General features: G+C 39.3%; 2 protein-coding genes, 10 non-coding genes and 3 pseudogenes across 12 annotated transcripts in view; 12 read left to right on the top strand and 3 right to left on the bottom strand.

The window, feature by feature from the left end:
• The window catches only part of cdh23 (cadherin-related 23), a 330,854-nt gene extending 243,116 nt beyond the window's left edge, over positions 1-87,738 (bottom strand). The window contains exons 1-6 of the mRNA XM_088350886.1: positions 87,670-87,738; positions 61,275-61,365; positions 47,548-47,622; positions 6,730-6,872; positions 6,578-6,625; positions 5,778-5,870 (exon numbers count right to left, since the gene is read on the bottom strand). Of these exons, the coding sequence (XP_088207012.1) occupies positions 5,778-5,870; positions 6,578-6,625; positions 6,730-6,872; positions 47,548-47,622; positions 61,275-61,356 (441 nt within the window). The 5' untranslated portion in view covers positions 61,357-61,365; positions 87,670-87,738. The remainder of the gene's footprint in view (positions 1-5,777; positions 5,871-6,577; positions 6,626-6,729; positions 6,873-47,547; positions 47,623-61,274; positions 61,366-87,669) is intronic.
• Positions 43,709-43,853, bottom strand: LOC148353982 (U2 spliceosomal RNA; annotated as a pseudogene).
• A 20,167-nt stretch (positions 87,739-107,905) lies between the features above and the next one.
• On the top strand, positions 107,906-212,372 carry plpp4 (phospholipid phosphatase 4). Its single transcript, XM_088351320.1, has 7 exons — positions 107,906-108,293; positions 150,155-150,263; positions 173,675-173,765; positions 176,933-176,996; positions 179,171-179,295; positions 202,260-202,430; positions 209,498-212,372. The coding sequence occupies exons 1-7, from the start codon at positions 108,205-108,207 to the stop codon at positions 209,704-209,706; spliced, it is 858 nt and encodes a 285-aa protein (XP_088207446.1). The 5' UTR covers positions 107,906-108,204; the 3' UTR covers positions 209,707-212,372.
• A 52,361-nt stretch (positions 212,373-264,733) lies between these two features.
• Positions 264,734-264,881, bottom strand: LOC148353979 (U2 spliceosomal RNA; annotated as a pseudogene).
• Positions 264,882-265,034: 153 nt separating this feature from the next.
• trnat-cgu (transfer RNA threonine (anticodon CGU)) lies at positions 265,035-265,107 on the top strand. The gene has a single exon. It is a non-coding gene; the product is annotated as a tRNA-Thr (tRNA).
• Positions 265,108-265,479: 372 nt separating this feature from the next.
• trnat-cgu (transfer RNA threonine (anticodon CGU)) lies at positions 265,480-265,552 on the top strand. The gene has a single exon. It is a non-coding gene; the product is annotated as a tRNA-Thr (tRNA).
• Positions 265,553-265,924: 372 nt separating this feature from the next.
• Positions 265,925-265,997, top strand: trnat-cgu (transfer RNA threonine (anticodon CGU)). Its single transcript has one exon. It is a non-coding gene; the product is annotated as a tRNA-Thr (tRNA).
• A 372-nt stretch (positions 265,998-266,369) lies between these two features.
• trnat-ugu (transfer RNA threonine (anticodon UGU)) lies at positions 266,370-266,442 on the top strand. Its single transcript has one exon. It is a non-coding gene; the product is annotated as a tRNA-Thr (tRNA).
• A 371-nt stretch (positions 266,443-266,813) lies between these two features.
• On the top strand, positions 266,814-266,886 carry trnat-ugu (transfer RNA threonine (anticodon UGU)). The gene has a single exon. It is a non-coding gene; the product is annotated as a tRNA-Thr (tRNA).
• Positions 266,887-267,701: 815 nt separating this feature from the next.
• trnat-cgu (transfer RNA threonine (anticodon CGU)) lies at positions 267,702-267,774 on the top strand. The gene has a single exon. It is a non-coding gene; the product is annotated as a tRNA-Thr (tRNA).
• Positions 267,775-268,590: 816 nt separating this feature from the next.
• On the top strand, positions 268,591-268,663 carry trnat-ugu (transfer RNA threonine (anticodon UGU)). Its single transcript has one exon. It is a non-coding gene; the product is annotated as a tRNA-Thr (tRNA).
• A 371-nt stretch (positions 268,664-269,034) lies between these two features.
• On the top strand, positions 269,035-269,107 carry trnat-cgu (transfer RNA threonine (anticodon CGU)). Its single transcript has one exon. It is a non-coding gene; the product is annotated as a tRNA-Thr (tRNA).
• An 816-nt stretch (positions 269,108-269,923) lies between these two features.
• Positions 269,924-269,996, top strand: trnat-cgu (transfer RNA threonine (anticodon CGU)). Its single transcript has one exon. It is a non-coding gene; the product is annotated as a tRNA-Thr (tRNA).
• Positions 269,997-270,367: 371 nt separating this feature from the next.
• On the top strand, positions 270,368-270,440 carry trnat-cgu (transfer RNA threonine (anticodon CGU)). The gene has a single exon. It is a non-coding gene; the product is annotated as a tRNA-Thr (tRNA).
• A 2,127-nt stretch (positions 270,441-272,567) lies between these two features.
• On the top strand, positions 272,568-272,704 carry LOC148353968 (U2 spliceosomal RNA; annotated as a pseudogene).
• Positions 272,705-288,358: the final 15,654 nt, after the last annotated feature.

Here is a 288,358-nt window from a genome sequence, read left to right as displayed (position 1 = left end):
AGCGGGTGCTTCGTGGATTGTAATCAGGTCATGGAAAGGACTGAGGTTGTGTCAGGGGAGAAAGCAAGAGCGGTGCTTCATGTCTGGCATACCGCTTACTGCCACCCCTGCCGAGCCTATATCTCACCAACGCCAGATCCATTACCCATGAAACGGATGACTGAATAATCACGTAGACCTGGCTCATTCCGAGAATACCTAATGCTAGCATGCTGCTAGCCAGTAGCTCTCTAAATCACATTTTTACACTGAAAGGAGAAGCCCTTCAATTTCGTTTTACTTTTGGATATCGACAATAACGACCATTCATTAAACTGCAATTCTGTTTTGAGTGTATTTGTTTGTAGATCTGCAGCTGTTATTTTGTTACAATCATACCCTCTCAGTCGGTAATCGTGTCATCACTCGGTCAGTTTTCCCCTTGGGGGCTTTTATGAAGGCTTGACGCTAATTCGCCGATTTTCACTTTTAGCGGATTGTTCTGGTCCCCATTTACCGTGGTTACTGAGGGATTTCAGAGACACCGAGACGTATTTTGGCTTGCCAGATCACAGTTCTTGTTCATAACAGTTGTAAAAGAAAATACAGTTGTACTTCGTATGTAGAGAAGCATTTTGTATGTAAATGCACTAATCCGGCAGCACGGCGGAGCGGTGGTTAGCGCTTGAGCGGCACAGTTCATGTCATGGGAACCTGTTGTGGGTTCAAATCCAGCTCCAGCCTTCCTGTGCGGAGTTTGTATGTTCTCCCCGTGCTTGCGTGGGTTTCCTCCAGGCACTCCGGTTTCCTCCCACGTTCCAAAAACATGCATTTCAGGTGAATTGGCCGGTCCAAATTGTCCATAGGTGTGAATGAGCGAATGAGTTGTCTGTCCCTGTGTGCCCTGCGATTGGCTGGCAACCAGTTCAGGGTGTCCCCTGCCCACTGCCCGGAGATGGCTGGGATGGGCTCCAGCCCCCCCGCGACCCTAATGAGGATAAGCGGTAAGGCTAATGAGATGAGATGCACTAATCCATTCCAAGACCCACAAAAGTACAATATGATATTTTTTAAATAAATCATAAAAAGGCATCAGAACATGAAACAAATACATGTTAAAATTAGATTACCGCACAAACATAACAAGGCAAATAATGTAAAAATAAAAAAAAATAAAAAATGTGTCTCTCGTTTTTTAAAAAATGATCCAATGATGTCTACTTTTGCCGGATTTTGGCAACACCTCGGACATGCGCGTGGTAGACGTAGTGATAGCCAGACTTGTCAGCCCTTTTTGCTGGTGATTCCTTTCCACAAATTCCTGTGACTTCATGGAATTTTGCTAAAATGTCTTTAATTTGGGCTGATGGTCTAGCCCTCCTGCTCATCGTTTGTGAACTCTGAACTGTGACACAGAGAGCATGCTGGGACTACACAGACTCGAAGTGATAGCCCATTTGTCTAACTCTGGGAGCGGCAATTAGCAGCGCATACTGTACTGTATTTTAGACTTCGTATCCTGAAATGCCTTCTTAACAAGAAGCAATATTGTCCCGTTCAGGTACCTCTTAACCTTAAACTTTCGTTTGCAGAGACATTCGCAAGTACAAGTACCACTGTATGTGATTTGTGTGTTTATTCAGATGTGTCATGTTTTAAAGCTACCTAATTTTAAATGACTGTTTCCAAAGGCAAAATATTCAGACATTAATAGTATCTCATTTTTATAATGGATTCCTCCCTTCAATATCTCTATCATGAATGTCTGTAACCATCTGCTGTTCAGACATTATATTTGGTATTATTTTCAGTGCTGACGTCCAGACCCTGCTGGCTTAGTGGAAGGTTCGGTCTACCAGTTCATTAACACGTACAGAGGCAACAGTAGACGCCCACCTGCTTCCCATCAACTTTTTGTCCTTAAAATAAGTAAAATCCATTACCAATGCGGTAAGATTTTTTTGCAGTGCATTCACACAATCTGACAATTATGCGGCTAAATAAATCTTACCCATTGGCAGAAAATTAAGCTTATTTTATGCATAGTTCTTCTAGTTTCAAGATATTTAAACTGGTTGTAAAGCACCGGCTTATGGATCGCAAAGAAATAATAATTTGGGGTTTGTTTTTGTTCAATACATTGCTCGTCTAATGCTAATATGTAGAACTTTCCTTGCAAAGGTTATTAGAGAACGTACGACCTATCCTGCTCGTCGAAATGCAGATATTCCCTATCGAGAGACCACGAGTTCTATTCCCCCAACACGCTCGTGTGCTTCTCTGACCTCCTGCTGAATGAGGTACCTCAGCGCTCTCCATCCGTCTCCTCTTGCCCCCTCACTCATCTAATCCAAGATATAAAGTAATTGCCAGAGTGGAGTGCAGGACTTCAAATAGGGAGCTAAATCCACTCAACGGCAAACAAACACACACCTACACACACACACACACACACACACACACACACAGACACATCGAGTTTATATCCAGTCCATAATTTTGAGATCTTCACCGAATCTTCAAAGTCTCCGGATTTTTCTCTCCAAAATCCTTAAAGCCCAGCAAATAAAGAAGGATCGTTAACACCAGGCCACTAGCTAGTCATGGTCTTTTTTCTCTTCTACCAAGTTGAGGCTCGTATCACTTATCCTAATGTGTTTGTCGATGTGTCTTGTTTAATAGTGTGCAGCCGGTGAGTTCAATCGTCTCGGTTGCATCAGGAGTAAGGGCTAGCTTAGAATGAAATGTCTGTTTTAAGGAGAACTGTTGTATCACTTTCTCTATTTTCACTTTATGAACATTTTGATAGGACCCTTATAAGGCTCTATACCAATGGTCACATGTGTGATCCTAGAATCTCCTCAGGCCTAAAGGGTCCCTTGTCTAAAAACACCCATTGTGGGCCCTCAGTTTGGGTAGTATGCTCTTGAGTGTTTTCCTCACCTTGTTTCTCTTCATTGGCAGGAGAGTTTGCCTATTTTATATGAACTGTTTTTTGTTTTTATGTAATATCTTAAAAATATTTTGGAATGTTGTTCATTGTAAAAAAATATTTTCTGCCGAATTTAGGAATTTAATTCAAAATAGGGAATATTCATACTCAAAATAAGAAAAACTGTCTCATGTATGCAGATAATTATTCTAATTTTAAGTCCTTTTGTGATGCAACAAAATATATCTTAAATTGGAAATATCTTGTGATTAAAAGCACTTTCACAATAGACTATAGGGATCAAATGATTGAATCTTATTGAATGCAAAGACAGAGTATTTTCTTATAAATTAAAGTTATTTTGGTGGAAACGTAATCTATTTCACTAAAACCAGCCCTCTCCCAAGAAAAGCATTTTGTACTGAAATGCTGTACAGGGTTTTTTTCCATTTAGTAGCCAGATTTTTGATTTGAAGAAGGAAAAGTTTTTCTCCTCCACGTGCTCAAATCAACATCCGGGTTGCGAGACTTAATCGAGCAAAACAAAGGCTGGAACGGAGCATTTACGTTGACGTTTTCCTTACAATAAAACCAACTATTGTTTTCTGAGCCTGTGAGTACAGAACGAGCTGTGTGTGAGTGTCACAAAGGCATTGTCAACATAGCTGACCATTTTTTGTATAATAGAGAGGGGCTGGTTATGAGAAGAACAAAACTTGAGGAAGGGGTGAACCAGGACATAGAAAAACCTGAGTTGAAGGAAATTTCCCAATAATTCATTCACACCCAAGACCCGTCCATTGATGAGATCCACAATAAGTCTAAAGGCATTTCTTGGTGGCATACTACTACAAAAACTTCATTCGAAAAAATCATAAATATCATTAATTTCCCCCCAGAATTTTCAATAATGTGATTAATAAAATAATAAAACCGCTAATACTAGAGAAGTCATACAATTATGACAATATATGCAGTGTAACATTTTCAATATTTCAACATTTGAGTCCTTCTTTAAATTTAAGATTTTCAAATGAGCTCCATAGCTTCACTATATTGCGATTCTGCGAGGATGGCTGGAAAAACAAAGTCATGGCGAATATCCCCAGACATATACAGAATATACAAAATTCCATTAGCCAATTAACCTGGTGAAGGGGGCTTTAAAGTCACAAGAATGTGCTTACATTTTCATTGATGGGTGATTGGAACAAATCATATTTTTTGTGAGTTGTCATCTTAAAATGTCCAAAATCTCCAAAAAGGTAATTAGCCGAATATGTCTCCTTTGAAATGAGCAAAACTATATTACATATGAGAGATTAGATGATTTTACATGTATTAAGTATGATTATTTTTATTGTTTTACGTAGAAACAAGATAAACATGTTTAAAAAAGAAAAAAATATGACTTATATGGGAAAATTATTCTGCTTATGGAGTATGTTTATTTTTTACAACATAGTTTTTTACTGGCTTTTCTTGGAATATTACATAAGTAGTTTCATCATATTTATTTCTATTTTACATGTTGTTATACGCAATTCCCATCCTTGTTAAAACTATCTCATGTTTTAGAATTAGAATTGTCTTTATTGTCATTGGTAAAAAACACAGTCATTATTGATTACAATGAGATTAGACAGGGCACTACTGTATAACACGTAATAAAGAATAAAGGAAACACTGAAAAGAACGTCAGGATGAAAAGGCAATCAAATTATATTTATAAGGTTGGAAATGCAACAGAACAATAGAGCATTTAAATTTAGCAGCAACGTATTTTAAAAAGAAGTTGAGAAAATTACATGACAACCCGATTTTCTGTAAACATTAATTTTCCTTAAATTATATACATTGATAAACCGCAAGTAAAGTGAAGGTGGTGATAATGTTTTTGTTTGGAATCTAAGTATGTATATATTTATCGTTTTGTGAGATTGAGTGTCTTCCCACCCAAGAAAGGGTAGAAGAAGTTTACATATGACCATCATCGTTCACAGACAGGTAAGTTACCTTAGACATGAAATATGCCAATAAAACTGACAGTTTTGGATTTTAAGCCTCAGCATTTTTTCCAAGAAAGACATTTCACTCTCACAGAGGGAACTACATTCAATATCAACACCATCTTTCACGGGCAGTCAGGTAGGTTACCCAAGGTGCGAATACTGCCCAAAAAGTTTAATTGGCATTTTCGGTTTTGCTGACTCAGCAGCTCTACAAAGAAGATATTCTACTCTCCCAGGATAGAACAAATTTAGCGAGGATCATAATCTTTCACAAGCAATAATGTAGCCCCTATAAAAACCGACACGTTGCTTTTGGTTTTACTGACACAGCATTTTTACCCAGAAAGACATCCAACTCTCCACAGCCAGAACAACTTTAAATATCAACACTATCTTTTACTGGGAGTTAGGTAGGCTGCCGCTGATGTGAAAACTGCCCCCAAAAAATCTGACTTGGCACTTTTGGTTTTACTTAATCAGCAGCTTTCCCAGAAAGACATTCTACTCTCTTAGGCCAGTTTTATTTTGTTTTCTCCTGGATTGTTTGCATCTTGAGGTAAATCTTTTCCATACAAAATATATGTAGACAATTACATATTTGAGCTTTTTATACCCCCATTTCAAAATTTTTGTCTTACTAATTAGATTTTTTATTCACACGTGCCAAAGACCCTGCCAAAAAAGGGTAATTCCACCCAAAAGTGGTTTCCCGTCCCAATGCAGGTGATGCTCTGATGGCGCAGTGCCATTCTAGTTTGCACCTTTGTTTGAGATCATAAGTTTACAAATGGTAAACGGCGACCACTCATTCATTCAACACGGTAGATGCAAAAGTTGTGTTCTTGCAATCTTACCTCAGGGATGTGCACGGTGTAAGGCTGCCCATGAAAAATGGGTGCATTGTCATTCACATCTCCAATTTGGATGTTGACTGTGTCTTTGACAACCTATGGAGGAAATTTTGGGGTAAAAAACAATCATCCGCTATGAAAACGTTGGATTGCATAGGGCAGAAACATAAAAACAATCTGATAAAGCTAGTGTAAGTACATTTGGGAATGGCAAACAAATCAGTCAGCATTAATTTCTGTATTCTACTATTGATTTGTTTTTTGTTTTATACTACCTTTTAATAGCTTCACATTTCCAAGTGCCTCCTGGCGAGAATGCTAACAATGGAAATTAGCCTTGTGGCTTTATATTTGAGCATTTATATTTTATAATTGAAATAATCAATAATGGACATTTTCCCACTATAACAAATAAAAAGCAAGGAAGATAGAGTTTATGCTAATGAGGACTACAAGCGCTGTATTAAAAATGAATGGATACATTCGTGCCAGCGAGGTCAAATGCCTCATTATAATAATAATAATAATATTAGTTGATTTGCATGAAATATTTACTACATTATTGCATTGATTTTTATTGATGTACTGTTGTTATTGACTGTTTGCAATTGTACTTTTAATTGTCCTGTTATAAATCTTTAATATGGGTCTCAGCCGTAAATGCTTTTCACAATAACATGTCAATAGTCGAAACGCAGGGTAAGATTAGTATTGTGTTTGCTGCAAAATGCATGAATTATTTGGTTTTGTGGCGGCCATTGAGCCACGTGTGGTTCAGGTATAAAACAAAATAAAGATCTTACCTCTTGAATGTCGCTTACATAGAATTCTACTTGCATTTCTGACTTGGTCTGTAAGTACAAAAGAATGCAATATTTTTTATTGATTAAGAGCAACGCTTTATAAATGTCTGGTGGAAGAATGTGCAACTATTATGATGGTTGCATGATCTTACCTCGCGATCAAGCTGCTGTCGAAGCCACACTACGCCAGTTTCTTTGTTGACTGAGAAATAGCGCATGGCCTGCTCTCCTGAAACCCCAAACATGAGCGGTTCTCCTTCAGGGTCACTTGCCTTAAGTTGAGCCACAGAGGAACCTGCCGGAGAAGAAAGACAGCATGTCTAATGTGCATCTTCATCCACAGATGTTGGGACCATAGATTTAATCTTTTATGTGACAATGTCATAAAACAATGTGTATAAGCCATAACATACTAAGTCCTTAATCACAAAATGTCTCAAATGACTTCATATGCCACAATTACACCATCCACTGATCTGAAACTGACATGCGGGCAAGGAAAATTAAAAAATCTCTGAATCATTACAGTATTCAAAACGACTTGACAAAATATTGATGTTAAGCCTTGCTAATCGATAGAACACAAATTCCTATAATCGATAGAACACAAATTCCTAGACAAGCAATACAATTTTGCATTTCAACTGTTTAAACTGCCTTCTATCGTTTGTGTTATTATCACTTTGGAGCACTCAGGGAATAGCACTCCACGTAGGGATGTGCAGTGAACAAGTGTTACACAAACAATGCAGTTCAATTTTAGACCACAGGGGGGCAGTTGCGAGTCAAGTCATGCTTATTTTATATAGCCCTTAATCAAAAGAAGTAAAAATACCCAAATTAAGGAGAGAAGGGATCGTGGGTTTCAAGATTGAAGACTGTAAAATATTCTAAATGTGGACAATATTCAGCCTGTCCTAGAGGCCCTCCTCTGCACCCTTTCTTTTTCATCTTAGGTTAGAAAAATTAGTTCAACCCTAAAGGTTGTGAAACAGTGTCAATCATGCAAGTGTTCGTTACTCGTCAATAGAAAGCGTTCAATAGTCAAAATAAACCAACCCTGGCATTATAAGCATTCTTTGTAAGTATTCAATAGTAGAACTAGAGTTACTCTATAAGCATTCCTCATTGCAAGCAGAATAAAACAAATGTACCGCTAATTTAATAAAACAAATGTACAATAAACACATTAAATGGTTTAAACGGTTTATAAATCTTGAACCACTTGCAGATATTTATGCTTATTTTAGGGGTTCAGTTTTCTGATTTACTGTATTTTGAATCCGTTTTTATTTCAACAATAATCAATGTTAACATTTTTACATTGAAGTACCTGATTAACTAAGCCATCGATGGACAACCATTCAGAGTGTCAATTGTGTAATGGATAGGGATTGAGTTAAATTCTGAGAAATTACACATTTGAATATAATGTAGAACATTCCAGTTTTACTGCAACACAATTAAACTGAATATCTGACCCCAACAACTCTCCAAAGATCTGCAAACCTCATTCTCCGAAACTTAAGATGGGGCTTTAGTTAGTTCTCATACACCTCGGTTGGTCGCTTTGGAGTGAAATATGCTCAGAATTCATGATAACGAATGAAGGGAAACGTGCCTCTTAATGTTTCTTCACTGTCTTCCGGATTCTGATAGAAACGTACAGTAATTACATTGAGTAAATGATTCACACGTAAACAAAACACATGCCGAGGATGCTTGAGGGTACATCCTCAATGATCTGCAAGCAAAACTAACAATCTGCTGATTTGTTCACTGGAGTGGTTCACACAACAAGCAATTAGGCTTCGCGATTACGCTCCCTTCTTGTTATATTAATACGCCCTATTTTCCTGCAAAAGAGTGGCTAAAATGACTAATTAATATCAGGATTTATGAACCTCTCTCATTGGGTCTAATGAGATTTATGCAAATCCAGCGACTTTCAATATAATTTATAATCTGGTAGAAGACGGTGCAAATTAAGCGTTCTACCTCATAGTCATCAATAACTTGTTCTCCTGCTTTTGTCTGGATAGACATACTTTCATGTGACTAATAACAAATGGTCACTCAGGACTAATGGCATGTGTGAAAACCACTTATGGAACATTAACTCCAACTTTGGAAAAGAGTGTTGAACTATGGTCAGTCGTCAGGAAATAATTAATTTGATACACCTAATAGAATGATACCAGCTACGTGTGTAGTATTCATGCAGTTAAGGTATTTGTGTGTTGTTCATATATTTGTGTTTTATTTTTCTCAGGTTTGTTCTTGTTTTTGTGTGTTCCATGGTACTATATTGTCTTGTTTTTCCTTTAATCTGTTATCGTCAGCCAAGTTTATTTTGTGTTTAAATGAGGTCCCTCATCTTCTGGTGTGTGGATGGTTAGTTTCCCTACATTTATGCTGAATTTGAGGAAAGCAGAAAGGCAGATTATCTGGCTTGGAATACAGCACTAAATCATCTCTTTGAGATGCAAGTCTTGAGTCCAAATCCCCTAAAAATGTAAAATATTGACTTCACATATTTACCATTATTTGTAAAAGGTATATGATTATATCTAAGTATGATTAACACTAGGTTATTTGGTAAGACTACGGACATGGAGGAATAGACACTGTGAGTGTCAGGAGCCAAAACAGGATCAGGACCCAAATGCGTGACGTTTTCTCACACCAGCCTTCTATTTTACGGGAAATGGGGAGTCATGCACGTTAAGAAGCAGTCTGGGTCGTAATGACAGGAAGCTAGAGGCCGAGCAGATATCGGACAGATGGGGTCGATACCGGACAGGTAAGGACAGACAGGATAGATATCAAAACAGGATATCGAAATTAAACAGGACAAACTAGATGGAAAGAAACTGGAAACCAATATCAAACAGGACAAAATAAACAGGAACAAAAACAGGATATTGAAATTAAACAGGACAAACTAGACTGGAACGAAACTGGAGACCGATATTAAACAGGACAAAATAAACGGCAACAATACTGGACAGGAAATACCAACAGGAAACAGGACCGAGTCAAAACCCATGCGCGTCAGAGGTTCGTTGACGGAAAGACAAAGGGAGAGCGAGAGCACTGAGCTTAAATAGAAAGGAAGCCAATGTGTTAACGAGCCGCAGCTGGCGGGGCCAATTGGGCGCCATGGCAACAGTGACAGTGAGGACCCCAAAGTTTCCATATGTAGAGGAAGTTACATCATTTTGTGTAATCTGGCCAAAAAGTAAAAGTTGTGCACTTTGTCACCACAAAAATGAGTATTCCCAAGCATGTTCTCAAGATTGACAATGATTTTGGGAACGTATTTATGTTAGGCCTTGAGTGGATATAAAATTGCCATATATGTTTCAAAATAAATGAAGGTTTGTATAAGTTTGAATAAGTCACAGCCTTTGCAGAGTTGGGTGGCGTACTGACCAATACGCATTTGCGAGATCAAGCCAGGTGCCATGCAGGTCTGTCTTCAGTGGCAGGTCTGTCTTCTCCGGATTGGCCTTCTGGGTCTGGTCTCAGATCATTGTGGCGTGCTTCATGCACCATGAAAAACCTGTGACTCCTGCTTTTTGACAATTGTTGTCAATGTAGTTGTTCTCTAGCAGATAGGTGGTCATCCTTCTGGATAAAATTGAGAAGAAGATTTTTCCTTCTAAGTTAAACAAGGCAATGTTTCGAAATTGGCTGATGTCTCTGGAGTTTTCTTCCTTGGGATGAGGTCCACTACAGCCCTTTGCCACTCTGATGAGATGAGCTGCTTTTTCCAGGCAATGCTAGCACCTTGGGGCAGTTTTTATATAGCTTGTAAGGAACTCCATTGGGACCCGGTGCGGATGAGTACCTTGCCTTGTTCACAACTCAAATACCCTGTTGACTTACTTGAGAACAGATGCAGACATCCTTACTGACGTTATCCACATTGAGTTGGTATGGTTGTCTACGCATAACTTTGTCCAAGGCAGACACTTGTCTCGATTTAGACGTGGGTAAATTGGGTAAAAAAATGCCCCCCATTGCCCAGCCACTCAGGATACCTCATATAAGATTCATGTACCCAATGCAAACCAGTTGACCATTTTAAAGTGTAAATGTAAGAAAAAAACGAAAAAAAGAAATCTATGAAAATGAACCAACTGAAATCCAATTAAATGCACATGCCAGCAGAGCTTGTCCAAGTGTAAGGAGTCTGCTGTGCGCACTGTGATAGGCTCACCGTGTTTGAAGGTGGGGCTTGGACATAGGTCCATCGGGACAGTTGTGTAGTGATTGGACACCCGTGTGCCCAGTTCCAAACCCAGATGGGGACTTCTGGTGGACGTATGTGTACCAGACCCTAACAGCAAGACTACAAACTATGGAGATTCAAAGATTCAATTAGCACCATTTTTCTTTTCCCTATTTACCCAGCATTTATCAATGTTTTCTGGTTTTCTGGCATAACCTTTAAAGTGAGATGGCGGAAAATTGTGTCAGCCCCCTCTCAGTGAGCCTTATGTTAGAAAAAAAATACATACAAATTTCTCGACCAGCAAGTACCGTATTTTCCGCACTATAAGGCGCAACTAAAAGCCTTTATTTTTTTCAAAAGCTGACCATGCGCCTTATAATGCAGTGCGCCTTATATATGGATCAATATTAAGTCGCAAAGTCTTGCAACTAAGGTAAGCAGCCGCCGACTAGATTTTTCCCCGAAGGCGAAGTCGTCCGTGGTGTATGCTGGGATTTATATACCGACGTTTCATTTCCTAACCAATGTGTCAATCATCATTTGAATCAGTCACCATTGGCTAAAGTTATTCGGAGGTAAAGGGGGCGGATCTTTTTTAATCATTTACAGGCTTGCATAGGCTAAAGGGGCAAAACAAAGCCTGCAATTGGCCGAAAAAGATGAATGTGAATCACACGTTGGGTTGCACTACGGCATAGAGAAAACATTTTTTACTATTCTGTATTTGTAAATATTTTACTCTCCTGGGTTTACTACACTCACGGTATTAAAAAGACCATGGTTACGTATCATTTTTGAACGTGATGGCTGCAAGAGAACTTAGGTGAGCTATGCGGCTTCATATTTTCCCGGTATCTTGTTTTAAGACGATCTTGATGTTTCTGTGATGAGTCTATTTTTAAACTAAATTCAATTCAAAGTGTTTATTGTCATATGCACAGTAAATAACCCTGTTTCCCTGCACAATAAAATTCTTACTTTGCTGTCCACACAGTTGCCAGCAAAAAATAAAATGGAAACAAAGAAATGTTTGGCATTTCTTGAATCCCAAGACTTTAACCTTTTGAATGATATTCGGAACGATGCATTTGAGTGATTGGTGACATCGCACAGACACTGTTTCCGTACATGTCTGAGACACGTATTTGCTTCTTTGCAAGCTTTCGGAATGTTAGAATAGAATAGAATAGAATATACCTTTATTGTCATTGTTACAAAATGGGTCAACATATTGTGACAACGAAATTGGGCATGACACTCCAGTTTCACACATTCACAGTGAGGTAAAAAGCCAAGAAGATAAAGGAACAGATAAGATAAGGTTATAAAACAAGGAGGATAAGGCTATAATTATAATTTACATGATATTTACACAAGAAATGCCGGCATGGAGAATGTTACATACAGTTGGTATCGTAATACAGTTGGTATTGTAAGGGTTGTGCAATTTTGCATTTGGTGCAAAAGTCATCATAGTGCAAAAAAATAGTCAACATATGCATTGGTGCAAACATAGTCATCATAGTGCAGAAAAAAAATGGTCAACATTGTGCAAGGTGAGCAGTAAACATAATGCTTAAGGGGGTAATAAGTTTGACTGAACTATCTGACTGTTTTGTCGACGTTCCCATTGTAGCGCCTTATATTCCGGTGCGCCTTATGTATGGAAAATATAGGACCAAAAACTATTTTTTGGGGGTGCGCCCTATAACCCGGTGCGCCTTATAGTGCGGAAAATACGGTATTTTAAAAATGCACGTTTATAAGATAGTTAACCGATGTTTTCTTATTATTCATATCATTATTTGATTTTTAGGTTTTTTACCAGTTCGAGGTGCTAAATAAGACACAATGTCCATTTAAGCTTAACATGTATTACAGGCAAATCCTTGTTTGACACTTGTTAGTAAATCAGTCAATGTGGAAAAAGATTGCTGGAAATACAAGAGAAATCAGTCTTTTTTATAGCCATGGAGCGATTTCTGGTCCCTGGGATTAAGAAAGAAAAAGAGCCTAAGTCCTGTTCATTATGTCAGTGACATCTCCAGACCTGTCATTTATCTGAGTGCTTATTCAGTTGGACATGCACTGTCAAGACTCCAATTTCATGCCTGTTGTGAATTATTGTTGGGAATTTAGTGTGTGAGGTGGCCTAGGACGTACAAGAGCCGGCATTCAATACGGCGCCTGCCAAAGCAGGGACAAACAAAAAGAAAGACACCACCGGCAGCGAGAGAGGAAATAAGAGAACAGAATTGAGATATTTACCTGTTAATAAATATTTGATGAAAATTCAAAAGGCACGGCCACACGGCCTCGGGATCAAGTCATAAAATCAGCAGTGTGATGAGACAGTTGGGTGCCACTCACGCTAGCACGGTGTCCATTCGCGAACAAAAAGAGCCTTCAAACACATCAGCCATGCCAAAGAGAAGCGTCACAGAAGCCGAACTGGCTGGCATCAATCACATCCATCACAAATTCAAACGGGCAGACGCTGACTGCAGCTCGCTGGTGGTGTGAGCTCATTCAGGGCACCACTCTCTCTTTCCTAGATTAGTCACTTTGTGGGGGAGTACATTTCAATAAGTCTGCGCTACATTAAAGTGTATAGTCAAGGATTAATGTATTGATGTATTTGAGAAAAAAAAATAATAAGGGAGCAGATACAGGTTTCTTTCACATCTTAAACAAGTGTGCAAACAAATTCCCAAGCCTTCATCTTACGTAAAAATATTGACAAGAACAGAGGCCGCCTGAGGTGAGAGTTATTTTTTTCTTCTGTATTTAACCAAACATGTTAAATGTTTTTGTATTTTTTAACAGAAAACCAAAGTGCTTTTTGGTTAGCTTACGACTACACTAGTACCTTATGCTAATACTAAATTACAGTTACAAAGTTAATGTTTTACTGGGTTGTAATTATTGATAGTAGGGTTAAAATAAGCAGAGTAAATCACTAAAGTTTGTTTTTTTAAATATACTTGACATGCAAGTCGGTCTTCTCTAGCTTGACCATCTGGATATAGTCCCAGATCATTGCTCATGACAGTTATAAATCAAATTTCATAGAAAATAACCATGACGCTATTTTCACAACCAGTCCATGGGATACTCAACTGCTCTAAGGGGGCTACCTGGTATCCGCGAGTACCACTTTGGAGACCCCTGGTTCAGAATCTTACAAAAACGTTTTTGATAAGAAAACTGTTACTTTAACAATTTTAAACTAGTATTTTGGATCTTAGACTATTAAGACTTATGGATATTGTGTATTATTTAGCGCCTGTGAGAGGTAAAAAAAAATCATTCATTAAAAATTCAAAATTGATTTGAATAATAACCAAGAATGCTTGAACTATCACATAAGCGTACCTTTTTTTAATTACAGTACTTGTAAGTCAAGAAATTTCTATATATTTTAAATAACCTGAGCCTCACCTAGAGGTACCTGACATAATTATCAGCCATCTTGTTGCTACAGGTACCCAAAAGAATGTGAAAGTAAGAAAAATTGGGCTTTTTGGTCACTTTGAGTCTCCGTACTTTGTTATCTTCTTTGGGTTTTGTAGCATTTGATTTTAGTAACACAACACAATACAGTGACACCAAGTGGTCAACCATTACACAGTGTCCCGTTAGGGTGCAAGTACTATTTTCTGTGTATGCTGTGGTCTGCTTGAACATGTTGAAGATGTCCATTGGACTGTCATTTTGACAGTTCTATAAGGCCCAGCTTACCATATGGCAACTAAACAGTTACCATTTCCCAAAAATCTCTCAATGTTGTTTTGTTTTTTTCTTAAGACCACATTTAGAATTTCATCGGATCCTGTTGTACCTGCCTTGATTTTCATTGGACAGAGGTTGTGTTTTTAAGTCAAGCTGTCTGGCCTTCAAGTCACAAACCCTGCAAAACGTCTGGACCTCAAATTGCCTTTGAAGCATTGGAAAAGATTTGTCATATTCAGGTACGTGAAAAGCCTTTTATATATATATATATATATATATATATATATATATATATATATATATATATATATATATATATATATGTATAGTGATTTTTACAATGTCTAGAGCATGTACATATATAGTTTCCATGAAAATACATTCATCAAATGTTTTTTAACCTGTTATTTCAATCTTGCCATATGGCATCGTTGAGCTTGTGGTAGTAAAAATGCAGTCTAAAGTGAGATTTGAAACGTATGCAACTGTTGGAATGTAGGGTGTGCAAATAGGATTGTTACATTGGTATGTTAATTTATGGTTTACTACTTCCATTTCAAAATGCAACCTGTACAGACTTGGTTCAGTGTGCAGGATGCGATTTTCATGTGGACACCCTTCATTGGATCTCTGGAAGGACCTAATGGCACATTTCTAACTAAAAACAAACAGAGCACACTACAGACAGTGTGATAAAGGGTACACCAGCCTGCAGTGTAGCAAATACAATCTTCACCTTTGCCTCACATATGAAAAGAACTGTTTTGAGAACCATTACTTAAATAAGTGAAGTGAAAGGAGCAGAGATAATGCCATAACATGGCTGAACAAGGGGTAAAACAGCCACAAAAGAAAAGCCACAATTGCCTACCTAAAAGTAAGTGAACGCAGGTAAACCACACACAGCTTTTGATGATCGAATCACGTAACTTGGATAAAACAGCTACAAGTCCCCAGGGACACGGTAAACGAAGTTCTAATTTCTCCAAGCAGAAATTAGCTCTATGCTATCGCTGTTTACTACAATTGTCAGTTTTTTTTTTTTAATAGAACTCGCCAATATTTTGAATTATGAGTTGTTATCCGGTCACAGCTCTAGAAGAAACAACCTGCTTTGAGACCAAAGTTTTCTGGCGCGTGAAACACTTTGCAACATATCTGCATGATTATTGGGAGTAACACTACAAGTTTGTTACTTAATTTTAAAAAAAAAAGTGTTTTATAATGCTTTTGACGTTTCAAGGTACACATATAATTTTTTCAGTTTTTTTTTGCAGTCAACATCTCACTGAACTGCCTGCATAACACTTTGAAGGTAATTTAGAAGTCTGATTCTATCATGGCATTCCAGTGAAAATTCTAACACATCCTTTTAAGAATTCTATTGGGGTTTTTTGCACTTACCAAGACCTGAACATCCAGTAAAAAACAAAATGTATGATGATTTTTTTGCCGTCATTGAAAGCACAATAAATGATGTTATCAACGTTTTCCGCTGTTAATGTTAGGGGAAGTTGGGTTCCTTCAGGGAGGCAATCTTCAAGACGACATAAACTTATAAGATCTAACTCCAATTATGATGGCGGGCTGGACAGAAATGCGCCCGGACCTCAATTTCCATACTGGGGCCGTATGTGTTGAGAGGCCATCTTTAATAGAAGCTTGTATGCAGGCAGTCCATTCCTCTGTTTGATAAGGACATCTGTGGCGAGTCGTTTCCCCAGGGAGGTCAATTAGACAACTGGCAATAAAAAGGAGAGAAAGAAAAAGCCAACCGAGCGTGCTTGCGAGCCTTTACGTCGATAAAATAAAACTCTTATCAACAACACAACGGCTGGGATTGCAAACAAATTAGCCATTGGAAATGAAGGGAATGATAATAACTGAAAGAATTGGAATTCATGATATGTTTTAATGATCTTTATGTTTTTTTTTCTTAGAGCTACTGTGTTTTTCAAGGTTTTTTTCTTCTTTACTTCTAAATTTCCAACCTTTTTTTTGCCGTGGAACCGTGACACAGACAATTCGAAGGAGATTATCTTTGATAACAAATAGTATCAGTTCGGCTCTAAGTGACTCCTGTGTTTCGCACCAAAAAGCATCGGAGTCCTTGGAAGGCCACATATTAATCCAACAGATTTATGACTAAATCTCTCGCAGGAGGGGAGGAAAATACCCTCAACTGTTCTTCTAGTCACCCCTCAAAGAAATACGAATTCCTGGCCCGATTGAACCAGGCAGGTGACCAAGCAAACGGCAGTTGAAAGAAGTCTAGAGTAATGTACTTGAAAAAACTTGTTTTACCAGGGTAAACCAAAATGCTGTGTTGTAGTAATAATTAATTAGATTTTCTCAGCCCAGCCACCACCTCTCTGATATGTTGCCCTCTTGTAAGCACTACAGGCCCTTTAAAACAAAGACTAACAGTCCCGGGGACAGTTTCTTCCCAAGGGCCATCACCATCCTAAACAAGCATGCGAAAAATGTGAAACATATTGCCATGATTGCCGATTCAGAGCACCTGCCACTGATTAATTGGCGCCAACAGCCTGGACAGCTGATTGGCTGATGTACTCTTTTTAAACCCCCAAATTCCAAGAGATCCCTGTCAGATCATTATGCGAACCGTTGCTCCCAGCTCGGTAAGCTCTTACGTCAGACTCTGTTCCTGCCCTGTGTTTCTCTGCTAGATCCTCATTGCCAACCTGTTTCCGGACCTGACTCTGCCCCGTTCTGCCTGCCTGTTATACGATCTGTTTTGCCCCGTTACCTGCCTGCCTCCTTTTGCCGACCTCGTTTCCAAACATGACACCGGCCTTGCTCTCCAGTCCCGGCTAATGACTTGTAATTCCCGCCTGTCTTCGACCCTCCTTGCTAGACACGGAAGTGCCACTTCCGCATCTCCTGCTCCTCTTGTCCGTCAACCATCTGATTGTGGAAGCAAGCCCTGCTTTATTAATAAAAACTGAGAAAACAAGCGCTAGTGGGTCCTGTGTCCATTTCCGGTCTGTGACACATATATCTAAAGTATATACTTTCCTTTTTTATTTTTCATGAAAATATATACTGTAATGTTTTCTGGGTCCAGTAGAAAGACAAATGGGGCAGCAGCAGCTCAGGAGCGCTTGTCCTGGGATCAAGAGATCACAGGTTCGATTCCCAGCTCCTCCGTGTTATATGTTGAAGTGTCCTTGGGCAAGACACTGAATCCCTAATGCCCCAGATAAGCAGGTAATTACCTTGCATGGCCGACGATGCTACCGGTTTGTGAGTCTGTGTGTGAAAAGTGTGAAGCACAATGTAAAGCGCTTTAGGAGCTCTTCATTGACTTAAAAAGCACTATATAAATGCAGGCTATTTACATTTAAAAATAAAGGGTAAATAAATCAAGTGTTTATGACTTATTACAAAAGTTGTGCCCATCAACTCCTGAAACACAGACAACCTCAACAGGGTCTCTTTCAAGCTAGATCAAAACAATTTGGCAGTACTGCTTCTCCATAATAAAATGGTTTATTTTTGTCAATTTCCTGCAGCGCTTATTATTTTAAGTACCTCGGGTATCTTTGTACTTATTAAATGATGTTATTTTACTTTTTAAAGTGATGGATATGGTTTCCATTCCTGCATTGCTTTAACAATCCAATCCCGCAAAAGCAAACACCTTTGTAGTGAAGATGCTGACTAACATAACACTGCGTATTTTTCACAGCGAGCGTCTATTTCTACTGAACTGAAAGTTGAATTGAAGCTGTGAGATGGACTGAACACCATTGTGTGTTAAAACCCCTCAGTGTCATCCACAATATCTCTATCATTCGGACCGAATGATGAAAGGATGACAATGAGATGGTTGAGCGACTATCTCTTTCAACTGGGTCACCGTTGTTCAGAACCAACAACATCCTTTTTTTTTTCTCGATCAAAAGATCTTCATGTTCCCCAGGTCAAACCCACTACAATATGTTTAATCTGGCTCCATTGATAGTAATAGATCTCTCATTATGTCGGGATCTTATCATGGTTTAAGATTTCTAAATTAACTATACTATACTGATATTGACCTAATACCAATGTTAAAAAGACATGATTTTATTTGTACAAGGGATGTTTTGCTGACTGTGGCAGTTACAGTAATCCCTCGTTTTTCGGGGTTGTTGCAATCCCAAAATGTCCCACGATATTCAAAACCTAAAAAGTAAAAACCTTTATTTACTTTATTACTAAAGAAAAAAACTCAATTTACAAGCTCAAGTGTTTGTCTAACAAATGAAAGTACTGTACTTAAACTGGTCCCTTTTTCTTTTTTTACGATACATTTCTACACTATAAATTTCCTATTTAAAATAATTTTGCTCCTTGATTGCACAACTGTATGGATTAAGGACCTGATCCACTTTACATGAAACTTTGCCGCCATCGTTTGGACTTTAGGGAAAACTACATTAACCCTCCGGTTCTGTACGCCAGAAACCATTTATTTTTCCATTATCAAACATTGATAAAAAAGTATTATGGGGCCACTAAGGAGCACCAATGACCCACATGTAGCTCCAAGTTTAGGTGATGGATTGATCCATCTTCATTTGCTATACAAAGCGTCTCCCTCTGTTCAACCAATCAGAATGCAGAACACAATGCACGGTAAATACAAATCAGTGAAACTGCGATAAGTAAACTGCGATACATTCTCATCAATCAGTTTCTTTCCATTCAACCTCGAAAAACAGACCGAGAGCTGACAAACATTGATCATAGTTCAGAATCGAGAACATTTTCATATATTTTTTTTAATTGTAGTAGCCTTTAAGAGCACCATTTTAAGTCGTGAGAGGTTCTTAGCAGGGCCATTGGCAGCCATGAGTCTCAGGGGGGCATATCATATGCATGGGTGACACAACTCGTATTACCCCCAGAGGATGTTGGCATAGGACTGTTTACAGTGTTTTTGAGGGATGTAATTCAAAATTGGCGTTTTTAAAAATGTATATTTTATTTTGGAATTTTGTACTTCATTTGTGGTTGCACTGAAAAGTCAATATTTGTAATAGACATGATGTTGTGTCGTGCAATGATTCCAGTTTAAAGTTGCTAGTATAGTTTACGGCAGAGTGAAAAAATAAATATTGTTATGATTTATTTGAATAAATCAATTTTTTTAAACGTATTCATTTATTTTTTGAAGAATATTACAATATAAGTACTAATACACTAAACACAGGGACTAACAAAATATGTCCTTTTTCCTGTTTTTCCTTTTTTTTCAATTTCTTTTTTTACTTTTCTACTTTAGTTCTTTATTTTGTTTCTTTTCTCCTAGCTTTTTAAAATTTTTTATTCTTGTTTTTCCCTATCATTTTTTCTTGCTTGCTTTTCCCCTAATTTCTCTGTTTTTCTTTTTTTGATTCATTCTTTAGTTTCTTTTTTCTTACGTTTTTACTTGTTTTATTATTTTTTGTTCTCTATTCTCTCTTTTTTATCATTTATGTTTTATTTTTCCCACTTTTGTTTCGTTTTTGTCTAGCCTTTTTTACTTGCTTTTTTTTCGTCGTTTTCTCTTTTTCCTTTTTCCTTTTGTTTTCTCCCCCTCTTCTTTTTCTTGCTTTACTATACTTTTCATTCAATTTCCTTCCCTTTTTCCTTTTTATTTCATTTTTTCTTGTTTTTATTTACTTATTTTTCTTTTTTTTCCAGACTGCTCTCACCACTACATCCAGTTTTCTTTTGGTGGCTGTGGGAGAGCACTGCTCACATCTGAATTTTGGTCTTTTTCATCGTAAGATTATTTTTGAAACACTCCACGCCTGGAGAGAAAAGAGAAAACGTTTTGGACAGTAGCTAGAAATGGAGAAGGAGCTCTTTTAGTGGTTTGACAAAATGGATATGGAGTGTCCCGCCTAAGTGTTCTTTTAGGGGCGGCAGTAGCTCAGGAGGTAGAGCGATCGTTTTAGGATTAAGGGATCCCAGTTCGAATCCCGGCTTGTCCGTGTTACATGTCGAAGTGTCCTTGGGTAAGACATTGAACCCCCAATTACCCCCAATAAGCAGGTTAGTGCCTTACATGGCTGCACAGATCACGGCCGCTATTGGGAAATGTGAAGCACAATGTAAAGCGCTTTGGGAAGTCATTGACTTGAAAAGCGCTATATAAATGCAGATCATTTCATTTCATTTTACAAGCTCTTGCACAAGCTCAGAAATACGAAGGGTTCACTTCTTCTACACGTTTCCTTCTTTTCACTTTATTATGTGGCTGTTTTAAAGCGGTTCTCGGAGTCTGCTTTTAAGCGAGTATGAGCATCAATTTGTAACTAAGAGACTTTCAGAGAGATGTGCTACTTTTTGGTGTCAATAATCTGGGGGTTAAATAAGTTCCTTTATGAATGAAGTAAATTGAAACTGTCACTACTGTTTTTCAGTAATACATTCAGCACAGCCTGGAACTGATTTTAAGACAAACCACAATGCCTGTAGATTGCCAAACAAAAAGAATCCCATCTTGAGGACGGGGACACATTTTCTTTCTGTTGGTTTTCCGCTGCGTCCAAACAGTGCAAAGATTAAAGCAGTGAGTGACAAGACTTTCCGAGTCAAGTCGGACATTGAGGGACATTAGCGGATAGTCATCTCACGCGTTGCTGAGGAGAGACAAACCTGCCACTGCAATTCACATGCAGCACCGGTCGCTCTCATACGGCACAAGAAAGTAACCGTTCGTTTCAAGATTAGTATTCCCTTTCACTCTGCTCCTCTCTCTTGTTTTTTTGTCATCCTTTCATCAGCCTTCGTTCTGCTTGTTGAGGCCGGCCGGCCGGACGTTGGCGGCTCTTATTGGACTGGACAGGTGGCTGCGCAGTTCTGAAGGTCCAAGAATGACAGCCAAAACGGTCTGCTCAGTCACTGCCAGTCGTCGTCCCCACGTAAGCACAACACTCCGACCGGCGTCCATCACCGCTGACACTTTGTGACGCCTGCCCAGTCTTATAAATCTTCTGCTCTCAACATTCAACTTTGCTGCTCAGTTTATAATTAGCGTCTTATTTTGTTACTTGACTCTTGTTTTCTTACCGCCCACATTCCGATTCTCTTATATTGGCCCTCGGGTGACCCCGCTGGAGGTGACGATTGCCTCAGACTGAACTGAATCACGGTCAGGTAATGGAACATGTTACCTTCTCTGTGAGGCAGCACACAAACACAATCAGGCTGAAACAAAAAAGCTCTTTTTTTGCTTTCGGTTTACATCGATGTTGTTTGGTCTGTGTGTTGGTGAGTTGGACGTACACAACCACCATGGTCGTGTCTTTCGAGGGTCATCCATCCCTCCATTATCTGCACCACTTATCCTAAGCAGGGTCGCAGGGTTGCTGGAGCACATCCCAGATGTTTTTGGGCAGTGGGGAGGGGACTCCGTAAACTGGTTCCCAACTAGTCCCAGGGCATACAGACCGTCAACTCACTTGCTCATTCACACTTAGGAACAATTTGGACCGGGAAATTAACCTGACATGTATGCATACCTGTCAACCTGTACGTTTTTGCCATACAAAGTATGTTTATCATGCATTTTAAGATGTGTACGACGTACAAGAAAATCTGTACAGAAAAACTCAAATTTGTCAATTATGAGTTCCATCCAGTATACACCGACTATCACGAAACGGCACATCAATCAAGTCAAACGAGTTTGCCGCGGTAGCCTCTATCTCGGTATGTTTTTTTTGTTTTGCAAACGAAGCGACAGGTTTGATGCTACTGTGCGCATGCGTCTGCCACCTCGGATTTCACGTGGTAGTTGTGTAGTGAAAGGAAGTCCGTCTCTTTTTAGAGAACCGGCTTTTTCGGCTCAACTCATTAAAGAGAGCCGGCTCTCAAACGGCTCACTTCCTTTGATGCATCATATTCCGAATTATTATGTCGTATAAAGAAGTTAAGAAAAAAAGGAAGTATAACACGTTTGTGGTTATCCCTTTAATCAGTATGTTACCAACAATAATTTAATGTCGAAAATGAATTAGTAATTTGAATAAGAAAATGTATTATTCTACGTAATTATATTTGCAGGTATTTTTTCCTTTGACAGACCAACGTCCAAGCTACTTCATTTTTTTAACTTTTGAGCAACTCATAATCTCACAAAAAATGTTTTATATGTATATATATATATATATATATATATATATATATATATATATATATATATATATATATATATATATACTATGTATATATATATATATATACTATATATATATAGATATATATAGATATATATAGATATATATAGATATATATAGATATATATATTTATATAGCTGTGCCACGGACCTGCTAACCACTCATCCGCCGTGCTGCCAGTTGCAGGTTTTGGGTGGCACAAATGCCCAAAATTTAACCTAGCTGGTTGAAAATAACTTTTTGCTCTGTGTGGCAGTCAATATATCATTGCTTCCTTCTGTGTAAAGAAGCCCTAAAATGTTTGTGGACTGTGTAAGTTTGTATCCAGCGATTAGCTTTAAGAAAGGAATCCATTTTTACACAGCACTTAAGTTTAGGACGCCTACCGTGTGAACTTAAAATGCTATAGTGACCTGTTGGAGCTGTAGAAAATACTCTGTCATACAAGTTAAACAGCTACCAATGGGCATTGTCCCATTGGGAGCAATGAACAACTACATATGTACCATCAGTGTTATTAGTGAAGCTGACACAATGTCTCCGGGGAGTTGCGGAGAGGTCAATTTTGTTGAGGCACAGTCGCGTTTTATAAATAGGAAAACCAGCATATTCACTATTTGATTGGCAGATCAAGAAAGGAGAAACACACAACAAAGCTCAGTAACAATAGACCAACTGTAGAAGTGGAAACATATCTTTAAAATTACCCTTATAAATGAAGTGCACGTGCCGATCCTTTTGAATAAAAACATTGAAATTATGTAATCCTCCATTTTGAAATGAAGGCCAAGGAATGAATAAAGACAATATATTGGAATACTGCACGTGACTTGCTGGTAACTTTCTTTTACTATCACTAATTCCATTGTATGGTGCTGTAGTCTACGCCAAAAGAGAATCCCTGGACTCATCGTCCCTTGCCATGAGACAGGAGAATTCTGTGCCTCACTCTGCAGCTGTGCACATTAGTTAAACGAAAACGTTGCATACTATTTGTGTTATTAAAAATCATAAAATGTATTGTATATCGTAATATAATATATATTGTATACTATGCTACATTGGCATGCTATGCAGTGAGACCTCTGCATGTTACTTCTAAAATGTTCCAAGACTGTTTCTATATGAATGAAACATAATTACTTTTGCAGGTAGGTATAATGTAGTATTTATACCTTTCTTAACAAAAACGTATAAACTAATAATAACCATGTTAGCAACATCTTCTTAAACTGCTGCATAAGGCTGCAGACTAAGGCACGCAGTTCTCCTGCCCCTTGACTGGGGGCACAAATGAGACCAAATATTCTCAGCATCGTGCTGTGAGGTCAGTGAGTGCTCGCCTTTTTTTTATTTTGACTGATAATTGCAAAATTGAAGAAGTTTAAAAAAGTGTATCTAGAAATTGTGATATTAAATACAAATAAGAACAATGAAAGCGGTTAAATATTACTATTTGATATCTATTTTTAAAGGACTTACAGGTGTAATTACCCTGAAGTGGGTTACAATGATTTAAACCTTTTTTTAAATTATCTTCAAAAGAGTGCGGCATGGCAGCTAGGTGGTTAGCGCCTCTTTTGAGGTCTTGGGTTCAAATCCAGCTACCAGCCTTCCTGTGCGGGGATTGTATGGTCTCCCTGTGCTTGCACTCCCGTTTCCTCGCACATTCTAAAAAAACGCATGTCAGTTTGATTGGCCGGTCCAAATTGTCCCTAGGTGTGAATGAGCAAGTGAGTAGTCTGTCTCTGTGTGCCTTGCGACTAGCTTGCAACCATTTCAGGGTGTCCCCTGCCCACTGCCTGAAGATAGCAAGGATGGGCTCCACCATCCCCGCGACCCTACTGAGGCTAAGCGGTACAGATAATGGATAGATGGAAAACCTGGAACCCTTAACTCTGAAAGGTGAGTACATGTGCAAGTCCTCAAGTATCGCTGACCTTGCTGCATCCCCGAAATAGCAATTCACATAATTAATAAATATTTTGCTAAATAGTCACATCATTTGTGATATTCCTACAGATCAAAATACGACTAGACATGAAAGTAATTAACAACCGGAAAATAGTAAAGCGTGAACTCAAGTCCGAAAGCGAAGTATCATAAGTCTACTACATTTATATTGATATGCAATGTCTGGTTGTCCTCTCGCAGTCTTCTTTCATTCTGTAAAACAGACTTGTTTTATAGATTATAAATGGACTCATTATATGCACTGCTCGTTAGGCTCGAGGTCTTAATTAGCCAAAATTGATATTGTTGCCTGACAAAGACAACGACATGGGCAAATTGGCAATTGACCTCTTGGTCCATCCGTAAAGAAGACCGATAGACATCGCATAAAAGATGAAAATGAACCATAAAAGTTGTCTTTCACTCGTTACCTTCAAAACAACTTCTTTTATAAAGATTATATGAGACAACGCTGAAGAAATGGCACTAACAATGTAAAGCAACAGCAAATGTATTGTCCAAAAGGACTACAGCCATTCATGACTAAAATGCTGGCAAATAGTCAAAATTATACTTAATTAAACAGCATATGCATTTTTGCACTCAAAAACGTACTAATTGGGCCATTATCTGAGTAATGTCAATACCAACGATAGATGTGTACTCTAATTTCATCGACAAGTCAGATTTGAGGTCTTTTGGTTTTTCTGTACATTAATGGTGAACAATTTATCAGAATTTCACTTCAATTGCATAACACATAAAATGATAATAACACCTTAATTGGCAAGGGGAGGAACCCATTCAAATACTAAATGGAGTTTGAGATCTTCCCTGGGAGAGATCTTAAAATTGTGAAATACACGGTTAAGGTATTAATATTCCAAGAAATTCAGATTCAGATTCAGATATACTTTATTGTCATTCTTGTACACGTGTATCCAGAACAAAATGTCTGCCATCTGTCATATGTATCGACTCGTGCAGTATTTCAATATATTGTCTTTATTCATTCCTTGGCCTTCATTTCAAAATGGAGGATTGCATGATGTATAATGTATATGGTATATGAACGATTGTCAGCGATTTTGAGGATAATGTATAATGTACAGATATAAATAAAATGTTGTATTGAGTTGGAGTATTGAAGTACTAATAATATACTAAATAATTACAGTTATGTATAGTATTATACAGTAGTGCAAAGAGTGCAAGAGGAGCAGCTAACCAGATGGCTATTCTGAACCGAGAAGATTGAAAATAGTGTATTATAAATACTCTTGGGTTCCGTTGTTCAGTCTAAAAAACGTTTTTATTCAGCCGGAGAACGACAGTTGAAAACAAGCCATTTTCGTTGAAACGACGTCTTTAAACAACTTATTTGGTTTTATTTTATTGGTTAGTGTGTTTAAACCGCATTAGATGGGGTAAACACAATATACATATAATTTTTTTAAAGTGCATCCACAATGGATGGCCCAACCCAACACAATTTTAAATGTCTATTTTTGGACTAAGTCTAAAAAAAAACTAAAAAAAAATAAAACTTGACCAAAATTTTGCCCAAAAGTCACCTTGTGGTGGGTTGCCAGTATTTACATTCAAGCTTTGCCACAAAAGGCCAAAATGTAGATGCCGAAAATAATTGCTCAAGAAAAAAAGGGTTGGTTTTAGGCTGTGATCAACGTTTTTTAATTGTTCAGTTTGTTAAAGGGACAGTGTGTTTTATTTAGTGCCTCCTTGTGGTAAAAAAAATTTTGTTAATTAAAAAAAATATATACATGAATGGATGAATGAATCGTAGAAACGTACATTTTTTTACCTGCAGGTCGAGACCTGAGCCTCACCTAAACGGAGCTGAAATAATTTTCTGTAATCTTGCTGCTATGGGTCCCAGAAAACCAAAAATTCTCAGAAAACTCACTGTAGTTTGTATTCTTCCTTGTGCTTTGTGGCACTCGTTTTTGGTTGCACTACACAGTACAGCGACAACTAGTGAGCAAATAATACGCATCGTCATAGAAAAGCCAGATTTTTGTTGTTATTGAATTCAGTAATTTCATTGTAAACAAATTTTTAAAATCAATTAAAGTCAATTGCTTAACAATTTTTGGCTGGACTATGGATGACTGACACTTGCCTCTTGCAGTTCCGAGGTCCTGGGTCCGGTACTCCTACCGCCCTCCTTTGGTGGGCTTTGCATGTTCTCCCTGTGACTGAGTGGATTCTATCTGGAGACTCTGGTTTCCCCCCACATAAGAAAAGATGCAAGGGGTAATTTGATTGGCAACTCCAACATGTCCGTATGAATAAATGTGTGTGTATTAATGGTTGTATGTGACCTGTGTGTGATAATTTCATCCCACTTTTTCAGTTTTCAGGATTAAACACCGGTAAAAGAGATTGTATGGTGTGGTTCATTTTTCTGACTATTATTCCTCACTGTTGTTTGTTATTTTGACGATTATGCACTGTTTACATCATTGTCGTTATCGGCCAATAATGTTGCTGTTCTTTGATTTGCACACCCTTCAGAGAGGTTCTGCTTTTTAAACCTAGTAGATTCAACAAAAAGAAAGGGCTCAGGGGATTAATTACTTATCCCAGGCTTTTGTACAGGTACCTCCTGTTCTTGCAAATTCAAAATCCATTGATGTTGTCTTTCCTCATTTTGAGTGTCTACTAAACAATAAACTTATCAGCGTGGTCTGTGATTGGCTGGCAACCAGTCCAGGGTTTCCCCTGCCCACTGCCTAATGTCAGCTGTGATAGGATTTTTGCACCACTGCGATTCTTCAGAAAATGAATGGAAATGAATAGTTGCAAATTTGATCTCAATCAAAATAATGATTTGATAATCTCAAAGTAATCTTGCCCATTCTCTTTGACTTTTAAACATTAATAATCTCTGTTCTTGTGTCTTTAAATGTTGTATAGCCCCGCTGGAGTCACAAGACTGATGGAAAAGCATCCACGGGGGACAAAAGCCAAACCGAAGTATATCAGTCACACCAATATGTATGTAAGTGACAAACATACTCGAGCGCATTCCCTAAACTCACACCGACGTAGCTGGATTGCAGTGGAGCAAAAAGAGGTGGTTGTTGATGTGAAACATCAATTTCCAGGTTAGCTGCTCAGTGTGGCTCAGGCTGGTATCAGCTGTGACCCAGCTGGGCCAGATAAGCAGCTGCAAAAAGCTGATCTGCCATCCAGCAATGCAGCTCTTTGTAATGGAGAGAACGTGGCAATGCCTGCACACCCACACATATATAAACACACACACAAATATGCGCAGAAAAAACTTGAGAGGATTAATTTCAATGAATACCGTGCTGTTTGAATTGTGTCCAAACAACTGCAGAACTGACCGCTGTGGCAGCACGAGGCTAATAATTTTATGTGATCTACATAACAGTGTAAGACTTTAAACACAACTTTTAAGTACGGCACGTGTGCCTACAGCGCAAAAAAATATATAAATGAGTTCAATAACATCTTCCCAACATGCGATTTTGAAATTCTGAAAGCTATTAAGGATTCTCACATTTTGTGTAGATTCATTGTGTGCTGCATTTTGGGTTTATTGTCAAAATTAAAGACTATGATGGATAATTGAAATATATATCAGCAAAGAGTATAATAACATTGAATTGTATATTGAAATCTGTCACTTTATATTGTCATGATTATATACATTTTTCCAAGTGATATCCTTTTATTTCCTTTAAAACTTGCATCAATATCTTAATCAAGTTAATCATTTAATGGTAGTTTGTATCTGTTTATCTATATTGTTATATAGTCTCTACATTGTTCTAAGTTGGGGGTCTCCAAAGTTTAACCTGCGGCCCCCTAAGGTCAGCTGGGGTGCCCGCGGACCTGTTCTGAAAAAACTCACCAGTGCTGGGTCATTGTGGTTTTCTAGTAAAATGATTTTTCTCAGTGGTTGACTGACTATTTAACTTTACTTCCAATAATTACTCTGGTGATAGCACAGTAACAATATAGTAATAATATGATAAAATGTTATTTTACAGACTTATTTAGATTTGGGTGCACCTTTGCGCTAATTAGTAACAAAAATGAGCTTTCAGCTTTAAAAAGGTTGGAGACCCCTGTTTTAAGTGGTGTTCTGATTTACTGATGGGCGGGAAACCTAGAGTGTTATCCAAACCACCTGCAGGATTCAGTCTGGACATAGGACTGGTGTGTAGCTGGTGCTTTGAGAACATTGATCAAAATTCTGTTTTCCACCCCTTTGGTATATGAATGATTGTCAGCGATTTTGAGAAGAAAACCCAAAACTGCTTACTTCAGTGCTTGTTTCTACCCATCTCGTTTTGCAACCAGGATGTTGATTTGAACAGGAAAAAAGCATCTTTCCTCCTTTAATGTCAAAGTGTTCCTCTAGGAGAAAATTGTAATCTTCCAATCATGTTGGAGTTATAATAAAGTTCCAGGAAATAACAAGATCAAACTATTATTTATGGAAAAATGTGAATTTACTGAAATTGGCTTTTAAATAATAATGTATGCCATATTATTTTCTTTTATTAGAACAGATTTATTCATGTCCCTGCTTTAGTGAGATTAAATTTAGTTTTTCCCTTGTTCTGTTTGATACTAAATTTGGGGATAACGCAAAATGGCACATTTCAGACTTTTTACCTGGGATGTAAACTTTGAAATCGCATACAAAATAATTGACTTCGCAAACCACCTCTTATGCGACAACTCTCTACAATTTATTTACAGTGTATGTCAAAATATACCTTTTCAGGTTTTATTAGAAGGTTAATTTTGTTGTATATCATTTTAACCAATGTGTATATGTATTTTTGACACATTTTAACAGCTTATTAATTTACCTTCGTATTAACTCAAGCGGAATTATCATTTTCAATAAGGCATTATCTGACAAGTATGTAAGGTATAATAGTCCTTGAATTAATTTTGACTAAACACATTTTATAGCCCAATATTCTGACCACTGCCACACTGATGCGACTCTGTTCAGCCATCAGCCCACAGCTCACCACAATTTCGCACCGTCTCCCCTCAGACGATTTCAATTAACTTTTAACACCCACAAAACTATTACCAACACAGCCAGCGGCATTTCAACTTGCATCTGTGGTCAAGCTAACAAACAGTGTGGTCATTTTGAAATAGAAACAATACGTGTTTCCATTTGAGAGTGGGGTCTACCGTTCGTCTTTACATGAAATAATCCGCGTCATGTTACAAACAATACCATATGATGGAAAATTTTAAATGTGGACATGCTGTATTTTTAACTGCCATTGACAGCAATAGAGATGAACAAATATTGACTCAATCACTCATGGCTATGGAAGACAACAAACCTTTTCTTGGCCATGCCATTGACAACAACGAACGTCAAGGACACTCGTTCACTTCCATGGACAGCTATAGACAACAACGAATCTTGACTCATTGACTCCCATTGACAGCAGCGGTCATCAAAGAACCTTAACTTATTCAGTGCCATTGACGGCTATCAACGACAACAAACCTAAACTCTGTCAGTGCCTTCAAGAACTGTAGGCGCCAACGAAACTCAAGTCGTTGACTGCCATTGACGACAATAGACATCAATGAACCTTGACGTTTAAAGTTGGCAATGGTAATTAATTTATTAACCCTTTCATTGCTATTGACGGCGATCTACAGTGAATCTTGACAAGTTTTCTACCATTGCCAGCTTTAGATGACAGGAAACTGACTCAGTCATTGCCATTGAACTTTAACTCCTTCTGTGGCTTTGACAAGTCAAGATGTCAACCTTCTACCCCTTCACTTCCATGTCAATGACCCTTAACTTTTTCTCTGCCATTGACGGGTTCGGGCGTCAATAAAACTTAACTCTTTTTCTGCGTTTCTCTGTCAAAGAACCTGAACTCATTCAATGCCAATGACGGCTATTGACGACAACAACTTTAACACTGTTTGTGCCATTAGTGACTGTAGGCACCAACGAAACTCAATTCATCGACTGTCATTCACGGCAATCGACATCAATGAACCTTGACGTTTGTAGGTGTCAATGGTACTACAATTATTAGCCTTTTCAGTGCCATTGACGGCTATCGACAGTGAATCTTGACACCTTCTCTGCGATTGCTATAGATGGCAGCAAACTTTGACTCAGTCATTGCTATTGACGGCAACAGACATCAAGTAACTAACTATTTCTATCACATTGACAGGTAAAGATGTCAATAACCCTTTACCCCTTCACTGTCATGTAACTGACCCTTCACTCTTTCATTGCTATTTACAAGTATGGACATCAATAAACCCAAACTCTTTCTCTGCAATCGACAATGAAACCTAACTCTTTTTCCGCCTGTCTCTGTCAAGGACCCTCAACTCGTTCACTGCCTTCAAAAGCTACAGACGATCTTTAAGGTTTGTTGTCCTTTATAGCCACCAATGACACTGAGTTGAAATTCATTGACGTCTGTTGCTATCAATGGCTTTTAAAAGTTGTTGTTGTCTTTTTCCTTAATGGCAGTAAACAAGTTAAGGTTCATTAAGATGCACACCTGTCAGTAACAGTAATTGAGTTAAGGTTTGTTGTTTATAGCTGTCAATGTAGTAAATTACTTGAAAAATAATAAACGGTGTGGTCATTACACAGGGAAATTTGAAAAAGAAACAATATGTTTCTATTTGAGAGTAGGGCCCACTGAGCATTTTCCAATGAAATATTTTTTGTCATTTTACATACAATATCACATGATGAAAGTTTTTAAAGGCGGTCTTGTTGTACTTTTCACTATCGGGTGCAATAAATGATAAAGTGAGTTGTAGTCTTGTTGAAAAGGTGGAGAGTCACGGCTGGTCACGGTCTGTCGTTTTTTGTTTTGGCTGTAATTCAAACCTGAAGTGACGCATGGGAGGTAGGTGAGCTTTGCTTAAGTATCTAGCGCAAAAATAAAAAAAAAACAGGCTAGATCGGCTCTTTATTACAGCCATCACTGCTTCTTTCATAAATAGCATGCTAAATAATGTCACTTGGTAGTAAAAATATAAAAGCGAAGCATATATTAATCAGTGAGCCCAGGAAAGGTCATCTTATCATATTCAATTTTTGCCAATATTTATCAATTGCAAACTGCAGAAACATTCAGATTTACAAGGACATTGTCTGTCATTTATCTCTTCCTGGTGGTAAACATAAACCTGTTGTGGGTTCAAATCCAGCTCCAGACTTTCTGTGCGGAGTTTGAATGTTCTCCCCGTGCTTGCGTGGGTTTCCTCCGAGCACTCCGGTTTCCTCCCACATTCCAAAAACATGCATGTCAGGTGAATTGGCCGGTCCAAATTGTCCATAGGTGTGAATGAGCGAATGAGTTGTCTGTCCCTGTGTGCCCTGCGATTGGCTGGCAACCAGTTCAGAGTGTCCCCTGCCCACTGCCTAGAGATGGCTGGGATGGGCTCCAGCCTCCCCGCGACCCTAATGAGGATAAGCGGTACGGCTAATGAGATGAGATGAGATATATATATATATATATATACATATATATATATATATATATATTAAGTATATTTCCCAGCATGCACTTACTTTTACTGTTTAACTGTTATATAAACGTGCCTTTTTCAAGTGCTCAAAGATCATTTGTATTTGTTTTGCATAAAATGAAGCTCACTTAGAGAGCTGACACGATTGTTCCTACAAGTACCCCTAAAAACATTGTGAAAGGCAGGGCAAAATTAATGAAGAAAAAAAATTGGTGCTTTTGGACACTTTGAGTCTCCGTAGTTTGTTTTATTTACGGCACTCATTTCCAGGTGTACTGCACAGAAAAGTGACATATAGTAGTCGAATTAGTGTCCCTTAATTTAGCTTTGTTTTGATCTTTCCATTGTAAAGGTATCTCATGTGAAACTGACAGTCTAGTCTTTTTGTGTGTTTTTTGTACAGTTTCTTTTTTTCCTTTTGTGGGTTTTTGTTGTATTTTACAAAAAATGACTTACTCAGGGCAGCACGGCGGCGCAGTGGTTAGCGCTTGTGCGGCACAGTTCATGTCATGGGAACCTGTCGTGGGTTCAAATCCAGCTCCAGACTTCCTGTGCGGAGTTTGTATGTTCTCCCCGTGCTTGCGTGGGTTTTCTCCGGGCACTCCGGTTTCCTCCCACGTTCCAAAAACATGCATTTCAGGTGAATTGGTCGGTCCAAATTGTCCCTAGGTGTGAATGAGCGAATGCGTTGTCTGTCCCTGTGTGCCCTGCGATTGGCTGGCAACCAGATCAGGGTGTCCCCTGCCCACTGCCCGGAGATGGCTGGGATGGGCTCCAGCCCCCCCGCGACCCTAATGAGGATAAGCGGTACGGCTGATGAGATGAGATGAGATGAGATGACTTACTCAAACAGTTTGAGTGCAGTTTGTACAATTATTTCAAAGGGAAGAGGACCAGCAGTTACTTGGTTGTTTTTGTTTTTTGAATACAATTTAATTATTTAAAGTTTACTTTTATTAGCAATTTGAATAGCATTATTATTATTATCATTTTCTCTAAAAATAATAATAATGAAGGTTCTGCAATGACCTGAAATAATTATGTAATTAGGGGATTTTTTTATAAGTATTAATTTTTAATGTATTTCTCCTTTGGATGTGTTTGCATATTTATCAACTATTCTTTTTTTTTTAGGAGGATTTTGAAATATCATCTTACAATTAAAAAAATAAACATAAATTCATTGTGTGGAAAAAAATGTTTTATTATCAAAACAAGAATATGAACCGGTTGTGATGATATGGTTGACTACAAAACAATAAAACGAAAAACATACAGAATTTTTCAACAGAGTGAAAAAAAAATCTGAAAGGAAACCTGTGTAAAAACAAACCGGTAGAACAAATGAAAATGAGTTACACTTTGGAACTACTGCAGTGATGAACCGAATATATGGAAAACAATAAGAAATTTGAAAAACATCGTTAAAAAAGAAATAATAGATAGATACAAACAGCATAAATATATGAAAAGAAGTACAAATACAAATGTAGTTTTGATGAAATGTTTTTTTGTTGCTTCAGCCTTAAAGGGACAGTTATTATTTAGCACCTTCTAGGAGTTAAAAAACCTCATTGATAAAAACAAAAAAGCAAGATTGATTTAAACAATAAACAAAAAATGATTAACTATCATACAAAAACTAGTGAGTCGAAAAATTTGCATTTATTTTACATCACTCCGCCCTCACCTAAAGATGTCTGTTATATTTGTCTGCCATATTGCTGCTACGGGTACCCCAAAACCTTTTGTGTGTTTTAGCACTCATTTCCCGTTCCACAACACAATACAGCAACATCTAGTGTTCAAATGATACACGGTTTCCCTTGAAGTCATATTCCACAGATATTTCATCAACCCCTGTTTTGGTTATCGTAGGAAGTACTAAAAAAGTGTGTTAACCTTCTGCTTATATTGTTTATTTCCATTGATAGCTGCAGATGTCACAAATCAATATTAATTTGGCAGGAATTTATTAAGCGAAACTTGATATAGTGTATATTTCAGACTACATGTCACACTTTCTTTTCCATTGGTTGGCTGTGCTTCCAAGATATACTCCAGAGTGAAATCAACACGATGACAATATTGTGTTATTTTTTTTGCTTACCTATTTTATAGATTACTTAGCAAATCATATATAACAACATGAATAGGATTTAGGAGTGAGTGTATGACATACACTTTGATAAGTGAAAGGTAGGGGGACCATGGAAGAGGTTTGACTTCTTCCTGTGCCTGTCATGGTCGCCGTGGCGACCGGTCTGCCCCGCCCCCTGGGCACCAGCTGAAGCAGATCAGCTAATTGCGTGGCTGCTACTTAAGGTTGGGTTGTGGGTATTGCGGGCGTTGGCTCATTACACATTGTCCGTTCTGTTATGCCTTGTCCTGTTTAGTTGAGTTGGAAGAAACCTGTGTTTGCACGTTTTTGTTAAAGCCTGTTTGTTCTGTCTTGTCCCTGAGTTTTGTACTACTTTTATTTTGGTAAATAAAAGTTTTGATCGTCACGCAATTGAGTTCTCCCTTCCTGCCTCCTGCCTCCGTTCTGGTCCGGTCACCCCTTCTACCTCGTGACAGTGCCCCTTTCCAAAACAATCCTGTTGTTTTGTTTTCTTAACGAGTAAAAGAGTAAAATACTAAATTAGTTAATTTTTTTAACCATAAAAACACTTTATTTTTCTGATTTAAAACAAATAATTCATTAGATATTTGCTTTAAATTCTAAGCTCCCTAAAAGCTGCCCCGAGATAACTGCTATTGTGGCTTGAACAGACTATGGAAAACGCCAGGCCCCGAGATACTTCATTATGACACTAACAAATCGCATTCGAGAGAAAATCCTGCCCACCCTTATGATGAATGATGCGTTTGCAGTCGCTGCTGAGCCGCGCACCCCATCATTCCCCGGGAAAGGAAACGGATGAGCGAGGTATGGAGTGGAGATAAGAGATGATTGACTAAACCAAAACAGAGGTCTCTCATCAGTGGCAGTCAGCTGACATTACAGCGCAGCCATTGTGGGACAGCCAAACGACAGTCGAGAGCCGCATCAGTAAGACGGGAATCCTTTTAAGTGTGGCGGGACAAGAAAAAGTAGCAGTCATTAGCAATATCTCCCGGATATGTCAGGACTCAATCTCACACTGAGATCAGCTAGTTCAACCCGAGACGGGGGATGGATACTTTCCTCCTGTAGCTGATAGATAGGGTTTGTAAAGGTAAGCAACATGCAGACAGAGACGCAGACACTTTGGTTTCCTGAGATCATCCACCAACTCGCACTCAGGGACGGTGACAGATCGAGCAGAAGCTGGCAGGAATACTGAATACACCGGCGCCTCGTGCCAATTTGACTAAATGAGAGCCCAACGTGGGAGCGCAAACAGACTTCAGCACCAGCCTGAGTAAAGAATGCAGTGGTACCTCATTATACGAGCGTTTTCAAACACGAGAGTTTCGATATTCGAGTTTAATTTGGAAGAAACATCTTGCTCGGCATACGACGGAAAATACAGGTCACAACCATTCCCAGAGGCTATCACTAGAGACTGCTCAATGGGTGTGCCAATCCATATACGTATTGATATCATGGAGGCGGAATACTACTTTTGAACAATCATGTTTTACTGTACAAGGCACTAAAGCCTGGAACTGTTAACCCACTGAACTAAACATTTTTTTAATCAGAGGTCAGACGTGTGACCACCAGTAGCCTCTGCAAATGTGCCGTTTTATAATATTGTGTATTTTATGTAGTTTCATTTATTTGCAAAAGCCCGCCTGGGGACAGATATTGATAATTAACTTTGGCTAAATGAGTTTATGTAGCATACTTGTCCCTTTTCAAATAAACAAACTTGAAACTTGGATACTAAGCAAGTTTTTGATTGCATCAATGCTATTGTCTTTTACACCTCCACAAATTTCCTGAAAGAGCTGCTTCTATTTGTAGATGGTAGAGTCCTTCTCTCACCCAGCACTCTTGGCCACTCTTTCTGTTTGAGTGACTGACAGGCACACTTTTATTACCTCTCCCTACCAGGCATGCTGCTGCATCTTGCCTGCCAGGGAGGAAAGAGGGCCAAGGACACATTTATTTCTTCATCTTTTATTGATTTATTTTACAGGATATACAAACTAAAATCCAATGTATGTGTTTTTTAAAGCAAATGAGCAAAAAATGTGCATTTCTTTAAGCTATCATTTTACTTTTTTTAGCTTTGTAACTAACCACTTTCCTACCCCTTTAGCCCATTAGCAAGCTATCTAGCTAGCCTTTTAAATTTTTTTTTTGCATCCTATCAAGCTAACATATTTTTAGCTAGTTATGAAGCTAAATGTAGGCCTCCTTTTCAGGAGCCATCTAGTTCTTATTTTCTGGCTATTTAGTTGGGTTTTTACGCTTTGAGCTAGCTATCTGCGTTTTATGTTTTACCTGTTTGCATTTTAGATGACTATCAAGCTACTTTTTTTACTGTTTAGCAAGCCATCTAGCAAAGTTGCTATTTTACCAATTCATATCAAAATGGGTGCCCTTCGTGCTAGTAAGAACAAAAAGTAGCTTGACGCTTAAAAAAGGTTGAAGACCTCTGGTTTACACTTTTTGCGCACTTGCTGACTTTTTTTTAAAATATTGTGCAAACGAAATTATAGTTGACATGTTGACATTGTTATATTATTATATATTCTGAAGCAGTTGTAATAGGTATATATTATCTTTTTTTGTACAGTGATTGAAGGCATTTAAAGAAAACTTAAATGTTTTGAGCGCCTGATACATTTCTGCTGTGTTTATCGTTAATATGAAATGAAATGAATACATAAAAATGTTTTTTTAAGCATTTTTGAAGGGGCTTCGCTACTTCGTGGTTCCACGTTTGCGGGTTCAGAGCTTCGCAGGTCGAAAAAATAATAATAACAAAATAAAATAATTAAAAATAATAATAATATATTTTTTTAAGCATTTTTGAAGAGGCGTCGCTACTTCGCGGATTTTCACTTTTCGCGGGTGGTTTTGGTCCCCATTAACCGCGATAACCGAGGGATTACTGTATAAACCAACTCAGGGCTGCACAGCGGCGCAGTGGTTAGCGCGTGTGCGCCACAGTTCTCAGGTCATGTGATTGAACCTCCTGCGTGGAGTTTGCATGCTATACATTAAAAATATAGTATAGTTACAAAATAGTAAAATAAGCGACACTTTTTGACAAGGAGATAACAAGAACCGGAACAGGATCAGAACCGAACTGTGTGCCGTTTCTCACACAAGCCTTTTATTTTACGGGAAATGGGGAGTCATGCACACTAGGCAGCAGTCTGGCGTGAAATGTTGGGAAGCCAGAGGCCGACGAGATCGATACCAATTGCCCAAGCAGATATCGGACAGATGGGGTCGACACCGGACAGGACGGTGCGGACAGGATTAATATCAAAACAGGATATCGAAAATAAACGGGACAAACTAGACAGGAACCAAACTGGAAACCGATATTAAACAACGGGACAGACAGGAATGATATCGAAACAGGATATCAGAATTAAACAGCACAAACCAGACGGGAACAAAATTGGAAACCGATATAAACAGGACAAAATAAACGGGAATAATACTGGAGAGGAAATACAAACAGGAAACAGGACAGAGTCAAAACTCACGTCTTGCGGTACAGAGGTTCGTTGAGGGACTGACAAAGGAAGAGTGAGAGCACTGAGCTTAAATAGACGGAAAGCCAATCTGTCAACGAGCCGCAGCTGGCGCCACTCAGGCGGGGCCAATTGGGCGCCATGGCAACCGTAACAGGAGATATGTTTTTGGGGGGTTTTGACGTGACAATACATCTGTGGCACTGGATGAGTTAATATCTCATTTTTCTGATTACTGTATTTTGTACGTGTAATTGCGATTTGAATGCGTTTCAGTGGTCACGTAAATGTGTTTTAGAGCTATTTAGGGTTCACTTCAATACTTTTGGGAGGATGAGAAAGGAACAATTCGTTTTGAATTATTTCATATTGGGAAAATGTTATTCGACGTACGAGCACGATCCAGGAACGATTTTAAGTTCGTATGAAGAGGTACCACTGTATCTAGAGCACATACTCGATGAGAATTGATGGACCTGGATCCCAACCAGAATCCCAGAAGGAGTAAATAAGTTCCAAACGTTAATCTAAGCCTTCCAAAAGGACCATTTAAACCAATTTGAAGTTTGATTGTCTAAAACCAACAGCGATATCACACCTAAATTATGCTGCAGGACGCCTTCACAGAAAACATTGAAGGCCTGTGGGCAGAATTCTGAGCCTGGCAATTAGTTTGGAATGACTTAATATTGGGTAAATGTCAATTTGAGGTACAAGCACGATACAGGAACGATTTGAGCTCGTATGAAGATGTACCACTGTATCTAGAACACGTACTCTGTGAGTTGATGGACCTGGATCCCAGCCAGAATCCCAGAAGAAGTCAATAGGTTCCAAAACTAGGTCTGCTTCCTCCCCCCGACCCGTCCTCTCTACCTTGATTACCCTTAAAGTTTATCGCAGCTCTCTCGGTTTTATCTTCGGTTTTATATGCATTCCGGCTTTAGATTGCTTGATCTGTGAAAGCAGACAGGCGGAAAAGTCTTAGGTAAAGTCTGTCTCCTACCAAACATGCCTGCCAAGGTATTTCAAATTCAAAGTGATTTTGAAAAGACAACCATCAACAGCTCTAGGAGCAGACGCCACAGGCACGCTTTAAGAAATGCAGCTAACAGAAAGTACATATAGATGAGGGGTCGGCAAACTGCAGGCTTTTTCATCCGACCAGCCACTCGCAGAGTCGAAATATAATGACAATGTATGAAATAGTGATTAAACTACGAATAAAATGTTGTTTTGTCCCCATTTTGACTTTGTGTGTCAATAACAAAAATACTGCGACAGAAATACTACAAAAAATAAGTGGAAGATAGACATACACATCGGTTTTACTTGAAGAAACAAAAGGGAGTATTTTCAACACAAACTTACAGCATATATATTTTTCTGTTTACTTATTCAAAGACACAAGTTTCAATATTTTAAAACTGTTAAAATAAGATAGATAATTCTAAATAATCATTAGATTGAGGTTGCAATATTAAAATGTGTCCCTGCATATACAGACGCTGTTCTACTTACGAACAAGATAGGTTCCGGGAAGTCGTCCGTAGGTTTAATTTGTTTGTAAGGTGCTTCAGTGCTATATTTTGTATGTTTAGGGTTTATATAAGTATGTTCAAGGCTTGTACAAGTAAAGTCATGTTTATATCTATAGCCCTTAATCAAAGGGCTGCACCGACCAGGGAACAAGTAACCTGTATTGTTTTGTACTAAAAAATAAACATTTCATAAAATAATATGCTCTATAGAATTGAGTTTAACTTACTTTTGGAAGATGAGCTTCAAGAGTTAGGCGCCTTCTACCTCCGTGGTAGAAAGTGGCCGAAAAAAAGCGATTCAACCATTTTCTCAACCGCATCAAACTTCCTTATTCCACTTTCATTTAAAATGAAACGGCTCACTTCTTTCTTACACTTTACACCATTAATATTGAATGGATGCACGAGATATGAAACAAATATGTCAACGTTTTTAGCGCACTGGAGATACAGTATGCAATGTTTACACACAAACTAAGAAGAGGAAGCGGATTTCTTCTTCGGGGTGGATGCTGGGTGAGCTCTGACAGCGCCACCACACGCTGGTAGCAGCGGAAAGAAGCACTATAGTACTGTCCTGTACTCGGAAAAATGTGTACACAATACGAAATCTAACACAGCAATGTCCAAGTATTTTTCGATATCTCAAAAAAATATTCATATGTACCGTTTTTCGTAAGTCGAAGTCGTAGGTAGGGGAGCGTCTGTATGTAGACATGATTATATGATGTATTTATCATTTATTTTTTTAGTTATAAGTAAATAATAACTTTTTCCATTGTATAGTTCTCTTTTATTTCAGTGGTTTTATTTTGTAGACACACTCATCATATCAGTTCTTGATTAGAACCGGTTTGAACATAAGCGCCTCTTCCCTGTACAAAATTAGTAAAGCCACGTCAAGTTACTCCCTTAGTTTCATTTTTCGTAGATTTCAATCCTTGGGGTCGTACTCCTAGTATAAAAGTACTTGTCAGCCATTTTCACTTCGCCACTCGTGAATACTACAGCATTCTTTTAGCCCGGATTATTCTGGAATAAAACTTTAAAGAAAAAAATGCTCATTTAGGCTTTCATTTTGAACATCTAACGAACCAGATATAGAATTAACATGCATAGATAGAAAAGCCTTTATTTTTTTAAATGCATATCCATACATGGGACTGTTGGCTACAGAGTGAAAAAATGGGATTTATCCAAATATTTTTGGAACCATAAAATAATATTTATTGAAACATGTAAAGCTGTAGATCATTAGTTGACTCAGAGTCCAAATTTAAAATAATTTGTCAATGTCAGTTAAAGCTTGGTAAAAAGAAGGTACTAAAATACAAACTATTTTGTGGCAGCCAACAACAGAAGGTTGATTTGTTTAAAGCGCAGAGTGCGGCACAATCAATATCTATTGAAGGCGAAAGCTGAGGAAGAGCGCAGAAGACGGTTGACAAGCCGTAGTTAAAAAGTAGTGTGCGTTCAGTCGCTGACAGCGGGGAATTGGCTGCAGCAAGAATTATAAACATGTCTTCCATGGGGACCCTTGGAACCCCTTTAATCATTGTTGAATTAGAAATACCAGGTTTATTTGATTTACAAGTATTTACAGTGACAATAATTGCATTTGAAAGAACACAGGAAGTACTGTGCATGTCTGCTTGGGATAAAATATAGCTGAAGCCTTCATTTTTGAGAGAAAAAATGAATTTATGGCTTCAAAAAATGTAGTATTGGTATAGTTTCTTCCCTGAAAGCTACTGTTATTGCCATGTGAAGAGCTTCTTTTGAAAATTCAGAGAAAATAAATGAGGGCATTTAACCAAATTGTTCGGCCTATTACATTACACAATCCAACTCCTTAGACGCAGTGGCATGTCATGAATTTTACACTTTTCTTCACTCAGGTTTGGCTGAGTGATGAGTCGTTCATGAACAAACCGATTCAACTAGTTGAATATGAAATGTCATCAAATGTGTGAAGACAAAAACAACTGACAATTCCAACAGTGCACTTTACTCTACTTTAGCCTATACCCAACTTAATCCAGGAGACATAACAGCTGCACCTTCATAAGGATGAGCAAAAGCTTCACCCAGACATTCATTCTCCACCAAAAATCAAATGGTAAGACCTGCGATTGTGATACCCTCATGGTGGAAAACCAGGTAAAACTTAGTTATTGCTGCAGTGTGTTGTTATGGGGTAGGAACCTTTGTGCGGTATCTGTTTACTGGTGTGCTTTAAGGCGTGAGTCACTTTCAACTAAATCATATCAGAGGATGGATTCAAGCAGAGTGGTCCACACAGCCTCATTCCTACACACAATCTCCTTATTTACACTGTAGTTGAGAACCAGCCCACGTTAAATGAATATTGTTGTGTGGTACCCTGGGCAATCTGGGACCCGAAACACAATGTCAACAGCTTTCTTCTCACTGGCAACATTTTTTAATCTGAGGAAGCGCTCTTTGACACCTGTTTCCAAGATGTAATGCACAACCGGTGCGAGCTGTGCCCTTTTACCCCTGTCTGTCGTCTCATCCGCCACAACAGAGACAAACTGCTTTATTAACTTCAGCAATAGCGGTGATATAGGCGTTTTGTATTATGCCTGACGTCCCACTAAACACTTAGTGGACAAGTTTTAACATTCATTCGTGTCCCTCTCAGCAATGACAGAAAAACGCTCCACATAGTTCTGTTTTGGGATGTTATCATGTCCCCAAAATAAACACAGTCCCTAAATTTCCGTATGTTTTTCACCTGTTTATGTGGAATTCCGTTTCCCTGTGCAGTTTTGAGTTCTTTGGCAAGTAAAAAATATCTGTGTTATACTGTACACGAAAAAAATCTGGTCATATTAATATGGCCTTTTGTCATTTGTTCATTCTACATTTGTCTCAAGGGATAGCACTTGTAAGGCTCCTTCTCAAGGTTTACTGTCCTCATGCTGAGGTTTTAGAGGTTTTCCTTGCCCGCATGTTGGTTTGAGGTCAGGGGATGGTGTAATAGTAAATCTGTGCAGTCCTCTGCGGCATTTTGTGATTAAGGCCAATACAAATACATGTGACTTGGAAATTTAGTATCAATCAATTTGAGTTATATTATGAATTTTTCTTCTTTCTTTCTTTCTCATCTTTAATTGCCTGGCCAACAGTTTTTTACATGATCAGAAAACTTGAAGCTGAAATTGTAAAAACATCATCGGTATGAGCGCAAGTTGTCCACCGAAGGACCCCGAGCCAATTTAGTAACCCAAGCAGATTTAATACTGACAGCGGCAGGACACTGCATTGAGAGTTGGAGTCATTCAGCAGATGTTTGTCCGATATGGAGTTGGTAATAAACAACAATTTACAACCCTGGCCAGCAGCCTCAGCTGCTAATGAACTCTGGCCTTGGTGTCTCCTTGGCAGACTTGCACCGAACATCAGTACATTGACGAACTCTTAGCAATGGGTGGGGAAAAAAAACAACTGTTCTCAAACTACTTCCTTTTCAGGTCTGTCATTGTTTTGACGAAAGAAACGAAAGTCCAGTTTCTGGTGACCGTATCTTCCTTGGAGGCAAGCACCCTTTTAGAGATCCCTGTCAAACTGATAAAACTTTGTATTTTGTGATTTGATAATTAAAGGGTGCAACACGACGGATGAGTGGTTAGCGTGTGTGCGGCACAGTTCTGAGGTCATGGGTTCAAATCCAGCAACCAGCCTTTCTGTGTGAATTTGCATGTTCTCCCGGGCCTGCGTGGGTTTTCCTCCGGGCACTCCAGTTTCCTCCCATGTTCCAAAAACATGCATGTCAGGTTAATTGGCCAGTCCAAATTGTCCCTAGGTGTGAGTGAGCAAGTGAAATGTCTGTCTGTGTGCCCTGCGACTGGCTGGCAACCAGTTTAGGGTGTCCTCTGCCCACTGCCTGGAGATAGCTCAGATGGGGTTCAGCACCTTGGACCCTACTGAGGATAAGGGGGTGCAGATAATGGATGGATGATTAAAGGTACATTAAGTGGTGCAAACTAATTGTATTTGAACCTTCTACTACCGGCGCAGTATATTTTTTGGTTTTTGGTTTGAACAAATTTATTGACACTAATAACAGAAAACAATCATGACAATGTCAACAGCAATTAAGCGGGTTTGGGGTTTTTAAGGGTTATTGATCTATCTTCGTTATTCATTATCCATTATCCATTATCGGTCAGTTCATAATACGCTACAAAGCCTAGGAGCCGGAACACTTACTCTCAGCCAAAAGGCCAAGCTAAGGTCCTAGCCCTAAAGCCTTGCTGCGATCATTGCGAATGCACCGTTCCCGGAGGTACTGCAATACCGGGCCGATGCATGGAGTGGACAGAGCAAGCTCATATTCCATCTCCGAAATGCAAAAATCCTTCATAGACCATGCTGTAATAGTGCACAGAATCTCACGTGCTGACGCTATCAGAATCTCACGGTCAGCTGAACCACCTTCATGATCATGGTATGTCAACAGCAATTAAGCACATTTACAGGTTTATTTACACATTTGAATAATCATCATTTTTAGGTACACTTTTCATTAATATTTTGGGTATGTATTCCTTTAGGTATGGGTCTTATTTTAAAGCTGTTTCAGGAAGTCGACTATATGCAGAGTAGATATTTGTGCAAGTAAGTACACTATGAGTTGATAGCATCCCCACAGACGCTGCACGAAAAAAGATGTTTCTGTACAAATCTCATTTAACCACAAACCATATATAACTGTGGGTTATATATCATGTCTGTCATGTATAAGGCGCCATACATCACAAAAGAGAATTAGTCTTTATAGTCTGGAAGATACTGTAAAAGTCCTCCCATTAACCGTAACTTGGCAACAACTTAGTACAACAAAGGTTCTGCCTGAGAGTCAAACAACGTGCACAGTAACAAGAGTGGCTTTGGAAATGTGATCACTGTTCCCTTGTCACGACATTTCTCATCCAAGCATTCACACATGTTCAGTACGCATTAAGGTGTTGAAAGGCATGAAAAACCAAAGGCAGTTTTGCATGTAGGTAAAGGATGCGTCCCTACCAATATTGAGCTGTCATTTTATCCCCACAAATATTAGGTGAACCCTAAAAAAAATGTGCCATGTACCCACACACTGGGTATTTGTATATTGTATTCTTTTTGCTTTATTATTGTATTGTTCTCAGCTCAGGGATGCTGCTGGAAATGTGAATTTCCCTTCGGGGATGAATAAAGTATCTATCTATCTATCTATCTACTAATGCCAAGACCAAATGTACATCCAACAATTTAAAGTACAGTGGTACCTCTATCTACGAATTCAATTCGTTGTGTAAGTAGCTTCATAACCTGGAAACATTCTAAGTAGAGACACATTTTGTATGTGTATGCCCTAATCCGTTCCAAGGCCTGTAAACGTACAGTATGGTATATTTTTAATAAGTCATAAGAGTATCAGAACATAAAACAAATACATGTTAGATTACCACACAGTAAAAATAAAACATGAGGCACAAATTATAAACTAAATATAAAAGGAAATAATGGAAATGTTTATTTACCTTTTTGTCTCGGGCTCATTGACAAACTGATCCAATGATGTCTGCTTTGCCGTTTTCTTTACAATCCCTCGAAAATGCGCAAGGCAGACGTAGCAATAGACCAATTCTGTGACTTCATGGAAATTTTCTAAAATATATTTAATTTGGGCTGATTGAAAGATAGCTGCGTGTTTCTGGAAACCCTCCTTTTCGGTGAACCCTTAACTGTGACGGTGACCCAAAGAGCATGCCGGCAGCACGCATGCGCACTGGTTGCCAGGCAGATTTAAAGCGATAGCCAGTTTGTTGGTGTAGTGCTGTGAGTGAAAAGCTTCACTAGTGGGTGCTATTTCACGATGGTTCGGTAAATTCTGGGACCAGCGGAAAGCAGCGCGGACTGTACTGTAATTTTGACTTTGTTACTAGAGGCAATCTTTGTAACTAGAGGCAATGTTTTCTTGTTCAGATACTTGGTAACCTGAAACTTTCGTATGTAGAGACATTCGTAAGTAAACGTACCACTGAAACCAATGACAATGACCCGAACCACCTTAGATGTATCTTGGTATTATGTTTTTGGGGAGCTATTGGGCATCTGAGTTCAGCACTTGATATTGGGTTTTGACTGTGAGGAAAAGTCCAAGTCAGACATATTACACCCACTGCTCACGTAGCACAGCAGCAGTTGCTCGTCATGTGTTTATGCATCTGAGGTCCTCCTGGACGAGGACATCTGCCAAGCTAATAAACAATAATCTTGACAAACAGTCACTGTCCAATCTCTCGGCCCACCCTCATCATTGCCTGGCAGAAGGATCTATCACAGTCTGGGGCCAGGGACATGACTGACAGAGCTTTGGACCGTACTGCGCTGGAGCACAACCCGGCTGCTAGAGGACACCATGATTCATGGTCAGAGGGCAACCCAGACTGAGCGGTTCGGAAAATAAGCAGCGCCTAACAACGCAGCCCAAACCTTTATTGATACTGAGGAAAAAATGATGGCCCTATGCCAAAGCCTGACATTGCTTTAGGGTTATGATGATGATGATGTACTGCTGCTTTACACGGTAACTATGCCCTTCCTGGCTGCAACAGTGAACACACAACTAAGATGATGATGACAAACAGTACAAGAGCAAAGGCAATGAAGACATGTCTGCCATTTCACACTCTTGTGACTGAAGAAAAAGTCCTTGAAGTTGTTGACGAGACTCATTCAAACCAGATGTAAGATCAAGCTTAAAAAAATCCCACCCGACCAAGGATCGCTTGTAATAAAACCCGACTCGGCCCAAGCCCGACCAATTAAATTGATTTGGAAACCTGAAATTGTATTTGTGTGGACTCGGGAGGAGGAGAGGTGATTGAGGATGACAAATGAAAGCCCTTCTGGAACAAAATCTATGTTGAACAAGACCGTATAAACATGGACATCTTTTACATTTATGTTTTTGCAGTGTTAACATTCACCAACAATGTTCCCTCATTGATGTATTTTCTAAGAGTTGACGGGGAAATATTAAGGCCGTTTATCATTTTATTGGGTTGAAAATTGATTGGGCCAAAAACCACAGAAGCAGTACTTCCTTAAGAATCTAGCGCAGAAATTTAAGAGAGCGGGAATGGCAGAGAGACATAGATGAACCACGACAGGTCGATACAAGATCGACGTGCACCCCTGCAACCCGGTCCTCAAGAGCCTGCATGTTTTGGAGGTTTCTCTGCTCCAACACAGATGATGACAATTTTCATCTTGTTAGCAAGCTTTGTGAAAGCTTGATAATGATCCAAGTGATAGGAATCACCTATATTGGAGCAGAGAAGCTTCAAACACATGCAGGACAAGCGGCTCTAGATGACCGGGTTGGCCACTCTATGATTTCATAATACATTTTCATAAACACTTTTTTTAAGGAAAACAGAAACCCGGCTCGACCCAAATGTAATGATTGACATTATAGGCCCAACATGAGGCAAAATTCTAGTCGGGTCAGGCTTAAACTCAGGCTGAAAATCTTACCTATGGATCAAACCAGACTTCTGAGAGAGAAGGCCCTTGATAAGCAAACCATTCGAAAGGTTAAAAACCAACAACAACAAAAAAATGCCTTCAAAATCAATCTAAAACAAAGGTTTTCCCATTCTTCGACTTATCGATAGACGACGAGGAGCAAGGCATCGCCAAATTGCTCTGTCAATCACCTATGACTCCAAAGAAATGTGAGGAATGTAGGACAGAAAGCACATTTTTAAAACATTGAATGTAAAAATATTAGGATCATGAAAATATTAAGGCCATTGCAAATTCTAAATAACCTGGGATTATATCGTGTTGGCAAAATAAAATGAAATCTATTTCTGCCCTCAGTACACACATAAACATACCAGTACATAGAAAAAACATCTGGCTCAAAAAGAGCCGTCGCCATCACTGTCACTTCTCATTTTGCCGCCCCCATTTGCTTGTTTTCTTTCTCACTTTATGTTCACAATACTCAGAGGAGAGAATGCAGTTTTTTCTTTCTACTGTACTTTCTTCAAACAATTTACAGTTGTGCGTGATATAGAGAATAGTGACACCTCACACAAACTTACCAACGGGCATATCTTCATAAATGAGGAGGTACGTTGAAAAGAAATAGTTCAGGAACCGTGGCGGCTGGTTGGATCCTGTGAGACAGAGGAAAGCAGATATCAGTCATTTCAATTTTGCGTTGCTGATAGTCTTCCAATGTTTTTTTGTTTTGGATTGGTGGTTTTCAAAGTAATGTCTAATATAAGCGGTAAAGAAGATGGATGGATGGATCGATGGATCGATGGGAACATTAACAACTTTACTCGTGATTTTCTAATTGGACTTAATTATCCAAACCATGAAACATAATTATCTAAAAATGATGGATGGATGGGAACATTAACAACTTTACTTGGAATTTCTAAATGCATTTAATTCTCTTACCATGATAAATAATTATCCAAAAATGATGGTGGATGGATGGATGGATGGATGGATGGATGGATGGATGGAATAGATGAATGGATGGGTAAATGAACAACTTTAGTCATGATTTTCTAATTGCATTTAATTATCCTAACCATGAAACATAATTACTTAAAAATTATGGAAGGATGGATGGATAGATAGATAGAATAGATGGATGGATGGGTACATTAACAACTTTACCCGTGATTTTCTAATTGCATTTAATTACCCTAACCATAAAACAATTATCTAAAAATGATGGATGGATACATTAACAACTTTACTCGTGATTTTCTAATTGCATTTAATTACCCTAACCATGATACCTAATTATCTTGGATGGATGGATGGAGGGCTGGATGGTTGGATGGATGGCTGGATGGATGCATGGATGGCTGGGTACATTAACAACTTTACTCTGGATTTTCTAATTGCATTTAATTACCCTAACCATGATACCTAATTATCTTGGATGGATGGATGGATGGAGGGCTGGATGGATGGATGGATGGCTGGATGGATGGATGGATGGATGGCTGGGTACATTAACAACTTTACTCGTGATTTTCTAATTGCATTTAATTACCCTAACCATGAAACATAATCATCTCAAAATTATGGTGGATGGATGGATGGATGGATGGATGGATGGATGGATAGATGGATGGGAACATCAACAACTTTACTCTGGATTTTCTAATTGCATTTAATTACCCTAACCATGATAACTAATTATCTTGGATGGATGGATGGATGGATGGATGGATGGATGGATGGATGGATGGAGGGCTGGATGGATGGATGGATGGCTGGGTACATTAACAACTTTACTCGTGATTTTCTAATTGCATTTAATTACCCTAACCATGATACCTAATTATCTTGGATGGATGGATGGAGGGCTGGATGGTTGGATGGATGGCTGGATGGATGGATGGATGGATGGCTGGGTACATTAACAACTTTACTCTGGATTTTCTAATTGCATTTAATTACCCTAACCATGATACCTAATTATCTTGGATGGATGGATGGATGGGGGGCTGGATGGATGGATGGATGGCTGGATGGATGGATGGATGGATGGCTGGGTACATTAACAACTTTACTCGTGATTTTCTAATTGCATTTAATTACCCTAACCATGAAACATAATCATCTCAAAATTATGGTGGATGGATGGATGGATGGATGGATGGATGGATGGATAGATGGATGGGAACATCAACAACTTTACTCTGGATTTTCTAATTGCATTTAATTACCCTAACCATGATAACTAATTATCTTGGATGGATGGATGGATGGATGGATGGATGGAGGGCTGGATGGATGGATGGATGGCTGGGTACATTAACAACTTCACTCGTGATTTTCTAATTGCATTTAATTACCCTAACCATGAAACATAATCATCTCAAAATGATGGTGGATGGATGGATGGATGGATGGATGGATGGATGGATGGATGGATGGATGGATGGATGGATGGATGGATGGATGGATGGATGGATGGATGGATGGATGGATGGATGGATGGATGGATAGATGGATGGATGGATGGATGGGAACATCAACAACTTTACTCTGGATTTTCTAATTGCATTTAATTACCCTAACCATGATACCTAATTATCTTGGATGGATGGAGGGATGGATGGATGGATGGCTGGGTACATTAACAACTTTACTCGTGATTTTCTAATTGCATTTAATTACCCTAACCATGAAACATAATCATCTCAAAATGATGGTGGATGGATGGATGGATGGATGGATGGGAACATCAACAACTTTACTCGTGATTTTCTAATTGCATTTAATTACCCTAACCATGAAACATAATCATCTCAAAATGATGGTTGATGGATGGATGGATGGATGGATGGATGGATAGATGGATGGATGGATGGATGGATGGATGGGAACATCAACAACTTTACTCTGGATTTTCTAATTGCATTTAATTACCCTAACCATGATACCTAATTATCTTGGATGGATGGATGGAGGGATGGATGGATGGATGGCTGGGTACATTAACAACTTTACTCATGATTTTCTAATTGCATTTAATTACCCTAACCATGAAACATAATCATCTCAAAATGATGGTGGATGGATGGATGGATGGGAACATCAACAACTTTACTCGTGATTTTCTAATTGCATTTAATTACCCTAACCATGAAACATAATCATCTCAAAATGATGGTGGATGGATGGATGGATGGATGGATGGATAGATGGATGGATGGATGGATGGATGGATGGATGGGAACATCAACAACTTTACTCTGGATTTTCTAATTGCATTTAATTACCCTAACCATGATAACCAGCTCAGTAGCCTAGATGGTAAGGCGCCCGCTTTGAGACTGGGAGGTCGGTGGTTCGCGCCCCGGCCGAGTCATTCCTAAGACTTAAAAAGTGGTCGGCGGCGCCCTCTGTTGGCTGCGGCTGCATCGGCTCGCTACAACGGGTCAGGTGCAATCGACATTTCGTTCTGTGTACATTGTTACACAGAATGACAATACAAGGAAATTATTATTATTATTATATTATTATTATATTATTATTATAACTAATTATCTTGGATGGATGGATGGATGGATGGATGGAGGGCTGGATGGATACATTAACAACTTCACTCCTGATTTTCTAATTGCATTTAATTACCCTAACCATGAAACATAATCATCTCAAAATGATGGTGGATGGATGGATGAATGGATGGATGGATGGGAACATCAACAACTTTACGCTGGATTTTCTAATTGCATTTAATTACCCTAACCATAATACCTAATTATCTTGGATCAATGGATGGAGGGCTGGATGGATGGATGGATGGCTGGATGGATGGATGGATGGCTGGGTACATTAACAACTTTACTCGTGATTTTCTAATTGCATTTAATTACCCTAACCATGATACCTAATTATCTTGGATGGATGGATGGAGGGCTGGATGGTTGGATGGATGGCTGGATGGATGGATGGATGGATGGCTGGGTACATTAACAACTTTACTCTGGATTTTCTAATTGCATTTAATTACCCTAACCATGATACCTAATTATCTTGGATGGATGGATGGATGGAGGGCTGGATGGATGGATGGATGGCTGGATGGATGGATGGATGGATGGCTGGGTACATTAACAACTTTACTCGTGATTTTCTAATTGCATTTAATTACCCTAACCATGAAACATAATCATCTCAAAATTATGGTGGATGGATGGATGGATGGATGGATGGATGGATGGATGGATAGATGGATGGGAACATCAACAACTTTACTCTGGATTTTCTAATTGCATTTAATTACCCTAACCATGATAACTAATTATCTTGGATGGATGGATGGATGGATGGATGGATGGAGGGCTGGATGGATGGATGGATGGCTGGGTACATTAACAACTTTACTCGTGATTTTCTAATTGCATTTAATTACCCTAACCATGATACCTAATTATCTTGGATGGATGGATGGAGGGCTGGATGGTTGGATGGATGGCTGGATGGATGGATGGATGGATGGCTGGGTACATTAACAACTTTACTCTGGATTTTCTAATTGCATTTAATTACCCTAACCATGATACCTAATTATCTTGGATGGATGGATGGATGGAGGGCTGGATGGATGGATGGATGGCTGGATGGATGGATGGATGGATGGCTGGGTACATTAACAACTTTACTCGTGATTTTCTAATTGCATTTAATTACCCTAACCATGAAACACAATCATCTCAAAATTATGGTGGATGGATGGATGGATGGATGGATGGATAGATGGATGGGAACATCAACAACTTTACTCTGGATTTTCTAATTGCATTTAATTACCCTAACCATGATAACTAATTATCTTGGATGGATGGATGGATGGATGGATGGAGGGCTGGATGGATGGATGGATGGCTGGGTACATTAACAACTTCACTCGTGATTTTCTAATTGCATTTAATTACCCTAACCATGAAACATAATCATCTCAAAATGATGGTGGATGGATGGATGGATGGATGGATGGATGGATGGATGGATGGATGGATGGATGGATAGATGGATGGATGGATGGATGGATGGATGGGAACATCAACAACTTTACTCTGGATTTTCTAATTGCATTTAATTACCCTAACCATGATACCTAATTATCTTGGATGGATGGAGGGATGGATGGATGGATGGCTGGGTACATTAACAACTTTACTCGTGATTTTCTAATTGCATTTAATTACCCTAACCATGAAACATAATCATCTCAAAATGATGGTGGATGGATGGATGGATGGATGGATGGGAACATCAACAACTTTACTCGTGATTTTCTAATTGCATTTAATTACCCTAACCATGAAACATAATCATCTCAAAATGATGGTGGATGGATGGATGGATGGATGGATGGATAGATGGATGGATGGATGGATGGATGGATGGGAACATCAACAACTTTACTCTGGATTTTCTAATTGCATTTAATTACCCTAACCATGATACCTAATTATCTTGGATGGATGGATGGAGGGATGGATGGATGGATGGCTGGGTACATTAACAACTTTACTCATGATTTTCTAATTGCATTTAATTACCCTAACCATGAAACATAATCATCTCAAAATGATGGTGGATGGATGGATGGATGGGAACATCAACAACTTTACTCGTGATTTTCTAATTGCATTTAATTACCATAACCATGAAACATAATCATCTCAAAATGATGGTGGATGGATGGATGGATGGATGGATGGGAACATCAACAACTTTACTCGTGATTTTCTAATTGCATTTAATTACCCTAACCATGAAACATAATCATCTCAAAATGATGGTGGATGGATGGATGGATGGATGGATGGATAGATGGATGGATGGATGGATGGGAACATCAACAACTTTACTCTGGATTTTCTAATTGCATTTAATTACCCTAACCATGATACCTAATTATCTTGGATGGATGGATGGAGGGATGGATGGATGGATGGCTGGGTACATTAACAACTTTACTCATGATTTTCTAATTGCATTTAATTACCCTAACCATGAAACATAATCATCTCAAAATGATGGTGGATGGATGGATGGATGGGAACATCAACAACTTTACTCGTGATTTTCTAATTGCATTTAATTACCCTAACCATGAAACATAATCATCTCAAAATGATGGTGGATGGATGGATGGATGGATGGATGGATGGATGGATGGATGGATAGATGGATGGATGGATGGATGGATGGATGGATGGATGGGAACATCAACAACTTTACTCTGGATTTTCTAGTTGCATTTAATTACCCTAACCATGATACCTAATTATCTTGGATGGATGGATGGAGGGATGGATGGATGGATGGCTGGGTACATTAACAACTTTACTCGTGATTTTCTAATTGCATTTAATTACCCTAACCATGAAACATAATCATCTCAAAATGATGGTGGATGGATGGATGGATGGGAACATCAACAACTTTACTCGTGATTTTCTAATTGCATTTAATTACCCTAACCATGAAACATAATCATCTCAAAATGATGGTGGATGGATGGATGGATGGATGGATGGATGGATGGATGGATGGGAACATCAACAACTTTACTCGTGATTTTCTAATTGCATTTAATTACCCTAACCATGAAACATAATCATCTCAAAATGATGGTGGATGGATGGATGGATGGATGGATAGATGGATGGATGGATGGATGGATGGATGGGAACATCAACAACTTTACTCTGGATTTTCTAATTGCATTTAATTACCCTAACCATGATACCTAATTATCTTGGATGGATGGATGGAGGGATGGATGGATGGATGGCTGGGTACATTAACAACTTTACTCGTGATTTTCTAATTGCATTTAATTACCCTAACCATGAAACATAATCATCTCAAAATGATGGTGGATGGATGGATGGATGGGAACATCAACAACTTTACTCGTGATTTTCTAATTGCATTTAATTACCCTAACCATGAAACATAATCATCTCAAAATGATGGTGGATGGATGGATGGATGGATGGATGGATGGATGGATGGATGGATGGGAACATCAACAACTTTACTCGTGATTTTCTAATTGCATTTAATTACCCTAACCATGATACCTAATTATCTTGGATGGATGGATGGAGGGATGGATGGATGGATGGCTGGGTACATTAACAACTTTACTCGTGATTTTCTAATTGCATTTAATTACCCTAACCATGAAACATAATCATCTCAAAATGATGGTGGATGGATGGATGGATGGGAACATCAACAACTTTACTCGTGATTTTCTAATTGCATTTAATTACCCTAACCATGAAACATAATCATCTCAAAATGATGGTGGATGGATGGATGGATGGATGGATGGATGGATGGATGGATGGATGGATGGATGGATGGATGGATGGATGGATGGGAACATCAACAACTTTACTCGTGATTTTCTAATTGCATTTAATTACCCTAACCATGAAACATAATCATCTCAAAATGATGGTGGATGGATGGATGGATGGATGGATGGATGGATGGATGGATGGATGGATGGATGGATGGATGGGAACATCAACAACTTTACTCGTGATTTTCTAATTGCATTTAATTACCCTAACCATGAAACATAATCATCTCAAAATGATGGTGGATGGATGGATGGATGGGAACATCAACAACTTTACTCGTGATTTTCTAATTGCATTTAATTACCCTAACCATGAAACATAATCATCTCAAAATGATGGTGGATGGATGGATGGATGGATGGATGGATAGATGGATGGATGGATGGATGGATGGATGGGAACATCAACAACTTTACTCTGGATTTTCTAATTGCATTTAATTACCCTAACCATGATACCTAATTATCTTGGATGGATGGATGGAGGGATGGATGGATGGATGGCTGGGTACATTAACAACTTTACTCATGATTTTCTAATTGCATTTAATTACCCTAACCATGAAACATAATCATCTAAAAATGATGGTGGATGGATGGATGGATGGGAACATCAACAACTTTACTCGTGATTTTCTAATTGCATTTAATTACCCTAACCATGAAACATAATCATCTCAAAATGATGGTGGATGGATGGATGGATGGATGGATGGGAACATCAACAACTTTACTCGTGATTTTCTAATTGCATTTAATTACCCTAACCATGAAACATAATCATCTCAAAATGATGGTGGATGGATGGATGGATGGATGGATGGATAGATGGATGGATGGATGGATGGATGGATGGATGGGAACATCAACAACTTTACTCTGGATTTTCTAATTGCATTTAATTACCCTAACCATGATACCTAATTATCTTGGATGGATGGATGGAGGGATGGATGGATGGATGGCTGGGTACATTAACAACTTTACTCATGATTTTCTAATTGCATTTAATTACCCTAACCATGAAACATAATCATCTCAAAATGATGGTGGATGGATGGATGGATGGGAACATCAACAACTTTACTCGTGATTTTCTAATTGCATTTAATTACCCTAACCATGAAACATAATCATCTCAAAATGATGGTGGATGGATGGATGGATGGATGGATGGATGGATGGATGGATGGATAGATGGATGGATGGATGGATGGATGGATGGATGGATGGGAACATCAACAACTTTACTCTGGATTTTCTAGTTGCATTTAATTACCCTAACCATGATACCTAATTATCTTGGATGGATGGATGGAGGGATGGATGGATGGATGGCTGGGTACATTAACAACTTTACTCGTGATTTTCTAATTGCATTTAATTACCCTAACCATGAAACATAATCATCTCAAAATGATGGTGGATGGATGGATGGATGGGAACATCAACAACTTTACTCGTGATTTTCTAATTGCATTTAATTACCCTAACCATGAAACATAATCATCTCAAAATGATGGTGGATGGATGGATGGATGGATGGATGGATGGATGGATGGATGGGAACATCAACAACTTTACTCGTGATTTTCTAATTGCATTTAATTACCCTAACCATGAAACATAATCATCTCAAAATGATGGTGGATGGATGGATGGATGGATAGATGGATGGATGGATGGATGGATGGATGGGAACATCAACAACTTTACTCTGGATTTTCTAATTGCATTTAATTACCCTAACCATGATACCTAATTATCTTGGATGGATGGATGGAGGGATGGATGGATGGATGGCTGGGTACATTAACAACTTTACTCGTGATTTTCTAATTGCATTTAATTACCCTAACCATGAAACATAATCATCTCAAAATGATGGTGGATGGATGGATGGATGGGAACATCAACAACTTTACTCGTGATTTTCTAATTGCATTTAATTACCCTAACCATGAAACATAATCATCTCAAAATGATGGTGGATGGATGGATGGATGGATGGATGGATGGATGGATGGATGGATGGGAACATCAACAACTTTACTCGTGATTTTCTAATTGCATTTAATTACCCTAACCATGATACCTAATTATCTTGGATGGATGGATGGAGGGATGGATGGATGGATGGCTGGGTACATTAACAACTTTACTCGTGATTTTCTAATTGCATTTAATTACCCTAACCATGAAACATAATCATCTCAAAATGATGGTGGATGGATGGATGGATGGGAACATCAACAACTTTACTCGTGATTTTCTAATTGCATTTAATTACCCTAACCATGAAACATAATCATCTCAAAATGATGGTGGATGGATGGATGGATGGATGGATGGATGGATGGATGGATGGATGGGAACATCAACAACTTTACTCGTGATTTTCTAATTGCATTTAATTACCCTAACCATGAAACATAATCATCTCAAAATGATGGTGGATGGATGGATGGATGGATGGATGGATGGATGGATGGATGGATGGATGGATGGGAACATCAACAACTTTACTCGTGATTTTCTAATTGCATTTAATTACCCTAACCATGAAACATAATCATCTCAAAATGATGGTGGATGGATGGATGGATGGATGGGAACATCAACAACTTTACTCTTGATTTTCTAATTGCATTTAATTACCATAACCATGAAACAATTATCTAAAAATGATGGATGAATGGATGGCTGGAATAGATGGATGGTTTTCATTAACAACTTTACTCTGGATTTTCTAATTGCATTTAATTACCCTAACCATGATACCTAATTATCTTGGATGGATGGATGGAGGGATGGATGGATGGATGGCTGGGTACATTAACAACTTTACTCATGATTTTCTAATTGCATTTAATTACCCTAACCATGAAACATAAACATCTCAAAATGATGGTGGATGGATGGATGGATGGGAACATCAACAACTTTACTCGTGATTTTCTAATTGCATTTAATTACCCTAACCATGAAACATAATCATCTCAAAATGATGGTGGATGGATGGATGGATGGATGGATGGATGGATGGATGGATGGATGGATGGATAGATGGATGGATGGATGGATGGATGGATGGATGGATGGGAACATCAACAACTTTACTCTGGATTTTCTAGTTGCATTTAATTACCCTAACCATGATACCTAATTATCTTGGATGGATGGATGGAGGGATGGATGGATGGATGGCTGGGTACATTAACAACTTTACTCGTGATTTTCTAATTGCATTTAATTACCCTAACCATGAAACATAATCATCTCAAAATGATGGTGGATGGATGGATGGATGGGAACATCAACAACTTTACTCGTGATTTTCTAATTGCATTTAATTACCCTAACCATGAAACATAATCATCTCAAAATGATGGTGGATGGATGGATGGATGGATGGATGGATGGATGGATGGATGGATGGATGGGAACATCAACAACTTTACTCGTGATTTTCTAATTGCATTTAATTACCCTAACCATGAAACATAATCATCTCAAAATGATGGTGGATGGATGGATGGATGGATGGATAGATGGATGGATGGATGGATGGATGGATGGGAACATCAACAACTTTACTCTGGATTTTCTAATTGCATTTAATTACCCTAACCATGATACCTAATTATCTTGGATGGATGGATGGAGGGATGGATGGATGGATGGCTGGGTACATTAACAACTTTACTCGTGATTTTCTAATTGCATTTAATTACCCTAACCATGAAACATAATCATCTCAAAATGATGGTGGATGGATGGATGGATGGGAACATCAACAACTTTACTCGTGATTTTCTAATTGCATTTAATTACCCTAACCATGAAACATAATCATCTCAAAATGATGGTGGATGGATGGATGGATGGATGGATGGATGGATGGATGGATGGGAACATCAACAACTTTACTCGTGATTTTCTAATTGCATTTAATTACCCTAACCATGATACCTAATTATCTTGGATGGATGGATGGAGGGATGGATGGATGGATGGCTGGGTACATTAACAACTTTACTCGTGATTTTCTAATTGCATTTAATTACCCTAACCATGAAACATAATCATCTCAAAATGATGGTGGATGGATGGATGGGAACATCAACAACTTTACTCGTGATTTTCTAATTGCATTTAATTACCCTAACCATGAAACATAATCATCTCAAAATGATGGTGGATGGATGGATGGATGGATGGATGGATGGATGGATGGATGGGAACATCAACAACTTTACTCGTGATTTTCTAATTGCATTTAATTACCCTAACCATGAAACATAATCATCTCAAAATGATGGTGGATGGATGGATGGATGGATGGATGGATGGATGGATGGATGGATGGATGGGAACATCAACAACTTTACTCGTGATTTTCTAATTGCATTTAATTACCCTAACCATGAAACATAATCATCTCAAAATGATGGTGGATGGATGGATGGATGGATGGGAACATCAACAACTTTACTCTTGATTTTCTAATTGCATTTAATTACCATAACCATGAAACAATTATCTAAAAATGATGGATGAATGGATGGCTGGAATAGATGGATGGTTTTCATTAACAACTTTACTCGTGATTTTCTAATTGCATTTAATTATCCAAACCATATATAACCGTATATTATTGGTAGAAATTTAAGTCAATTAAATCAATATAAAAAAAGAAAATAGATTCATTGCGCATCAGACTGCTAATTGGCGAAAAACTGCGTTTTCAAGCCAGTGCATTGCTAAACATCACGCTAGGGTTCGAAAATCCTAATAGCTGGTAATTATAGAAAGTGGAGATAATTTATCTAGTTTAGCTATTAAGGACAGACATGAATTGAACATCTTCACGGTCTGGTAAGATATAAGAAAGGCGAAGGTCAAAAGAAAGACAGCAAGGGTGAAAAAATGACAGGCACACGGAAGCAGTTTGCAAACATAACTTGGAAACAGATAAGAAAAAGTGAAGGACTCCAAATATAGAAGAAAGATAACAGATAAACTCATTGCGATTGACAAAAACATGTTGTGGAGTTCACTTAATAATGTTTTCTGTTGATTCACAGCCTCCTGCGATTGGATGCGTCTCCTGCCTGTCACTGTGAGACACTCAGCGTGACTCTCTGCGGCGTCTGACTCAGCAACAGCACATTTTCAAGAACTTTGTAGGACAATCGCAGACAAAGCAGAGGAGGAACAAGAAGAACAGACGGAAGAAGTGCGGGCAGAGGTGAAGAAATTGAAAACGAAACGGAAGCGGGACGTATTAAAGACGAATAAGGGGGCTTTCTTTGCAGAGGACGTAAGAATCCTTTCAGAAAAAACTGACAAGAAATATGGACATAAAATCTATGAATTAATCCATTTAAAAAAAGTACAGGGGGCCCTCAACATAAGAGCGACTCTAGTTACAAGAAATTTGAGATATAAGATGTTTTTCGAACAAAACTCTTGCCCGACATTTGAGAGAAAATCTAAATTACGAGAATTACCACATGCTACCGCTAGAGGGCAGAGCGTTTGAAATGGTCTGGCGTACACTATGCGATAAATATACCATTGGATGATGATTGCAAATACCAAAGCCACAGAAGAATTTATGCAGCAGACGTGTGAATCTTTTCAGAAAAGCAACTTTAAAAAGATGCAATGGCCTCTCCACATACAAGCTACTTTTATTAAACATACCAGACACAAGGAGTCTTTCCAGCAAAAATATTACCCGATTTATAAGAAAAAAGTTCACGTTAGGAGAATTTCCAGACTCTACCACAAGAGGGACAAGTGGTCGAAATGGACTGGCATACTAGCTGTGGTACGCCATACAGAAGCAGCGAGTGCATATACCAAAGCTCAGCACAGAGCTTTGCTTCACTAATTTCTGAAGAAGTTTATCAATGAATGAATGAATGAATGGTCTTTATTGTTATCATACAATAGTACTGTACAATAAAATTGGAGGGATTCCCTTTCTAGTGCAATGCACAATGTAGAGCTCGGCCCGCTAGCTACATGCTAGCATAGGGGATCCTTGGCTCAAGGCAGGTCTAGGTTATGATTAAAACAACGGTCACGAATGTACTGGTGTCCCACACGTTGTAGCTCCAAGTCATCCGTTTAAAGCTGTTGGTGTAATACAGGGTCAGCAGGGGTTTCTTGAGTGGAATGTTTTGTAGTCGCAGCAGTAGGCCGGACCTCCGGTCCACCTTTACTCCCTCTCCTGACAATGTCTCTTCCCAGACCCAAAAGCAGTCCGCAACTTGTGTTTAATTGCGACGAGACAGGCCTTTTTTGGGAATTAACGCACTGCTGAGTAGAAAAAGCTGCTGTACCACAAGCCCATGAAATATCGTCTAACTTAAGCAGTGAGTGCCAATTCCAGTGGTGACTGCAGATTAAACCCACAGCTTGTGTAGAATACAAAGAACCCATGCGCTTTTAAGACTGAAAGTTAGCAACCGCCGACGTCACACTCATAATAAACTCACTTTTTATTTCTTCAATATCATCTTATTTCTGTATTTTCATGTTCAATTACTATCTGAATAGGTTTTTAGTGATCTACAAGATGTGTCTCAAAGCTTTTTAGGGTTAACTAAATAATAATTTTGGGAGTGTGCGAACATATTAATTGGTTATCAGTTATTTCTTATGTGTAAAATATGTTATTCGAGATGCCAGCGATCCGGGAACAAATTCATCTTGTTTTCAGGTTGAGACACTGCACAGACAGACAACTCAAAATCTCAAATTCGACTGCACACATACTTTCGAAATTTGTTGTCGAAATCGCCCTGTAAAATGTATCCTTAAGATAAAAAAAGACAAGGTAGTCTTTGTGGAACCAAACATTCAAAATTAATGACGAGGGCGGCTCACCTTCACACGAGTGCAGAATGAGGAAAGGAAGAAGGAGCTTAGCAAATGTCATCCTGCTGCTGATACCCGGACCCAATGACATCACATGCACCTGAAAACACAGTAAGAATATCATAGGTACAACAGAGAAGCTTAAGTTGTTTTTAATTTACATTAATAGGATTTAGAATTACAATACGAATTAGAATTATCTTCAATGTCATTATTATAAGCGTTGTGAAACATTGTATGCAACAAAATTAAACATGGTAATCCGGGGTAAAACATGTAATATTAAGATTTTGAAGACAAAAAAAATGATAAAAGACTACGAAGATGAAAAGGGAAAAAAATTAATTAAATGTAGTGCTCAGAAAAACTGGCCAAAGGTACAATAATAAAAATGCAATGAAGAAATATTACGATGAGTAGGTGCAATAACATTTTACAATTTGATACACTGTCTCAAAATAAACACATTTTCTCCAATTTCATGCCTTGTTAGTCCATAGTAAAATAACTAAAAAAAGACCAAATGTCATGATAGTTTTAAAGGTTTACTCTTAAAGTGTTCATTTAACATTTGTTATTTTAAGTGTCATCACTAATAGTGCTAATTAAACAGTAAACTCTTAACTCTTACTTAGTGAACATATGGTCATTTTCTACAGAGTGCTAAATCACAACTGATAAATCCACTGTGTGGCTGTTTTTAATCAGAAGATAAGGGAAAAAAAATGTATTTTGTTTTTTTTTCGCTTGTATTTGTTGTTTTAATGTGGCTCTCATCCTAAAAAGAAACTTCTATGTCCTAATGAAAAGTTTCATCATTATAATCTATCTATCTACCTTGGTCATATCCCTCGAGATATGACAAACACATACAAAAACAAAGAAAATAAAAAAGGGAAAAAATAGCAAAAAACACACACACAAAAATGTTTGGACCATGGCCAACCAAAATGCCCAAACACCCAAACAAGTTGAGCACCTCGGCACCCAAGTTGGTCACGGGACACAAGAAAGCGGCCATGCCACTCGGGTCTGGGTGACACAACACACTCTTCTGTTCAACAGCAGGGCCCGACAGCTTTCACTGGTTTACCCCTGCCGCATCATACAGGTGCCCTACCCGTCCCTTAGAACACATCTAAACATCCCACCATCCTTTTGCAACACCTCTCCACTCATTCCTATCATCAACAAGAGCTCTAGCTCCCACTATATTTAGACCTCTTCCTGCAGAGCATTCGTAACACTATCCATCCACGTCAATCGCGGCCTTCCTCTTGGTCTCTTTCCATAGACTTCTGCTTTGTAGATCCTCGTAAAACATTCGCACATCATTCACCCTCTCAGAACTGTGTCGCACACGCGCTAACCACTGCTCCACCGTGCTGCCCACATAAAAAGTGTTTTCGTTCAAATGTGAAAATTAATTTGTTTTACAAGGAAGCTTGTCCATTGGGATGAGCATGTTTTCTAGTTCTGATGAGAAAGGTTCTCGTTTCTTAAAGTGTTTCTCATTCTACTAATAACCCTGAAATTCTTTAACTGTTTTCTTTTTAACAAAAAAATGTTTTGTTCTAAAAACAAATATTCGTCCATCCTCCAAAATCCCTCTTTTGTTCTTCATTAGTTTGTTTTTTTTGCCTTTCTGATATTGTTGCTAGAAATGATAAAACCTTTTTGCATGAGCATGCCCGTTTCATTTCGCAATTTAGCAGTATTTCTTTTCCGCGTTCCAGGCGTTCCTTGCCTTATTCCATGCACTTGGACCCACTTGCAATTTTTTGCTTCCCCTCTTAAGTAGAGAGGTTCCCTTTTAACAAGATAACCGAAACCCAGCAGGAAGCGCACAGAGGTATGGAGTCTTGCTATCAGACTGCAGGTCCTCTTGTTCTTTCCGCCATGTTCCTCTCACCTAAGACCAGGGTTCATGTGTCTCCTATGATCATTTTCCAACCTCTCCACCCTTGCTTGATACATTCCTCTCTCTGCTGGCTGACTCATTCAAGGGCTGGTCTTTTATACCTTATGCAGTGCGATTTATTAAGTCTAATAACTACTGCTGGAACAGTATTACCACGGTTACCGCGGTCAATGGAAGGCACAACTAACAAAATCTGATAGAAACCTTTATTAATTCATTTAATGATTTGATTGTTTTCATGTATTATTCAAGAACAAACCCAATTTACAGGCTTGAGTATTGTTGAACAAACATGTAATGTTTTTTTAACAAATAACTTTTAACAAATACTGTCAAATTCTAATTTGATAAAGTAATTTTCCACTTTACATGATACTTTGCCGTCATCATGTGGACGTCATGGAAAACCGCCTTTAACTGACTTCTTTCCTACAGAAACCATACATCTTTTCATTTTAGAAAAAGCAGGAGGGAGCCACTAGGGAGCGCTCGCATGTGGTGTCTGAGCAGGTTTAGCGGGTATAGAGGTTCATCAGATTTGTAAGCGATAGAAAGCATCTTACTCTGTTTAGCCAATCAGAATGCAGAACACAATGCACGATAAAAAATCTGTACGGAAACCCCGATAAGAAAACCGGGATACAGTGAGGGATTACTGTATTATTATGTTCACTCTATGTGTCTTCAGGAGAATGGTGAATAACTAGAGAAAGCATCTCATTAACTTGTTCACTCTCAATAAATGCCCAAAATCTCAAAGATACATTTTGAATAGTTCCAGAAGACCTTAATGCTCAAATCCCATTTTTGGGTAAAATCCGATGTTTTGTGTTATTTTTCAACTAAAAGTGAACTGTATGCGATATCCTGTTACCTTTATGCATATCCTGTGTCCTTGTCCCGCATGTGCAATAGATGACATGTGAAGACACCTGCAATACGCTCAGTGTTTACAGAAGTACTCATGGATGCTTACAGGCAAGTCAAGTCATGTGTATTTGTATAGCCCTTAATCACAAAGAGTCTCAAAGGGCTGCACAGATAAAAGACTATTGCAAACTATTATTACAGACTATTATGACACCATCCAGCGTAGCCTACCAAGCAATTTCAAAGTTATTGTCCAACCGAAGGCTGAACAGAGTTGTTCCCCGCATATATTAACTTAATCCAAAACCTCGCGTTCCCTCCATTGAATGGGCTCGGTGTTTTCGTTGGCCATGGTTGTTGATTTCTTGCTTCCACCCACCGAATAGAGACCTCAATGCGTCTCAACTGTTCACACACCCAGCGCATTCCAAAAGATCAGCAATGTAATCAGATTTAGGACCACATGTGAATATGGCCGGGGTCTGGTGTGAAAAAGCTCGATATGTGTCGTTCAGACAGTCTTTATCAAATCAGATTCAGGTTGCATAATTTTGACTTCTCGACAGTGTGAGTTTAGCCTCATTTAAATGTAATTAATGCACTTCATGATTAATTATTTGTTAGAGTGTAATTATTTTCTTCTTGATATAATTACCTTACTTCCTGATACATCCATTAATTAGGTTGTTAATCAGTCTCTACGTTGTTTTAAGTGAGGTTTTACGAGTTGTGTTTTTAGATTGCAAATAGAAGACAGGCTTGAGTTTTATCAGCACTTTCCATACCCAGTCCAAACAAATGTCCGTTGTAAAACGGGAATTTGTCCACTGCCAATAAAGTTTTGTTTTTGTCTTAGCCTACCCTCCTGGAATAAAATGATTGTCAGCCATTTTGTCTGCGCAATTTGTGAAACTGTACAGCCTTTTCGAACTAAACTGCTCATACACCAGCCTTTATTTTAAAGGAACACGCAGAGGAAATAAACTCAATCCGTTCAAAGACAAAGCTACTTTAGATGTAAACACATTTTTCTGCTGTGCTTGAAGCATAACCTAGCACAAAATAAGAAAATGACCGAATTGAGCTACATCACACCAATGTAACCGCGGTGTACTTGTCCCAGCAAAGATCCACATTCACGCTGGACTGGATGATGAGGTTTTTATTACAGTTACTGCAAATGAATGAGTCACAACATTAGCTTTTCTGCTGGCTTTGATCTCTTTGATCTCTACAAGGGGGATTACATTTTAGTAAAACAGAAACAAAACAAAAATAAATCTAAACAGCTTGACAATATCAATCACATTACTGTGCATGTTGAGAGATTTGTCAGCTGGGGTTATAATGTTTAAAATTAACTTCTTTTGTGGAACACCAAAAGATGTGTCTTACCAGTAGCAGTTCCCTCTGAAAACTGCCAACAAACCCTGCCTCCCAATCACATGTCAGAAGCCAAAACCAAACCCCAGCCCATACCAGCAGATGGCACTGTTGGACTCATCATTGCAGGACACTTACCAACAACTATACACATATTTCAGCAGGAATTTCAATAAAACAAAAGTTATTGTTACACCCGTTACACACGTTTTATTTTTTCTTACCTATTCCCATGCGTGCCGGACTACCATCAATGCTGGAAGTCTCCTTTTTATCCAATATTGTATTCTAAAAAAAACACCTGTTTTCTCTGATTCTGCGCTTGGGTGTTTTTCTTTTTATTTATCTCCACTCATTTAACATTTTTAGCAATATTGACATTAGAGGCTTGACTCTAAGTTTCACTTTATATTGTGTCAGTCTCCTTGAAGTGAAAACAGTCCGTTCCTTTAAATGAAGTCAACAAGGTTTATTCCCCTCTTGGGAGAGTCTACGTGTACAAGTCTATTACGCTTCCTTGTTATAGGCATGCTATTACATCAGGGGTGGGCAAACTTTTTGAGTGGCGGGCCGCATTGGGTTAAAGAAAATGGGACAGGAAGAAAATAATTTATTGACTTGATTTTTTTTTTGATCTGCCGATACACTCTGAAATCCGATATCTGCAATACATGAGGAATATAGATACTGTAGGCCTATCCAATTTTTTTCATATAGTCACTTCAAAAAGATGTAAATGTAAATTTAAATAGCGCTTTTCAAGTCAATCAAGGCCTACCAAAACGCTTTCCAATGTGCTTAACACTTACCCATTCGATAGCAGCGTCAGCCATGCAAGGCAACTACCTGTTTATCGGGGCATTAGGGATTCAGTGTCTTGCCCAAGAACTAGCGCTCTACCTTCAACAGCTAATGTGACAGTGTTAAGAAACGAGTTGACTTTTTCTATGAGTTGCCCTACTCAGAAGCCTCCAAAACAAGAGCCATGTTCGGGGGCTTTTTTGCACTCTTTTCACCGGAAACATTCCATTTATGCAAAAAAAAAAAAAAAAAAAAAAGAAAGAAAGAAAATTAGATAAGGATTAACAGCGTCAATATGCATTTATGAAAAAACATACATTAAGCTAAACGTATGTTATATTTTATACACTTTTGGTCTAGAAACACACCATAAACCAAATTTGTTTTCAAACATTCCAAATTAAAGCAGCATAATAAAGTATGTCCTTAGATTTAAGGGAATACTGTATTATTTGATCACTAGATGTCACTGTATTGCTGCCAAAAACGTCTGCTAATAAGCACAGGGGAAAAAAACAAATACGGAGACTGAAAGTGACCAAACCACACCATTTTTCTTCTCATTTGTCTTCCCAGCCTTTCGCAAGGTTTTTTGTTTTTTCGGATACCTGTAGCAGCAAGATGATGGACAAATATGTCAGCTCCCTCTAGGTGAGGCTCATTTTATGTAAAGTAAATGCAAATTTCTTAAAATCCGAATAACTTAAAAAAATGTACGTTTGAATGATAGTTCATGTAATTTTGCCTATTATTGAAATCAATAATATATAAATAAATTATGTTTTTTCTACCAGGAAGTGCTAAATAATAGACGCTGTCCTTTTAATTACTAAATTTTATAATATCCATTAAAAAGCTCACAATAGAATACAACGATGGAAATGTTTTTGTTAATTTTTATATTGAAAAAATATACTGATAAAGGCAGCACGATCTTGCTAGGGAATACCCCACTGTCCACCTGCGCCTATTGCTGACCACCACAAAGGTAAGAAATCCTATTCATAATTATTTTCTCTATCCTTTTTTTTATTTTTACACGTTCATGTTAGCGTTGTCTTTCGTACGGAAGATTACGATAATGGGAACGGACGATTAGCCTGGGTTAGCTTTATGTTTACGTTGAACAATCAAGGTAAAAATTCAGGGTGTTGGAATGGATCCCAACTTTCAGGGTGTTGGAACGGAGCCCCCTTTCCAATGAACCGCTCACCACTTGTTGTGGAGACCCAGGTGCTAAATGACTTGTAAAGGACCTGATTTTTTCATTTTTACACATTCATGTTAGCGTAATCTTTCGTACGGAAGATTACGATAACGCGGACGCACGATTAGCCTGGGTTAGCTTTATGTTTACGTTAAAAATTCAAGGTAAACATTCAGGGTGTTGGAACGGATTAAAACGATTTACATTATTTTTAATGGGAAAAATGATTTCGGTGATCAAACAAAACGGTTTTCAAACAGGGTTCTGGAACGGATTATGGTCAAGAACCGAGGTTCCACTGTATTCAGATGAGACAATTCACACAGATACTGGAAGGCCTTTTGTGATTGTCTGTTCCTGCCTCCCACAAACCCGCAATACCATTCATCATCCTCTTATTCTTCTCTATACAATCGGCCAATGTCCTTGCACAGTCGCGCAATAGTGATCAATTTGGAATGGTAGCAATTTAATTTTGAAGGGTTATCTTTCTAAATTCCTCTAGTCTCAAGTGCCCTCGCTGTTTCGGATGACGGTGGCTGTTCGATGCATAGAGCGTAGCGCTGTTTTTCCTTCCCCTTTTCTCACTGTATCACAGCAGAATACAGATACGAACTTAGGCGCAAAAATGTGTTACAGGCAATAAAATAAAATGGCCATGCTCCTTTGCCTTGCTGTGCACTGTCCGTTTATAGTGGCGCTTTGAGAGATGGGATTTCATTTAGACAAAATGTGAATGTGAAACAGATGGAATGCAATCAGCGGATCACCACAAATGCCTGACCAGATTCCGTTTTTAATTAGTTTTTTTCATCACTTTCTAATTTATAGTGCACATATTGGTGTTAAACATCTATTTTTTTTAACCAAATTAATTTCCAATAGGGAATTATTTTTGGTATCTGTAAATGACAAGCTCATAGCGATGCAATAAATGGTTAAACTTATTTGAATTGTTTTATTTGTGAATGTTGTCTAGATTCCTACAACTGATTTACAGGATTTCCGCCCTGCCGGATCAAGGAATAGCATCTGTTTCTCTCCACCAGGCCAGGTTATGAAAAACAGACCGTATGACAAAATCGATAACTCTAAATTGCAGTCTACAGAGCGTGCCTGATTAAAAGCAGAAACATAACTTTGTCTTGGCACAAGCCACACCTGAATATAAGCCGCAGGCTTAAACAGCCACAAAAATGAACTAAATCACTAATTTCTTGAAAAATGTATAACTGTATCCTGTTTTTCTTAATTATATATTGGTGTTCAATAAGTGATAAGATATTAAAGGGTACAATCTGAAAAGTTTAAACTTCCTCCTATTTATAACCGTTTGGAGCAACTGCATTGACACTGTTGATGTTGCCTATTTATGTTTTGACAATGGGGTTTATTCATATTTTTCTCCCAGTATTGTGATTATGTTTGGTTAAAAAAAATGAAAAATGATGCGTCTGTTTTTCATCTTGCTGACGTTAGGTTGGTGGTTAATTAAAGGTTGAAGTAGCAAAATACATTTTCCTTCATTGAAATATTTCGTTGTATTTTATTATTTTATTTTATTGTAAATTCTATTGACAAAATGGGACCAATATGCATAAAATAAGCTCAAATATGTCCCTTCTTATAATTTATTTGTTCTACTTTATTACAATATTTTAAGTTTTATCTTTATTTGTAATTACTATTTCTTGTAAAACAAGAATGTAAATTATATTTGATTTTATTTTGGGTGTTTTTTTTGTTCATAAAATGTAATGGAATATGCACTTTATATGCTAGATTTAATTTAATTTGTATTTCTTGTGAAATAAGAACAAATGAAACAATGTAGTTAAATGTAATATTATATCAAATATACCTACACTACAGGTAAGATCTTATCCCAGCCCCAACCAGTCCCAAATTTCAGATCGGAATGGATCTAAAATGTTAATCATTACTTTCGAGCAGGGCCAGGCTTCTCTCTTGTTGACTTTTTGGGATTTTAATCATCCAACCGTCATTTTTCTCGTCGGTGCGTGGGCTTGTAGGCACTGTCGGTGCGCAACGGAGTCAGCCCAAATCACCCTTACTTCCTCCTCCCGAGTCCTCACAAATAAAATATAGAAATTCATGTTTGATTTGGGCTCGGCCTCTCGAATTAAATTATTTTGTTTGGGCTCGCGCTGGTTCGGGCAGTTATATCCACAGGGCGGCTCGGGTCAAGCTGGATTTTTTCAGGCCCGATCTTACTTCTTCCTTACATCTTCTGTTTCTTCTTATTTTACTTTATTTTTCAATTTTATTTCTTGCAAAATAAGAACAACAATACTTTATTAAAAAAAAATATGAAAATAAGAACAATTTTGAGAATATGCATAAACTTCATCCTACTAATTTACGGACATGTTACATTAACATTGTTTAGTTTTTGAACCGTTTTGTGTTTGTTTTTTCTCATGTTTGTAATAAAGTTAAATTTATTCATTCAAAAAGCGATCCGTCAGTGGATCAAAACAAATCTGTATTATTTTTATTATTCTATTAGAGAAAATGAAAATATAGTTAAATGAGGGAAATATTTGTTCCATTTAAACCTCTGGCACAGACATTTTCTTTCTTTATTTTTATAAAGTGCAATAATTTGGCTCACAGGAAAAATGCCCCATTTTACATTTTGGATTATTACATTTGCGTGTGCAGGTTAGCATTCTAGCCAGCTGAGCAGAATCCAATTAAGTCAAATTTGCACACAGGTTAGCAATTGGTGTTAAAACACTATTAGAACATGCTGGGATTTTCCTCACTCGCCATTTGTGGCAATTAAGCTGTTTTGTGCAGGACTAAACAGCAGGCTGATTGCTGATGCAAGCTGCTCCCTACAGTGAAGATGTCTCACTCTGCTGACTGCACTGTCACAATCTATTAAGTCTTTACTCTGTTGCTTCTCTTAAGTGATGACAGCCTATTTGATTGCTTTCATGCCACTTTCCACATCAGTTATTCGAAATTTCTTGTCAAAATATACAATTGGTAGAGATGTCCAATTGTTGTTAAACAATATAATGGCAATTTAATGTCAGAGAAGAGGTCCAGGGTTCAGTTACAGCAACCGCAGCCTCCCCGTGCAGAATTCGCATTGCGTACGTGGTTTTCTTCCAACCAAAACTCAAATAAAATGTATTTCAGGTTAATTGTCCAGTCCAAATTTTCCCTCTGTGTGACTGAGCGAGTGAGATGTCTGTCTCTGTGTGCCCTACAATTAGCTGGCAACCCGTTCAGGGTGTCCCCTGTCCACTGCTCGAAGCCAGCTGGGATGGGCTCTGCATCTCAAAGCAAAAAAGAAAAACAGTATGTAAAATGTAGCCCTAAAATATTGGTTTTATTGTCTTAGCTCAACTTTTAAATGAAGTCTATTAAAGCATTAATAGATAGGTAATCATTAATAGATAAGTAATCATCCCTTATAAAAAAAATACACTGGATGGCTCAATTTGCTTTTAAGTAGTTAATTTTTCACTAGTTCCATAGTTTGGAGATGATGTGTGTGCCATATGAGAATCCTTGATATCACTTGCTATCCCACTCTGCCATAAAACACAATCGCGTGCCTCACTCATTATCTGCAAACGCTCAGCAATGGAATACCTTACATACTACAGTGGCACCTCGGTTATCGCGGTTAATGGGGACCAAAACCACCCGCCAATGGTGAAAATCTGCGAAGAAGCAACGCCCCTTCAACATTTTTTTTTTTTTTTTAATTATTTTATTTTATTATTATTATTTTTTAGGCCCGCGAAGCTCTGAACCCGCGAACGTCGAACCGTGAAGCAGCGAGGTCCCACTGTAATTGTATTAATAATATTCCTAATTTAATGTTTAAATTCAGCAGTTTGGGAAAAAAATCTCATTAGGTTAAATGAGAAATAACCTTAAGAATAAATAAAGCCATTCAATATATTTTTTGTTTTACATTTCCATGATGACCGGTGAGGCTCAGCTTCAATTGCCTCACTGGTGGTTAGTGCAAGTGGCCAAAGTATGCCTGATTAAAATCAAATTGCACATTGTTAACTAATCAACCATTACTGCAATGGCACAAACAGATTTGCTGCTTTTAATATTGTGCGAGGCCTATGACAATATGGCTTTTTAAAATCTTGATATTTCCATATTGCTTCAATTGCTATATTTTTTTCTACTCAATTTCACTACCAATTTTGGCTTTTATGCCAATAAATGTGGGAGAGTGAACACAAGTACCCGAATAATGGAAAATGATCCGACAATAGATGGATACAATTATTTTGAACGTTAAATTGATTCAAGTGTGCGGTACTTCTATAACACTCGCTTGTTTCCTGCAATAAGGACCTGTTAAATTTAGCCCATTGAAAACCCATAAGGCTCCCACTAAGCACAGTACATCATAATAGAGTCCTACATTTATTTAATGAGTGGGGGTCTAAAAGCATATATAGGAGCAACGTTTGATTAAGGCTGCATAAAGAGGTGATGTATCTCGAACCAGTGGGATATTGCAAAAGGCATTTTTCAGGATTCCAGCACTCCAAATTATTGATTTCAGATCCATTGCATTTGAATAGCTCTAACCACAGAAGTATTTTTGTTAATGGGAGGTGGACTTCACCTCTGGATTCTTTTTATTATTTTTTCATGAAGAATATGTCAGTCATTAGCACACCGATCAGACGGATTAAAAGGCATTTAGCTTTTTCAATGTTCGACAGAGGTACAGTGCCGCTCTGACGAGCTGCGAAATGACTTCCGTCTCCCCCTGCTGATCTCTCTATCGCTAACATGACATGATACGAAAGGGCTGACACGGCAAAATTCCGTAAATGACTTGACAATCCGAACACGGTGACATTTTGACAGCGGATAAGACGTAGATGTGTGTCACAGATGCGCGCCATAATTGGGTAATAAAGTTACATCCTTGAAATGTTTCCGTTTTTCACAAGATACTGAAGGAAAACAGACATTTATTTCTCAACCTGTTTGAACTAAAATCTGGGTTGCAAACCGAGACAGGTAAAAACAAGTGCTAGAGTAAGCAGTTTGAGGTTTTTAATAAAACAAATACAATGGATAAAATAGACTACTCTGAGCTTTTCATGGCAGAGTAACGCGGTCATGGTTTAACAAGCGCGCTTTCGAAATAGTTGACGATTATATATAAGGTACGGAGCACAGAAGCTAGTGGAAAATTCCCAAGAGACCAGCTTAACACCATGAAATGAAATGAAATGATCTGCATTTATATAGCGCTTTTCAAGTCAATGACTTCCCAAAGCGCTTTACATTGTGCTTCACATTTCCCAATAGCGGCCGTGCAGCCATGTAAGGCGCTAACCTGCTTATTGGGGGTATTAGGGGTTCAGTGTCTTACCCAAGGACACTTCGACATGTAACACGGACGAGCGCTCTACCTCCTGAGCTACTGCCGCCCCCTCCAGTGCTCCATCCAGACTGGATCCTTCAGGTAGTTTGATAAAACTCAAGGTATCCCTCCTTCCAGTTAATTATAGCTCCCGTTAGAGCAATGTAGAAATCCACATGACGGCTAGATAAATAGATATATTAAGGAGATAATGTCAGGAGAGAAGTAAATATACAAAATTGAATGCACTAGGCAGGGGTTACATTCCAAAAAGAACCAGTGAGAGGCAAAACCCGTTGTGTAGAATCATTTATTTTTTTACAATTATTATACAATCAAAAACATGGTGCAAAAATGCTGTTATAATGTATTTTATAAAATACAGCTAATAATATAGAGCTTTTTACAGGGAAATAAAGTTGTTCTCCCAGTTGATTATTTAAAACAATTTACTCTTTTAAAGTGCTACTTTTTTGCCCTATTTGAGATTCAAATAATAATAACAATAATAATAATAATAATAATACTTAAAATTAACTATTTAATACACATAATACATTTTAAATGTAGTATATCCCTGTGTATTGTATATATAATGTGGTTAAATGAAACAGTTCAGTACAGTTCTTGCATGTGGTCAACAAAATTGTTTTAAATTTGACTATTTCACACCACAGGAAATGGTTCCTCTAAAACCCTAGTGGTTAAGGGATCCAACCATATTTGAAATATTTTTTATCAAGGTAAAAAAATATATATTTCAAAATTACCAATATTTGTGCATCTATATTACTATCTTTTGACTTATTTTATTATTATTAGTTAAATTTAAAAAGAAATTCTAGTTGTAATACTTTGTGAGGTTTTCTTCTTCAATTGGATATTCAACTTATTTATCTAGTAAAACAGAAAATATAACCTGGTAAAAAGGCCCACATTTTAAAGTTTATGCTGACATATCTTAGCTGTTTAACCTGTAAAATAATAACAAAAAATGGTCACACAATGAAAGAATGAAACTGAATGAATGAATGATACTTATTTAGAACATGACAAAATGATTGGTCGGATATAGCAGACTATGTGTTTCGTGTTAAAAATTATGTTTGAACAATAATACCCATAGTAAAATTTAATTTCAAGGTGTATTATTTGGCACCACCTATTGATTTAATAAAACTCAATTCATTAAAAAAATTATATGGATTAAACAAACGAAAAATACACAAACTGTTATATAAACAAGCATGTTAACATAACAAAATGCAAAAAGCAAAATGGACTTAATGAATGGGAAATAATGCGATTTTCATTTTCTTCACTATCCTCCGTTTCCAAAAACAGTGGTACTTCTACTGACGAATGTCTCTACTTTTGAAAATTTTAGGTTACAAAGTACTTGAACTGGAAAATTTTGCCTCTAGTTACAAAGGTGTTTCAGGATACAAAGTCTAAAATACAGTACACAATGCGCTGCCATCTGCCGTCTTGAAATACAACTCGAATCACGGTTTTCCAGAGTTCTACCTGGGAACCCGATGCGGATGGGTGATCCCGGCATGCTTTTCGTATTTCGTCCTGCTCTGTAAACAGTCAACTGTGATACCGCTACGAAGAGCCATCATTCAATTAGCCCTACCTTAGACATTTTAGCAAAATTCCATGATGTTTCAGAATTGGTTCAGAGAAATAACCCAGAAAAAGTTTTGATCGGTCGGGCTATCGCTCGTTATCGTGAGTGTCAAAATCCTACAAAAGCAGACGTCATTGGATCAGTGTTTCAAGAAACGTGAGGCAAAAAACACTGCTGAGGACCAGTAAACAAAGAGGCCATTTGAAAGTTAAATGACAATTTTTCCTTATTCCTTATTTATTTACATGATGTTTTATGTTCTGGTAATCTAATTGTAACATGGATTTGTTTCATGTACGGATGCTCTTTTATGATTTATCAAAAAATATAAATCATACTTTTGTGGGGTTTGGAACGGATTACTGCATTCAAAAGGTGTGTCTACTTACGAATTTTTCAGGTTACAAAGCTACTTCCAGCACGAATGAAATTCGTACGTAGAGGTACCACTGTATTCGGTATTGTAAATTATTTTTAACTCAAACGCTCTTGGAATGAAGATATCCCAATCCGGTTGGCTCATTGAAAACGAAGCTCAGCCGAAGATTCCCCTCAATGATAGACGCATGATTACAAAATAGCTGCCAAGCAAGTAGAAGTTGTTACTCTCACATCTATCTACTTCCATTGGATACGGTTCCAGGAACCACTGTGATGGTGTACACACACACAGTCAAAGTCTATAAAACACAGCGGGAGACTGTACAGCCTACACAGTACCTGTGGCGACGGTGATTACTATGAAGTCGCAGTACGTACAATGCAATATACTTTGGCGTAAAACACTTCATTAAGTGATATAAAAGCATCAATTGTGACCTGTGAGTAACTCCTAACTCGGAGTAAAATACAAATTGATGAATATTCACAAATGTTGACGCTTTGGACAAATAGTTCATTGAAAAAGAAGATTTACTTCTATTGTACTTTATATTTAAATATTTATAGAGTGTTGTTTTTTTTTACACACATTTACCTTAGCAGACTTGACATAAACGCTAACAAACATTAGGGAATTTACTCATGGTTTAGGACGCAAATATTAAGTATATGTCATGTCTTGTATGGTCGCCATGACAACCAACTGGTCCCGCCCCTTGACACCGGCTGACACAGATTGTCTTAATGACGTGTGTGATTCATAAGGGCTCGTTTTGGGACTGCCGGTTGCGAGATCATTTTTCTGTTCTGCATTGTTCTGTTTGGCTCTGTTCTGTTTTGTTTGACTCGAAGAAGACCTGTCACGCCCGTTTGTCTGAGTTAGTACCTTTAAGCCTGTTTTGTGAGTATTACCTAGTCTGAGTTCCTGTTTGCCTGTAAGCCTGTTTTTGTTTTGTTTTCGTCCCTGCGTGTTGGACAACTTTTATTTTCTAAATAAAGGTAACTGATCGTTACGCAATTGAGTTCACCCTTCCTGCCTCCTAGTCCGGTTCCGTGACAGTATACAGTAAGTATATGGCTGTATAGGTATTAAGTATAAGTATATAGTTTGTTATGCTTTTCAATATCCACACTCAAATGCTGTATATCCAAATGCAAGATAACCCTTATTGAAGGAACATATTTTTTGTTATATGATATGTTAAGCATAATTCTGGGTTTACTTCAATCAAAAGTAAAAAAAAAAATACTTACTTTGTTATTAACTAAACTTTTTTAGCTTGTACTTTGGTACTTAGTTGAAAAAGAGACTTCTGGTTCATATATTTGCACAAATAAAGGTATTTATATTCAAGTAAAACTGAATATGAGTAATTTTGTCATCTCTAGTCTTCGTCAGTTTCTTGCTGCATCTCTTTCTTCTCCTTCAAACTTGGCACATAGCCCAACAATGCCAGCCTAAGCAGCTGTTGTCAAATTGGGCAAAACAACGTGCCCCTGAATATTTCTATCTAATTTGGGTCATATTTTCAGATCACAACTCCATTTTTCCATTGTCTGAGAACTGTGGTGTCTGCGTGCAAAAGGTATCCTCACCGCAACCAAATACTCACTGTAACTGGATAAATATGTGTGTCCTAAACTAGGGATTTTCAACTAGTGTGTCGTGATACCACATTTAGAATGCTGCACAAAAGTTTATCGTTGCAAAAAAAGGGTGCCATTGTTCAATATATTTGTTATCTTCGAGTGATCAGACCTGTAATATTCATCCATATCCATAGGTGGCAGCAGATTACTATTCTTTTGATATGCTAAACTACTCATAATGAAATATATTTTGCAACGGATTTTGTTTGAGGAAGCTGCAACTGCAAAAAATAGCTAAATAAAAGTACTATTCTTGCTAATAATTTTGCTGATTTTAAGAATGTTTCTTATATTACTTAAAAAAGGGAAACATAATGAAGTAAAATCATTTTTAAACTGGCTCATTTGATATATTTTTCTTATAAAATCAAGTTTAAAAATGTATAACCTTGAAGAATATGTTAGAATCTGTAATCTAAAATTACAGCAAAACTATTGAAACAAATAAATATAAGTCACGCCCTTTCCCCAACCACTGCCTACAATTCGCTTCTCGTAACGCAAAACCAAATATGCGCATATAAGCGGACACCCAGATTTGAGTGTTTTCTATTTATCTACCTTAGTCATATCCCTCAAGAGGGGTGACCGACAGCAAGACAAACACATACAAATACAAAGAAAAGAAAAAAAGGGGAAAAAAATAGCAAAAACATACACAAACATTTTTGGACCTTGGCCAACCCAAATGCCCAAACACCCAAACAAGTTAGGCACCTCGGCACCTAAGTTGGTCATCCTTTCACCCCTCCGGATGAAACAGGACACAAGAAAGCGGCCATGTCACTCAGGTCAGGGTGACACAACACACTCTTCTGTTCAACAGCAGAGCCCGACAGCTTTCACTGGTTTACCCCTGCCGCATCATACAGGTGCCCTGCCCATCCCTTAGAACGCATCCAAACATCCCACTATCCTTTTACAACACCTCTCCACTCATTCATATCACGAACAAGAGCTCTAGCTTCCAATTGATTTAGACATCTTTCCTGCAGTGCACTCATAACACCATCCATCCACGCCAATCGCGGCCTTCCTCTTGGTCTCTTTCCATTTACTTCTGCTCTGTAGATCCTTTTCAACATTCACTCCTCATCCATCCTTTCCATGTGTCCAAACAAACCTAGTACTCTCTTATCCACACACTTGCTCAGTTCCACTACTACTCCAGTTCTGTCTCTCACAATTTCATTTCTCAATCCATCCAATATTGTCACTCCTAACATACTCCTCAAACACTTTATCTCAAAAACATTTGATTTCCTTCTCAAATCTGCATTCAGGCTCCAAGTCTCTGCACCATACAACACAGTGGGCACAATCACTCTCTCATACAGTCCCCTCTTAACATCCATACTCATACTCTTGTTGTTCATCACTCTCCTCAGAGCACCCAAAACCTTGCTTCCTTGATTCACTCTGTGCAATACCTCGCACTCCATTCCACCAACTGCAGCCACATCACAACCCAAGTACCTAAAGCTAAAGAGTGTATTTTATAGTTGTAAATTTGCCGTAGATGTGAAAATATACGGTAGGGAGAATATCTGCATTAGGAGAAATTTTCTCTCCTTGTACTCTCTGCCTGAGACGACAACACGATAACTATTCAGTTGTAGGTAGCCCCATAACCCCTGGTGGATGGAGAGTTGTATGTGATCATAGAAGTGATGCTGAATAATTCAGCAAATGAAGATTGCATTGAATGAGTAACACATTTACGCTCCATGGAGTAATGACAGTTAGATTACTAAATTCTATTATCAACGCGTTACAGTACTTACACTGAGAAAAGTAATTGTGTTCCAGGAATGCGTTCCTTTGTAGCTTATTGGTCCCAACACTGTTGTTGGCATTGATTGTAATTCTAGTTATTTTGAATAAATTGCTTTATTTCTATGTTATGCGTTCATTGATTTGTTCAACCACCCTCATTCGGGTCACGATCATCGTTACGTTAGGTGGGTTGCCAGCATTGACTTGGCCTGTTAGTAGTTAACAAAATATAACCGGATTGCCAAGAAATTATTCCGAGCTTACTTAAAAAAAAGAAAAAACTTCATATGTTTATAAAACCAACAGAATCACTGACAAGAAATTACCAACATTGATGCTTTCTGTTGCCTACTGAATGGGCAGGATAATCGCCTCTATTTTACACAACATTCTAACAGGTGTTTTTCAGTCCTGCTTGGTTGCTTAGGTGAATTAATGACAACATACAACTGAAATTAGGTGGAGGTGAAAGTTAATAGTCTGTCTGTGTGTGTCTGACACAGAGACAGACAGACAGTATGACTATATCTCTGTCTGTCTGTATGTATGACTGTGTCTGTCTCCCTCTGTCTCTATCTCCGTCTCTCTCTTTCTCTCTCCCTTTCTCACTCTTTCGGTCCTTTTTTTCTCTCTCTCTTCCTCGCTCTCATTCTCCCTGCTTAGAAAGACAGACAGACATATCCCCAGACAGACAGACTGACTATTTATCTATCTGTTTGTCTGTCTGACTGACTATATGTCTGTCTGTCTGACTGACTATATGTCTGTCTGACTGTCTATATGTCTGTCTGACTGTCTGTCTGTTCCTTCTTTTTCGAGCAGAGACAAGTTTGAAAAATAACAAGAAAAAAATATTTTGGCTGCACGGCCGCTATTTGTGTGTGAGTGTGTGTGTGAATGGGTAAATGTGAAGCACATTGTAAAGCGCTTTGGGAAGTCTTCATCGACTTGAAAAGTGCTATATAAATGCAGATCATTTTATTTTATTTAGCACAGGAGACAATCAAAGTGAAAAAACACACCACAAGCATGGGATCAGAAGATATGTATAGCAGGAAACACACATGCCTCGGACAAGCTGATGCTGGCGGTGAGCGGCCTCTAGTGGTAGCGCCTGGAACTTCCTGTTACTTGGATTTTGTCTGGAGGATTTTTGGTCAAAAGACACCTCGTATCCCAAATACTGTATCTTGTGACTAAAGTAGGTCATATGTAAAAGGACCACTACTATTTTAATACTTTTTTACTGTACTCAAGTATTTTTTAAATTATTTGTACTTGTTTTACTTTGTCCTATATCATATTTGAGGGAAGTTTTCTATACCATTTACTCTATCATTTCGAAAGTCTTGAAAGACAACTCGAATCACGGTTTTCTCATAACTTATGTAGCCTGTATGTAAAGGGGCCGCTGTATAGTTTTTTAATCAATTACATTGTTTTTACTACTTGCATGTTAGTACACACTGTGCCTTTAGCATTGTGAATCTTTATAATATTGCATGTATTCCAATGCATTCATTCCAAACCATATGTGATGATTAATCAACTATACAAATTTGTCGCCTATTTCGTTGTGCATGCTCATCTAATGATGTGTTCAATGGTACATTTCAAAGTGCAACTACAAATGCAAAATCAATCATTCAGGTAAGTTACAGCAGTAAAAGGGGTATTCCTCGTGCTAAGGTTTTTCAATTTTTCCTTGCCCTCATGTAGGTTTTAGATCAGGGGATGGTGTAATTACAGTAATCCATCGGTTATAGCGGTTAATGGGGACCAAAACCACCCGTGAAAAGTGAAAATCCGCGAAGTAGCGACGTCCCTTCAAAAATGCTTAAAAAAATATTATTATAATTTTTTTTAATTATTATTTTATTATTATTACTTTTTGACCCGGTTAATGGGGACCAAAACCACCCGCGAAAAGTGAAAATCTGCGAAGTAGCCACGCCCCCTCAAAATGCTTGAAAAAATTTTTTTTGAAATTAAAAATATATATTTTTTTTATTTTATTTTATTTTATTATTATTATTTTTTAGACTCGGAAGCTCTGAACCCGCGAACGTGGAACCGCGAAGTAGCGAGGTCCCACTGGTTTGCAATAATCTGTGGTCTGTGCAGCCGTTCGAGACTCTTTGTGATTAAGGGCTATACAAATAAAAATGACTTGACTTAAAAGTGCAGATAATATTAATAAGGTCACGATTTGTTTTCATCAGATACAAATACCATTTATACCGGATTACAGAACTCACCTGATTAAAAAAGCACGTGCTGAAACTTAAGAACAAAAATCAACTTAAGAACATTTTTTTTTTTTGCACGAGACGCCCTGGATTTAAAATCACAAACCTCGATAGCCATTCAAAAAATGAATAGTTTACATCTGTTTCATACATTTTAAGCTTGGCACACACCTTGAGAATTTGGGCTTTGACACCTTTGGCTACAAAACAGCAACAGCGCTGTGACCCCGCATACCTGACGTTGTTTTCAGCTGCGTCGTTTTTTCTGTTCTGCACCGGGTTTTTTAATTAGCCTGTTTTCAAATCATGTGACCATTCAAGATGTGATAAAAAAAAAGCTACCACTTATTTATTACTGTGCTAAGAGAAAAAAAGAAAATGAGGCTTGTGTTGCTTTAAAAAGTGGGCCCCATATTTCTAGACAACAGCATCAAGGCTACCATACTGAGGAGAATGGTGCGGGGTTTCAAGACAGACGTGTCTTTTTGTGTTTTTGTAGTTGGTGGTTTCTGTAGTACTGGACCAATTTGCTTGTTATTGTTCCTCGAAGATTAAAGGAAACTTAAGCGACCTGAATTCATGCTGATCTGACGGAAGGAAAAGTGTAGCATTTTTGATGGATAACTTCCACTGCTACTTGAATTATTGTGAGTATGTTGTAAACATTCCAAAAAGTACTGTTAAACCTCCTATTTTTCTCCAGTTATATTCAACGATACTGTGGAGAATAGTGCCAGATTGCAACATAGGCGTGTCTTTTTGTGTTTTTGTCATTGGTGGTTTCTGCAGGACCAAAGAGTTTTCGTTTGTTATAATTCTTTGAGGAAGACTCATCACAACTTGCACATGGCAAAGCAACAAGAATTATCACAGGCACCACGCCAGCTAACACCAGCAGAAAATAAACAAGTTTTTCCACATCGTACATCGCTTTTCCCTCTCTTCCCCGCTCGACCCTTTACCGCCTCTTCCAATTTGATAAGGTTCGAGTCCTTCCTTGAGCTCACATTGCTTCGCCTTCTCTCCGAGACCTCATAACGCACGGTCCTCTCTTCCTCATATTGTGTTCCATTTGAGTCTGTCAGTCAGCGTGTCAGATATGGACTCTCCATTTTGGATTTTTTTTTTCTGTTCTGAATGAATTTCATGAGTGCAATGCTCAACGAGAGTGACGGATGGAGAGGCCAAGAGTCAGGCATGTACGCTCTCAACATAGCAAATGAGAAAACGGTTGCAGCTTCAAGCTTATTGCAATCATTATGCTTTAAGTCAGACGTGTCAAACATTAGGATCCGACCCACAAGCCTTCAATTTCTGAGTACGTCAGAAAAAGCAAGTCTCTAGCTTATTACTATCAAAAGTTGTGATTTTTGTTAAACTACTAGTGACTAAATGCTTCTTCTCGCCACTAGAAGGTGGGGAAGGTGTAAAAGAGCTGATGTGCAGAAAAGGTTCAATTTATGTTTATTTATTTATTTGTTCATTTGTATAGCCCTTAATCACAAGGACTCTCAAAGTGCTGCACAGACCACAGATTATTGCAAACTACAGTCTATTATTACTACTATTATTACAATAGAACTGTGTTTTAAGCCTAGAATTAATAGAATATTGTTTTTCTTGTTAGAAGCTGAATACCAACTGCGGACTGTTGTAACCAGTTGCAAGACCCGCCCCCAATCAGGATTGCAGTTTGGCCAAGAGTGTACGCTTGGTATTTTTTTAATGGACGGTACCTTGAAAAAAGTGTCATTAAGCCAGGATTGTTCACTTCTACCTTTATACCAAAAATAAGCATTTTCCCTTTTTATTACATTTTATTTTATCTTATTGAAGAAAGCTACTTACGACCATTGTACTTACGAAAAACGTTAGATACGGACATTTTTTTCGGGATGTTCGAAAAATATCTGGACATTGCTGTAAGTTACATTTTATATAGTGTGCACCTTTTTCCGAGTACAGGACAGTACTGTAGTGCTTCTTTCCGCTACTACCGGTGTGAGGTGGCACTGTAAGAGGTCATCCATTATCCACCCGGAAGAAAAAGAATCCGCTTCCTCTTCCAAGTTCAATTGTAAACATTCTATACCGTCTATGTCTATACTTTCTCCAGCGCGCTAACAACTTCTTTTTACATTTAATATCTCGTGTGTCCATTCAATACGGTTGGTGTAAAGTGTAAAGAACAGTCGAGCTGTTTCTTTTGAAATGAAAGTGGAATAAAAAAGCTTGATGTGGTTGAGAAAATGGTCGGAACGCTTTTCTTCGGCAACTTCTTACCACGGAGGAGGACCTCTTGAAACGCATCTTTCTAAAGCAGGTAAAACCTCACTTTATTTATCTTTATAGAGCATATTATTCTATGAAATGTTTACCTTTTATTACTAAAAATTACAGGTCACTTATACAAGCCTTAAACATACTTATGTAGTAAACCTTAAACAGACATTCCATTCAAAATGTTGCACTATAGCAACTTACGAACAAATTCAACTTACAAACGATTTTCCGGAATTGTCGTTTGTAAGTAGGGCAGGTTCTGTATTAAACTTATGTAATTGTTGGATTAGGATCCTTACAATATTTGTATAAAATATTGTACATTGGCTGACATAAAACTCGCAATTGTCAAAATAATACTTTCATTTTATATGAGAAATTGATTTGACTTTCATTGAATTACAATTCCATTTTCTGCACTTTGCAGTTATGTTCCTTGTTTGCTACCCGTTTGGGACTACTTATCTATCTACTTGTCTTTAAAAAAAGTTCTCTGTGATCACCAATTATAGAACAAAGAAACGATCAAGGTTAACAAATAAACAGTCAAACGGGAATTTCAAATTTGCTGCTACTCAGGATTTGACTTCTGATATTGATGCATTTGTAAAGGCAAAAATATGCAGTTTTAGCAGCAGCAAATAGACTGCAGGAATGCAAAGAGAGAGAGAGGGGCGACAGGTGCGATGGCACGATATTTGTTTGCACAGATCATTAAAAATAAGATTTAAAGACAATATTGTGCAATATTTTCTCAGCTCTAGTAGGCCCAGTCTGGGTGAGGATTACATTAAAAAACATTTTAAAAAATGTCGAAAAAATATTTTATAGATCATAAATATTAGGAAATTGGGTTTCACAACTAAATTAACTTGCATTATTCACAAATGGTTACCATAATTAGAAGCTTTTCATTGCAGTTATGCATTTCCAGTTTTATATACTATACTGTATATCAGGTTTTACAAGGGGCACCAGATTATAAGGCGAACTTTTGAAATTTCCGGCAACTTTGGGTGTTTTAGGTCCATGCTATAGTCCGGAATATACAATAAAATTTGCTCAATATATAATTTTTTAAGAAACAAAATATTTTTAATTTTAAAATGTATGTTTACCAAAATAAGAATTATAGTGTATAAAATGAGAAAAATAACAACTCAACTCATTTTTAAGAACAATAATCCCTCGCTATAGCGTGGTTCACTTTACACTGTTACGCTTCTTCACGGTTTTGCATCGTACATAGTGTTCTGCATTTGGATTGTCTAAACAGTCCTACCGCTCATTATTTGACGACACAGTTGTTTAAAAAAAATATATATATATATAAACTATATATACATATATACATATATATATATATATATATATATATATATATAAACTATATATATACATAGGTATATATATCTATATCTCATCTCATTAACTACACCGCTTATCCTCTGTAGGGTCGCGGGGGTGATGGAGCCCATCCCAGCAATCATCGGGCAGTGGGCAGGGGACACCCTGAACTGGTTGCCAGCCAATCGCAGGGCACACAGGGACAGACAACTCGCTCGCTGATTCACACCTAGGGACAATTTGGACCGGCCAATCCACCTGAAATGCATGAGGAAACCCACGCAAGCACGGTGAGAACATACAAACTCCGGACAGGTAGGCTGGTAGCTGGATTTGAACCCAGGTACCCAAGACCTTAGAACTGTGCCACACACGCGCTAACCACTGCGCCGCCGTGCTGCCCAACATTTTATTATATATCATTGATATTGTTTTTTTTTTTTCCTTTTGCACATTTTTACCTTTAATTCGTTTTACTTCTTCTGAAAGGAGAAATCATCCAATGTTGTCATACTTTATAGAATAAACAACAATAAACAATAAAAGCCATTACAATTTTAAAATTACTTTTATTTGTTGAACAAATTATTAAGCCTGTAAAAGGACTTTGTTCTTTGGTTTCAGTATAAAATAGAGTATTAAATTGTATAATAATTGTAATAAAATAAAGGTTATCTTCACTGACTTTGTCGATCACGGGTTCTTTTCGGACAGTAACTCCCACAAAGACAAGGGATGACTGTACAGCATATCATTTTATTTAACTATTTTTGGAGGAAAACATGAAAAACACTCTTGAACATATTATACGGACAGTGAAATATGTTTGTGTTTCTTACAGTGTAGATGTAGTGCAGAAGAAAAACGTAAATTCCTGATAAAGCTAAACCCCTCGTGGCACCCGTCAAATTGGTTCCTACTGAAGACTGTAGATTAAATATATGGAAATGCTTGTGAGATGTATTTTCATTTTTCAATCCTACATAATCTTTCCTTGTTATGTCTTCGCATGTCTACTTCTTAAATGAATATTCATAAAATTGCTCTAATGCAGCCTGCTATATACTGCACCAGAATTGTAAAAACACAGCACCATTTTTTTTTTTATTCGGCATCCAAAAACTCTCATTTTCAATTTATTTTTTAACGTAACATATGCAATAAAATCAGACAAGGTATCATAAATTCACCATTAAAAACTGTGGAGTCATCAGAGGATTAAACTAACAGCATCATGTTACAGAAGCATAAATAAGTGAGTAGGTGCAAGCTGCTTCCCCAGAAGGCAGGTCTAGAGTCACAGTGCAGCTACCTGAGATAAGAGTTCACCTGACACCTCTGGTCACGCATGCGCTCTAAAAATAATTGAATCTCTATATAATTACACCAATAAAGTGTTTTAGTTAGTCAAAACAGTAAGACAGTGAGGGTGACAGTTCAAAATTTCGTCAGGCAGTATTCTGGATCTGGTAGGGCAGGCAAGGGTTCAGTATAACAAGACGCTGAGACAAGATTGCTTAAGACGTGACATGGAAGACAACAAACTAGCATGGAGCCAAGGAGAAAGAGTGTTTTAAATAGTGAAGAGAAAGGACCGTGAAAGGGTGGCAGTAACTTTAGGGGAGGCAGTAGCTTAGGAAGTAAAGTTCGATTGAGTGACTGTGAAGAGGTAAGGGTATGTGAGTGTGTGTGAATGGGTAAGTGTGAAGCACACTTTAAAGCGCTTTGAGAGGTCTTTATTGACTTGAAAAGCGCTATATAAATACATTACGGCAAGAACAGAAAATGACCCAAAATGTTGTATTAACTTCAGGGGTCTCCATTTTCTTTCAAACTTAGAGTAACTTTTTTAATTGAATTGAATTAGATGAAATTTGATTGAGTGGAATGGAATACTGGCATTGATATCACGGTGTGAAACATTGCTGACAGCGAGGGTAGACACTTCAGGGTGAATAATGTGATAAAAACTTTAAAGAGAAAGAATAAGATAAAAGACTGACAGTTAAAATAGGCAAAATAATTACAAAGTAATCCTTAGAGCTAGAGCGTTCATTACATACTGTAGGTCATTATATATAATATATATATATATATATATATATATATATATATATATATATATATATATATATATATATATATATATATATATATATATATATATATATATATATATATATATATATATATATATATATATATATATATATATATATATGCATATCTGCACTGCTTATCCTCAGCGGACACTCGCTCGCTCATTCACACCAAAGGGCAATTTTGACCGGACAATCAACCTGACATGCATGTTTTTATAATGTGTGAGAACATGCAAACTACACACAGGAAAGCTGGTAGCTGGATTTGAACCCATGACCTCAGAAATGTTCTGTGGATGCCCTAACCACTCAGCTGAAATGGACTGGACCAAAGTCCAAAATTCAACTTTCAAAAACTGTTTTCAACTTTTTAAAAAAATAATTCTGCATAAAACTCAACATTAAACGGTTCTATGAATTAGAATTACATTTATTGTCATTGATAACAATGTAGTGATCATACAATGAGATTAGACATGGTATTCCAGGAAAAACAAATAACTTAATAGAAAAATAAGATTTAAAAAATGTTAAATCAATAGACAATGATGTTTGCAATTTAGTGCATGGAGACTTCTAAGTGGAACAGAACAATAGTGCAGCAACATCAATCAAAAATAAGTTGAAAAAATGAGATATAAATGCCCATTTTCTATACATAAGCAAGATATGTATTTTTTAGTCTTGTGTGCTTGTTTAGGGTGTTGATGATCCTGAAAGGAAACTGTCTCTTAGCCCGTTATTCCTTGTTTTAGGGGACATGTAGCGCCTACCAGAGGGCAACAGGTCAGAGAGGTGGTGGCAGGGTTAAGAACAGTTTTTTTTATCATAGTGATAGCTCTACTGCGGTTTAGCAAGCCAGCAATGTCCTTCAGACTGGGCAGAGAGCAGCCAACAATCTTCAGGGCTATGTTGATTACCTTCTGTATATTTGTTACTAATTAGCGCAAAGGGCACAGAGTTTGATATGCATATCATGTTATCACTATGTTTTTACTTTCATACTGTTTGCTGTTGTAATGTTATTACCAAGTTAATTAGTGGAAGTGGGGTTAAACAGACTGTCAACTACTGAAAAATATATTTACAAGAAAATTCCAATGACCCAGGTCCAGGCACCTCAGCTTAGTGCACCACATTGCAAAACCCTGGTTTTATTTGTCACCACTTTTAATTGAAATTCACGTAAAACCAAAAGGGTATGTGGTTTATTTTTTCTAAGCAGTAATTAAATACCTGTAAAAACAAAGTTTAAGTGGGAAAAAAAATGCAGTTATCTAGGCAACATGATTAAAATAAAAACCGTTCTCAAGTTACCCCCCCCAAACCACACGGGAGTTGACTGAATAGAGAAGCCCCCCCTTAATGAAGTAGGGCGAGGCTAATTAGTTGGAAGTATGTCGTTCTCCTACCTTCCTCGTCCCGGTCTTTCTCCGGTTGACAAGCTCTAGATGGGATCTCTTGTCGTGCTGTGATGCCTCACCAAGAATGTGATCCCCTCTTTTGCTCGCTCTCTCCCTCCCCGCTTCTCTGCACTCTCTCTCCCGCTGCCTGGACTCCATCACCGCGCACCTCCTCGCGCATGGTCCTCACCCAAACTGCAAGCGCGCAGAAGGGCGCACTAGTCCGGTACTTAGAAGCGTAATGAGGGACCTCCTGTTTCAATTAGTAAAAATCAATTTGAATTTCATCAAAAAAAGTAATAGTTTGGTGCACCAACTGAATACATCAAAGGCAGTGGCCAAACTTTCCAAAATGCCATAATTTTGATATTAAAAAGTGATATATTTGCATATTTACGTACGAAAGTCAATCCGTGTCCAGAATATTATTATTATTATTATTACTACTACTAGTACTACTACTACTACTACTAATACTAATAATAATAATAAAAATAATAATAATAATAACCAGTAACCAGTTCAGGGTGTCCCCTGCCCACTGCCCGAATATAACTGGGATCGGCTCCAGCACCCCCGCGACCCTACTGAGAATAAGCGGTGCAGCTGATGATGAGATGAGATAATAATAATAATAATAATGATGATAATTAAAAAAAAAACACGTGCTAGTCTAAAACCGAAATTGGAAAACTTTTACCGAAATGGAATTCTAATTTTGGATGTCCTACACTTTTATCATGGCCAAGTTAAAGCACTTTTAAGGACTTTCTAATAGATTTTTTGCAATTACTTGAGTACGATTAAAAGAAGAAATCTGTAGAGAATGATATATTGTCCAGATCCATAACTATATGTGCGATTTACAGTACATATGAGATTCTTAATCATGCATGTGCATTTATGAAGACATGCGATTTTTAGATCTTTGGGTAAATCGCAAACAAAAAATTTAAGACAAATCCCTCCCTGTAAAGGTTTTCAGAAAATCGACGGGTTCTGTCCAAAATGTCCTTATGAAGCCTCGGAGTAACTAAGTGTGTGGTATTTGGACACACCTGTCCCAATTTTACAACCCATTAAGCGCCCTCTGGTGGAAAGGGGCCCATCCCAGTTATCTTCGGGCAGTGGGCAGTGTTCACCTCGAACTGGTTGCCAGCCGGTTACAGGACACACAGAGACAGACAGCTCACTTGCTCTTCACACCTCGGGACTATTTGGACCGGCTAATCAACCTGACATGCATGTTTTTGGAATGTGGGAGGAAACTGGAGTGTCCGGAAGGAAGCCACGCAAACACGGGAAGAACATGCAAACTCCGCATTGGAAGGCTAGTAGCTGGATTTGATCCCATGACCTCAGAACTGTGCCGCGGGCGCGCTAACTACTTAGATTAAGTTGGTTCTCATTACAATGTATCACTGGGAAATATTACCTTACTTTCTTGCATGGCCCATAATAAATATCCCTAACTAATAAGTAATCCTTGCACGAATAAACATTTCCCAGAGCCATGTTTAGGTGCCACATGCACCAGTCCTTTTGGGTGCAACGCGTAGAGGGCATTGACACTTCACAGGATAATGCCATCAAAACTAATGGCAGCTACCGTTAATCACGAGGGAAGAAGAAATGCAATGCCAAAGCGAAGCCACCAGAGAGCAATGTCAACGTCATGTTTAAGCATACTTGTTGAGAAACATGGCAACAATTTCAAACATTTACAAGCACTCCACTCAAAATGTAAGCATTTTTCAAACCTTGAAACCACTAATTTCAAATTCAAGCATTTGCAAGCATTTTAAGCACCTGTACGAACCCGGTGTACGGGAAAAAACACTGTTAAGTATAACAAGCCACAATTAATTTCCTGCAAGTGGGAAAATAACTGAGACATATACTGAAGGAATTGTTTGTGTACTTTACTTGGTAAATAAACTTGGGTACACAACTTATCTTTGTTTTTATTCTACATGGTCTGTCTTGCTGTGAGTAAATAGTTGTTGCGTTGTGCTTGATGCTTTATTATCGCTTAATAAGGGGAATCTCAATCATTAAAAAGGAAGCGAAGCAATTGGATGAGGTTGACAGGACCTCATCCAATTTGTTTTTTACAGGTATTTGACGTGCGCTTTATATAGTTTTAATCCAGTATAAACCATTATATTCCTGTTATGTTTGAGAAAACATCATAAGAAGTCAAGTCTTTTAGAGCCAGCAATTTGATTAAACGTGCTATAAGAATTTTATCATCTTAAAAACAAAACAAAAGTATTGATAGCATCGTTGTTCCTATTATAAATGTTGATAGTGGGAGTAGTAGGATCCCTTAATCATTAGGGTCGTAGAGAAACCATTTCCTCTGGTGTGTGTTGTGTATGTACAGCTTGATGGTGCCCATCCCTCTCCAGGCCATCATATGTTTCCACCCGATCCTGAACTGGGGACCTTTAGTGTGTTAGGCGAATGCGCTAACCACTGCCTTACTGTATTACCAGGTTTATAATGACAGCATCTGCACATGGAATGACAATAGCGACACCTAGTGATGAGTTATCTTAGATTACACTGTTGCCAAGTGATTTTATTGATTTTATATTATTTCTCATTCACAATATTTCACGGTTTTTTGTTTTTGTTTTGTTTTCTTTGTTAGTGTAGGAATAATTAACAGGTTGTGATCACACATTCACTTCTATAAATTATTATACACAAATATCTCAATAACTAACGTAATAACACAAATTACATCCCACTAGATTAATGTTGTGCCAACTTCTATTATTGATATTAGACCAAAATTGATATAAGTGATATGTGAGTGATCATAATAATAATAATAATAATAATAATAATAATAATAATAATAATAATAATAATAATAATAATAATAATAATAATATCTTATATTACTCATCATACGGATTTAATCTAGTGGGATGGTATGTTTTAGTACTTTGGATATGTGTGTGTAATAACTGAATCACCTAAGTGAATGTGTGATAATATTTATTCCTTACATTTGTTTCTGGCGTTTCAAATGGATACAGCACAAAATAACATCAATCAATAATAAATTTAAATAATCATGTGTCCAAAGGAAGTAAGCTGAAGCAAATGCTTTTAGGTTCTTACCCCAATTAGTGTATTTGAATTTGTAATTTCTTAAAATTCTTTGATACACAATTTTAGTTTAATTATTTCCCATGCCAGATTTGACGTTAATTGCTCTGTTTTATTTCAGTATCACTTGCATGCTACTGTTGCGGGGCCATTATTATTATTATTATTATTATTATTATTATTATTATTATTATTATTATTATTATTATTATTATTATTATTATTATATCATCAATATTTGGGAGAGAAGGAATCTGTAGTATTCAGTCTAAGACTGGATCGCTAATATAGTATAAGAACAACTTCAAAGCGCTCGTTTTATTTCAAGATAGTGCTGCTCTCTAGTGGAATTATTGTTTACTGCTTTTTCCTTTTTTTAAGGGAGGTCGCTGTCCTACAAAAGTGAGATGGAGCTGGACTTGGACATGTTTTAACAAAGCCAAGTATCATCCTAAGCACCATCACAAACACAGTAGAGTACTACAGCTACAATTAGATTATCACGATGAGACTAGTATACTTGCAGTAGCAAAAACAAAACTTGGAATAAACACGTACTGTATTGGAATTTTGTTGTGATAATTTTCTTACAATTTCTAACAATGGGATCGAATTTTTTTAGCTGATTTGCAGAAAAAGTTGCTTATAAAATATTTCATAAATTTGGCAAAACAATCTACCATCTAATAGGTATAATCATTTTGATTACTTGAGGACGATCTTTTTCATCGTGTTTGGGAAAATAAACACAGAGCTCGACAGCCTGACAACAGTAGCTGAGAGCTACTCAGCTACTGAAAAAGCTGCGGTCAATCATGGACAATTCATCACATCCACTACACAGCATTATATCCATACAGAAGAGCAGCTTCAGCGACAGACTGCTGTCACTGTCTTGTACCACGGACAGACTGAAGAGATCTTTTCTTCCTCATGCCATGAGGCTCTTTAACTCCACCCAGCGGAGTAAAGGCCCACATTAAACCACACCCCCTACATTGCATATTACCGTACTTTTATTGCAGTGTGTATTATATGTAGCACTATTTAAATACTCTATACAACACGCTACAGTGGGTATTAGCACGTCACATTGGGTATTTGTATATTGTATTCCTTTTGCTTTATTATTGTATTGTTCTCAGCGAAGGGATGCTGCTGGAAATGTGAATTTTCCTGCGGGGATGAATAAAGTATCTATCTATCTATCTATCTATCTATCTATCTCTCTCTCTCTCTCTCTCTCTCTCTCTCTCTCTCTCTCTCTCTCTCTCTCTCTCTCTCTCTCTCTCTCTCTCTCTCTCTCTCTCTCTCTCTCTCTCTCTCTCTCTCTCTCTCTCTCTCTCTCTCTCTCTCTCTCTCTCTCTCTCTCTCTCTCTCTCTCTCTCTCTCTCTCTCTCTCTAGCTATCTATCTATCTATCAAATTAGATCAGTTATATAGAGAAAGATGTTGAATGACGTTGGAGAAGGAATGCAGCCTTGTCTTAAGGCTCGTGTCGCACATTTAGATAATTTTGTTTGTAGCCCACGGCTTTATCTTTTTACAGTGTTTTATCAGTGTCTGAAACCCATGACAAAAAAGTACCGGACACCAGGGCAGACAACTCTGAAAAGTTGGCCGCCCAGCCATAGAGTTGCCTGCCCCATATTTCACAACTTGAAACACAATAAGACGACTAATTGCAAAAAAAAAACCATTGTTGCAAAGTATTAAGGATTGTAATCAGAATATATAACAGAATACTTTAAAATTAAGTTTATTATAAATCTACTCATTACATTCTTTACGTTTTAAAGCGTCATCATTTTTTTTTAGCTTCTTTTGAATATTTCTTCTAGTGCTGAGGTTTTGGCTTGATTCCTAACCATTTTTCTTGTGTTCTCTGTGCGTCTACTTTGGAAAATTATATGCAAATGCGTGACCTCATAACGCTCGGGATAGTCCGAAACCATGAATTTATTTGATGCAGGCTTCTCATTGGCTGCATAGTATGCAAATTGCCAAAGAAAATGAAATTTCCAAACCAAACGAAGATTTTGAAATCGGAATAAAGCAAACGTTTGATTTGAAAATAAATAAATAAATAAATAAATAAATAAATAAATAAATAAATAAATAAATAAATAAAAATGAAAGATCTTTTTTTTGTTGTTTTTTTTTTTTAAAAAGTTGTCGGCTACCCGGGCAGAGACGTTGTGTAAGTTGTACGCTCGACGTAAAAGATGCACGCCCCGGGCATCCGGGCAGACGTTATTTCAGAAACTGGTTCTACCTACAATTTAACTTAGAACTTGGTGTTTGGGGCTTTTGACATCTTCGTCCAAGGCGAGCAAAGGATCCAAATTAACGCCGGTAAAGGCCTGGACGCTCTCAACCACCAGTTAGTATTTCAGTCGCTCAAAGTCAAACTAAATTAGTGGATTCAGTCACTTCTTGAACTTCTGGGGGCAAACACGGAAGTTCATCATGACCATGTCATGATCGCTTCCTACATCGGCCCCTGGATATGTGTGCATGCCTACTCTCTTGGTTCCACTTTTAAAACGTTGTGGAATCATTAAGAAGTCAACCTGACTGTGATTCCATTCAGGTGGTGCCATTTTCCTTTTTATGCAGTTCTTAAGGTTGCCAAGAGTGTTTGCCAGCACCAGGTTGTTGTAACTAGTTAGTTCAAAAAGCTGTTGTCCTCGATCATTGGTTTGTAGGTTATAGATTGTTCCTCAAGTTTTTCTCCAGCCTCCAAGAGCATTCTCACCAATTTGGACAAGCCGGTCGCCTTGTAGGATGATGATAAATTTCTTTGGTCCTTTTCTATGATGTCTTGAACATCACAGTCATCAGTTTTTCGTCACTGTGTTCTAAGGTTGGTGCCAAGGCTTGGATGACTGTGATGTTGAACAGCGAGTTACTGAGATGTTTTGTGATAAGCCATGTTAAGATCTGGTAACATTGTAATACAGCGGCTTTGATCTTTTTGAGCGAATCCACAAATCCCACACCATACATATGCTTCTTGGCTTCTCCACTATGGTATAAACCATGGCCCTCATCAATTGTCGTCTTTGCAAAGTTTTTCCATCTGGTTTCAGATGAATCCTAAAAGGTCCCAAGAGTATCTTTCCATCTTGTAGATTAGTTCTTTAAACTCTTCTCATTGAGTTAAGGTGGGGATGTTCCATGTGGCAGTGGTAAGGGTGTTTCTACCACGCAATCTAGGTGTCTTCAGACAAATCATTATCACCGCACAGTCTTTTTGGACCCAAGCAATGGCCGAGCCGGTATTAAGAGTGAGTTGCTGTGTATTCAAAAACAAAAACTTGCAAAAGGCTGGGCAAATAAATGACAAGAAAAATGATTAGGTTTTGGTCATTTTGACTTTTGGTAGTTTGTACTCTTCCCCTTGCGTTTTAGAACTCATTTTATTGAAATGTAATTTCTTACTATAGAGTCATTATATTGCACATGCTGGGTTGCAAATTGCTTCGAAGCCATAATTGTTGTTGTTGTTGTCATTTATTTGGACAACAGTAGTATAAGCTCCAGTGAGGCTAGTTTTAATGATACTTTATAGGGGCAGTGCTCTGTTGGTAGTATACAAAATCATGCATGGAATTGCTCCCTCATATCTTTCAGATTTAATTTCCCTTTATGTTCCGGTCTGGAGCATTCGTTCTGAAAATGCTGGTCTACTTGTAATCCCAAGAGCTAAGAAGAGATCCACAGGTTCTAATGCCATGGCCTGCCCCTTGACACCGTCTGAGACGCATTGGACTGATTGCTCTTGGAGTACTCAAGCACGCTCTTTTGTACTGTCTGTTGCTGGGACGTTTGTTAAACCTGGTTAAACTCTGTGAGACTTCTGTTAAAAAGTGTTAAATGCCTAATTCTGTGAATCTGCCCGTATTTGATCCTGTTTTGTTTTTGGTCCGATCCGTTTGTTTGTTTTTGACAACTCTTCTTTTGTTTGGATTTCTTATCCACTCCACGACCATCGATCCCCGGATCGAGTGTGCGCACCCTCCTCATCCTTCCCCCAATAAATTGTGGGTACGTCTACGCGAATGGGTCCTTTTTTCCTGTTTTCCGCTCCGTTTCGTGACATCTTAAGTTTTCTCCATTCGGGCCCCGGTGCTGTATAATGCTCTGCCTACTGACATTTCGATCTGCCACCTCAGTGGAACTGTTTAAATCTAGGCTTAAAACACACTTCTATTATATAGCTTATGAATGACCTATATTTAACATTGACCTTATGTGTGTATGATTTTTTATTGCAACATCCATTGCAGCCTGGTCATCCTGGAAGGGGGATTACCTCTTGTGCAGTCCCTTCTCAAGGTTTCTTCATTTTCCTCATGTTGAGGTTTTTGAGTTTTTCCTTGGCCTCATGTAGGTTTTGAATCAGGGGATGGAGTAATAATAGTCTGTGGTTTGCAATAATATGTGGTCTGTGCAGCCCTTTGAGACTCTTTGTGATTAAGGGGTATACAAATAAACATGACTTGACTCATAATTTAGATGTCGCTGCATTGTGCAGTACAATCAAAGATGTTTTTTAAAAATCACATGGAAAAATAAAAACTACAGAGACTCAAAGTGGACAAAAAGCAATATTTTTTTCTCTTATTGTGCCCAGTCTTTTGGGAGATTTTGGGGGCGTTTTTGGGTTCCCGAAGGAGCAACATGGCGGAAAACTATGTCAGCTCCTCTTGGTGAGGCTCATGTTTTATAAAATAAATGCAATTTTTTTTACCTTTGTCCTTTGTTATTCTGAACTATTAAAGGCTCAAAAGCTCTTTGTCCAGGAAATGACTTTAAAATTAGGAGGCATTCGGTAATACACAATGTCCTTCTAAGAGAACCGGACACACAGATTCATGGTGAGAACATTTATTTAACAGTCAGGTAATTACTTTGTCTTTTTTTAAATAACATTCCAGATTTTAAAAGATATGAACCAGGTTTCTTCCATTTCTTGTAATCTACATGCTTGCTCACTTCTGTTTTAGCACTAAGCAGCTGCACATTTATGCAGCAAGTGAAAAGCTCCGGCCAGTGCAGAAGGTTGCTAATGATCCAACAGATGTCAGAAGCTGCCCAAGGCTGGAGAGAGTCTGTGCGCCCGCATATCGGCACTGGTGCAGTTTATCGCTAATTAACTGTCAATAATCTACAAAGCTGACTCTATAAGAATTGCTGGAGTGGATTTAGTGCAATTCTCTCTTCTGCAGGAGCCATCTACAGGTTGTAGCTGTAAAATGGAGGCATGTTTACCTACGTATGTTTGTTTATTCCAGAGTTTTTCTTAACCAATGTGTTAGGGCACACTAGTGTGCCATGAGACGTTGTCTGGTGTGCAGCAAGAAATTTGCCCAATTTTTAAACAAACATGTCATTGTTTGCCGAATTATTGTAGCATTCATCTATTCATCCATATCAGTAGGTGGCAGCAGCTTACTATTATTTCTTAGTTAGATATACTAATTATCTGCTCATGTGGAGGAATATTTTAAATGGCTTATTTTTTTAAGAAATTGTTGTTTTTTTGATAGCTTTAATAATTGTTTTCTTATTTTACCAAAACAAGTTAGAATGTACAACCAGTTTAAAAAAGTCCCCCGCCCACTGCCCAAAGATAGCTGGAATGGGCTCCAACACCCCCATGGCCCTAATGAGGATAACCTGCGAAAAAAATGGATGGATGGAAAGTAGTAAATAATGTTCCAATGACAAGATATTTTTTGCTCGTATTGGGATTTTTTTTTGTTGTTTTTTTGTTAGAAAAACAATACATAAATATAGTAAATGTAGTGAAATTATAGTACAATTCTAAATTCCTGTTTCACGGATCCCTTAACCACCTGGGTCACAGGGGCACCACTTCCTGTAGTGTGCCTTGGGCAAGTATAGCACCCATCCCTCTCCAGGCCCTTTTGCTCCTCCAGTCCACGGTGGGGTGCGTGGTTTGAGGTGTCATTAGAGAGTTTAAAATGAATTAGTTTCTCTATTAAGTATGTGTGAACAACATCCAACTGAATTCAAGGAACCTTCATATTTATTTATTCACTGCGCCTATCTGCTTTTATCTTGCTTTCTTCATTGGTGTTGCGGCCACTAAGTGCATTAGGCTTGATGAAAGGTGGCGTAGTGGCTGGGGGGAGTAGAGTGAATTCTTGATTTCATGCTTCTTCAGTTCCAGGATGAAAGTGGTGAAAATAAGAAAATGACAGTTTGAAATTCATTCCAAATGCCAACACGAATCCCAAAATTGATGTAAAAAGAAGAGTTTATTAGAGTGCTTCTAAGAAAGACAACTAGCTTGACAACGGTTGCAGTGAGGATTTCAGCCAGAAGATGGCGAAAGCAAATCAAATATTTTGAACACACCGACATCACTTTTAGACAGATTGCACAGGTTTTTAATGGTTATTAATTAATTTAATGGTTATTAATTAATTTTATACATTTTGAATGAAAAAAGTGTGTATTGGCTTCAACAAGACTGGTTTATTGTAACTCACCGAGATATTTTGATTATTGTGTGTCTTATCCATCTGCAATTTTAAATTGTAGATACATTTCGGGGGACATGCTCCACTTGTGTTTTGGAGGCTAAAATATCTTCGCTGTCTCACGGCTATGTCAATTTTGAAAAATAAATTTTCAGTCATTTTTATTCAGTCCGTAAACTTGTTATGTTGTCTTTCTTGTGGTTTGTGTTTAGTAGGATTTTTAGAATACATGGGCTTTTGGCACTGTTTCGTCACTTTGTCGGCACTTGTCCTTGTTTGTTTTTCCTCATTAGTACATGTGTATTTAGTTCTTGTTTTTTTTTTTCAGTTGCTGAAGGGACATTGTAATGATCGGTTTATCCATTATCTGCACCGCTTATCCTCAGTAGCGTCGCGGGGGTGCTGGAGCCCATCCCAACTATCTTCAGGCAATGGGCAGAAGGCACCCTGAACTGGTTGCCAACCAGTGGCAGGGCACATAAAGACAGACAATTGACTCGCTCATTCACACCTAGGGACAATTTGGACTGGCCAATTAACCTGGCATGCATGTTTTTTGGGGGGGAATGTGGGAGGAAACCGGAGAGCCCAGAGAAAACCCATGTAGGCACAGGGAGAACATGCAAACTTCCCATGGGGAGGCTGCAGTAGCTGGACCTGAACCCTGAATATCCGCACTGCGGGGCTGTGCACTAACCACCCAGCCGCCGTGCCGCCCATGATCAGTTCAGTTATTATTATTATTATTATTATTATTGTTATTATTATTATTTTATTTTATTTGTAATTTTGTTTTAATGGGCCGCACGGCGGCTGAGTAGTTAGCATGTCCGCGGCACAGTTTGGGGGTCATTGTCGTGTCCAGCATGGTCGCCGTGGCGACCGGCTGGCCCCGCCCCCTGGGCACCGGCTGTAGAAGATCAGCTAATTTGCGTGTGTGCTACTTAAGGGTGGGTTGAGGGTACTGCGGGTGCTGGTTCATTTGCGTTTTCTGCTCTGCATTATTCTGTTCTGTCTGTCTTGAGGAAATCTGTGTTTGCACGTTTTGAGTTAAAACCTGTTTTGTAAGTATTTCCTGGTCTTAGTTCCTGTTTGCCTGTAAAGCCTGTTTTTGTTTGTTTTGTCCCTGAGTGTTGGACGACTTTTATTTTGCTAAATAAAAGTACTGATCGTCAGCGCAAATGAGTTCTCCCTTCCTGCCTCCTGCTTCCGTTCTGGTCCGGTCTCCTGACAGAATGAACCAGCCAAGATTTGAACTCAGCGTACGATCCCATCCGACTCCCCTGCCTGCCAGTTCGACTCTCCTGCCTGCCTGTTCGACTCTCCTGCCTGCCTGTTCGACTCTCCTGCCTGCCTGTTCGACTCCCCTGCCTGCCAGTCCGACTCCCCTGCCTGCCAGTCCGACTCCCCTGCCTGCCAGTCCGACTCCCCTGCCTTCCAGTCCGACTCCCCGGCCTGCCAGTCCGACTCCCTTGCTTGCCTGTCTGATTTTGCCTGTCCTGTTTGCCTGTCTGATTTCACCTGTCCTGTTTGCCTGTTTGATTCGCCTGTCCTGTTTGCCTGTTTGATTCGCCTGTCCTGTTTGCCTGTCTGATTCGCCTGTCCTGTTTGCCTGTCTGTTTTCGCCTGTCCTGTTTGCCTGTCTGATTTCGCCTGTCCTGTTTGCCTGTCTGATTTTGCCTGTCCTGTTTGCCTGTCTGATTTCACCCTTCCTGTTTGCCTGTCTGATTTCGCCTGTCCTGTTTGCCTGTCTGATTTCGCCTGTCCTGTTTGCCTGTCTGATTTCGCCTGTCCTGTTTGCCTGTCCTGTTTGCTTGTCTGATTTCGCCTGTCCTGTTTGCCTGTCTGATTTCGCCTGTCCTGTTTGCCTGTCTGATTTCGCCTGTCCCGTTTGCCCGTCTGATTTCGCCTGTCCTGTTTGCCGGTCTGAATTCACCTGTCCTATTTGCCGGTCTGATTTCGCCTGTCCTGTTTGCCCGCCGGACCGCCCCTGCCGAGTGCCGAGTCCGGTCGTCCGACGCCGATGGCGCCTGCCTCTCCCCGTTCCTGGGTGTTCGGAGGAGGGAGCGTGGTTGCCCCAATTGAGAGCGTCGACCCATTCCGACTCTGCTGCCGATCGCCTGTCTGACCCCCCCTGCCGAGCGCCGAGTCCGATCGTCCGACGCCGATGGCCCCTGCCTCTCCCCGTTCCTGCGTGTTCGGAGGAGGGAGCGGGGTTGCCCCAATCGAGAGCGTCGACCCATACCGACTCCGCTGCCGATCACCTGTCCGACCCCCCCTGCCGAGCGCCGAGTCCGATTTGTCCGACGCCGATGACGCCTGCCTATCCCCGTTCCTGCGTGTTCGGAGGAGGGAGCAGGGTTGCCCCAATCGAGAGCGTCGAACCATTCTGGGTTGCGAGGTAATAATTTTTCTTTTTGGGACCTCAGGAGCTGTCCCTTAAAGGGGGCTGCCCCCGCCCCCTGGGCACCGGCTGTAGTAGATCAGCTAATTTCCGTGTGTGCTACTTAAGGGTGGGTTGTGGGTATTGCGGGTGCTGGTTCATTTGCATTTTCTGTTCTGTTTTGCTCTGTCCTGTTTTGTTTGATTCGGAGGAAATCTGTGTTTGCACGTTTTGAGTTAAAACCTGTTTTGTGAGTATTCCCTGGTCTTAGTTCCTGTTTGCCTGTAAAGCCTGTTTTTATTTGTTATGTCCCTGAGTTTTGTCGACTTTTATTTTGCTAAATAAAAGTACTGATCGTCAGCGCAAATGAGTTCTCCCTTCCTGCCTCCTGCTTCCATTCTGGTCCGGTCTCATGACAGTCATGGGATCAATTCCAGCTACCAGGCTTCCTGTGCAGAGTTTGCATCGTCATGCCTACGTGGGCTACCTCCTGGCACTCCGGTTTCCTCCCACATTCTGAAAAGATGCCAGGTTAATTGTTCATTCCAAATTGTCCCTATGCGTGAGTTATTGAGTGAATTATATGTCTCTGTGTGCCCTGCAACTGGCTGGCAACCAGTTCAGGGTGTCCCCTGACCTCAGCGCGAAGATGGGCTGGAATGGGCTCCAGTATCCCCGCAACCCTACTGAGGATAAGCGGTGCAGAAAATAGATGGATGGATGGAAGTGTTTTTGGACACTTAGTGAAGGGTTTTTTAAAACTCTGAGTCTGTTTATTTATTTGTACCTGGGTTTTGTTAACCACCATATTTTTCATAGCCTGCCTGCTCTGTTCCCTGCTTCCCCACAAATAAGGCCCAAGCCAAGACTATTGTCATTTTCTTACATTCATATGCATAACATAATCCATTAGAACCATGCACTGTATAGGTTAAGCCTCTACAATCAGTGTTATTGTTTTGTTTGTAATGACAGAAGACAAAGAACATTGCCGATGGAAATTTGCCTGCGTGACAGAAGAAAATCTGCAGGGGGGCAGCATTTCTGTCTGTTTGGTCTACAAAACATTATCTCATACAAATGTGTGCGCTTTGGTGTAATAGTCATGCAGTGTAGACTTAGAGGAGTTGCAAGAAACTTTTTGACACTCCGCCTCCATCTTCTGGCTTGTACCATCATGGCGGCCTCTGTCAGCTTGTTCATAAACTCTGCTTTTTTCATCTTTCTTGGGGTTTGGGTTGGGGTTAGGACTCTACTTGTAACAGGACAGTTCTTACTTTTACCTTTTTCATGCTATAGAGAGTATATCATTAAAAATTACGACCCAAAAAAAAAGCACAGGGACGAGCAGGAAATCACTCGACAGCACTCTACGCCCCCTCTTCCATTCCTCCCACCCAATATGTTCCACCCCAAACCGCTTAGCAAAATATTGAGAGAAAAGATGAGAGGGCCAGTGGAAAATAAAGCATAAGGGCTCTTTGAACTCAGTTGGGCATTGTTAACATATTTAATAAAGAACAGATATAACTTTCAAGGACACATCAAACGACGCATCCGACTTTTAACTACAACTATACCGCAACAAATGAATAATGCTCATAATGTTTCAAATTTTCAATGGATGCACAAGCAATTTGGGATTGATAGTTAAAAAAGACCTACAATGGCCAAATATGGCGTCACAGTTATCAGCCTGGAGAAAAGAAAAAAAAAGAAAATTAGTCACGCCTCACTATAATATTCAATCAGCCGACACTATTTCTTAAAAAGATTTGAACCGTTTTTGTTACTCATTACTACATATAATAATATATTTACTTTACTTGAGAAGAAGTACAACTATAAATGTCTGAACTGGGAAGCAGACTTGCTAACAAAGTGAGCCACCATACCTCCTAGCACTTGCATACTTCATTGATTATAATTTGGGTAAGACAATACCACGTTTTCCTTGGACAAGGCATAAATGACATTAGGCAACTTGAATAATGTATAGAGGTGACGTATTTTTACAAAACGAGCACACAATTATTTGTACTTTCTGCAATATCTATATATTCAGATTCAGATTCAGATTAAACAGTAACATTAACACTGTAACAATAACGCTGTAAGTACAATAGTGCCGAGAGCAAATGTGCAAGGAGTGGCAAGCTATAAAGAACTGCCAGTAGTGCAAAAAGTCAGATTAGCAGCCGTTAAGATTTAGGTTAACTATATGTTAGATTGACCATTTAACAGTCTAATGGCCAGGGGGACTAGACTACTGCAAAACCTGGTGGTCCTGCACCGCACACTGCAGTACCTCTTCCCAGAGGCTAGCAGAGTGAACAGTCCATGATGGGGGTGAGAGGGGTCCCCGATAATGTTCTTAGCATGGGATAGGCAGCGCTTCTGGCCAATGTTCTGAATGGAGGGAAGTGTAGTCCCGATTATTTTCTCTGCTGTCCTCGTTACCCTCCTCACACTACCCCAGTCGGTAGCGCTGCAGCCTCCACACCACACAGAGATACAGCTGGTCAGGATACTCTCTATGGTGCCCCTGTAGAATGTGATGAGGGAGGGTGGGGGCAGGTGGGCTCTCCTCATCCTCCGCAGGAAGTACAGGCGCTGCTGTGCCCTCTTAACCAGTGATGCAGTGTTCACGGACCAGGTGAGTTTGTTTGTAATGTGCACCCCTAGGAACTTGATACTGCTGACAACCTCCACAGCCTTGTTGTTATGGTGCTTATAACAATGCATTGTAATTATTCAGAAGTTATTACAGTACTGACAAAATAAATATTATTGGTTTAAAGTCAAGGTCTAGTCCATCCAACACCACTATCAGGGGACATGTTTACAGATGCTGCTTAATGTTATTGTACTTGAAAAAGAAAGATAAGCTCAAATTCCTGTTTTCTTCTAACTACCAGACATGGGGACTTGAGACTTAGTGACTTGGACTCGAGTCGACTCGAGTCGCTGTTTTTATGACTTGTGACTTGACTTGGACTTGGCAATCTAAGACTCGGGACTTGACTTGTGACTTGACTTGCCCAAGAAAAAAATACTTGGGACTTACTTGGGACTTGAAGGTGAAGACTTGAGACTTACTTGAGACTTGCACATGTGTGACTTGGTCCCATGTCTGCTAACTACTGTAAGCCGGTGTGTTCAAATACTGAGAAACTGATAACAATCAATGTATCTTTTATGAAGTCTATATTTCAAACCCATTTTCATCTTGGAAACAATTTGTATGCATATTTGTGTTTGTGCTCAATTTCTGTTTTTCCCCTGAGGAACAGTACTTTATGATACCGATAAAAGTGCTCCCATGCAAATAACCCAGCAACTTGCATAAAAAAGCTGAGTCATGACATTATAGCAAAGAAAATGGTGAAGGTACATAACACACTGGGACAAACACGCAGTTAAAAACTTTCAGTAATGCATGTATATTTCTTTTTGGCATCACCTCAGAAATGTGTCATAAATAACACAAAAGTCAGAATATTCATCAGTTTTGCATTGATAGCCTCTCCATTGATATTCATTTTCTACTTAATAAGGTAAATATCTTATCTTTTGGCCGCAATCATGAGTTGTTGTCTACGACAGTCACATCCTAATTAGATTTGAGCTCACTAGAATTAAAACCAGAAACAGTAATATGTTGACATTTTTGTTCGCAGCTTGTTGCTACATGCAGGGTGAGCTCTTTTTTCATGTGTTTATTCTGCGGTGTTACCTCAGAGGCAGACCACTTCACTACACAAATTACACCTGTCGTTATCCTTTTCTCTGGTTGAATAAGTCCACACCGGGCAGGATAGTATAATATACATGCATGTCAGGGTCTGGTGACTCCTAACTGTAAATGTCATCAGGCCCCCCTGCCCCTAACCTACAACTTCATATATCGGTCCAGGGCTGGGTAACTGAGTTTTACTTGCTGAATGGGACACAGGCAGTAGTGGTATAATGTTTAGTTTAGTAGCATCCAGCAATCCATTCATCCATCCATCCATTATCTGGACTGCTTATTCTCAGTAGGATCACGGGAGGGCTGGAGCCCATCCCAGCTATCTTCGGGCAGTGGGCAGGGAACACCCTGAATTTGTTGCCAGCGAATCGCAGGGCACACAGAGACAGACAACCGTCCACTCGCTCATTCAAACCTTGGGACAATTTGAACGGGCTAATTAATCTGAAATGCATGTTTTTGGAATGTGGGCGGAAACCGGAGAGCCCGCAGGAATCACACACAGGCACAGGGAGAACATGCAAACTCCACACAGGAAGTTCGATCTCATGAACTCTGAACTGTGCCGCACACGCGCTAACCACTGCACCGCCGTAGTTTAGTTGCATTTTAAGATTATTATTATATGAAGGGATTTTTCTAGCTTTAATTTTGAAAATCGTTAGGATTGAAACAAAATAGTCTTTACTACAATCAGAAATTTACCGAATTTGCCTCTGGGTGTTGCTTGTACTCCACCACAAATCTTTTTTTCTCTGAAGGATGCTAGAATTTTAAAAAGAAAAATTACGTTATTACTTTTAGTTCTTTGTGTTCTGATATGAATTACTAATCCCAAGAAAATTGATTCAATGAACCAGGTCGATTGAAATAGCACGCACAATTTATCAACACAGAGAATTAATGATAGGTCTGGGAGTTACTGGCACGGAAAGAAAGTTTCCCTCTATAATGCCAATAGAATTGGGGAGATTCCCTCGACAAGAAAAAAACGCTCATTCCCAAGAGCCAGGAAACGTGGTCTTATACGTATATGAAACTGCCCTCTGACCTGACCAAATCATGCCGCTTGACCAAATAATGCCTCTTTAGGATCGTGTAAGTGTTTGCAATTGGGAGAAAAACAAAACCATTTACAACTAACTACTTGTAACGTTGAATAATTTTGTCTATCAAAAAAAAAAAGAGAAAAGAAAAGAAAAAGTCCACACCGCAACGGGCTTCCTACTTTCCTCAAGCAGGTGCATTGGACCTTTCTTCTGCTTGGCAGGCAGTATGCACCCAGTGGCCAGGTAAAGAGATATGGTAAAGTTGTGCCTGTCAGTCACACACTCAGGCATGCACTCAAAGAGTGGCGAGGGCGCTCGGTGAGAGAGAACGGCTGCACTATTTCCACAGAAAAGCGTTGCTTCGATGTAATTTGTGAAGGGGACGAAGTAGCAACCTTATGGTAATATTATTGATCCTTCTAAGTACTTATTTGGTATCAATAGTATCAATATTTGGATCGATTGGCCCACCCCGAGCGTGAATGCATAAACACGCACACTTAAGAGAAAAGGAGCAGTAATGCTATGAGTAATTATGTTGGATACAGATATACACATTGAACCACACCCCCTACATTGCATATTACCGTACTTTATTTCAATGTGTATTCTGTGTAGTAATATCTAGATACTCTATATAACACGCTACAGTGGGTATTAGCACGTCACATTGGGTATTTGTATATTGTATTATTTTTGCTTTATTATTTTATTGTTCTCAGCGCTGGGATGCTGCTATCTATCTATCTATCTATCTATCTATCTATCTATCTATCTATCTATCTATCTATCTATCTATCTATCTATCTATCTATCTATCTATCTATCTATCTATCTATCTATCTATCTACTAAGATCAGGGAGAAAGCACATATACTGTATATTCTGCAATCAAGAATAGTAGTACACATCCATGTTAGAAAGGGCAGCAGGAGAACAAGTTTTATGGTGCATGAAAAATTCATATGCGCCCCACAAAGCGCTAGCCAGGGCTCATGGCCTGCAGGTAAACTGGCTGTATTCTTTTATCAAGGTCTGTCTTATGCAAACCCTGAGGAGATAAGAAGTCTGCACGCTGGACTGGGGACACCCAATAGGCAACATTGGCGCTTTTGAAGAGGCCCTTTTTCGGAGACAGGAATGCAACATATATTTCAGAATGTTTAAGGTACTTTCGATGAAAAAAACAAAGACTTGTGTTTCTTTTAGTATCCAACAGTACAGAGGACATGAATGTGTTGCCAAGGAATTTAAGAGGACATGCTCGATTAGCACTTATTTAAATACCGGTAATTGGATTGCTGGAAAACTATGGATTAAGGATCCATTTTTCATAGGAAGTTGTGTTTTTAAATTAGCGTCAGATATAATTAATCATGTATAAATGTGGATTAATTGGAGAGTGCGTGAGCAGAGAAATGTTTGATTGTCGCCACAGGCTCTTATTTAAAAATGGATGTTGTAGACCTAGCTGGAATTGAACTTGGAACTTTGGACACAACAACCGTGCTGCCCAGTTAGCGTTAATCTTAATGTTTGTATTAATATCATTTTCATTGTTATTAGTAGTATTAGTAGTAGTAGTAGTAGTAGTAGTAGTATGCTATACTTGTGGTATTTTTTGTGTAAAGAAACAATGCATGGGCGGCACGCCAACATCTGCGGCACAGTTCTCATGTCAGGGGTTCAAATCCAGATATCTTCCTGTGTGGAGTTTGCATGTACTCCCCATGCTTGCGTAGGTTTCCTCCGGGCACTCCGGTTTCCTCCCATATTCCAAAAACATGCACATCAGGTTAATTGGCTGGTCCAAATTGTACCTTGGTGTGCCCTGCTACCGACTGGTAACCAGTTCAGGGTATCCCCTGCCTACTGCCGAAGATAGCTGGATTGGGCTCCAGCACCCCTGCGACCCTACTGAGGATAGGCGGTACTGCCATGGTTGCCATGATGCCCAATTGGTCCCCGCCGTGTGGCTCCAGGTTCTGTCACGGTTGCCACGGCACCCAATTGGCCCCGCCCACTGACACCAGCTGAAACGCGTTGACAGATTGCTGCCGGACTACTTAAACGCGGTCTTGCGAGTTGCTTGGTGTCAGAGCGTCTGCGAAACTTCTGCTATACTCTGTGTGATATGCCTAGTCCTGTGAATCTCCGTATTTGCCTATGTTTTGATCCTGTTTTATTTTTGGCCTTATCTGTTTGATTTCAATCTACTTCCGCGACCATCGATCCCCGGATCCGGTGACGCGCATTCTTCTTCTCCCCAATAAATTGTGAGTCACGATACGCGATTGGGTTCTCATTCCTGTTTCCTGTCCTGGTTCGTGACAGGTACAGATATTGAATGGATGAAGAAAAAAATAAATGGATAGGACATTTTAGATTTTAAAAAAATGAAATCATTATTCTATTTTTAGTTTAAATACCAATATTAGTAGTATTGGTATCAGTAGCGGGAGTGTTTGTTAAAGGGTTATTAGTACTTGTACAGATAGTAATAGCATTGGTGGCAGTAGTGGTAGTTGTGATAGTGATATATTTATTCTTTATGGAAACAATTCTCACGACATTTTCTAGAAAAGAATGAACTAATTATTTTGGGGGGCCAAAAGAAATGGGACCGGTTTTTGATGAATTATAAATAATGAGATAGGGAAAGAGAGAGACAAAGAATGAGAAAGATTGATGAGAGAGAGAGAGAAAGACAGAACCACAGACGGACGGACAGATGGACGGACGGACGGACGGACGGACGGGCGGACGGACAGACAGACAGACAGACATACAGACAGACAGACAGACAGACAGACAGACAGACAGACAGACAGACAGACAGACGGACGGACAGACGGACAGACGGACAGACAGACAGACAGAGGGGGAGAATGAGAGAGAGAAAGAGAGACAGAGGGGGAGAATGAGAGAGAGAAAGAGAGACAGAGGGGGAGAATGAGAGAGAGACATAGAGTAAGACAGAGAGAGACAGAAACACAGACAGACAGACAGAGGGAGAACGAGATATAAGAGAGAGAGAAAAAGAGAGAGAGAGAGAGAGAGATTGAGAATGAAAGATGAAGAGAGAGACAGACAGACAGACAGACAGACAGAGGGGAACGAGAGATAAGAGATAGAGAAAAAGAGAGAGAGAGATTAAGAAAGAAAGATGAAGAGATAGTGAGAGAGACAGACAGACAGGGGGCAACGAGAGAGAGACACAGAGAAAGAGGAGAGAGAGAGAGAGAGAGAGAGAGAGAGAGAGAGAGAGAGAGAGAGAGAGAGAGAGAGAGAGAGAGAGAGAGAGAGAGAGAGAGAGAGAGAGAGAGAGAGAGAGAGAGAGAGAGAGAGAGAGAGAGAGAGAGAGAGAGAGAGAGAGAGAGAGAGAGAGAGACTTTTTACCTGACACCTAATTGCATTCTGCAAGAGTGAGTAGAAGAGTTAACTTGACGAAGTGGGGACTGCTTCTCCAACAGTTCCATTTTTTTTCAATCCCCGGAGAGGACAAAAAGCTGACCCGCCAAAGGGGACTTAGAAGGACGAAGGAAGGCGACGAAAGCTTCAGGTGTCGCGGTCCAAGTACGCAACGTGTAACTGGGAGAGCAGCCATCTATTTCCTTGTCCTTTTCTTTTATTTACGCTCCCGGGGCGGATTACAAAAGTCAACAGTAAAACGCCGACAAAGAAGCAGCTTTATCCGTCACACTTGACGGCTTGAGTGGGCAACATGAACGTGTCATCGACAGACAGAAGGAAAACCGCGCGGTACTTGGCTTTGGAGATTGGTATTCGAGTTTTGCTCTTTGGAGTTTTTGCGTGAGTAAACTTGTATTATTCTTTCATAATGACAACGAATTAGTGTGATTTATCCTTTAACTCCAGTAGTGGAGGGCGTGAATCCTTGTGTTTGACTCGCTCGTGTAGTAATAGCTATGTACCGCCAGGGAGCGCTCTTGATTACTTCAGAATAACCAGCAGTAAATAGTGTAAAAAGCAAACAGGTGGAATTCCACAGGGTTTTGGGCACGTGTTGACGTTGAATATTTAAGAAACACTTTTGCTAAATTCAGAGAGCATGGAATCTCAATTTTTACATGGAATGTTTAAAGGTCCTCAATTGGTCACACAACACATATCAAGCCGATAGTAAAATTCTTGCCAAATGCTTCTCAGCATTGCATTGTTCATGGTTGCAACAGCTTCTGATATTCGTGCATTACTGTGTTGTGCTATGTAAAAGAAAGCTGTCTATGGACCATTTTCCTTTAGAGTTTGCACTGCCCCATAAAATCCTTGAAAATGCTTGAATTTAAATGTCATGTTTTATTGTTTGAAAACCGATTGAATTGGTGAAGAACTTGTAAATGGTTGAAGTTGTTGACGTGTTTCTCCTCAATTTTACTCAATATTCACACATAAAATTAAGAAAAAAAAAACAAGTCTACTTTAAGGTGGGGTGCGGGATTTGAAAACTTAAGGCTGCAATCATGACTCTAAGCGCATGATTTGCATTGCATTGCATTGTTACCACATACTTATGAAGAAAACATTTAACTTTCAACTTTTTAAGGACACTTCAAACGACACAACACACCTTTAAAAATGACACTGTCTCTAGTGGCCTCGCTTTGCCAGTGCATTTCTACTTGCCTAGTGATTAATAGCAGCAGGTATTAGTTCTTCTAGGCATTGTCCATTCGGGTCCAGCCCAAGAGTACAAGTCTTGTGCGGTGCACTCTTAGAAACTTGAGTAATGGAACATCCATCCATTGATTGATTATCTGCACCGCTTATCCTCAGTAGAATCGCAGGGGTGCTCTAGCCGATCCCAGCCATTTTTGGGCAGTGGGCAGGGGTTACCTGGAAGTGGTTGCCAGAGACAGAGACAGACAACTGATTTGCTCATTCATACCCAGGGATAATTTGGACCGGCCAATTAACCTGACATGCATGTTTTTAGAATGTGGGAGGAAACCGGGGTTCCCGGAGGAAACCCACACAAGCATGGGGAGAACATTCAAACTCCACGCAGGAAGGTTTGATCTCATGACCTCAGAACTGTGCCACGGCCACGCTAACCACTCACACGTCGTGCTGCTCGTAATGAAACATGTCAGTTGGAGTTCTTTCTGCTATTATACACAATTATGGACATTAATTATTGGTCTTGCAAAAAAAAGAATTAAGGTACTGATTCTTAGTGGTAAAATGTAATGGGAAGAACTTCATGCAACTAAAATTGTAGGCTATATAATGCTAGATTTTTACCTATATGGGGAGAAATTTGTCTCCAAAAAATTTACACACATAATGTTCAGATCCACACATATAAATCTAAAAATCATATGTCTTAATAAATACACACGTAGGATTAAAAATTGCCTTTGTAAGTATCAGATATATTTGTGGATCTGCAAAATACATGATTCACACTGCTTTTTTTTCTTTTAATAATGCTGGAAAAATGTGAAAATTCACTCTGAAAGTCCTTAAAAAGCTCTACGTACCCTGTCTTTTTTAAGAGCAACAGTCAAACGTTAGACATACCTCAACATGCTGGAAAACGGGTAACGAATAAATGGAGAAAGAGTGTAGTAACTTCATTTCCCTACAGGTTTAGGTGCCGCCAAGGTTAGACCGTTTCTGAACACAACACTGGCAGAGAGATGGACTGGACGGTCGGGGCAGAATGATCATGATCTCACGTCCTGATTACCCAGATCTCACACCATGCAGTTTCTATTTGTAGGGCTTTATAAGAGGATTGTACCCCTTATTCCAGGAGACGTGGGTGAGCTAAAGGAACGAATTACAGTAGCTTTTGCAACCATTTACAATACAATGCTGGGACACATCATTTTAACATTCCTTGCAAAAATTGAGATTGCAAGCTTTCTGAATTTACCAAATGTGTAGTTATATTTATTAATGGTTTCAGAAATATTCAATATCAAAATGTGCCCACAGACATTTGGAAGACCCTGTTTAAAACTATAAAAAAAAAAAAACACATATCCAATATTATCCTAAGACCAAGACTGGGCAGTCAAAAAAGAAAACTAAAGTTCATGTTGGCACAATAAACCTGGTGATAAGAGAGCAGTGGCAGAGATGACATCAATTAAAATTCTGCCATCTCCAATGTCACTTTACCTTGTTTTAGAATCGCTTGTTGAATGCTAACTTCAATATATATTGATCACTTGTCAATGTTGAGATTGCATTCACATTCCGTCACTGAGTGGGACTTGAACCCTGTGGCTTCTGCATGAATGAAGTCGTTTATTACACCGTTGGTCTTCAAATGGGGGTACAGATACCCTTAGGGTATTCCAGGAGGTGGCTGAATTATTAAAATCAGTTTTGAAAGTAGCTTCCATGCTATTTTTTTTAAAAGTAATTCTTAAAATAGTGTCATTATTGTGGCTTACACATGAGATAAGGTTGCAGTTTAAAGAAGTGCGATCAACATTTAAACCAATTTGGAATAAGAGTGGAACTATCCTTATATGTGGGTGCATTTGTTAAATAAAACTTTGTTCATTTTAATATAAACCTCATATATTGCCTCGTTAATTTAGAATAGTGTTTCTCAACCTTTTTGAGCCAAGTCACCCAACCGTCAAAATTGTTGAGGAAATAATGATTTATTTTTGTTATCTTTTTTTTTTTTTAATTTTGTCATCAAGCATAAATGACATGCCTACTTGTACTTCAGATTTATTTATTTTTTGCATTACAATCTTCAACAGCTTCATCAAACAAAATAATTTTTTTATTACATATTTTCCTTGTACTTCCTCACAATTATATATTTAGTTTATAAATGGTTAAAAATAACCCAATCCGCTGACAACTGCAGATATGGATGAACAGTTACTCTGCTGATGACTAAAAGAAACCAAAGCTATTGAATTGGAGTGGGACAATATGTTTTGCTCAAAATTTGACCAACCAGAATCACACACTTCTGGGGCAATAAACCATGAATGATGTTCAAACAATGCAAATCAGTCTGTGTCAGTCAGTCCAGAAGTCGTTTTTTTCTCACAGGCTAAAAACTTGGTCATTGGTCAAACCTAATTTTGTAGTTAAGTGCTACCAAATACTAAAAATCTTCCGTAGTGTGCTACGACAGTTAATGGTTAATTACTAAACGTACATTCTCTGTGAAAACAACAAAAATCAATTAAAAAACGAAAAAGAATCGAGCAATGACGATGTTGATTCTTCCTTTATTATTTATAGTGCATTATGGCCATCTGCAGGACACTTCAATCAAGAGCATGTTTGATGTGCGTTATTGTTTCTCTAAAAACCGCGCTTTTAAATGCTGCTACAAAAATATTAAAAATATTAATTTTCTCTGTCTACATTCTACAATTCGAATTTAAATGTGTTTCCGCTCTGTTTTTTTGTGTTAGTTAGGGCTAGTTTGTTTGTTAGTTTAAGTTTGATTTAATTGATCCTGATAGTGGTTTGGTCGATTTTTGACCAAATTTGGCCTATTTTTCTGATTAAAGTGTTTTTTTATTATTATTTATTATTATTTTTTTGTGATGTGAATTTTTAAAATATCCTCTATTGAAAATGCTGGTTAGTGTCACGGTTGCCCATGGCGCCCAATTGGTCCCGTCCGTTTGGCGCCAGCTGCGGCTCGCTTACTGATTGGCTTCCCTCCTATTTAAGCCCAGTGCTCTCACTCACCCTTTGTCAGTCCGTCAACGAACCTCTGCACCCGCAAGATGTGGGTTTTACTCTGTCCGGTTTCGTTCCCGTCCATTTTATTCCTGTTTAATATCGATCTCCAGTTTTGTTCCCGCCAATTTTGTTCTGTTTGATATCGATCTCAAGTGTCTGATAGCGTTCCCGTCTAGGTTGTCCTGTTTAATTTCAATCTCCAGTGTCTGGTATCGTTTTCTTCTATCTCCTCCTGCTTGTTATCGGACTCCAGTCTCCAGTGCCTGATATCAATCCTGCCTGTCCCGCCCTGTCCGGTATCAACCCCATCTGTCTGATATCTGCTCGTGCAACTGCCTGTGGCTTCCTGTCATTCCACGCTAGAGTGCTGCCTTACGTCTTCCGCCCAACGAATCACTGGCGTTTGGGTTAACGCCCCATTTCCCGTAAAAAAAAGCTTGTGTGAGAAACGTCACGCATCTGGGTCCTCCTCCTGTCTGCTTGAAAAAGAATATTTCACATAAAGCCACATAGCTAATAAATAGCTCGAGAACCACTGCAGATACCTTATTCAACACATTAATGATATGTATTGGTTGACCCGTGACCGCTGAAAGTCAGGATACCGTCAGTTTACAATCCTATTAAACTAATGAACTAAAATAGATGAATGGTAGGAATCTTGGTAGTTGATATATAAAACAGCCCAAAATAAGTTCATTTGATATGGTATTTACAGCTATATTGCCTAAACTAAATGACTTCTGTATATTGTAATTGTAACATGTCCTTGAGATAGGTAATCTGTGTCTTCCTACTAAAAGGATTACACACCCAAGAGCCTTATGCGGTGCACTCATAGAAACTTGAGTAATGGAACATGTCAGAAGGAATTCATTTGGCTATTATACTCAAGTGTCGCAAGGAACCGGTTATATGTTTCCTCTGCATGATTCACATTGGAGTGTGATTTGCCGCGGTGTGTCGTGTTTTCAAGCGGTATGAAGACAGTATGATCATAATCATCTCGAAGAGCAACCTGAGATCTTTCTCAGGGGCGCCGATTGCTGTAATGAATTGGTTTTGTGCCTCAGATACTCTCTTTCCTGCACAGTTCAGAGTGTGTGAAATAATGCTGCGGGATAAGTTCTGCTGTGTTATTAAAGTTTACTGAAGGTGGCACCTTGTATACAATTTTCATTTAAACAAATCATAAAGTACGAATCACCGTTTTTTGTTTTCATGATATGTATTGGTTAACGGATTGTAATTGATAAGGACTCTGTGGTTTGTCCACTTTTTAATGATCACATGTTACAGAACAACATTTACCCCAGCTTCTTACTTGGTTCGTCCACTATCCTCTATCTTCTTGTATTATATGTCTGGATTCCTTCTGGCAGCACACTGTCCCGCAAATCAATCTCGGCTCAACTGCAGACATCATTATCCAAGTAAACACATATGTGGGGAATTTATTTCCAGTCTTGGCTGTGGCCCTGTAAACATTTTTATGCAAGAAAAAGGTCACCTGCGCCTCAATATTAGCAAAGTAAAACTGTTGCAATGGACTTTAGCCCTTACAATTGAAAAATACATTCAGCACTTATTAGAGGTCACAAATATGCATATATCAATCTCTTCTCTTTTTAAGTTTGTGTAGTTAGACTCTCATCACCTGCGTTGTCTGGGGGGTGAGTAAACATACAGACAGAGGGACAGAGGAACAGACAGAGGGACAGACAGACAGACAGACAGACAGACAGAGAGAGAGCAAGCAAATAGCTGATTGGTACTTGACTTACATTTTTTAACACAGTTCAAATGAGCGTTAGACATACAGGGCGCAAGTCTTACTAACAAATATATCATAAATGTGACACGCTGATACGTTTGTTACATTGGACGAGTGCGATGGAGATTTCGTTGCGATTTTGTCAACTATTGCATCATTGTCGCCATTGGCCTATCATGACGCTGTTCTTTGATTACCACACCCTTTAGAACTGATCTGATTTTTTTTTTTTGTAACCTTGAAGAAATAATGAAGGGAGGCTCGTAGAAGGGCTTTAAGCAGAACACTTTTCCTGTTCTTCCTTGCAAGTTTTAAATCCATTTACGTTTTCTCGCATTATTTCGAGGTCCTACTGAAAGGTCTTGGGTTCAAGACTGGGTGGAAACTTTTATTGGCCAAGAGAGGGATGGGCGACACCAGGCTGTACTTGCCCAAGACACCCTACAGAAATAATTTTCCTACGACCTTAGTGGTTAGGGGATCAACCTACCGACACCCACCCCACAAAAGTTCAAACTCAATACACGCACAAGTATTTGGGATAATGTTTTTAAGAATGATTTAAGGAGTGACAAGATTGGATAGATTGAGAAATGAAATTGTGAGGGACAGAACTGGAGTAGTGGTGGAACTGAGCAAGCGTGTGGATAAGAGACTACTCGGTTGGTTTGGACATATGGAGAGGATGGATGAAGACCGAATGTTGAAGAGGATCTACAAAGCAGAAGTAAATGGAAGGAGACCAACAGGAAGGGCGCGATTGACGTGGATGAATGGTGTTATGAGTCCTCTGGAGGAAAGAAGTCTAAATGTAGTGGAAGCTAAAGCTCTTGTTGGTGATAGGAATGAGTGGAAAGGCGTTGTAAAAGGATAGTGGGATGTTTAGACGTGTTCTAAGGGATGGGCAGGGCACCCATATGATGCGGCAGGGGTAAACCAGTGAAAGCTGTCGGGCCCTGCTGTTGAACACAAGAGTGTGTTGTGTCACCCTGACCTGAGTGGTATGGCCCCTTTCTTGTGTCCTGTTTCATCTGGAGGGACGAAAGCATGACCAACTTGAGTGCCGAGGTGCTTAACATTTTCCACTGACAAGATTAACATCACCTTTGGTTTTTGTTTCTGGTTCTGACAGTTTCATTTTTGTTTGTTACTTTGTTGAGGATTTTGTTATTAAATTCCTTCTGTTTTTGAGTACCTTGCCATTTCCTGCTTCCTGTGTTTGTGTCTACGGCAAAATCATAAGACATTGGAAGCATCACAAATGTAGCATTGTGTTTTATTTTTTCAATTTAATTGCAAACCCACGACTCTCGATGAATTCCATGAATCATAAAGGTATGTGTACTGAAATGGCTATTATCTGGCTTTATTGACAGAAAGTGAAGTATGGATTGATTGTGGTATGTTTTGTTTTACTGTTTTAGTCCACACCAACACAGAATTTCTTTACCTTTTTAGCTTTGTATAAGAATAAAGTGTTGGAGTGAATAATACTAGGTGTAATAAGTTAGAATATTTCCAGTACTCCTTTAGTTCTTTTGCCATTATGTTTTATACATGCGCCAATTGGTTAGTGGTGGCCATTAATTAGTGTGCTTTTAATAGTTGCTTTAAACTTTCAAAATGATTGAAAAAAAAACTATACTTCTGAATTTTTTTTCGGGGCGGCAGTAGCTCAGGAGGTAGAGCGATCGTTTTAGGATTAAGGGATCCCAGTTCGAATCCCGGCTTGTCAGTGTTACATGCCGAAGTGTCCTTGGGTAAGACACTGAAACCCCAATACCCCCAATAAGCAGGTTAGCGCCTTACATGGCTGCACAGATCACGGCCGCTATTGGGAAATGTGAAGCACAATGTAAAGCGCTTTGGGAAGTCATTGACTTGAAAAGCGCTATATAAATGCAGATCATTTCTTTTCATTGTAATGCACAGGTTTTTGGCTTTGGTGATTGGATTTTTTCTAACTGGTCAGTGCAGTTTTTTTGTAGCATTAATTTTAACTCTTCCAGTTGAGGTCAAGACACTTGAGGCTTAACTACATTAATTTTATTATATTTTTTTAAACTAGCCAATTTCACAATCAGAATTTGCCCAAATGAGTTTTCACTAAAATATGTCAAATTTAACCTTCACCAGAACATGTTTTTCTGTAAGGAGTTTGTGTAGGTTATACAATAGTTTTCATGTTGATGATGGAAAAAAAGTGACTGTAATGTAAAACCTCGTTCATATACAACTCTGCTCTAGTATTATTTTCCAGACCATGGAGAGCAATGGCTATTCACAAATATTCTCATTCTAGTTTTGTCAGTGAATATTTTCCAATAGCATGGTCTAGGTTCATGTTTAATGCTTATTTGACCCTCTTCTCCTAAACTGCAAATGCAGGGCAGTTATTGCAACTTGCTAGGCACATCTTTAAAGTAATGACATTCAAAATTATTCCACTCAGTTGCAATTCAATATATCGGGAATGTGCTCATAAATATTTCATACAGAAGGTAAGGATTCACATTCCTTACGATCTATATACAATAAAATCAAGATTTTAAAAAGAGCCAAACAAGCAATAACTTCCTTTTCTTAAAGTCCATTTATTTTACTTCATGATGGATGGTCCAATATAAAAACAAAATGTAATTGAAATATACAGTTGCAGATGCAGCTTCTAAAAAAAACAATACAAGAGTACCCACATGGAGAGAAAATGGGCCAGATTAAAAAGAAGATGCTTGTTGTCCGTGTGATAAAGGGATTTTTATAATATATAGATTAAGACTTGGGGAATGACAGCAGCAAATAATGGGCACAAAAACTTATCAGAGCTTATTTCAGTGCAATCTCAAAGCTACAACAAAGAGTAATTGTCTGGGGAAGCGAGCAGCTGTTTTGACGGCTGAGGTGCCCATTAAAATGGAATCGATCCATCTTTGCTAAAGCTAACCGCAAGGCTGACTATAGCAGAATGTATTGTCTCTTATTGCAAGGATACAAAAGAGCTAGACCTTTGTAACGTACATTATTCTGTTCATGTAATCTTAATGTAGATGTGATTTGCTTACTTGCAAAGCAATCCTTATTTTTCATAGTTAGTTGGTGAGTTGGTTAGATCTCTTAACCACTTTAGTCGTAAGGGCACCATTTCCTGCTGTGGGTCTTGGGCAAGTACAGCCTGGTGGTGCCCATCCCCCTCCGGACCAACATGTTTCCAACTAGTCTGTTTTTGAATCCTACCAGGAGAAGTTACAAGTATAAGACGAGACAGTTGCCTACCAACCATCATATCTTCAGTTGTATAGCAATTTACAGCATGTATTTTAAGGGCATGCTTCCGTAGTGCAGAAGTTAACACGCGATAAGTCACCAATTTGAGACGAGGTGGAAATATTTGTTGGCCTGGAGAGGAATGGGTGCCACCAGGCTGTACTTGCCCAAGACACACCACAGGAAATGCTTCACCTATGACCCTAGTGGTTACGGGAACCACCCAACCAACCATTGTTGGGACAAGCACCATAAACTTCCTGTAGAAAATACTTCAGTGTTTTGTTAAAGTGATATTTGGCATATCATACTCTGAATAAGAACTCACCAAATCTGTAGGCCTCATTCGTTTGGTGGAGAGACATCTTGCAATTCGAATATCAATACATATATTTTTATCGGTACTACTGAAAACGGCATCGCATCGCTCTCGTACCTTATATTTCCTACTATCAGGCACGCCTTGAAACCCAAAATTAGCCAGAAATTCAAAAGTACACCTTATAACCCAGTGCACCTTATATACTGAAAAATTCTGGTGGATAAATTTGGAAATGCATACTGTTTTTATTCATTTGCGTCACTACACGAGGTTTTACCGTATAGCACCGTACTTGTGCAATGATTGAGCAATGATTGATCAATCAAAAACTACAGCTTACTAAAATCCCCAAAGATTGTTTGCAATGGGAATTAAAGCCTAACCAATAGATCACCAGTGATATGAATAATACATGATAAGGCAATTAGCTTTTTTCTTATCAGCACACTATTTTTAATCATGGTACCAGAGTCGAATATTAGAGAATGGAGAAAATAAAAAGTTGTCGCGAAAGATTTAGATAAACGCAAAGTCTCATTCTTCATCAGATACACCAAAAAGTTGTTTCCCTCGTCTTGCTTTTTGCTTTTTTGCATTTATTTATGCCTTTTAGAAGACTTTGTTTACTCCATTCTCTAACATTCGTCTCTGCCACCGAGTAAAAATAGCAGGATAAGAGATCAAATTACATGCCTATTTGTAACTTATCTCTGTGACTGGTGGTCTAATTGTTTGGCTTTAGTAATTTCACCACCACAACTTGGGTTTGTTTCCCGTTGTATACAATGTTTTGCGGTTTTGGTCAGCGTCATTTTTTAACTGGTTAGTCACTGCACTAATATATACAGTACGTGTATAAAATGTGCAATGGTTGTTTGACAATAAATATGGTAGTTTATACTGTAATTTTAGATCTCTGTGCCTGAGGGTCCAGTCTGTCTTTTATATTAAAAATATGACAAATTAGTATTAGTAATTAGTAATTACTTGTAATCCGTGCACCTTTATAGTGTAGAAAATACGGTCTTCAAGCTTGTAAATAAAAAACTTAAAAACATTCCTTAGAATCAAAAACATGTGAGACACATTTGTGGAAAGAAGCCACAAATACAAAATACAAAACTGAAAAGTAGGCACCGCAGATCCTCTCTTTCCTGCACAGTTGGCCCCCTTTTAGTTAATGCTTTGTACAACCTCCTTTTGCTGCGATCACAGTCACGAGTCTTTTGGGGTATGTCTCTACAAGTTTTGCTTTTCTTAAAACAGAAAATAATTCATATTATTTCTTAGAGATATTCCAAATCTTTTTTCCACAAATACCGTTGTAACACCTTTATATTGTCGGTTTTAAATCATTCCATTATAGCTTATGGTTTGTCCTGTTAGAAGGTGAACCTGCCCGAATTGTCCTGTATTTGGCTCCCTCCATCTTACCATCAACTCCAATGATCTTCCCAGTCCATGCTGAAGAAAAGCAACCCCAGAGCATGATGCTGCCACCAACATGTTTGACATTGGGGATGGTGTTTTCCGGGTGTTACTGTTACGACAAACTTATGGCTTTGCATTCAGCACAAAATGTTAAATTCTAGTCTCATCTGACCAAAGCACCTTGCTCTACGTTATTTGTATCTTCCATTTGGCTTCTTGCAAATGCAAGCTGGCCTTTTAATGGTTTTCTTTCAGAAAGGGCTTTTTTTGGCCACTCTACCATAAAGGGCAGGTTTATGCAGAGTACAACTAATAGTTGTCTTATGCACTGATTGCCCGACCTCAGCTGTGTTGCTTTTCTGATTAGTTTTCCCCTTTTTTGGGCCGGAATTAAGATAAACGGCTTGATAGGTTTGCAGTAGTTTTATGCTCTCTCTCTCTCCATTTTGATATTATTGATTGCACAGTGCTCCGGGAAATGTGTGTAAAAGTTGCGAAATCTTCTTGTATCCCTTTTTTGACACTATAGCGGAGAAAACAAGGAGCCAAAATTTTTGCAACTGTTAGGTTTATTTTTTGTTGTTGTAAATATACTACTCAATTATGTCTTACAATATTTTCAGTTTCTTAGCTTTAGGTATGTAGCCTGAAATGTGGCTATATGATCAACAGTTCATGGGGAGCCAATACTTTCACTAGGCACTGTACCTACTAAACGACGCTACCCTAGTCATTAGCCGGCACCGAACTAGTGAAAAGAAAACCATGAGCAGCTTCCTTTGTGTCACCGCCAAAATGGATAGCGTGTGGGATGTTTTAAAAACACAAGCTCTGAGTAAAAGTCATACACGCACTAATGATTTGGGCTTTTAGGCTTTGAAATAAAGCAGCAGTACCAAATGTGGCAATATGCGAGCGAGCCAGCGAGAGAACATGCTGTAAACTGTGCTGATGACTACCTGACCTTGTTCATTTCACCACGTTTGAAGAAACAAAAATCTTTTAAAAAAGCAAGGTCACTTTTATATTTTATCTGGGGCTTGATTCAAGTGATTGCCGTTTCGTGGCTTGCTGGTTAATTGGCCGATCATTTACATTTATATTTACATTTACAGTTACGTTTTACCACTGTAGAATTTCTTGTGGTGTCAAAAATATTTTCAGTGGCCTGCAGCTCATATGATTCTTACTCCTGAGAAACATTGTTTTACCCTTTAGAGCAGGGGTGTCAAACTCATTCTAACTCGGGGGCTGCACGATAGAACAAATATTCTCTCGGGGACCGGACTAATAGATTAGCGAGAAAGAAAGAGAGAGAGAAAGAAATAAGAGGAAGATAGGGAGAGAAAAATAGAGAGGGTGGGACAAAGAAAGAGGGGAAAAGAGAGAGAGAAAAGCGTGAGAGAGAGAGAGAGAGAGAGCGAGAGAGAGAGAGAAACAAAAGAGATAAAAAAAGAAATAGTGAGACAGAGAGAAGAAAGAGAGAGGACGAAATCCAAAGAGAAATTGAGAGAAGGAGAGAAAAGAGAAAGAGAGAAGGGGAAAGCAAGAGAGAAAGAAAAAGAGAAAAGGAAAAAAGGAAGAGAGAGCAATAGAAACAGAGAGAAAGAGACAAAAAGGAAAGAAGAAAAACAGACAGAGAGAGAGAGCTAGAGAGTGACAGAAAAAAAGGGAGAGAGAGAAAAGAGACAAGTACAGCATTTGTGAGAGACACCTGGCTTTGGCAACAACAAGTGGATATATTTCAACCTGCAACTCGTTTTTCTCTCATGGTTCTCTGAGCGTTGTCTTGCGGGACGGATTCAATCCCTGCAGGCCGTCTCTTTGACACCCCTGCTTTAGAGCGTTTTAATAATGCAAATTACTGGTTATTAAAGTGACGACAAATATTTGTTTATCAAATAAAGCAAAACAAAGCTAATGAATAAATGTATGTTGCCCTTGGCATATGTTAAGTAAGTCATTCGTTTTATGTTTCTTCGCTTCTGTTCTGTTGCTAAGTTATGAGGTTGTCAAGGCTGTTTTTTTTTTTTTTTTTTTTTTTTTTTTGGGGCTACTTTTATTGAGCACAGTTGCTTGTTATCTTGGCTCATGTTAATTGGTCTGACTATTATATTATACACTATGGATCGTTGTTTGGAGTTTTATGCACTATTTGCATCACTGTCACTAATGACCTATCAATTATGTTGCCATTCTTTAATTTCCACACCCCTTAGAGCTGATCTGCTTTTTGTAACCTTGAAGATGTAATCAAAAGAAGGGAGGGGGGCTTCAGAACGAGGGTTTGAACCACTCATCTGGTCTTCCACCCCTGTCTTCCTTGCGAGTAAAATTCCATCAATATTCTCTCCCCCTATTTTGAATGTTAACTCATAGATAGAGTTGCAATCTTTAATAAGACTTGTTTCCTTGAATGCATTTAAGATACAAGCATATTTGTACTTTTTCCAATATTAAATTTGTTTGACAGAACACAATAAGCCCTAGGGCACTTTTGTTTATTTTTGCACTGTATTTTTTAAGTATCAATTTGTATCTAGTAAAATGGTATCGTGCGCTGTGTATCGAGGTGCATATCGCCAGGTTTCGCAAGCAGACTTACCCCTAGATGAACATGTGCCATGATTACTGATGTGAGTCACCTGTGCCAGCTCTTTTGGCGCCAAGTGCCTCTGACTCTGATTTGCTCCCTGTCCCTATTTAAACCCACTCCTTTCCATCACCTTTTGTCAGTCCGTCTGCAAACCTCAGTTTACTCCAGGCAAGTTTTTTTTTACCCTGACTCACATCTGTTTTTTCTCCCGTCTGTTCCCCGGCTTTGATCCGTTTTTTGATCCTGACCACGTCTACTCTCCTCTCCTGCCTTTCAACTCGTTTCTGATCCCGACTACAGTTTTTGCTCTCCTGTCCCGGCTACTGACCCGTTTTTTTTCTGTTCCCGACACCGCCATCGCTCGCCACGGAAGTCCCACTTCCGTGTTCAGAGCGACCTGCTTCCTGAGACCAGAAATTACCGGATCGTGGGTGAAACCCTTTTTTTTCTTTCAGTAAAACTGAGAGAAACGTAATGCAAGTGGGTCCTGTCTCTGTTCTGGCCCTGATAACATGTGTTTTTAAGTGAAGTTATATTTCCTACAAATGGGAATCAATTATTGATCCATGTGTGAAGTTGGATTTATGATAATTTTGCATACTACTTTGATTAGCAGCAAGAACAATAACCAAAGTTTTGATTATATTGCATTTGTAAATCTTGTCACAGTTGTTGCCAAAAGAATATAAATATTTCCTCATTAAACTTGATGTGGTTTTGTGACAACCGTCAGGATAATGCTGGTAATGTATTCAAGCTCACAAGTTCAGCAAAAAAAGTCACAAAAGTTATATGATTTCCATGAATCTCTGCTGTGTTTTTATGTCTATATTATATTCTAAGGAAAATATTGAACCTAAAAAGCACTCAGTAGCCATATGTGAAAAATCCATAAAATCCGTCCATTCAATACAACTTCATTTTGTTTAATACATTTCTCCAATGTGTGCAGTGTGCACGTTCTCCCCGTGCTTGCGTAAGTTTCCTCCGGGCACTCAGTCTTCCTCCCACGTTCCGAAAAACATGCATGTCAGGTTAATTGGCCGGTCAAAATTGTCCCTGGGTGTGAATAAGCAAGTGAGTTGTATGCCTTTGTGTGCCCTGCGACTGGCTGGCAACAAGTCCAGGGTGTCCCCTGCCCACTGTCCAAAGATAGCTGGGATGGGCTCCAGCATCCCGCGACCCTACTGAGGATAAGCGGTACGGATAACAGATGGATGGAATTTCTTCAATGTTGTCAATCCGAAGTCTCTTCATGCAAACCTTGTAGAGGATAATATTTGATTTCCCATATCTGTTGAGTTTATATTCACTAATGTTTCTGCATCATTCATCTCTTTGGAATTCAAATTCTAAATTATTCATTCTCGAGCTTGATGAGAGGCGTTACAAGAAAGATCAAACCATTTATAGAAGTACATTAACACAATTGTTATGATTTTACAAGACTTTACTAGAGTCTGATCACAGAGAGGGCATCCAGCAAACGCAATGTGAGGTGTAATTGCTTTAAATATAATTTTCCACACAATTACTTTTTGCTCACAATCACTTACATAAAATGGCATTTTTTAACACTATAAGTACCACAGCCTAGCCCATTTGGCTTTCTTACATAAAATGCCCATAGGACAGCCAACAGACTGGATTAGTTTCACCATTGATCTGCAAATGAGGCAAACTCTGGTGTGAACAACACAACTCAGTAATGACCTTTAGAACGTGAAGAAAAAAAATGTTTGGTTGGGCCCCATATTTTTATAGTATTACTCTAGTTGTAATTTTATTGTATTTTTGTAGTATTTCTGTATCTTCTATAGTCTTACTGTACTTTTATTTTGTGGTATCCCTACAGTGTTTTTGGTAGTATTTCCATAGGATAATTCCTGTAGTATAACCAAGATTTTTTTAGCATTACTGTAGCTGTACTTTTTTTTTAATTTCTGTCATAATAATTCTGTAGCAGTATTTTTGTAGTATTTCTGTTGTATTATTTATGTAGCAGTATTTCTATATTATAGTATTCATGTAGTGGGTTTTTGTAGTATTTCTATCGTATTTATTTCTTATCAGAACCAAAAAAATAATATATTAGGCCCCTGTTTCAAAGCAATAAACCTGATGTTTAGTTCTGTAGTCATTTTGTTAATTTGTAGAATTTAGTGGTATTTCAGCCAAATTACTGGATTAGTTTCACCATTGATCCTGTGTTGTCAAAAAAGCATGCCGTAATCGTGAAATTGCATTCGCAATGATCACAGCAAGGCTCTTGGCTGCGGCTGCATCGGGTCAGATGCAATCGACATTTCGTTCTGTGTACATTGTTACACAGAATGACAATACAAGGAAATTATTATTATTATTATTATTATTATTAAGGCTAGGACCTTAGCTTGGCCTTTTGGCTGAGAATAAGTGTCCCGGCTCCTAGGCTTTGTAGCGTATTATGAACTGACCGATAACTAATAATGGATAATGAATCAAGGAGATAGAACAATAACCCTTAAAAAATCCCCCCCCCCCTTTTCAACTCTTCTTCATGAATAAGTAAGTCACTGTGTTTAAAGTCTAACACAAAGCTAAAAATTGATGTATATTCAATAATAGGTGTTTTACAGAGATGTTTTGCGTTTATATGAGCTTTGAGTTGAAAAACTATATTGAAATAATACTATTTCTAGGTTTTCCACTTCCTGTTCTTTTATATAGTTGTCTTTAATAGTCACACACAGGCTGACAGGACATGTAAATGCTTTAATCTGTCTCCATCAATGCTGACGGATTAACAAGACAATGCTGTAAGTTTCCAAAAATGGATTTTTAGCTACAGTTACACGTCCACAGTGGTCATGGTCCTCCTTTGATGGTTTAGCGCTGTATCATATCGATGACATTAAGATCTTGTGCACAAGCTTTTTATGCATCTTTTAACACAATCCCCCCACCACATTCCATTTGAACAACCCCACCTTGCCCCATTTACAGAAGTATGGTGCCAAGATAGGCCGTTGAGTTCTTAATTTTAAATAACACAGCCTTTTGGCTGTTCGCTGGTCATTCTGGAGAGCTAAGAAAATTCCTTGGATTTATAGTGTTAAAGTCATCGCTATGTGAAAATAACATTAGCATTGGAAAATTGAAACTTGATCAAATGTATGATCAATGTAGCAGCACTTCAACCATATAATTAGATTTTCTGTCTTTCAATACAAACTGTAATTACATTCATGTTCATAGCGTTCTTGAACTGGCTCCTTTTGTAATCCACCAGAAAAAAAATCCTTGAGCAACACTGAGCACCTTGGATGAGTTGTTTTGCAATGTACTGTACTATTAAGTGTGTGGATGTGAGCGGAAGTGTCTGAAAAAAAATAACAATGGCTCTAAGTATGTCAAAAATAGATACGTACGTATTATTAGAGTACTATAGTCCGTACATGTAGTAGCGGTGCAATGAATCATAACTCAAAACTCAATCCGCGTATTGGTCACTGGATCAGTCACGGATAAAATCATTTTTCAGATCAGCTAAAAAAAGAGGAATACAGGTGAACTAAACAGAACAGTCTTTATTATATAAAATATTTTAATTTAAAATATACAACATCAACTTGAACAGGGATTATGCAGATAAAGTGTTAACAAACAGACCAGTTTCATCATTGTGGACAATAGTGATGTCATGACATAGGTACCCAAAAATAAGGTAAACAATGTTAAAGCACGTTTCTATTAAAATGTCAGTCGCTTCAGGATGGATTAACAACAATTCATCAAAGTAGAATCTAGAGTTCTTTACCAGAAACAAGAGTTTTGATCGTACACAGCACAGTTAAAAAACTTGTCTATAAAAGTCAGTTTGAGCCATGATATCTATTTACAGAAAAAAAACATGTAAGTGCAGCAGATTTCAGAATCCCCCTGTCCCCTGTGATGAGGCTTGGGTTAACTTAGCTACCTCTTTTTTTCTGCTCACAAAAGTTCATGAATATTTGAACTCATGTTAGCTAAACGTCAGGGTGATATCAATTCAAATTCCTGACCACAGCGCCCTAGTCAAACAATGTAATTTTGTTAAAGCGATCCACAGATTTTAATACACAGTAGAGTAGACATTATTATTTCTAACAGATTAAGGATCTTTGACTGATCACCAGAGTAGCACGGCACAGTTCTGAGGTCGTGAGATCAAACCCCCTGTGTGGAGATTGCATGTTCTCCCCAGGCTTGTGGTGGTTTCCTCCGGGCACTCCAGTTTTCTCCCAAATTCCCCCCAAAAAATCATGCTTGTAAGGTTAATTGGCCGGACCAAATTGTCCCTATGTGTGAATGAGCGAGCGAATTGTCTGTTCCTGTGTGCCCTGCGATTGGCTGGCAACCAGTTCAGGGTGTCCCTGGGGTGGGCTCCAGCACCCCCGCGACCCTACTGAGGATAAGTGGTGCAGATAATGGATGGATGGATGGATGACTGATCACCACTGTAGTCTTGACTAACCTTATGTAAAATTGGGCTTAACCCTCTTGTTACCATGGGGGCACCGGCGGCCACATCTTCCAAGCGTTGTTTAAATTGCTGTAACCTCGTGACCAGTGGTCAAAAGAGAAAATTCAAATAGTTCCTGGAAAAAGAGAATACGGACATTTCACAAAAAAAAATAAGAAATTACACAGACAAGGCACAATAATTAATGCATATTGTAAAGCATTTCCTGTAACCAATGAAAATAAGTATTTTTATCCTTTGAACTTTATTGGTTGTGATTGTCAATGGGGCAATGACTGGGCTGCTGATGAGCCATGCAAGATGTGAGTCTCTGTCTTCAGGATTTGCTTCATCATCTACCACACAGGCCCCTAAAATGCCTGGCCATGGTGAAAAATAGTTGACAATATATGGGCAACTGAGAGAGCCAGACTTTAAAACATTGTTTTTATATTGTTACAGAAGTTAATATTTACAGTTTAAGTTGTCTGTCAATGTATTCATGTTTAGTTCCAGTCCCTACGTCATTATAATCCTGAGAAGTCCAAGTCAAGTTTTGTTTTGTTTCTCACTTTAAACTGTTATTATATAATTTTAACACATATTAGGAGTAGACATTGCCAAATATGAAAGTTTGGGTTGTTCTATAAAAGGGCCAAAACATTTCTGTTTCATGCCAAAATAACCAAACATTTCCAAGCGGCATGTACTATACTTGGTGATTAAAGGGTTTTAATAATGCTAAAAAATTTCACATTTTAGTAGAGAGTAAAAATAGTAGAGTAGACATTTATGGACATCGATCTTGCCGGGTGATTAGGAGAGGACTGTACAAGAAACCCTCACAATGCCACAATGCACAAGCATCAAAGAACAGCAAAATAATTGGCTGACAATGATAATGATGTAAACAATGCATAATAGTCAAAACAACTAACAACGGTGATGCATGATTGTCAAAATATCAAACATGCATTCTATGCAATCTCCTTCGCAAGTGTTCAATATTAAAAACAGAATAAACTTATCGGATACGTAGGTGTCATTATTTCCCAAAAAGTCATGCGCTTCATGTAGCTGAATTTTGATGGGGTCAAACCTATTCTGGGTCTTAGGCTGTGTGTCTCAAAATCAGACATACCACTCATGGCGGCGCCCTCTGGCTGCGGCTGCATCGACTCGCTACAACGGGTCAGGTGTATCGACATTTCGTTCTGTGTACATTGTTACAAAGAATGACAATACAAAGGAAATTATTATTATTATTATTATTAGCTAATTTAGTCTTTGTGTAGGCTACTATTATGCGTTTGTTTTGTGTACCTAATGAAGTGTTGTATAGTACAGTAGATGAATTTGAAGTAAATTGTCTTGCAAACAATTGAATTTGAGTGTTGATAATGCATCCTTCATTTGAGAAAAAGGGTTTACAATAGTACTGTTTCTGAACTTTGATTCAAACAAGCCCTGATTTTAAAACTGTAGTCAGACTGGTATCTTTTCGTAACGGTGCATCTATTCATTTTCATCTCGTCTTATATAAGAACACACCTCACTATGGAACAGGGTCAACCACAGCTCAGCTCACTGAACTAAAAGACCTTTTGCAATTGCTTCAGAATCCAATCTAGCTGGGCTATCTTGCTGAATGAAACTTCTCACATTCTCAAATAACATCACAGCTGAATACTTTTCTGAAGGCTACATGAGTGTTTACGACCTGACGGTTAAGCGGTCTTAGCATTGGGCGAATCAAATCAAATTCTATGACATACTCCAGTTCTGCTGTTGACTTATTATGACTTTTGATCATATTGCAGCATAAGTTAGAGTAGTATAGCAGACAGTTCACGAACATCTTCTCAAGTTAAATAAAATAGAGTGCGAGTGGATGGCATGTGAGTCGAATGTTATTTTTTCTAAATTGTTATACATAAAAACTTTTATTGTTGGGTAGGATACCATAAACATCTTGGAGGTTAAACATTCCATGTCACGGTACTTACTGTCCTCTCCTCAAACTCAGTATTACCATTCTTATTTTAGAACTCTTCCATTCTCTCCTCCTTGCACACATACACATACTTTTTCATTAAGTTGCTGTCATTCTTGTCTTCCTCTCTTATCCATCATCTTGCTTTGTGCTTTTATCAGTATAAATTGAGATGTGGAGTTGATGAAAGAGGCCCCTTCCAATTACATATTACCTTGGTTCACAATGTCTCCTATATATAACTAGCACTACCGTATCTCCCTGGGAGCCTTCATATTATCTTTGATCCTTCATAAAGTGTGTGTTTGCTAAGACTCCTTATGACATGGATGTGCAAAATTCCCTTTTTGCACATTTTAAGCCTAATGATAAATATAGAAATCATTGACAAAATCACGAGAGAAAGAAAATGATGGATTCAACTTCTGTCACAAATTGGTTGTCCACATTTTACATGCGAGCAGAGTAGCAGACTATTACAGAGCAGATGTGAATAACCAGAGCCAAAGATATATCAGTTGATGTCAAAACAGCTTCTTTTGAAAAAATATTTCATTCTTTCTTTATTTTATTGGCGTCAAAGTTAAAGTTGTGAAGCTTGAAATTTTGAAAGCATGATTGAACCTATTTTAAATGTATGTAGCTCAAATTTTAGTTCTAACTGAAAAATGTTTAAATATCTCATCTCATCTCATTAGCCGTACCGCTTATCCTCATTAGGGTCGCGGGGGGGCTGGAGCCCATCCCAGTCATCTTCGGGCAGTGGGCAGGGGACACCCTGAACTGGTTGCCAGCCAATCGCAGGGCACACAGGGACAGACAACTCACTCGCTCATTCACACCTAGGGACAATTTGGACCGGCCAATTCACCTGAAATGCATGTTTTTGTAACGTGGGAGGAAACCGGAGTGCCCGGAGGAAACCCACGCAAGCACGGGGAGAACATACAAACTCCGCACAGAAAGTCTGGAGCTGGATTTGAACCCACGACAGGTTCCCATGACATGAACTGTGCCGCACAAGCGCTAACCACTGCGCCGCCGTGCTGCCCTGTTTAAATATTATTATATGTAAATTATAATGATGCAGAAAGTTAAAGAAGCAAAGCCACTGATTTCATCGTTGAGCTAAACATTGCTTCGCATTGGTCTCCTGATAGTCGTTATAATATGGAAAGCACAATTTTTGACACTTCCAGTGAAAGCCTGCAAATATCTGTAGCACGAAGGGAAAACAGATGGTTACACAGGATGTGATGACAGCTGTTGCACAGCAACACAGTTATAAAAAATGAAATAAAATCAGGGATAATTTATGGCTTTATAGGAATACGAAAAAAAAACAACTTATTAAATAGTGTAGCCCACCGAAATATTCTGTTAGGGTGATACATTATCTGGAAAAGTTTAACATTTGACATGCAGTAAAACCACATTCTAAAAGAGGCTAAATCTTCTTTACAAAGTCAGAGTGTGTGCATGCATGCGCAAGGGTAGTTATTAGCCTTGGGTGCAGTTATTTGCTCGATTCAACACTTGACCTTTATGATCGATGAAATCCTGAATTTAAATAAAGGAAAAATCTCAGATTTTTATCATGCTGGTTTCGCTATTGATATTTTCCAAGATAGATAATGACCATGACAGCAATGAGAAATGTCAACCTGCTGTGTGTCCCTTTCATATCTGCCTCAGTGAGAAAACCTTATTTTCAGGAGTCAAAGTGTATCCTCATGTAAAAACGCCATAGTGATAGAATGCAATTCATATTAGTCAAACTCAAATATTCAAAGTGGGGTGCGTCGTTTAAGGTGTCCTTAAAAGGTTTGAAATTGCATGTTTTCACTATTATTACACCTGCCTTCTTCCAGTATGTGGACTGCAACACCAGGAGTAATGGGACTTATGCAAACAGAGAGGAGATGATTTCTCCCTCATGCCATGAGGCTCTTTAACTCCACCCGGGGGAGCAAAAGCCCACATTAAACCCCAACGCCAAATTTGCATATTACCCTATTTTTATTACAGTGTCTATATTTCTGAACACTATTTGAATGTTCTTCATTCCACATGTTATATTGGGTATTTTTGTATTCTATATCTCTTATCTTATTTTTTAAAACAAGGACACATAAGACATAAATGTCTTTCTGTGTCTGTCTGTCCGTCTATCATTTGTTAACAATGCCCAACTGAGTTCAAAGAGCTTTTATGTAAATCTTTAACATGCCTTTCTGCTTTTATCTTACCTTATCATCTGTGTTCTGGACATGCAGGTAGAGGGCCGGGTGGTCACAGTTTTCTTTTTTTCCAGGATGAAAACGGTGAATGTAAGAAATGGACTGTTTCTAATACAGTCTAAAAGCCAACCCAAACCCTTCAAAGATGATAAAAGAAGAGTTTATTAGACCGCGTCTAAGGTAGACATGCGCAAGCATGCGCCATACAAGCAGCCTGACAGAGGCTGCAATGATCGTTTTAGCCACGAGATGGCATCAGCAAGTAGAATATTTTGAAGTTACGGACACAGATTTTAATAAACTTTGACTCTTTCCCCACTAGACACTTTTTGAAAAGAGGATCTGCCTCTGCCAGATGATTTCGAGCATATTGACTGATATTTAAAGGCCTACACAACATTGTGTGTTAGGACTATTTAAAAACACATACTACCTGATTAAATATTTGACTCCCGGCTTTCACCAAGAAAAAAAGTATTTGCGTAATCTGTCATTGAAAATAGGTTGGTTCAGCAATATCTTAAAGCAAAATTCAGCTGCTTCATCCATATCATCAGTTTTGGAGTCATTGCCATCAGTGCTCACAATTGTAGATTAATTTCCGCAAAGTTGCTTTCATGATCTACTTTTGAATTTTATTTTCTCAGTCACATCATTCAAGCCATTGATCTTATTTTCTCTTTTTTACTATTTCTACTTTTGGCTCAAGGTGATTTTCACAGAAACAAAGGCATTACTACAGACTTAATGGCTGGAGTAGGTCAGCACAGACCAACTCTGGCTTAAACGATGGTGATGGTATTGATCCACCATTTTAAATCAGCAAAGGTACTTGACAGCACACAACCAACGTCCGTAGCCATGTGTCGTTCAAACAATAAAACTGAATAATCTCAGTCTTTCCTTTTGTGACATCACAAACGCATATAACAGTTTACTTAAAGATGGGAACTAATGTTTACTCAAGAATTATTTTCTTTTCATGGGGTCCTTTAAGGATCTCAGTGTTGATCCTTAATATTTTTTTGTGACATCATGGCATAGTGTGTGTGTTTGTGCATGCATGTCCTCCTGAGTGTATGTGTTTGTGTGCATTTGTGCTCTTCAGCATATGTCTTCGTAGAACTTCGGCCATTCCTGCAAATTCTCAACTCTGGAGGAAACCCACGCAGGCACAGGGGAGAACATACAATCCCTGCACAGTAACCCTAGTAGCTAGATTTGAACCCATGACCTCAGAACTGTGCCGCAGACGCACTAACCACTCATCCGCCATGCCGATCACAATTACAAGAATTATGTAAATTAAAAAAAACAAAAGACATCAAAAGGATATTGACACATTTTGCAAAATTTCAGATCGTTAGTATGAAGATGGTCAGAGATGTAATAACTAACAAGACCTCTAGAAATTAGCATTTTAAATTTGCAGTGTTTATTTGGAGGGAGGGGCGGCTACGGCTGCTGGGTGATTAGTGCGCAGCCCCATGGTGCGCAGGTTCAGGGTTTAAGTTTAACTTCCGCAGCCTCCCCTGTGTGGAGTTTGCATGTTCTCCCTGTGCCTGTGTGGGTTTCCTCTGGGCATCCCGATTTTCTCCCACACTCGCAAAAACATGCCAGTTTTATTGGCCGGTCCAAATTGTCACTAGGTGTGAGTGAGCGAGTGAGTTGTCTGTCTCCGTGTGCTCTGGCAACCAGTTCAGGGTGTCCCTTGCCCACTGCCCAGCTGGGATGGGCTCAGAGCCCCCCATAACCCTACTGAGGATAAGTGGTGCAGATAATGGATGGATGGATTAATTCCAAGGCAGTTTATTTTCATACCTGATTATTTTTTCCCACTGTAAGTGTTCAAGCAAAATGAGTCAGGAGAACTGATAAGCCGGTTAACTTCTGACTGCACCGTTATCTGTAAATTGAAAAAATCTCTCCATTCATTTCTCAAACTATCACTGCATTATGACGAAATGACTGGGGGCAAAGGCAAAGGGGATGATTTTTGCCAATGTATGTTACAGCGAGAGAAGTCATTTTTATCTCTGATGAAACAGATGGTCAGCTCAGTTATTCCGTTTCCTAAACACAGATTCTCCTTTTTCTGTGACCAAATACTAGCAATAACTGAGCATGAGAACAGAGTGTTAAAAAGTGGTGACACTGTTGCGAGGCAGCTTCACAGCGTGACTTTTGGACTGTTGTGCACTTCCTTCTTTTCACTGAACCTGTTGATTAAATTAGAATTTCAATGAGAGCTCTGGGATTTTCAATCCCCATTTCGACCTTTTAATGGAATGCCTATGAATTAAACACAAGTGCTCAACTTCTAATTTATTGCAAATCATAATATAATATAAGCAGCAACATAATTTCAGCACAGCCGCAAATTTACAATACTATAACATATTAAACCAATAAAATAAAACTCTGAGCACAATTTCATTTGTTGTCATCAAATTCTAGATTGCAAGTCTTAACATATTATATTGAAGCTCGACCACTAGTCAATCTAAATGAAGCCACTATACCATGTACAGTATTAACAGAGATACTAAATACTACAATCCATCCATATTGTACTACACCATTTAGTTTTTTATGTCAACGACGAAAATTGAAACAAAAATGTAATCCTGTTTAATTTCTCTCCATTATTTGGTGCTCTTGGTTTCAATGCAAAGGCTAGCTCAATCCCCATTACTGCATCTTTAGACAAAGAGTGTTCTCTAGAGCAGGGGTTGGGAACCTATGGCTCATGAGCCAGATATGTCCCTATACATGAGTACATATGGCTCGGAGATAAAATGCTTCTCATGCACATTTTCTTCTGTAGAGTTCCAATTAAGATAAGCGCTAAGACGAGTTGTGTACGTTCATAGTTGAAGCAATGCTGTCAAATAGTCAAGTCAGTCCAGTATATAAATGGCACAATCTAAGTTTACAGTAAGGTGTCAAACCATCAGACCCACTTTTGGCTATACGTTGCTAAGGAATCCTTTATATGGAAGCACATTAAATAAAGCATGTTGACTATTGAGACACTTTATGATAAAAACCTACATAACAGATTATAAACACACAACAACTTCAGTCAAGCATACAGAGCAATTTGATTGGGAAAGCAGTGGAGGTGGGCAGATCTCTGCACACACAGCACGCTCGCCTCTTACACGCGCCCATTGCGCTGAATACAAATACATCCGTGAACTTACGTTTGCAGGTTTTTTGTGACAATTTTACAAAAGAACTCTGCTTACACCTTTTTTTAAAACCATTATTAAAAAATCAAATGAAATAAAAAGAATGAGCCTCAACGATCTTAAGTAACTGTGAGAGGGAGACAAGTTTGAATGGGTCCATTTGTTGATATGGGAGACAGGCTCATTATTAATTCATAAATCTAATTAGATCATCTAACGTTACACAGTGAAATAATACCTTTTGTCAGGGGAGCGTTTTTTTCCGGTTTTGCTGAATTTTGTCTTAAAATATGTGGTATGGCCCTCTTAAAAGAATTTGAATATTTTGCTATTATGGCTCTTTGGGTCAAAAAGGTTTTGGACCCCTGATCTAGAGGAATCAATCACTATCAGTCAAGTCAAGTCAAGTCATTTTTATTTGTATAGCCCTTAATCACAAAGAATCTCAAAGGGCTTTACAGGATTACGCAGACTATTTTTTCAGATTATTATTACAACATCCCCTGATCTGGAACCAACATGAGGGCAAGGAAAAACTCAAAAAACCTCAACATGAGGAAAATGAAAAAACCTTGAGAAGGGACCGCACATGAGGTATCCCCCTTCCAGGATTACCAGACAGCAGAGAATGTTGCAATCGCAAATAATACAGAGATATTGTCCACGAAAAGTTTAGGTTATACATATGCTATAGAGTAGAAGTGAGTTTTAAGCTTAGATTTAAACATATCCACTGAGGTTGCATACCGGATCTCAGGGGGAAGCGCATTCCACAGCACCGGTGCCCGGATAGAGAACACTCTCGAACCAGCGGAACACTTCTTGGCTCTTGGGATCACCAGAAGACCGGCGCTCTCAGAACGAAGGCTTCGGACCGGAACATAGGGGGAAATCAGATCTGAAAGATATGAGGGGTCAAGTCCATGTATGATTTTGTATAATACTAACAGAACCTTGAAATCCCATCTTAGGCTAACAGGGAGCCAATGCAGGTTAGCCAAAATCGGGGTGATGTGATCGGACTTTTTTGTCCTAGTTAAAAGCCTCGCTGCGGCATTTCGTACCAGCTGAAGACTCTTGATTCTGGTCATCAAAAGACCGGAGAGTAGTGCATTACAGTAATCGATAACACGAGTTGTCCATTGCTATTTACATTTCTATCACAAAAGTAATTGACAATTACAAATACAGTTATATTTTAAATGTATACCATAAAGTTATCACTACTTTTGTTGTTTGCAGTTTTTTTGGGTGATAACATTGTCTAGGAACCACTTTCAACCTAAGATGGTGCTCTTAAATGATAGTAGGAAAGAGGATGGACTGGCTGAGCATGTCTCCAGATCTAAATCCAATAGAACATCTTTGAGGCATCCTCAAGCGGAAGGTAGGGAAGCACAAAATCTTGAATATCCTCCTCTCTTCTCTCTCTCTTATTGCTCCAGCGAAGGTCGGGGGGTCCCGTCCCTGTGCGTTGAGCCGACCAGATGAACCAGGTTTTTCCAATGCTGGCGGTCTTGTGCCAGCTGTTCTGCATCCTCTACGGCAACTCCGTGTTGTTGGAGGTCGCCCGCAACGACGTCGAGCCATCGAATGCGGGGTTTCCCTCGTGGTCGTCTCCAGCCTGCGGCCTTTGGGTCAAACTGGAGAATGGCTCGTGTCGGATGGTCTGGTGGTAGACGAAGGACATGGCCAAACCAGCGGGTGCGGCGTTGTGCGACCAAGGAAGATGCTTGGGGCTGGCACGTGCGGGCTCTGAGCTCTTTATTGGAGACTCGCTGGGGCCACCTGATGTTCTCGATGGTTCTGAGAGCCCTGCTATCAAAACCATCGATTCTTGTGGCCAGGGTGTCGTTCAGGGGCCATGTTTCTGAGCCATAAAGCAGGATAGGGAGTACGGCGAGGTTGTAAATGCGGAGCTTCGTCTTGCGTGCGATGGTCTGGTGCCGCCAGAGTGGTTTCCAGAGAGACTGCAGAGCAGATGCTGCCAGGGCTCTTCTGCGGAGAATCTCTGGTTTTAGGTCCCCATTGTCTGTCACCATGGACCCCAGATATACAAAGCTCTTGACAGGCTCTACGATGTCGCCACCAATTTGGATGGGAGGTGGATCTGGTCCATCACCGACATACATGAACTTGGTTTTCGTCCAACTCACTTGCAGGCCAAGCCGCGCTGCCTCTTCGCTGTAAATGCCCAGAGCGTCTCTCAGCTGGCTGTAGGAAGTGCTGAGAATGATGGTGTCGTCAGCATACTCCAGGTCAGTCAGGTGGTAGTTGCCGAAAGACACTCCGGGGATGCGCTCACTAACCCTGAACATCAGATGGTCGATGATGCAATTAAAAAGGTCGGGAGCAGCCACACAGCCTTGGCGAACGCCGCTGGAGATAGCAAACCAGTCGGAGTCAATGCCGTTGATACGGACACAGCTCTCTGTGTTGCTGTAGAGCAGCTTGAACAGGGCTATGATCTTGGGTGGTGCTCTGAGAGCTTGGAGGATGTTCCACAGTGAAGAGTGGCAGACGGTGTCAAAGGCGGCCTTCAGATCAATGAATCCGATATACAGATGGCGATCTTTACGGAATTCACGGGTCTTTTCTATCAGCAAACGGACGGCAGAGATGTGGTCCGTTGTGGAGCGGTTGGGCATAAAGCCAGCCTGCTGGGGACGGCGGCAGCTTCTGATTGCTGGAAGGGCACGGCTGAGCAAGATCCTGGTAAAGACCTTGCCCGGGATGGAGAGTAAGGTTATGCCTCTGTGGTTTCCACAGACAAGCCTGTCGCCCTTGCATTTCCAGAAGGGCAAGATGACTCCTCTGGTCCAGTCGGTGGGCAGCTGCTCCGATTCCCACACCTGGTTGAATAGGCGGGTTAGCCACTCCACCATGCCATCACCGCCGGCCTTGAGCATCTCGCCGGTAATGGCACAGATGCCGGGGGCTTTCTTGGTGTTCAGCTTCTTCAGAGCAGCTCTCACTTCCTCGGGTGTTACAGGGTCTGTGCAGCAGGTGTCGTTAGGAGGTGCTGTGCTCGCAGCCCCTAGGAGGGTGGGATCAGCCGGGATGGTGCTGTGCTGCAAGAGGAGGCTAAAGTGCTCCTTCCAGCGCTCGAGGCAGTTGGCTTCTGTCATGATGAGGTTGCCGTCTGAGTCCTTTACCAGGGCTGTCTTTATGTGTGGGCCGCTACGGGCTTGGCGTAGTAGACTGAATACGCGGCTCATGTTGTTGTTGTTGGCCGCGGACTCAAGCTGTTGGGCTTCTGCCTGCCAAAACCTCTCCCTATCTTCAGCAATGGCCACATTGCGCAGGCGATTCAGTCTCCGATACTCTGTGAGGTCGCCTCGGAGTCGGGCCTCACGCCGCTGGTCTATGATGTTTAGTGTCCTCTCTGATATCCAGGGCTTTCTCGGGGAGGATCGCGGGCGTCCGAGGACATTGTGAGCAGACTGGAGGACACTTTCCTTGAAGGCCGCCCAGTCTGTCAGCTTGTCAGGAGCCAGGGTATCAAGAGAGCGGCGGATGGAGCAACTGAAGTCTCTGGCGATGTTGGGGTCGCTGAGTCGGGAGGAGTCGGGGCGAGGCAGAGTCTTGTGCTGGTTGGCTCGGAGCTTTAGCTTGAGCTGGGCCACCAGCAGACGATGGTCTGTGTTGCCAAGCTGTGCTCCTCTGAACACCCGGCAGTTGGTTACAAACGACTTCCAGCGTCGTGATATCAGGATGTGGTCCAATGCCTTCCTGGTTCTGCCATCTGGGCTGTACCACGTCCAGTGATGGATGCATTTCCGGGGAAACCAGGTGTCAGCAACACAAAGGTTGTTTTGGTGGCAGAGGAGGAGGAGGCGGTTGCCATTGTCGTTTGTTGTGCTGTCAACGAAGGTGGTGCCGACAGGTGAGCCGGGGGACCGATCATTGCTGGATAGAGTGGCGTTGGCATCAGTGAGGATGATGGTGACGTCGTGTGGTGGGGCTTGGTTGACAGCCTGGTGGAGTTGGTCAAAGAACGCGTCCTTCGCATCCTCATCAGCGACATCGGTGGGGGCGTAGGCGACGATCACTGTCATCTTGCCGTGATGGTGGAGGAATCGAGCAGACAGTAGTCTGTCGCTTATTGGTGTCCAGCTGATGAGGGACCTCCGGAGGGCTTTTGGAATGGCAAGAGCCACACCGTAAAGGCCGGTCCGACTCTCGGGGCCACTCCAGATGTAGCAATGGTTGCCAGCTGTTGTTTCACCATTGCCTTGCCATCGTACTTCACAGAGCCCTGCCATGGTGATGTTATAGCGACAGAGCTCTCGGGACAGCAGGGTGGCAGCTCCGGGGCAAAGGAGTGTCTGGACATTCCAGGTGGCGACACGGGTCTTATGACGAAGATCGATCCGTACTCGTTGGTCGGGGGCAGGCTGGGGTCCGTTACCGTGTTGGTCAGTCCGGCTTCTTTCTCTGGTCAGTTTCGTAACAAAGTGTGTTTCTCCTGGGTGAGTTGTTAGCCCTCCGCAGGATAGTCGGTTGGTGGGGCTGCCACCTCACAGCGTACCGACACGCTGGGGTCTTTGTTTGTCTGGAACCTACCCCGGAGACCGGCCCGCCATGGGTGACCCTACCAGGGGCAAGCTCCCGACGGTATCGCTCTCCAGGGTCACTGGAACACGCAAGCCCCCTCGCCGCATCAAGGCCAGACCCATCCGAGGGGGAATATCCTCCAGCTCAGTCATAATACCCTCCAGCCCAGTCATGTTGTTATGGAGGAGTGGAAGAGCATTCCAGTGGCAATTTGTAAGGCTCTGGTAAAATACATGACCAGGAGGATCAAAATAGTTCTGCTCAATCACGGTGACCACACAAATATTGAACTTCAGGAACTTTTACTTAAGGGTTTACTCACTTTTGTTACGAGGGATTTAACTACTAATGGAAATATTGAGGGTTTTATCAGGGGAACAATAAATTCACTCTGCTATATAAGCTTTGCAAACTAGATTTCATAGTGTCTAATGTTTCTTCAGTGTTGTTCAATCAAACATTATGATGAAATGTGAGGGGTGTACTGTATGCTATCCATAAAAAATACATATTTTAAAAAATGGTAATAATTGATTTTCAAATGACTTAGAGTCTAATATAGTGACCATGACTGTGAGTCAGGCATCATGAACCTCGTTTTGCTCTTTTTTTTCTTCCGTTACAGTTGTTTCTAGAATAGAAGCGTGAGTTATACAATATTGTCAAAGTGTAATTTTAATTTGATGGTGTTTCTTAAATGAGCAATGAGTTTCTGAGATGCAATTATTGTTATGTCCTGTCTCAAGTGCACTCGTGCAAGGTTTACCAGCTGTAAAGTAAAAAACATCAAATAGTTAAGCCAACCATAATGGTTTGTGGCATATATCATTTAAGATGCCATAGATACAATTTCAGACAAAGTATTCTAACATTCATCCATTCATTACCAGCACCGCTTATCCTCAGTAGACTCGAGGGTGTGCTGGAGTGGACAGTGGGCTCATTCACACCAAGGGACAATTAGAACCATCCAATTGACCTGAAATGCATGTTTTTGGAATGTGGGAGGAAACCGGAGTGCCCGTAGGAAGCCCACGCAAGCACAGGGAGAACATGCAAACTCCGCACAGGAATGCTGATAGCTGGATGTGATTCCATGACCTCAGAATTTTGCCGCAGACGCGCTAACCACTCAGCCACCGTGCAACCCCAGTATTACAACAATCTTTTAAAACGTTGAGTATATCCGAATCACGGATTTAATGCACGTATTTTTCCTGATCATAAAGCCTTGAATTGTGTAAGAGACTATAATCTTGTGGCTGCTCGCCAAATATGCACACTTTTATTCACACACAAAAAAAACTCAAACTAATACGACAGATAGTTGTGGAATAATTCTGTCCCTAGTTCTAATAAATGCCCTGCCGGGTGCAGCTGGCAACATGAGACCTTGAGTCAAATATGCAGTGTTGACCTTTGTAAATATCTGCCCGACCACTGTGATGTCTTAAACAGAAACCAATGTGCATCAGCTGTGGGAGCGGATGAAGATCTGCTTGAGAAAAAATCCACTGTGTGCTCAAGTATGGAGCTGATTTGAAAATAAGCTAATGAGGATAAACCAACCCATTTGCTGGGCTGTAATGAAGATGAACAGGAAATCTTTCTGGGTCTGAAAAGGTCACGTGAAATGAATCCACCTGCTATGGAAATCCATGCTGAATAACGTATGGCATATTATGCAATACCACAATTTCAGTTTCTAATTTCCTCTTAATCAAATAGTGTAAAATGGATAACATCTGTGTTTTTGCCATGGTTTTTGCTACAATAGCTAAAAACAGTTATGATTAACCAAGCTCTAATTAATTTGATTAGTTAACGATACCAGCCATATAAATGTCAAGCAATAAGAGTTGCTTCTGTTAAACTGCTAAAACTTAATTTACAGTTTGTGTACAATCTGCATTTGAGAATTGAAATATGTGAGTGTTGAAAATAGACTATTACATGTTAGTTAATCTTGTTAAAATCTCACATAATTGGTAGCAGTGTTGGGTGTGTTACTGAAAAAAAGTAATTAGTTACAATCACTGGTTACTTCATTTAAAAAGTAATTTTGTTATCCGCCAGATTACTGAAGCCCAAAAATAGCGTAGTACTCTGAAAATAACTATAGAAACCAATTACCGTAAATGCTCACATTGGAAGGCAAGCCTCTTTCTCGCCGTATTATTATTTTTTCTGTTCGTGGAGGATTAGCAGGGCGTGCACTTACTTTAACTCAAGTAATTATTACGATGGCTGCTTTTTACTATTACTTGAGTCATTTTTTTTTTAAAGGAACAGTACTTTTACTTGTGTAATGCCACGTCAGGGCTGAAGTTATATTATACAGAAAACTTTGTCGTAAAGAACATGCTTACCAAATTATCAGTTTAACTCCAAATCAGTAAATTCAAATACATTTTCATCCTCTGTCTCATGGTAGAAGATGCGCTTCCTCTTTCCACCTCTGCGTGGCTTACACCAGACGTCATTTCAGCTACTCGCCAATAGCTTACAACCTTTACAAACTTCCTGTTTTTTGGCCAAATATTTCACGTTTTGCATTTTGTAATCTGCAGAATATGATTTTCTTTTCGGTTCCATTTTGTTCAGTTTCATTTCGCTGCACTTTGCCGAAATTCACACCTGGACGCCAAAGTGTTCATTTTGGCGCTGTATTTTGAAGGGCACTCTTGATTTAAGGGAGTCAGCCTGAAGTAAACCCGAAGCTGTGTACTTCTGCCGAAATACACACTTAAGCGCTGAAGTAAAGCTTCGGGTTTATTTCGGGCTGACTTCCTCAGATCAAGTTTGCTTTCGCGTGAGTTCGGGTTAATATATCTGCAAACCGGGTCAGGTCGGGCTTTTTTAGGCCCCATCTCGCTCTAACTTACCTGAAAGCTTAAACCTGCTTAGAAATAGCCACATAGTAAAATAAATAGAAGAAAACATGTCCACCTACTTGTGGAAGCGGTGAACCCTTTATATTTCTTGGCTTGTGCGATCTCAAGCGTTTTCATGCTAACGTGGGCGAGACACTCAATATCCATTTTTTCTTTTGGCTACAAGCCACTCAAAAACGTCCTTCTGCATTTCAGGGTAATGTTCATGATGCTTTCTTTTTTTTCCAGGCATGGTGTATGGCAAGAATAATTGTACAATTAAAAAGACCAAAATTATTTTAATGTAAAATCTGTGCCTACCTTTGCCTGATTGATTTAGTTTGTTTCTGTGTAAACCACACCTCCTCACGCACTGCCTTCTATTCACTACTAGTCACTAAACACACAACCAAACGTGTGCATATAAGCAGACTTCCTGATTCTAGTATTTTACCGCTTAGATGTAAGCATATACAGTCGGGAGAAAATTCAACGTTCTTGTACCTTGTGCTCGAATCGGCATCACAAAAACTATTCAGTGTTTTTTTTTTTTGTAGCTAGATACAAACACGCCTATGCTGCTCTGTTGCTGTTATTATTATGTTACTGGCAGATACAGGGTTGTATGCTACTTTCTGTGCGAAGGAGGAACGGTCAGGAAATAGAAGACATTGTAATTTATCATCATGTTCTAACAAAAGTTGAATTACATCATTTTATACAAAACGTGTTACGGTACGCAAGTTACTCCCAACACTGATTAGTAGTACTGGTACGATTTCTGCCTGGCCACATTTCAGACCTATTCAAAAATAGCACTTCTACCATATACATGGATTTACAACTGAGCTTTCCAAACAACTTGGCAGTTTTTCTTTTAACTACTAGATCCATGATGTTCCAGAGCCTACATAAGCCATTAGGCTTTCTTTTGTAAACAGAGCAAACAAAGCTGATATAACAGGACAAAGTGCTCCCCAGGTAGCCGGCAGGCAGAGATGAGTTAATGCTTGTTGGTGTTTACGGCCATCTTTGGGGCCCATTTCTCAATTTTGATCAGTTCTACTATCACACTGACTTTTTTTCTTTTTGTTGCCAAGCCATATTTTAGCAATTGAATTACTTTTTACAGGGCTGGTAGGCTTTCCTGTTTCCTCTTATGTCTGTGTAGTTACAATTATTTATCAGCTAGGCGGGCGGCTGCCAATGTGTGGTTGTAAATGTCATGACCAATTGAAGTACCATCATTACTTATAAAAATGCATTCAATGATGTCCCATTGCAACATTAAGGGAAGGCTAACATATTTCTTAGCTGTAATTGATGCCAACCCGCCTGCTTTCAAGGCAGCTTTTAAATTGAAATGGTGAACGAATTTCGACGAAGGACGAGGACTATAATCAGACTCAAGGATAAAATTAATGTGGGAAGTCGTTAAAGAGTGTGTGAAGTGTATTCAAGACTTTATTTAAAAATGTCTTGTTAGGGAAGAGAATTAAGCTTGATCTAAAATTGAATCTCCAGCCAAGGGAACTCATCTGAGACTGAGGATTTGTTAGAGGGTATTGGGTACAAATTCTCAGAAAACTTCCTTGAAAAGTAATGGGTTTTTTTTTCACAAATGAAAATATGACCAATTCTTATCTCAATGGTTTTGAGGGACAATTGTGCATACTTCGACTTAAGTAAATTTCCATGATAAGGCAGGATTAAATCAGCAAAAAGATCTTATAACCATCTACAGGAAAAAGTTGTTTCTTTTCGCCCCTGACCTCTTTTTTCATGATGTGCTTAATAAATGTAGAAGTATCGCACTTAAGTTTACATAGAAATACTCTAATCTTTGCACTGTATAATTTACGCTCAGAGATTAAGTTGTTCATTGCAAAATCTTCCAATGATTGCTAACTTTATGATGTATAGACCCATTTTCTGAGTTTCACCAAAGATTACATCTATGAAATACAGCTGAACCGAGGCAGAAAGCGTCTTGTAACATCTGAAAAAACTATCATTGTCAAATTGTCACACAGAAGAGCAGTTTCAGCGACAGACTGCTGTCACTGTCTTGTACTACGGACAGACTGAAGAGATCTTTTCTTTCTCATGCCATGAGGCTCTTTAACTCTACCCGGCAGAGTAAAAGCCCACAGTAAACCACACCACCTACATTGCATATTACTGAATCTTATTGCAATATGTATTCTGTGTAGCACTATTTAGTTATTCTATATAACACGCTACAGTGGGTATTTGCACGTCCACTGGGTATTTGTATATTGTATTCTTTTTGCTTTATTATTGTATTGTTCTCAGCTCAGGGATGCTGCTGGAAATGTGAATTTCCCTTCGGGGATGAATAAAGTATCTATCTATCTATCTATCTATCTATGTATCTATCTATTCAAAGGGGATTTGTGTTCAACAATGGGATACCAGCTGAACGGAGGCAGAAAGCATTGCAGTATCTTGTAAATAACATGTAAATAAAAAAAAACAATCACTGTCACATGCTAAGGGGATTTGTGTTCAACAGTTGGTTATCTAGCTTTATTTAGTAGAGATGCTTATTTTAACACGGGATTATTATATTAAATAATACACCTTATGGTGCAACCTGGACACATCATCAGTGACTCTCCGAGGGTCATCGGGTGTTTTTGGTCACCCTCGCCTAGGTGACCCAGCAGAAGGTGATCAATCCCCTGACTTGTGTCCAGTTAACGCACTACACCACACCGCCCCCCTCCAACCAGAGCCAGCGTGAAGCCTTTTTAGCTGTTCCAAAGATGTTTATGGCTTTTCGCCTATGCAGTCCACAAATACCAAGGAGCCCGAGAACACAGTGTAAGGACCTGCCTGCAAAGCCCCTGAAGCCCACCTCAATAGGCTCGCAGCAGGCCCCTCACCCGTTCCTTCGCAATTCAGCCACCAGATCGGCGTACTTTGCCCTCTTCCTTTCCTGCATTTCATCGAAAACTCATCTCAATGAGCACCACCTGCTTGCAGGCTCTAGACATCAGCACCATGTCTGGCCGGAGTGTTGTAGCTGCAATTATGTCTGGGAATCACAAGTACTTCCCTATGTCCTCCAGGAGCTGCCAGTCCTATGCAATAGTGAGCAGCCCCCCCTGGGTCATCTTGGAGGAAACAAAGGAAAGTCCGCGCTGGGTTTTATGTTGTTGCTTGCTGGTGTTGATGCCAGTGCAGATTTTGTCTATTATTGCCCGCAGGACTTAGTTGTGGCGCCACCTATACCTGCCACCTCCCATGGGCTCTGAGCAACAGCTGAGGATGTCTTCTAATTATCCTATTTTCTGACAAAGCAGACACACAGGTAAATCTATCAGGCCTCAGGTGAACGGGTTGACAGGGCTTGTGAGGACATCACACACTGATTTGACCAGGATTTGAAGTGGTGTGGCTCTGCTTTCCCAAAGTTTGGTCCAGGTGATCTTCAAGCCAGCAATGTGCTTCCACTTTGTCCTCCTTGCCTGCTCATGTGCACCACTCTGCTACAGCGCTCCTTGTCCGGGATAAGCTATCGCCTTTTCCATCAGTTGGTTCTGCTGTAGCATAGTTTAAGGTTGTTACCCAGCCCGGCCCGGCCTGTAGCTACAGTTCCTGCAGTTTTGCTTAGGCCAGTCTACTGCCTCTAGCCACACCATTTCCTCCCGGTTCGGACCTCCACTCCTGTGGAATCTTGGTAGAGCAGGACTTTCCTGGCCCGGGAAACCTTCGATTCTTCCGTCAGACTGCTAAAGGGGAGTTGCAGCTTGGTGTTGAGCCCAAACAGGGCAATGTTGCTTAGGTTCCGTGGCAGGCCTAGCCACCTTTGCAGAGTTGGGCTAATATTCCTCTCAAAGCTCTCCACGGTGGTGGAGAGAGAGAATAAGGCTGTGAGTCAATGGATGTTTACTTACGTGTGTGACCATGTACAGACAATACAATCTAACCCTGGCGATTTTGCTGTGGTACTGTTCAGGTACACTTGGATCTTTTTTCAGTTTCAGCAATAGTTGTTCACATTGGTTTGCAATTTTTTTTCCAACTTATTCAATGCCAGATGTTTCTCTCAACTGGGGAGAGAGGTTTTTGCCATTTTCCCGCTTTTTGGAGGTCTACAAATAATGTAGTTTTGTAGCTAAATAGGCAAAAGACATATTATAAGAAAGATTGAACCATCATTTTTCGTGAGAAAAAAAAACTAAAAAAAAACTTAAAAAAAATCTTTCTAGATCCCATCATTATCTAGTAAACAAGTGTTAAAAATTGCTAAGTTTCCTCAAAATAAAAATAATTCTGAAAAAAAACAGCTTTGCGTAAAAGGATGCATTTCAAGAAAAACTTTCATTTTGGTGCCTTTTTTTTTCTATGCTTGATACCTCAGTGCATAGTACTAGTCTGTTTATTCGTATCCTGAAAAAAAAAACGGACCTCGATGTAATTTTTTCTCAGTTCGCTTGTAACCTGTAAAATTCATATGTAGAGGCGTTTGTGAGTAAAGGTATGCTTATCTTAATAAAGTCAATCTTCTACCAGTTGCGTGTGACCCTTAATCTGAGGATTGATCTTCAAGCTTTCCTCGACAAACTTTTTCTTGCATTGTCTCTCGAGCAAATGTTGGGTTTGAATTCTATATATGGCTGTCTATCAGGAAGTTTCTGTTACCTGACAGGAATTTGGGAACTATAATCCATTGAATTTTATGAAGACACAAGTGTTGTGAATGAAGATATGAGTGATTTTCTTTTTTCAGTCAGTTGACGTGACAGCTTTCCATTAACACAAGGGCACTTTGCTTGCAAAATAACATTTTATTGCAAGAACATTGGAAGATGCATGAACCTTTTGGCGCCCGATGTTTTTGACGATGTGTTGACACAATTTTGATCACCATGGCGATCACGTTCATGCAGGCATGCTGGAAAGTTCATCCCTCTCTGACCAAATGATGACAATGGAACTTGGTCATCTTTTCTTGAAAAAAATGCGATCTGTTACTCCTTGTCCATATCTCGCGACTCTCATAACACAGCTTCACTAAACCTACCTGCCCTATGGAGCTGCCTACACACACTAATTCGCTGGAGACAGGAAGTTGGGCTTTCTTGATTTGTGGGCAAGATATGAATAAAGACACTCCTTCTATCTAATGGTGATTTATCGTACTGAAATAATTTCCAGAGGCTTGATACTCACCAATAAGCACTGCCAAACCCTTTATTATGTTTTTATTTTTAAATAAAACAGGAAAAATGTATTTATACGTTTTGCACTCATTCTGATAACATGCTTATTGAATGAGCTTGTATTTCTGTCCAGTTTTCTATAACAACATCTTTAAGAAAATACATACATTTTCATTACTGTATACATATTACAATGTTTTTTTTGGTATCATTAGGGTTGGCAATTTGATCTACCTTTTAATTGGGCTTTGCAGTTATTTGCTGTGTTCAAAAATAAAGAAGTGTCAGGTTCTGGACGGTTGCCATGGCGCCCAGCTGGCACCGCCCCTTGACACCGGCTGACTCACATTTTCTGATTACTCCTGTGGGTAGTTAAACGTGCACTTTTGAACTGCGCTTTGCCTAATCGTTGTTGAAAACTTGTTCATACTTGTTAATACCGGTTTATACTTGTTGGACTATGTTTCACTGCGGTGTAACATTCTGAGACATTCCTGCAAGTTCTGATTAATTCTGGAAATTCCTCATTTGTAGTTTTGCCTGTGTTTTACCTGTTTTGTTTTTTTGGTCTGGTCCGTTTGTGTTTTGGACAACTTTTCTTTCTCAATTAAAGTGTGAGGACGTCTACGCAAATGAGTTCCTACTTCCTGTTTCCCGACACGTTTCATGACAAGAAGAACAAATAGAAGATTATATCTCTTTAGCTGCCTTAGGGGAGTCACTCTCAAACACATTAAGACACCACCTGAATTTTAGATAAGCCTTATAGAATGGCATGTGGGCTGATTTCGCGATTTAATAACCTGAAGGGCGTGCGCGTGAGTGGGAGGGATGCTATTGCTCTGTATCTTTTTTATTTTTTTATTTCATGCACTTTAAAAACATCCGTTCCCGCTAATGTCTCAACAAAGGTGCTGTGGATAGCACAGTCTTGAAAATGGGGTAATTAATGAAGCATACGTTGTGCCACTAATGGAGTGACAGAACGACATAATTGGTCAACTTGTGTTTGCAGGATAACTACTGCACTACAATGTCGTGCTTTTCTGATCTTTCACAGTGTGGATTTTTTAAAAGGTTTTCAAGTTTGGTGTTTGGAGAAATAATTAAAGTATACATTAGTACAGGGGTCACCAACCCTTTGAAGCTGAGAGCTACTTTTTGTTACTATTTTGATATACAATTCTAATAAAAAAAACAACAACCTTATTTTATTACCAGGTTGTAAATTTTAAACGTTAGTCATCTACTAAAATGTAATTTCAGTTAGATATCAAATTAACTAGAAAATTGCAATGCCCCATCACTGGTGTGCTTTTTTAAAAACCTGTCCGTAGGCTACTCAGGTATTCTTAGGGGGCCACCTAGTGCCAGCATTGTTTCTTCATCTTTAATTTAACAAAAAACAAAACATGCACTCAATACAAATGCCTGTATACAAATTTGGTAGGGTCACTTGCATTGGGTCTGGAATGCCTTTCTTTTAACCAAATGCATATTTATGCATAATACAATATTGGACATCTTGGATTTTCCTTTTTACATAATCTAAAATTGTCAGTTAATGTTCACTACCTAAAATTGGTGGGGACATGATGAGGGATACATTTAGAATGGCAGCACGGCGGCTGACTGGTTAGCGCGTCCGTGGCAAAGTTCTGAGGTCATCAGATCGAACATTCCTGTTTGGAGTTTCTATGTTCTAACTAGGCTTGTGTGGGTTTCCTCCGGGCTTTCTGGTTTCCTCTCACATTCTAAAAAGCATGTCAGGTTAATTGGCCAGTTCAAATTGTCCCTAAGTGTAAATGAGCGAGTGAATTGTCTGTCTCTGGGTGCTCTGGCTACCAGTTCAGGGTGTCCCCTTCCCACTGCCCGAAGATGGGCTCCAGCCACCCGCGACCCAAGTGAGGATAAGCGTTGCAGCTAATGAATGAACGGATTTAAAATGGCATAATAACTAAATTAATCAGCCCTTCCAGCAAAATGTTTTATCAGCTTACCACTTTGGATGTTCTTCATTGTCAACCACTACAAACTAGAATAGCTTTAACATACTGTGCGTTTGCCAAAATGTCTGAAAGAAAAACAATTGAGCATTTTTTCCGTTCCCTACCCTTATTGTTGTGAATGGGTCTGTTTGACTCAATGATCCAAATGGGTTTTATGCACTTTTCGTTGTCATCCATAACAAATAGTTGAGGGACCATAACTGATCAAGAGCTTTGGGTCATAAACAAAACATCAAGATCCCGGATACAGGCGACTGAAATGAGTTCTTGAGCTCCTCAGTCAGAGTTGAGCCCCTGTTTCTCCTTGCGATCGGAATAAGCTCAGGCATCTGATTAGGATGCCTTCCTAGTCAGGCCCTGGGGACAACTCAAGACGTGTTGGAGAAATTATTTATCCCGGTTGGCCCTGGAATCCCCAACGAACGAATTGTAGGGAAGCAAAATTTTTCCACACATCTGTAGTTGCTGCCTGAGGCTGCAGACCCTGGAAAAACAATAGCTGGCAGGATGGGTTTTTTGTTCTTTAACCAATAAAATGTTTCGTCATGTGTCAAAAATAACAAAAAAGTTGTTAAGTTACAAAAGTTTAGTTATTTATTACAGTAGCCTATGACAGTAAATTAGACTTTCATGGCTCTAAATGTTACTGTTCTTATAGATCTGATTGATTTAAAATGATTTAAGTTCCACAGTAACTAAATGTCAATAACACCGTCCAAGGCAGTATCGCATTTATTTCAGAAGTGACAAATGTTCTTGCCAAAGCTATGCGTTGCTGTATTTATACCTTTAACATTGTTTTTTGTGGCTCCTGTGTTATGAAAAATTTACGATGGCCACAAAACAACTGTATTTACTGCATTCTTCTGAAGAAGGTATGCTGCCGACTTGTTCTGAAATGAGGTGACATCAAACCTTTGAGAAGTCAAAGCAAACAAGGTTGACGACGTCATATCAACAGTGTTGGGCGTCTTACAGAAAAACAGAAATTGGTTACTAGTTACTTCATTAAAATATCACTCAGATTTCCCAGATTACTGACACCAAAAAGTAGCGCATTTCTCTGAAAGTAACTATCAAGTTACAAATTACTGTATACACTCACATAGAAGCCAAACCCTAAACTGATTTGAAATTGCTACATAATAAAAGAAATAGAAGAAAAGGTGTGCACGTGTGGAAAAAGTAAATCTTCATATTTTCTGGCTTTGGCAATCTTGAGAATGTGCAAACTAACACTTAACCGAGACACTCCATATCACTGTTGTCCCTGTGTTTCAAACCACTCAAAGATCTCCTTCTATATTTCTGGGTACTGTACAAGACGTTTTTTTTTTTTCCATGGCAGCTGTATTGCAAAAATACTTCTACAAATAAAATAACACTAAATAATAACATTGAGCACAGTTTTACTGTAAATTCTGTGCTTAAGTTTGCCCCATTAATTGAGTTGTTTTATTTTTCCAATATAAGCGACGCCCCAATGCTGCCAACCATTTACGATTGGTGACACACAACCAAATATGCATATATATATATAAAAAAAAAATATATATATATATATATATATATATATATATATATATATTTAAGCTGATCCCCTGAATTGAGTATTTTATTTTATAGTTGTAAATTTGGCTTAGATGTGAGTAAATACAGGGAGAATATCTGCATCAGGTGAAATTCAGCAACCTTGTACTCTGTGCCTGAGACGGCAACACCATAACTGCTGAATTATTCAGCAATAGGAAAACAACGTTTCATTATCTGCATTTTATTAGTAATGCAGTAACACTCCATGGAGTTACGACAGCTGAGTTACTAAGATTTATTAATAACGCGTTACAGTACTTGTTACAGAAAAAAGTAATTGTGTTCCTCTGTCCCAACACTGCATATCAATGGGTCACCCAGGGGTATCCTTCCAAGTGTCCCCCTTCAGTGGGAGGGTAAGGGAGAAGGGCATTGCGTGAATTACTTGTAGTTACTCGAAAGCTAAAATTCCCATTATTTAAATGTTTCAATGGTGTTTTGTTTTTTTTCTGCAGATTCACCGAATTCCTGGAACCTTTTGAACGAGTCATTCAACCCGAGGAGCTGTGGCTCTATAAGAACCCCTTGGTTGAGTCCGATCATATTCCCAAAAGGGTCATGTTCGTAAGTACCCCCTGTATGATGATTCATTCTTTTATGTTCCCAGCTTGATTGCAGCCATATAACTGGTCATTATTTCTATGTAGCTGGACCGCTTTCTCCGTTTAATTCTTACTAATTTGTGCAGCGGCGAAATCCTTCACTTTGGATGATTAATGCTGTGAAAACTCATCTTTTTGTGGTTAGGCTGAGGCTGGCTTAAGCTGATTAATATTCGAGGGGTGTTTGAAAACGGTGCTTATTATCCTTCCATTGTGAATAAAGAGTGCCCTGAGCATTCTATGGCTGCAATCAATACCGTTCACACTCAATGCTGAGCAAATGCACTAACATTCGGTGACCAATCTTGTTGGTGACAACCAATGGATTAACTCCGACACTATACGAATCTCTAACTTCGTCACTTACTTTTTCATGCTCTTTTTCTCTCTTTTAATGTGGCCATGAGTGTCAAAAGTCAAACTATGTGCTTTCTTGTGCTTCCCTTTTAAGAGGGCAGAAATCGGTCCTTGCAAGCATCTAGGAAATAGTTTTTCTCAGACTGTTTCATGACATCTTATTCCACTGTCAGACTTCAACAACAACTCTGCTTTGCAGGCAGCCGGCTTTGGTTCAAGATTTATTTCGTCGTCTTAGTGGCCCCGTGAACTTTAAGTGCCGTTTTCAAAGTGAATTTCGCATTTAAAGAAGACTGCTTGCAAACATTCAGGTTTGCATGCCCTGATTGACAACCTCTCTATTTCAAACTCACATTGAGTTTGTTTGTGAAAGCCATTCATTAATTGTGATACAGCTATAGATGGCTACAGGGTTCAAAGCGTGGAGGAAAAAGTTGGAAAATTACAGTATTACAAAAATGAGGTCTTAAACCAACCATTTATGATGGAAAAATGCGTTATAGTATATCTTCAGCAAGCCATTTAAGATATCTTTTGATGTTTTAATTAATAATCATGGTAACAGGGTTTTTAGATCAGTAGATTATTTTGTACACAAGGTCTCGATGATTTATCTTCATTCTCTATCAAAATTAGCTCACTAATTCTGGGTCAATGTGATTTTCTAGTAAAATGCTTTTCATGGTGGTTGACATTTAGCCCTACTTCCAAGAATTTACCCGGTTATAATGTAACAACATAGGAATTACTTAATAGGTTGTTAGTTTAGAAATGCATATCAAACTGGGTGCCTTTTGCACTAATTAGTAATTAGCTCTTATCAACCGTACAGATATTTTAAAATGACCTTATAAAGACGGACCAAAAACATTTACTTTTGAGTCAAAAAGGAATGTTTTAATTCCCACACAACAGTAACTATGTATTCAAAGTTTGACATTAAATGCCAAAATTATGTTTCATCTGTTAAATACACTTATGCTGGGGCAGTCTTCCCAATACACACAATACAAAAAACAGGTTTTTAAAGGACCGTTTTAATGGACAGTTTTTGTGTTGACCTACAGGTATTAGTGCTTGCATTATGGACATTTGTACAGTTTTGTGGCTAGCTTGTAAGTTAAAGTCACTCTGAAACCTATTTTTTTTTTTCAGACTGGTGGAAGAATTATGTTTTCATTTTTATATCCTAAGCATTTTTCAAATTGCCCGTAAGTCATTCCCTCTTGCCCGAAGCACAAAACCTTTATAGGTACTTTAAGATGAGCTGTACTTTTTTTCTCTTTTCATGACAGTCCTAAAAATACTCTTTTAATATGCATTTTAGATATTAAGTTATGGATGGCAGAAAACTTTCTACAGCTCAATTGGGACAAAACAGAGGTTTTAGTCATTGGTCCTTAAAGTCAGGGATAGAAACGTTTACCAATACTATCAGTTTTTAGACTCATAGATTGCATTAAAAACGTGGGCGTTATTTTCTATTCTTAACTCAATTTTATTCCACATGTCAAAAATATTCCTACATTTTTTTTTCATCGTATCAAGAATATACCCAATGTCCGCCCATTTGTCTCTTAGGCAAACACTGAGGTATGTTTTCATATATTCTCGATTAGTTTATTGTAATGCCCTGCTCTCCTGTCTTCCCAAAAAGAGCATTGCTAGCTTGCAGCGGTTACAAATTGCAGCAGCACGGGTGCTTACGGGAACCGGGAGGAGGGATCACATTATACCAGATTTTGCTCCCTGTGCATTTCAGGATGAATTGTAAGGTGCAAAAGCAAGTTTTTAAATGTCTTAATGGTCTTAATGGGCCATCATATCTGTCTGATTTGCTTTTATTATATCACTCTCTGAGGTCCTCTGACAGCGGCTTGTTGACTGTTCCCTGGGTGAGAATCAAAATCTACGGCGAGGCAGCATTTTAGCCTCTTTGGTCCTCACCTATAGAACAGTCTGCCGGAGAACATAAAGTCTGCAGGGACCCTTGCTATTTCTAAGACCCACTTTTCAATATGGCTTTTGCTTAATCATTTTTATTTGGTGTAGATCCGTTTAACTACTAATCTTTTACTTTCTTCAAGTCAAGTCATGTTTATTTGTATAGCCCTTAATCACAAAGGCCTGCACAGACCACAAATTATTGCAAACCACAGACTATTATTACAACATCCCCTGATCTAAAACCTACATGAGGGCAAGGAAAAGCTCAAAAACCTCAACATGAGGAAATTGAAGAAATCTTGATAAGGGACCGCACAGGAGGTGATTGCCCCTTCCAGGATGACCAGGCTGCAATGGATGTTGCAACAACATATAATACACAAATATTTTAACATAATACATTGGTTATTCATTAGCTATAGAGTAGACATGTGTGTTAAGCGTAGAATTAAACAGTTAAGTCAAGTCAAGTCATTTTTATTTGTATAGCCCTAAATCACGAAGAGTCTCAAAGGGCTTCACAGATTGTTACACTATATTACACAAACTATTTTCAACCGACAAGAGGAGTAGGTTATTCGTATGCAATGGAGTAGAAGTGAGTTTTAAGTTTAGATTTAAACATTTCCAATGAGGTTGCAGATCGAATCTCAGGGGGAAGAGCATTCCACAGCACCGGTGCCCGGATGGAGAACGCTCTCGAACCAGCAGAAGACTTCTTTGCTCTCGGGATCATCAGAAGACCAGCACTCTCAGATCGTAGGCTTCGGACCGGGACATAGTGGCAGATCAGATCTGAAAGATAAGAGGGAGCAAGTCCATGTATGATTTTGTACAATACTAAGAGAACTTTGAAGTCACATCTTTGGCTAACTGGGAGCCAATGCAGGTTAGCCAAAATCGGTGTTATGTGATCGTACTTTTTTGTCCTGGTTAAGAGCCTCGCTGCGGCATTTTGTACTAGCTGAAGAGACTTGATTCTGGACTTCGGGAGACCGGAGAGTAGTGCATTGCAGTAATCGAGACGGGAGGTAACAAATGCATGAATTATTGTTTCCGCATCAGACTGAGACAGTATTGAACGGATTTTAGCAATGTTGCGAAGATGGAAGAAGGCAGTTCTAGTCATTTGCTTTACATGCATCTCAAAGGATAGATCAGGGTCAAATATGACACCTAAATTTTTAACTGAGTCACTCTGTGTGATGTGACATTTGTCAATGTTCACAGCAGTTTTTGAGAATAAGTCCCGGCATTTAGAAGGACCAATGACTAACATTTCAGTCTTTTCAGAGTTAAGACGCAAGAAATTGAGTGACATCCACTCTTTTATCTCAGTGAGACAGGCCTCCAAATTTCCACAGTTTAGTGTGGAAGATTCCTCCAACGGAAGATATAGTTGAGTGTCGTCTGCATAGCAATGGAAGCTGATATTGTACTTGCGAATAATATCACCTAATGGAAGCATGTAAATGTTGAAAAGGAGGGGGCCGAGCACTGAACCCTGCGGAACACCGCAGGTAACATTAAAGGGCTCAGATGTCGTTTCACCATATTTAACACAGTGTGTCCTATCTGAGAGGTAGGATTTGAACCACGAGAGGACAGCTCCTGAGAGACCAGTCCATTTTTCCAACCGTTCTAGTAGGATATTGTGGCGCACTGTGTCAAAAGCAGCACTAAGATCCAGCAGCAGCAAAAGTGATGAAGCGCCAGAATCCATTGACATTAGGAGATCATTTGTTACCTTGATCAGAGCTGTCTCAGTAGAGTGGTTAGCCCTGAATCCTGATTGCATGGATTCAAAAAGGTTATTCTCCGATATGAAAGCATTCAGCTGCTGTGCCACTACTCTTTCGAGTACTTTAGAGAGGAAAGGTAGGTTTGACACAGGTCTGTAATTACTTAATATTTCTGGATCAAGGTTGGGTCGTTTCAGTGTGGGTTTAATAACGGCGGACTTAAAAGCTGCTGGAACTACACCTGAGGAGAGTGATGTATTTATAATATTTAGAACTGAAGGCCCAAGGACGCTAAAAAGACTTTTAATAAGTGAACCTGGGAGCGGGTCGAACTGGCAAGTTGTCGGTTTGGCCGCATTCACCACTTGTTTGAGATCATCAAGTGACAGTTCACTAAAACCGGCCATTTTCCCAGGGCAGCCACCCTGTCGTGCATCTGTAAATTTCAGTCCTTTAATACGTGTGGTACTAACAATATCTTTTGCAATTTCTTCCTGTATGCATTGAATCTTCTTAGTGAAGAAGACCATTAAGTCCTGAGCAGAGTGTGTCGAACTGTCTGCGATAGGCTGTTGCCTTGTAAGCGATGCTACAGTGTCAAAAAGGGCTTTGGGGTTGTTCTTTTGAGACGCAATCACCTTCGAAAGGTAGGCCGATTTTGCAGAGGCAAGGGCCGCTTTATACTTTAACAAGCTGTCACACCAGGTTTGATGGAAAACCTCAAGCTTGGTAGCACGCCATTTTCTCTCCCATTTCCTGCATTCTTTTTTAAGGGTTCTAGTTTCATCAGTAAACCAAGGTGTGCGTCTTTTAGGACGTGATTTTAGTTTTATGGGCGCTATTGAATCCAGCACACTAGTCAGGGTGGTATTGAACTCATTCATGAGTGAGTCAATCGAGCCATTGTATTTAGGAAAGGACGCAACTGCTCCAGGAAGGAGTTCAAAGAGCTCAGAAACTGTGCCAGTGCTTATATTGCGTCCGCTAAATCCCTCAGCTTTATTAACCCTACATTTAGTTAGCACCTCAAATGTCACTAAATAATGATCAGAGATAACAGTAGTACACGGTAGCACCATAATGTTTGAGGTTAAAACTCCTCGAGTCAGAATCAAGTCTAGCGTGTTCCCATTTTTATGGGTTGGCAAGTCAACCAGTTGAGTAAAACCAAATGCATCAATTAGAGAACTAAACGCAATAGTAAGTGAACTGTGTGGGGAGTTCATATGAATGTTAAAGTCTCCCATAATTATAATTTTGTCTGCATAGGTTACTAGTTCAGACAAAAGTTCAGCAAATTCGTCTAAGAAAGTTGTGTATGGCCCAGGTGCACGATAGATAGTTATTACATCAATTGACAATTGAGGGGGCCGCATCACAAGAGCCTCAAACGTTTTGTAATTATTAGAGGTACGTGTATTAAATTTGAGCGATTTTTCAGAGATTAGCGCAACACCACCACCTCTTTTCAGCGTGCGTGCTATATGACTACTCTCGTAGTCTGGGGGAGAGGCATAATTTAGCGCTAAGTGCTCATCCGGGCGTAACCACGTTTCACAAAGACCCATACAGTTAAGTTTATAATCACGAATAATGTTATCAACAAGTAAAGCTTTTGGAGCAAGCGATCTAATATTTAACAGACCAAATTTCAGCTTTGCTGAATCATTTGACTTAGCTGAACTCTTTGTAGTCTTTGTCGAGATCTTCAAAAGCTCCCGGCGTTGTGGCCGTTCGTGAGCGCTGAGTTTAAAGCGTCGGTTGTCCGGCGAGGAATGAATGGTGGAATTAGTTACATCCTCGCGTCCATCCTCGCGTCCATCTTGCTGCTTGGACTTCACACGCTTCACACATCTACCTGCACGGCAACCACGTTTCTGTTTCCTTTCTTTACGGGGCCGCCGCCGTCGTTTATTAAGAGGAATAGCTGTCCACTAGGATGCCGGGTCTCTTTGAAGTTCGCTCGGTATATCATAGGCGTTATAAAAAGTGCCCGAAAAGTCGAAATTTAGACGCCCACCCAACCGAATAAGTTCGTCCCTACTGTAAGTGTTTTTGGCCACACATGTGTCCAAAAGTGAAAGCAAAAAAGACAAGAGAACGGCAATAAATAGAAGATTAGCTGGACAACGAGCCGCAAGCATGTATCCATGCGCCGCCATGTTGGATCCACTGAGGTTGCTGATCGAATATCAGGGGGAAGAGCATTCCACAACATCGGGGCCCTAATGGAGAACGCTCTTGAACCTGCAGTTTTCTTCTTGGCTTCTGGGATCACTAGTAGACGAGCGTTTTCAGAGCAAAAGCTCCGTACCAAAACATAGGGGGGGAATTAAATCTGAAAGATATGAAGGAGCAAACCCATGCTTGATTTTGTATAATAACAACAGAACCTTAAATCACATCTTAAGCTAACAAGGAACCAATGCAGGTTAGCTAAAATTGTAATGTGATCAAACGTTCTTGTCTTAGTTAAAAGCCTCGCTGCAGCTTTTTGTACCAGCTGAAGGCTTTTGATTTTAGACTCCGGGAGACCAGAGAGTAGTGCATTACAGTAACAAACGCAAGGTAACAAACGCGCGAATTATAATCTCCGCATCCGATTTAGACAGCATAGGGCGATTTTTTTAGCAATGTTGCAAAGATGGAAAAAAGCTGTACTAGTATAATTCTTTGAAAGGACAGATTGGGGTCAAATGTTGCACCTAAATTTTGGACTCAGTAACTCTGGGTGGTATTACATTGTTCAATGATCAGAGCAGTTTTTGAGAACAAGTCACAACACTTAGATGGACCAATGCCTGACATTTTAGTCTTTTCAGAGTTAAGGCGCAATAAGTTGAGTGGCATTCATTCTTTTATCTCAGTGAGGCAGGCCTCCAAATTTCCACAGTTTAGTGTGGCAAATTCCTCCAACAGAAAATATAGTTAAGTGTCATCTGCGTAGCAATGGACACTGATCTTATACTTGCGAATAATATTACCTAAAGGAAGCATGTAAAAACTGAAAAGAAGGGGGCCAAGCACTGAACCCTGCGGAACACCACAGGTAACTCTTAAGGGCTCAGATGTAATTTCACCATATTCAACACTGTATACTATCTGAGAGGTAAGATCTGAACCATAAGAGGATGGTTCCTGAGAGACCAATCCATTTTTCCATTCGGTCTAGTAAGATATGGTTCACAATGTCAAAGGCAGTACTAAGGTCCAGCAGCAGCAAGAGTTATAAAGTGCCGGAGTCTATTGCCAGTAGAAGATCATTGGTTACCTTGATTAGGACTGTCTCAGTAGAGTGGTTAGCCCTGAATCCTGATTGCATAGATTCAAAAAGATTGTTCCCGGATATAAAATCCTTCAGCTGCTGTGCCACAACTTTTTCAAGTACTTGTATTTTTTATTTCACACTTGTATGTTTTGTTTTGCGGGGCGGCACGGACGATGGGTGTTTAGTGCGTGGAAGTCCACAATTCAATTCCAGTTAACGCAGGCTCCCTGTGTAGAGTTTACATGTTTTCCCTGTGCCTATGTGGGTTTTCTCCGGTAACTCCAGTTTCAACCCACATTCCAAAGACATGTATGTAAAGTTGATTTTTTATTTTATTTGAATCTTGTAAGTATTGTCATTAATCAGCAATTGCTGAGTTTTATATTCATTCCAACTGTGGTAGGGACAGCATGTGTGGATGGGTAGAAATATGGTTGTATGTATGGTTGCATTGATGGCTTGATGGTAATTGTGTATGTATGTGTGTGAATGGTAATCATTAACTTATCTCAATTCCACTTAGGAACTTGCTTCTTGACTATAGCTCATACTTATGATTTAAATGAATGAATGAATAAATACATAAATAAATAAATGAATGACTTTGGTTCAAGCTGCATGTACAGTTTCTGGTATTTATCATTTTCCATTTTCACATCAGCATTTACTTTCTTATAAAAGCTACATATTAAGATTTTATTGTGAGGCAACTTTTTTTTTCAAGAATAAACACGTTGATGCCAATTCCTTCACAAATTTCCTTTAATAATAACATTTTGTTAAATATTTTCACAATGCTATCGGATCAAACTAGAGCTGTAGTTTGTCATTGGTTTCTGTCTTCTCTTCCACTCATAACTAAAAAATAATAATCCTAAACAGTGTCTATATCAGGGGTGTCAAACAGGCGGGATTGAATCCGGCCCGCGAGACAACGCTAAGAGAAGCGCAAGAGAAAAATGAGCTGCAGGTGGAAATCTGTCCACCTGATGTTGCCAAACCCAGGTGCCTCTCACAAAGACCCTGTACTTGTATTTCTTTCTCTCTCTCTCTCTCTCTCTCTCTCTCTCTCTCTCTCTCTCTCTCTCTCTCTCTCTCTCTCTCTCTCTCTCTCTCTCTCTCTCTCTCTTTCCCCCTTCTTCTCTCACTCTCTGTCCCATCGTTCACTCGCTGTGTCTCTCTTTTTCCCTTTCTTTGTTTCTCATTCTCTCTGTGTGTTTTTACCTTCTTTTCTTCTATATTTTTTCTATTCTCTCTCTTTTCTCTCTCTCTTGCTTTCCCATTTCTCTCCTTCTCTCTCTTTGGATTTCTTTCTTTCTCTCTCTTTCTTCCCCCTTCCCCCCTCACTATTTCTCTTTTATCTCTTTTGTTCCTCAAGTTCTCTCTCTCTCTCTCTCTCTCTCTCTCTCTCTCTCTCTCTCTCTCTCTTCTCCCTTTTTCTCTTTGTTTGTCCCACCTTCTTTCTTTGTCTCTCCCTCTCTTTCTTTTATTTCTTTCTCTCTGTTTTTCTTTCTCTCTAATCTACTAGCCCAGCCCACGGCAGAACGTTTGTTCTATCGTGTTGCCCCCGAGTTAAAATGAGTTTGACAACACTGGTCTATATTGAAAGACATAATTCATTTCAATTAATAAATGTTTTATGTGCTTAGGTTATATTGGAATAATTAACTCACCCAACTATCAATGTAATATAACATGTATTTGATTATAAATCCATTATTTCCTTTAAAAATATAAATATAATGTTATGACATGTCACGTTGTCTTGAAAGCAACGACTATATGACGCAAGACCCCTTTAACTTATATTGTGTATGGAATTAAATTGGATGTTTTGTTTAATTATGTTATTATTTTTCAATCATAGCAACAAAAGTTACAGTGACAAGAATATACTTTTTTCATACTTTTTTTGTATATCGCTCTGGTCTGACCTCTTTTCAGGCCAACGTCGCTATGTTCGAACATCTGAATTCTATTTTTGATACTAAATTGCAAATTCTACTTATGGGTGATTTTAACTTTCCTGACCTTCACCACAGTTTTCTTCAAAATTCTGATACTAATCTAACCTCAATGTTCAAAAACTTGGTTTCAAATGCAGGTTTCTTTCAACATGTCGATAAACCAACCAGGGGGTCCAATGTATTAGACCTTGTGTTTTCCACTGACAGATATCTGGTTAAAAACATTGACGTTGGGCCGAGTTTCTCTACCAGTGATCACGATTCTGTTACTTTCCAACTTAACCTGGCTCTTAAAAAAGATACCGCTGCTCAGAACTACATAAATTTTAAAGACTGTGATCTACATGGCATGAGATACTTCTGTCTAGTGTCAACTGGTGCCTCTTATTTGATAGTTGTGGGAATATTGAAGAAATGTGGGCAATATTTAAATCTGTTGTTTACACTTTGATATCTGTATACGTACCCTCAGTTGCTGTTACACCTCTCGTCAACCGGGATATAGCTGAATTGCATAGGCGAAAGCAGTTTATTCACAAGCTTTATAAACGTGATCAGTTGGCATACTTGGAAAGTTATCAAGATGCTTCAAGGGAACTGCGGAGGGCCATCAGGCGGGAAAGGGTGGCTGAGGAAAATAGTTTTAGAGGCTAATAATACTCGTAAATTCTTTTCATACATCAACCGTAAACTAATTTCTAGGGCATCTATTCCCAACCTGAAGGCATCTGACGGTACCGTTGCTACTGATAATGCTGATAATGTCCGTATATTAAATGATCAGTATGTCAGTGTTTTTGGTCGTGACAATCGTGTTTCACCCGACTTTCCCAGCAGAACTTCAGCTGTTCTGAATTCTGTGGAACTTTCAAAGGAGTTAATTCATAAATACTTGATAAAACTTCCTAGCAAATTTTCAGCCGGCCCTGACAAAATTCCAAATTTCCTGCTTAAAAAGCTAGCTGACTTTTTATGTGAACCATTATTTTACCTGTTTTCTAGATCTTTTGAGGATTCACAGCTGCCTCAGGACTGGCTCAGTGCTATTGTCAATCCCATTTTTAAAGGGGGGAGCGCAACAAGTGCAGTCAACTATAGACCAGTTAGCTTGACTAGCTGCGTCTGTAAAGTGTTTGAGAAAATTATCTCAGATGCCATATGGAAATTTATACAGGAGCACAATCTTTTTACGTTTAAGCAACATGGGTTTAGGTCCGGACATTCTACCATGACTAACTTGATAGCTCATTTGAATAATATTACCAGTATGTTTTTTGTTAACAATATGGCTGGTCATGTTGTTTACTTAGGCTTTTGATAAAGTGTCTCATGACAAGCTTTTACAAAAACTGAAATGCTATGGTATTAGTGGAAAACTGCTTGAATGGATAACTGCATATTTGTCAAATCGTAAACAATGCATACAAATTGATGATGACTTTCAGCGTGGTCGGAAGTTTGTAGTGGGGTACCGCAGGGCTCAGTACTAGGACCATTATTATTTCTGTTTTTTGTGAACGACCTACCTGAGGCCATTCAAAGTAGTGACATCTCAATTTTTGCCGATGATGCTAAACTGTCGGCTTTCTTACCAATAACCAAGGTTGCAGGAACAATTGATTCTCTCCAAAATGACATTAAATCAGTTTTTCTTTGGTCCGAACAGTGGCAACTGCAACTGTCATCTCATAAATGCTTAGCACAGTCGTTTTTTCATGGTTCTGTTCCGCTGTATAACATTAATGATCATGATTTGCATGTTGTTACTGAACATAAGGATCTGGGTGTCACTCTTACTTCAAACCTAAAGTTTATCACGCATATCGCCAAAATTACCAACAAAGCCAATAACATAGCATCAAACATTTACAGACACTTTTACAACAAGAACCCAGCATTCTTAGTGTTAGGTTCAAGTTTCCAACATTTATAATAAAACGCTCTGCAATATAGGACAAAGAGAATCGGTTCTTTATAATTAGTTACTTTATTAATCATCATATTGAGAGCCGCCGAGATTCTGCTGTTAGACATCTTTTCGCTCGCTCTGCCCTGCTTGCTGCGCTCTGGCTCGGCTCGGCTCTGGCTCTGAGGATCTCCTCGAAAAACCTCCCTTCTAATATTCAGTTTTTGCCTTTGCTACGTAGAGTTGATTAGTCTTCTTTCGAAGGCCTGCTTTCCATCCAATGATGACAGGTGACCTTGGTCCTGGGAAACTCCTTTTTCCCAGGCTCTTTGGTGAAGAACAATCTTGAGTTATGGGATGCCAGGTCAGGATGTATTTCGTTGGTATGTGAGAACAAAAACACAGTCTGTACATAAAAAAACAACTCATGGCCTTGAAGAGAAGCTTACGGGCTGAGAACTCTTCAAAATGGCTGAGAACACATATAACATATTAAATGTCAACTGTAGGATAAATACAACCCCATCATTTTCCCTCCTCTTTATCCTACTGGTGATATAATACTTCATTCAACTGTCATTTCGCAATACGATTTTCAACAGAGAAATCATGAACACAACAACAGTTGTTACACTTAGAGGTTGTTGTCATAATGACCAGGATCTGAGTAAAAATCATGAAAATGCAGAGACAGGCAATCATCATCAACATTTGTGTCATTACAATTTTCACTATCGTCATTTTTATGGTAATTGCCAGAGTCATCGTCAGCATCGGTGTCCAAGGGCAACAGAGCATACAAAGGTACCATCTTTGCCTGCATTGGGGCAAGAGCTGTTGAAATTAGTCTCGTTAGCAATGTTCTTATGCATCGAATACAACAACATCCACACAATGTGAGAATCGCCGCAAAAACGGCTATAGCCATCATAGCTGATATTAATATTTTTTATATTTTCCAAACGTATCTCCAAAACCATCCCACATTGATGTGTCAACTCCTGAGTGGTCTTTCATCTTGTTGTTAAGTGACCTGAGGCCTTCCAGGGCCTTTGTCAGACTTCCGTCTGCTGCCGTGTTGTTCGGTATGAACGTGCAACATTGGTCACCAAAGATAGAACAGACCCCTCCCTTTTCAGCCAGTAGCATATCAACAGCAATCCGGTTCTGGAAAGCCATGAGGGAGGTAGCAGAGAGTTGCTCGTGTATGGCGGAGAAACCTTGTTCTGTTTTGTTTCCTAACTTCTGCACATTGAAATGGATATAGTTTATTCTGTCAACATTTTTATTAATTGTACACCAATAACAAATCAAAGATTCAAAACCCGCTGCTACTTGATCTGCTAATTTGTATTCATCTGGTACGCCTCTTGGAACACCGATGCTGTCGATGTATGTAGGATCATTGTCACTCCAGGCATAGGTAGACCTTTACTTTTCCATGCATGTGGTAACAAGCTCTTCACAGATGTTAGCAATTCAGGGATTGTGGTGGCGGTTATAGACACAGGTAAAATAAGAGACACAGATGCACACAATCCTGTGGTATTGTACGGTAGTCTATCATACAACTTGTCTCCTCCACACCACCACCAGATGTCACTCCGGGAGAGTGGTTTAAATGTTAGATTGACTGTCAACATTTGGTGACATTGTATACCCTTCAGACTACACACAACACAATCAGTCATGACAGCATGTGCCGCCTGCTCAGCCATTAGCAACCAGTTGTTATCTATCCTTGAAATTCCTGTGGTAACTTTGAACCACCCATTAATGTCTTCGACTGACATGCTTACTGATGTGATATTTGTCGTTACAGAGTAGTTACTTAATTTTGGCTGATCAGTCGATTTCATACTGTCATTTACACACACTACGACCGGGAAAAAGGGGTCCATGCCCGAGGACCAGGCCCATAACGTGAAACCCCAGCACGTGCTGTTAAAAAAAATCTGATCCCGGAGGTCGAATTGTCTGGTTTGTAACGGTTATAGTCAGTTGTAAATTGCTTCCTTGATGCTGCAATTTAACCCGATTTTTTGAAATACTGGGCCTCAGAGCTGTCCCCTGGGGTCCAGTACTCCCCTGCTTCCGTTATAACCAAATACTCCCACCCTTGGAACGCTCCGTGTCCAAACACGTACCACCAGTACTCCTCCCACCCTTGCCCAGTAATATGTGTTGGCTGTCCCCCTAGACTGCCTCACTGGAACCCTTTTAAAGAGGTTGGTGGCATTTGGTGGCACAGTCACTGTCACAGAGTTGTTATAGGTCCACGATATTAACCAATGAGTGCATGTTGTGGCGTGTTTACTGGAGAGTCGGCACATTCCACTAACACCCCTGCTTTTATTAAATTTTCAATCACTGGTTGTATCCCAGCCATAGCATCTGGTTGAGTGGATATTGTTTTATTCTAGGGCGATGCTCTGTTTTTGGTCTGACTACTACAGGGGATGCCCCTTTTACAAGGCCCACGTCCGTAGGCCCCTGAGACCATAATTTCTCGGGAATCTGCGTCAACAATTCCTCGTCCTCTCCGGTTAAAAAGATTTGTCATTCTTGTTCTTCTATTAAGTGTACTTCTGACTGCACTGTCACCGACCAGAAAAGAGCCTTTCTCCTTTGTACACTAATTTTTCCAAGTCTTGCCATTTGATGCTCTTCTTTTTGCACAACGAGATATGCGGTACGCATCTATCCATAAGCCAGTTATGCTGTTTAAACAGTGACTTGAGTGGGTCAGGTAAGAATACTGCTGCTATGGCGTTTGACTTTATGTCTGAATACTATCTTGGCCTAGTCACGCTGTTTGGTGTTGCTCAGCAGAGCTTTCTTCTTCACATTCAAAGGACATGTGACCTTTTGACTCGCAGTGTGTTACCCCCACTCCCTTGAGCTCGTTGTTGATGAGCGTAGCTGGGATGTGCTCCATATCACTCCCTTGGCCTCGCTGTTGATAAGCGGCGCAGACAATGGATGACTGATGTCTTTGGCTCTTTCAGCAAATTAGTCCATGGCCTCTTTTTGACAGATTTATATGTCCTTTGGAGACTTAGAAAGAGTCTTTTTGTGGAATTCACTGGCACTTGAGAGTCTCGTTAATTCCATTGTGCTTACGTAGTGGGATTTTTTAGTAAATTGGCCGGATTATTCTATGTCATAAATTTTTCTCTAAATTTAAGTACTAGTAGACATTATCTTAGTTTAATCAATTTCTACCCATTTATTTCCCATGCAATTATTTTTAAATTAGCATGATATGTCTCAAAATCAATTAATCCGTTATTTTCATTTCTTATGAACCTCTTCAAGATTGTTCAATCTATTTCTCATTGTCTTCTAAAAATTCTCTTCCATAGAAACCGTTCCCTTTTTAACTTAACCAAACCATAAGTCAGTATTTGTTACACATTTGCTTATCACTTGTCAATCGTAACACTCATTCTAAAAAAAAATTCAGTGTGTAATCATTGTCCTTTGGGCTAAATTTGTCAAAATTCCAAACCCACACACTATCTAAACATCAAAAATCTCAAAAGATCTAAAAAATCTCTAAAAATGCCAAATCGAACTTAATGTCATAACTTTTCTAATTGTATTTTCTTCTCTCTGTAATCATAATCAATCTTTTGTTTTTGATTCAATATAGAACAATACATACTTGTCACTTATGAATTATCTTGTTGAGTGTATCTATTTTGTTTATTCATTATCTTTTATTCTGCGCAACAATCTTTGTTTCTATGCACTAGTCTTTGTTCTATGCAGCCCTTCGAGATCCCTTGTGATCAAGGCTATACAGATCAACATGATCTGGTCCGACTATTAATACTTTTCTTTTTTTCCTTTGTTTAAAGGAAACATTTCATTCATTGACTGAAATAGCTTCAGCTACGTTATTAATGATTTCTAATCTCGAATTTTCTTTTCTGTGTTAGTTTGTCGTCATTTTCAAACTTCTTTCAAAATTTTGATTATTTTATTGAGAGTAATGTATTATTGAATACGAGAACAACTAAGGAAATAATCTTTTTACGTATTACGCCTCTTTTGAATTTGTCCATTTACGAACGAGAAGATTGACACTAAAATTATGGACCGTTTTTAGTCATCTTCATTGCTTTAATCGTCCTTGCTTTATTAAGAGCAAAACTACACGTCTTAAAGTTATTACCCTTTGCTATTCGCATTTTCAACGAAAAATGATTAGTTGTTTACTCAAATATCCTTTCTTTTTAAACTATTCTGTATAATTATCTTGTATTATACACTCAGTGTTTTCATTTTCCCACTTACCTGTCCTAGACGCATCATTTATGCTGGGGACGCAACTTTTTTTCCATTAAATTGTCATTATCATTTAGTTTACTCTTTGACAAGGATTTAACGCATTACAAACCTTATCGTTATTTTGGTATTGCTGTATGAGTTTTTTTATTTTCCTGCACGCCGATCTTCACTAATGAGATCTCGTCGCTTCGAGATTACGTCATTGTTGTTGGTAATTCTTGTCGAGCGAAGGTCAGTCTTTTTATTAGACAAACGGCTTTTTTCCTTGTTCAATTCATCAAAGAGCGCTTGCTTTCAAACGGCTCATTTGCTTTGATGATTGATATCACGAATTATGTTGTACTAAGATGTTAAAGAAAAGTACAGTAAGTAGAAAAATGGAAAAAGACAAGCCTGTTATTCGCAATTACTATCAACAAATGCAGAAAATAAATTAATTATATATTTTTTTTTTTTTTTTTTTTTAGTCTATAATATTTCTCATTATGGCAACAAAATAGTGTAGTTTTTGTATCACTACAGTATTTTTGTAGTCGAATTTATTATTGTAATACTTTGCAATTCTCTCATTTCTTGTTCTAAAGCAAAACAATATGTTATGTCTATGTTCATTTGCCTTCAAATAGATTTTCATCCTTTATATAATTTTCTTTTATTTTTATAGCTTATCTATAAAATTACTGTCACATGTTTTGACTATTTTTCACCAAATGCATATTACACAAATCTCAACTGTATGTAACATCTTACATGCAAATATTTCTGTGTAAATATTGTTTCACTATATGGCCCTGTATATTCGTTATCCTCCTTTTTAGGATACATTACGGTATTTCCACAAAGGTAATGCCATAAATCGCAAATGGTTTGCATCTAAACAACGCATTTCAAGTCAATGAAGATCTTCAAAAGCACTCTATAATGTGCTCCACTCTACCCATTTACTTACACTAGATTTAAAACAGTTCAATGTTGAAAAAGTAAGGTTTTTTTTCCAATCTATTGTATTAAGGTTAGTCTCACTTAATTTTCACCAAATTATCTCTCTTAATATTTAATTAACTTTCCCCTTTATGTTTCTCTCTCTTTTTTTTTTTTCTTTAAACCAATTAAATCTACTATTTTAGCTTCACCTATTTAATGTGAAAATGGCATCTATTTATTTATGAGTTATCTTACTCATTTGAATTTCACTCAATCCATTTTTTCCATTTTAATTGAAAGAGAAAAAAAGTATTTATAAACAAATTTTTCAATATTTTTTGGTATAAAAATGCCCTTATCTCAAATTAGTTTATTTCAATTCACTCAATTAGATTTTTCCTATTCTTCCCAGTCCTTTTTTACCAATTTTTTGAACTGAAAACACGAATATTTTATCTTTTTCGGTATTATTCTGGCATTATTTTGATTTAACGCATCTAAATAGCTCATTTATATTTTTCCCAAATTTCTCACTTTTATCCAGTAACACAGAGGCTCGATTGCGGTCGGGTCTTCCCTATAAATGACTCTTCACCTATGGGTTCATCGAGTATTTATTATTATTATTATTTTTTTTATTTTTTTTTATAAAATACAATTGCCCAGGGGCAACTTTATATTTCATTCGCTCTTTCTCAATCACACAGACGTCTTGTTTTTTATCGTGATCACGTTCTTACATCGCTTGTTCTTTTTCCACTTATTTTCAGTTGACAGAGGACTCCGCACATCCTTGTGAAATTTAACTAACTTTAAAGCGCTGGGTTAGGGGAGTCCACGCCTCCCGCGGAATTTTAACTGTCTGAAAACTATTTACCTGATAGAGTCTAGAATTGTCAGGGTTTTTCTGTTAAGAATGTGCCCACCGTAATTTTTCCTTTTCAACGGAGGATTCTTAATCTTTGTCTCTGTTAAGATTTTCCTTTTCTACAGAGAATTCTTAATCTTTTCGACGTTTGCATTTAAAGGTATTCCAAAATTCTCAAACATGCAAGATGTGAGGAAATGGTACTCGTTTTTTTGTATAAAATCAACATAAATTCAGTATATCTATTTACCTGATAGAGTCTAGAATTGTCAGGGTTTTTCTGTTAAGAATGTGCCCACCGTAATTTTTCCTTTTCAACGGAGGATTCTTAATCTTTGTCTCTGTTAAGATTTTCCTTTTCTACAGAGAATTCTTAATCTTTTCGACGGAGGATCCTTAAACCTTAAGAATCTACCCCCCGCGCTCGCGAGTCAATTTACTTTTATCGGTTATCTACATGCACACAATGTTACGAATAAATTTTACTCACGATTCTCTAAGTCCTTGGCTTTCCGTCAACCGTCAGATCCCAGCCCGCGAGGGAAGGTCCAGTCCCGGAAAAAGGGTCTTTATGCTGTGGCCACAGTCTTTGCTGGATTTTCCTCTCGCGTCCTGGAATCGTCTGGTATCTTGGAATCCGGTTTCGAAGGACCAATTAAATGTTAGGTTCAAGTTTCCAACATTTATAATAAAACGCTCTGCAATATAGGACAAAGAGAATCGGTTCTTTATAATTAGTTACTTTATTAATCATCATATTGAGAGCCGCCGAGATTCTGCTGTTAGACATCTTTTCGCTCGCTCTGCCCTGCTTGCTGCGCTCTGGCTCGGCTCGGCTCTGGCTCTGAGGATCTCCTCGAAAAACCTCCCTTCTAATATTCAGTTTTTGCCTTTGCTACGTAGAGTTGATTAGTCTTCTTTCGAAGGCCTGCTTTCCATCCAATGATGACAGGTGACCTTGGTCCTGGGAAACTCCTTTTTCCCAGGCTCTTTGGTGAAGAACAATCTTGAGTTATGGGATGCCAGGTCAGGATGTATTTCGTTGGTATGTGAGAACAAAAACATAGTCTGTACATAAAAAAACAACTCATGGCCTTGAAGAGAAGCTTACGGGCTGAGAACTCTTCAAAATGGCTGAGAACACATATAACATATTAAATGTCAACTGTAGGATAAATACAACCCCATCACTTAGTTCGAATGTTTCGCGTTTATGTTAGACCCGGGTTAGAATATAATAGCGCTGTGTGGAACCCTTACTAACTCAAGGACATTAACCTACTGGAAGGAGTTCAACGTCGGTATACGAAGCGGATACCTGGGATGCACAACTTGTCATATCCAGAAAGACTACAAAGACTGAACCTGGACTTTTTGGAGCTCCGCAGAATTCGATTTGATTTAATTTTTGTGTTCAAAGTACTGCATGGAATGATCGATGTGCCTTTTGATCAATTTTTTGAGTTCTGTCGTGTTGATGGTTTACGTGGTCACAGATATAAGTTACGGGTGCCTAGACCTACCAGCAACTTGCATGGAAACTTTATTTCTTTCAGGATACCAAAAATTTGAAATTTTTTGCCTGACCGGGTTATTAGTGCAAATATGGTGCAAACCTTTAAGCAAAGGTGGCAGAAATAGATTTGTCAAATTTTCTTAGGGGACCATATTTGGCCATGCTCACTCTCAGCATTAGTTTTTTTTTGTGTGTGTCATGTTTTGATTAATGTATCCAACAATTCCTTCAATAAACATTTCATTTCATGAGTTGTTCCCTATACCTTCGGATATAATGTCCCCGGACATTATTGTAGAGAGGGTATACAAAACTAGTTTGCAACACCGAATGCTTGAGTGAATGAGAACGAAACCTGCCGGGCCGGAGCGAATGAACGGATATTAATTTAAGAGAAAATCAGCATGGTTACAGCGGGGGGATCTGCACCCTCTGGTAAAAACACACACCTTTACTCTGTGCTGTAATTTAAAAAGATATTAGAAACTCACAGACTGTCCATCCATTATATTATATTTTTACTTTATAACATTTTAGTAATCTCCAAGCCATAAGTTCAAACTACAGACAGAATGATAATAGTATATAAATAATTGAATGGATTTTTTTTTATTGCAAAACGCGTACAGACAGTAACTGATAGTCCAAAAAATGGCACTGAGCTGACAAAAAGGATTACTTTAAACCCCTCTGAATAAGTCTTCTTTTAAAGTTGAACTTCGTTGAAGTACCTATCAAGCACGACCAATTGTCACCGTATTCAAATGTGAATTGCCTGTCCAACCATCCAACTTGATAACCATTTGCCTTATGAGCTCATTCATTTGCAGCACCATTACAAAAACAGTAAAAATTAATCAGCTCTGGGCTCGACATTCATAAATACCCTGCCCGTGTAAAACTGTTTTCACGTAATTTCTGTGCTTGCAATAGGAATTTGGTTCATTTCTCCTAATTTTTCACAGGTTTGTATCACACTCAGAGTTTAGTGACATAATGTGCTCAACAAACGTTTATGCCTATTATAACCATATCTGAACAACTGGTGAAGTGTGCCCAGCCCAATCAAATAGAATTTGATTTACCGGTAAGTCTTTTATTAGCTAAATTAACATGTTTGGGTCATGTCATCATACAGACGCCGCCCAACCTACGAACGGGTTAGCTTTCGGACGATCGTTCGTAAGTTGAATTTGTTCGTAAGTTGCTTTAGTGCTATATTTTGGATATTTATGGAAAAAGGTGCAAACAATACAAAATCTAACTTACAGCAATGTCCGGATATTTTTCGACATCTCGATAAAAATGATCGTATCTGCCCGAATCCGTAAGTCGAATGTACGTAAGTCGGGAGGCGTCTGTATTTTTCTCATTACTACTACAGTACCATCCACTGAATGCTTAATATTTTTAATTGAGCTCAATTATTACTATCATCTTTATTGGAGATTTATAAAATGATTCCTCTTGTTGTGGCACACCTATGGAAGATGTGTCGCGTTATAGGGGGTCCCACATACAGCCATATTAAAGATAATTGTGTCTCTCAGTGCACACTTTTTTGGACGTGTAATCACACCATAATAGTGTCTCACTCGTTTGTAAAATCTCCTCGAAATTCTTCACAACTGCGTTGGACACTGAATACTTAATATATTCTTTAACCATGACTTTGAATGATAACGGCTGTCTTGATTGGGAACCTCTTATTTTGGCTGTGTTTTCACCCACAACAAGGTAAAATACATTTTTTTGTGTGCCACGCAGGTTTGGCTTGCATAGAAATGATAATAATAACAAAGCTCAGTCCAGCCAGCCCGCCCCTGTGCAGATTTGCTCTGTGCCTCACAACCTAGCTGTACTTTGCATGAAAATTGAGCTGCTGCTGTAGTCCAATGATGGTCACCTTTCAACAAAATAAAGTCGGACCTTGGTAAAGAGCTTATGACAATTGAGCCAACATGTTAGTAAAGAAATTTGGGTGTGCGTTTAAAATGTAAAATATTTGAAATGTGTTTTTTCTTGGCATGTGTGACAATCACTTTAAATCTGGTTACTAGCTGGTTAACGTCTTATTAAAGTTTCATAACCTGTTTTTATTTTCCCAGTCTTTTTAAAAAAAGGTGTTTCTTAACGACACGTGAACCTCACTTGAAACTAGGAGGGACAGCTAAATTTAAAACTTGAAGGCACATGCTGTACCTGACAAAATAGTGCGGGAAAAAGAAACACAGCAAGGTGACCCCAACAAAAACACAGTAATAGATCTCCCTCTCTCTGTCAGAAGTGGATTTGGGTGTTTTTCAGCTGTTATTTGATGCAAAGCCACAATGCGGAAAATGTGGGACAGAAATGAGATTGATAAACCAATGTCTCAAACCTTTCTGACAGATCATTTTCAGAAGCAGATATTTTCCAAGTGCAATTTAGTAGAAACCTTCTTGAGGTCAAACATGTACCAGAAAGACACAATAGACAGCTTTTCATTTAGAAAATAAGCAATTTCTAAGTGATGTTACATTTGAATGGAATAGTTGAAATTGAAAAAAATCCTTATGTATTTTTATATAATGTATTAAAAAACATCCTCCATTTGTGTTCTTTGTGTGTTGCTAGTGATGAAAACGGGTTTTGAACGAGTGCCATTGAAGCTAGCGACTACAGTGTCATTCACATGTCAGTCATCTCGTCTGTAATAGGAGGTGATATTGGACACGTAAAGTCATTTTATACCATATGTGGTAGCTGGGTCAAAAATTGACTGTGTGAAAACTGGGCACTATATGTTATACAAGTACAGGGAACATAATGGATCTCCATTGCTGCTTTCATTATTTCAGGTCTGGATTTGTTGACTTATTTTTCAAATTGCCACACTTTTTTCATGTGACGCATCAATTGAGACACCCATATTCCATGTCTTGCTGTGTCATACACCAAATGTATGGAGCTGTATACTTAATATTCCTTCAAAAATAATTGATGAAGATATAAATTCAGAAAACACAGTTGTTTAGTGTGGACAACCCTTGAATCAGGTAATGTACTCAGTTGTTTATCATAACTAGGTGTGACTGAGCGAGTGAATTGTCTGTCCCTGTGTGCCCTGCGACTCTCTGGCAACTAGTTCAGGGTGTCCCCTGCCCACTTCCTGAAGATAGCTGGGGTGGGCTCCAGCACCCCCGCGACCCTACTGAGGATAAGCGGTGCAGATAATGGATGGATGGGTATCTTTGTATTATTTGTTATTGCAACATCCATTGCAGCTTGGTCATCCTAGAAGGGGGATTACCTCATGTACTGTCCCTTCTCAAGGTTTCTTCATTTTCCTCATGTTTAGGTTTTTGAGTTTTTCCTTGCAATAACGTAGGTTTTAAATCAGGGGATAGTGTAATAATTACTCTGTGGTTTGCAATAATCTGCGGTCTGTGCAGCCCTTTGAGACTCTTTGTGATTAAGGGCTATACAAATAAACATAACTTGACTAGACATAACAATAATACAAATCTCAAAACATGTTGTATCATTGTCTCTTGTGGCTTCCAATACTTAAAATTGGAATTGACATTGATAGAAAGCAGAAGTACATACAAATCGTGTTCACTGCAAGTCCGACATCCTCTACATTGGAAGAAATGAGACAATATTTGCACAGGTATATTTAATCTTGTTTTACTTGTTCAAAGAAACAGTCCACAGAGTCTGCTGCATGGTGCTTTTTTTTATATTTACATTTTTCAACCTTCACAATCAATATTTTTCTGCATTTGAAAACAGTACAACAGTTACATAGACTTTGAAGTCCAGGGATCAATTGTGTCCAGGGCTTTAAATCATGATTTTTTATGGAATTTTTCTCTTAAAAATACCTTCATATTGAGAGGGGTAAAAGAGTTTCCTAAAAACACCGATTGGGAGCCCAAATGCTGTATTTACGATGCATCTATCCTTGTCTTTGGATGTATTTAGCGGCGACCAATCTTCAAAGTAAAATACAAAAAAATAAAAATGTCCATTAGGCCTCTAAATGTAATGTGAATGCTGGTTCCAGCAACATGATCAAAAGGTGTTTTTTCCTCAGATGTCGTTCGTCTTCCTTTCTGACTAAATAGCCCTGCAATATCTGTGATTCTGGACCATTACTTTATTCTTAGAAAATGTTCTGAATACATCCAAAGATGCATAGTTATCCCTAAAAGTGACGTCTGTAATTTACAATTTGTCCAGGATTTACAGTTTTGATTTGACGGCATCTGAATGACTTCCATGAACAACTAGAAAAATAGATACAGTAAATAAGAGAAACAAATTAAAAATAATGATTTTAAACAATGAGGCAGTTGATTGCCAGCACGAGAATGAACCAAAAGCCCAAAAGTCAGAACCGGAACGTTAAAGCACTCTTAACAATGAAGCAGATATTTGCTCTCTTTTGTCTGACATGTTGGAAATGTAATCAGTATTGAATGAGCTGCAGGGGAAGGTCATTCCTTGAAGCAGATGTAATTTCATATTGGTTATCTTAACAAGAAACACGTGACTCATACCATCATAATAAATTTTCATTCTGATACCCTCCTAGGCAATCTCCTTCCTCACTCCCTTGGCGGTGATATTTGTGGTGAAGATAATTCAGAGGACAGACAAGACCGAAATCAAAGAGGCGTGTTTAGGTAGGTTGAGCTGATTACATAAAATTGGGCGATTGGATTGGTTTATGGCGACATAACACATGTGCATTTTGACTAATCAAACATGATGAAATAATGAAATATATAAAACCTATTTCAATCCATCCGGTTGATCAGTCATCTGAATGTGATTGAATCAAAGAGTTTGCTTGGTTGTGTTATAAGGCATGTACTATGTGGGTTAATAATAAATTGGTGGAACCAGCGTCCCTATCATTAGCTTAATGTACAAAAAAATGAAGTGTTCCTAAGTTTATGCTTATCAATTTGTTTCAGATGCCCGGTAAAATACTCAAAACTAATACAGCTGAGAAGGCATATGCTAAAATAATGATGTTTTTGCTCATGATTCTGAACATGAATATTGTTGCCAAAAATCAGCAAGGTAACCTTTTTTATAATCATATAAAAACAAATTTATAGATGCTGAAATGACGTTGTTAAAAAGTAGACTTGTACACTTGCCTCAATTAGCATTTGGGTAGTGTGTGAGTGTATGCACACACTATAAGATCTTGATGGCAACTAGCAAACTGGGTACAATAGGACTCAATGTGGCATACACGTTATCGCGCTCCCATATGTGATGTCTTCAAATTTGCAGTTTAAAAGCCCATTGGACGCATCATGTCTAATTTGTGCAGTTTGGCCAGAGTAGCAAGTTGTTCAAACTCATTCACACTGCTCCTCTAGGCAGCTTGCATAGATTTCATCACATTTCATTTTTATTTCATTGATGGTAACGTGAGGTGAATTCAATTTGCTCACCAGTCTATGAGAGATTAATCTGTGAGGAATTGTACCCTGGCTAATGATTAGCTCCAAAGGTTGCCTTGATGGCAAATTAAGTGAATGTCCACTGCTTGCACTAAATTTCAGCCAACAACATCGTCACCGGAGTTTAAAAGGAACAGCTTTATCTTCCAAATTTATTTCAACAGGCATTTTGTAGACGTATTAGATGGCGCTTTACTTACCACCCCCAGTAAGTCGTCCCGAAATAGATTGGGGATTTGAAAGCTAATTATAACCGACTGCTTCAAATTATTATCTGGGTAATTAAGGAGTACCTCACCACAATTGTTTTAGACCTTGATGCACTTTATAAATTCATTATTGTTAAGATCACATTATTCTCAACAAGTGTTCAATACTCAATCTAACCCATTATTTCGAACAAGAAATCTAAGATTGAAAAGGCCCCAGTTACAGAGATGGAAGCACATAACAAAAATAGCAAGTTCATCAGCATTAGCTTTACTAACTACACACGAAAAGACAACTTTAATTAAAAAAAGATTCAGGTTGACCTCTTTGGGAAATTATCGAATCAATCTTTTCATTGTCCTTACAGTGAAGAAAATATGTATTTGAACACCCTGCTATTTTGCTAGACACCAGAGACAAAATTGTACACGTCCACAAGGCTGAAAAGGGCTACGGAGCAATTACCATCAACTTGGAAGAAGCTAAACATGACGGTCAATCTCAATCATGGTGGAGCCCCATGCAATATATCATTTTGTGAGGTCGCAATAATTCTAAGAAAAGTGAGGAATCGGCCCGGATCTACACGTCAGGAGTTGGTCAATGACCTGAAAAGAGCTGGGACCACCGTTTCAAAGGTTACTGTAGGTAATACACGAATACGTCATGATTTGAAATCACGCTTGGCGCGAAAGGTTCCTCTGCTTAAACCAGCGCATGTCAAGACCTGTCTTAAGTTTGCATATGACCATTTGGAAGATACAGAGGGAATCAAGGGAGAACGTTTTGTGGTCAGATGAGACCAAAATAGAACTTCTTGGTCATAATTCCACAAAGCAAGTTTGGAGGAAGAAGAATGAAGTGTACAATCCGGGAGAACACCATCCCTACTGAGAAGCCAAGGGGGTGGTAGCATCATACTTTAGGCGTGTTTTTCTGCACATGGGACAGGACAAGTGCACTGCCCTAAGGAGAGGAGGAATGGGTCTGTGTATTGTGAAATTTTGAGGAACAACCTCTTTCCTTTGGTCAGAGCATTGAAGATGGGTTGTGGCTGGGTATTCCAACACGACAACGACCCGAAGCACACTGCCAGGAAAACCAAGGAGAGGCTCCATAAGAAGCATATCGATGTTTTAGCATGGCCCAGCCAGTCTCCAGACCTGACCCCAATCGAAAATTTTTGGAGGGAGCTCAAACAACATTTTTCTCAGGGACAGCCCAGAAACCTGACTGATCTAGAGAAGATTTGTGTGGAGGAGTGGGCTAAGATCCCTCCTGCAGTGTGTGCAAACCCGGTAAAAAACTTTTGACCTCTGTAATAGCAAACAAAGGCTACTGTACAAAATATTTACATTCATTTTATCAGGTGTTTAAAAACTTTGCAGCTATATCACACAAATAAATCGTTATAAAACATCATGCATTGTGATTTCTGGATTTTTCTCTTTAGTTTATCTTTCTCACAGTGGACATGCACCTACGATAAAAATTTCAGACCCCTCCATGATTCAAAGTGGGAGAAATTGCAAAATACCTAGCTGTTCAAATACTTATTTTTTCACTGTTTGTGGGCTTAGAACCACTAAGCAACAGTTGTTGTTCATTTAGTCCATTCCAACAATGTACTCAAATTTCAACATGGCTTGAATAAGAGGTTGGAAAATGTTTTATACATTCTTGACACTTGACAAAGGCATGTCCTGGACATAGACGCCTCCAAAAAATCAATATCTCCTTCTCCTTTTGATACAAAGTAAACGAGTGCCATTGGTAAAAAATGACAACTGTGCTCGATGCATTTTAAATGAGTAAGCTTTCCAACCTCACAGCTCCTTTCATGAAGTGACATTGTTTGGCTTTCCAATTGATCTTGTCTTTTCAAGAGATGGCAGGGGGCTGATTTGAAGGTTTTTGTAAATTATGAAGTGCTTTGTCATACTGTGACCTCCAAGAAAGCTTTGTGTGTTACCTCCAAAAAAGCTGTGTGTGCTTGTTTGGGTTTGAAAGGGTGCCCAGCAAACTTTTGTGCATAGTTTTATAAATTTGGAGGAAATTATATATATACTCATGTTTCCACAGTTATGTAAGAATAAAATGTTATAACAATCCATCATATTTAATCACGTGTTTGACAGTGTATGCAAATGTTCCCCCTGCAGCAGTGTCACTGGCTCTCGCCCTGAATGGAGTTTTCACAAACACAATCAAGTTGATTGTTGGCCGGTGAGTAAAAATAATTTTCAAACATCAAAATATGTTTTTAAACAAAAGTGTACATAATTCTGAACAAACTTTGGATCACGGTCCATTAGCTAACCTTAGTATGAATCATATTTTCAAAATTTTCATGACATTGCAAGATCATGTTTGTCATTGCATTATTAAAAGTGACATAAATCTAAATATTGGGTGGATTTGAATTAGGGCTGCACAATTTAGGGAAAAAACATATTGAGATTTTTCAGACGAGTGTTGCAATTTCAACGCACTTTTTGATTTCAAAAGAAAAGTGCATTTTCTCTGTTGGTTTTGCTTAATCTTAATGATAATCTTTAACCTTAAGAAAACAGAACTTTCTTCTGGAGAGCTTGGATAGGCTTGCGGTCTGCTGACCATTATTTACGTATGGATTCCTCAGTTAATTTCTGATTCCTCAATCGATGTAAGTCCCTAATAAAGTACGAGGGTCGGAGGTACCTCGAGATGACGTCAATACCAAATGAAATTGTGCGACTGTAACAAAATAACAACTAGAAATTTACAAATAAAAACTGAATACAGATTGCATTTAAATAAATTGTCTATATTGTCTTTATACACAAGTACAACAAAATTGGAGGGTTTCAGAGTAAGAAAGCGATTTAGAGAGTGGCTGGCTAGTTGCATGCTAGCACTGGGTAACCACGACTTCAGCAAGGCCTCCATGACGATTTAAATACAAAGAGTCATGAATGTAGCGGTTTCCCACGAGTTGTAGCTCCAGATCATCCGTTTTATTGGTAATGGATCTGGTGTTTTGGTGACTAGCCAGGCTTGACTGGGGTGACCTGTCAGAGTTGCTAGTCTAGCTGTAGCAGTATGCTAGACATGCGGCCTTGCCATTGCTTTCTCTTCCGACGCCGCCTCAGTCGATTCCTGGACGTGATAACAATCCACGAAGCAAGTGCCGTTGATTAACATTTTTTTGCACTTTGCTGACTTTCCTTAGAGTCTGTTTTCATTAATGAATTTCTTTTCAATGTAACAAGCCGCTAAAGCAACTTGCCTCTGATTGGCTTCCTCTGTTAAAACTTGAACTGTTACAATTGTGGTTGGGCAAGCACTCTATCACTCAAATTAGAAACGGGAAAAACACAAACATGGAACTGTATAAATATTTCGAAAAAAACACAGTTTCTTGCGAATACATAATCACACTATGTCACATCGCACTACCGATTAAAATTCGGTCAATATTGCAGTCCTATTTGGAATTCAAGTCTAAAACTTAAGTTCACTACTTTTCATTTTGCATAAACACCAACTATGCCCATTTACCAATTGTATAGAAAGTGTTAATTTGACACTCATGAACCTGACTTAGCAACAGCATTTAACTCTACCATTTATATACATTTGACTTTGATATGATTATGTTATGTAAGTCTGTCATTCTTAACATTCAATCAAAATCCCTTTTCTATTCCTCATGCTTGACTTACTTGATTCCATCTTGTGTTTCCAGGGTAGTGATGAAGATCATAAAAGTTGCAGTGTAGTCAGAAACAGCTTAAATCTGTAGCCTGGCAGCAATATGCTACCTTCTATTTAGTAAAACAAATAATTAAAAACATTACGACTGATTTTTTTTTCTAGGATAGGCTCACCCACAACCCAATAAGGACAGTTACTTTTAAAATATTGTCACCCTAGCGCAATATTCTCTGTACCTGCCAGGCTTTCATGGCATTATTTCTCTAGTATGTGTTCCTACGTTGGACGTTGGGATGTTTAAAGTTTCTTGGACTTGTTCTGACTTTAAGCCCCTCTAAACTATGAAGTGTGAATAAATCCTGTCAAAAAACGGAAGTGATAAAGGTAGCATAGTATGGACCAGTGTGTGTATATTTCTTCGTAAACAGTAAACAGTGTTTCTCCTACAACCAGAAGTCACATTATTAGTCTGAAACATTACTATAGTGTTGCATTTTTCGTAAGGTCTTGTTCTACCAGAAAAGACCAATAAAGAGATAAAATAGGGGGTTGATTCCAATGTGTGAATAGTTTACAACACAACACTTCCTGTTTTTTCACAATTACAATGAAAGTATACCCCCTTCTAAACTTTCCCAGTGTGCTTGGTGCCAAAGTGGCTGAAAAGAGGCGATAGGGGCCTAATGTCTGTGCTTTGCTCCCAGACCACGGCCTGACTACTTCCAGCGGTGTTTCCCAGACGGTCAAGTGAATTCAAAAATGCTGTGCACCGGGGAGCCGCATATAATTTCTGAAGGTCGTAAGAGTTTTCCCAGCAGTCATTCTTCTTGTAAGTATCAACCTTTTTATTTCCAGCTTGGAGAGATTACATGCTCAAAAACCTATGAAGAATGTTGTATTTTGGGATGTTCGCTCATGAATTGGCTGTGCGCCATTTGAGTATCATCTGTTTTGAGATTTTCTGCTTAGTAGGAAAAACAAAAAATGCCAAGTCAGTTTTCTTGGGCAGTTTTCACATCTATGGCAACAATACCTGACTGGTTGAAAAAGATTGTGGTCATATCTTAACTCCTTTCCCCGAGTGGACAGATACACAAACAGCTATATATCCATACTTTGATCCCAATTGAATTTAGCAAATCACATTAAATCTCACCGAGATCCTGGGGTAGAAACTCATTCAACTGGGGCTCTCCTCCATCTGCTGCTGAATTATAGACTTTCCCTCCAACTGCCTGCAGGCTGTGAAACTCGTCCGCTATGTCGAAAAAAATAAACTACTACTCAACACTACAAAATTCAAGGAATTGACTTCAGGAGGGCAAGCACAAACCTACTCATCATAAATGGAAACTGTGTAGAGAAAGTGCACTCTTTCAAAGTCCTGGGCACACACATGTCCCACGACCTCTCTTGGTCTGCCAACACAAGGGCTGTGGTGGAGAAGGTTCAGCAGCGCCTCCACTTCCTGAGGGTCTTAGTAGGACCATTTGCTGGTGTCGTTCTCAAAAACCATAGCGGAAAACATTCTGGCAAACAACATCACCGTGAGGTCTGCTAAAACATACAGGGAGTAATCAACACAGCCCAAAAGATCAATATCTGTGTCCGTTGGACACAGCCAATTCTTCTCTACCTGAGTCCACACAAATAATATAGGAAATTTCACTTACAAGAAACGGCTTATAGAGTCAGTTTGTTTGCAAAGACACACCACTAATTTAGGCTGGAGTGAAGGCGTGGCTCTATGGCACGCCATTATGATGTAGGTTTTTGAACTCTCTAATCTCACGCCCATGTCCAATATTATTCTCAACCATGCTCATTCATAGTCTTCTTTTGGTGGGCATTGTCTTAATGTATGTTTCTCATCCTCTTTTACTTCACATTAAGTGAAGTTATTCAAGTGATTTCCTTTTGACCGTTGAAATCCTTGCTGCTGACCATAGAGATATTAGTGCTGCTAATCTACAGCAACCTGTATCTGCCATGTAAATGTTGTATTTTTTGCTTGAACTAAAAATAGGTTAATTGCATTGGGCATTCAGTTCGTAACGCATTCAAGAAATTAAAATGAGCAATGTTAACAATTACCACACTCAACATTCATGTTATTGCTTTTTAAAATGAAACAATCATGTTTAAAGAGTTATTGAAATTAAAAATGTACTTTGATGAATTGGCTCCGGCTCAGCAGACGCATAATTGTTGTAAGGTTTGTTCTTTAACATCTAATTAAAACATGCAAATAACACAGCATGTGACTGTAAGTGGAAAACCTTTACCACGTAACTTTATATACAGTTTAATGGAATATAATGATATATCAACATGTAACAGCCAGGCCGAAAATGTTTTCAGCATGGGATCGAAAAATCCATACTCTGCCCTTATAAATGCCTGGGGTAGGGTAATAACTTAGCCTATAAGGAATTATTTGGCCTGAGGGCAGGCACATCAGACATTTCAAAATGTCAAAGAATTTTCCTGTAATAGTTCATCATGAGCTACCATGTGATCATGTGAATTTCCCTTAGGGGATGAATAAAGTATCTATCTATCTATCTATCTATCTATCTATCTATCTATCTATCTATCTATCTATCTATCTATCTATCTATCTATCTATCTATCTATCTATCTATCTATCTATCTATCTATCTATCTATCTATCTATCTATCTATCTATCTATCTATCTATCACTCCAGGTGGTCGGGCTTCATCACAAGCTTTAATAAAGCCATGTACAATAAAGAATCTTGCAAAATGAGCATGCTGTTTCTTAACTTCAGGAGCTTTAATTTGAGGGGAGTTAAATCCAAATTAAATCAACGGTGTATAGATTAAGCCAGTTTGTATATGTACCTACTTTCAAAGGACCATCATGTAATCAGATGATTCACTGCTCAGTTGTTCTGTGGTCACGATAGCCATCGGGAACCATTCCCTTCTGTTTACTGATGTTTTTACTATTAAGTCCAGGAAAAGACATCAGGGTGAATCTTGAAGCATGTTACTGGCAATTTCATTATGTTTGTTTTTCTCATAAAAAAAGCAATTACTTTTCTGTACCCAAACCATACAGCTATTGCAAACAGTTTTCTTTTTAATTCACTTGACATAAATTTAATTGAAAATGCATTTCAGTCAACAAACACATGCCATGATATGTATTCAATGATAGTTGCGGTAGAGACCTGTTCAATTTCGACGTGTTAAATACATCCAACTGTTATTTATTGGAAAGCATAATGTCATATTCGGGTGAACATTTGATTAGGTGATGTTGTTTTTAGTTTTTAGTGACACCGCCACTGTCACACCGAATGCAAACTAGATATTCGAGGCGGTGCGTTTGAATAATGTCTGTGAGGTTCACAGGGGAGGGCATAGTTGCCTATCAGGCTGTCACTTGGGAAGCAAGGATTCCCGTCCACAGAAGATATAGCTAGGAATGAATAAAACCACTGCACTTCGGCATCCGCAATAGTCAGAGTGGTAAATGGGCAACTGCAACCCACTATGTTATGTTACAAAAATAATTTGATACTGTAGTAATCAGTGTACCTGAAAAAAATAGTGGCCATGGAGGAAACATCAAACCTTTCAGTCCGAGGATACGTGGAAACCCTATTTTGACAACAAGACAAGCAATGCACCGAGACAACACTACACCAACAGACTTTTTATAAGGGTTGGTTTATTTTATTACTTGGTATGCAACACGGTGTGACATTTTGCAATAAAATATACGATGGCGACCAGGTATGATGCAGTACATGGTGCAGAGTTGACTATGTCATGTGATTCGATGTTACAAGGACACCCAAATATTGTGCATTATTACACAGTGGATTTTTGATAGTTAACAATAATGTCATTATTGTTTTATTATTATAGTTGTCATCATTATCCCTATTACCATATAAAAAGTATGTACACGTTAAATGCCGACCTGGAGCTGCACCGCAAAAATATTGTCAGACATTAAACCGGTCCATTGTTCCAAAAAGGTTAGGGACCCCTGTTTTATGAAGAAAAGGTCCACAGGTATTTCCACAGCCGTGAATCGAATGTCACATTCTCAAGGATAGTTGATTGACAATTCAATCCAAACAGGAGTAAATAGAAACGCCAACAATGTGGAGAATACGGGCCATGACAAGACAGAAGCATTGTAACCTCAGAGCATTCCCTCAGATAAATGTGCTCGTCCTCCTAATAAACCATTTTATATCTGGTACTCTCGTAACAAAAGTAGAACATGTGAAATATATAAAAGTGTGTGCGGGTGTGTGTACCGATAAGAAAACAAGGCGTCTGTACGACGTAATTTGTAGTGACCTTGTCAGAGACGGAAACAGACATGGTTGTCTCTTTGATTTTAAAACAGTTAAGGTAAGAGACCAAAAATGCAGAAAGAATAAAGTCATTTACCATTTTTTTTTCTATGTTAAACTAAAACTCTTATGACCATAGCTTTTATCATGTGTTCCGGGATTAGCGCTTGGTGGGGTATTGAATAGCCTTCATCTCTGTATAGTGAAACACACTATAATTGTTACTTGTGCCCCATTATGGTCCTCATCAAAAGCGTTTTACAGTCATATTTAGAAACACAAAAGGGAGATGTTCATCTGAGGCACAGCGTTATGAAATGTGATGTTTGAACCCATCCATCCATCCATTATCTGCACCGCTTATCCTCAGTAGGATCGCGGGGGTGCTGGAGCAATCTCAGCTGTCTTCAGGCAGTGGGCAGGGGACACCCACAACTGGTTGCCAGCCAGTCGCAGGGCACACAGAGACAGACAACTCACTCGCTCATTCACACCTAAGGACAATTTGGACCGGCCAATTCACCTGACATGCATACTTTTGGAATGTGGGAGGAAACCAGAGTACCGGAAAGAAGCCCACACAAGCACGTGGAGAACATGCAAACTCCACACAGGAGGTTCGATCTCATGACCTCAGAATTGTGCCACACACGCGCTAACCACTGCTCCGTCGTGCTGCCTGATGTTTGAAACAATTGACAAAAATGATACTGGCAAAGGAAGTCATTAGTAAATAAAAAAAATAAAAAACTCATCGATTTTGTATTATTTTATGGGTGTTACCAATCAATGTGTATCATGTGATTAATAAGAAATGTCTAAATGCACTGTCTAGGCAGTTACTGTTAAGTTCACAATTTAAGTGATAGGTTATTATTGAAATAAACTCAAAACGTATCTAAAAAAAAACAAGCTAGACAAGAACATGGTTACGCTAAAGGCCCGTTGTGAGTGTAAAAAGGGGACAACTTCTACCATGCATTTAGAAAGGGAAAGCTTCCCAGAAGTCGCCTTTATTTGGTCTGTTTACTTGTACAAGTCTAAATGAATGAGTAAAATGACATAACATTTGTAATGGGTAATTTGTTTTGCTGCATAACACACGTTTCGCAAACACAATGTGAATCAGGACGCTGTGTTTAGAGAGAACTTATATAATCGTAAATCTATAATTTTGGTTCATTTCACCTGTTACTATTTATTTGACTAGACATAAAGGCATTTACTCTAAAATAAATAATAAATTCTATGTGTATTTAATAGATAATATAGATTATATTTATTTGCGTTCATTAAAGGCAATCATATAGACAAAAATGACAATGTTCATACAGAGCATGTTAAATCACTGTAATTTGGCCGCAGTTCCAGTATTCTATACTCAGGCCACAGCTTGCCCCCGTGATCTTGACATCTGTCAACACTTCGCTTGCCTCATTTTTGGGCTTGTGCTGATCACATTAAGGCCAGGTTTATTCGTGTTTTGCTCTGTTGGAACAAGCCTTACCTTAATTGGCATGCCAGTGCAGTTTATCAGTTGGGTGAAACCAGTGGGGCAGCACACTTGACACATTTGGTATGGTTCAGTTCACAGGTTACTGCTGCATGTATTGAAGACCTAACTTAATGAGATTTATTAAGGTAGGACTGTTTTAATGCTAATGAGCACACACACAGAATAAAATAAAAGGATTGAACTCACATATAAAATTGGTCACTAATATTTCTGCTTTGAGATGTTCCAAAGAAATGTCACTTCTGTAACACTTAACAGAAGTGTGCAGAATATTTCTATTTCTACTGCATCCCTAATAAGCCTGTGTTACTGCACAGTGTGAATGGTGATAATTGAGAGAACTGCAAGATGTGAACATGAAGAACAAGCATATGCCAGTTTGTATTGAATAGAGGGGAGATCGAGCCTTCAGTCTGTGTCCTTTACCAAAAATATGTTGAAATAGTTTAAGATATAATATATAAGTGTGTTTTAAGCCTAGGTTTAAACAGTTCTATTGAGATTGCAGATCTAATCCCAGAGGGCAGAGCATTCCACAGCACCGGGATCCGAATGGTGAACGCTCTGGGACCCGGTTATCCTTTTGATTTTTTTCTTTTTTTATATATACTATACTTTAATTATTTTTATCCAATTTTAAATTTTGTTGTGTTTTAATACAACATCCATTGCAGCATGGTCATTCTGGAAGGGGAATTACTTCATGTGCGTTCACTTCTCAAGGTTTCTTCATTTTACTCATGTTCAGGTTTTTGAGTTTTTCCTTGCCCTCATGTAGGTGTTCGATTGGGGGATGGTGTCATAATAGTCCGTGGTTTGCAATAATCTGTGGACTGTGCAGCCCTTAGAGACTACTTGTGATTAAGGGCTATACAAATAAACATGACTTGACTTTAATGACTTAATATAGCGTCGGGATTTGTTACTGCTGTGTAGGTGAGATCAGGGTTCGTACGGGAACTTTAAATCCTTGAAAATGCTTGAATTTAAACGCTGTGTTCAAATTTTAGGTTCAGTGCTTGTAAATGCTTGAAATTGTTGCCATTTTTTACAACAAATCATGCTGACAGTGGTGGCTTCACGTTGTCATCTTCTTCCCTTGAGTCATGATTAACGGCAGTTGGTATTAGATAGAGATAGATTGATAGATAGATACTTTATTTATCCCCGTAGGGAAATTCACACTTCCAGCAGTCTACCCTGTTGTTTATTAACAGATTAACATGATGCCCTAGGGGTGCTTGCAGCGGAGTGGATGACGTCACACGCTAGTCCAAAACTTCGACATCCCTGCGGCAGATGGAAATCTTTTTCTCACCACCTCGTGTTAAAGAGTCCGTCTCCTCTCCAATTCCCGTAAGCTTTCGTGTCTCTGTATAGCGGCGCTGAAGCCGGATAGCTCCGGGTAGCTCCTGGTGGCTACACGTTAGCGTCCGGGGTGCTAAACGTGAGCCACGTTTCCGCAAAACACAGCAACTGCGCTCCCTGTGCGCTTCGATGTTTTCCACCAGCACTCGTTGGTCTTATTTGGTAGTGAGTTCACATTTACCATGATTACAGATGGTACCGAAGACTTATAACGCCGCTAGCCGCTTAGCTAGCTCCGGCTCTTTTTCCACCATTGGCCCACTCATCACGCCGGCACGAGAATTCTTCAGGGCAGGGAGTTGATTCCTCGAATAAACGCATTTTTGTGCGCTAAAACCCATGTCCATAGGATAGAAAGTCATCCAAAGTGTAGTTGTCAAACGGGAAGAAAAACACCGAAGATAGGAGCAGACAATAAAACAATAAATCACAAAAAGTGAGAGATAACAGGGCAGCTGCTGGAAAAGGCAGCCACTCGGTGGCGGCGCCGCTTTGTATGGCATTGTTTCATAAAGCGGCATCACCCCTTACAGGTCGCGCCTAAGAAGACTTCACTCTACTAAACATGGCACTATGAAATATGTACTATTTCAAGGTGTATGTATCAATTATGGACATTCATTATGGGCCATGCAAAAATTTAAGGTAGCGTTTCCCAAAGAACTTCCTGCAGCTGAAAATGTAAGCGACACATTACTTTTATTTTTACCCAACACCTATATGGGGAGACATTTCTCCCCAAAACAAATTAATTGCGACTTACTCAAGATCTAAAAAAATCATATGTTTTGATAAATGTTTACGCAAGACTAGAAATACACTGAAAAATTGGCTTTGAAAGACCTTGAAAGTGCTTGAATTTGGCCATGAAAAGGGTGTACGAATCCTGTTAGATGGAATATATTTATTTAATGCAGAATAGAAATAGAGAACCCCCTTAGTTCTTTAGAATAGGCGAGTTGAAAAAAGATTCATATATTCAGTATGGACAGCCAAAATGCTAGATTTGAAATCCATATTCCTCTCATCAAATTGGCTCTGTGTAATTTAAGTGAGATAAGATCAGTTACTGTGTTTTCTGGCCATCGGAGACTGACATAATTATACCTTTTCTCACTGATTTGTACGCCCATGCTTTGTACAAGTGGCAGAAACAAATTGTTTTAAATGTAAAATGTCCATCAGGGTATCTTGCAAGCTGGGAGTCATCTGATGAGCGTAAATAAAGACTGGATTCAAAATGAGATATTTGCCAAAATATCCAGTGTCTATATATGTACAGGAGCGGTAACAGTTAAAAAAAAGAGTAAAAATAAGAATAGATAAGTGGATACATTTCAGCTATTCTATGTTAGGCGAATGTGCTAACTACTGAACTACATAATCACAGTTGTAAACAAGTTTGTGTTATTTTCATAAGTCAAGACGCCGCTTTGCTGTCATCCTCAAATATTGATTTGAATGAGCAATTTGGTTAAATATTGAACCTTTTTCACACTTACAATGAAATCAGCTAATACTGCATACAGACGCTGTCCTACGGACTATTGTTTGTTAATGTAATTTCTTCGTGAGTGCTATTATTTGTATGTTTAAGGTTTATATAAGTATTTTTAAGGCTTGTATAAATAACCTGTATGATTTTGAAACTGAAAAATAAACGTTTAATAAGATTATATGCTCTATAACGTTACAAAGCAGGCTGAATGATAAAGCATAGTACTGAAAAACAAAGCTACACATTAGGCGTTGACATTCTGTGGTCTGTGCAGCCCTTTGAGACTCCTTGTGATTAAGGGCGTCACAAATAAACATGACTTGACTATAAAGATAAATAAAATTAAGTTTAACTTACTTTTGGAAGAGTTAGGCGACTTCCTCCTTTGCGGTAAATAATGATTGAAACAAAAGCGATCCAACCATTTTCTCAACCGCATCAAGCTTTTTTATTTCACTTTCGTTTCAAAAGGAACAGCTCGCCTCTTCCTTACACTTTACACCGAACTTATTGAATGGATGCACGAGATATTGACTACACAGTAAAAATGTCAAAGTTCTTAGCATGTTAGAGATACCATGGAGTGCTTTTACACAAACTAAGAAGTAGAAGCGGATTTCTTCTTTAGGGTGGATGCTGGGGGACCTCTCACAGCGCCACACGGCAGAAAGAAGCACCGCAGTGCTGTCCTCTACACTGAAGAAGGTGCACACAATATAAAATCTTACTTACAGCAATTTTGCCGGACATAGCTGTAAAAAATGTTTGTATCTACTGTTTTTCTTAAATCGAATGGTCGTAAGTAGGGGAGCATCTGTATTCAGTAGTAATCATCCTATTTTACTAGAAGTAGATAGATAGATAGATAGATAGATAGATAGATAGATAGATAGATAGATAGATAGATAGATAGATAGATAGATAGATAGATAGATAGATAGATAGATAGATAGATAGATAGATAGATAGATAGATAGATACTTTATTCATCCCCTAAGGGAAATTCACATTTCCAGCAGCATCCCTGAGCTGAGAACAATACAATAATAAAGCCAAAAGAATACAATATACAAATACCCAGTGTGACGTGCAAATGCCCACTTTAGCATGTTATATAGAGTAACTAAATAGTGCTACACAGAATGCATAATGCAGTAAGATTCGGTAATATCCAATGTAGGTGGTGTGGTTTAATGTGGGCCTTTACTCTGCTGGGTGGAGTTAAAGAGCCTCATGGCATGAGGAAGAAAAGATCTCTTCAGTCTGTCCGTAGTACAAGACAGTGACAGCAGTCTGTCACTGAAACTGCTCTTCTGTCCAGAGATAATGCTGTGAAGCGGATGCGATGGATTGTCCATGATTGACCTCAGCTTTTTCAGTGCCTGTCTCTCAGCTACTGTTGTTAGGCTGTCCAGCTCTTTGCCCACAACAGAGCTTGCTTTCCTAGCCAGTTTATTGAGACGAGAGGCATCCTTCTTCTTGACGCTGCCTCCCCGACACGCTGCCACATAGAAGAGGGCGCTTGCCACTACTGTCTCGTAGAATATTTTCAGGAGCTTTTTGCAGATGTTGAAGGAGGCCAGCCTTCTGAGGAAGTAAAGTCGGCTTTGCCCTTTCCTACATAGAGCTTCTGTGTTGGCAGTCCAGTCCAGTTTGTTGTCCAGCTGCACACCCAGGTATTTGTAGGTCTGGACAAATTCTACACATTCTCCCTTGATGGTTACAGGAACCGGGTGAGTTCTGGTTCTCCAGAAGTCCACCACCATCTCCCTGGTCTTGGTGGTGTTTAGGTGCAGGTGGTTTGCGTCGCTCCAAGTCCTGAATCAATTTCCTGTACTCCTCCTCCTGCCCGTTTCTGATACATCCCACGATCGCAGTGTCATCGGCAAACTTTTGCACATGGCAGGACTCAGAGTTGTACTTAAAGTCCGATGTATATAGAATGAATAGGAACGGAGAGAGAACGGTCCCCTGCGGTGATCCTGTGCTGCTAACCACGGTGTCCGATGTACAGCCCCCCTGTTTCACATACTGCGGTCTGCCTGTCAGGTAGTCAGTAATCCATTCTACAAGGTGTGAGCTAACTCCCATCTCTGTCAATTTCCTACTCAGTAGCAGAGGCTGTATGGTATTGAAGGCACTAGAGAAGTCCAAAAATGTAATCCTCACAGCCCCCTTCGCCCTATCCAGGTGAGAGAGGGATCGGTGTAACATGTATAATATAGCATCCTCCACTCCCACCTTCTCCTGGTAAGCAAATTGCAGTGGGTCGATGGCGTGACGGACCTGTAGCCTCAGGTGGTGCAGCAGCAGCCGCTCCATGGTCTTCATCACATGTGATGTCAGGGCGACTGGCCTGAAGTCGTTGAGTTCCTCTGGTCTTGATTTCTTTGGGACTGGGATGATGCAGGATGTTTTCCACAGCTGAGGGACCCTCCCCTGTTCAAGGCTCAGGTTGAAGATGCGCTGTAGAGGGTTGGTGCCTTGAAGGAACTTTAGGATGAAGTGGAACATTGTCAGTCCCTAGATTCCTACTCTAAAGTACATCTGACAGAATTATGGCTGTTGTGCCTAATCATTTGATGTGGCCCTCGAGACTATGCAGGGAGAGGCATGAGAGAGAAATACGTTGCATCGTGTCACATGACTAGCAGTTTGAAATATGTCCACTGGATGTCACCAAAGCCAGGTGCCACTCACCACTGTAGCTGTATTTCAGATTCAGATTCAGATTCAGATTCAGATCTACTTTATTGTCATTCTAGTACACGTGTATACAGAACGAAATGTCGATGCATCTGACCCCCAACAGTTTCCTTGAATGTACAGATATAAATAATGTGGTATTGTATTTTGGCTACGTGTAGTATTTTACCATAGTGCCGATAGTGCAAGAAGAGTAGCTAACCAGATGTGCAATATGGGCAGACAGGTTAACAAGTCAGGTACACAGTAACATTAACACTGTAACAATAACGCTGTAATTACAATAGTGCAGAGAGCAATGTGCAAGGAGTGGCAAGCTATAAAAAAAAAAACTGCCAGTAGTGCAAAAGTCAGATTAGCAGCCGTTTAGATTTAAGTTAACTATATGTTAGATTGACCATTTGCTGACTAGCATTAATTAACCAGAGAACATTGAGGAAACACATACTGATCATCCATCCATCCATCCATCCATTAACTGCACCGCTCATCCTCAGTAGGGTCGCGGAGGTGCTGTAACCCATCCCAGCTATCTTCGGGCAGTGGGCAGGGGACACCCTGAACTGGTTGCGAGCCAGTCGTAGGGCACACAGGGACAAACAATTCGGACCGGCCAATTAACCTGACATGCATGTTTTTGGTATGTGGGAGGAAACCGGAGTGCCCGGAGGAAACTCACGCAAGCACGGGGAGAACACGCAAACTCCACGCAGGAGGTTTGACCTCAGAACTGCACTGCACCGCCGTGCTGCCCCATACTGATAATGTATTACCTAAATAATAATCACGGACACGATGTTCATGGGAATACGAAAAATATAGAATTAAAAACAAATAGCACCTGGGTGTCTTTGCAGAAGTGTAAATAAACTTGAAATTCTTTGCATAATAGTTATGAACTTTAACAGCAAAGCTTGGAAATTCAGGGAAACATTTACATGTTAAATGAAATTCAGAAAAACTCTGAAATTTTTAGATCAATCATTCAAAATAGGGCTTTTGTTGTCACTTTCCAGTCTGTACAAGTTTCCTCAAGTGAGAAAAACTGAAGTGGATATTCTTTTTTTTTTTTTTTGAGTCTCCAAAAAGATCCCCAATCCTCGTGAAAATGCACACTTTTTATGTTATTAATTTACTCGTCCAGTCCAGTTTTTTCTACTGTGTGGCCCCCGAGCTAAAATGAGTTTGACACTTGCTAGTAACCATAAGGATAATGTTTTATCAATAACAGCTATTTTACATTTTTAAAACAATAGCTGCCACATTTTTAATGTCTCAGTATGTTTTCACCTCCGTTTGCACTTTATGAACTGATTTACAATCAAAGATCAAAAATCAAAGTTTTCTTTGCATGCTTCTTTAAAGATAAGAGACAATAACATTACACTGCAAATATGGTTCCCAATAATTTCTCTTTCAAGGTATCACAAAAAAAGCAAAGAGAGCAAAGTCATTTCATTAATATTCCCTTTTTGTCTCTTTACATGCATGTCCATTTGATGCTGCCTGCCTTCAGTTGGTGAGATACACCTACAGGCATCCCTAAGTAACCTCTGCTTACAATGAATAAACTAAGTAAATTATTCTTGGCAGCAGGGAGACTCACTGTGATTCTGCACGCTAATGTAATATGCATTTTTCCATCATGGCAATTCTCCAGGTGCTGACAACAGCCAAGTTCTCTCCTAAAGGTTTCCCTCTATTTTCTATACTCGGCTAGCTTTTTGAGGCTTACACATTAATCCTCTGACCAGAATGAAATGGCTCCCCTGGGTAAACTATTTAAACAAGAAATATATAGTTCAGACTATCAAAATCTCTTTAATCAATATTTGGCAGTAAAAAAAGTTACAGGAATTATGATGTTGAACTAAAAGTTTGGTAATGATGTACACGTTAGGCTTATTATTAGAAAAATGTATGTAGTATCATTGTTTTCCTCACTTTTAAGTCTGAAAATGTTTGCAAAAACAGTCACTGTATGATATTAAATGTGCCATTTATATGTCCAATGATCGTAATTTATGTACAAAAAAAATTAAATGATAAATTTATCTTGTTTAAAATGAAAACAAAATTTATACTACTAGCATTTTTATGAAAAAGTGAGAGTTGGCATATTTGTGGGAGGGTAGCTCTTTGGACAAGGTGAAATCAAGTCAAGTCATGTTTACTTGTAATCACAAGGAGTCTCAAAGGGCTGCACAGACCACATATTATTGCAAACCACAGAGTATGATTACATCATCCCCTGATCTAAAACCTACAAGGGGGCAAGGAAAAACTCACAAACCTCAACATGAGAAAAATGAAGAGACCTTGAGAAGGGACCGCACATAAGGTAATCCCCCACTCAGGATGACAAGGCTGCAATGGATGTTGTAATAACAAATAATATACATATATTGTCAACAAGAAATACAGGTCATTCATAAGCTATAGAATAGAAGTGCATTTAAGCCTAGATTTAAATAGTTCCACGGAGGTTGCAGATCGAATCGCAGGGGAAAGGGCATTCCACAGCACGGGGGCCCGAATGGAGAATGCTCTTGAACCTGCGGAACTATTCTTGTCTCTTGCGATCACTAGTCGACCTGCATTTTCAGAGCAAAGGCTCCAGACCCAAACATAGGGGGGAATTAAATCTGAATGATATGAGGGAGCAAGTCCATGCATGATTTTGTATAATACCAACAGAACCTTAAAATCACATCCTAAACTGACTGGGAGCCAATGCAGGTTAGCTAAAATCGGGGTGATGTGAGCATCACTTGTCTTAGTTAAAAGCCTCGCTGCAGCATTTTGTGCCAGCTGAAGGCTCTTGATTTTGGACTTCGGGAGACCAGAGAGTAGTGCATTACAGTATTCGAAACGGTAGGTAACAAACGCATGAATTATGATCTCAGCATCAGACTAAGACAGTAAAGGGCGAATTTCGAATTTTAGTAATGTTGTGAAGATGGAAAAAAGCTGTTCTAGAAATCTTCTTAATGTGTGTTTGAAGGGACAGGTCGGGGTCAAATATGACACCTAAATCTTTGACTCAGTCACTCAGGGTGGTATTACAATCTTCAATGTTCAGAGCATTTTTTGAGAACAAGTCACAGTATTTAGATGGACCAATAACTAAAATTTCGGTCTTTTCAGAGTTAAGGCGTAAGAAGGTGAGTGGCATCCATTCTTTTATCTCAGTGAGGCAGGCCTCCAAATTACCACAGTTTATTGGCAAATTCCTCCAACAGAAAATATAGTTGAGTGTCATCCGCGTAGCAATGGAAGCTGATATTATACTTGCGAATAATATCACATAAAGCAAGCATGTAAATGCTGAAAAGAAGGGGGTCAATTACCCAATCCTGCGGAACACCACAGCTAACACTAAAGGGCTCAGATGTGATTTCACCATGTTTACCACAGTGCGTCCTATCTGAGAGGTAGGATCTGAACCATAAGAGGACGGTTCCTGAGGGACCAATCCATTTTTCCAACCGGTCTAGTAAGATATTATGGCTCACAGTGTCAAAGGCAGCACTAAGGTCCAGCAGCAGCAAGAGTGATTTAGCACCGGAGTCCATTGCCAGTAGAAGATCATTGGTTACCTTTATTAGTGCTGTCTCAGTAGAGTGGTTTGCCCTGAATCATAATTGCATAGATTCAAAAAAATTGTTCTCGGATATAAAATTATTCAGCTGATGTGCCACAACTTTTTAAAGTACTTTAGAAAGAAACTGTAGGTTTGACACTGGTCTGTAATTACATAAGCTGTCTGGATCTAGGTGAGGTTGTTTCAGTGTAGGTTTAAAAACAGCGGACTTAAAAGTTGCCGGAACTAACCCTGAGGAGAGTGATATGTTTACACTTTTTAGAACTGAAAGTCCAAGGACCCCAAAAAGACCTTTAATCAGTGAACCCGGAAGCCTGTCAAACAGGCAGGTAGTCGGTTTGGCCGTATTCACCACCATTTTTAGACCTATTCTAACCTGGTCATCCTGGAAGGGGAATTACCACTTGTGAGGCCACTTCTGAAGGTTTGTTTTTTCCTCCCGCTGAGGTTTTGAGTTTTTCCTTGCACGCATGTTGCTTTAAGATCAGGCGATAGTGTATTTGTAATCCTGTGCAGTCCTTCGAGACATTTTTTTGATTAAGTGCTATACAAATAATTGTGACTTGACTTGACATGATTATCAAGTGACAGATCACTAAATCGGGAAAAAAAATCCCTGGACAGCCACCATGTCGCGCATCTATAATTTTCAGACCTTTAATATGTTATGTATTAACATGGTCTTTAGAAATCTCTTCCCATATGTGTTGAATCTTCTTACTAAAGAAAACCATAAAGTCATGGGCTGAATGGGTATTGAATGAAGTATGGTGTCATATCTTAAGGCTTGAATCCCCTCTTGAGTCTTTTTTGTCTTGGCGATCATCCTGCTTGAGCTGTTTGATTGATTTCTGCAGGAGAAACGTTTTCCTCTTTCAATGAGTTATTTACCATTTGAGATGCTCCACAACAGGGTTGCACATTACTTTAAAAAAGACAAGAGCTTATATGAGAATTGTTCCCTTTGAGCAGATTCTGGATTTCCTCTCTAATTGCTCTATGTAAATCATATTTCTGTTCTGAGGGACCAAAATATTTATACTGTAGACTGCACACAGGTTCATGTTGTGCAATCCCATAATCTGTGTAGATTGCCAACGCCTGCAGCCACTTAAAAACTGTTCTGACCCTGAACTCATGTGCTTCTGGGGTTTCTTGGTTCTCTTGACATCCAAAAATCTATCAAATCGCATATTAAAAGTTACATTTTTATGAACAGTTGTATATTTTTATTGAGTCTGGAAGAAGTATTAAAATTGAAATTCATTCAGTGGTGTTAACAAAGGAATAGCTACTTTTGACCTGATAATCAATTGCAACAAGTTGCTGGCCATCACTATGACATTGACAAGGTCAAAGCAACTATAAAAAACACACTGACCTCAAGACACACAGCGCTATAAGCGGTCTATATGATTTTTTAAAATCTTGAGAGCTAATCATATCTACATATCTAATGGTTTGAAATACTAGTGGCATGAGACGTTAAGGACATTTCCAGGTTCTGCAAAAGGTTAATCCTGTCATAGAGAGTCTTATAGTAATCTAATTTCAAAAAATGTCTTTAAAGGTGCTGTACAGAATTTGAAAATGTGTTTCTATCTGCCGCCATCTCCTGGCTTAAAGTAGCTGTCCATAAATTTAAAATATTCTATTTGCTGCCGCCATCTTTTGGCTAAAATCATCATTGCAGCCTCGGTCAAGCTGCTTCTATGGAGCGTACACAAGTGTGTCGCTATTAGACACGCGCAAATAAGCTCTTCTTTTTTCATCTTTTTGGGGGTTTGGGTTGGCATTTGTAATAGTCAATTTCTTACTTTCACCATTTTCATCATAGAATAAAAAAAAAACCTCTCCTAACACCCCCCTTGCCCCCTTGGCTTCTTTACTCGAGCCTAATGCGCTCCATGATATAAGTAAGATAAAATAAGATGGATGGATGGTTGGTTGGTTGGATCCCTTAACCACTAGGGTCGTAGGGGCACCATTTCCTGTCGTGTGTCTCGGGCAAGTACAGTCTGGTGGCCCCCATCCCACTCCAAGCAAACTTGTGGCATTGTGAAAAGAATTCATTTAGCTATTTTTAACACATAATTAATAGAGGAAATATTTAATTTCAAACTTTTTAAGGACACCTCAATCTACACACTCCACTTTGTGTGTATACACATTGCATTATTTTCATCTGGTATTCTCTATTTTGCGGTTTCTTTTCCAAATGATCATATTCCATTTTCAACAATGTACAGACAGTTGGCGTCAAAGGTCTTCTTGTTTGTGTTTCATCTGATCTTGTTGCCTCGCAGTGTTATCTGTTTTTCATCAGTCTTCAGTTGAAGCAGCTTTTTGAATAACGGGTCTATCTGCAATCTGTGTTTGGGAAGCATTGCTTTTACAAAAAAGTTGGAAAATCACATTAAATGAGAAATTGAAAACGCATTACGCTTTGTGGTTTGGTTCTTGAAGTTTGTTTATTATGTTGCACATAATTGAATGCGTAATGAGTGGTCATTCTTGTCCACTTAATCCTCTTTTGCTTCTTTATTAGTTAAAACGTAGCCCTATAAACGTTGTAATCAATATTGTGTACATGTGTTTGTTCATCTATGTGACATTTATCTTTCCTGTTTAGCTCCACTAAGCAGTTTTTAAGTGACCATGCTTTATCTCTAGTGTTAAAACTCCGCAGACCTTACCTCCACAGCTTTTTGGTATTCCCATTCATTCACACAGTAGCACTTTCAACTCTTACATTGTGAATAAAACATGGGAAGCTTACAATATGAAGGTCGACTTCAACCCCTATTCAATGTCTCATACCGAACAGCGACTGAACATTCACAACTTTTACTGGAGGTGTTGTCGCTCATCCATGTTACGAAAATCCGACTTGCTTCAAATGACTATAGTTGAGATTTTATATATTCTTCTTCTTCTGTTCTCATCTATTTCTAAATTCATGCACCCGTTTCCTCGACTTTATTTTATCAATAGTGTTTCAAGCTTGTCCCAGCTAACTGTTTAGCATGTATTTGATGCTAATATGCATTGGCTCAACAATTAACATCTTTCCAGTGACGTGCAGTCAGGACATATTAAATTGTTATATCTATTTAGTGGTATTATGACTAACATTAATAGAATTAGTATGTAACGTATTACCGTACTGAGTGTCTTCAGATGCAAAGTAAGGCACGCAATTCTCTTGCATTATGGCAGAGGGCGATAGTGAGACCAAGGAGCAGAATAAGTTGTAGCATTAGTAAGCTAACAGTAGGCCAAGCCACCCAATAACTCCTTTCTTATTAAATGGGCATTTGTTCATAATTGAGAATTAATATCTATTGATGCTTTCATTGAAAAGTCAAATCATTTTTATTTGTATAGCCCTTAGTCACAAAGAGTCTCAAATGGCTTCACAGGTTATTACACAGACTATTTTTTCAGACTATTTTTACACCATCCCCTGATCTGGAACCAACATGAGGGCAAGGAAAAACTCCCATAAACCTCAACATGAGAAAAAGGAAGAAACCTTGAGAAGGGACCGCACATGTGGTATCCCCCCTTCCAGGATTACCAGACAGCAAAGGATGTTGCAATCACAAATAATACACAGATATTGTCCACGAAAAGTATAGGTTATTCATATGCTATAGAGTAGAAGTGAGTTTTAAGCTTAGATTTAAACATTTCCACTGAAGTTGCAGATCGGATAGCAGGGGGAAGAGCATTCCACAGCACCGGTGCCCGGATGGAGAATGCTCTCGAACCAGCGGAACACTTCTTGGCTCTTGGGATCACCAGAAGACCGGCGCTCTCAGAACGAAGGCTTCGGACCGGAACATAGGGGGGAATCAGATCTGAAAGATATGAGGGAGCAAGTCCATGTATGATTTTGTTTAATACTAAGGGAACCTTGAAATCACATCTTAAGGCTAACAGGGAGCTAATGCAGGTTAGCCAAAATCGGGGTGATCGGACTTTTTTGTCCTAGTTAAAAGCCTCGCTGCGGCATTTTGTACCAGCTGAAGACTCTTGATTCTGGACTTCGGGAGACCGGAGAGTAGTGCATTACAGTAATCGAGACGGGAGGTAACAAACGCGTGAATTATAATCTCGCATCCGACTTAGACATTATTGGACGAATTTTAGCAATGTTACGAAGATGGAAGAAAGTGGTTCTAGTAATTTTCTTCACATGTGTTTAAAAGGACAGATAGGGGTCAAATATGTCACCTAAATTTGTAACTGAGTCACTCTGTGTGATGTGACATGTGTCAATGTTCACAGTAGGTTTTGAGAATAAGTTGCGGCATTTAGATGGACCAATAACTAACATTTCGGTCTTTTCAGAGTTAAGACGCAAGAAATTGAGTGACATCCACTCTTTTATCTCAGTGAGGCAGGCCTCCATATTTTCACAATTTAGTGTGGCAGATTCCTCCAACGGAAGATACAGTTCAGTGTCATCTGCGTAGCAGTGGAAACTGATATTATACTTGTGAATAATATCACCTAATGGAAGCATGTAAATGCTGAAAAGAAGGGGGCCAAGCACTGAACCCTGCAGAACACCACAGGTAACACTAAAGGGCTCAGATGTCAATTCGCCATATTTAACACAGTGCGTCTGAGAGGTAGGATCGGAACCATGAGAGGACGGTTCCAGAGAGACGAATCCATTTTTCCAACCGTTCCAAGATAAGATATTGTGGTCCACTGTGTCAAAAGCAGCACTAAGGTCCAGCAGTAGCAAAAGTGATGAAGCGCCAGAGTCCATTGCCAGTAGGAGGTCATTGGTTACCTTAATCAGAGCTGTCTCAGTAGAGTGGTTAGCCCTGAATCCTGATTGCATTGATTCAAAAAAATCATTCAGCTGCTGTGCCACTACTTTTTCAAGTACTTTAGAAAGAAACGGTAGGTTGGACACAGGTCTATAGTTACATAAGCTTTCTGGATCAAGGTTGGGTCGTTTCAGTGTGGGTTTAATAACAGCGGACTTAAAAGCTGCTGGAACTACACCCGAGGAGAGTGATATCTTTATAATATTTAGAACAAGGACGCCAAAAAGACTTTTAATAAAAGAACCTGGAAGCGGATCGGACTGGCAAGTCGTCGGTTTGGCCGTATTCTCACCTGTTTAAGATTATCGAGTGACAGTTCACCATGTCGTGCATCTATAGATTTCAGCCCTTTAGTATGTGTTTTATTAATACTGTCTTTAGCAATTTCTTCCTGTATGCATTGAATCTTCTTAGTAAAGAAGACCATTAAGTCATGGGCTGAATGGGTGGAACTATCTGGGATAGTCTGTTGCCTTGTTAGCGATGCTACTGTGTCGAAAAGGACTTTGGGATTGTTCTTTTGTGACGCAATCACCTTCGAAAGGTAGGCTGATTTTGCAGAGGCAAGGGCCGCTTTAAACTTTAACAACCTGTCACACCAGGTTTGATGGAAAACCTCAAGCTTGGTAGCGTGCCATTTTCTTTCAGATTTCCTGCATTCTTGTTGAAGGGATCTAGTTTCATCAGTAAACCAAAGCGTGCGTCTTTTAGGTCGTGATTTAAGCCGTATGGGCGCTACTGAATCAAGGACACAAGCAAGGGTAGCATTAAACTCATTCATGAGTGAGTCGATAGAGCCTTTGTATGAAGGAAAGGACGCAACTGCTCCTGAAAGATGATCGGAGAGCTCAGAAACTGTGCCAGTGCTTATATTGCGTCCGCTAAATCCTTGAGCTTTTTTAGTACCACATTTAGCTTGCACCTCGAATGTAACTAAATAATGATCTGAGATAACGGTAGTACATGGTAACACCGTCATGTTTGAGATTAAAACTCCTCGAGTCAGAACCAAATCTAGCGTGTTTCCATCTTTATGAGTTGGCAAATCAACCAGTTGATTAAAACCAAATGCATCAATTAGAGACCGAAACGCAACAGTAAGTGAACTGAGTGGGGAGTTCATATGAATGTTAAAGTCCCCCATAATTATAATTTTGTCTGCATAGGTTACTAGTTTAGACAAAAGTTCAGCAAATTCATCCAAGAAAGCTGTGTATGGCCCTGGTGCGCGATAAATAGTTACTACATAAATTGACAATAGAGAGGACCGCATAACAAGAGCCTTGAACGCCTTGTAATTATTAGAGGTACGAGGAGTAAATTAGAGCGGTTTTTCAGAAATTAGCGCGACACCGCCACCCTTCTTCAAAGGGCGGGCTACATGGCTGCTCACGTAGTCTTGAGGAGAAGCCTCATTTAACGGTAAAAACTCATCCGGTCTCAACCAAGTTTCACAGAGACCAATCAAGTTAAGTTTGTAATCGCGAATAATAGTATCAACAAGTAAAGCTTTAGGAGAAAGCGATCTAATATTTAAAAGACCAAATTTTTGCTTTGCTGAATCATTTAACTTAGCTGAAGTCTTTGTAGTCTTTGTAGAGATCGTCACCAGATGTCGCCGCTCGGGTGCGTTGGGTTTCAGGCGTCGGTTGACCAGCAAGATCGATAAAGAAATAATGGTTCAATTAGACACATCTTCGTGTCCTTCTTGCTCTTTCGACTTCACACGCTTCCCTGCACGACAACCTGCTTTCTGTCTTTACGGCGCCTCCGGCGTAAGTGGGGTTGCCGACCACGGAGATGCCGGAGCCCTATGTAGCTCGTTCGGGATATCATAGGTGGTATAAAAAACTGCCGAAAAGTCTAAATTTAGACGCCCACCCAAGTTCCTCCCGACTATAAGTCTTATTGGCCACGCTTGTGTCTAAAAAAGAAAGCAAAAAGGATAAGAGATTGGTAGTAAATAGAAGGTTAGCTGGAGAGCAACTAGCCGCAACGTCCATACGCGCCGCCATGTTGGATCCAATCCAAAAGGAACATCATGTAACGTATTACTGCGCTGAGCATCTACAGATGCAGAGTGAGGCACACAATTCTCTTGCCTCATGGCAGAGAGTAATAGTGAGATTAAGGATTCTTATGTGGCGCACACCTCAGCCCTTAACAATAGAATCAGTGATAGTATTAACAGGCTAACAGTCAAGCCGTCCAGTAATTTTTTTCTAGTTGCGTGGACTTTTTCCATCATGGAGGATTCAATTTCTATTGATTTTCTTATTCAAAGGGAGCAGCGCATAGACAATAAAACCTATTTTCCATGCTACAGTTTATATATTGCTGTCTCAGTGTTCATTTTACCTCTGAAAAGTGATGGGTCCCGGGGACTCGCATGCTCAAAAATCTATGGGTCCCAACAGAGATCTATGGGTACCCAAAGTTTTGTGTTATCGAGGTTGAAATTGTAAATCGGCGACAAATATATGATATTAATCTATGTATCCATTCAGTTTTAATCAGTTTATTGGTAATACAAATCAGTTATCACTTCAAGATTCCTCAGTTCACAACAATATTGTACATTATTCAAAATAATATTGCTGAAATAGTTATATTAATCAATATTTTCATTCAGTTTTAATCATCACAGTTAATTGGTAATATAAAGCACGTTATCACTTCAGATTTTCCAGTTCATATATTCTTCGTGGTTTGCTGTGCCGCCACAGTTGTAATGCCATCTCAAGGTCCAATCCATTATCATCCTCCTCATAGCGTAACCAGGAATATAAGTTAGTCCATTTTGGCAGAAAAGTCATTTTCTTGCTAGGAGTATTTTTTTGTTTATTTCTTTCATCGAATCCTTGCCTTCACGATCTTCCAAAGAATTTCTCCGCGTTTTTTTTCGTGCCGGAATTATTGCCGTTGTTATCACTTTTTGCATTAAGTTTTGACATATCACTGACACTGAAGAAATTACCAATTTTGTGTTGATTTTCACCTTCCCTCGACGACAACCACCACAACAATGACGTCATCTCGAAGCAACGAGATCTCGTTTGCCGAGATCGGCGTGCAGACGAAAACTCGAACCGCGAGACCAAAACAACAATGGCGGATCTGCCTGACGAAAAGTTTGGAGTGCGGTAAATCTTTGTTTGAAAAAAAATGTAATCGGGTAATAATGACAATTTTGTGTCAAAAAAGTTGCGTTCCGGGGACGCACGTTGACTTGACACTATGCACACCCAGCAAAAATTATGCGTCTAGGACGCAGAGACGCGGGCAGACGAGAACACTGCTGTCTTGCTTGGCTACTCTATGTCACGAACCAGGACAGGAAACAGGAATGAGAACCAAATCGCGAAACGTTACTCACAGTTCATTCAGGAGAGGAGGAATGCGCACACACTCGATCCGGGGATCGATGGTCACAAAAGTGGATTGAAATCCCAACTAAAGAGTGGTCAAAATCAAACAGATGGGGCTGAAAATAAGACAGGATCAAACACAGAAAAATTCACAGGTTTTGGCATATCACACAGAGTCTAGCAGGAGTTTCGCAGATGCTCTGACACCAGGCAACCCGCAAGACCGCGTTTAAATTGTCCGGCAGCAATCTGTCAACGCGTTTCAGCTGGTGTCAGTGGGCGGGGCCAATTGGGCGCCGTGGCAACAGTGACATAACCTGGCACCACACGGCGGGGACCAATTGGGCGCCATGGCAACCATGACACTCTAATGATGAATAAAATGTAGGTTAATTTACTTGTGAATCTCGCTGTGACACGAACTTCACCACATGTCACTGCATTTTTTATACATCTTGTCTTGCCACAATATTGACATTTTGCGATGGATAATTTGGAGCCAAGCAGTGGAATTTACCTCTTTGTCCCTGTTGTGTCTTAATTAGTTGCATTCTCTGGACTTGGATTCACTTCCTTCTACCTGGCGGGGAAGCTGCAGTGCTTTACTGAACAGGGTCGAGGGCGCAGCTGGCGCCTTTGTGCTATGGTGCTGCCCCTCTACAGCGCAATGATGATTGCATTGTCCCGGACCTGCGACTACAAGCACCACTGGCAAGGTCAGCCCAAAAGCTACAGTACACCACTTTATCATCTTTGTTGATCATTGTGTTTAATTAGTTAGATTTTGTTCACAAACAGTGGCACGCATTATGTACATTCCGGACTAGAAGCCGCACCCAAAAACCACAAATGAGCCAGAAATTTGAACGTGCTTAAATAATGCTTACCAGTATATTATCATATTTGTGCAATTATTGATTAGTTGCTAATTATAGCTGACCATAATTACATACCAATGGTGGCAACTGGGATCGAACACAGATACCGTTAGTAAGGATGGAATCCTAACCCCCAGGCAAGAAAGATGACTTAGGAAAAGACAATAAGTCTTAAGTCAATATCACACTATTTTTAGTCACCTTCCCTGATACAAATGTTAGAGAAATGAGAAAACAGAAAGTTTTTTTCACTTTTTCTAAACTCAAACTCAAACAAACATTGTTACACTCGTGCGGCCTTTGTTCATTTATATCTTTCAGAACGGCTAAAATTCTTCCCACAATGCCTTTCTTTACATTCAGTTAAGAATCTCTGTGACTTTGCGAGTCGGCGATACACTGCTGTATTTTATTGGTCCGCCACCTTTTCTGCATCTACGAAGCAGTTTAATGACTGACAATATTCCCGCGGCCTTGCCCAATAATAACATCAACAACGTGGTTGCGTGACTAAAAATATAGTGTGATGATGTCATAAAATGAAATGTCATTTCCTGTGTCGTCTGTTTCTTCAGTAGTCAAGATCTACCTGCACCATCTGGGTTTCAATTCACGTTCCATCCAATTTTTGGAATCGTGATCAGGGATATATTTCGACTGATCAATCAATGCTTTTATATGATACTTAGAAAGAAACAAAAAGGGTTATTGAGAAGAAAAGGGGTATTGAGCTCTGCAGGGTTAATTTTTGTGCAATCCTAACCATTAAAATAGTTTTAGCAATTTATATATAAAAACAATCTTACAACAGTCTCATATTTGGGACTGAGCCTTATAATCTGGTGCGCCTTATAATGCAGAAACTTTGGTAATACAACTGAGAGCTTGCATTTGGTAATGAAGCCCTAAAATCAATCTTGAATCTAGCTCTGAAAAATGCATAGAAACAAACAAGAAATGCTCCCCAAGATGATGCACTGCAGTGCAGGAATTTAAACAAAATGAGCGAGGACCAAAATCTTGCAAACAGCTTTTTCATATTGACATGAGTACACACATTTTTAACAGAGCAGCATGGATAATTGCCTCAGAGTGAGAATGGATTTGATTTAGCACATCTGTAAAAACATCCATTAGCAGGGTCTTGTAAGACGGGAAGATTACCTTCCTAATGGATGGGAGAGAAATTGATGAATTTTAAAAATCCAGGCTTTTTGACATTATTGTTAGGTAGCATTTATCAATCTTGTGTTGAATAAAAAAAAAATTATGGCATCTTGGAAGTCAGGGTTTTATTTTTTTTTCATTAACAATCAGGGAAACACTAATGTAAAACCAACGTTCCCAACCTTTGTAAAGCAGAGGGACATATTTTAGATTGGGGAAAAACAGAGAGAAACCCATAAAGAGCATCTCAACTTTCAAATATGCTAGAACTGTACATTTTATTGTACAGTACTTAATATGGTCTTATTGGCACTAATTCTGAGTCATGCCTTCATACATACACTTTTTAATCAACAACCAATTTTGTTGGTGACTCACCAAATGAATTACCAATTGCCTTTTTTAATAAATGAGCGATGCTGTTTTTATCTACCTCCCACATAATATCACGCTTGTTTCTCACACTTTGTGCTGTAGCTCTTATACAGCCGTTTAATGTATTTTGCTTTAACAGTTAGCATTAGTGCTAAGTATTGACTATAAAAGTCCCTGTTAGGTTCATGTATTGTTTTTGCCATTACCTACTTTTATTATTGACACACTGTGAAGAGCAACCCAAAATGTTGAAAGAGCCATATTGGAGTAAAAAAAGGATAAAGTTCATATAAGGAAACACATACTGCATATACTGCATAAACTGTTTGTATCTATATTTAGTGAAAATTGAGAAGAATGTTTGAGTCATGTTTGTCCATTAAAAAAACGCTTTTGAAAACACGCCAGGGAGGCACTAGGGACCGCCAAAGAGCCGCATGCAGCTCCAGTGATGCATGTTGCTGACCCCCAGACTAGACAGAAGATTTAGGGTACAGTTTAGCAAAAATGAATAAAATAGTATTGATCATGTTTCTCAATTAAATTTTTAAAATATATTATTTATTTTAAGAATTGTGCTAAATGGAACACTGAAAATATATTTTTTTTAATTAAAAAAAATTCAAGTAAAAAAATCTAAACAATATTTACGAAATAGCAAAATAATCACCCAAAATACTTGTCATTTGGCTGAGCAATTTTCTTATTCTAAGCTCGTTGTTTTAAAGTTGTAATTTTCTTTTTAATTTCAAATAATCCTTGGAATAAATAAAGACATCTTGTTCTGTTGGCAGATAATTTCGCTCATTTTAAATATTATTTCCAATATGCAAGTGATTCGGCATCATTGCTAAAATGCCAAAAATGTATACAGGATATATATTTTTTCCAAGATATTTAAAGTTAATATGAAGAAGAACATATACCACTAATTTCATAGTTCCTTCTTGAATTAGTACAATATTCGAAATAATTTATTAGTTAAAACTAATATTTCTACGCGGAAGAAAATCTAAGTATCGCCAATTTTGAGAGCATATTGAGACACATCATTAAAGTTATCGACTAACACAGGGGTCAACTAAATTGGTTGGAGGTCCAATGTCCTTATCAGTCCAGATCACTAGGGTCCTGACATGAAAAACACAACTGCAATGATATGTTACTGACTCTGGCATAAGGATCGCCAAAATTTAACAGCAAAATAGAGCTCAAATACAGGTAAATAATGTTGATTTTTAAAATTAATCTCAAAATACATTCGTTTACAAACAATGATACCTCGACCATAATATGTTTGGGATCAGCGTTCGACCCTGAATTGTTCGAGTACACTATCATTTCGAAGTAATGCTTTCTAAAATACCCAAAATACTCTAAATATGACTAAAATATGGTTGTATTGTGAGTATCCCCCGTGTAACCCGACTACAGTGGAACCTCGGTTCTCGACCATAATCCGTTCCAGAACCCTGTTCGAAAACCTATTTGTTCGATCACCAAAATCATTTTTCCCATTGAAAATAATGTAAATCGTTTTAATCCGTTCCAACACCCTGAATGTTTACCTTGAATGTTTAACGTAAACATAAAGCTAACCCAGGCTAATCGTACGTTCGCGTTATGGTAATCTTCCGTACGAAAGATTCCCCTTACATGAATGTGTAAAAATACCGAATACCGAAGCAAGTATTTCTCGAAATTTGTTGTCGGACACTGATTTGATCAAACTGAGAGGCGTTCAAAAACCGACGTTCCACTGTATATTGTACTTTTTGTTCGCATATTTCATCATCATCACAGGTTATCCTGTTACTGGTGTTGGTTAGAGCATGATTCACCTGGTTTTAAAATTCCGCTTAATGTTAGCCCGTTTAAAATACTCCAAATAGTTTGCGAAAGTTTAATGAATGCATTTGACTCAGTTCGCTTATCGTACGCTTGCTTTCCAAAATGTTTTTTTCTGGCTTAATTCAAACTCGTTTGAGTTCTTAGGAGGGGCCAGCTTGCATAGAACCCCCTCCTCGAGAATAGGTGTCTTTGCGTGTTCCTGTTCGACAAACTGCCAGAAGAAAATTCAATGTATATTTCTTTCAGCGGTTTTTGGTAAATATATATTCAAGTCCACAGAAAAGGGCCTCAAGGTGCAGTACTAGACTGCGGTCTACCAGTTGTGGACCCCTGGCCTAACCTAAAGTAATCCATGCATTAGCCATTTCAGTATGAAACCCTAATTATTCTTCTTACGCAATGTGGAAATGAGCCTCATAAATTGTGCATAAATATAAAAGATTGTTATTATTCAAATAAAAATTGTGTATGGAACAGATGGCTTGTTACACATTTAACAGCCGAAGAAGACACCCCTTCTAAAAACTGCCACTTTGAGCACCATCATTATTTATTCGTTCGAAAATGTTGTCTACTTCGTCTCCCGGCAAAGTGTAGGCATACGCAGCAATACTGTTGCGCATAAAACCTGAGGGCTTCGACCTGCTCTCAGTGTAAACACAAGCTGGGAAACACCATTAGCCTGGCAGCCGTGGCGTGCTTGATAAATACTTATTGTTCCTTCTCTCCTTCGCACGTCTATGTGAGCTCAGTGGTTCTAGGCTTCGCAGTGTTTTCCAATCAATTGTCAGTGTGAGGCCAACAGGATAGGATGATGGCCCTATTGATAGCATGAAATTTTGGACTGTTAAATGTATTAGACGGGAGTCAATAAAACATTCATAAAGCAAGCTCATGCATTATATAGGTCCTGAGTAGAGGGAATTGGCGACATATTTCATTTCAGCCAGGATGAGAGTGAAACAAACAGTTTAATAAAACCGAAGAGCATCTACCATTTGTATAGCCTGGAAGTGTCTCCCTCAAAATGTGTATTTAGTGCCAGAAGGCTACGGCCCATTTTATACTCCCAAAGCTTGCATGATAGGATTTGGATGGATAGTTACAATATGTTGCGAAAGCCTTTTTAATGCCACCTGAGAGCAATGCAGTTTATTTGGTTTGCATTTCAGTTACTTTCCATTCAATTTGAAAGAATATGCAAACAGAGGCAGCGCCACATATTGTATTCTGCCAAATTAACTGTTGCTTTTGACTGGCTTAAATTTGGATTACCATATTTAATTGAGTGTATAACACACGCACACCTAATTTTAAAAAAAAAATGGAATAAAATGTTTAAAACTAAGCATTTTGACAAATTTTGAGGCAAGGTGACCAGTTGTTAGGGGAGTGTGAGCCCCGTTTTGTGCCATGGTATACCCCAGCAGCAGTGATGTTTTGTGTAAATTTTAAGTCCCACACACGGGAGTTCAATACAATTCACCTGAGCATACGCTCTTGTTCTCTGCCTCATTATTACTATTACAGCTCATACACACAAACACCTGGGTGTGATGTTGAATATACTGTTACCATACCCATGAATGTAATGTAAAGTACACTGTTCTTTTTGCTTGGGTGGAGTTTTTACTGATGAAAGACAACAAAGGCAGGACTTCTCTGGGAAACCGTTAGCAACAGCATGAGCTGACGTTTAGATGTGTTCCGGGGTAATGCGGTTTTCTTGTACAAATGAAACACGTGTCTCTTGATCTTTTAACATGGTGACAGAACAAACGCACTCAATAGAGGGAACTAGCAGCTGCAGAAAGACCAAAAAGTGACGCGGTAAACTGTGGCAGGTAGCGGCTGCCCGTCCTTATTTATTTTAGATCATCCACGCAAATGATTTAGATCTTGTTACTAAAATGGAACGTAAGTAAATTATGGGTTGAGATTCAATATTTGCAATTTTGGTCACCGATATCTTCGACTGATAAATCCTTCTTCAAATTCAGTAAGCTCCTGTGATACATCCTAGCGTGTCATACCAGCCCTCGTATATTACACCCACCCAAACTTTGACTTCATTTTTAGGTTAAAAAAATTGTTTTCATACTCGAATAAATACGGTAACGATGGGTATGTTACTTGCAGGGAATAGTCTGATTGAGATCAGGTTTTTCGACAATTCCAAATAATCTGTTTGCATAATTAATTCACCTCTTAAACTGTACATGGTGTTTGAGACTATCAGTGACCGAGACAATAGGGATTGAGCTCGAAATTGGCAAAACGAGATCTGTCTTTAAAAAAAAAATACAAATATGTATCCCATGAAAAAATGGTTGTACAGACGCAGCCACTTACGAATGAGTTGAATTTGTCCGTAAGTTGCTTCAGTGCAATATTTTGTATGTTTATGGTTTGTATAAGTAGTCTGTATTGTTTTGTACTAAAAAATGAACATTTCATAAACTGATATGCTCTATAAAGATTAATAAAGTTGAGTGTAACCTACTTTTGGAAGATAAGCTTCAAGAGGTCCTCCGCCGGGTTATAGAGTGGCCAAAAAAAAGCAATCCAACCATTTTCTCAACCGCATCAAGCTTTCTTATTCCACTTTCGTTTCAAACGAAACAGCTCGCCTCTTCTTTACACTTTTGACCATTGAATGGATGCCGGAAAGAAGCACTACAGTAATGTCCTGTACTCTGAAAAATGTACACACAATACAAAATCAAATTTACAACAATGTCCGGAAATTTTTCGACATCCAGTAAAAAATATTCGTATCTACCGTTTTAAGCAAGTCGAATGGTCGTAAGTAGGGGAGCGTCTGTTCGCTGTATACGATGTGAAATGATCTAAACATTTTAAAAATAGGGGAAAAGCATGTAATTTAACAGGTAAACTAACTCTGTGACTCATATTTGAAACAGCGCGTACTTCGGCACCAAAGAGCACACTTGATTTGAGAAACAGAGCCCCAAGTAAACCGAGACTGCACTTCGGCGTTGCACTTCGGCACCACGCGTACTTCAGTCGAAGCTCGCGTCGAAGTGCAGCTTTGGGTTTAGTTCAGGCTCGGTCTCTCGAATCTAGTTAATCGAACGGGCTCGGGCTGGTTCAGGCTTTTATATCTGCGGGCCAGGCTGGATTTTTTTAGGCTCGATCTTATCTAAAAAAAAATTTGTGATCAGAAATATGTGTTTTATCACTATTTAGAGTACACTTCTATGCTTTTGGAAGGATGAGAGTGGACCAACTACTTTTTAGTTTATTCATTTTGGGAAATTACACAAGCAATTCGAGCTACGAGCATGATCCTAGGATAATTTACGCTTGTAAGAAGAGATACTACTGTATAAAACCAACACAAGCATCTTTATTGGACTATTAGTAGTCCCAATAACAATGTTAATCATTTACATGACCTTCTTATCAACTGACAATATGACTATTCCCTGCACATCAACCTACAGAATTGCTACAACGTAAACAATAAATGCCCTTCTGTGACTGTCCAGATGCCTTTGTTGGAGGAGTGATCGGCCTATTGTTCGCCTACATCAGCTATCGCCAGCACTACCCTCCTTTTCTGCACACGGACTGTCACCTTGCTTATGCCAGCCTGGCTACCATCCGGCACGCTTCCCCGCATCTTCAGGAGGATCATCAGCCAACTGACAATGCTACCAGCCTCCCCCTGGAGGGATTGACTGAAGCGCCACTATGACTAGTGGCCCCCTCCGAGACTACCCATAGCACCCCCCGCAAACCAGTAAGCCCGCCTCCACATTCCCTCTGACGACATGCCTTTATTGTACATTCCAGGGGACAGTAAGACATCCTCCTTAATTGTTTTATGTCTCGGTGCTGACAGCTTTCTTTTGTGCGTGTTTTTTTTTTTTTTTTTTTTTTTTGCTTAGCAGCTGTGAAAGTCTTGATGTTGATGAAAAAATATGTGATAGGAACTTCAGAAAAGGACGTTGTCGGGAATACGATCGAGGGCAGGGTGCTGTTATTTCAAGCCCTACAAAACCTTCTCAGCGAGTTATCGTTACTTTACTGGGTTTCTGTAACCAGTAAATTACACTTGTTAATTTAGGGCAGTACCTAAACTTGAGCAGGTTGATCAGTAGTTGAGGGCCTACAAAACCCAGCCTGACCCATACCCAGTTATTAAAGCCAGACCCAGCCCGAGCCCGACCAATTAAAGGGAATTCTAGGACTGACTACAGAGCAAACCCAATATTTCACATTTTCTTTTTGAAGACTGGTTGGGAGGAGAGGTGATTTATGATAATAAATTCAAGCCTGTCTTTTTTATAAGAAATCTAAGTTAAACAAGACAGTATAAACATGTACATCTTTTATATTTGTGTGTCTACAGAGGTTACATTAATCGACATTTTCCCATTATTGACAGATATTTTCAAGAGTTGACGGCCATCCGTCTTTTTGACCAGCTGAAAATTGGGCCTCTAATCACAGCTGCAGTATGTCCTTAAGAATCTAGCACAGCACTTTAAGAGAGAGAGAGAGAGAGGCAGAGAGACAAACAAAAACAATGATGGGTGAATAATTTTTTGAAAAGGCATTGAATGACCCAAACGTAATAAGAAACATTTTAGGTCCGACCGTGCCCGAAATTCGAGTCGGGCTAGGGCATCGCGGCTTCACATCTTACGTCTGGTTTAGAAGATTTTTCTCAAATTTTTGTCTCATTTTCTGAGTTTATTGGTGGAGTGTTTTCTATTATACAAAGTCTAACCGGCCGTTTCTTGTGTTTTCGTAAAGATCATTAAACACCGCTTTGAGGACCGCTTTGATTGTTTTGCACTGAAAAAGAAGAGTAAAAATGTAACACAATGGAAAAACACAACACAAACTATGTTTTGTGGTTTGGTTTGCTTACCATTGCATGCCTGGCTGCTAGCCACCCTTGTTTGAGATTGTGACACCCATGAATTTGAGCTACTAATAGCAACTGTGCCATGACTATAAATTGTTTATAGTGAACTATGTTATCTTCAGTAAATTTTTGTTTCTCCTTTCATTATATTTTTTTGCCATTCATCAACAAAACCAGTCTGCCCTTGGCTTTTGCGTCCCTTTGCCTATTGAAAAGGGGTATAGCTGGTTTCTTCTTGGCTCTTGGGATCAATAGTAGACTAACATTTTCTGAGCAAAGGCTTCAAGCAGAAACATGGGGGGAAATTAAATCAAAAAGATATTAGAGAGCAAGCCCATGCAATCATTTGGTATGATAGCAACAGAACATCAAAATCACATCTTAAACTGAAGCGAGCCAGTTCAGGTCAGCTAAAATCGGGTTAATGTGATCAAATGTTCTTATCGTAGTTAAAAGCCTCGGTGCAGTATTTTTTATCAACTGCAAACTTTTGATGCTTGATGCATTGGTAGACAGGTGAGAGATACATTACAGTAATCGAGACCGGAGGTAACCAACGCGTTAACTATAATCTCAGCATCAGACTGAGACAGCATAGGGTGAACCTTTGCAATGTTGCGAAAATGGGAATACGCTATTTTAGTTGGGAAAATAATAATCACTTATTCAGCGCACCGAAAAACCACATTAATATACTTTAACTTCTATCTGAAAGCTAGATATTGCTTATGACACAGTACGAGTAAAAAAAAAAAGCACATGGTGCATTCATTTCTCAGAATCTAGAAGACCTTTAACACCCACAAACCATTTTTTTTTTTCATTTATCTGTCAAGGATGATACGACAAGCAAGAGTGCTTTTCTCCTATTCCATTTAGGATTGAGAGGACTGGATTTTCAATGTACCTTTTACCCTCAATGTTGCTTTGCAAAATCAAGTAATTCTGACATGACAATTTTGGCAAGGTCACCATAGCAACACTAGAATGAATATAGAACCAATTAAGTTTAAAGGCGAGGAAAGCATCCAAACTATTCATCTCTCTACTGATGAAGATTTTTTAAATTAAATCGCTCACCTTGTTGTTACTGCCTCCCTCCCACATCTTCTCAATCCTCATCCGAGCGTGTCTCATCATCCAACTTTATTTAGGGTTCTTCATTTAACCCGTTCCCAGTGGTTAAACATGGACACAATTGGTTGCTCGGTAATAACTAAAAAGTCATCCGAGACAGACTAGATCGGCTATGTGGAAGTTTGTTTCAGGAAAAAGTCTGAAACGATCCTGCATTAATCCTCATTAGGTGGGGGTCACTGCAACTGCCGCTTAATGAGAGCATCGCTATTACAAGAGCTGAGGCCCCCATGGGGTAGCTGGGAACTGCGAATCAGCATATAGACTTTAAGGCCAGGAATGAATATAAAATCTAGTTTGCTTTTCAAAACCCTAGAACATCTTCGATGAAACCTTAAAGGGACCGTGTGTATTATATTATTACAGATGATAGAAAAAACTTCATTTGGAAAAAAAAACAACAATATTAATTATAAAAAGTGAAAGTGAAAATATCATACAAACATGCCTTTTTTTAAATACTCGTTAGGTCCAGAAATTAGCATTGATTTGACATAACATGAATCTCACCAAAAGGGCGTAAAAATGTTAAAAAGTATGGGCCAAAATAAGAAGTAAAATGATGCTTTTTGGTCACTTTGGATCACTGAAGTTCGTACAGTATTCTTCCTTGTGCTTTTTTTACATTCTTTTTCAGTCACACTACTAAAGTGAAGGACATCTTGATTAATAGTTAACGGGCCCCAAGATGATAGAATTGTTGTAAGAATGCAAACAGCACCTGGATACAATATTTGGCTGTTAAAGGTGTCGAGAAAAATTGTTCAAACCTCACATTATTTATTTGCTGTTAAAAGTGTCAATAAAATTGTTCAAACTCAACATTTGGTTTGGTAAGGTACTTTTGAAGATAAAATCATACAAAAGAACATTCAAACTATAATGAAACTATAATTTCCCTTACACATGCTATTTTAGTATTTAATTTTATCGTTGTAAATCAGTATTAGATGTGAGTACATACAGTAGGGAGAATATCTCCATGAGAATAAAAGAATTTACCTCACACTCTTTGCTTTAGACGTTGCCACCTTAACTGTATTCAATAATTTATGCACCCTTTTAAATAGTTGCTTGCGGGATGTAGGTTGACTCTTACGTCGTTAGAGAATGAATAACATAAGCTATAGTCATGTTTCATGTCAAGTCATTTTTATTTGTGACACCCTTAATCACAAAGAGTCTCAAAGGGCTGCACAGATCACTGATTATTGCAAACCACAGACCATCCCCTGATCGAAAACCTACATGACGGCAAGGAAAAACTCCAAAACCTCAACATGAGGAAAACCTTGAGAAGGGACCACACATGAGGTAGTCCCCCTTCCAGGATAACCAGGCTGCAATGGATGTTGCAATAACATATAATACACAGATATTGTCGACATGAAATTTAGGTCATTCATTAGCTATAGAGTAGAAATGTGTTTTGAGCCCAGATTTAAACATTTCCACTGAGGTTGCAGATCGAATCTCAGATTGCGGAGCATTCCACTGTATCGGGGTCCAAATGGAGAACGCTCTCAAACCTGCGGTTCTCTTCTTGGCTCTTGGGATCACTACTTGACCAGCATTTTCAGAGCGAAGGCTCCAGACCGGAACACACTGGGGAAATAAAATCTGAAAGATATGAGGCAGCAAGTCCATGCATGAGTTTGTATAATACCAACAGAACCATAAAATTACATCTTAAGCTAACAAGGAGCCAATGCAGGTTAGCTAAAATTCGGGGTGATTTTGTCTTAGTTAAAAGCCCCGCTGCAGCATTTTGTCCCAGCTGCAGGCTCTTTATTTTGGACCTCGTGAGTCCGGAGAGTAGTACAATACAGTAATTGAGACAGGCAAAGTAGAGTCTCAGCATCAGACTGGGACAGTTTAGGGCGAATTTTAGCAATGTTGCGAAGATGGAAAAAATCTGTACTAGTAATATTCTTAACGAGTGTTTGGAAGGACAGATAGGGTCGAATGTGACACTCTGGGTGATACTACGTTTGTCAGTGTTCAGAGCAGTGTTTGATAACAAGTCACAGCATTTGGATGGACCAAAAACTAACATTTCGGTCTTTTCAGAGTTAGGCGCAAGAAGTTGAGTGACATCCATTCTTTTATCTCAGTGAGGCAGGCCTCCAAATTTCCACAGTCTAAGTGGGGCCGATTCCTCCATCGTAAGATAAGTCATTTGCATTACATGACCATTCACCTTTCCGAACTGTAACCACTGAGAATGAAGAGCATGGCATTTTATTTTTCATTTTTTATGTTGTTGACCAACACTTCCTTCTCATCCAAGCCTTTAGATGAATATGTGTTTGTGTGTCTGTTTGCGGGTGTTCCTGTTACCATACCCCATGCAAGTGCAAAAGCAAAGGAGACTTAAAAGAAAAGAAATGAATGTCCTTGACAGGATGAGATACGTAGCTCAGAGTTTTAAAATCAGACTAATTAAATGTGACGTTGCTTGATTTAGTGGCATGATCTTTGAATTCCCCATTTGGTTTTCTGACATTTTTCCCCCCTCTTGACATTTAAAGAGAGAACATCGTTATATGCTTTTTAATTGGATTATACTCGGCAATTTTGCTTCTCAAAAATGTTTGTACAAAGAATATTAACTTCTGTTCGCTAAATTAATTGTTCTTTTATGATACTTGTTACTGTGTCATGACTTTAATACCCAGCGGATCAAGACACATGGGAAGATATTTGAAGTTTATTGAGTTATTATATGTTCTGAAAAACATGTCTGAAGAGCAAATGTGTATACAATTTAAAAAAAAGTATTGTTCATGGCATGCTTGTTCAGTTCCAGAAATAAGATATTATTTAAGAAGCATGTCTTGCCTTGACAGCTTACTGAACAGGCTGTTGAATACTGTATGTAAATTAAATGATTGCAGCTGAGTAAAACTTGTCTATGGTGAAAATGAAGACTGCGGCAGTGGTGATTTTATTTGTTTTGTACTCCTAGATCCTCTCCATAGCAGGAGTGAACAGGATGTGGTGTTTCGGTATGTTTATGTTATCCAGTGACAATAAAAGACTATTTGTATTAACCATGAATATGCCTTTTTTTCTACCATTAACGTTCACTTTGGTGTTCCCATACAGATTTCTCCAACCAAGCAGAGAACATATTGTGTTCCTTCCCAAAATTATGCTAATATGTTGCTAAATATTCCTCGCGCCTTTAGTGTCAAAGTTGACCTATCTTGCTTGTTTGCTGTAGAGCTGTGACATCGGTGAAGGAACACAACACTCTCACAATGACAAATTCCATTAATGCAACATGTGAGGCAGCTCCAAAACAGACAGTGGTTTTAGCATACAGCGATTGCATTCCGCTTATTTCTTCTAGGAGAAATTGTAAGCCTTTGCTTACTCTGTTGCTAGGGGCGTTGTGACTGTTTTGTCAGGGTGGCGTGCTTCAACCACCAAAGGGTGCGTGGGGTAAGGTTACCTGCGCACAGTGTGTCTGTTTTTCGTCGCATGTGTCGCGGCTAATTTGGATCGGGGCTGCCAATGGCTTACCTGTTTTTGTTTTCTCCCAGTTGGCGTTCGTTGACTGCCGACTGTGTGTTGTTTGGCCTGCTAGCCTGGCATTTATCATTGTAGCCATTGCCGCGTTTTGTTGTTGGTTCTCGGTTAGCGTGGCTGCTCACCGTGTGTGTTTTGGTCTGTTAGCTCAGGGTTAGCACCGGTTATGCCGTGTTCCTTGGTTTATCTTTTTCCAGCTGGCTTTTTGCTGTTGCTTCCCTGCATAGCCTGGCTGTCCATTGCGGGTTTTTTTTTTGGTCTGCCAGCCCAGCTATTTAAGCCGGTTTTGCCATGTTTGTTTCCATATGAAATGAAATGAAAATGAAATGATCTGCATTTCTATAGCGTTTTTTAAGTCAATTACTTCCCAAAGCGCTTTACAATGTGCTCCACAATTCCCAATAGCGGCCTTGCAGCCATTAAAGGCGTTAACCTGCTTATTGGGGGTATTAGGGGTTCAGTGTCTTACCCAAGGACACTTCGACATGTAACACGGACGAGCCGGGATTCGAACTAGACCCCAAGACGAGCGCTCTACCTCCTGAGCTACTGCCGCCCATAGCCAATGCCACTTTACGTTGTTGGTTCCTGGTTAGTCTGGTTGCTTTTTGTTTGGCCAGCCTCGCGTTAGCACCACTTTTGCCCCCTTTATTTGATCCCCTGCCGGCTTCACGTTTATCACTGTAGCCATTGCAGGCAACGCTTTTCCTTGTTGGTTCACCATGTGTGTTTTGATTGGCTAGGCCGGGGTTTGTGCCTGTTATACCGTGTTTCCTAATCCCATCTGGCTTCACGTTTGTTGCCATAACCATTGCCACTTTTTGTTGTTGGTTCCCGGTTAGTCTGGCTTCTGTTTTGTTTGGCCAGCCTCGCGTTAGCGCCAGTTTTGCCATGTCCCCTTGGTCTGTTCCCAGCCGGCTTCACATTTATCGCTCTAGCCATTGCCATAGATGCTTTTCATTATTAGTTATGGTTAACCCGGTTGCTAACTGTGTGTTTTTGGGTCAGCCAGCCATGCGTTTTTACGCCGATGTTGCGTCCGCTTTTTGTTGATCGTCCCGTTTAGCCCTTTGTGGATGTTTCTCTGTGGTTTTTTTGCCAGTTAGCCCCTTTTTGCCTGATGACCCTTTGTTGTACGATTACTGCATCTACTTGTGACACAACGCCTAGGCATTCTCCACAAAAACTATCAAAAGTTTTGCTTAAAACACGGGTAACCTCTAAATATGACTGGCTTGCCTGCATGCCGGTGTTCCTCACATGACGTCACAGCTCAGGAAGTCAAAGACCAAACAAGCTGTCCTCAAAATGCATTATCTTGTAATATAATATATACCGATAAAATATATATATATATATATTATGCAATAAACAAGTCCTACTTCTTCATGTTTTAAGAATTTGGGAATACATTTACCTACAGTTTCTCAGGAATCTCTTTGAAGAAAAGAAAATGTATTTGGCTGACTGACTCAAACAATCGAGGCTGCTACAAGGTCAACTAAATACATTTGACCTAAGATTGCCTCGATTAGGCAGCTCAAGACATCCCCGAGCTCCCTACTGGTCGTCCCCTTCCTCAGGCAGCCTGCTCGTTGAGGCAAATAGCATTCAGCCACTTGTATCTCCATCTCCACAAACTCATTTTCTTGGCTATTACCTCAACCCGAGCTCAGGATCATAGGCGGGTCGGTGTATGAAATGACTGGTAAATTAGAGGATCGGTTCCTCCTCTGAGGCTCACTGATGGCGTACTGATGCACTTCTCTTACTCAGGCTATCGTCTTGTCACTCAAGATCCTCGGACAACCCAATTCTAGAAGGTGTTTGTGTGTGGGGGGGAGATAAAAGAAAATGGAAGAATGAATTGAGACCAAAGCACAAATCAAAGTGTTAATTGCCTCACACAGGTATTGACTTTTGTCAGGTTTTATGTTGCTTTCAATAATGTTGATGTGTGACGTAACTAGTAAAGAAGTGAGAGCCTTAAACTCTGTCGCAAAGGGAATTTTCAAAGGTCTTTTTAAAGTTGGATCTCTTAATTTAATCTGAAAGGAGACCTATCAAGACTATTTTATGTCAATTACCGTATTTTGCGCACTCTAACCTGATTATAAGGCTCTTATCATATTCTTTAATATATAATGCACACCGGACTATCAGGCGCATAGAATTAAAACTACTTGTTAGAGCTAATGCATCTATTTGTGTGTAATGCGCTCTATTTGTGTGTAACCATTGTACATTTTTAGATACTTACGGTATATAATTATATTTACAATTATATATAAATATTAAGTATATAATTATATTTGAAGAATGCTGCTGACCAAAATATTGTATGCATCGGTAACGGAAACTGGGTCACAGCGGTGATAGCATCGAAACCTACTCAGTAGAATGCTAGTAATACAGATCCCATAAGAAGAGGTGTTCGATTTGATCTCATGATCTCGCTGTTTTTACTCACAGTGCCAGAAAAGACTGTCAGAGAATGGAGAAAGCAGGAAGTCGTCCTTAAAATAGAAATAATTGCAAATAAAAGCACGACAGAGAAAACAACTTTGGTAAAACTGAAGATGAACCGAACTTTGCATTTATTTACATAATTTAGAATAACTATTTGCTTTCTCCATTCTGTCACCATAAAAATGGTGTCCTAATGAAATCAAATCCAGTGCCTTTTCATATGTCATCCGTATAACTGGTGTTCAAGCGGTTAGATTTCGGTGACTCGGGTTTGAATCCCGATTCATACAGTGTTTTGCGATTGATCACTTATTGCGCAAATACGGTAACATACATAAAACCTCGTATAGTAATGCACACAAATAAATACCAGGTTCGTATGTGGGCTTGAAATCCTTGAAAATGTTTGAATTTTAATGGTATGTTTTAATGAAATAATACTTGAATTTTGAGTGAAATGCTTGTAAATGATTGAAATGGTTGCCATGTTCCACAACAAGTCTGTTAAAAATGACAGCAACACTGCTCTTTAGTAGGCTCACTTGGCCCTTGCATTTATTCTGCCCTTGTGATTAACGGCATGCAAAATATTAGGGTAATGTTTCCCAGTGATAAATTGTAATGGGAATAGCTTCCTGCAACTGAAAATGTAATTTACATATTACTGTTATTTTTATGCAACACTATATGGGGAGAGATTTGTCCGAATATATTTCCGGTTTACTCAAGATCTAAAAATCATATGTCTTGACAAATGCACACACAATATTAAAAATGACATGTGAAAATCGCTGATGTTTTTGTGGCTCTGCAAAATACAGGATTTTATCTCTTAATGGTCTTTGAGAAATTGGAAAATTGGCTATGAAAGTCCATAAAAGTGCTTTAATTTTGTTCATTAAAAAGGGGCACCCTTTAAACACTATGCATTTCGAATTGTATCCACTAATATTCTGCGGTGTATAAGGTGCACTTTTAAAATTCTGGCAAAAAATTTAGGAGCGCCTTAAAATCCGAAAAACACAATAATTAAATCTACATACAGACGCTTCCCTACTTACAGACGGAATTCCAAACGATCGTCCGTAAGTCAAATATGTTCGTAAGTTGCTTGAGTGCTCTATTTCTTATGGAATGTATGTTTAAGGTTTATATAAGTATGTTCAGACTTGCATAAGTAACCTGTATTGTTTTGTACTAAAAAATAAACATTTAATAAAATACGATGCTCAATAAAGCTAAATAAAGAGTTTAACTTACTTTTTGAAGATGAGCTTCAAGAGTGAGGCAACTTCCTCCTCCTTGGTCGAAAATGGCCGAAAAAAGCGATCCAAATATTTTTTCAACCGCATCAAACTTTCTTATTCCACTTTTATTTCAAAAGAAACGGCTCGCCTCTTATTTACACTTAAAACAATAAAAATGTCAAAGTTCTTAGCGCGCTGGAAATACAGTATAGAGTAGTATGTTTACAGACGAACTAGGAAGAGGAAGCCGGATTACCTCTTCGGGGTTGATGCTGGGTGAGCTCTCACAGTGCCAGACGCCGGTAGCGGCGGAAAGAAGCACTACAGTAATGTCCTCTACTCGGCAAAAGGTGCACACAATACAAAATCGCACTTACAGCAATGTCTGGATATTTTTCGACATCCCGGAAAAAAGTATTTTTATATTCCGTTTTTGGTAACTCGAATGTTCGTAAGTAGTGGAGCATCTGTACTGTGTTAATATTCGCCCTGAAAGAAAATTCTGTTTTCCCGCGCTTGTTATATGATCTCACAATATGACATCATCGTGAGGCTAACCCTCATCGCAATTCAAGATTTGTCAGAATGGTTGAGTGCAAATGAAACTCTTGCCGATCTGATTGCAGTACTGTTAAATTTGACATCCTCACAAAAATCAATTGGATCTGCTTCCTGAGCAGGGGAACGCGTCTGATGAGACAAGTAGAGATTTCCTTTCTGCCGCCACCTCTCAACCTCACCGAGACAGAATGTGAAGTGAAGTAGACGTGCATCTCGGTAGTCAGGTGACAGAATAGCATCTGTGTCCACATGTCTAGCCCCTCTAATTGGCTTCTTCTATAATCAGGAGACAGTTCCAAAGCCAAAAATTACCTCAAACCCACATGCATTGCACACTGTCACCAAAGTCCTAAGAAAATGACAGAATAATTACAAGTGTTTCTCATTCTGTGAGTAAAAAAAAAACATTGAGCAAGCAGAAATATTAGATAGCTTAGTTATTTAATATATTTACGCTTCCAAATGGTATATGTCACCAGTAGCGTTTCTACAGTAAATTACTCCCTGGGCAAGACCCCCATCCCTAACCCCAAAAACTGTAAAGAAAATGAAATGAAATGATCTGCATATATATAGCGCTTTTCAAGTCAAGAATTCCCAAAGCGCTTTACAGTGTGCTTCGCATTTCCCAATAGCGGCCGTGCAGCCATGTAAGACGCTAACCTGCTTATTGGGGGTATAAGGGGTTCAGTGTCTTACCCAAGGACACTTTGACATGTAACACGGAGGAGCCGGGATTCGAACTGCGATCTCTTGATCCCAAGACGAGCGCTCTACCTTCTGAGCCACTGCCGCCCTAAAGAGACATATTTAACATGAATAAAAGAGGTAGATATATTTCTCAATTTCACAAATGCTTGAATAACAAATACAAATACACTACATTCCTAAAAATTGCAAATAGGTATCAAAAAGTGCTCGAATAATAAATACAAATACACTACTTTCTGTACTGTACTGGATTTTGCCTTTCTCAGGTTCTTTTTTGGACGTAACTCCTGCGAAAAGCGAGCAATTACTTTCTATAGTTTTTTTCTTTACTATTTTGTACTGTGAATAGTAGACCAGACACTACCAGATTGACGTCCATTCGATTTGAGGGTTCCGGCAGATATTATCATTTTCTTCGGGATGTCGAAAAATATCTGGACACTGCTGTAAGTTAGATTTTGTACTGTGTGCACCTTTATCCGTGTAGAGGACAGAAGTGCTTCTTCCTGCCGCTCTCAGATCAGACAGACGAGGACCACAATTGCGTCACGTTAAGAAAGTTTATTTAGGGATGGGGTAAATGGGAGAGAGTGTCCGTGTGTGTGTGTGTGTGTGTGTGTGTGTGTGTGTGTGTGTGTGTGTGTGTGTGTGTGTGTGTGTGTGTGTGTGTGTGTGTGTGTGTGTGTGTGTGTGTGTCCCTCAGTGGCTGAGTGGCGTTGGGGGTAGTTTGAGGGGATGGGTTCGGGCTCACGATGAGTCTGGAAGACAAGGCCAGCAGAGAAGGCAGGAGGGTCAAACAAGTCCAGGTTCAGAGTCAGAAGTGCCAACAAACAGTTTCCGGGTGTAGGCTTTGCAGACTGTCTGACAAAGGTAGGCTGTAAGGCAGGGCTTTAAATACAAAGCTTGATTGGCAGGAATTCAAAACAGTTGGTTGTAAACGAGAACAGACAGGTTTAACAGATCAAGGTGCAGTGACAGAGCAGGGAGATGATTATTGCTGGTTACCGGTAGAGAGAATGCTCTTGATACCTGTGTTGGGCTGTGAGAGGTCACCTTGCATCTACACCGAAGAAGAAATCCGGCTTCTACTTCCTGATTGGTGTGTAATCATAAAAACGTCTACTGTATCGCTAGCGTGCTTAGAACTCTGACGTTTTTATTGTTTAATATCTCGTACATCCATTCAATATGGTTGAAAGTGTAAAGAAGAGGTGAGCCGTTTCTTTTGAAATGAAAGTGGAATAAGAAAGCTTGATGCGGTTGAGAAAATGGCTGGATCGCTTTTTTGGGCCATTTTCTACCACGGAGGAGTAAGTCGCCTAACTCTTGGAGCTCATCTTCCAAAGGTAAGTTAAACTCAACTTTATCTTTATAGAGAATCACATTTTATTAAATGTTTATTTTTTAGTACAAAACAATACAGGTTACTTATACAAGCCTTAAACATTCTTGGAAAATGGTCGGGAAGCTGTTTTTTGGCTATTTACCACGAAGGAGGACCTTTTGAAGTGCATCTTCCAAAAGTAGGTAAAACCTCACCTCAAAATATAGCACTGAAGCAACTTACGAACAAATTTAACCTACGAAAGATCGCTAGGAACCTAATTCATTCGTAGTTCAGGCAGCGTCTTTAGTTGATAGTAAAGAGGAACACATTTTCCTCTTCTGCATGATCGTTTTATATCTGGATTACGAGAGGAGGGGTCAGTCAAAATAAGGACAAGAGATTTAAGAGATGGGCAGCATGGCGGCGCAGTGGTTAGTGCGTGTGCGTCACAGTTCTGAGGTCAAGCGATCGAACCTTCCTGTGTGGAGTTTGCGTGTTCTCCCCGTGCTTGCGTGGGTTTCCTCCGGGCACTCTGGTTTCCTCCCACATTCCAAAAACATGCATGTCAGGTTAATTGGCTGGTCCAAATTGTCCCTAGGTGTCAATGAGCGAGCAAATTGTCTGTCCCTGTGTGCCCTGCGACTGGCTCGCAACCAGTTCAGGGTGTCCCTTGCCTACTGCCCGAAGACAGCTGAGATGGGCTCCAGCACCCCTGTGACCCTACTGATGATAAGCGGTGCAGATAATGGATGGATCAATGGATTTAAGAGATTTAGAGACTTGAAAACGACTACATAATTGAAGAATTTATAAATAAAGAAGTCATACAATAATGACTAAATATGTGACATATTTCAAGATAACAACAATTGTCAATATTATGGGTTGCCAACTTTACTTCTTGAAAAATATATTCAGTGTCTTTAAGATTTGATCGCAGGAGATATTTTCCACGCGACGGGTGAATGTGTGAAGATGTAGTATTTTTTAGTCCATTCAATAATATATTCTATTTAGCATGGATAGAAGATGTCTGCCTTTTGCCATACGTTTTTAGTGCTCTTATCCACGCTGCCGTTCGCTTTAATTTATCAGGCATCGGTATTGTAGGCTTTTATTATCTATTATGCATACGAATGTGGATAATAATCCTTATTTTTCATTAAAATTTTCCACCACAAGTTAGTGGCAAATTAGCGACGGACATCATTCTCTAAAAGTCATTTTATATGCAGCTTTTGGAAGACTTTTTACAAAGGGATGATTTTAAATAATAAATGCCTTCTCTTCACTTTTAATGTTTTCCTACTTTTAGAAAAGGAACTTTAAACAAATTAAGGAAAGATTAAAAAAAAAACTTGCCACTTTGCATCCTAATTAAAATATCACTTAAGGAATATGTATATTACACTTTTGCAGACTTGTTCCTGACACTTTGGGAATTATAGTTGGAAAGCGAGCACAATTTTAGCAAAGGCGGACATGATTTCCTCTGAAAGTATCCGAACACATTACTCACGTTGCAGCCGGCGTGAAATTGTGTTATTAGTGGATTTTCATTCAAGTCTGCTTCAGCAAAAGGGTGGATTATACCACGGGTAAATCTCTCTCCTAGTTTATGCATTGGTAGAAAGTTCTCCCACCGAGCTTTGCAACAGGGAGGCAAGCGTTTCAGTCCCACGTTGGACAAAAATGTCAAAATCAAGCTATTTTGGAGAGGGGGGCATCCACCACCAGGGGTCTGAATGTTGATTTTTGTCACGAGGTGGAGTGGAAGGGGTGACCGAACCAGAACGGAGGCAGGAAGGGAGAACTCAATTGCGTGACGATCCAAAACTTTTATTTACCAAAATAAAAGTTGTCCATAACTCAGGGACAAGACAGAACAAACAGGTTTTAACAAAACGTGCAAACACAGGCTTCTTCCAACTCAACAAAACAGGACAAGGCATAACAGAACGGACAATGAGTATATATAATGAGCCAGCACCCGCAAAGTCCACAATCCAGCCTTAAATAGCAGACACGCGATTAGTTGAACTGCTTCAGCTGGTGCCCAGGGGGCGGGGCAGACCGGTCGCCAAGGCGACCATGACAGAGCCCCCCCCTTAAGGGACAGCTCCCGAGGTCCCAAAAAGAAAAAATTACTACCTCGCGCCCCGGAATGGTTCGACGCTCACGATTGGGGCAACCCCGCTCCCTCCTCCGAACACGCAGGAACGGGGAGAGGCAGGCGCCATCTGCGTCAGGCGGATCGGAATCGGCGCTCGGCGGGGGGGGTCCGGCGGGCAAACTGGACAGGCGAAAACAGACAGGCAGAACCGGCGAGAACAGGACAGGTAAACAAGGGAGTCGGACAGGCAGAATCAGGGGGGTCGGACTCAGGACAGGCAGATTCAGAAGAGTCGGACTCAGGACAGGCAGATTCAGAAGAGTCGTACTCAGGACAGGCAGATTCAGAAGAGTCGGACTCAGGACTGGCAGATTCAGAAGAGTCGGACTCAGGACAGGCAGATTCAGAAGAGTCGGACTCAGGACAGGCAGATTCAGAAGAGTCGGACTCAGGACAGGCAGATTCAGAAGAGTCGGACTCAGGACAGGCAGATTCAGAAGAGTCGGACTCAGGACAGGCAGAATCAGGAGCGGCGATTCAGACAGGACAGGCGGAATCAGAACAGGCAAGACAGGACAGGCGGAATCAGAACAGGCAAGACAGGACAGGCGGAATCAGAACAGGCAAGACAGGGCAGGCGGAATCAGAACAGGCAAGACAGGACAGGCGGAATCAGAACAGGCAAGACAGGACAGGCGGAATCAGAACAGGCAAGACAGGACAGGCGGAATCAACAGGCAAGACAGGACAGGCGGAATCAGAACAGGCAAGACTGGACAAAATCAGTACAGGCAGACTGCAGGCAGGCCGGAGAGTCGACCAGGCAGGCAGGCCGGAGAGTCGAACAGGCAGGCAGGCCGGAGAGTCGAACAGGCAGGCAGGCGGAGTCGGACTGGCAGGCAGCGGAGTCGGACTGGCAGGCAGCGAAGTCGGACTGGCAGGCAGCGGTGTCGGAGTCGGACTGGCAGGCAGCAGAGTCGGAGTTGGACTGGCAGGCAGCAGAGTCGGAGTCGGACTGGCAGGCACCAGAGTCGGGGTCGGAGTGGCAGGCCGCGGAGTCGGAGTCGGAGTGGCAGGCCGCGGAGTCGGAGCCGGAGTGGCAGGCCGCGGAGTCGGAGTGGCAGGCCGCGGAGTCGGAGTCGGAGTGGCAGGCCGCGGAGTCGGACTGGCAGGCCGCGGAGTCGGGGTCGGAGTGGCAGGCCGCGGAGTCGGAGTGGCAGGCCGCGGAGTCGGAGTCAGACTGGCAGGCGGCGGAGTTGGAGTCGGACTGGCAGGCGGCGGAGTCGGACTGGCAGGAGTCGGAGTCGGACTGGCAGGCGGCGGGGTCGGAGTCGGACTGGCAGGACGGGGAGTCGGACTGGCTGGACGGGGAGTCGGAATGGCAGGCGTCAAATCCTCCCGGGACCCCATTCAAGGCACAGCATAGGCCACGACGGGCGGGGCCGTGGTTCGAACGGGGAGGGAAGGATACCTCAATGGTTGCTTGCCAAACGGCGTCCTCCAGCTCTCCTCAAATCGCGCAGGGATCTTTCGCTGAGTTCAAATGTTGGCTGGCTCATTCTGTCACGGAGTGGAGTGGAAGGGGTGACCGGACCAGAACGGAGGCAGGAGGCAGGAAGGGAGAACTCTATTGCGTGACGATCCAAAACTTTTATTTACCAACCTGCCGTTTTCCAACTCAACAAAACAGGACAAGGCATAACAGAACGGACAATGTGTATATATAATGAGCCAGCACCCGCAAAGCCCACAATCCAGCCTTAAATAGCAGACACGCGATTAGTTGAACTGCTTCAGCTGGTGCCCAGGGGGCGGGGCAGACCGGTCGCCAAGGCGACCATGACAGATTTTATGTGGTTAATCTGCAAAGAAAGGTTGAAAGTTCCTTGAGGAATTATAATTAGTGAATTCCACTTATGCCATGTTTAGACAAACTACAGCACATTGGCCACATATGGCCCATTTGGCTTTTGAGCCCGGCCACCCAATGAAAATTGTAAAAATGTCATGTTCAAAACGCTAATACTGGAAATTACTACAGAACGCACCCGATTAAAAGCTGGATGCTCAAATTTAGGACAAAACTCAATTTTCCTAGAGCAAACAATGCTGTGGAGAATCGTGCCAGATTGCAACACAGAAGTAGAAGTCGGTTTTTTTGTGATGTCAATGCTGAATTCCGCTGTACTGGACTAAATTGTATTCGCGTGTTATCGTGTGTATGTTGTAAATATTCAATAAAGAACTGTTAAACTTCCCATTTTGCTCTTTATGTTTTATTTGGATAATGTTGGCAAAACATTGACTAATTCCTCACCTGAATAAATTGGTGTAATAAATGTTTCCAGAAGTCACGGTAGTATTATGTATCTATAACGCATGCTTTATAAAAAAAAAAAGAGCAACCTGCCGTTTTCCCTGGCACTGCCACGAAAAAAAGAAAAAATCAAGCCGCACAGTATTTAAAGCTACAGTGTTTGAAATGTAGCGACTAGTAGTCTGTAATTTACGGAACTAATAATGCCTTTTTGCTGCCTTTTGCGGATTGTTGTTGCTGCTACATGCCAAATCATGCATGTTAGATGAAGTCCAAAATATTTTCCCTGAAAATGTTTACAGTGACATGTTTGATGACAATAGCAGTTTAGATGCAACCTCACCTCGGTATGAAGTGGTGAGTGACATTCATAATAGATCAAGAGCAACAAGCAGACAGCTGTAGATGTACCTCTCTTGCTCCTATCTATTCCGCCGAGTGCTGTGCTACATCGCAACTCGCAGATTTCTGTCATGTCTGTCTCATTAATTCACCAACCGCAATGTGCCAAATCCACCACAGACCCTCAGAGAAAGGTCTTGGCGTGTTGTTGTTGTGAGTGTGTGAAAGAGTGACGGAAATGTTCATTAATGCAAATGAATGATTACAAGTTTCTCTTAGTCACAAGCCAAACAGCAGCAGGATTTTGTTTTATTTTTACATACTGTGGCCCTCTACATAACATCGACCCAAGATACGAGATGTCTTTTGAACAAAATTTCCATGCGCTAACACTAGAGATTGCTCAAGACTGCTCAAAGCTAGCAACAGCGTACGTACGTTTCCAGCCTTAACCTTAACCTGTGTTTTAATCGTATTGTTTCTCTTGTGCTCCCTCACTTCTCCACCACCATGCATCGATGGTTTAGTGCTCTTAATAAACTTGCGTTTTATTTCGTATCTTATTAATGTATTTTTATGTTCAATTACTATTCTATTCTATTCGCGGGGGTGCTGGAGCCCATCCCAGCTATCTTCGGACATTGGGCAGGGGACACCCTGAACTGGTTGCCAGCCAGTCACTCGCTCATTCACACGTAGGCACAATTTGATCCGAGTAACGCATATTTTTGTGGGAGGAAACCAGAGAACGCAGGCACGGGGAGAACATGCAAACTCCGCACAGGGAGGCTGCAGTAGCTGGAACTGGACCTTTACATAACATCGACCCAAGATACGTGGGGCTGCGCGCTTACCACCCAGCTGCCGTGCCGTAGTAACAATAAATAAATTATTTAAAAAATTGGTTTTCGGCTCAAAAAAGATTTAGAAACAATTTATTGGTATTATTGGCTGGACCTAAGCTTAGGTTGAGCATTAATTATGAAATTATTATAAGAAACCAGTCAAAACATGAAATGCTAATTTTGACTTTCATAAAGAACTCGATTTAAAATAAATCATAATATAGAACGTAAACCTTAGCATGAAACGGTTCACTTACTCACTGTCACTTCTTAATCAAACACAGGTTTTAACTTTTCTTTTAGTGGTTCCAATTCCTCCTGCGTTTTCAAAATTAGCAAATAGGATTCGGAAGTGTCCAATATAAAGCACTCCTCGATACTAGACGGGTTCTTTCTGTGAGGACAGATGGTCGAAAATATTTCCAAATCACTTCAAACACACTTATAATTTTCAAGTGGAATGAACTCCTCTAAAGTGTATCTATAATTGGGTTTTTGGAGTGTGAGTGGGGGGCGGAGGGCTTCGGGTAATTATCATATTTTGATTAAATGTCCTCAAGCTTATGTCCTATTATGTTTTTAAATTGAATTGATTGTCTTCATTATCATTGATAACAACGTAGTGAAACGCTGTATGCAATAAGATTCGTCATGGCACATCAGATAAAAACACGTAATGAGGACTTTAAAGAAAAAAAAAATTAAATACCGTTAAAAGTTACTTCTCATAGGAATTGGTTTGAGACACCGGTGTCATAAAGTCGGTTCTGGCACACCAAGGGTTTAAATACGGCCCGCATCACTACCCTGAGAGAAGTGCAGGAGAAAAATGAGCTGCAGTTTTAAAAATGTCCGCTTGACTCCACCCAAGCCAGGCACCACTCACAAATTAACTGTAAAAGTGTTTCTTTTTATCTCTCTTTGTTCTCTATTATCTCTCATCTCATCTCATCAGCTGCACCGCTTATCCTCAGAAGGGTCGCGGGGGTGCTGGAGCCCATCCCAGCAATCATCGGGCAGTGGGCAGGGGACACCCTGAATTGGTTGCCAGCCAATCGCAGGGCACACAGGGACAGACAACTCGCTCGCTCATTCACACCTAGGGACAATTTGGACCGGCCAATCCACCTGAAATGCATGTTTTTTGGAATGTGGGAGGAAACCGGAGTGCCCGGAGGAAACCCACGCAAGCACGGGGAGAACATACAAACTCCACACAGTAAGGCCGGGAGCTGGATTTGAACCCACGCAGGAGGTTCCCACGACCTCAGAACTGTGCCGCACACGCGCTAACCACTGCGCCGCCGTGCTGCCCCTGTTCTCTATTAGTCTTTCTCAATTTCTTTTCCCCTCTCTTTTTCTCTATCTATGTCTCTGTCTTTGTTTACATCTATTTCTCACCCTGTCTCTCTTTCTATCTGTTTTTTATTTCTTTCTCTTTTTTTCTCTTTCTCCCTCTTTCTCATGCTTATTCTTTTTCTTTTTCTCTGTCTTTCTCTCTCTGGATGTTTCTATTATGATATTCTTTTGATTATCATCTCACTTTCTTCTTCTTTATTTCTTTGTCTTTCTTTTTCTGTCTCTTTCTGTCTCAGTTTTTTCTCTCGTCCTCTCCTTTTTTTCTCCCTGTCTCTCTATTGTGCTCTCTCTTTCTCAATTGTGCTCTATTTTACTCCCTCCTTTTGTCTATCTTACCTTCTCTCACTTTCTCTTACTCGGTCTCCCTTGTTCTCTCTCTAGTTTTATTTATCTCGCCTTCCCTTTCTTTTCTTTCTCTTAAACTTACTGTCAGAACCAAAAGAGATGGTAGACCCAAACGCATAACGTTTCACAGCAAACTATTGCAGAAGCTGAGAAGTCAAGTATGGGAAAGCAAGCGCCAGCAATCCGGCGATTGCTGGGCAGGAGGATCAGGGAGCTCACGGGATCAGAGCGTGGTCAGAAGGCGGGAACGAGTTGAGTAGCCGAGAAGGGAGATTGGAGTGTGGTCGAGGAAAAGTCAGGTAACTGTAGACGATCGGGAAGCCAGGGTCAGACGAGCAGGATACAGGTAAGGACGGGACAGACGGGAGCCAGAGTCAAATAGTGCTTTCTTTGCGTGAGTGTTTTGCTGACGGACTGTCAAGGAGTGAATGGAAGCGTTGAGTTTAAATCGGAGGGGAACCAATCAGGCAACAAGCAGGAGCTGACACTTAATAGTCCGTCCCCTGTGAGATGTTTTTTGAGGAATAACAGCCAAGAAAAAACATAGATTTTGAATTGAAAATAAAAAAGAAATTCTGTATTTTTTCATAATTCAGGTTAAGCTAATGTCATGCACTCCTTACCTGCCTTAACCACATTGTCATTGGGCCTTGTTCAGCAGTATATTTTTAAAACACAATATTTCTGCTGCTCATTGTAAAAAGACAAAATAATCAGCCCACAATGTCCGATTTGTTTCATTAAAAAACATCCAATTTAAGCAACTTTTAAAGCAGGTCAAGTTGCTTGGAAGCAGCAGTTGACCGAAAATTGTTCATGTTATGATTCTCCAAGCATGAACTGAAGTGTTCTTTTCCAGCCTTCAGTTCAATTGTCCCTAACTGGGTCAAGTATTGACGAAGCATCAGTTCGTCATTCAGTTATAAAACGTGTGCATGGTTGGTTTGTCATGGAAGAGAAAAACATATCCCGGTTGAAAAATACGCAGCCGTCAGATTTACCGTCAAAGACAATTTATTGGAGTGTCCAAAACGACCGCGGTCCAGTTTACGCAACCAATACTCAGATAGAGTTTAGGTTTTTGAAAATAAAATTAACGTACTGCAAAAGTTTGATTTTTTTATGACTTAAGCTTTAAAGTATTTCCAGGTGGCCATCACCAAAAGCAGAGTAAAACACTATTATACACTATACATATACACTACATATACTATATACAATATTCAAAGAAGTGGTGGCCAGGGTTAGAGGAATCCTTTATCATGGCCTCTCTGCAGTATTGCAAACCGGCGGTATTGCAAGCCGACAATGTCCCCAAACTGGGGAGAGGGTACCCAATGATTTTCTGGGCTTTGTGTATGACACTAAATGTTTTTTCCGTGAAATGAATAAAAATGTATTTTTCTATATCAACAGTTAATTGCGTAAATGATTATAAGTGGTGGCGGCACGACTGGATGTTTAGTGTGCAGCCCCACGGTGCTGATGCCCAGGGTTCAATTCAGGCTACCAGCCTTCCTGTGCTTAGTTTGCATTTCCTCCCTGTGCTCGCATGGGTTTCCCTTGGGCGCTCCAGTTTCTCTCACATTTAAAAAAAAACGTGAATGCGAAGTCGATTGGTCGGTGTCTAAACCCGAACAGACGGTGGACCCAGACGTGATACGTTTTCACACAAGCTTTATTTTATGGGAACGGGGCAGTCATACGCGGGAACACAAACGCCAGAGCTTCGGCGATCGCTGGGCAGAAGAAGTGAGAAAGAGAAGTCAGGCGCGGGAAAACAGGAAGTCAGGGGCAGACGAGATCAAAACCGGACAGGACAGATGGGATCGATACCAGATACAGGATACAAGAGCAGATACTGGACAGGACGGGACAGACAGGATTAATACCTGATACTGGATACAGCAGCAAGATACCGGACAAGACGGGACAGACGGGATCGATACTGGATACTGGAGCAAGATACCGTGCAGGACAGAAAAGAAGGGATCAAAACCGGATACTGGATACTGGAGCAAGATACCGGACAGGATGGGACAGACGGGATCGATACCGGATACTGGATACACGAGCAAGATACCGGACAGGGCAGGGCAGACTGAATCGATACCGTATACTGGATACACGAGCAAGATACCGGACAGGACAGACGGGATCGATGCTGGAGACTGGAGCAAGATACCGGACAGGAAGAGACAGGCGGGATTGATACTGGAGACTGGAGCAAGATACCGGGCAGGACGAGACAAGCGGGATTGATACCGGATACCGGATACACGAGCAGAATACCGAACAGAGTCAAAACACAAGTCTTGCAGAGGTTCGTGGACGGACTGACAAGGAGTGAATGAGAGCACTGAGTTTAAACAGGAGGGAACCCAATCAGGCAACAAGTAGCAGCTGGCGCCAAACGAGCGGGCCCAAGTGAGGGCAATGGGCAACCGTGACAGCCGGTCCAAATTGTCCCTAGCCATGAATGAGCCCTGTGTGCCCTGCGACTGGCTGGCAACCAGTTCAGGGCGTCTCCAGCCCACTGCCAGAAGAAAGCTGGGATGGGCTCCATGTACCCCACAACCTTACTCTAGAAAAGCGGTGCATATAATGGATGGATTATAAGTGTTCCAAAAAACAGAATTCTGATCTCAATCATACTATTGTCCTAATAGCCAAAGTCTTTGTTCAACAAAGGTGTCCTGAGTGGGTTTATATAAACAAGGATTTTACATTAAAGAAGGCATAACCCAGGTTGATCATCATGATCTAATAAGAGCTTAGTCTGGTTTCTGCTCACATTTACATTTCTCCACAAAAAAAATATTCATCTCCCTTTGACAAGCTTCAAAACAGATGATGAATCTGCCTTTCATGCCTATACAAAGCTAGAGTTGACAAAGAATGTGCGGATCTATCTGCACCAAAATAATCACGATATGATAACAGCAGTCCGGGATAAAATGACACAGGCAGGTCGATTTGACGAACAGCTAAATGAATTTCCTCAATGCTGCGATACACAACAATCGCAAAGCACTTTTGAATGGAAATGTGATCATTTGGCCTCCCTGAAGCGATGCAGAGTGGAAGGTGACATCTGTTATGCTGATTGATATTTGCCCAGGGAGTGCTGACATTCTTGTATCGTCACATCCTCAGGGGACAATTACCCTCCAAACGTGAGTGTTGCCTGGGTGATGCCTACTGTATATGCGTTTTCGAACTATTTGGAAAAAACAACAGTAAACCCTACGACAGGCTTCTCAACCCAATCTCATTCTGCTCCAAAATACTGCTACCCAAATACTGACTAGAAAATGGAAGTTGATGAAGCATATTTCCATTACCGTTACTCTGAGTTTTGCTTAGAGGAATATTGCATAAATGTCGTTTTGTACTTGTGACTCTCCTATGTCTCGGGTGACAGCCTACATATATCATCCCTTCTTCTGCAACGCTTATTAAAAATAGGCCACAGATGCGTTTCACGCAAATGTCATAATTATAGTTTAAAACCAATATAATTGAAATGTGGTTTTGGTACTAAAAGGTAACATCCTAACACTGCACACTGATTGAATTTGTTTTTAAATTAACAGTAATTACAAATCAAACTTACAAACTACATCAACAACAACTTTGTCTTGTAGTAATTCAGACAGAGATAAAGTTCATGCCCTTCATTTTCGTGAGCTTATTAGCACATGGTCTCAATGGATTGTAATGTATTTGTGCAGTTTTCACCACCCTGAGAAGGTATTAAAGCTCCATACTTCATTTTTTCACTATATTTTTGAAAATATATTGCTGACAATGTCATTGCACCAACTCATTGTTGCAGTATAGTTCTGATGCATAGTCTCCAAGCATTACATTGTAAATATTTGCCTATGTATCCTAAAATTCTTAGTTTATTCTGTTTTTTTTATATTAGACACCTGCAAAGAAGATTTCATGGGATGCCATTTATTATTATTGTAAACTGTTCGTTGTTTTGACTATTACATCATCGTCACTATCAGTCAATCGTGTTGTTGTTCTTTGATTTCCACACCTCTTAAGGCTCATATGATTTTTGTAAACTTGAAGATTTAATAAAAAGAGAGGACTAAGGGGCTGAGGGGCCTTGTAACGGGATGGAATTCCTTATCTGAAGGCATCTTTTCCTTCTACTTGCAAGTTCAAGTTTTTTCTCTCTTTATTTTGAGTATCTCACATTGTTTTTTTTTTACATTCATAAATTTATATTTGTTTTCTTTTTCTTTTTTTTTCTTTTAGGTATTTAATTACATGTTTATACTGATGTGCCACCTCAAATCTCATTGTACACAATGTTCACTACGTTGTTATCCAGACATGGGGACTTGAGACTTAGTGACTTGGACTCGAGTCGACTCGAGTCGCTGTTTTTATGACTTGTGACTTGACTTGGACTTGGCAATCTAAGACTCGGGACTTGACTTGTGACTTGACTTGCCCAAGAAAAAAATACTTGGGACTTACTTGGGACTTGAAGGTGAAGACTTGAGACTTACTTGAGACTTGCACATGTGTGACTTGGTCCCATGTCTGTTGTTATCACTGACAATAAAGACAATTTTAGTCTTAATTGGTTGGTTGGGTGGATCCCTTAACCACTATGGTCGTAGGGGCACCAATCCCTGTGGTGTGTCTTGGGCAGGTACAACCTGGTGGCACCCATTCCTCTCTAGACCCGGTCTTGTTATTGTTAAAGGCTTTTGAAAGTTTTTTTTCTCCTTTATTGTTTCCTATACGGCAGATATCTTGAGTCCTCTATTCTTAAGCTTGGTCCATAAAGTGTCACCATCAACGTCTATATTTATTGATCATCTTTTACCCTGTTAAAACAATATAAGACCATTCATTCATCTTCTGAACCACTTATCCTCACAAGTGTACTAGGTGACTTTAAGCATTGGGAAGGGGACACCCTGGACCGGTTGCCAGCCAATCACAGGGCACACAGAGAAAGACAATGATTTACCTTGCCACACACTTTTTCCTCGGGAATCATAAATCGCCAGGTAACCTGCCGTGCATGTTTCTGGTATATGGGAGGAAACCGGATTCCCCATAGAAAACTCACACAGGCAGATTTCGCACAGGGATTCCGGTAGATGGAATTGAACCGAGTACCTCGGAACCTTGAGCCAGACGTGCTAACCAGTCTGCCACAATAACGCCAGAGTTCCCACCGGTAAGGTGCAATATTCTCTATAATTCATAGGTGCAATGGTCTCTATAATTCATATATGTATCCAATGCCAAAAATAGATAAATAAATCCAGCTGGTTGTAAGGTGTGAGCAAAACGCCCCCAATTCAATCTGTTCCGGATGAATGTCTGTGGGAACAGAAATCCCGAGACGACCTTTCCTCCTACTTACAGACGATTCTTGATGTATTTTTAACATGTCTCAGTGAACGCAAGCTCACCTTGTTGGATGCTCACCTGCTCGTGGAAGAATTATGTTAAAAGAAAAAAAATAATTTACAAAAAAAAAATAAGTGACATTTCGCAAGTGTCTGCAATGAGCAAAAATGACCACTGAAGCTACTAGGTAGCAGATTAAAGAACCCATTCTTTCAGATTGAGATTTAATTCCAGGTGTTTGGATTAACATGGTGTCCGAGCTCTCCAAAATGTCCGAATACGTACTTGGGAAGTCACTATTCATAGTGCTGAAGAGAAAAATTCCAACTTACAAACTGCAGCAACAACAACTATATCTTGTAATAGTTTCCAATAGTATAGCACCTAAAACACAAGAAGTCTCAATGGGCTGCACAGACCGCAGATTATTGCAAACCACAGACTATTATTACACCATCCCCTCATCTAAAACCTACATGAGGGCAAGGAAAAACTCTAAAACCTCAACATGGGGAAAATGAAGAAACCTTGAGAAGGGACAACACATGAGGTGACCCCCTTCCAGGATGACATGGCCACAATGGATGTTGCAATAACAAATAATAAACATATACTGTCAACATGAAATAAACGTCATTCATAAGCTATAGAATAGAGGTGTGTTTTAAGCCTAGATTTAAACAGTTCCACTGAGGTTGCAGATCAAATCTAAGGGGGAAGAGCATTCCACAGCACTAAGGCCCGAATGGAGAATGCTTTTGAACATGTGGTTCTCTTCTAGGCTCTTGGGATCACTAGCAGACCAGCGTTTTCAGAGTGAAAGCTCCGGATCGGAACAAAGGGGCAAATTAAATTTAGCTAAAGTCTTTGTTGAAATCACCACAAGATGTCGCCGTTCGGCCATGTTGTGTCTCAGGCTTCGGTAGACAGGCGGGGTCGATCAAGAAATATGAGAAGATTTATCCAGAATTCCATCATCGTGTCCTTCTCTGCCCTTTCCAAAATCAGTTTTGCAGTCCCACCGATGTAGCCCCCTTAGCTCAGCACCATGGCCCGAGCGATCCCTACGCCGTCTCCACCGCTTCATAAGTGGGTTGACCACCCATGGAGATCCCGTAACCCTTTGTATTTCTTCAATTTATAATTCAATGAAAACTAGGGTTGCCCAAAAGTAGCCGCCTTCTACGCTAAAGAATTCTTGTTTCTCAAGCCGCAAACAGTCTACTCACGTGAACGTCACTTATTATAACACCCAAACTTTTCAAAAGATTGCACATATAACAAGATATTGGCCGTGCTCCTGCATGTTCGGACTCCGGAAGCCAAGTTGGTGTCACCGATTGCAAATGTTATTCAGGCCAGCTGTGGTCTCCGTTCTGGTCACTGGTCTCCCGGGTCAGGCCAAGCGGCGATGCCAATACCCATCGGCGCCAAGCATCAATCACTGCGTGCAACAGATTGCATTGCATCTACCACTGCACAAGCCCCTTGCAATATGTCTGCCCTATAGATTGTAAAATAGGTCTTGAAATTGAACCTCTTTGTTCTTTTTCCTTGCCTTGCTTTAAACGTTTGATAGTCTTCTTTCTTTGGTTGGGTAATCTTATGTTGATGTAATCAATAAAATTAGCTTTTGGTCTGTGAATTGAATGTTTGAGCTGTTGAAAACACAACCGAAATGCTAAGCGAATATAGACTTAGCAGAATCCTAACGAAGGCCTTATATTCACTGCATCAGGGATAGATGCTTTTCGGGGGAAAAAAAACCCATTATTGTCTGGATTTAAATGCACACGGATGCAGTCTATTGCGTTCCTGCAAGCATTCTATTTGTTCTAGACTCCGCATGTGGAAAACTTACAAAGTGTTGTAAGATTGAAATGTGTCACTGCATATAAACAGCCATGATTCTATGATTTCTTCATTTATAACCTCCTAATTATTTCGTGATTTATAACTACTTCATTTATCGTTTATTTTGTCGTAATTAATTAACTTCTTGATTTAGTCAATTATTTGCTCATAATTATTTGACTTATTCCGTCGTTATACTTCAGCATTCACATTTTTTCAGTTGTGTTTTATTTGTAGAAAAAAATGGCCTTGAACATTATCAGTATTGTTAAAACCAGTTAAAACAATAGGTTGTTGTGCTGCGGAAATTTCCACTACCACTATAATTCATGTTACGCTTTCCTCGGTTTCCCAGACCGCCTTTTCAACATAAGAGTGCCTGTCCACTATTTTCTATTTTCTTAGTTTTTGTTCAGACTCATGGACCACTCTTCCAGTATAAAAGTGAGTGTCAACTACATCAGTGAATATGTCAGCTTTTTTCATGTAGGTAATTTCGGTCTGATATAATCTGTAATAAAAACTTTGAAGTAATTGGTCAGCTCTTATTTCAAATGACCCGTCGGCTTATTGTCACAAGCCAGAAACGGAGACAGGACCAAGTAGCGTTCGTTTACTCAGTTTTATTGATAAAAAGAGAGAGCAGTGCTTGCTTCCACGATCAGCTGATCGACGGACACGGGTAGCAGGTGGCTGGAACGCGGAAGTGGCACTTCCGTGTCGAGCGAGGATAATCGCAGGCAGCAGGGATACTGGTCACTAGCCGGGACGGGAGAGCAAGGGCGGTATCGAGTCCAGAAAAGAGGTCGGCAACAGGTATCAGGCAGGAAACGGCAAAACAGGTCGGTTGTCAGGATGGCAGAGCAGAGCAGAAACGGGTCCAGAAACGAGCAACAAGTATCAGCCAGGAGGAAAATGTCGGAAGGTATGAGCTTGCCTAGCTGGGAGTATAGGTTCGCAAACGGTCTGTTGGCTTCCTCTTGGAAGTCGGGGGTTTAAAAAGAGTCTATGAACCAATCAGCGCTCAGGGCTGTTGGCGCCAATTGGGCAGTCACAGCTGCCCTAAATCAGCAATCATGACACTTATAACTCACATATAAGACGAACACGCAGAGGGAGAATAAGTCACTCATTTTCATAAGCTAAACAAATTACATTACAGACGTTCCCCTACTTATGACCATTCGACTTAAATAACCTTAAATATACAAAATACAGCACTGAAGCAACTTACGAACAAATTCAACATACCAACTATCGTCAAGGACCTAACTTGTTCATAAGTCGGGCAGCGTCTGTATAGTCCACACCAATAGTTCATTGTTTTCTAGTCATGGGATGTGAAAAACCTTTATAATGTTGTTTTAAAAAGATTAGGTCTTTGATTAATGTTTGAACAATTGCAGATTTTAGACGCAACGAGTGTGCTTGGAGGTTTTGCGGATTGCATGCACCGCTCTTATGAGTAAGAGTAGAGTTAGCGGAATAAAGGTTTTAAAAAAATATTCTTTCAACTGCTAAATAGATAAGTTGTCAACAGAAGTTCTGTTGTGACAGCTAACAAATGTGAGTTGTACATAAGTGCAACAAACAAAAGATCATACTGGGCTATTTGTACTCGCTGGCCTTTTCTGTTCCCACTGGCACGGGAAGTTTATTTGATATTTTCAGATCAGTGTTCTACAACGTAATTCATCTAGGAAGTAGATTTTCCATATTTTGTGCATTGGGTAAACAAACGTCTCAAAAAGCCAACTCCTCCCATGTTGGCTTGAAATTCTTGGCTCGGATGCTGCCTGAAAACATAACCGTGCCAAACTTCATTCACTCTTTTTGGATTTGTTTTCCTAGTCACACACAATGTGTGCCAGTTTCCTGTTACTGATTAATTAACAGGCGAAAAAAAAATACTTTTTTAAGCAGTTGTTTTCCATCAGCATCACATTTACTGTTCCATTATCAAAGCTTCTATAGCACCAACGGCGTTTCTTTTATGCTGAACATTTACGAAGGTTGCTGTAGCGTAAAAATCAAACTTTGCTCTAAATGAAATCCATTTGCCTGCTCCAGTCCATTTCCTATAATGAATAGTTTGTTAACTGCACAGAGCCTTTTGCTAAGAAGAGGCAAGGGTGCACTTCTGCGAGGAAAGAGATGATCTTGTTACTGTCACAGCCCTGCACTCAGGTTTGGTTTCCTCTGCGTCTCCCTTTCGCTTGTCATTACCTTATTTAGTTATCAATTACTGACTCTAATTTCCATCCCACATTTGGTGTCACTTGTCCTGATTACCCTCCAATCACACCTCTTCCTCTTCACTATTCAAACACGCATTTGAGTGGGGCCCTGACAATTTCTCTATTTCAGGGGTAAAAGGGTGGTGCCTGCCTTAATTTAAGATCTGAGATCTGAAAATAGCGCACCAACAACTCGTCATTAAGAGTTTCTATGAAACTATAAAATGTGTACATACGCTCCCCTACTTACGAATATTCGAGTTTATGACACAACAATACATACAAACATTTTTTCCGGGATGTCGGTAAATATCCTGACATTGCTGTAAGTTAGATTTTGTATTGTGCACTTTTTTTCTGAGTACAGGACAGTACTGTAGTGCTTCTTTCCGCCGCTACCGGCGAGTGGCCCTGTGAGATCTTACCGAGCATCCAGCCTAAAGAAGAAATCCGGCTTCCTCTTCCCAGTTCGTGTGTAAACATACTGCACTGTATCTCCAGCGTGCTACGAACTTTGACATTTTTATTGCTTAATATCTCGTGCATCCGTTCAATACGGTTGGTGTAAAGTGTAAAGAAGAGGCGAGCCGTTTCATTTGAAATTAAAGTGTAATTAAGGAAGCTTGATGCGGTTGAGAAAAAGGTCCGATTGTTATTTTTCGGCCATTTTCGACCACGGAGGAGGAAGTCGCCTAACTCTTGAAGCCCATCTTCCAAAGGTAAGTTAAACTTCACTTTCTTTATTTTTATAGAGCATTTAAATTAATGATATGTTTATTTTTCAGTACAAAACAATACAGGTTACTTAAACACGCCTTAAACATACTTATATAAACCTTAAACATACATTCCATACAAAATATAGCACTGAAGCAACTTACGAACAAATTCAACTTACGAACGATCGTCCGAAACCAATCTCGTTTGTAAGTAGATTTTTAAAACGTGTTTGTTTTTGGTATGTTTTCTAACTGGCTTAAGAAATGCTTAACTTGTATATTTTCATACACAATGAATCCCAGTGACGTGCAAGCAGGGAGGCAAGTGAGGAAGTGCCTCAACTGTCATCATGTAAAATACAAAATATAAAATGTAGTAAATGGTTATATTCATTCAGTTAAATGAAATTAAATGATCTGCATTTATATACTGTAGTGCTTTTACAGTCAATGAAGACTTCCCAAAGCGCTTTACAATGTGCTTCACATTTACCCATTCACACGCACTCACACACCAATAGCCGTCGTGCAGCCATGCAAGGCGCCAGCCGTCTTATTGGGGGCATTAGGGGTTCAGTGTCTTACCCAAGGACACTTCGACATGTAACACATAGGAGCCAGGATTCGAACCTGCGATCTATTGATCCCAAGACAAGCGCTTTTCGATCTTTTTTTTTTTTTTTTTTCACAACTGCTGATTTTTATTTTATTTTTATTTTTTTATGAATACTATTAATATATTAAAGTGCTGATCTACAGATGAGGAGTGAGGCACGCAATACTCTTGCCTCATGGCAGAGGGCAATTGTCACCCAAAGATTCTGGTTTGGTGCACACTTCCGCCCTAAAAATAAAATCTGTGGTAGAATTAGCACGCTAACAGCAAGTCATGCATTCGAGTCATTTTTTGTTTCTCTTTTTATGGACTTTTTTGAATAATAGAGGATAACCTATCTATTGATGATTTCATTTATAAGTTAAGTTATGCTACAGTTTATATATTGCTTTCTTTCTCTTCCAAATGCTGAATAAGATGTAGATTCATTTATTTATAAATCTGTGCCCCACCAGACACAACCCTCACTGCATGTCACTCATGAACAATAATAATAACTATTTTATGATAATATACTTTCTCAGAATTTCAATTATATATGTAATCAGACAATGCATTTCAACAAAGTTGGTGACGCCTTCTCTATTGTGGTTAGCAAATTCATTGGCTACCTGAATTTGATTATGGTAAATGGACTGCATTTATATAGCAGTTTACTGAGGACCTCCAAAGCGCTTCACAATAAACTTCACAATTTCTCCCAATCACACACACACACTCACACGTCGATAATGGAGTCAGCCATCTGCATATCGGAGGCATTACGGGTTCAGTGTCTTGCCCAAGGACACTTTGACATTTAACTCGGGGGAGCTGGAAATTCAACCTGCGACCTCTTTGGTTCCAAGACGACCGATCTACCTCCTACCGATCTACAGCCGCCCCATGATTAGGGTGGTCCTTAATGGGGGTCGAAATTTTTTTTTTTGAAATATTGGGCTCTGACCCCCCGCATATGTTCTTATATCGATAAAAACACACTGTGTGCAATTTTGAACAATTTGGATAATATTTAGAGGTAGCTCAACGACTTTGAAATTTCCCAAAATGGTAAAATTTTGGCAATTTTCGAGAAAAAACGGAAATCTTAACCCTATGTGTACGGTGTTTTAGAACATCCAATTTCAGTCCATTGCTTATAATTGTAACACAAGAAAAGTTACAAGTAACTTTGTACACTAGGTCTGATATAATGTGCGAAAAATCCTTATTTTTCATACCAAAATTTCAGAGGCCTTGAGCGACCTCTAAATATCCTTTGATTTTGATGAAACTTTGCCTAATTACGTTTTGTATATATTGGAACATATTCAAGGGGTCAGAGCATGAAATTTTAAAAGTCGAAAAATAAGGACCACCCTACCCATGATAGCAGAGATCCTTTGTTTTAGTCAGGTAACTTTATTAAATATGAATGATTCACAAAATGTATTTACATTCTATAACAATAAATTTGTCATCTAGCAAGTAAAGCATTCCAGTGCAGTTGCTTTTCAATACCAAACAGTGCCTTGTTTAGTCGTAAAAAAAATCTTGTAAAAATATTATGAAGACAGAATGGGATTTATTGGCTAAGTATGGGGAAGCACACAAGGACTTTATCTTCACAGTCACAACCAATATGATAAACATGAAAAATGACAACTACCTACAGGGAAGGTCAGGAAAATTAAGCCTGGGGTGTCAGCTTTCTATTTATTTCTTCATCCCAAAATAAAGGTGTCAAATGTCACATTTTTCCCATGAATATTCATTAAATAGTTACGAAATGAGTGTCAGCTTCCTTTCATTGCTTTTCCCCTAGTTGTGCTGCTTCCAGGTATTTGTTTTCATGTTAAAGCATTTAACCAATCACATTTCAGCCATTACTTGCTGTCAGGGTCTGAAATCTAACCGAGGCCTTCACAATCAGTTCTGCAGGCCCTGAGTCATCAAAATAAGTAAAAATAAAGCTGTTGGTTAAGCCAATCCGAGATAGCGAGTCAGCGCCTTCAAGCAGGCCTAGAGAAATGTCAGCGGGTTCATAAACTATGATTGGCAAAGGGGTGCGGTAACTTAAGTATCACAATGAAAAGGTGAAGAAAAATACAGTATCTCTGTTTCCACTGCTTCAGTTGAAATGATCTTCTCAGCCCTAACTCGAATCAAAGCTTAACCAGAAATATGAAATGGCAGGCTTGACTTTAAGCATTATATTTGATGGTGATAGGAATGAACTTCTTGATGAAACTGGAAAACACAGAACTTTGTGAACAATTAAATAAGTGAGTAAGATGAGGTTATATTCCTAAACAATGGTGGAATTTTGTGAGGTTATTATTGGTGCTATTTTATATATCTCGCAGTGTTTTGTGGCTAGAAAAGATTCAAGATTCATAGTGTTTATAGTCATATTCACAGTAAAGAACCACGATTTCCTGCACAATGAAATCCTTACTTGACTGTCCACACTGTTTCCAGTGTAATAAAACCAAGAAACTATATGCATGTATACAGAGAATTCTTAAAATACTTGAGGGTTGGAATTAATTCAGCCTACGTGTGAAATGGGTGGTCCTCCACTGATATTTTGTGCAGTGTTTTGTTTTAATCAAAGAACAAACATTGGAAAGAAACCCACTAGAGATTAGGACATTTTCCAGGTCTGAGTAAAAAATGCCGTCCTTTCTAAGCAATCGGAAAGCCCTATGCTTGAAAGACTCCCGCTGCCATTCCCCAGGCGACCCGAGCTCAGTTCTTTATCCAATTTGCAGAGCGTGATTTGCAGTTCACTAACAAAGTGCGGTCATCCATGTTTGCCGAATGCCCACGTGATTTCTACCCAACCATACAGTACATGTCAAGCTTATGAAATATTTTTTTCTGGATTGTCCACGCATGAGTAGGGACATACACTATACCATTGAGCTCTTATTATAATGATTTCAAATGAAACAAACCAGTTATTTTAAAAAATGCAGCATGTCATTAAAAAAGCCCTCTTTTCTGTTTCTCTGATAACCTGATGGTGTGCATTCTTAATCTTCCCATTCCAATACAAGATGGTGTACCTGTCTATCGATATGTTATATAAATCTTGTTGGCGCGTATCCTGTCACAACATATGGTTCATAACCGTTTAAATGTGGCTGGTAGAGCAATATCCTAATAGTCCATTTTTTCCGGCAGAGTAAATGATCTAAGATCTTGTAAATCTTCTTTTTCTTCTTCCCTGTGTTCATTTGACTCTGGTAGCGAGCGGGGAGGTAGGTTCTCAAGCTAATAGCTGAAACAGGATGCACGAGCAAGATACCGGACAGGACGGGATAGACGGAATCGAGAACTGATACAGGATGCACGAGCAAGATACCGTACAGGACGGGATAAACGGGATTGATACCGGATACAGGATGCACGAGCAAGATAACGGACAGGACGGGACAGACGGGATTGATACTGGATGCAGGATACACAAGCAGGATACCGGACATACGGGATCGATACCGGATGCAGAATGCATGAGTAAGATGCCGTACAGGATGGGACAGACGGGATCTATACCGAATACTGGATACACGAGCAAGATAGAGGACGGGACGGACGGGATTGATACCGGATACTGGATACACGAGCAGGATACCGGACAGAGTCAAAATGTTAATCTTGCAAGTGCAGAGGTTCGCTGACGGACTGACGGGATTGATACCGGATACAGGATATACAAGCAGGATACACAGGTGAGGGCAATGAGAACATTCTTATGTATTCTCATGCCTCTGAATGCATAACACAGGATAAGCAAATACATTCTTAAAAACACATGCAGTGTCACCTCGCCGTTTCAAGAGGGAGTGTCATTGAAGATGTGTTTAGCTTTTTGACAATTTGATACAAACGTGCACTGCTTTGTATCTACTGTAAGTGTTAGTAGAGGGTAGTGCTTATTGTGGTACCTCCTTAAGGGTATTCACCCATCCATCCATCCATCCATCCATTAATCTGCACCGATTATCCTCAATGGGTTCGCGGGGGTGCTGGAGGCCATCCCAGCTATCTTCGGCAGTGGGCAGGGGACACCCTCAAATGGTTGCCAGCCAGTCGCAGAGCACACAGAGACAGACAACCAATAACTCGCTTATTCACACCTAAGGACAATTTGGAACGGACAGTTAACCTGACATGCATGTTTTTGGAATGTGGGAGGGAACCGGAGTGCCCGGAGGAAACCCACGCAAGCACGGGGAGAACATGCAAACTCAGTATTCAGTTTTATCTTAATATTTTGTTCAGAAACCTACTCAATTGCAACTTACTGGACTACTCTGCGGTTTTGCCTTGTTTCACTTCATGGAAATTATGTAAGGGCACCAGAATGGACAGAGAGAACACAGCTACAGGAAGATTTTGTTACTGCACCTATGCACAGACTGTCTGAGTTTTATCGTTTATGTGTTCCACCAGCTCTCTGAAATGCTAAAACATGCACTATTTTAATTGTGTTGTGCTTGCATTTGTGCAATGGCTAAATTGCTGGTCTTTATGTGTGTTGTTGCTACCCTGAGTTGTTGGTTCATCCTGCTCCACCGATGTTCAGGGTAACAGCTCCGCTATTAAGCCCGAGCATTAAGAGTCGCCATTACAGAACGTACCATGGAGACACATAAAAGGCAAAATAGCAGCACACATTGCTTTGGAGCGTGACGAGTTTTAGCATCACATGATTTTGCCCAGCGTCAATTAGACATCACCACACTCCATTTCATTGCTTTGTTTTGCTCCCACAATATCCATGTCCTTTCCCTGAGGGTTTTCGCTCCATGTTATCTCAATATTTTCTGGATTTATGACAGAATCAAATGTAATTGCACATTCACTCCTTTAGGTGGCAGTGGCACTCCCATTGCAGTTGTGAATTTACAAAGATACTGTATACTTTTGATTATTGCAGTGGGAAGTTGAAATGTCCAAAATATGTTTTCAACTGAGGGATGGAGGCATCCTATTGGGAGTGTGCATTTTTATCTACACCAGTAACAGGCAGTCGGGGGAGGCAGGTAGAGCTGTGCCTCACCTGTAATTATGGGAATATAAAATTCTAATTATAATCAATGGTAATATTCATTCACCGTTAATGTTCTTTCTTATTTGACTTTATAATTTTTTATTTTGCTTTTCGAAATTGATACATTTTCACATTATATTTATTAACACAATTAGTATGTAACTTATTATGGTGCTAAGCGTGATGCAGGCAATTCGCTTGCCTCACCGTCGAGAGTAATAGTGAGACCAATGATTCTGATTTGATCCCAAACAAAATAATTAGTGATGGCATTAGCAAGCTCTAAGAGGAATCGCCTTAAATTATATTTATTTGGGTTTAGAATCTAATTTGGGGGTTGCTGAGTTGACCAGCGGATGCAGATGAAGATCCTCCACCAGAATTAGTCTAAAACAGCCTAATCTCTCTCTAATATTATCATGAAGGAGCAATCCTCAAAACATATTGTGTTTTAGCTTTTTAAGTTATCAGTTTTGCAGTTCAATGATATTGATAATGATGGATAATATAGAAAAAACATAAACACAGAAATAATGCAATTTTATGTGATTTTTTTATCAGTTTTTGTTAGTTCAATATACTTAAATCAAGATACACACTCTCAGATTTAGGGAGTTTTCTTTTACTATCCTAGAGAAGAAACTTGAACACCACACAAACGAAAAATTACTCCAAAACATATTAAATTATCGATCTTGCAATCCATGAAAACTATGAATTGATCAGTACAAGGGACAAGTGTCTAGGTACACAAACAAAAGAAGAACTTGCAGTGTCAAAACAATCAAATTATCTAGAAGACCGGTAGTTTTTTCATATCATGTCAGAAGTGTCTTGGCTAAAGAATTTGGAGCTTACGTGTTTTTACGGGTTTTATAGATGGGAGGCGGGAGTGTGACTTGAAAATGATTGAACAACCATAATCTGTCGTGTCCAGCATGGTCGCCGTGGCGACCGGCTGGCCCCGCCCCCTGGGCACCGGCTGTAGTAGATCAGCTAATTTGCGTGTGTGCTACTTAAGGGTGGGTTGTGGTTATTGCGGGGGGCTGGTTCATTGCATTTTTTGTTCTGCGTTTTCTGTTCTGCATTATTCTGTTCTGTCTGTCTGGAGGAAACCTGTGTTTGCATGTTTTGAGTAAAATCTGTTTTGTGAGTATTTTTAGTCTGAGTTCCTGTTTGCCTGTAAAGCCTGTTTTTGTTTGTTTTGTCCCCGAGTGTTGGACGACTTTTATTTTGCTAAATAAAAGTACGGATCGTTAACGCAAATGAGTTCATCCTTCCTGCCTCCTGCCTTCGTTCTGGTCCGGTCTCACGACATAATCAATCCATCCATTGGCGAGTTCAGTCACCTCCTGTGAGTGGATTGTTTTGTGGGTGGAGTCAGTGGGGCCTCATCTCTACAAAAGTTTGTTTATTGCTTTATTACTACGTCAATCATATGATTAATAAGGTGTATGTCAGGTTCCAGCTAGGCAAAGGCTGCCATAGGCTCCCAGGGGACTAATCTCCGGATTGGGCGTACCTGGCGTCAATACATTTTTCATTTAAAGACAGCACAGACAAATCCTTAGCGTCGGATCAGTGAGGTTCCTGCTCCTTCTATGCCGCTTCTCCAAATCCTCGACGCTGGCTTTTGTGCTTCATAAGACTTTTCTATGCATCCAGCCTTGAGTTTGTGGACTGTGTTTTTGTCGCCTGTATCTCCTTTCTTCGCTTGTAGAGCGCCTTTTGTTATTTTCCCTGACCCCATTTAAACTGTCAACTTCACGCATGTGTCTGCGTTTGGATCACCTCCACCCAAACTCCACAATGTAGGTTCCTTTATTCATAAATCCGATTACCAGGCACAAACCTCACTGCACTTCACCAGTTCACATCATTTGTAGCTGTTAGCAAAGAGCCAATCTAGTCAAACAACCTGCTCAACAGTTTTCATTGGCTGGAATGTACAATGCCCAAAGCCTCAGCTTCAAAATAAAAGTGAGACGAGTAAGATTCTATCAGGCGCTAATCAAAAGTCCACTGTCACCCAAGTTAATTTAAATGGTGGTGAACAATCATTTATCTAAACTCGTCCAAGACGAGGGTAAATATATTTACCGGTCCATGTTTAAATACAGTAATTAAAGAGACACAGCGTAATATTTGACCTCTACATGTCGCTGTATTTCGCAACAGAAAACAAGTGCTAGAAAGCACAAGGAAGACGAAAAAGTATAAGGGCTCAACGTGACCAAAACGCAAAATTTTACTTCTCATTTTTATGCCCAGAATTTTTGAGCTTTTAAGGTACCCGTCGCAGCAAGATGGCTGACAAGTATGTCAGCTCCCTCGAGGTGGGGGCGCTCTGTAAAAAAAATGCAAATTAATTGAAATACGTGTTATTTGAAAAAAACGCACGTTTGTATGATAGTTCATGTACTTTTGCATATTATTCAAATCTATATTTTTAATTGTATGTTTTTTACCACTAGGAGGCACTGAATGATACACAGTGTCCCTTTAACTGTGAAACCAAACTGACGCTCACGTGTCTCATACTATAAAGACTGTTTTTTCGGGTTTTTTTTCATTGGGGACAAGTTGAAACAATTATTTCTGTATGAAGCAAAATACCCTGACATGTGAAATAACGGGAAAATAACTCCTATGCAGTGTTAATAACAGTATTTACCAGGAAACTTAATGCTGAGTGCATCGCTTTTCTGTCGTCATAATTCGAGTATGGATTTTGCTTTTTATGGTGAGTAAGTAACTACCATGGATGGAAGCACAGGGAAGATGACCACAACGGCATCATTTTGGTCTTATTTTTTTACCTAGATTGTCACAAGGGTTCTGTTTTTGTGGGGTACACTCAGCGGTAAATAGTAACGGAGTACATTTACTCCGTTACTTTTACTTGAGTAAGTTTTTGGAAATGTTGTACTCCTAGGAGTATTTTTGAATCCCTATACTTTTATATGAGTAAATTTGCGAAGAAAAAAACGGTATTTTGACTGCACTCAGAGGCCGCATAGTAGCAACATTGAAGTTGTTACTTCGTTATTTAATAAATCCCCTCCATGTAAGTACGCGTCTGTCTACGCTAAGGCGCATTCATTTTGACGCAGAACTCCGCCAGGCTCTAACATGTTTCACCAATCAAAAGTTGAATCAAAGGGACAGTGTGTAATATTGTATTGTTTAGCGCAAATAAAAACGAATAAGATTATGTCAACTAAAAATTACTAAACCGCACTGTTTTTCTAATTGTTATACCTAGCCTTTTGCAAAGAAAGACAAATGGAAAAGGGAAAAATAAGAAGAAATGAAAAAAATGACAAATGGGAAAAAAAGCAAAAATATGAATTTCGTTGTATCTCTTTCTCTCTCTCTCTCTCACTTTCACTCTCTCTCTCACTCTCTCACACTATCTCTAATCTCTCTCTTTCTCTCTCTCTTTATTTTTATTCTATTGTCCTTTCTTTCTCTCTCTTTCTCTTTCTTACTCTCTCTCTCTCTCTCTCTCTTTCTCTCTCTCTCTCTCTCTCTTTTTATCTCTCTCTCTCTCTCTCTCTCTCTCTCTCTCTTTCTCTAATCTACTAGTACGGGCCCCACAGGATGGCTTGTGCTACTATGCGGCCTCTGAGCTTCAATTATTATATACTGTACCCCAATATTTATATTCTTCTTTTCCTCACTCCACAGTACTGTGGAAAATGAGCACAAGAAAGCTACAAACAGCTTGTTTTTTCCCCTTAATAAAGATAGCATAGCAATAATTTATTTCGCTTTTATTTTGAAGTTGAAGTATGGCCTAAACATAGTCAAGCTGGCCGATTGAAAATGTGTTGACAGACATAAACTGAACCACAATGTAGTTAGTATTACTATTCCTTTTCCGAGAAAAACTGAATGTTGTCTTGACTTGATCATCCTTCATGCACATTTAAACAGTGGCCTTGTGGAAATCATTTGCCTTAACATCACATTTATCCATTCAAGCTATTTAAAAGTGTTGGCTTTTTTGATTGGCAACTGCTAAATTATTCACAGTATAAGGCGGTTTTGTCTTCATTTAGGGCAGCCTAATGGCTTCTACCTACGGCATCACTTCAGAGGAGTAAGAATATCTCTGCTTGCGTTAATGTCTTCTGACAATCACAGCTCGTGCTCCGCTCTAAAGTGCTCTCACACAATCAACATCTTTTGAAAATCGAAGCACGTGTCTTTTTTTTAAAAACTTTTGTATCACTTTTCGTTTGGAGCGTTTTGGAATGAAGGAGAACATGAAAATTGCTAACAAAATTATTTCACATGGCTATCGGTAACCCTGAGCCCTGACCATGAATTCTAACCCTGACCATCTAGCCTTAAACCTGTAACCCTTAACCCCACCATCTAATCCCCTCTCCATCCCCTCCAACCTTAGTCCTCTAATCTTAACCCTCGGACCCTAACTATTTATCCTTAACCCTACCCTCTAACCCTAACCCTCTAACCTTAACTTTCCAACCCCAAAACCCTCTAACCCTTAACATAACCCTGCCCTGTAGCCCAGGGGTGGCAAACCCAGTCCTGGAGAGCCGCATGCCCGACATGTTTTGGAGGTTTCTCTGCTCCAATACAGGTGATTCCAATCACCTGGATTGTTTTCAAGCTCTCACAAAGCCTTCTAACAAGCTGAAACTTGGTGTCACCTTTGTTGGTGCAGAGAAACCTCCAAAACATGCAGGACGTGCGGCTCTCCAGGCCACCCCTGCTCTAGCCCTAGTCTTTTAATCCTAACCCGGTAACCCTAAACATAACCCTTTAAGAATAACCCTTATACCCTAACTATAACCCTCTAACAAGAAACCTTTTATCATAACCCTCTAATCCTAACCCTCAACCCTAAACATAACTGTGTAACAATGACCCTCAACCCTTAACACCTGACCCTCTTACCCCACCTTCTAACCCTAGCCCCCTAGTCTTAATCCTCTAACCCTACCCTCTAACCCTCTATCCTTAACCTTCTAACCCCAACCCTCTTACCATAAACCTAACCCTATAACACTTACCCCTAACCCCTAACCCTACCATCCAGCCCTAGTCTTCTAATCCTAACCCCTTAACCCTAAACCTAACTCTCTAATCCTAAACCTTAAACCCTAACTATAACCCTCTAATAATAAACCTTTTATCATAACCTTCTAACCCTAAACATAATGATGTAACAATAACCCTCAATGCCAAACCCTACCCTTTAATCCTCCAACCCTTGCCCAAAACCTAACCCTGACCCTCTAACCCTAACCTAAAACCCCTACCCCTGCCCTCTAATCCTAACCCTATGACCCTAACCCTCTAACCCTAACCCATGACCGTAAACTTAAATCACATTCCTACTGTTGCCAGCAACATATTTTTACTTTGTGCATGAAGTTCGTCTGAATAAACGTACGTGCTAACCACTCATCTGCTGTGCCGCCTTTAGATAGATAGATAGATAGATAGATAGATAGATAGATAGATAGATAGATAGATAGATAGATAGATAGATAGATAGATAGATAGATAGATAGATAGATAGATAGAAAGATAGATAGAAAGATAGATAGATAGATAGATAGATAGATAGATAGATAGATAGATAGATAGATAGATAGATAGATAGATAGATAGATAGATAGATAGATAGATAGATAGATAGATAGATAGATAGATAGATAGATAGATAGATAGATAGATAGATAGATAGATAGATAGATAGATAGATAGATAGATAGATAGATAGATAGATAGATAGATACTTTGTTCATCCCCGAAGGGAAATTCAAACATACCATTGTAAAATACTCAGAATTAGAAAGTCCTGCAATGTAGGTATAAAACATAATTCATCACACCAAGACAAAACACTAATCCTTTGATTAGAAGCTAACAGTGATCTTTTGAATTAAATGTATCTAGTGTTGGAATATGATTTTCCCGGGAACTGGAACTTCGCTGTTCCGATGCATACTTATGTGTCAGTGGGCGTAGCATTTCTAACAGGCCACGTGGGTACTCCAATATTTCTAGAGGAAGGGCATCTTGAGGGACGAACGGTGAATCTTTCCTATTTTTGACAGTGTTTGTAGCTGCGACGGGGGGGCTTGTCTTCGTAGCAAGGGTATCATCCCCCAACACATGTGAGGCACAGCCACACATGCCACCCCTGACTGTACATCACTGGTCAAAAGATCCCATATCCAATTTTCCCTTTTTTTTCATAATAATAACCCAAAGTGTTGAACCATGATGATGACATCACCTGCAGCGTGCCTATGTGCATGCTGGCTGCATTTTCACACTCAATCTTTTAATATTATATGTGTATCTTTTGTATCGCCTGGCTTCCCCCGTCTCCCTCTTGTTCACACTCTATAGGAAAAGAAGCTGGATAATTGATTAGCTGTCAGCACAATGCTGTCTTGTCGAGATGATTGATTGTTAATCCCAGCTGCTTGTCATGAACCAAAATAAGTACATAGTCCTGATAGTCCTACATGGATTAAATTGCTGGCCTCGAACATGCTTGTTCTTCCAACAACTGATAGTTATAATTCTTTATACAAACACCTCTAAAGACGAGAATTTCAGTAAATGAGTTTTAATTTAACAAAACTCTTGCTCACTATTCAAAGGAAAATCCAGTCCACGAGTAGTCCCAGAGGCTACCACTAGAGACCGCTTGTGACCGCTCATCACTCGTGACAGCTTACCGCCAGCATCAGCTGTCCATTTAGCGCATGCATACGACAACAGGTTAAAAATAGTTGTTTTTTTTTAATAAAAAAATGTCCCATTAAAAAATGATGTCTACGTTCATTTAAAGTTACAGTGACTTTAAATATAAGTGTACAGTAAGTGCCTACGTATCATCAACAGTCTTTCGATCTTATACCTGTCAATCTCAGCCGATTGTTAACTCCTTATTAAGTGATAATAACCCTTAAAATAACCTAAACCTAAAGACCTATTTACTCACAGCAAGGCAGACTATGTAGAATACTCAACAATATTAGCAATGTATGATGACATTGTCATCTGAGATCAGTGAGAGAGACGAACCGGATTAGAGCCTGATATGTTTGCTACTACTGGAAGAGTGCAAAGGAGATTTTGGCTCAGGTCAAGTCAAGTCAAGAAACATTTATTTGTATAGCACTTAATCACAAGATGTTTTAAAAGACTGCACAGGTTACAATTACACTATCCCCTGATCTTAAACCAACATGCGGGCAAGGAAAAACTCAAAACCTCAACACCAAGAAAATAAAAAACCTTGAGAAGGGGCCTTACTAGTGGTAATCCCCCTTCCAGTACAACTAGGGTGCAATAAATTTAGCATTGAGTAACAGTACACAAAGCATAGTTAAAAAAAAAAACTTAGGTAAAAGCCCCTGACAAATACGACACCTTGGCCTGTAAAATTGTCCAAAAAGTCCATGACAGCAACGACACAGGTTCCCATCTCTGCAGGCTGGTCGATGCAGGCGTTGACATGCTTCAGGTCCAGACGCTGGTCCGCTGACTAATCTCAAAAACCGTCCTTCTCTCTCGTATCACCACCAGCCAGGCAGTTGGAAAAAGACAGGAAAAGAAAAATATGAGGTGGGCATCAATCATAGGCTATTGGATAGAAGTGGGTCTTAAGTATAGATTTAAAAAAGCTAACACTTTGACGATTTGATATCTATTGTTGTTCAATGTTTTGACTAATGCACCATAGTCATTAGCGGCCAAGCATGTTTCTCGTCTTCAATTTCCATACCCTTTAGAGCTGTTTTTTTGTAACCTCAAGAGGGATTTAGGAAGGGATGGAATCCTCTTATCTTGAGAGCCTTCCTCCCGGTCCTCATTGCAAATTCCAAATCAATTGATGTCTTCTCACTTTTTTTTCAGTGTCTGTTGAAGTTGAAACTTAATAGAATCAAAATATGCAAGACAAGAATGATTTTTTTGTTTTTTTGTTGTTTTAATACTGCAGTTGTTATATTACAAAAAAACTGTTTTTTGCTAAAAAAAAATTCTGACAGCTAGCCAAAAAAAGTAATCTTAAGGTTATGGCATAAACAAGATCTCCCCACCGTGGAGCAGTTGGTGTGCACTGTGGAGGAATTATTTGTAACGGAGAGAACTACATTTCTAAAATAATATATATTATTTAAAATATTACATTACAAGAGAACCAATTCATAGACAAATTGGACAAATGGATAGACAATAGAAAAAATAAGGACACCACTTACAAACAATGAGGACAGGACTTTTGAATAATGACTTGAGCATGTAAGATGTCCTCCCGACACGTCACAGTTTTTGTTTCTGTCAGGTTTCTGGGCTATCGCTGAGAAACACGGAGTTTGAGCTCCCTCCAAAGATTTTCGACTGGGGTCAGGTCTGGAGATTGGCTGGGCCATGCTAGAACATTGATATGCTTCTTAGAGAGCCACTCCTTGGTTTTCCTGGCTGTGTGCTTCGGGTCGTTGTCCTGTTGGGAAAACCAAGCCATGACCCATGTTCAATGCTCTTAGTACACAATACACAGTGCCAGTCATCCTCTCTTTAATGCAGTGCACTCATCCTGGCCCATGTGCAGAAAAACACTCCCAAAGTATGATGCTATCAGCCCAATGCTTCACAGTATGGATGATGTTCTTCAGATTGTACTCTTCATTCTTCTTCCTCCAAACACACTTAGTGGAATTATGACCAAAACGTTCTATTTTGGTCTCATCTGACCACCAAACTTTCTACCATGACTCCTCTTTATCATCCAAACGGTCATATGCAAACTTAAAACGGGCCTTGACATCTGTTGGTTTAAGCAGGGGAACCTTTCGTGCCATGCTTGATTTCAAATGATGACTTATTACCTACAGTGACATTGGAAACGATAGTCCCAGCTCTTTTCAGGTCATTGACCAACTCCTGTCGTGTAGTTACAGGCTGATTGGTCACCTTTCTTAGAATCATTGAGACTCCACGAGGTGATATTTTACATGGGGCTCCTCTCCGATTGAGATTGACTATTATGTTTAGCTTCTTCTATTGCTCCAACAGTGGACCTTTTTTCACCAAACTGCTTAGGCAATTGCTCCGTAGCCCTTTCCAGCCTTATGGAGGTGTACAATTTTGTCTCTGGTGTCTTTGGACAGCTCTTTGGTCTTCACCATGTTACAAGTTCAAGTCTTACTGATTGTAAGGGTTGGACAGGTGTCTTTATGCAGCTAACAACCTCAAACAGGTACATCGAATTCAGGATAATACATGGAGTGCAGGTGGACTTCTCATGGGCGGACTAAGAGGTCTTTCAAGGTCAGCGTTCTAGATCATACACAGGTGTTCAAATACTTATTTGCAGCTGTATCACACAAATAAATTGTTTTAAAAATCTTGCATTGTTATTTCTGGATTTTTCTTTGTAGTTTATCTCTCTCACAGTGGACCTGCACCTACAATGAAATTTTACACCCCTCTAGGATTTCTAAGTGGGACAAATAGCAAAATAGCAGGGGGTTCAAATACTTTTTTTCTTCACTGTATAAGGTGACAGGAATGCGACCTCCGTGACTCCTTCTTGCGAGCCACGTCCTTCCTTACTCTGCTAACCCATTCATGTTACTTATAATAAATTCACTTTTTGATCGTTAATATCATCTAGTTTATCTTTTTAATGTCTTTTTTTTAGGTTTGATCACTATTTGAAATGTGTTTAAGTGATCAAGAAGATGTGTTTTATAACGGTTCACTTGGATGCTTTTGAGAGGACGGGAGTACACCAATTAAATTTAAATTATTTCAAATCAGGAAAATTCACTACCCGAACAATTCCAGCTATGAGCACGATCCTGGAATGAATTCAGCTTGTAAGAAAAGGTACCGCTGTAATTGATTGGCCATGAGCACACTACGATTGATCGTTAATCATGACTGTCGGGAGCCATAAGAACTACATAGTCCTAATAGTCAGACATTGATAAAATCACAAGCCATTAACATGCTTTTTCTTCTTATAACTTATAACTCCTAGCTTTTCACTTCATCTTCTCTTCACTGATGGATTTTGACTCGATCATCTCCCAGTGTGATGCCAATTTAATTTCCCCGTTTTTATGTTCTGCCCGTCTTCTTTTTTTAATACCTGATCTTACTTTAACTCTTGACAGTCACAAAATAATTTCTTAGTCATGTTGTGGTAGAATTATCTTGTTCAAGATACATGAACATCAAATAATTTCCTGGGATTGGTAGACAAATGTCACCGCAAACTAAGTATGTCAGGGTAAATGTTGCCCTCCATTAGCCATAATTTTACCCTTTAATAAAGTATGACAAATTAGCCTTGGTTGCTATATTTGCACTGATAATGAAGAGTGACACTGTACTGCATGACTGGCACAAATTAACTACGGACTAAATTGTTCATGGGCAGCACGGCGGCACTGTGGTTATTGCGTGTGCGGCACAGTTCTGAGGTCATGAGATCGAACCTTCCTGTGTGGAGTTTGCATGTTCTCCCCGTACTTGCGTGGGTTTCCTCAGGGCACTCCGGTTTCCTCCCACGTTCCAAAAACAAGCATGTCAGGATAATTGGCCAGTCCAAATTGTCCCTAGGTGTGAATAAGCGAGCGAGGTGTCTGTCTCTGTGTGCCCTGCAATTGGCTGGCAACCAGTTCCGGGTGTCCCCTGCCCACTGCCCAAAGATAGCTGAGATGGGCTCCAGCACCCCCGCGACCCTACTGAGGATAAGCAGTGAATGAGTGAATGAATAAATTGTTTATGTATTTGTTTATTTTGATTTGGAAAAATACATTTTGATTAGAGTTAGTTGCTGTGCCATTGTAAACAAAAGTGAAGTGTCTATACGTCCCAATCTGGTGCGCCACCGTCCCTCAAGGGTGCCAATCGGGTTTGGAATTGGACATACCTGAGCCCAATCACCACACACTTGTCCCTAGTTATACCGTTGGGACAACACATTTGGTCATGTCATTGCCAAACTCATGCCACTTCCATTTGATCTTCTATATTCATGTCAGGTTTGTTTTTTGTGTTCTAGTTTGCACCGGATTGTTTGTTGTTCCTAGCGTTCGTCAATAAATACCATCCTTTGTCAGGCACACCTGCCTCCATCCTGGCTTCCCAGGGAATTAATTTGTAAACATTTTAGACACAAGGTGTGACTTGAGATTTTTCAATGAAAAATAGGGTACCTTGTCTCAAAATCCTCGGGGAACACAAATTTTGACAATAGTTAAAAATTAGAAATGTGTTACCATATTACATGGCCCGATGTGTCTCTTTATGCCCAGTTGCTCCCCAAAATGCTACTTTCCCCTAATTTTTGGAACCATGCTAGCTGATTTCTCAAATTGGTACACTTTGGGATCCCGTGATGTGACTTTTTCAATTGCACATGCTTGAGTTACATTTTACAGGACTTCTAGTGGTGGTTCTTGAACATTGTTAGTTTAAAATGAGCGATACGTTTTGCCAAAGCAATGCAAATAAGAGTGCTTGTGTAATGATCTGACAATTATCTTCACCTGCTCCCACTCTTTCAGCCCCAGCTGTTACTTGTTCCCTAATTAGTCCCCCTCCTATTTAAGCACGTCATTCACGTTCACTCCTGGTCAGTCCGTCTGCGAACCTCAGCGCATGCAAGGCAAGCATTTTTGGCTCCCGTTTTGATCCCGTATCCTGTATCGATCCCCGATCCAAGGTCCGTTCTCCTGACCCGGCTACCCGTATCCCGATTCTGTTTCTTGTATCAATCACCGATCCAAGCTCCGTTCTCCTGTCCCGGCTACCCATATCCTGCCCAATTCTGTTTCCTGTATCGATCCCTATCCCTGGCTTCCCGCTTCTCCCGGCTACCCGACTTGTTTCGATCTCCGACCACGCTTCGTTCGCGAGGGCTTCCCGCTCTTCTTGCCCAGCGAGCACCAGATTGCCGTTGATTTCCTCTCGCCCTGACTTCCCCGATACCTTAATAGAGCATTGTGTGAAACATTACGCATTTGGGTCCCCTGCTTGTACCGGTCGTGACAGCTTGTTTATAAGCACTGCAAGTTACGGTCACTGTACATTTTAAATGCAGGAGGTGTAAAATAGGGTCAGGGCAGTTCACCTTATACCTGCCTTGTTGGGAAGTCGTAATAATGAACATCTCGGCTTCCTGCGGCGTCTCTTTTCCTCCGAAGAAGATATCAAAACTTAACTTCATTTTTTACATTTTTTTGTGCTTGTTGTTGTCTTCCTCCCTTGATACAATTTTGGTTGGAAATAATGCTCTAAAATCTCATTGTAAAGAGACGTAGTGTACTATTTGACCACGAGATGTCACTGCATTTCATAGTGGAACCGAAAAAGAGTGCTTTGAAGCACAAGGAAAATACAAACTACGGAGACTCAAAGTGACCAAACAGCACAATTTTTCTTCTCGGTTTTGACCAGCCTTTCACAAAATGTTTATTCTTTGGGGGTACGGTAGCAGCAAGATGATGGAAAATCTCTCTCTCTCTCTCTCTCTCTCTCTCTCTCTCTCTCTCTCTCTCTCTCTCTCTCTCTCTCTCTCTCTCTCTCTCTCTCTCTCTCTCTCTGCCACTTTCCCCTCTCCCTTTCCTCTCTCTCTCTCTCTCTCTCTCCTCTCCCTCTCTCTCTCTCTGTCACTTTACCCTCTCCCTTTCCTCTCTCTCTTTCTCTCCCTCTCCCTCTCTCTCTCTCTCTCTCTCACTATCACACTTTACCCTTCTCTCTCTCTCCCTCTCCCTCTCCCCCCTTCTCACTCTCTCTCTCTAATCTACTAGTCCGGCCCCCGAGATAATGTTTGTTCTATCGTGTAGCCCCCGAAGTTTGACACCCCTGCTTTATTAAGTTGTTTTAGCAGTAGAAAGGTATATATAATACACAAGAAGAGAAATCTGAATTTGTATGAAATAATATCTATAAATCAAGTTAATTGGGCCTGAGATAGAACTTACAATAGTGACAGTGTAAGCATCCAATTTCTGTTTGGAAGCAAAGTTTTAAAAAAATGCCTATAAAGAATTTATTTAAATTACTTTTCTTCTTCTTTTTTACAAGCAACATTAAAGATGATGATGTTCTGCAAAAATTCCAAATTACTGTGGAGGTTGTTTTGATACTTTCTTGCCTCTCTTGCCCAACGGTATTATACAATTGTTTGGCCTTGGTTTGCACTTGCTTTCAAACTATCGTTTCAGACAATTTTTTTGTTGGAACGCTTTATGTGGATACTTATTTTGCAACTAGATATTCCAAGCACCACCCTTATAGTATAAAGAATACTAGAAGCTGCTACTTTTCCTCCCGGTTTTTAAGACATGCGCCCTATACAGTGATCAAGTATAGTGCTAGTCCTGATATCTACAACCAACATTAAGTAAATGCAGGATTTTATCCTCAAAAGTGGCTTAACGAAGCCAAAGATTATATCCAGGTGCTGTTTGTATTCTTGCAACAATTGTATCCTCTTGGTGGCTGCTAACTATTAATCAAGATGGCCTTCGTTTTGGTGCTGGGAAGAGCTTACAATTGGATCCTCTCTGCAACCACGTCTCTCCCACCCTAACACTGAGCACTGGCTCCCCCCAAGGTTGTGTACTGAGCCCCCTGCTTTTCACCCTCTACACCTACGACTGCTCACCGACCCACCTCACAAACACAATTGTTAAGTACGCCGACGAAGGGGACGAGGCGGCGTACAGGGATGAGATGGAGTCACTGACAACGTAGTGTTCAAAAATAGCACCTCATACTGAACACCACAAAAACAAAAGAACTCGTACTAGACTTCAGGAGGAAAGGCAGGAACCCAGCACCACTCGTTTTAAAAAGAAGACTGTGTAGAGAGAATCCACTCTTTCAAATTGCTGGGTGTGCACATCTCTGATGACCTCTCCTGGTCTGCAAACACCAGAGCGGTGGTAGGGAAGGCCCAGCAGCGACTCCATTTCCTGAGAGTGCTCAGGAAAAATCATCTGAAACAGCAGCTGGTGTCCTTTTACAAAGCCACAGTGGAGAGCATTCTAACATACTGCATTACGGTGTGGCATGTTGGGGCTCACGGCAGCAGACAGGAAAACGCTTCGGAGGGTCATCAACACAGCCTCGAGAATCGTTGGTTGCTCTCTACCCAGTCTGGAGGACATTGCCTGCTCTCGCTACCTCAGCAGAAGTCAAGGACTTTTCTCACCCCGGCCACCACCTCTTTGACCTGCTGCCTTCTGGCAAGCGCTACAGGTCACACAAAACAAAAACAAACAGACTCAGAGACAGTTTCTTCCCCAGAGCCATTACCACCCTTAACACACACCGCACAAAAAACTGAAACTCTTGCAAACACACTACCTCATACAGATCTAAAATTGTATTGCCTATCATAAACCTAAATCTCTGACTCAGTGTGTTCTTTTCTTCATCCTATTACAATTTCAAGTTTTAACCTTGACATTAAAAATAATATATACTGCATATACAGTGTGTTCCGAAAGACTTGGGCACATTTTGACATTGAATTTCTCTGAAACTATTGAGGATATAGAAACACATCTACACGCAGACACACGACTAAAAACAGAAAGTTCGTCATCAAAATTTAAAAAAAAAAAAAATCATTGTGAGCACCATTAGTCACACGACACACATCAAGCTGATGGTCAAAAATTCCAAAAAGGGTCCCAGCATTGCTTTGTCAATGTTTGCGTCAGCTTTTGTTATTTGTGTCTTTAGCCAGCTCATCCACGCCTCTTTGAACAGGGGGAACATATACCAATCATTTCACAACCCCCCAAAAAACAATATTGCATGGTGTGAGATCTGGGTGGCCAAGACATAAGATTTTGATCATTCTGCCCAAACCGTCCAATCCATCTGTCTTGGTTTGCAGGAGTATTGTCTCCAGAAAGTGTTTAACCCTGAGGTTCCAGTGTGGTGGCATAAAAAATGTTCCGAGATTTGCAATGCCAAAATGTGCCCAACACTTTTAAAACACCTTGTATTTTACAGTTGCTAGTAATGAAATATGCCGTGTACCAGTTAATGCTCTCAAAAAGGAATATCATTAGGTAGAGAAATTAGAGAATGTCATTCATAGATGCCAAAAACATGCCGGTTGGACCATCACATACATAATTCGACTACCTGCTGGTACTCTAACTGAATACAATTCTGTCGTGTAAAGTGAGGCATCAAAAGTTGGTCTGATGGAAATCAGACATACTGTCTGAATTTGTTGATTTAAAAAAAAACTGAATGTAAAATAAAAGCATGGTTTTGTGCTCTAGAACAACGTCATACATGTTTTTCCCAGTCACCTTTTTAGCATTTTTTCATTAAATACAGAAAATAAATTGTGCTGTTTTCATTTTCAATAAAGATTGTTGCAGGCGCTGTTTGGAAAGAAAAGTAAAAGTATGTTGTCGAAACTTTTAAAACTGTGTACTGTCTTTCTTTGTCAAGTTATCATGTTGGAATGTGGGCTTCTGCGCCTCAACTGGACACCTTAAATACACTCACGATTTGCTTCACGTGTGTACTGTATGTAGTTCAAGTGTCAAATAGCTTACCAAACGAATTCTGTGTTCCAACAAGTAGTGCTAAAGCCACTCAAATCAATGATACAAAAACGATAGCCATATGTATGCACCTGCCTACTTTTAATTATTATCGTAATTATTGCACACTTACTACTAATCCAATAAACGTCATTTAACTTTTCAATCATTGTGTGTGTTTGTTATTGCTGGTGCGACGAACCAATGACTTAGAAAGTTAAATCTTGAAAATGATCAAGGGTGCCCAAAGCTTTTCATACGGATGGATGGATCGTGATACAAATGCTTTGTCTTGCTGTAAGTGGGTCATATAGCCAAATATTGCAGGCACACCAATTATCATACATGAACACCATTTAAAAGCTCCAGCAAAAGTGTAAAACAACATATGTTTACAGTTTCTAACACATTAATGGTAAATCTGATTTCCCTATTATGAATCATCTCCCTGCTGTGAAATAATGAGGTTGTGCGGAATGATTCTTTTTACTGTTACAAACCAGTAATTAGATTCCCTTTTATGGCCACAGATGGAACGGAAAGCGTGCTGTCGACTACAAAGATGACAATTCCTTTATGTCGCCACTCATTAAGGCTTCATTAATAATAACTTTGAAGTAGCAGATGCTCAATAACTGCTGAGAATGGATGATAAAAGCAGACCAAGCTTAGGGTCTAACTTGTTCTGGCATGAAGTAGGAGTGTTGGAAATACTAAGTGGAAGCTGGAAAGGTTAGTATTTTATACAAAGCTCAGCTGGGCGACATTAGCTCAGGTAAAGCGCTCATCTTGGGATCAAGAGGTCGCTGGTTCGCTTCCAGTCTCCTGTGTGTTATATGTCGAAGTGTCCTTGGGTAAGCCACTGAATCCCTAATGCCCCCAATAAGCAGGTAGGCGCCTTGCATGGCTGACTCCTGATTGGTGTGTGTGTGTGTGTGTGTGTGTGTGCGCGTGTGTGTGTGTGTGTGTGTGTGTGTGTGTTTGTGTGTGTGTGTGTGTGTGTGTGTGTGGTAAGTGTGAAACAAATTGTAAAGGTCTTCATTGACTTGAAAAGCGCTATAGATGCAGACCATTGCAGACCTTTACCATTTCTGTCTTGTGTAGGAGTGATCAATACCGGGAATTTTGGGATAAAATCCAATCCAAATTTGTTTTCACAGCAACAAATTGCAACTCCAAGTGCTGTAAAAACATTCAATGTATTATAAGTAATATTCCCTTCTTTTCCCCCGCCCAACAACCCAACACAATATTTAAGATAAAATAATACCAATATTGTTGACTTGAGATGGTTGTTGTCATTTATTTATTCTGAAAATGCATCACAAGCAGTGCAAGGCTTCCTGATCATTGTCAAAAAAATTTGGAAAATGACAACTTGAAAAAAAATGAATAAAGAAAAATGACGAAGCTACGTAAACCATAAAACGAAGTCATCAAAAACAAAAGACATATTCAGAAAAGAGTGAGAAGAAGCATAAATATTGATAGTCTGCATTTATATAGCGCTTTTCAAGTCACTGAACACCTCGAAAAGCGCTTTACAACGTACTTCACACCTACCCATTTACACACCAAATGCAAAGCGCCGACCGTCTATCAAAAGCATTATGGGTTCAGTGTCTTGCCCAAGGACATATTCCTCGGAGGAACTGGGAATCAAACCTTTCGACCTCTTGGTCTTAAGGCGAGCACTCTGACTCCTATACTACGCAGGCTGAAGAATATGGCCGTGTTTGGGGGTCCACGGGGGATTTAAAGATCTCACCCTGCACCCTGAAGGAGGTGGCCCATGGTTGGAGGCCAACCCTTAGGCATCTGTCGTCCGGCAGAGACTGAAGGGTAGGTGCATCCACATTTTTGGCAAGGCACACATTTATGTTTTTTTGAAGTATAATCTTTTTTTATAGAGCTTGAGACTTGAGACTTGCAGTTAAACTAAAGGGAGAAGCAAAGGATTAAAACCATGGAAACAAAGCTTGTGAGGATCAAGAAACACAAAGGCACACATGTCATTACTCTTGCTAGGTTTCATTGTTATTTCTTGTACACACACTTAGACAACTAGGACCAGCCAATTAAACTGACATGCATGTTTTTGGTATGTGATAGGGAACTCACGCAAGCACGGGAAGAACATGCAAACCCTGCTCCAGGAGGCTGCGGTGGCTGGAATAGAACCATGGACCTCTGCGCCGTGTGGCCACGCGCTACCCACCCAGGCGTGGGCTACACCCGATATCGATAATATCAAATATAGCAATAACTAATCCGGATGTGTCCTAAAGCCACACCGCCTCCATTTTGTTTGGTAACCACCCAGCTGTGCCTTCATGAGAGGGGATTCACCTCACATTGAGATCAAGACAGTTGTGGGTGCCAAAGGGAGAAATGAGAGCACAGAGACCTTCAGGGGTGGCATTGCAGGCATTCGTCATCAGAGAAACATGAAACACACCATGGCTTAATTTATGAAGCATATTAACATGATGGCTCGGATGCTTTTGATCTATTCTTTGGCCGTATGCAATTACTAATTCATACAGTTTTAAGGAGCTTTGATTTTCAACTTTTTGAATATGAAAAAATGACACCAGGGCTATTATCAATACCAACTTACTGTGAAACTACCATGCGAAGCAAATTGCTTTAGTTCAAAAATAACTGCACAAGATATTTAGAGGAGAATCACCCAAAACCTTTTCTTTTTGACCAGTAAGTCTACTATCAACATTAATTAATGGGATATAAATAGAATAGAATAGAATAGAATAGAATAGAATAGAATAAAGGTGCAGTGGTTATCGCGTGTGCGGCAAAGTTCTAAGGTCTTGGGAACCTCCTGTGTGGGTTCAAATCCAGCTACCTTACTGTGCGGAGTTTGTATGTTCTCCCCCTGCTTGCGTGGGTTCCCTCCCACATTCCAAAGACATGCATTTCAGGTGGATTGGCCGGTACAAATTGTCCCTAGGTGTGATTGAGCGAGAGCGTTGTATGTCCATGTGTGCCCTGCAATTGGCTGGCAACCAGTTCAGGGTGTCCCCTGCCCACTGCCTGATGATTGCTGGGATGGGCTCCAGCACCCCCGCGACCCTACTGAGGATAAGGATGATGAGATGAGATGAGATGAGATGAGAATAAACCTTTATTGTCATTGCTACAAAATGAGTCAAACACTTTGCAACAACGAAATTGGACATGGCACTACAGCTACACATACAGACCGTACAATAAATGACAAAATAAAAAACAAAGAGATAAAAATAATTTGTATGTATATATATATATATATATATATATATATATACAGGGATCAGAATTTTCCGCGGATCCGCGGATTTCCGCTGGGGTGGCGGGTGTTCCGCCCTGGTTTATTCCTGGACGCTGGCTATTTCAGCTGAAAATGAAAATCTCCATTCTGATCCCTGTATATATATATATATATATATATATATATATATATATATATATATATATATATATATATATATATATATATATATATATATATATATATATATATATATATATATATATATATATATATATATATATATATATATATATATATATATATATATATATATATATATATATATGCTTTAGTTCACTGTCATTGCCAATATGTTGGATTTTAATCTCTCCCTTTTGAATGACTATTTAGAACTTGTTGGGATATTAATCATAATGTGGATTGCTTTGGTCGTTTAGTCTTGTATATTAATCTTACTGTAGTTTGTTGGGTTGTTAAGTCTTGAGCCAGTCCCTTTTGAATGACTATTTAGATTTTTTTTATATCAGGTCAGTTTATTATTGTTAGTTTTATTGTTGGGATATTAATCATAATGTGGATTGCTTTGGTCGTTTAGTCTTGTAACCAGACATTTTTGAACGACAATTTCAAACTCGTGCTTTGATCTGAGGGGGGGGTTTGGGGTTTTTAAGGGTTATTTATCTATCTTCGTTATTCATTATTCATTATTCGTTATCGGTCAGTTCATAATACGCTACAAAGCCTAGGAGCCGGGACACTTACTCTCAGCCAAAAGGCCAAGCTAAGGTCCTAGCCCTAAAGCCTTGTTGCGATCATTGCGAATGCACCGTTCCCGGAGGTACTGCAATACCGGGCCGATGCGTGGAGTGGACAGAGCAAGCTCTTATTCCATCTCCGGAATGCAAAAATCAAAGCTAAAAGGCCAAGCTAAGGAACTAGCATCAAAGCCAAAAGGCCAAGCTAAGGACCTGGCATCAAAGTTAAAGCTGATTAGACAACCTTAGAACCTGAACCACCTTCATGATCATGGTATCTCCCCTGCCAGGTAAGGGGCTTCGTTCTAGGTAGTACAATCAGGTTCTTTCAATTTTTTAAAAATATTTAATTCTCATTAATAGGCCTTGTAGCTCAGTGGTTAGAGTACTGGTCTCGTAAACCAGGGGTTGTGAGTTCAACTCTCACCAGGGCCTTTATGAGTCTCATCAAATGCCAATGAGACAAGTCCCATGTTTTGGCTGATTTTTGAAAATGAGAGATGATTTGGTTCACTGTCAATGGCATATATTGGATATTAATCTTACTGTAGTTTGTTGGGTTGTTAAGTCTTGAGCCAGTCCCTTTTGAATGACTATTTAGATTTTTTTTTATATCAGGTCAGTTTATTATTGTTAGTTTTATTGTTGGGATATTAATCATAATGTGGATTGCTTTGGTCGTTTAGTCTTGTAACCAGACATTTTTGAACGACAGTTTCAAACTCGTGCTTTGATCTGAGGGGCTTCGTTCTAGGTAGTACAATCAGGTTCTTTCGATTTTTTAAAAATATTTAATTTTCATTAATGGGCCTTGTAGCTCAGTGGTTAGAGTACTGGTTTCGTAAACCAGGGGTCGTGAGTTCAACTCTCGCCAGGGCCTTTGTGAGTCTAATCAAATGCCAGTGAGACAAGTCCCGTGTTTTGGCTGATTTTTGAAAATGAGAGCTGATTTGGTACACTGTCAATGGCATATATTGGATATTAATCTTACTGTAGTTTGTTGGGTTGTTAAGTCTTGAGCCATTCTCTTTTGAATGACTATTTAGATTTTTTTTTATATCAGGTCAGTTTATTATTGTTAGTTTTATTGTTGGGATATTAATCATAATGTGGATTGCTTTGGTCGTTTAGTCTTGTAACCAGACATTTTTGAACGACAGTTTCAAACTCGTGCTTTGATCTGAGGGGCTTCGTTCTAGGTAGTACAATCAGGTTCTTTCGATTTTTTAAAAATATTTATTTCTCAAGAGTAGGCCTTGTAGCTCAGTGGTTAGAGTACTGGTCTCGTAAACCAGGGGTCGTGAGTTCAACTCTCGCCAGGGCCTTTGTGAGTCTCATCAAATGCCAGTGAGACAAGTCCCGTGTTTTGGCTGATTTTTGAAAATGAGAGCTGATTTGGTTCACTGTCAATGGCATATATTGGATATTAATCTTACTGTAGTTTGTTGGGTTGTTAAGTCTTGAGCCAGTCCCTTTTGAATGACTATTTAGATTTTTTTTTATATCAGGTCAGTTTATTATTGTTAGTTTTATTGTTGGGATATTAATCATAATGTGGATTGCTTTGGTCGTTTAGTCTTGTAACCAGACATTTTTGAACGACAATTTCAAACTCGTGCTTTGATCTGAGGGGCTTCGTTCTAGGTAGTACAATCAGGTTCTTTCGATTTATTAAAAATATTTATTTCTCATTAATAGGCCTTGTAGCTCAGTGGTTAGAGTACTGGTCTTGTAAACCAGGGGTCGTGAGTTCTACTCTTGTCAGGGCCTTTGTGCGTCTCGTCAAATGTCAGTGAGACAAGTCCCATGTTTTGGCTGATTTTTGAAAATGAGAGCTGATTTGGTTCACTGTCAATGGCATATATTGGATATTAATCTTACTGTAGTTTGTTGGGTTGTTACGTCTTGAGCCAGTCCCTTTTGAATGACTATTTAGATTTTTTTTATATCAGGTCAGTTTATTATTGTTAGTTTTATTGTTGGGATATTAATCATAATGTGGATTGCTTTGGTCGTTTAGTCTTCTAACCAGACATTTTTGAACGACAATTTCAAACTCGTGCTTTGATCTGAGGGGCTTCGTTCTAGGTAGTACAATCAGGTTCTTTCGATTTATTAAAAATATTTATTTCTCATTAATAGGCCTTGTAGCTCAGTGGTTAGAGTACTGGTCTTGTAAACCAGGGGTCGTGAGTTCTACTCTTGTCAGGGCCTTTGTGCGTCTCGTCAAATGTCAGTGAGACAAGTCCCATGTTTTGGCTGATTTTTGAAAATGAGAGCTGATTTGGTTCACTGTCAATGGCATATATTGGATATTAATCTTACTGTAGTTTGTTGGGTTGTTACGTCTTGAGCCAGTCCCTTTTGAATGACTATTTAGATTTTTTTTATATCAGGTCAGTTTATTATTGTTAGTTTTATTGTTGGGATATTAATCATAATGTGGATTGCTTTGGTCGTTTAGTCTTCTAACCAGACATTTTTGAACGACAATTTCAAACTCGTGCTTTGATCTGAGGGGCTTCGTTCTAGGTAGTACAATCAGGTTGTTTAGATTTTTTAAAAATACTTACATTTCATTAATGGGCGTTGTAGCTCAGTGGGTGGAGTGCTGGTCTCGTAAACCAGGGGTCGTGAGTTCAACTCTCGCCAGGGCCTTTGTGCGTCTCATCAAATGTCAGTGAGACAAGTCCCGTGTTTTGGCTGATTTTTGAAAATGAGAGCTGATTTGGTTCACTGTCAATGGCATATATTGGATATTAATCTTACTGTAGTTTGTTGGGTTGTTACGTCTTGAGCCAGTCCCTTTTGAATGACTATTTAGATTTTTTTTATATCAGGTCAGTTTATTATTGTTAGTTTTATTGTTGGGATATTAATCATAATGTGGATTGCTTTGGTCGTTTAGTCTTGTAACCAGACATTTTTGAACGACAGTTTCAAACTCGTGCTTTGATCTGAGGGGCTTCGTTCTAGGTAGTACAATCAGGTTCTTTCGTTTTTTTTAAAATATTTATTTCTCATGAGTAGGCCTTGTAGCTCAGTGGTTAGAGTACTGGACTCGTAAACCAGGGGTCGTGAGTTCAACTCTCGCCAGGGCCTTTGTGAGTCTCATCAAATGCCAGTGAGACAAGTCCCATGTTTTGGCTGATTTTTGAAAATGAGAGCTGATTTGGTTCACTGTCAATGGCATATATTTGATATTAATCTTACTGTAGTTTGTTGGGTTGTTAAGTCTTGAGCCAGTCCCTTTTAAATGACTATTTAGATTTTTTTTATATCAGGTCAGTTTATTATTGTTAGTTTTATTGTTGGGATATTAATCATAATGTGGATTGCTTTGGTCGTTTAGTCTTGTAACCAGACATTTTTGAACGACAGTTTCAAACTCGTGCTTTGATCTGAGGGGCTTCGTTCTAGGTAGTACAATCAGGTTCTTTCGATTTTTTAAAAATATTTATTTCTCAAGAGTAGGCCTTGTAGCTCAGTGGTTAGAGTACTGGTCTCATAAACCAGGGGTCGTGAGTTCAACTCTCGCCAGGGCCTTTGTGAGTCTCATCAAATGCCAGTGAGACAAGTCCCGTGTTTTGGCTGATTTTTGAAAATGAGAGCTGATTTGGTTCACTGTCAATGGCATATATTGGATATTAATCTTACTGTAGTTTGTTGGGTTGTTAAGTCTTGAGCCAGTCCCTTTTGAATGACTATTTAGATTTTTTTTTATATCAGGTCAGTTTATTATTGTTAGTTTTATTGTTGGGATATTAATCATAATGTGGATTGCTTTGGTCGTTTAGTCTTGTAACCAGACATTTTTGAACGACAATTTCAAACTCGTGCTTTGATCTGAGGGGCTTCGTTCTAGGTAGTACAATCAAGTTCTTTCGATTTATTAAAAATATTTATTTCTCATTAATAGGCCTTGTAGCTCAGTGGTTAGAGTACTGGTCTTGTAAACCAGGGGTCGTGAGTTCTACTCTTGTCAGGGCCTTTGTGCGTCTCATCAAATGTCAGTGAGACAAGTCCCATGTTTTGGCTGATTTTTGAAAATGAGAGCTGATTTGGTTCACTGTCAATGGCATATATTGGATATTAATCTTACTGTAGTTTGTTGGGTTGTTACGTCTTGAGCCAGTCCCTTTTGAATGACTATTTAGATTTTTTTTATATCAGGTCAGTTTATTATTGTTAGTTTTATTGTTGGGATATTAATCATAATGTGGATTGCTTTGGTCGTTTAGTCTTCTAACCAGACATTTTTGAACGACAATTTCAAACTCGTGCTTTGATCTGAGGGGCTTCGTTCTAGGTAGTACAATCAGGTTGTTTAGATTTTTAAAAAATACTTACATTTCATTAATGGGCGTTGTAGCTCAGTGGGTAGAGTGCTGGTCTCGTAAACCAGGGGTCGTGAGTTCAACTCTCGCCAGGGCCTTTGTGCGTCTCATCAAATGTCAGTGAGACAAGTCCCGTGTTTTGGCTGATTTTTGAAAATGAGAGCTGATTTGGTTCACTGTCAATGGCATATATTGGATATTAATCTTACTGTAGTTTGTTGGGTTGTTACGTCTTGAGCCAGTCCCTTTTGAATGACTATTTAGATTTTTTTTATATCAGGTCAGTTTATTATTGTTAGTTTTATTGTTGGGATATTAATCATAATGTGGATTGCTTTGGTCGTTTAGTCTTGTAACCAGACATTTTTGAACGACAGTTTCAAACTCGTGCTTTGATCTGAGGGGCTTCGTTCTAGGTAGTACAATCAGGTTCTTTCGTTTTTTTTTAAATATTTATTTCTCATGAGTAGGCCTTGTAGCTCAGTGGTTAGAGTACTGGACTCGTAAACCAGGTGTTGTGAGTTCAACTCTCGCCAGGGCCTTTGTGAGTCTCATCAAATGCCAGTGAGACAAGTCCCATGTTTTGGCTGATTTTTGAAAATGAGAGCTGATTTGGTTCACTGTCAATGGCATATATTTGATATTAATCTTACTGTAGTTTGTTGGGTTGTTAAGTCTTGAGCCAGTCCCTTTTAAATGACTATTTAGATTTGTTTATATATTAGGTCAGTTTATTATTGTTAGTTTTATTGTTGGGATATTAATCATAATGTGGATTGCTTTGGTCGTTTAGTCTTGTAACCAGACATTTTTGAACGACAATTTCAAACTCGTGCTTTGATCTGAGGGGCTTCGTTCTAGGTAGTACAATCAGGTTATTTAGATTTTTTGAAAATATTTCTTTCTCAATAATAGGCCTTGTAGCTCAGTGGTTAGAGTACTGGTCTCGTAAACCAGGGGTCGTGAGTTCAACTCTCGTCAGGGCCTTTGTGCGTCTCATCAAATGTCAGTGAGACACGTTCCATGTTTTGGCTGATTTTTGAAAATGAGAGCTGATTTGCTTCACTGTCAATGGCATATATTGGATATTAATCTTACTGTAGTTTGTTGGGTTGTTATGTCTTGAGCCAGTCCCTTTTGAATGACTATTTAGATTTTTTTTATATCAGGTCAGTTTATTATTGTTAGTTTTATTGTTGGGATATTAATCATAATGTGGATTGCTTTGGTCGTTTAGTCTTGTAACCAGACATTTTTGAACGACAGTTTCAAACTCGTGCTTTGATCTGAGGGGCTTCGTTCTAGGTAGTACAATCAGGTTCTTTCGATTTTTTAAAAATATTTAATTTTCATTAATAGGCCTTGTAGCTCAGTGGTTAGAGTACTGGTTTCGTAAACCAGGGGTCGTGAGTTCAACTCTCTCCAGGGCCTTTGTGAGTCTCATCAAATGCCAGTGAGACAAGTCCCGTGTTTTGGCTGATTTTTGAAAACGACAGTTTCAAACTCGTGCTTTGATCTGAGGGGCTTCGTTCTAGGTCAGGGGTGGCCAACCCGCGGCTCTTGAGCCGCATGCGGCTCTTGAACTAGTTTCATGCGGCTCTTTAGGAGCTGTTATAAACTTGTTTAATGCGGCTCTTTCGAAGCTGTAACATGACATGCATCAAGAATGTTTAGCCGGCACTGTAATTTGCCTTCCCTACAGCTAGATGGCACTCCGACAATGAATGTCTGTTTTAGTGACGTAAAACGAGCGACGAGAAAATATTTGTTTCACAAAATGTATTGTAGTCAATTTATGTGAAATTATCTCTTGAAATGGCAGGTAAAAAGGCACAGCCAAACTAAAATATGAGAAGAACACAGGACGTTTTTGCCAGAATGGGATAGTTTATATTATTTTATTGAACGTAATGGCAAGCCTATCTGCCTTATACGTAACGCGGCATTAGCACATTCAAAGCTTCAAATCTTCAGCGTCAATTCAGCTCACTCCACCCTAACATCGAACAGGAATTTCCAAAAGGGACTGAACTCAGTAAGAAAAAGTTGTTGACTACGAAAACCAAAGCAGAAAAACAGTTGCATTTCTTTCAAAAAAATTATGAAACACTCTGAGACCGTAACGCTTGCTTCGTATCAGTTAGCTTGGAACATAGCACGGGCTAAAAAGCTATACAACGAAAGAGAATTCATTAAAAATGCGTCATTGACGCTATTGAAATCTTGTCTCCTGTAGACAACAAACTAAAACAGAGCAAATCAGATGTTCAACTGTCTCGCCACAGTATGGAACGAAGAATATCCGATATTAATGCAGCTGTTGAATAACAGTTGCACACTGACCTGCAAACAAACTAACTGCAAGAGCTACGGATGGAGCGCCAGCCATCATCGGATCAATGAACGGGCTTGTGGGACTGTACAAAGCTGATCAAACATTTCCAGACTTTTGGGATTTCCACTGCATCATCCACAGGGAGCAACTCGTGTCTAAATCACTCAAATTTGACAACGTCATGAAACCTGTGATGGAAATCGTCAACTTCATCTGCACACATGCGCTTAACCGGAGGATATTCAGGAATATCATCGCTGAACTGGACCAAGGACTTCCAGGTGACCTGCCGCTGCACTGCACTGTGAGGTGGCTGTCAAAAAGCCAGGTACTATCTCGCTTCTTTGAGCTTTTGGATCCAGTGAAACTGTTCATGGAAGAGAAGGACGAGGACTATCCCAAGCTCTCAGACCTCAAGTCGATAATGGATCTGGAACAGTGCTCACAATGTTAACTGTTGAAAATTATTGATATTATCATGTTGGTGTGGTTATTTTCATTAGATCTAGTCGAGTAGAGATTTGTGTATGCGTGCGTACATGATTAAAAGATGTTTATGTGTATAATGTGGCATTTTTAGTAACAAAGAAAAAAATAATCAACTCGCCCCCGTTAACAACTATGATGTGGCTCTTTGTAGTAACACAGACGAAAAATTGGCTCTTAGTCGCTGAATGGTTGGCCACCCCTGTTCTAGGTAGTACAATCAGGTTCGTTAGATTTTTTTCTTTGGGATCATGGGTTAAATCATGTTATTTCTATTTTAAAACTATAGTTTGCATATATTACAGACTTTGTGGCTCAGTGGTCAAAGCTCTCTTCTTATAACCAGAAGTATTAAGTTTAATAGCCCAAAGCAACCTACAAGACTTTAATCAAAGGTATGATTACAGGGACCCGAAATTAGACAGTTATTTGGTAACCCTTTTATTCGCTATGAATGTCTTACTGTATTGTCTTCCTCTTGATCCCTTAGGTTTTCCTCAACTCATTATATCAGGTCACGTTTACATTTTTAGATCTGTTTTCTGATAGGCACTGGCTTTTTAGCTCAGTGCTAAGAGTGCTGCACTGTCTTGTATATTAAGGGTTGTAAGTAAAATCCTCACCATGGCCTTGATGCACCCAGCCACAATCTGTTAACTTGACTCCCTTCCAACTGTTGTGGCATGTGTCGGTCAGGCCAAGACCTTGTAATTCTGGATTTGTGTACCATCTTAGGGATCATTTCTATAAATTTTGACTCTACAGCAATGCTGTAAGTTTGATTTTTGCAATCCGGAGATGGAATAAGATCTTGCTCTATACACTCTACGCATCGGCCCGGTATTGCAGTACCTCCGGGAACGGTGTATTCGCATTGATCGCTGCATGACTCTGTGGCTAGGACCTTGACTCGGCCTCTTGGCTGAGAGCAAGTGTCTCGGCCCCTTGGCTTTGTAGCGTATTATGATTTGACCGATAATGGATAATTGATAAAGAATATAGAACAATAAACCTTACAAAATCCCTCCCCCCCTTTGGTTTTTTTAATCATTAGAAAAATTGGGATATTCATCACAGTGGTTTGTTTGGTACTTAAGACTTGAACCAGGCTCCTTTGAATGGTCATTCCAAACAGGTGCTTTGGTCTGGTGGAATTTTAAATCAGGTTATTCTGATTGTTTTTAGTGTAGTTGTCACAGACATCATGCCTTCTAGCTCAGAGATTAGAGCACTGGTCCCTCAAACCAGGTGTTGTGAATTCAACAGTCTGCAGGGCCTTGATTCTTTCATTGAAAATCTGCTCAGACAGTGCTAATCCTATGACAAAAAAATTGTTTTAGTAGCATATTAAGAGCCATTTATGGAAGATATTTCCCCTGTATAGAGAAGGGAAGCTGTGTCTTTGCTGTTATGGACTTTTTGGACTCTTTTACAGGCTTGAGGCATCGTTGCTGTGGTACACTTTCCGGACAATTTTCAACATCTTACCTAGTGTTTTATTTATTGATGTTCAGTATGTTTTGTGTCATGTTACCCAATGCTAAATCTATTGCACCCTGTTCATCTTGGAAGGGAGATTACCACTTGTGAGGCCCCTTGTCAAGGTTTTCCTTATGCAGAGGTTTTGAGTTTTTCCTTGCCCGCATGTTGGTTTAAGATCAAGGGATGGTGTAATTGTAAACCTGTGCAGTCTTTTGAGACATCTTGAGATTAAGGCCTCTACAAATAAATGTGACTTGATTTGACCTGAAGCCCTCCCTCATTGCATTTGATATTTCCCCCCCTGCGACTGATGTCTGGTGACGCCACTGTCTAATATAAAAGATTTGTCACTTGTTTCCTGGAAGATCACATTCCAGAAGATTTCTATCATTAACACCATTGTTAGAATTCTGTAACCTTGAGCGCAGTAGTCATTGTCTGGCATTATTGATCCCATTGAAGGATGCCTCCTTTCAAGAATGTGTGTGTGGCTTGTGTGTCTTTTGAAGAAGACAACAATAGGCCATAAATACAACAGTGATTATCAGAATCTAGGCTCTGCCCTAGGCTGCCATTCTTGACTCCTATGCGCTCTTAATCTTGGCTACACTGCAGCAGTTGGACATATTTTACCACACTGTCACAAAAACTGGCATCTTACTGAATAATAAAATAGTGCAGGATGAGGGGATATGCAGGAAAATTACAGTAGAATGGAAATCCAATTGAAACAAAAAATATATTCATTGCACAGAAATAACTTTATGTATATTTTCTGTTTACAAATTCATTCAAATTCAAACATCATTTTTCAGCATTACTGAACACTGCAAGAAACAATATGCGCACATAGCAATCATCATCATTCACGGTTAATAACGAAATAAGATACAAAACCACAAATATAAGCACAGAGTTCCAAATTGAGCAACTATACTACTCTGTGAATAACCAAATGTTCCCTTTGCACAAAAATGCCTGTAGCGGACCCTGCAGCAGCCATGTTTGTACATTAACCTCATAGGGAGGTACAATTAAAATAATTTAGACTTGGATATCCTGTCATTTTACATCATTTGAAAGGTCAAGGTCCTATAGACTCATATTTTACAAAAGTAGTTTGGAGTAATCCTTGTAATAAATCATTAGCCGGATAATTACCTGCGGCACTAAGAGATTAATTCTGTTAAATGTTTCGTTCACAATTCATTTGGACGACGGGAACAGCTTTTCATTTAAGGACTACACGTTCAAAGGTGAAAATTACGGAAATGAATAGTAGTTGCTGGAGGGACCTCAAAGCAAAAATGACTTGAAGCCCTGGTGTGTGGTAGATAGCGAAGTCTTAGTGGTGTAAAAATACTTCATTCATTTAAATAGAACACTATTAGTTCAAACAATAAGCAAAACCGTTGTATTATCTTATTAACATTATTTATTATTATGTCATCTCATCTCATTAGCTGCACCGCTTATCCTCAGTAGGGTCGCGGGGGTGCTGGAGCCCATCCCAGCAATCATCGGGCAGTGGGCAGGGGACACCCTCAACTGGTTGCCAGCCAATTGCAGGGCGCACAGGGACAGACAACTCGCTCGCTCATTCACACCTAGGGACAATTTGGACCAGCCAATCCACCTGAAATGCATGTCTTTGGAATGTGGGAGGAAACCGGAGTACCCGCAGGAAACCCACGCAAGCACGGGGAGAACATACAAACTCCGCACAGGAAGTCCGGTAGCTGGATTTGAACCCACACAGGAGGTTCCCAAGACCTTACAAACCACGCGCAAACCACTGCGCCGCCGTGCTGCCCCATTTATTGTTTTGTGGTTTATAATTTCTAACAGGGAAGTATAAAATAAAAATAGCAAAAGTTAAACTAATATACAAAAATGGAAACAAACACATCTTCACAAACAACAGAATGGTATATCTGCTCCCTCAGTTCTCTAAAATATGAGAGAAACTTTATAATAGACTAGACAAAATGATTGATAAGCATAAATTAATTCACAAATATTAATTATTTATGCTGTAAAATAAATTATCTATAGCATAAAAAAGAGATGGGATATTTATAAAATCTAATAAAGCATTTGATACCATTATTCAAGTATACTATTCAAAAAAACGGAATGATATGGCATCGGGGGAGTGGCTTTGGGATAGATTTAACTGGAAGGCTACAATATGTGAAAATGGGAGAGTTGACCTCTGGATACTTGAAAATCTCTTGTGGAGGACCACAGGGTTGCACCCTGGGTCCAAAGTTATTCAATTTGTATATCAACAATATATTTAATGTTTCAAAACGATTACAATTTGTCATATTTGCAGATGGCACTAACATTTTCTATTCCATTGTTAATCACATAAAACTAGCAACAAATATTTATAGTAATTCAACTGATCGAAAAACGTGGATGGAATTAAATAAACTATCTTTAAATTCAAATAAAACTAAAGTGATATTCTTCGGTAATCACAAGGGAAATCTAGACCAGGCGGCGAAAATAGAGGGTTGCCATAGACACTGTATTAGAAATTATTTTTTCAGGAATTACAATAGACAGTAGTAGAAGTTATACTGAAACTTGAGGGAATGTAGTAACTTTAAGATCCATCTGGTTAGAACCACCAGGAAAAGTATGTGTGTGTCTGTATGTGGAGTAAAACTTTGGAAAAAATCCAAGGATGAGCTCAAACAATGTCCAAATGTTCCCCTGTTTGAATCCAGATACAAAAAAAACATATTGTCAAAGTACAGAGAGGGAAAAAATGGCGTTTGAATGATATAGCAAATGGATGGTTCAAGCAAATAATTAAAATTGTTATAATTAATAATCATATTGTAATTACCATTATCATAACTTATTATTACTATTATTATTATTGTAAGTCAGCACGGTAGATGAGTGGTTAGCACGTCCGCAGCACAGTTCTGAGGTCATGGGATCAAATCCTCCTGTGTGGAGTTTGGAGTTGTCAGTTCTCAACATGAGCACCCATGAGAATTATCGGTATTATAATAAATACTCTTATACTTATACTCTACCAGCTCAGTAGCCTAGATGGTAAGGCGCCCGCTTTGAGACTGGGAGGTCGCTGGTTCGCGCCTCGGCCGAGTCATACCTAAGACTTATAACATTGGTAATATGGCGGCGCCCTCTGTTGGCTGCGGCTGCATCGGCTCGCTACAACGGGTCAGGTGTATCGACATTTCGTTCTGTGTACATTGTTACAAAGAATGACAATACAAAGGAAATTATTATTATTAATCATAATGCTGAAAATGTATGGAGAAAGCAATGATGATAATGAAGACGGTGAAAGAAGTGATGGTGATGATATGATGATGATGATAAAGTGACAGAGCATCCACAGAACCAATCACGAGGGGTTTATTACATGTCGATAGACAAGAGATTTAGCTGTAAAACGTTACGGAAGTCTGGTGTTAGGATTAAACAAGAATATGCTTCTTCCTATACCCTCTCGGACGTGTACGTAACATTGTTTTTGTTTTTTAAACATGTTGAAAATAAAGTTTAATTCATTCATTTAAAGTTCCGTAGGTTTAGTACTGTAATTGTGGAACAACTTGAGGCACCCTATGATGAAACTGACATGTTTAGCCAGTGTCCTACACCTATCCATACCTAATCTAAACCTCATAAGAAGACGGGGGTGTTGGAGCCCATCCCAGGTATCTTCGGGCAGTTGGCAGAGGACTCCTTGAACTGTTTGCCAACCACTTGAAGCACACACAGAGACATACAACTATCCTGCTCATTTATACTTAGGAAGAATTTGCACAGGCACATTAACCTGACATGCATGTTTTGAAATGTTGGAGGCTGTTAGTTGCATTTGAATCCATGACCGTAGAACTGTGCTTGTGCATGTTAATAACTCAGCTGCTACTACAGAAGTTGAAAGTTGATTTTGAGAAGGTAGCTTGTCCCTGAGGTGTTTTTAACCAGTTAACAGCCAGTTAATTATAACCCTGAATTACTAAGAATTATTGTAAGGCCTTGGTGAGAATTGAAATCACTACCCCTGGTTTACTAGACAAGTGCTCCAACCACTGAGCTAGAAGGCCACGTTACCCACTTAAATAAGACCTTTAAAATGTCCGTACAACCTGGTTCACTAAAATGTAACCGATGACACCAAAGTAAGTAAGTTAATGATTGTCATTCAAAAGAGCCTTGTTTATGTCTTGACCAGAACAAGCAAGCGGTCACAGCATTTCTAATTTCTGCTGGATCAATTCATATAACCTGACCAGTTTGTTAAGAAACGGTCAGTTGTAGCAAGGCCTTGGTGAGAATCAAACTCACAACCCCTGGTTTACAGTGCTCTAACCACTGAGCTATAAGGATTGACAACGAACTTAACAAGACCTTTGAAAATGCATATATAACCTGGTCGACAAAAAAATTACCAATGAGACATATGAATGAAATAGCCATATGTATGTTTTGACCAGATCAAGCAGCATTCCACATAATTTTGAAATTCTTCTGACAAGATCCTGGTTCATTTCATGTGCATTGAACTCCTAAATTGTTGAAATCATTTAGCTGTAGCAAAGCCTTAGTGAGAGTTGAACTCACAATCCCTGGTTTATCTGATCAGTGCTCTTAACACAGAGCTACAACATCTGCAAAAGAATTAACCTTTTAAAAAAAGTCAGACAACTGTTAATTATGTTTTCCAAGAACCTATGCTATTAGGGGGAAGCCTTTGTTACAACTGCTCTCACAAACGCTGGTTCACTAGACTAGTGCGCTAACCACTGAGCTACAATGCCTTTTAGTAAACTCAGGGAGACTTTTAAAAAATGTAATATAAATTGGTTGGTTGACAAGCTAAAATCTTGTCAATGAGATCTAAGTAAGAGTTAAGGATTGGAATTCAAACAGCGTCCACAGCATTTTCAATTTCTTCTTACAAGATTCTGGGTCAGTTTAAATAAGCTGTAATATAAGAAATCATTTGGCTGTTCAAGGCCTTAATTCAGATTGAAATCATGGTCTGTGATTTAATAGATCAGTGCTCTAACCACTGACATACAAAGCCAGATAACCATTCAAACAAGAACTTTTAAATGCATATAACCTAGTTAATTTCGGTTTCCAATGAGACCAAAATAACATTTGAGGAATGTTATTCAAAACAGCCTCTTTAATGTCTTGGCCAGAGCAAGCAAGGTTCACTGCACTTCTGGTTTCTTCTGACAACAACTTGGATCAATCCATGTAAACAGTTCTTTCTAATTATTAGGTATCATTTGGCTGTAGTAAGGCTTTAGTGAGTATTGAACCGCTGGTCTACAAGGCCAGTTGTCCAACCACTGAGCTACAAGGCCTGACACCCACTTATGTGAGATGTTGAAAAATGGAAATATAACCTGGTTAACTAAAGTAGCCAATGAGACCAAAGTAAGTGGTAAGGATTGTCATTCAAAACAGCTTTAGCAGGTTTAACATTTTAACCAGAAAAAAGCAGCATTCACAAAATGTATGGTTTCGTCTGAAAAGATCCTGAATGAATTCATATATACTGTACTTAGAAATTGTTCAGAAACCTTTGGCTGTAGAAAAGCCTTTAGAAACATAGAACTCACAACCACTGGTTTACAAGACCAGCGCTTAAACCACTGAGCTGTGAAGCCTGTACATAACCTCAACTAGACTTTTAAAAATGCAAATATAACATGGAGGACTAAAACATTTCCAATGGGACCAAAGTAAGTGTTAAGAAGTGTTATTCAAAATCGCCTCTTCAACAAAACAAGCAATGCTTAAAATAATTTGTAATTTCTTCATAACAATATTCTTGGGAGAATTCACATGAACTGTATCTCTAAAACAGTGGAAATTACTCAACTGTCACAAGGTCTTGATGACAATTGAACTCATGACCTCTGGTTTAATAGACCAGTGCACTAACCTCTAAACTACAAGGCCTTTGGCCTAATACACGCCAGAACCTGGGTTTTTAGTAAATCGTGCCAATTTTACTTCCGTTAGCATTAAGGATAGTCAAAACAGTCTCTTTAAAGTCTTCACCAGAAGAAGCAGCATTCATTTAGATGTAGACTGTCGTTTCGAATAAGATCAAAGTAAAGGTTAAGGATTGTCATTCAAAACAGCCTTGTTTATGTCTTCAAACAAAACAAAGGGCATTCACAGCATTTCCAATATTTGCTTACTGTCATGATTACCCAAGTGGAGCCACCTGGGGCAATCATCTGGCGCGCTGGAATGTGCCTTCTGATTGGGTTATGTTCCCTATTTAAGCATTCTACACCGAGACATGGGGGTCGGAGGATTAATCCTGTAATTCTGTACATCTGTACCCCGTATGACGCTCCCGATTACCTGTGCCTTGTTTACCTGATTCTCTCTGCCTGCCTCCGATCCGACCTGCTTCCGTCCCAAGCTACGATCATCTCTTCAGTCCCGGTAAACTCAACCTGCTTCCGTCCCACGCTACGATTGGCTACGTCGTCCGAAGTTTCCCGCTAACCCTTGTGCTTCCCCAAATAAAAGTATTGTACGAACGCTCTGGGGTCTCCTGCTCTGTTCTGGTAATCCTCGTGACACTTACAAGATTCTGGGTCGCTTCAAATAAACAATACTTCTGAAATAACCATAAGGCTACAAGGATGATAATCTCAACAAGACCTTTAAAATTGCAAATACGACCTGGTTGACCAAATTTTGCCAATGAGACCAAAGTAAAAGTTTGCCATTATTTTTAAATCAGTGAGGAAAATCTTTTAGCGCAATAATAGTTCAAATAGAGGCAGTGTCTTCATTTTGGGCAGCCACTCTGTCATATGTAAATGAAACACCCTGCTGTTTTTGGATCAACCCAGCCAATGAACTTCAGATATGCAAGACAAATACACACAGTCCCACAATTCATCTAGCGTGGATTTTTGTTTTATCTTTCCAATGATGTCCTTTTTATGTTCGTCTCATTTAAAATCTAATGTGGGACGACGCTACTGTGTCTCACAGTTCCCTTGATAGTTGGCAGATTTTAACTGCAGTCTGACATCGTTAACATGCTGACTTAATTGCGGTATTATCCGTATGAATGTCTCATCAGACAACCCTTAATCTGACCAATAGCATGCATTGGTAACTGGGTACCTATCCAACAATGGCGGGATTAAGACAAGAGTAGTGTTTAAATGGTTAAACTGCTATCAATATGTAGTTATAATAAGAGCCTTCCTTGAGCTTTGACTAGGAGAGCAAACTGTTTCCTTGGCAACACAAAAATATATATTTTTTTCAGTGGGCAGATGATTCAAAACGATTCCATTACTGAAAACTAAATAGGGGCAATGCAATAGTGCAGTTTCACACCTTTCTCAGCTATGATAATTGTCTGGTGATAAAGATAATGCTTCTCTGACAGTTCAGCAACACCTATATGATATTTTAAAGATCTTTTAAAAAAAAGAAATGATCATCATGAGCAAAAATCTCATTAATTTTGACAAACTTATTTTTGTATATTTGAAGAATCCAGGGGTGGGGTAGACCCACAGACAGTAGGCAGTGATTTTGAACCACTGCATAGGAACGGAATTTCCGATCTTTCACATTTAACATTGCATATTTTTTTCAAAATGATGAATTTTCCAAGAAGCCGCCCCGAGCCTGGGCGCAATAATGAAGTTTTGTACTCAAGTTCTGGGCTCATCATTGTTCAAGGAGAAGCCAGGAGAGAACAGTTCACGGCAAAATGATCCCCACATTGTACCCTGATGCCTGATGACTTGTTCATCCTAATAGCTCGATTCAGTAGCACCAGTGACCTACCGACGCCCATTTTCTTTCACCTGGAGAGTAGTTTTTTTAATTGGAAACAGATGGATTTTCTGGAAGGGAAGATTATATTGGGACATAGCTTCTCTGAACTGAAGTTTTGACCTACCTGCAATGTGAGGCAAGAAGCGAAAAAAGATCAACGATATGTTGTAATTTGCGCATCTACAGACTTATCTTATTTTGCTGAGTTTTCAGACTAACATTGTTCTAAAATTGCTTTTGCTATGTAATTACACATCTCTAATGTTAATAAACACGTTTAAATTCATCAAAATAAAAATATCAAACAGAAACAAGTTAATGTATGACTTAAGTTTATTCATATTTCTCCAATTGTAGCTCAAATCATGTCTTGCAGCAGTCATGAGCTACCCAGACACCTATTTATTTTTCTATTATTATCCATTTATCCATAGATAATATAGTTAATATATCTATATACTGGAGCCATATCTCCCTCATGGGAGGTGGCTAGAGTCAAGAACACACTCACACTCACCAAACATTCATTCCCCTTCGCTCTTACCAACCTGACACTGAACATTAAGCCCATAGCACAACAATAAGTGAGTTTCCGTGCCATGCAACCCTTCATCAGCCTGACAACACTGGTTTACCCCCTCCACATCATACTCGTCGAAAATTAATACATCAAGAGTTTCTTTGAAGGGACAGTATGTAATTTAGTGCCTCTTAGTGGTACAAAAAACCTTAATTCAGTAAAAAAGAACTTACGGCCATTCGACTTGCGAAAAACAGTAGATAGGAACATTTTTTGGGGGTGTCGAAAAATATCAAGAGGCCACTTGGTCACCCAGCATCCACCCCAAAGAAGAAATCCAACTTCTACCTTCCAGTTCGTGTATAAACATACTACGTGTACTGTATCTCTACCGCTTTGACATTTTTATTGTTTAATATCTCGTGTATCCATTCAATATGGTTGATGCAAAGTGTAAAGAAGAGGCGAGCCATTTCTTTTGAAACGAAAGTGGAATAAGAAAGCTTGATGTGGTTGAGAAAATGTTTGGATCGCTTTTTTTTCGGCCACTTCTTACCAGGGAGGAGGACCTTTTGAAGCCCATCTTCCAAAAGTAAGTTAAACATAACTTTATCTATGTTTATGAAGCATATTATTTCATGAAATGTTTATTTTTTAGTACAAAACAATACAGGTTACTTATACAAGCCTTAAACATACATTCCATACAAAATATAGCACTAAGGCAACTTACGAACAAATTCAACTTACGAACGATCGTCTCGTTTGTAAGTAGGGCAGCATCTGTAATGGGATAAATTACATAAACTTTCATACCAATGTTATTTTATTCCAAATATTCATAGGTCAGGAAATTCGTATTTCTTTTACATAGCGGTATCCATACCTTGTAGTCGCTGCCATGTTTGCCTAGGATTTTGTGGCTACGCTGTGCTCATTTTGGCACTGGTTTTCATTCGCATTAGACAATACAGTGCCATTTAGTGATCAAAGATTACACAATATATTGGGTGCCACCAGGCTGCACTTGCCCAAGACACACCACAGGAATTGGTGGTGAAGAGATCCTACCAACCAACTAACTTTAGAGTATTATGTCTAGCGCTAGTGGTAAAATTGCGGGCCTTAAATACATATTTGGGGTTTTTTTGTTTTTAGGATTTTGTTTTCTTGTTTCTGGATTTAAAATACATCTTTTCTGCGAGAAAAAATTGGAATAGTGGTAGGCACTTAAAAGCTTTGGCTTTGGGCACATACTTATGTAATAGATTGTGTTGTACAACTGTTTGTGTGCAAATAATTGGTTGTTTCTATTGTTGATGTTGTTCTTCTGTGTTATGCCCAAATAAAAAGCGACAAAAAAACAAACAAATTTGCTTATCAGGTTATCCCTGCGCCCAAAGGGATGCCCTGTAACGGGTCCCTAAAAAATGATGCATCATCGTACACTCCTCCCACAATACCTCGGCTGCAAATTAAGGATCCGAGGCAACAGGTTGGCATTCTCACGGTTGCACTCAGGCCCTATTTGTGCAACGTTTGCTCACCGGACTAACTGGCGCAGGCATTGCCTTCCCCTCTTCCTTTATTCAGCGGTCGTGTAGTAAAGTCAGAGCCCGAAGCCGTTTTTTTTTATGCTCCGGTGGGCATTCACACTCTTACTATCTCATTTATCTTTGGCTTAGAGTTACAGACCAAAGGGAGTCTATTGTCTCAGCAAATGTCTTTCTCTTCCCCACTTATTTCTTCCATGCGTATCTCCTGAGCTTCTTTCCTTGCTTTCCCTCACTTCACTTTTATGTGTCTCTCGCATTTCTGTCCCTGGCCTTTATCTCCTTAAAGCCTACGGTTTTAGTGTCTTACTCTCATTTCCGCTCACGCTTCCTTTTTTTTTTTAAACCATCTAGTTTCATTTATCTCCCTGCCTCTCTTTTTAACACGTTAAGCAGGAGAGCGCATTGGAGCTTTCTACTTTTTACGACGGGAACGCACCTAGGTTCTTTTTTCTTCTTTTTTTTAAATCCCCGTTTTGCGGGCCCTTTTGTTTTTTTCAAATTTCTAATTAAATCCATCAGAATATACATTTGAGTGTGTCAGAGTCGTTCTGAAAATGTTCCATATAATTGACTTTTTTGGGACAGATTTGCACAAGTTATGAGAATGATAAAACAGCAAAGCCCTTGCTGACATTAAAAGAGTAGAACCAGACAGCGTGTTAGACAAAGATCTCGAAGATTTGGGGCTTTTTGAAGAATGATTACCCTCAATTCCTGAGTGTAAGGGAAATTATGAAGTGTGCATTTTATACTTCATTGCTTTTACTTGTATATATTTTTAACATTTCGTTTGTAAGTAGGGCAGCATCTGTAACTGGAAAACTCAAACATTTGTGAATACTTATGCACATTTCAATATTACATCAACCTTTCTTTTCATTTTTACTAAACCATGTCTAAAACCGACCGGACAAGAATTTGCCCAAAATTCAATTTCTGGAAGACATCTGCCGTTAGGTGGGCTGACGACAAAAACAAATCGAAAATGGCTGCGGAAGATGAAGCTGCAGCGGAAACTTACATATTACAGTATATTTCATTAAATTGCTAAACTGCCCAATAGGAAGTGAAACAAGTACAAAAAATATAAAGAATATTTTAAAACAAATGCTTAAAGCTTGTATTGATCACAATTTTTTTAGGGAGTCTCTGATAAATTTATAGATTAGTAGGCACTCAAAATTAAGGGGAAAACATCATTGGATTTTGAACATGAAAAGCGAACATGGAGTGAAACCTTCAGATAAGAAAGTCAAACCTGTTCTACAGGCCCTCTTCTGAGCCCTTTATTTTCATGGCATCTCCTAGGTCATTTTTAACCCAGCAGCAGATTTGTGCTAAAGGTTGTGGATGACAAAGAATAGTGACATACAGTGGAACCTCGGCTCTCGACCATAATCCGTTCCAGAACCCTGTTCGAAAATCGATTTGTTCGATCACCGAAATCATTTTTTGCATTAAAAATAATGTAAATCGTTTGAATCCGTTCCAACACCCTGAATTTTTACCTTGAATGTTTAATGTAAACATAAAGCTAACCCAGGCTAATCGTACGTCCGCGTTATCATAATCCTCCGTACAAAAGATTACGCTAACATGAACGTGTAAAAATTAAAAAATCAGGTCGTTTACAAGTCATTTAGCACCTGGGTCTCCACAACAAGTGGTGAGCGGTTCATTAGAAAAGGGTCTCCGTTCCAACACCCTGAAAGTTGGGCTCCGTTCCAACACCCTGAATGTTTACCTTGAATGTTCAACGTAAAAATAAAGCTAACCCAGGCTAATCATACGTCCGCGTTATCATAATCTTCCGTACAAAAGATTACGCTAACATGAACGTGTAGAAATTAAAAAATCAGGTCGTTTACAAGTCATTTAGCACCTGGGTCTCCACAACAAGTGGTGAGCGGTTCATTAGAAAAGGGTCTCCGTTCCAACACCCTGAAAGTTGGACTCCGTTCCAACACCCTGAATGTTTACCTTAATGTTCAACGTAAAAATAAAGCTAACCCAGGCTAATCGTACGTCCGCGTTATTGTAATCTTCCGTACGAAAGATTACGCTAACATGAACGTGTAAAAATAAAAATAAAATCAGGTCGTTTACAAGTCATTTAGCACCTGGGTCTCCACAAGTTGTGAGCGGTTCATTGGAAAGGGGGCTCCGTTCCAACACCCTGAATGTTTACCTTGATGTTCAACGTAAACAAAGCTAACCCAGGCTAATCGTACGTTTGCCTTAGCGTAATCTTCCGTACGAAAGATTATGCTAACACGAACGTGTAAAAATTTTAAAAAAGGTTAAAGAAAAGAATTATGAATAGGATTTCTTACCTTTGTGGTGGTCAGCAGAAGGCACAGGTGGACAGTGGCGTATTCCCTAACAAAATCAGACACTCGCACACCTCCTTCATTTTTGCTATTATTTCTTTCTTAAATGCAATAGTTGTACTTTTCTTTTTTCACCTGTATTAACTTTGCTGCTTGCACTGACTTTCTTCGGAGGCATAATTAAGGGCTAAAACACTTCGTACACCTATATTAAAAGCGAAATCAAAACAAAGCACGCCCAGACGCGATAACAGTTGGTCTTGAAAAGAGCGATCTACACCCGTACGCCGCTCAGCATCGCACCCTAGCGTACGCACTCACGCATTACCGGCATTTGAACTCTGATTTTTTGACCGAACAGCGAAGCAAGAATTTCTCGAAATTTTTGGTCGGACTACGATTTGTTCAAACTGAGAGGCGTTCGAAAACCGAGGTTCCACTGTAATTGGCCAATACTGACAATGATGTATTAGTTAAAACAACCGACAACAGTGCGCAGTAATAGTTAAAATAAGTAACTGGCATGGTATGCAATCTCTTTTGCAGGTTCGCAATTTTGAAAAAAGAATAAATCAGTATTATTGGATTTACTTGTGTATGGTTTGCTGTTTTTATTAGAATAACAGGCTTGACTTTGTGGAAAACTCACAGATGTAAACTACGATATATTTTAGGATTAATTTTCTGTGCATCACAGGCTGAGACAACAATGATGGATTAGGTGTTGACAATATACTTTATTTTCTCCGAAAATCCCCTGTTTTAGTGAGAAAGTCCAAAAGCACTGTCTGACCTGAGGGACAAATATAGCGCTCGACTTCGTTCTTATTGAGTGAATAACAAGTAATCGATCCACACCCGTCTTTTATTTACAGACAGCTGAAGTTATGCTCCCAATAGTGTCAACCCCTTTCTTTTTTATTTATTACCTAGAGCCAGAACAGAGCAGCCCTGAGGTGTTCATGACTTTCACTCTTAATGAGATAGTATCGGTGTTACAAAGACCATCGAACCATATTACATGATGATCTGCCAGGTCAAGAAAAATAATGCCTCCTTGTGGTGAGTGATTGTCATGTCACGCTTTGGGAGCTAAAGGCCTTCAAAGTTCTCTTAGTATTGTACAAAATCATACATGGACTTGCTCCCTCTTATCTTTCAGATCTGATCTGCCACTATGTCCCGGTCCGAAGCCTACGATCTGAGAGTGCTGGTCTTCTGATGATCCCGAGAGCAAAGAAGTCTTCTGCTGGTTCGAGAGCGTTCTCCATCCGGGCACCGGTGCTGTGGAATGCTCTTCCCCCTGAGATTCGATCTGCAACCTCAGTGGAAATGTTTAAATCTAAACTCAAAACTCACTTCTACTCCATTGCATACGAATAACCTACTCCTCTTGTCGGTTGAAAATAGTTTGTGTAATATAGTGTAACAATCTGTGAAGCCCTTTGAGACTCTTCGTGATTTAGGGCTATACAAATAAAAATGACTTGACTTGACTTGACTTCATGGTAGGCGTTTCAATACAAATATCGATATGATTGGTACTAATCAAATACTTGGTTCGGATCGATACTATTGTCCTGGGATCAATACTTCACACCTTTACCAATTTCTTTAAAACACCACTATTTTATGCAGATAGTCCAGCATCCTCTGTTACTCTCTAGGTGTTTACCCAAAAGCACCTCTCCCTACCTGGCCTGCAGCTGCATTCTGCCTGACAGGCAGAAGAGACTGTCATATCAACGCAGCGTAAAAGGTAAAAATGACAGGGCCGAATAGAAAGTGCAGCGCTGTGTGGATTTATTTTCAACTACCAAAAAGGACAATGCCAAGTGTAATTTGGGTGGTAAAGTGGTCTGCTACTGTGGCAACACCACAAATTGAAATAAAAAACTAAAAAGGAGAGCACAAACTGAAACCAAAGATGTAAACATATTGCTGTTCCTGAACAAAAATCTGTAAATGTCAGACAATTGACACTTTGTAGCTCTACTGACATTGCATTACTTATTTTTAAAGTATTGTGCAATAGAAAGTCTTTTAGTTAACTAGTTCTGTGGTTCTTAGATATACAGTACTATCCCAACCTAATCACAAACTGTAACCCAAATCAAGTAAATATTTCCATTTCTAAAATGAATCTAATGAAAGAAGGGTGCTGTTTAAACCAGATGTAGTAGAATATATTCATGTTTTTCTTTAACAAAATGACCAACAAAACCAAAATAACTTTAGTTAATAATAATCCTTTTAAGACTTAATTAGAAGCATTCTTAAGAAAATCCCAAATGCTTGACTAAGTTAGCTATTTTAAACAGAGTCAACATACAGACATGAAACGAAAAAGTGCAAATACCATAATAGATATATTTCAAAACATCTTAAATTATGTGATTTTAGCAGAAAAACTTCACCATCTGAACCCAAACAATCAACACTGCACAATTGGTGGAAAAATCAACTTCTTTTGTAGCAGTTATTATCTACAAACTCCAGATAGATTACACAAAAAAGTTATTCAAGTTCACAAAATGAATTTAGGTAAATACTGAGAAAACTTTGTGGATTGAAGAAAATTAAGCAGCTCTTATTTCACTTTAGTTGTAACATTAACCTGAGTTTGGAGGAATTAACCGGAAAACTAAGCATATTTTTTAATATCGCCATCTACTGTTAAACAGTGTGTTTGATCCTCAAATATGTCTTTTTCCCCACTTTTTAAAATGTTCCTAGCATTATTTTGCCAACCAGTTGAGAAACACTGCTCCAGTTAGCATTCTTATTCAAGTCGAGTCGTG

This window comes from Urocampus carinirostris, chromosome 13 (assembly GCF_059441175.1).
Source record: "Urocampus carinirostris isolate Australia breed hairy pipefish chromosome 13, RoL_Ucar_1.0, whole genome shotgun sequence".
Taxonomy (NCBI): Eukaryota; Metazoa; Chordata; class Actinopteri; order Syngnathiformes; family Syngnathidae; genus Urocampus; species Urocampus carinirostris.
Note: the sequence above shows the minus strand (reverse complement) of the source record. Positions and strands in the feature narration are given on the sequence as shown.

Bases quoted from the DNA above. Each gene is read 5' to 3' on its own strand.
- plpp4 (XM_088351320.1), top strand. From the start codon at position 108,205: ATGAACGTGTCATCGACAGACAGAAGGAAAACCGCGCGGTACTTGGCT. The intron at 108,294-150,154 runs GTGAGTAAACTT...TTTTTTCTGCAG, and splicing joins TTGCTCTTTGGAGTTTTTGC to ATTCACCGAATTCCTGGAAC. The intron at 173,766-176,932 runs GTAGGTTGAGCT...TTCCCCCTGCAG, and splicing joins AATCAAAGAGGCGTGTTTAG to CAGTGTCACTGGCTCTCGCC.